This window comes from Dermacentor silvarum, chromosome 2, assembly GCF_013339745.2.
Source record: "Dermacentor silvarum isolate Dsil-2018 chromosome 2, BIME_Dsil_1.4, whole genome shotgun sequence".
Taxonomy (NCBI): domain Eukaryota; kingdom Metazoa; phylum Arthropoda; class Arachnida; order Ixodida; family Ixodidae; genus Dermacentor; species Dermacentor silvarum.
The window spans coordinates 198,116,117-198,404,474 of record NC_051155.1 but is presented as its reverse complement, the minus strand read 5'-3'; the positions used below and the strand labels follow the sequence as shown (position 1 = coordinate 198,404,474).

General features: G+C 48.8%; 1 protein-coding gene across 1 annotated transcript; it reads left to right on the top strand.

Annotated features, from left to right (window-relative positions):
- The first annotated feature begins 81,232 nt into the window (after window positions 1-81,232).
- LOC119442424 (uncharacterized) lies at window positions 81,233-286,103 on the top strand. Its single transcript, XM_037707301.2, is given in 11 exon segments — window positions 81,233-81,671; window positions 158,114-158,653; window positions 158,656-160,273; window positions 180,580-180,650; window positions 184,936-185,307; window positions 266,812-266,913; window positions 276,602-279,249; window positions 281,242-281,298; window positions 281,300-281,555; window positions 282,542-282,649; window positions 284,234-286,103. Coding segments are annotated over 10 exon segments (5,835 nt in total). The 5' UTR covers window positions 81,233-81,671; window positions 158,114-158,208; the 3' UTR covers window positions 284,392-286,103.
- Window positions 286,104-288,358: the final 2,255 nt, after the last annotated feature.

Below are 288,358 nucleotides of genomic sequence, written 5' to 3'. Positions count from 1 at the left end.
ACGGCACATACGAATCTAGGATGAGGTAATAATGAATAACCATGTTATTAATTTTAAATTGTGCAGATTCAGAAAGCTAACTTCTAAATCATGTATCAAATTTTGTGTGCGTGTAATCTCTTCTAGAGGCTTCAATGAGCTTTCGCGTCTTCTACCAGCGTTTCAGACGTTTCTAGTAAATTATGTCAAATTTGACTTCGTTCTCAAGATAAGCTAATATCAAAAGAGAATACGAGATTAAGAAGGTCCATACCAGAGCAGATTTTCCAGCACCATCGGCTGCACATAGCAGTGCTACACAAAAGAGGAGAAAGAAAAAGGCTTCTATATGTAATGAACTCAAATGGCCAAACCACCAAGGAAACCAGTCATAAAGAAAAGACAAGGAGTTTTCAAGGATTCTAATTTCCGTGAGTGGGCGCTTGTCCAGTTGGTCTAGCGTGGCTGAGAGGTCTGCTTGTTGCGGGTTGAAATGAGGCAACTCGCAAAGAAGATGCGCGAACGTTTCCCTGCCCCCGCAGAAGTCACAAAGTGGGCTATTGGTCATTCCGATCAGAAAGGAGTGAAGATTTGAAAATGCTACTCCAAGTTACAGACGGACTAGAAGGGTACAGTCACGTCATGGAAGGTCTGGCGGGATACCTATCTGTAAATTAGGCTCCAGGGTATGAAGGTGTGCACTTGTGAAGTCGGATGAATACCACTGATCCAAAGTTAGGTTAAGCGCAAGCGCGGAAAATTTTTTTGCTGCGTTGGCTCTCGAAAAAGCAAAGGCAACGCAGTTGACGCCATCATGGGTAGATCGAACAGCTGCGCCCTCTTCGAAAAAACTACGTGCCATTGTTGCAAAGCAAAAAAAAATCAGTTTAAGGAGCATGGTAAGACGTACAAGAAGCAAAGGCAAGTTTTCCGGTCTAAATAGGGATAAGTCCGCAAACTGAGGGGTCGAATTATCAAAGCTTTTCGTTCGTAGTGACCTTTGACATTGGCTGACCGCCTTTGTAATAGCGTGTCCAGCATAAAAATTGGCTGGAATTTCCTCTTAGCGCAATGCTAGCGTAAGATCCTTTTGTGAATAGGGGTCCGATTTTTTATTAGGTCGTTTGCAAAACAAGCACAGGACTTAATACTCAAAATTATATTACGCTTTGACATAAACACTTAAATCTGCTAGACTCAGATCTCCACCATGCACACCACTATGGCTGTCTAACGCAAACATACTTGCATATGGCACAATTTGTTTGCACGAAGTACTCGCAGACAGTGTAACCACCAGCAATTACCAAGCAGCGGAATTTATCCAAACAATAGAGCCTAGATGCACTCTCAGATACTTATTGCATAAAGATGTCCTGCACATTTATGTGGTTTCTCTCCGTAATTCTTTTATAACACTCGACAGCCATTTAGAATAAACGTTGGCCCTTCAGTTATTTCTCAGAAAGGTTGTACATTTAACTTTAATTTATTATTACAGGCAATACATGGATCACCGCATAATAAACAACACATACAACCTGCACGGAAGAAAGACGCATCACAAGGCATGATCCAAGAGTGCACAAGAGCGTCTCAATGAACACTCTTTACTAAAATTTATTTAGCATTTCTCCAGTATTGACTAGGAAGTGAGTTCAGCAGTAGAATCAGTTTCTTTTTATCACTCACTGCAATAAAAGAAAGCACTTCAAAAAGGAATCGAATATAGGCTAACGAACATCTCCGACTCCTGATTTCACCCCTAAGGTTTAGTTTTGTTGTTTAGTGTTCAAAATACAGACAAATATGATTGCCTCGTGCAGAAATACCGACTGTGGCTCTGGGCGGATGCACATTGCGCATCATTTTAGCCTGGGTAAAAGCAAGATGTTACTGCAAGATGACCTGCATGATGTTACGTCCGCAAATACCCCGAAACGTAAAAAAATTATCGTACGCACATCTGTAGCAAAAAATTTTAAGAGTAGCTAAATTAACTACAGTCACGACTGAATCACATTGTGATAGCTAGGTGGAATTAAAAGTGATGATTTCTAGCAACACATTGCCTAGAATAACATAAGTATTAAGTATGGCTGCTGAGCGAGAGAAAGAGACATTTATTATAGTGGAAAAGTGAGAGGTCGGCCTGAATTAATGTTCTTACCTGCTACTCAGCATTGGGGAAGAGAGACGGTAGTAAATAGAGAGTGATAGAGGTTTCTATGATGAGGATGAAGATAGTGGTAAGTGAGCTTGATCAGAAAAGATTCTTCACAGTCTCAAATTTAAACCGCTTTCGTGCAAGAATTCGATCAGAGCCTTTAAAGCATCACGCTGACGAGAATCCAGCCAAGGTTTCAATAGAACCTTTTGAAGCAAAGGTTGATTGGTAAACTTGAACAAATGTTATCCCAATTATCTCAATCCCGTTATCCCAATTGTCATTGCACAGCATATCGCTGGCAAGTGCATCAGACATTAGACGTGTTCTGTTGTCTCGGGTACCTCGCACTACTCGCAGTCCGGGCTGTCTGCACGACCAATAAGGTGTAAGTATCGCCGAGGGAACTCCACACCTAGGCGTAACCTTTGAAGCAAGCTTGTATAACTTCTTTTCATCGTGAGGGGTAATTTCACTTGTATGTTTGAGTCAAGCCCGTGAAGGCGTCGATGACGGTGAGTCGGCAGCGCCCAGTGTGTTCTAATGTTTTCGTGCAATACACACTAGAGCATTAGCGTCTAGTCGGGAAAACGGGACGGACACTTGAGTGGCATTATTGTGGGCCATTTTTGCCTCTTCATCGGCCAGCTCATTTCCATACAAGCCACAGTGCCACGGAATTCATTGAAACGCAATTTGGTGACCATGCAGTTCTCAGGGCGAAATCGTGTAATTCTACCACATCTTGAGCAAGGAGATAATAAAGGCCCTCGTGTAAGGGCAGGATCAATAATGTGTACCGCTGGTTTCGCGTCACAAAATGTAGTCCAGATATGAGGCGGTTGATTCGATATAAAACGGACAGCTTCATGGATGGCTACAATCTCTGTGGCCGTTGACGTAGTTTGGTGCCTGAGTCGGAAGCGCTCAAAGATCGTCAAATTAGGTATTACGAATGCAGCTCCTAAAGTAGTTGGGGAGACTGATCCGTGAGTATATATATATATATATATATATATATATATATATATATATATATATATATATATGCATAGAAGCCTCATAGTCTGTAACGTTCAAATTGCCTAAGGCCAAATGAAAGTATACGCGACTTTTAGTAACTCCCAGAATAGAGAGGTGCGCCACAGGTCTTGACAAAGTCCATGCTGGTACGCTCGTCACATTGGTTGGTGCAAAATCTGATGGAATGGCGCTTTCATGATAGCATAGAGATCGAGAAAAAGAGATGTCTGAGCGTGAAATGTGAATCGTCGAAAGCGCGTGACGTTCGTGGCGGGTCAACAGTCGAAAATATACTCTTAGAGGTTCGCAAGAGCGGTGCACGTCTATTGGGCAAACGCCTTCGCAATAATGTGTCCAGCTTAAAAATTGGCTGGAATTTCCCCTTAAGACAATTCTAGCGTAAGATCATTTTGTGAATACGGGTACAGTGTTTTATTGGAACCAAACAAGGGAATGACTTCAGCAGTCGTTCCCTTGATTGAGGTGCAGCGTGGCAGACCTATACATATTCGCAATGCTTGAGCTTGTTAGCTCTCCAATATACGCAGGCAGAAAGGGCGAATATTTCTCATGATCGGGAAGCTGTGTCGTAGGTAGCCTACGAAAAGTGTCTCGTACAATTGGAGCAGTGATCGCTCTGACGGGCCCCACTTCATTCCTGCAATGTACTTAAGCATGTGTACGAAGCTGTCTAGTTTGACTTGAGCACTGTCACGTGCTTAGACCAGGACAATTGCGGGCAATAACGAAAACTAAGAACCCGTGATGCATTATGGTATAGGTGTGCCATCAATTCTTATCTGATATCAGTGATTTACTGTTTATTAAACCACACTGCAAGCGTTTAATCTCACTGATGGTATCTTCGACTGGTCGCCTCGGAGCGCTTTAGATCGCTCTCGCGAGCGGCGTTGTCTTCGGCTGGTTGAAAGAAGGTGCGCGCCTTGCGTTCGGCTGGTTCTTTTCGATCACTCTCCTCCCGCGTCGAGCGATCTGAGGCGCTCCGCGCCCAGTCGTCGGAGCAGTCGTCGAGATGAGAGCGTTTCCAGCAACGTCATCACAGCACAGCGTCGCCGTTCTTGGCGACGGTCCACCGTAGCCTAGGCAACCTAGGCAACAGCATGCTGGCGGCTCAACGAACGGTCGTCCCACCAGCGCATCCGCCGGTTTAGCTTTGGATAGGCGAAACATCGGACGTTAGCAGCAGTCACGAGGTTTCGCATCTGCCATTTACTCCTCCGAGAGCGAGTCACACGTTCGGCTTGCGCGCTTGTACTCTACCTCTGAGTTCGGGGAACTCCGGATCTGCACGACCCAGTCGAAGATACCATGAGAAACACAAAATCATTTAATCAAGTAGGTCTAACATAAAAAAAAATGTTCTTATGTTGCTGTCCGCTATCATGTATAGATTGCGGATGGTTTTCTTTTGCGCCAAGCGCAAGTGGGTTTCACAGCTTCACCGCAATTTATTTATCTCCTACAGTTACTGCTTCAATTCGAACACTTTGTTGCTGTTGGAGGTAGTGACGAAAACACATTGTATGAGGACTCATGAAAAATACTAATGTAAAAATGCACAGTGCCGAGCGTCGTACCTCCAATCCTCACGCATCAATTACCCCCTCCCAGCGAATTGAAGTTAGAGAGAGAGAGAGGCGGCGCTGGCAGACCGCGAAGGAAGTGATCGGCGGCAAAGCCAGCCAACAGGCAGTACAAGTCCTCGCTCCAGAACGAGTTTCGCCGAAACGCCGCAAGAGGGACAGGCATTCCTCCGCATCACTGGGGGCTGCTCGCCCGTTCGCCATGCCGCCGTGTCCGGCGTTATTTTTGTTTTCTGTTCTCGTTTTGTTTTTTTGTTTTTCCTTTTCGGTGGCGGCGAAGCGAAGGCCACTGACTCTCCTCCGGTCTCGGCCGTCCGCACGTCGTACCCCATCGTGAGCTCGCCGGTCGCCGCCGCCGTCGAAGTTGCAAAACTCCAGACGACGCAGTCGGGCAACGGAGAACAAACAAAACGGAATCAAAAAGAAAGAAAACAAAAAAGACAAAAAAAGAAAGGAATACCCGACGCGCGGCGCGAGCGCTGTACGGAAGTTGGTCCTTACCCATCCACCGCTTTGCTCGCTCACCCGGCAGCGGCAGCAGCAGAAGTGACGGCGTGCGCGCGTCGGCATCATCTCGCGCTTGTGTGTGTATGTGTTGTGACCGTGTGTAGGCACATCGGGACGGTCTAGTTGTGCGAACAGCTGAAAGTCGATTGTGCCGGTCTCGCTGTTGCTGCTGCCACTGCATCATTGGATTGTGTGCTGCACTCGGTTGGCCGTCGACGGGAGAAGGTCCGATCCCCGGATTCTTCCGGAGGCTGCGGTCAGACAGCATCGCTGATAGATTATCGCTGACATTACACGTGAGTCACCCAATGCTTGTTTTTTTTTTTTTTGTATTTACACTACTGCACAGTTAGTTGGTCAGGAATCGGATATGTTTCAGTGAAAACGCAATCTTCCATTAGCCATACGCGGTGGTTAGTTGATGATAAAAACCGCTGAGAGCAATTTGGGAGTGGATTCGGTAAACATTATTTGCATTTCGAAGCATTAAAGCTGTGAAGCCTACGCTAGAAATAGAACTTGAAGCGTGGTCTCTGTGATCGTGACGTGACTTCACGGGCTGTCCTATATACTACATGGTGCACACTGGATCGCGTATAGATTGACCCTGTCACTTCACCGCGAAACGTACTTGTTTTTGCATTCTGTCCGAAACTACTCGGTGGACGTCTTTTCACATAGCGGCTGGCCCTACTTTCTGTAAAATAGAAATTACATGATGAGGTAGGTCTATAAAAGGTATTCTAATATTGTGTAGGTATATCTCCCATCATGTGTGGCCAATAAGCGAACATGAATTACTTACGATTTCAGTGGATGCTTCTTAGCATCATTCCCTTCAATTTTGTTCTTGACAGGAACAGATGGAACACATGCGCGTTGTCGGGGGAAATATGTCATCTCTAACTTAATCCACTTAGTGTTTTCAATAAGGGTTCCGAAATTCCTCGGCAGCAAATCTGGGAATTCCGGGGCATGAGCTCCACTGTCGGCGACCAAATGAGCTTGACATAACATATGGAAAGACCGCGTCGTTCAGGGCACCCGTCACGCTGCCAAGGTGGAGAGAATGGTTCGCAGTCTCGCTCCTGCACAGCTGCTTGCATTCAGATATCCAGCGTCTCTTACCGGGAAGTCAGCTGCAGTAAGAGGCACGAAAGAATTTCTTTTTTTTTTCCTTCTTCTTCTACGTGATGTGTCTTGAATGCTATCTGCCGCTTTTGTAAAACATACGAGGTCGTGATCATAGTTTATACCGCGTACTCGTGCCTCAGATGACTCTTCCGGCAGGCATTAATGCGACAACTCTGAAGGGGGCGTCGTCTCTACAGCAGCTTCTGGAAATCTGTCTCGTGTTGTTCGACTCTCATACCCTGCCTAAAACCTGTTGAAAATTATTAAGCAGTATGATCCTCATCTCCATTTTTATTTTTCATTGAGGCGCGTCACGAGATCAGCTGTTTTAAAAATGTTCCATTCTTTAAATATTCGAGTAAATTACCATATTCCAAGATTCACTATACACACACGCTCATACACGCGCACACAAACCGGCACACAAACTCACGAAGTCACGTGATTCCTCGGTAAAAAAAGAGGGGGGGGGGGGACTATTCTGTAAGCGTCCACCTAGCTAGCAGACTATCCATTTCAGTTGCTAATGAAGTGTTGATTGGCTGGGCTGGGGTACGGGCGAGAGAACGAGGCAGGCGTCGCCAGCCTGCCTCCTTTTAGTTCGTACTGCTCCAGCCAATCAGCGGTGGCCGAAATGGGCAGTACCCCTATAGGCTGACAGTTACAGCATAACACGCTCCCGCGCTCCCCCTGGCCATGGCAGCCGCATTTTGATCGATGGAGGTGATATGCAAAGGCGCGTGTTTACTTAGATTTAGGTGCACGGTAAAGAACCAGAGGTGGTCAAAATACATCCGGGGCTCTCCACTATGTCCCTCTGTGCGGTTAACGGGGGCGTCACACCGCATGATTTATTAACTATTTTAGCACACACACACGAGAGAGAGGGCGATACAATGAGAGTTCGAGCAGATGTTCTTCCGTAAAGTTTTGCATAAATCCACCTAAATAAGACGCACCAAATCATGCACATTGACATATGTGACAAAGTATAATGTCCTGCGTTAGCTGACTATCCAAATATTTTTCCAACCTGAAAACATTATCCACAACATAATGAACTCGCACAGCAGCAAATGCAGCTTAGAAAGTTATTTGGTATGCGAAGTCGAACTCTAGGGGCTACTCAGCATGGCGCACAAAAATCTAGCATTTACTAAGACCATCATTTGCGTAATAATGCAAACATACCTATTTGGCATCACTCTATCCCACCACTAGCTAAAATATAAGCCAACAAACGACGCTACAGCTGACGACTTCCCAACTATAGGTATTTCAATGTGAATTGTCAGCAAGGCACGTTTCTTGCCTGCAGACAAACTGAAAAAGTGGATAGATGATGCAGTGCTTAAAAATTCTGACACCGTTCTTCTTTTTTTTCCCCCGTGAAAGTTAGAAAATAAAGAATAAGGAGTAATCCCGCAGAACAGAACAGGCTTCACTCAAATTTAAAGCGCTCAGAACCCGTATAACTTGATTGGCAAGCTATATCAGGTCAGAAACAATATCACGAAAGTTCATTATGAAGCCTTATTATTATTTGTGTGTCTGTTGGGCAGACCGTACCTTTCTGCACACGGGGAGGGCTCAGGAGGTTGTGATGCTATCCATAGTGCACCTCAAGCCAAGAAGCAAGGGTTACGTCAGAAGACCACACCCACATTCTCTATCTTCAAAAAAAAAAAAAAAAAAAGCAGAAAGATCCCGTCTCCCGTGACTCTGTGAAGGGGATCCCAGTGTTAGATGTCAAGTTAATTTGTCAAGAGTCAAGCTATTGAGCTTATTTTCCCTCGAATCGTGACAACACAGAAGCGGGACATATAGCACCAAAGTTTTCAGCGTTATATACAGTAAATATCTTGTGAGGCAAAAACTGTAAGCCGTGCAAGCTTGACTTCGACAAAGTGTGCCTGCCCAACATAGCCAGACAAGCCACATGCTAAATGATGGCCTCGGGCCTGTCCTGCTGCCACTCAGCGATGTTCTATGATGCCACCCTGCCGCCCAGATATCAGGGGGCCTGTCTCCCATCTTGCTTGAAGGTTTCGCAGCAATTTAACGGCTGGGCCGTCGAAGCGCCAGCGTTTAGTGCACAGCCTCAAGCATAAGCACGGGTATTTGGGACTGTGCGAGCAAATACACAAACTGCAGCAGCTTACAAGGAGTTCTCAAAACTAACCTGCTATTCATGTCCGGGCGCTAAAGGACAGACAGCCATCTGTGCTCAGCCAGGAGCAACTGCAAGGGCCAGGCTGCTTCTCACAGACAACGGGGTTCGTTCGGACGAGGACAAATCGCAGAGCTAGCAACACAGTCCATTGGTTTTAAACCATGGTGTTCAAGAAGAAGGCAACTCATCGAAAACTCCCCGAAGAACAGAGAGAGAACCACTCGACCGTCGCTCTCAATGTGCCACGAGGCAAAAGGCGAGGCACATCTCTCAGTCTGTCGTCTGTGTCGTCTCCGTCGTTGCCCCCTTCACGAGTTGCACATATGCACTCCGCGGAGCGAGCGGAGGCAATGCAGTGCAGCGTCCCTTGCCCGATTGGTATAAGCGGGACGCCAGCGGCCGCCACGCTTCGGTGCATGCGCCGGCTTCCGAAGGGAGCTTGACACTTCCTAGTCATTACGGTCCCCAAACGAGTTTTTTTCGCCTCTCCACTCTGCCGGGTCCTCTCGTCGTATAGTCGTCTTCGTCGTCCTCGTCCCCCACCGATGCAGCAGCCAGCGAGGCTCGTGAATACAGCAGGAGCTGCGTGCACGGCTTCTGGCTACCGTATAGCAGAGGCTCGGCTGCTCGTTCGCTTTGCTTGCTTATTTCGCGGCGCGTCGGGGCTAACTCGGTGCAAAGGCCACCACGATGAGAAGGGGAGCATTGGGTGCCGCGTGAGCGAGCGGCGTGGTCGGGTTACCGCAGCTTCACGGAAGTATGTATACGCAAAGCCCCCGCTGCTGCAACGCTGTTGGTCAAAGTTTTGGCGTGGCGACGTGCGCTGGCTTTCGCAAGCGTCCCTTGGACTGGTCGTGTTACTGGAAGGGAGGCCGGTCTGTTCGTATGATATTCTAGTGCCGCTGCGTACTCCCCTTTTTCATAGCGCATTACCTTTTAGGGGCGAAGCTCCTTAGGGTGTGGGTCTGTCCCTCCTCTGTAGTAGTAGTAGTAGTCGTAGTAGGTAGCCACGTCTACTTTTATGAAAAAAAAATCCGAAAGTTGTGTCCGTAGCGCGGAATCGAACCAGGGACCCCTCGCTTCCGAACGCGCGGCGCTAACCACTACTCCACGAAGCGCACATGGACACACGCACCACGATGACAATAAATACCCAACATTAACGAAAGACTGCGCGTTTCTAACGCGTTTGTGCTAGCGCGTTACGGCCCGTGTAAGAAGCTGGTGTAAGACGCTGTGGCCTCTCCGCCTTACCCCCGTATTCATAAACGCTCCTCGACTTGAACTTGACTTGCCACCGCCTTGGGCAGCGCGTTCGAAACGCGTTGAAGGCGGTGGCAAGTCAGGTTCAGGTCGAGGAGCGTTATGAATACGGGGGTTATACTCTCTCAGCAGTCATGTGATGGCGTCGGCAAACGCGGTGCACGTTCCGGCATGTGTGAACGGCTGTGTAAGACGCTGTGGCCTCTCCCCCTTACTAGAGAGTACTGCACGTTTCTAACGCGTTTGTGCTAGCGTCCCCTTAAGCGGGAGATGGTGCAATTATAATGAAGGGCGCTGTTATAAAATAGGAATGACGTCACATATGGCTCGTGTCATTGGTGGAAGTCAATCGTTCGATTTAGTGCGGCGAGACTGGGCGAATTACACGGAAGATTCACGGTTTACCGATGATTCCCTCCGGAGCTTCGCCCACTCATCATCATTCACCCCGTGGATATGCGGTGTTTTTTTTTTAGTTGTTCTCATTCACATTTTTGTTCTTTTCAAAGACAGTTGAAAGAGCATATGCATTCGCTTGGACGAATCACTTGCGTGGACCTGACACAAAATGTTGTTGAACTATGTCATAGGTTAGAATCTGGGGCCGGATTCACAAAGCTTTTCTTTCGTAAGTTCGCTTTGCCATTGGCTGGCCTTCTTCGCTAAGGATATGTCTGGCATCCGGAATGGCTAAAATTCTTTCTTGCGGAAAAATTCTAGCGTAAGAATTTTTTGTGAATTGGGGCCCTGGGGCCGAATTCACAAAGCTTCACTTTCGTAAGTAATCTCTGTCATTGGCCAACCGCCTTCGCTATTATGTCCAACATCATGATTGGCTTAAATTTTCTCTTACGAACAATTTTCGCGTAAGTAGGTTTTGGGAATTCGGTCCCGGAATGCGATCAAAACCATGTTGTGTGTATGTGTGCGTGCATGCGTGTGGGGAAGCAAGCGAGTGATAGGAAAATTGTACATTTCGCAAGAAATAGGCCCTTCTGCAATGAGCAACCAACACATCGCCAGCAATCATCTAGCCACACAATGTATTAGATCGACCTTTGAATGTGCAACCGAAGCAGACCCCTTAAGATTACGTATCATTCGAAATTCATTAAAATGAATAATCAGAATTACTCGCAGACAGTCCACAGCAACCACGAGAGCTTGTGGGCAAGAAATATCCAAAAGCCGGCTGTATATGTCAACACTTTACGTAACTACACGTGGATCTCATCGCAAGCTTCAAGTGTAATTGCCGTAGCTGTTTTCCTTGTTTCCTTTATGTTTTATTTATTGCGGGATGAGGTTCCACCAAATTTAGCCACGGATGCTCATTTCACGCTGCCTGATCATTATCACGCCAGCAGATTCCACTGCCAATAGTGGCTCGATGCCACGTCGATTGTGCGCCGTAGTTGCATGCCCGGTAATAAAAGCCCCTGCACATTCGCACGCCGCTGATTGCGACCCTGCCAACGATCTCCATACAATAAACTTCCTCCTGAACAGTCACCATGACCATGAGCGGTCACGACGCGATGGCTTCATAGCCGGCGCTCGGCATTCCCTGCGTTCTTTCGCGACGAGACGAGGCGCTGAAAATAATGCTGCGATGCACGAACACAGATACGTAGGCATAACAACAATACTGCGAGTTGAGTAATTACATAATTATCTGGCCGTGCCGCATGGCCCTGCAAAAATGTCCGTGGCGAATTTTTAACGACCGCAAGTTACATTTGGGCACGGAAGGAAGATCATCGCACAGATGTTGATTAGAACACTTTTTCTTTGAGTAGCACTACACATTAAACTCGGTTGCTAAATGTTGTATAAAATGTTATATAAAATGTTATATAAAATGTTATATAGCATGTCATAAAAATTAAGCAGTAAACCGGCACGCCATTGCCGTTCTTGTCTTCGTTGTTGTTACGGATGATGATGACAATGATTAAATATTTGTCAGATTGGAGGGCAGGTTAGTTTAGAGTCGACTATCCAAAGGCTTACTGCTAATGAAGCAACATTATACCCATTAATTGGATACGTTTTATACCTGTTCCACCCCACACGACAGCAGTCGTGAGGGGTTTTCGTATACTGCTTTTCGGGCAAATAAATTTTACCGCCACTACCTATAAATGATTTTAAAAAATCACAATAGGTACGGTAGAAAAGAGAAAGGAAAGTAAGTAATAAAGCTATGTAAACATACACTTTATACTTTAACTCTTGGATAAAGTTCGCACCCAAAAATCAGTCACAATAGGCATATGCACTGAAGAATATTTTGTTGATGGCCATTTTATACTGCCCATATCATTTCAGTATATATTATCTGTCACAAAAGTTCCCAGGTCGAAATGCTCCCGACAAGATTACGAACAACGACGTGTGGGGGCGTTGCGGTCGCCAGCGCTGGTATTGCCTAGCAACGGACACTTGTAGGCTTCTAGAGGCTTTTTCACGAACACTGTAGATGAGCGCACACCAGAAGAGCTCTGTCAATGGGCTTTATACCCAATATTGCCGTGAGCGATATGGCCTAGCTTTTGCAACAAATCGGCCAACAACATTACAACAAATATGCCTCTGGTAACTTATGGATAAAGACATCTTCTTTTCTAAGAGCACAGTTCTTTATTTTATAATTTTATATTGTGATGGTGTGTGTATATATCATTTTGTAGTATGTAATCTTTTGTTGGAAGCGTCCCGCAGCTGCTAATATGATTGTCTTGTATGAACTGGGACACAGGAGGTCCACCGGATAGTTCTACTTTGGGAGCTCCTAATGTACTGGTGGAAATGTATGCTTGTTTTCTTTTGCGCTACAAATAAACTTAAATAAACTTCAAAACTTCGAATCTTCCCAAAATATTTCAAATTGCGGAATATTTCATGGAATAAGCGTGACGTCTCCAAATGCTAGCTTATTTCTGCACTGCATCGCGGGCATACACAGAACGCCTCCCAACTCCAGGCTGCAAGATTAGGCCACCAAGCATTTCAGTTTCCTCGCTGTTTCCACATCCGGAAAGCTTTTTTGTGCAGGCGGACATCACGCAGACCATTTCCTCACCTAGACCACATGAAATTGTTGCGGCTGATGTTAATATACCTGTAGCGAAGAAGAGAGACGTTAGTGGGTTCAACGCTACTGGATCAAAACGCTAGTGGGTCGAGCGCTCTTGATCGGCAACGGCTCTCGTTGTTGGAAGCTGTTACTGCGCTGACCGTTGATGTTGCGCTGCTCCAAGCTCTGCCAAATACCTGCCAAATCAGTTCACTTCTCCTTTAACGTATTTTTGTCAGTTACGCGAGCCCAGCCATGAAGCATAAGCTTTTATCTGTCTTTTTTTTCCCTATCTACAGAATCTCGCCTGCCACAGTTTTGCATCCAGTTCCATGCTCTACTAGGAAATTATTACGAAACTGTCCTGAAGCAGTGAAATTATGTGCCACATATTTGCAAATTTTAATCACAATTTTTAGTTGCGCTGACAAAAATTGTTTTTCATAAATGTCATCGTGGCTTCTCGCATAAAGAAACTAAAAGTAAAACACGAACAAGCAGACCAAACAGCACATGTGATGACAGCCAATTTTTGACAAATCTGACAAATCTATGTTGAATGTGGTGATTGGCCGCACAATCTCATATTTACAGCGAACATATACGTACGCTATATGATAAAAGAACTGCATCACCACAACTCCATTTCGTACTTCTAAGCCGGATATTGGGGCTCATCCTCGCTCACCGCAAGCCAATAATATATCAAAAGGAGGGGGCTACTGGAGCAACAGCATATAGCAAGGCGCCACCATATGAAGGGCTTCATTATAGTATATATAGAATCATTATCGCAAAGCCCTCTTTGCATGTTTGGAAGTTATGAACGAAAACAAAACGGGGAGAAAACAAAAGGAGAAAAATGAGAACTTCTCATGTATCCTCACTCGTTGCCGTTAATTTATGCTCGTTCCACGTGCGCGCTAACACGTCCAACAACACAGTTTCTTATTCGCATATATGATTGTAAATTATCGGCTTACAGATCGCCAACTTTTACCGTTGCCATGATGCACATGTTCTGCCAGTTCGCAATTAGTGAACGTGACATTAACCAACACGCCTGTTGTCGTTGGGTGTTGTATAGCATGCTATTCTTCTTCACAGGCGCATAGCAACGTTTCAAGTGGCAATAACTGCGCTCGCTAGCTGCCGGTTCGCAAACGTCCATACGTCTTAGTACCGTTGGTAATATCCTTGCCCCACTTTTCACGACGTGCCGTTTAATGAACGACGTAAATCAGCGCCTCGCGTGCACTTCGAACCACGAAGCTAACCCCTCACAGCCTGCATTTTATTTCACGGGTGATATCAAAACAATTACCGGTGGCTGAGGTCGCAATAACGGTTGATGAATATGCTGTACTACGTGGCATTACGAAGCCAGGCACGGCCCTTGAAGGCAGGCCACCCGGTCCAGTAACGAGCATGAGCAACGTGATAGCGCTAAAACGCTGGATAGAAGTCAGTAAACGTTTCGGGCTGCAGAGTTGCCGTACACCGGATAACTTATCCGTCGACGTGGCGGAATTTCGGTGGGGACGAACAACGCATGTGTACGTGAACTGAAAATTTTAACGCATAGCGAATAAGAACGCGTGACCCAGATCGCTTGTGAGCTACCCACCAAGCGTCCAGTCAACACCTCCTATAGCTCTAGGAGGTGTTGGTCCGATTCCCCTCACCATACTGTGCAAGGGTGGCTCATGAAGGCTGTGCATTTCAATTAACTCCGTTCACGGCTTTAAGGATACCGCTCGTTTTATGTACTTGTATATAATCATCCCTTCTTCCGATAATCGTAATCATGTATCATCACTATTTTCCTCCTAGCTCACCTGTGCAGAGTAACAGGCAAGTAGAGCGCACTAGTTCAGGCTGACCAATCTGCATTTCTCATAAGATATCGGTCTTCTTTCTCTCTCTCGCTATCTCATTCTGTCCATGCTCTCGCATCTCTTGTAGTCAGAACTGCTCTTTGGGATAGTTAAGGCTTTCTTTGGGGTTTCCAACAGAAACTCCTGGAAACTTCCTACGCAGGAAATTCCTCGTAACAACGCGCTTACGTGTTTGTCGGTATAGCAGGTGTGCAAATTACAAGTACTTGAGCAGCTTAGTATACATGAACTTTAGTTTAGAAAGCAGAAATCGCCTGTCTCCACGTCACCACTGAAAGCAGATCGGGTCCTGGAATTTCCTGGAATTTTTCCAGATCGGGTCCTGGAATCGGGTCCTGGATCGGGTCCTGGAATTTCCTTCCGGTCCGTGCAGTCACTTGCTCTGTTTTTACTACTTGCAATGACAGCGATACGAACGGAGGAAATATTGCTGTATGCTCTATATAAAAACGCAGGGTGACATTAGCTGCAGGATGAACGCAGTTCACTCTTTTCGTGAACTGAATTTTCATTTCGGACATGTAAGAAGTGAGGTTCCTCTCTATGTAACCTGCACTCTGGTTTCCCAGATGTCAGGAGTTCAACAGCGCTCCCCATCAATTTGGTGATGGACAATGGCCCGCTGGTCGCAAATGGTCCGGATGGTGTCAACAATCATCATTCATTCGTTTTCGAGGCGGCACGTGACGAAGGGACGAAGGTAAATGAAGCGAGACACGACAACAAGGTGCTCGTCAGCAATGCCTGCGCATGTAGGACGCGCAGAATGATGACGCGTAGCGGTACAAGCGCGGGCCCACTGCCGCCGCAGCATCCGGCACGAGGAATGCACTGGGACGTATGCGTTTCCTGCCGCGCTGTCTAGCGCCGAACACAGCTGCTGCTATGCCGGCCGATGCATCTGCCATTGCTTCAACGCGTGCGCTTACCACTGGGGCTCGCAAAGAGGAGCAAGTTACACTCTCGCGGGCATGCTTATAGCACAGCTGCATTGGTGCACACGGCAAATACGTGTATGCGCGCGTAGGTTTAGGCGCAGCTTATTTATATTTGCTTTATTTTAATGATTGTATCCGTGTTTGCCGTACGGATGCTGCGATATCATGCTGTGGCACATGAAAGCGAGTCGTGGTGCACGCTGGCACATTCTGCTGCGGTGCCCTAATTCGCATGCACCATGTTGTTCTTAACGTGCTCTTAAACAGGCGTTTAAAAGCGCAGCGTGAGTAGTGGGTGACAATGACTCTCACGGCTCCGAGTGCATGCCGGGAATTAGATATAGTTAGTGATAAGCTAGTAGTAATTACACCTCAGTTAACAACCTCAGTTGAAGGTATGAACTCTTGGAAAAACGGAAGTGTGACGCTTTGCACGGAAGTTGGAGAGGAGGAGCAATGCTGTATACGTTGATCGGCTCAGTGTAGAGTGTAGACACATCACTTATTAGGCTGTACCGCCGCACCTTTACAGTTAGGTAGTGAGTTAGAGGCTGGTGTTGCATGGTTTGTTTGCTGCTAGCATTACCTCAATGGGTGCCAGCACTCAATATTTATACAAACGGCAGCAAGTGAAATAGGAAAGCATCACGTCATTATACTCCACATGACAACATCTTGACTGCTGTGCTGATAATGATGTTTTTAAAAGTTATGCACGCAAGTGCAACGCGCTTACAATTGAACACAGTACTTTTACAAAGCTAAGTCAATTGAATGAATCGAACTCTAAGCTGCAGTATCATACGCCTCACGGTTGTTGTATTCTGAGAGACAAGGCGAGAGAGAGAGAGAAACAGAGAAATGAAATTGGAAAGGCGGGAGGTTAACCGGAAAAGAATGTTCTGGTTTGCAATCCTAGATTGGGGGAAAGAAAGACGGAAATAATAGCGCAGATAAAAAGCAAGCGCAATCGATGCAAATATGTATGATGTATTCTGTCCATTTACAATTGTAGGAGATTTAAAAGCGCTTTTTAACTTGGATAAAATATCCACTACCTACGTGAACACTGAGCAGGTATAAAATGCAAGTGGTCGACAGTAGTCCGTCCCACACTGCGTAAACATCGCCTATCATCATTTCGCATGGGAATAAAAATTTAAGTAAGAGAAAGGTTAGGTTAAAAACTGCACCATCGAGTTGGTTACCCTGTGCTGTGGTGTTGCATAACATGACCAAAAAATAAAAGAAAACAAGTCCAAAGGAATTGGCGCAGCCACGCAGGGAAGCGCTACAGAATTTTTTATAGACTTCCACGCAGCTCCGATGGCCTCAAAGCGATAACTCTGATTAAGGCATGCATGCCAGCGTCAGTCGGTGCCTGCGTCCTAAAGAGGCTGTTCCAGCTGTTCCGTCAGCACAAAGCTTTTCATTCTTCCTTAAGAGGGCCATAAATATTTCCCTGCTTGTGAAAATGAGTGTTGAAAATGAGCCTTGAAAATAAAGGTAGAAAGTCGAAAATAAGTATACAGTATTCCACCAGGACCAAAATACGATGCTGAAATTTGGAGGATAACAAATAACTTTGAGCACAAGGCCTTGCAAATAGCGCAATCGGCGATGAAACGACAAATGATAGGCGTAACGCTAAGTAGCATGAAAACGGTGGTACCTATCAGTACTTTACGAGGGGGGGCACTGCACGGGCCGATTTTTGCGGCCCGGGCCCGGCCCGGGCCCGTTTTTACATGGGGCGGCCCGCCCGAGCCCGATCAAAACTTTTATGGCGAGACCCGAGCCCGGCCCGGGCTAGAGCACTGCACGGGCTCGGGCTTACCCGAAAGCCCGGACCCGGCCCGGCCCACGGGCCGGGCCGGGCCGGGTAGAGGAGTTTTTTCACGGGCTCGGGCCGGGCTCGGGCACGGCGTGTGCTTTTTGACCCGGGCCCGGGCCGGCCTCGCGTTTTCTGACGCGGGCCCGGGCCGGGCTCGGGCTTTCTGCGAGTTATTTTCGGGCTTCTCAACTCTGAAAAACATGTATTTTTCGGTCTCGGGCCGGGTTCGGGCCGGTTTCGAGTCGGGCTCGGGCCGGGCTCGGGCTTAAGGTAAAGGGGTGGCGGGCCGGGCCGGGCGGGTAACGTAGATTATTTCCGGGCCCGGGCCGGGCCCGCGGGTCTCGCCATAAAAGTTTTGATCGGGCTCGGGCGGGCCGCCCAATGTAAAAACGGGCCCGGGCCGGGCCCGGGCCGCAAAAATCGGCCCGTGCAGTGCTCTACCCGGGCCCGGAAATAATCTACGCTACCCGCCCGGCCCGGCCCGCCACTCCTTTACCTTAAGCCCGAGCCCGGCTCGAAACCGGCCCGAACCCGGCCCGAGACCGAAAAATACATGTTTTTCAGAGTTGAGAAGCCCGAGAATAACTCGCAGAAAGCCCGAGCCCGGCACGGGCCCGCGTCAAAAAACCCGAGCCCGGCCCGGGCCCGGGTCAAAAAGCACCCGCCGTGCCCGAGCCCGGCCCGAGCCCGTGAAAAAACTGCTCTACCCGGCCTGGCCCGGCCCACGGGCCGGGCCGGGCCCGGGCTTTTGGGTAAGCCCGAGCCCGTGCAGTGCTCTAGGGGGGGGGGGGGGGGCACTCTAATTTTAGTCCCATATATTTAAATCCCCCCCCCCAACTTGTGTCAACAGTCATATGGCTGTCTTTGTCCAAAGATTCCCTTGTATATCGCTAAAACAAATTACTCACGTTTAGTTTTGTTTATTGAAATTAAGGATTTTACCCGTGCACTTTCCTAGACAACATTACGGCCATAATAACTCCAGAAAAATAGTCCAGACTCCTCCAGAAGCTTTAGTGAAGGAATGTGAAAATGTGGGAACTGGAAACTTATTCACAACACTTCTGCTACTTAAGGGCAATTTCTCATTGACCAGCACATGAACCCCCGCTAATGTGACAGCTGTCAAGGCAACAACAGAAGTGACCGCCTAAATGCCAGTGAATTACGGACCGCAGTTACGTAAAATAAGATTTGTGAACCCGGGCCTGGTTATTTTGGAAGTTGGCTAGAAGTCATAACATCACTTACTCACTCGCTGATTTTTACTACCCTACAGTATGTGCGGCTTTTCTTTTTGGTGGTGGTGTTTTCATTTCTCAATCCCGATTAGATTAACACCTCAAGAATTGCGTATCGGCAACTTGGCTGCTAATGACAGCGTTTCCCAGATACTCCCCCACACCTTGGTTTGTAGCGACCTTGTTGGAAAGGTGGAAACCTTGAAAATGGCCAGTAGTCAAGCCACTTCCGCCACTGCGTCCTTCCGCAAGTCGACAAGCCTTTTCGTATAACAGATTCAGCGTTGAAGGCTTCACCACAGAAGGCGAAAGTACAAGGTTGATGGTGAACGATAACGGCTGTGACGAGCGATATGATTATGTTGACTCAAGTTTCAGAGCTTTAGGAAGGGCAACCAAAGGTCAGTGCAATCAGAGCTGCCCCTCTAAACGGTTTGCTATTCACAAAGCACGTGCCATTTTTAGTACTCGTACAAGTCAGCCGCTTGTTTGACCTCTGTCCTGTAGGGAGCATTCTGGTTCAGACTCGTTGTTGTGCATTGTATCGTTGACGGTCTCCTTAGCTTACTAAAAATAAAGATACAATCGTCGGCACTCTTGTATATTACATGTCCAAATAATGCAGCGGTTTTAAGCATCCGCGGCTGTTTCACGTTGTATAGCTGATCGAAGGAACAACGTATCACAGGTAGCAACAAAGAAGTTCCTAGACACAAGCAATGGCTTGAGAAAGGTCTGCATCTCCACGTATATAGCACTCAGTGCAGGAATCAGCGCGTTATTCTAATTTTATTGGCCATTCTGTAGCCTCGTATGACGTTGCCAATTGTAGTCCAAAATTGTGGGCGCATGCCTCATAGCGTTGTGTATTATTATAGCTTGTACAGCTTTGTGAGCCTCATATAGAATCCACGCACAACCTTTCGGAAACAAGATATCATTAGGCGCAGTTCGAGCAAGATTAAGTTGTTGGAGCTTGCTCATCAGCACATAAGCGACAGTTCTTGTAATCCAAGGGGCTAGGCTGTCGTTTGTAATGCTCGTACTCTACATGTGACAATGTGACATGTTCTTCCTTCCTCTCGTTCTTTATTTTTTATTTCTTTATCTCCTTGTTCTCTTTCCTTTCTTCTTTTTCTGTGCAAGCGGGTGGGCGTGGTGGCCCTTTTCAGGAGACAATTGCTATCCCGCTCTTCTTCCTTTTTGTGATGTTTGCATATGTTTACAAGCGTAATGATAATAACTGGTTCCTCTTTTTGAAATAATATAGCAATGTGTTAGGTTTTTTAAAGCGCTGTAATAAACATAGCAGAAGTTTACAACATGGAGTAAAATAACACAAAGTTGGAATGTCTTTCCCCAAAAAAAACGTGGCGAGTCCATAAGAAGAGAATGCCCTCGGAGGGGTTGGAAGAAATAACTAAGGCTGGCACGAGTAAAGCTACAAAACAAAAAGTGCATAAAAAAGCAACACAGACCGCAACTGAAGCGAGCGGCATAGTCGAGAGGTGAGGAAGAGGGGGGGTTCGCATAAGCACGGCCGGCGCTCTGCACAACCGCGCCAAATTCTGAACGTGACCTGGCAGCTGGATTCGCCGCAAGGTCGCCATCGAGGAAGTGGACGCGGTTATTGTTTCTCGGCGGCAAAATGAGCCCCCGCACAGCCTCTCGCCTCTGTGCTGCAGTGCGCACCTTACGATCCCGACCTCCTCCTCCATACATCTCGCTCCTTCTCTCTCTCTCTCTTCATGAGGCGCATGCCCTGCACTCACGACTTCGCTCTCGTCTCTCGCGCACTCCACCCCCTTGCAGATTCTTTTATCCTTCTTCCCTACACGTGCATCACCCATGCGTACGTAGACGATACCAACTCGACGGCATTTTATTTATTTCCCTTTTGATACGTCCAAATGGATATTCAAAGATCCGAGAACAAGACTTGCTGCAAAGCACGTGTGCTATAGAGAGAGAGAGAGAGAGAGACATGTGTTTTATTCGGGCCCGCTGTCTGGGGCTACCGTGCTATAGAGAAGATGACCCTATTTACAACTTCTCCGGAAGTCGAGAGGCCACTTCGCGATAGTAGCTTTCTTGCACAATTTCGTATACACTCCTCGTACATATTATATCTTCTGCCTTGTAATCTAGGGCATGGACAACGACAGGAATGTTTGATGTGTCATTGTCTAAAAACATAGAGGTAGATGGAGAAGGGGAGTGCTGGGGGCTATCTTTACAGAAAGATTGAATTGACTGATGGTCTGACATGCCATTGCAGGTTTTGACTGAAAGATATGCTGCACACACTTATCAGACAAACACGCACACAACACACACACATTCACAGACATGCACACACACTCAACCTGCTCATAAAGGTTCACTAAGGCTCGAAGTTGTCAAAAATGTCAGAAGCGCTTTCGTCGCGCACAATGCGCAAGTAGCGTTTCTCCAGGGGCCGAAGATGGCCCGCAGTTTCAAGCTAGAGTCGTGGTGCAAAGACAACATTACCTTCAAACATTAATTATCTGATTAACGACTGCAGTCATATAGAAGATGTTGCAATCCTCTGGAATTATCTATAACAATATTAACCTATAGCATGTCACTGTATCCTACGCGTTCAATTCCTCGCGCTATTCCTTGCTTCCTTCTTGCGTCGACGTTCACCAGAGTGCTTAAATACTCCTCCGTTTTGTCTCTTCTGCGGATGTACCTGCTTTTCTGGCACTGTTGCTTGAAAAAGAGGACAATAAATAGATAAAGAGGTCGCTTGTGAAGATGTAGCTTCTAGAGCTTTCTGGGCACCGTCACCCGCGAAGGATGTAGAACAATGCCGACTTCAAACCAGCAACGCGAATCACAAAGATCGAAGACAGTGAGAAGACAGTCAACCAAACGTGATGATGTACAACTGAAGTTTCATCTTGTGTTTGTGTGTCCCACCACTCTGTCCCATCATTCGCAGTACCGACTAACCCGGCTAAGCACCCTTCAGCGTGATCCACTGTCTCACGACTGAAATTACACACACTGCGCCCGTGTGTCGTAGCCTCTTCTCTGTCCTGGTCTTGCGCGCATAAAGCTTTTTCATGTCTTACCAACATGTCCAAACAGTCACCTTACTGAAATTACGTTGCAGCCTGCTAATAATGGCACACTCATTGGTTCCTTTATAATGGCGCCGTCATTCAGGAAGCATCCGGCAACCAGCCTCGATGGTTTCCGCACGATGACAGTTTGGAGATCCTGGACCGAGGTTCGCGGAAAGTCAGCTCAGGTTCAACCTGTCTCCGTGAATGCCTGCGCAGATTAGGCAAGATACCTGAGCTTGCATCACGTATCCACGACAATCTTAGGAAATGGGATGCGCAGTAGAAAATAGCCCAGCTCGTTCGTACTTCAATGCAGGCTTGTCACGTGGGTAGTCGCAGAGGACCCGAACTTCTCGTTAGCTGGGAAGCAGGGAGGGATAATAGGTGCCAGCGCACTGAGACGTGCCTCTGTAGCGTAATACCCACCCCATATAGACTGACCACCACGACGCGAACAATCTGACAGCGGGCTTGTCATTCTTTCACAGTGAAGAGCGGGGGCCGCTACAATCTTGCAGCTGCTTCCTCCTTGGGATGCCACTCAGCTTCGGCGGAAGAGAAAGTAGCACGCTGTGGCTGTAAAATTCCACTCTTCCTACGGGAAAGGCCCCTTATAGAAGCAACAATCGAGAAGTGCGTTTACCTTCTTGGCGTCTACTTTGACCTCCTCCAGATTTATCAGCCTTTTCGTCTCAGAGAGAGCACGCACCTAATATAGTCTGTCAATCGCCCTTGTTGTATCGATAAACGCCAGCGTACTCTATCGCCCGGGCTGTCTGTTATCCGGCTTGCATGTTGCCCCGCGATTGTCCTGAAAGATGTTATCGATCAGCGATCGCCTTCTGTGTTTGTCTCACTAAAAAACGTGCAACTATTTCTGAACATAAGAACGGCTTTCAGCCAATTTCAAGAGACAGCACGCAGACGCACAATGCAATTCCGTGGCTGCACACTTAAGCAGTCGTCTCATCTGCCACAAAGAACAGTAAGCAAACTACCCTGAAGCGCAGAACTCTGATTATATTAGAGATCTGACGAGCACGTACCTCATAGGGTGAACAACGTGCAATGCGAACCCTTTCAAAAATTCGTGCTGCACCATTTCTCTGCGTGTAACCGCGCTCCGTATAGCATGCCGCGGTGGTGCAGTATATACGGTATTCTTCTTGTCTTTCACTCCTCGCTTCTTGCCTCCTTCGTCGAGACCTTCGGTGACTCGCATTCCAGGCTGCTACACTTTGTGTGCCGCGTCGGTCGCTGCGTTGGGCAAGCCTGGCGCCAGCGGCCGTGTATATAGCCCCGGGCGGCCGGCGACCGTCGAACACCACGCAGCAATAACGCGCTGGTGCCCTTGCCAAGGACGCCAGCGGCTCAAATGGTCCGCGTTCCTGATTCTATTACCGCGCGCCGCGACCACCGCCTCTTCCTTCGTCGCCGGTTTGTTTCCTTGTGGCGAGCATGCGACACGTGGTGTTGGACCACGCCTCGGCATCGTCTCCGCCGCCGGCGCGCGCGGACCCGATTAAGCGAACGGACCGGTCACCGGACAGGTCGAGCATGTCATCCGTTAGGCGCAGCGCGTCGAGGCGACGCGCGCCTAATTAGCTGTCTCTTCTTGCAGCAAGGTTGAACATTGTTGACCTAGTTGGTATACATCCTTGAAAAGCTTTAGCCATCCAAGGCGAGGAAGGTGAAGACAACACAGCGCTCGCCTTTCAAATGAATGATTATTCCTCAAGCGGGAAAAACCTACACGAGACGGAAAAGGGTCGAACAAATAGTGAGAAAAGAAGACGAGATGCCGATAAGGCGTTTTTACACGCGTGGTCCCTGCGTAGCAGCTCAATAGAGAAACGGGCAATAGTGTCAAGCATACTAGTTCATCCGCGTAAAAATGCGGGAGGATCGAAAAGTAAACGAGCCACAATGTGAACACAAAGGTGTCCTTCGGAGTGGAATGAGCGAGAAAGGTTTTTTATCATCGAGAGTCGAGAGCCCGCAGACCAGTCCTGTTGATTCCTAAGAAGAATTCCATCTGTCTATGTATTCCGAGGTGTTCACGATGACCGTTGAAATCAGCGAAGCAGCCTGCGAGGCACGAGCGCGCCGCCAAATTCCCAAATTCGCAAATTATTTGTGTATGGTACGAAATACTGCAAAAAGTATATAAGCGCTGAGTAGTATATTCAATACCGATGTCACATATTTATCCTCACAATCGTACTCGAGGTAGGCACGTAGCTGTTGTTCAGCTACGCTTCCAGTGTTGTCCACTAGCAAGTTGTAGAAGGGAAAGTCCTCCTCTTAAGTCAGACCTTATTACTCTTTTTCGTTTAGTGTGGAGCAAGTCAGCTGCAGAGCGAAGCTCATTGCCTCGCCCAAAACAGTCATGCCAAAACGGTCGCACACAGCCATCGTAAAGATAAACGATTGCACGTTCAGGGAAAGAAAAAGGTACAAGATGGGTGACAATGAAGACAGAGTGAAGCAGCTCATATTTCGTGCGTGAATCTATGGCAAGACGGTCGTTTACGTGTGAACTTGGAAAACGATTGCATATCAAGCTTAACGGGCGTACAAAGTACATTTAACTTCGTCTAACTATCAGCACAAAATGTTCCGCTCATTCGCCTAGACGCATTAAAAGCAAAATTATGTTACCAATGCTGTCTTTGTGAAACGAATTATCGGACCCCGCAGCTCATGTAGCGTTATAATCCGGTAGTACAGCTATACTGGGACTTGCAAGAAGTACCCATACGTCTTTTGGGATCACCTGTTAGATTTCTATTGCTGACAGTTGCTCGTAAGTGGGTCGTAAAATCTAAAAAGCACCCGCGTGTAAGAAGGCTAACAATCCTGTCGGATAACGGTGATTCGCGTTATTAACCTCTGACGTCTCGCTGGAGTGTTTGTCATGGCGCCCGTGTAACACCGATTACGCCGTCATGGTTCAATTCTCGTTTGAGGCGCCAATGCGCCCATTACACACGCGGCTTGTCACATTCGGGTCGCTATTTAGAGACCGTGGACAGGATTGCCCGAGGCCTTGAACAGAATGCGCGAAGAGCGTCCGCAGTATCGAAACTCGGCCACTGAGATGTATTCTAGTGATGCGGTAAGTGGGCTCGACGGCCGTTTCCTCCTGCCTCGGGTGAAACGTGCGCTTCCACAGATAGGCGTAAATATAACTTTTGATTCAGGAACAATTCAGACACGCGCGCGCCCAACTTTGCCACGCGTAAGCAAGCGGTCTTCCTCGTACGTTTTCTACGGAGCTATGCGTCCAGCTTTCCAACTGTGCTGTCCTTCCTTCGTATCATCAGTGCTCAGCGTATACGTTAATCAAGCTTCGCTTGAGCGTCGTATAATAGCAATGCATGTTTGTTTGCTCTGGTGTATTTAGTTGCTTTGGTGGTGCTCGTAAACACTTTGGAAAATTAAGCTCGTTTTGCAAGCACGTCGTGCCGTTAGCGCTACAACACTGGAAAGCGCTAAATCTTAGGTGGGGACGTATACAGAACAGCCGAAATGTTAATTTTATTTACTAGCTAAAGGCCGAGGATTAAAATAGGACAAGAGTGACAAGATGTAGCAACTAGCCCAGCAGTTCGTTAATACAAAAATTTTATTTCCCTTCGTTATTTATACTTTTTTTCACAAAGCCACTCGTTCTCATCACGTAAACTGGACTAGTTAATTGTGGTCGATTCATTTGCAATTTGACTAACCTTGACACTAGAATACCGAGTAAGAATGTAAGACCAGCCGTGTTGGTTGAACATATTCTGAAGAGCGAGGCACGAACACGACGACGGACAAAGTGGGACAAAACACACATCACACAAAACGGATGGACAAAGTGGACAAAACACACATCACACAAAACGGACGGACAAAGTGGACAAAACACACATCACACACATTGTCCGTTGTCTTCTTCGTGCCTCACTCTTCAGAATAGAATACCGAAAACAGCTTGATTCCAGCAAGTTGGTTTAGCTTATAGATTAACTTTTGAGGGTGCCATAGGGGGACATAATGGAACTCCCAAGATGCACAGTGGCGTGTTTTGTTAAAAATTCTGCACTGTATCTGCGTGCTCCCTTCCGTACATCTCGTGCACAGTTAGCAAGTTCTACAATTAAATTCAGGTTGCCTTAGAAAGGCAAGGTCCGGCATTAAATGGTCAGTAAGAATAACCTGAAGAGATAAAGAAGGGGAGAAAATCTTAATAAACCGAGATCGGTAGATTAGAACTAAATAGATACCCCTTCAGTCATTCGGGTTCATATGAATACGCCACTTTTTTGATTATTGCCGGCAGTGGGTGCAAATAAAAACGCCGTGAAATTGGTGCAGGATATACGTGGCACCCTCTGGAAACTATAAATGGTTCCAGGCTCCTCAAAATTGATTTACTGCTTCAGTTTTGAGCACAACGCTCATATTTCTACGCATATAATGGTGCGATATGCGTTTTTCGTCTCAGCAGCTGGGCAGATTCTATGAACACCTCAGAAACATAACCATGAAGTAGTCGGGCGGCAAGAAAAAAATATCAATACCCGCTGCTTTCCAGACAACGAAATCCTGAACGATTTATTTTTAATTCGCATGTTCTAGGAAACGCGCCAGTATCGCTTGCCAGCTTTCGAGGATAAAAGCTCGATGACTATTATTTTCATTTTTTTAGCGACAAGATGACTCTATCTGTGTGTTTCGTAGGGCGCGTTTTCTCTCGACATATTCCTTATTCCAGCATGTGGATGCACAGTGGTGAGCACTGTTAGGGTGAACACCTCATTAGTATTCAAGTTGTTATAACTTCAACATACCTCCTACTTCAGGGGAGAAATGTGCCGAATACGACGCCTAATGATGACGCCTATAAAATAAATACTAGTTTTCTTTATTTTGTGCCAAACTTCAACTGCTTTAGGCTCGTGAATACTAATGAGGTGTTCACCCTAACAGTGCTCACCACTGTATACGTGGATTAAACGAAGACGCAACTTTTCCACTGGCGCTCTGGTCGTCCAGCATTGCGAGCCATTTACACAGCCTCAGTGTGCAGAGAAGCACAGGAGGCGATCACGCGACTTCTTAAGCCCATTTCTTGACACTAGGAACTCTCGCTGATCATCTCCTCGACTTTCGTCGTTTCCACGACTAATGCACATAAAGGAGATTACACGGCTGTGTGTCCTTGTGAAAATTCTTGTCGACTATGCACACTGCCGATCTAAAGAGAGAGAGAGAGAGAGAGAGAGATCTAAAATGAACGGAAGGGAAATGGCCCGAAAATGCGTGCATCTTTGCTTCAGCGCAGATACCTACTTCTTGAAAGTTGAGACCACAGTGATGCTCCTACCACGTTGTCTCATATGTTAGGCACAATCTCTCAAGGGACATGCTCGAGCGCTTGTGTTCTTTCCTCTAGCAGCTATATTTAATTAGCCGCGAGCATGCAGAATACGGTCACCCTTGGCTGCTCTCTTGACCGTCCTCGCGACGCCACTTCCATCTCCCGCGGCGGCTTGGAAGACGTAACTTGCGTCATTACACCTGCGGCACGCACAGGTCCCAATCACCATTCATCCCGGTCTTCTTAGGAAGGGCGTCGCCGGCCTTGAAACCAGTCCCGCTACGAGACAACCATGTCGTGGTGTTGCGGTCACGTTGCACAAGCGCCAAGCGATGTCTCGCGACGCTCGACACGAGTCGTCGACGTTTAGCGTTCTTTTCTTCTTCTTTTCTTGTTCGTTTCCAGAGAGGGATGTCCTAGGCGATAGCCGGCACATTTTTTTTTTCGTTTATGTCCGCGCGACGTGCGGAAGAAAATAATGAATAAACGTTGGTTGAGATTTTTACTGCGTAAAAATGAATACAAGTAGCACGTTAGTTCTTTCTATCGAGTTTGAAGGCTTCATCTCGATCCTTAATTCTTTGCCGCTTTCTCTCATTAGTGACCGTGCATGGTCATTTCCTTTAGAACATACCACCATACACGTTCAGGTGTCGGTTCTTTCACCACGTCAACTGCATAATACTGTGTCCGGTGCTGCCACGCAAACATTGTGGATGGTGGATAAATCCATCAATCTCTTTAAATGTAGCTGTATCTTTCCTAATTACACCTCTCTCTCTGCTACCTCCCCCCTCCCATCTTCAGGCATTTTCACGTCGCGCCTTTCCCTACGCAAAGTAGCAAGCCAACGTTCCTCGAGGCAGATTTCTCGGCATAGGATTCAATAAGGTATCTCTCCTGTATTTTCTTTCCCGCGACTGTCTTATCAATATTGCATTACGGGGTGGCCAATGAATTATTCGAATTAACGCTCACACACACGCCCGAACTCAAGTAGAAAACAATGCATTCTAATTTTCTTCCTATCCCTAGCTCTCTGTTAATGGAGTTAGCCGTTATATGTGAATATAGCACTTTGATTAAATGCGTCGAATTCCACCTCCCATGCTTCGAAGTTGGGATCGCAAAATCAGATTTCGATGGACGACCACATAGCCCCTCACGTTCATGTCGCTTCGCATAAAAGCGACACAGCGGAGCTCCGTTAATCCTCAGCAGAGCTCGGAGTAAATTCAGGTTCCATTCCATGCGCTGAACGTTGTCTTCATACATACAATACAATAAGCATCATACAATAATTGCTAAAGGTAACGCCGGTGCTAGTGTCTAAAGGAGCTCTAAGCGGACCGGTTTAGTCAGTATGGGAATGATGATCAGTACATGGATTTGCCGAAACGTCGTCCTCCTGGCTTCAAACGGCTTCGCGACTTTGTAAACTCGGCATTTTCACCAAAGTACCGCGCAATAAATAATTAAATAAACATTATTAAAATTGTCCAGCGCCAGGATTCGAACACAGGACCTCTACCACAGAAGCCCGATATTGAGACCAATATTGAAACCAATACGCCACGGACGCATGCATCGACAAGCGACTAGAAACGTCCTCACGAATTTCTCGCGGGCAAGCCAGCGCGTTGAGACGCTCGGCGCGTTTCGATTTGGCCACCTCTACAGGGCTGAACCGCTGCAATTAGTGGCGATTGTGCGTGTTTGCAGAGTCGTATGCACTTATAGCAAAGTATAGATTGCTCTGAAATTTAACACTATGAAGGCATACAAAGCGTAAGAAACAAAACCACAGGAATGTCTGAATCTATAGAAACACGAAGACCAGTCAAATCCATGTATTACCCATCATTTCCATGCAGCGCTATCGCTCTAGTAATTATTGTAGCAATCTCTATGGTGCATGGAGCTAAACATTCTACCAACGGTACAGGAACACAGCTTACCGCATTTCTACATCTAAACCTCTGTGATAAGAATGCAGCAAGTTTCTAACAGCCACGCGCGGTGGCGCTCAGCAATTGCGCCTGTAAAATGCCAGAAGCGTCTGTAAGACCCGCCCTCGCCGGTGTAGCTGTGGTCTCGGCCATGGCTGACACGGCTGGCTACCTAGATTTCTTCCAATTAGCCATAACGCCTGGAGCAGAGCAGTGTGGTCTTGCGTTCTAGTATACCTTCCTATTCTCAAACTAGGTAATTGCAATTGACTGCCATATATCAACGCTCAAAGCCGCAGTGTAGGACTCCTCGAAGGCAAACGTTTTCGCGTCTCCCCATCAACCTCTTTCCGTCCTTTCTTCCTTTGTTTTGTTTTTATTTTGTTTCTTTATTTTTTCTCTAATCCGGTGCCACTAACACGCAGTACGCCGCCGCGCTCGGAATCGAAACATTGCTGTTGCGTGCGACAGCCATTACTGTTGTAAATTACGCCCACATTAGCAAGTTAGAGCATGACGAGAACGCGCGCTCACGAGCCAGACGGACACGCTGACCGTGTCGCAAGGCGGTGCTCCGATCTGTATAAGCATTATAGGGCGACCGGCGCCATAATCGACATCTAAGGGGAAATGGAGAGCCCTTCTCGTCGATGGACACTTTCGCGATAGCCCAGTGCGCTCGCGTGTTTCAAAGGAGACCCTCCCACGACTCGCTGCCACGAGCTACGCGCGACTATCGTCGATTAGACACGGAACGTTAGGCCTACGCCTCGAAGCTGCGCACACGCGAACACAATATTGGAAAGTATGAAGGCGAAACGCGACGCCCCGTGTCTTTCTTTTTTCTTATACGACAGTTCCCTTATGCCGGCTCCGCCCGTCGAGAAGCGGCAGTGACACTCCCGTGCACGTCGTTGAGCGTATGCAGTTCATGCCGGTCTGCGCGGAGCACAAAAAACGTGGCATTACAGGAGAAGCCTCACTTTCCGCGAGATGGCAGGCGCATGGCTGCGGCGCGGGGCAGGCAGGAGGTGCTGGAAGGCCGCCGGTGCACAGGTGCGCATTAAAAATCTGCACGCACGGTCGTCTCGAAAAGGCGGACGACGATGAGCGAGCGCCCGTTCCTCAGGGCTGTGTACAACGAGCTTTCTTTTTGGCTTTGGTTTTTCTGCCTCCTCCTTTTCCTCTCTCTGTCCACCTTACATTTTTATAAGCTGTTCTAGCAACGTTCCGCCGCACCTGGGGGTCGGTGAAAAAAAAAAAAAAGAAGTGAAAAAGACGTAAGGTCAGCCATTGTTTTTCTTTCGGTTCGGTGTTCAATACATGTCCTCCCGAAGAAGCATGTCACCATGTACGCTTACTGGATGCTTCATTTCTTGTTTTGTGTTTTATTCTTTTTCTACCGCCTGGATTCTCTGTCTATGGCGCCATTTCGCGCGACTGGTGCAGTATATCGGTCCGTTTCTCCTGCTCCTTCTGAGACCCTCTGTGTGCCCGCGGATATATACCGCATGTTGTAGTCGCGATCGCGGAAGACGACACGCTTCAACGAATGCCTTCTTTCAACTGTGCTTTGCGTTTTCTTTTATGTTCTTACTTTTCGCCTGCGTTCATGCTCGACAGTGCGGTCGAAAGCGGCTCTTCGCAATGATGCTCGTCATTAGGGCTCAAGTTAACGAGGGGAAGTAAAGGGCTTACAAAAGACGGTAGGAATACCCGCGGAACAGTACTTGGCGTTTCCGCGTAGTTTTTTTTTTCTCTCTCTCTCTCTTTCGTAAGCGCAACGGTGCGCGGGTTTCCACGCGCGTAGCGCACTCACGAGCTCGACGGCACCTGTTTTGATGGTTTAGAGACTGTGGGGTTCCCCGCTGCTGAGCATTGAGTCATGGGTTCAAATTTCTGCCGCTGCGACAGCGTTAGTGTACGGAGGCAAATGTGGAAAGCACCCGGGCACACAGATTTAAGTGCATGAAAACAAAAATCCACTAAGTCAACAATGAGAAGGAGCCTTTCACTATAACTTTCTCGTAGCCCGATGGCTGCTCAAGCGAGGTACATAAGAACCGTAAGAGCGTAAGAACATAAACGAGGTACATAACAACAAACATTCACTTGGCACAGTTAAGCTTCGTTTACATGAACTTGACGCGAGCGGAACGGGTGAGAACACGAGCTGACCCAGCCGCATCCGACCGGCGTTTACATGCATCTTGCCAAGTGCCGTTGCAAGAACCAATCCACCCTTTGTTGGCGAGTTGAAAGAACAGGACGCTCGATCGACTCGATCCGCTAGCGTTTAGATGAAGCTGTCGATCGGTTCTCGGCCCGACAAGCTGACTCGACCCGACGTTATCGGGTTTATGCAAGCATAGCCTCAATCGCGTTACAGCAGAAACCGCGGTAAGAGGGAGAGTATAACAGCAGAAAGAGAGAGAAGGAGAAGAAGGCCGACTAGACGGGCGTTCGGTTTGACACTCCACAGGCTCAGAACCCTCCGAAACTCATAACTGCTACCATCCGCTTGCGGACCCATTGTGGTCAGTTACAATGAGCTTCACGCTCTGAAACTAAAGCATGCGCCGACAACGTTGGTGGTCAACACATAATGTGTAAGGAACTTTCCACCTTCCTAAAGGAGAAAAAAAAAAGAACACGGAGGTGAGGGTTGGTGGAGGGGAAGGCCGTTAGGAGGAAGGCCGTTATACCTATCCGGCTAAAAAACAGTACCCTCTTATGTTACATCCTCCGTTTCTTTCATGGTTCTGTCCATCCTAAAGGATTCATAGGAATGCATGTGCTTCCGAGAAACCTTTCTGCGTTTTTTTTTCTCATTTTTTTTTCTGTATTGCGGATAAAGATGAAAACGCCGGTACGCCGTGACAGAGTCGTTCGAGCTCACGGTGGAATGCCGGGGGGCCAACTGCTCATTCACCGCGAGGCAGGCAGACAGAAGCCTCTCCTCGACGTGAGTGGAAAACGCCGCTAGTGCGCGGAGTCGTACAGACGCGAGATCGTGCACAGCAGTGGCTCCGCGGCATTTATAATGCCTTGATGCGGCTGGCTATGTGGTAGTGTACAGAATAAAAGGGAGCGACGAATAAACGGGAGCTTATCAGCGTGCGTGGAGCGTGATATAGCGATATGGCGTTACTCTTTCCTTCCTGGTTCCTGGTCCTTCCTGGTCATATCCACGGCGTGCCTTGTTTAGCAGCGTATAGCCGGCATTCGTGCTGTTCTGGCGAGCTACTTGCTGAAGCCTTTCTGCAGTACCGGCGCTGCAAGAAGAATGCATCAGGATAGGGTGCCTCTCACAAGTTAGCCGACGTTTCGGCATTTTTGTCAAGGTAGGTAGGTGCCTATAGATAAAAATATCTGAATGTCAGCCAGCGAGCCGAACATTCCACGCTCAGGCATTGTTTCCTCTTTTCACATGGCCAAATGTTCTCTTGGTTCTGTCTTACCACCTTTTTTTTTCTCTCTCTCTCTCCCTCCTTTTTACGTCGCGAGTCTTCCATCTTTGCGCAGCTCATTGGCCTGTGGTATAGATACTCTGACAGCGGTCGTTTATGTCACTCATGTTGCGATATCTCTGAAGGGAGGGTCAATGCTCCGATTGTCTACGCGAATACTGCCGCCAAGTCAGAGCGCTTTTCTTCCTCGCTGTGATTGAAATTTGGGATTTTAGATTTGTAATACCAACATGTCTACTATTGGCTCGTCAAGTAATGGTTTCTTTGATCCTTAATTTTTAGCTTAAGTATAAGCGGAGATGGGCAACGTATAAACTTTAAGTTACCTTTCACTTCGTGACTTCTACAGTGCTTCTGGCGATTCGAATAGAGGTTCGCGTGTACGAACTGAGTGGTTGCCAGGCACAGCACAACAACAACGCGAGCTTTATTCGAAGCGAGGAATGTCGTTTGTGTTTCCCGGTCGTCAATAATACGCATCCAACCATAACCTAGTGGAGGCTGCCGCCATTGCGCTCATCCGTGAAGAGCGATGTCCGGTGCCCAACCTGTTATTTCGTTTATGCGCCGACTATTGAATCCTCCTCACCAGTCACCTTCTCTTCGTTTTCCTACCGCAAACGAGGCAAGCTGAAATAGATGGTTCCGGTTGGTATGGTTTACATTAGAGCATTTAATGAATCAGCGTTTTATTCAGTTGAAATACAGGGCGTCTCAGTTAACTTGGGCCAAACTTTAAAAATATGCAAATGGTACGTAGCTGGTCAGAACCAAGGCAATGCTGTTTGCCGTCACTTGGAGATACTCAGATTTTCTTTTTCATTCCGCCTAATTTGATAATTAGTCTTAATTAATCAACTTCTCAAACGTTTTAATTAGACGAAAGGTGTCAATGAGAAAATTGTAGAGCAACATGAAAAACTACCGATACAGCTTTCTGTTGCTCAATACGGGCTACATAAAAGTGTTTTTTTCTAGCCTAAAAGAAGCCCGCGAATACACGCGAAGTGCCTCTAGAGGCCAGTAACGCGGCAATATTGCGTGTATTTGCGGGCTACTTTGACGCTCGAAAAAAACATGTAGCACGTATTGAGCAACAGAAAGCTGTATCAGTAGTTTTTCGTGTTGCTCTACAATTTTCTCATTGACACCTTTCGTCTAGTTACAATATTTGAGAAGTTGGTTATTTAATTAAGACTAATTATCTAATTAGGCGGAATGAAAAAAATAATCTGAGGATCTCCAAGCGACGGCAAACAACATTACCTTGGTTCTGACCAGCTACGTACCATTTGCATATTTTTAATGTTTGGCCCAATTAACTGAAACACCCTGTATATAATACGAAGTATTTAAGAATTTAATCTCAGCATTCTGCCTGACTGCTAGTCTGGGCTCATGCAATTAGCATGCAAGCGCTAATTGCATGAATGCAGGAACAAAGTAATAAAGGAACAAAGTAATACAGGAACAAAGTAATAACTCAAATATAAGAAACACACACACAAAAAGAGGTTAACTATATAAAATATGTACCATTAAGTACAAAACACCATTGCAGGAGTGCACTGGTTTGCGTCTGATAGGTTCTCCTGACACTGACGCAAGGCTGCCATAGCGTCAGTCGCCAGATATGCTAGCCGCTCCCAAAAGGTTCTTGTTCAGAGATAATCGAGTAAGACCGCGAAGAACACATGTCGGAGTGCTGATGCATAATCTGAACTAAACCCAAGCACCTATAACAGTGATTGGTTAGACCGCCCGCCCGCGATGTTTGTACTTTCACTGCTGCGTGGCGTTCCCATAGTCTGTCGCTAAGGCACGTGGCTTGTAACTCTTGACTTTATATAACTGTTGCGCAGTTTCTCGCAAAGAAAGAGACCCGTTTATTTATATGTGGTGCGACTAAAACAAAAGAAAAGGGGTGGACGCAGTACATATATGTCCCGCGTCCACCCCCTCCCCCCCCTTTTTTTGTGCCATTTTGGCGCTTTGCGCTGTTTAATAATCACAAGTATGTACCAACCAGGCCCTCCGAAAGTCAAAGTTATATTTCATTTCGTTATCTATAGTGTACTCACGAAATGAACCAATCGCGCGCCGCAACTATTTCCGTCCCACGTAACAACAGTTCGAGGATGGAGTCGGCTCAGCTTGATAAGTAGAAAGGGTGCAGTTGGTGGCGCCATTCGGCAGCCTGCCTTTGAGCGGGCAAGTTTGCTCAGTGGGGTTTGCGTGACTTGCGTGGTCGGTGCTTTCTTCCGAGGTGGCCCCAGCGCGTTCATGCAATGGAAAATCTGACACGGCCCGTTTGGTTTTAAAGCGCTGCAGCTTCCTGCGGGCACACCTTTTGCGGCTGTCGCTTTGTTTGGACTGGGTCCCCTTGATCAGCCATGAAAGGCAGCCAAAAAGACCGGACAGCGACTTTCCAATGCTGGCTCCGTTTCTTTCTTGTTCTTAATGCATCTCTCTTGAAAGGTCCGGTCGACTGGCCCGGCGCAAGCGCGCGCGTTAGCTTCGTTTGCGGGTTTTTTTTTTTTTTTTTTTTTTTAGCTGAATTTGCTTGCAAGCGCGCGTCGAGGGCATCGCGTGCGGACCCAAAGTGGCTCAAGGCCACCGTCTTGGCGTCCAGTTGTTCCTTCGTATACGTTCGTGTTTGGTTTTGTTATTTTTTTGTATGTTACCGCTGTTTTCCCATCCGGATTTTAGATTCCCTTGATCAAGCTGTCATGAGTTATCATGGTTTCGGAAGAACAGAAATTGTCCGCGCAGATCACTGAGACCGCGTGTGCCTCATCCCCCCCCCCTCGATGTGGTTTATGTGCGTTTCAGCATCTTGAGTTCGTTTCCAATGTGAATTCATCGGGAGGTGAAAGGACATCAAGAAGAGACACACAGATCAAATCTTTAATTACACTCATTTTCCTCCTGCACGTGTGGTGTGCGAAAATGCGCCAGCTACGCTTAATGCACTCTGTTCCCCTCCTGTGTTTACTATTATTTTTTATTTAAGTTTTTAAATCGTGTTCGCACTTCCACAGGAGTCATCAGTCGTCATCAGTCGTCTGGTACGTAGCCTGCTCCCGTAGACCGACCCGGTCACATCACATCGTGCGCTCGGGCGTAATGCTATCGTCATCCGGGTCCTTTGGAGCGAATCGTCCCTAATGCAATGTTCGTGCGTCGTTAAGAGGCGTCCGTGCCGTCGCGCTTTTCGAGAAAATTACGAAACGCGGAGGCCTCTCCAAGGACGCGAAGCGGAGCAGGGCTGTCGATTCCATGCCTTGATGTCCGCGGTACTTAAGACGGAGACCTGATTTTTTTTTCTCATTATTTGCAGTGTTACGCACGAAGCTCTGAATCGCCTGGCTCCCGATTGCGCGCGTGGCCCTCCTTTTCATACATGTCTGAAGGGAATGCGGTCTTTGGATAAAGGTACGGATGGATGGTAGAACGTGCGGCGCTCCTTTTGACACCCGGTTGTCGATCCTGCACACAGAACTTGGTTTTAAGAAGCACCAACTTCAAGTTGACATGTTAGATACACAGTCAGTTGAAGGCCAGTTAGAACAGCTACGTCACAAGAGCATGCGTGTAAACATATATCTTGCGTACTGGGGACAGAGTGCTTGTTTACCAGTCATGACCAGACATTTCTGCGTGACTATGGGTAAAATATTATCACAGACATCACTTAAAGGGTACTGCACACCGTGGAGGGTGCGTGATGACTATGGAACTGTAAAATTCGATAAATAACGAGAAAATCAAGATATGCGTTTAAATAACATAAGCTATCACAGTGCGCGCGATTGCTAAGCACTGTCTCGTCTGCCCAAAGCAGCCTCTTTAAAACCTATAGTGATCTGTCCATTTCTGCATCTCAATGCTTCGTAGCAATGTACAAAACTACCTAATTGAAAACGAAAGTCATCATTATCTCGCTTCTTTAAGTCGGAAAACAGCGTAAGGTTTCAGCGCTCCTTTCAGCTGGGTGTAAGGGATAAACTCCAAATCACCATGGCAGTGGCAGTTTTGGGCAAAGATATATTGCGCATCCTTCAAGCAATTTAATGATCTTTCGCCCTAATTAAAGCGATGTTTGTGTCCCCTCACCTCATGTCCTTGTATTCTACGCGCTATACACCATCGGGTGAATATAAATAGTCGTGACCACGTGGCCACGGTGGACGTTCATTTCCGATGAACCAGTTATTGAAGTTGGCAATTATTTTGGGTCCTTTCTTTATGCCATCAGGATTACGTGCCGTAAACCTAATGAAATTTCGTTTCCACTGTCATAGCAAGTGTGTATATTCCTGAAAAAAGGGGTGACCTTACCTTGTTCCTTCGGATTATGAGAAATAATTTCGCATTTCATCGTTGTGACAATTGGCCATTGCAGCGGAACGATAGGTTCCGCACATTAGCTCTTTTACAGGCGTGTCTGTAGAGCAACAGCGAGCTTCAGGACTCAGTAGCTGGCGCGGGAGACCATCGCGCATGCAACCACTGGTCTTACAGTGCGTTTTTTTCTTCTCTCACTGCTATTGTTTTGGGACACGCCTTTGGGAGAACTAAGGGCGCGGTGGAGAGCCGCACTGACTAGCTCTGATCTTCAGGACCAACTTTGGTCCATCCAGCAAGCCCGGGAAGCTACCGAGAGACAGGGTCTCTCTGCTGCCCCTGGCGCGGCCTAGACCCGGCCAGGCCATCAATTTGCAGGATATTTATTAAAGTTGTCTCACACACACACTCACGCCTTTGGGACACGCTTCGATCGGGACCTTTAGACATCCAGGTGTAAAGTAACCTTGTGTCTCATTTCCCTACGAACTGGACGGCATTCTTTAGGTTGGTGACACATGGCGTCGTTGCTCTTCCTTCCCACAAAGGCAGCGTTTCCCGCGTGCAGCCGAGAAAGCGCTGCTGAAGAGCACGATGAGATATTATTTTTTTGAAGGCAGACGCATTTTCCTGTGGAATTCCTCCAACACGATACGGTTTTGTCTGCTACGGGATATATAGATAAAAAAAGAAATAAGACAGCGATAAGCCTGCTCCTCTATTCCTGCGAACTCAGTCGAGACCTTGCCCCAGCGATATCAATTCGCTCCAAGTGATCGTAGCTTCGCACATCTTCTCCTCAAAGAAAGGAGACATGCAGAGAAAAAATATATATGTTTATATAAAAACAAAAGAACATCGCGGAGCCTACGCTGTTTTGCCTGCATACGACACGTACATCGGACACCTTTTCGCCCAAGGCGTATGTCGTCGCTTTATGGGGGGAGCGTGCGTGCCCGATTAAGCTGGAGTTTCGACTACGCTTATCGAAAAGTTTCACCGACCGGATTAGCTTTTCTCTCTCTCTCTTAAAAACACACACACACACACACACACACACACACACACACACACACACACACACACACACACACACACACACACACACACACACACACACACACACACAAACACACATGTATACTCTTCGAGTGGCCCGTCCGCGTAATGTTCTCTCCGCGCCATCTTTGAAAGTAGCGCTTACAATGGTTCGCGCCCTACGAGGCACTCACGCCCGGGACTCCTGCGCATACACACGATCGCACTAGTTGCCGAGAAGAGGAAAGCCCGGCGATAAGCCATTAATAACCGGGACCGACCTACCGACTCGGCGGCCCCGGCGCGTGTTGGGTATAGATCTCTCTGAGGCGGCGGTGCCTATATCGATGCGGCGGAACGCGCCAAACTTCTTCGCTCGCGAACGCTACTGGATAATGACAGAGTCCAGATCGCTCCAGATTTTCTGCCACGATACGGCAGCGAACACGTCGCTCCCTTCCTTTTCTTGTGTCTCGCTTTGCTTAAAAACTTGCTGCAGACTTCGCCCGAGTCTCGATACGTGGCTCGCCGCGTGTATTTCTTCACCTCCCCACGTCTCCGCTCTCGAGGCGCTCCGGGAGACGGCGTGTGCAGCGAAGGAAGTCGAGTTTGGGGGGCGAGGGTTGGATTGGGATAATGATAAAGGGTGCGAACAGCGGAACGAGGCGGAGTCGAACCCTTGTAAGAAAGCGGTGGGGGAAGGAAGGGCGGCGCAGCTTCGATTTGTCGTTCTCTCTCTAACGGGACCCGCAATTAATCACGCTATCGCCGTAGGGGGCGAACGAGTGCGACCGTCACGCCTGGCGGGAGATTCCGCGATGCGAGATGGAAGAGGGCGTGACCACGCATAGTGGCCCGCGGCTGACACGCACGCCGAGTGCCGCTCCGCGGAGGCCGTCGGGGCTTTCGCCTGCCGCTCAGTGCACCACGAGGATCGCATACGGGCCACGCGTTGAGAGACGACATTTCATGACTCGGTTAGAAAACAGCAGGACGTAACGCAAACTTCACGCCATTAGGATAACAGATGCTACGGCTAACCTTTGAAATTATATATTATCAAGTTGACCCAAGTGGCACGCGATGCCGCGAGGAAAGTAACGACCATATATATACATTCAACAGGTGGTATCATTAAAAGAGAGAGAGAAATAGAAGAGAGGAAAGGCAGGGAGGTTAACAAGACGCACGTCCGGTTTGCTATCCTGCACTGGGGAAAGGGGGTATAGGGATGAAAGAGAGAGAAAGGAAATAGAGAGAGCACAGTTTCGCGCACATTTGAAGCTTCGCACGAAGTCTACAGACGGTCGCCAAGAACTGTCGACTTGAGGTAGTGCAACGAGGCTTTCGTGGCTTTCTGTGCCATCGACGCATACGGCCATGGTCCTAGGATCTTCATTTCCGAAAATGGTCGAGAGTCCAGCCGGTTCAATGCTGTCCGGAGAGCTTCACGCTCGACGTCGAACTGGGGACAGAGACATAAGACATGTTCAATTGTTTCTCTGGTTCCACAAGAGTCGCACATGGGCGTATCCCCCATTCCAATGCGGAACGAGTAGGCCTTTGTAAATGCCACTCCGAGCCAGAGGCGGCACAATACTGTCGCCTCAGAGCGGGAAATGTTGGATGGCACTTGAAGCTTCAAGGATGGGTCAACTTTGTGGAGATGGCACTTCGGGTTAGGAGAAGACCAATATTTGTGTGTCATAGCTTTAGCCACGATATGAAGTATCATTAATCCCACAGAAAGTTTAAGGGACCTGACTATAATAGTTTTTTTCTTTAATTAATGTATCGCAATTATATAGGACGGTAAATTTGGCTTCTTCATATTCCTCAAAAAAGGCAAAGAATATTAGAAAGAGAAAGAAAGCAAGGAGGCAGGAAGACCAACTAGACGTTTGCTACTCTACCTGCAAAGGGGGAGGCGCGGGGGAGAGGGGGGGGGGATTAGTTAGAGCGGTGAAAAGAAAAGATGCCGCCGGTGGGAGCCGTACCGACGTGCTGCATCGTTTCTCTACTATAGGCGAGCAACGGCGCCACCAGTCCCCCTTCTATTTTAACGCGCAGAAAATCCGGCGTCGGTGTCGGCGTCGGCGTTACGCATCGGCGTCTGGCGGAAATAATCATGCCGAACCAAATCATCTCGAAACATGCCGACCGGGCGGGCCCTTCGTGTGGCGCCAGGCGTGAGTGAACTAAAATTGAATATCTCAAAGTAAAATCCGTCAGAAAAATCGTAAAGTACGACTTTACCACAACCTGCAGATGTGATAGCGTCGGATTGTAATTTGAATATACGAGAAAAAAGCCTGATAAGCAGCCATGGATCTCTCAATGGTATCGCGTTCCACTCTTAAAGGCGAAGCATTAGCGTCCTCCAATTCTGGTGGTGTTTCGCTGTACTTTGGTTCTAGGCAACATTGTGGGGAATTTTGAAAACCGAGTCTTTCTAAATTTTAATCGGGCCCCATGTCGCAGAAAATACGGTGTCGGTGTCGGCGTCAACAGCGTCCAATAACGCTATTGCGTTCCACTCTTAAAGGCGAAGCTTAAGCGTACTCCAAGTTTTTGTTATGGAATTTATGTATTGGATGAGAAGATTAAATAATTTGTCGGGTTTAACAGCCCGACGCTGCACAGGCACGCGCAAATCGGAAGTTTCTGGTTAATTTCGACCATCCAGGGGTCCTTAACGTGTACGTTAATTTAAGTACATTAGCGTTTTTTTTTCTTTCTTTCTTTATCATTACGCCCCATGGAGATGTGGCCACCATGGCCGGGCGCCAAACCCATGACATGATGCTCAGAATCAGAACAGCCATATCACCACCTAGCCACAATGGCAGGTAAACTACATCAAAAATTACGTGACCGACCCTATTGCCAGAGATTGTCCTTATGAAGGTTTATGCGCGAAGTCTGTCAAAAAATCTATAGGCGAACTTCTATGACGTCTAAAAAGGCCTATCGACAACTTGTGGATTATGGCCCCACGCTTCTCTCTCTCTCTTTTTTTTATACTGTTCCCTAGCGACCATCTAAAATCCACCACATAAGATCTGTATGGACCACACATAGATTAAATAAGCTATACTTGTTAACAACTAAAGTCAATATACATGCCTTCGGATTTACGTAACTTTAGGATTAGTTTACAGGAAGTCAGAAGATCAGATGTCTGTAGCCAATCTGTATACTTTACAAATTTATGTTTACGAGGTTGCGCTTCAGACTACGCGCGGTGCTGAGCAGAGGACACTGACGCGGATGGGCATGCCGCCTTAATTGCTGCAGGTGGATTCGCGGTATTAAATTCGAAGCATTTCTTGGCGAACATTTGCTACTTTGACAGTACCTATCTAGCCGCCTACGACTTTATGCTCTCATGGTCGTTTCGTTAACTTGGTATGTACCAAAATTGCCATACTATGACAAGAGTATATGACGAACATAAATAATATGTCATGACATGAATGTCATGACATGCGTGTCATGTAGGTCATAAAACAGCTGCCTACGTCCTGGTGCTCTCATGGTCGTGTCGTTAGCTTGGTAGGTACCAAAATTGGCATAGTACGACGTACAGGAGTGTGAGAAGAACATGAGTGATAGGTCATGACATGCGTGTCATGTAGGCCATGACGATGACCCAGCAAAATAGATTGACACTCAAAAAGCCGGCAGGTACCACGCCCTGTGGGAATCGATGTTATGCGAAGCAGTGCGCGGGCAGCCTACCAAGTTAACGAAACGACCATGAGAGCACCAACACGTAGTCGACTCTTACATGACCTACATGACACGCATGTCATGACATTCATGTCATGAGTCCTGAGGAGTCCCTTTAGTTACACCTAAGAGACCTTAAGGCCAAAGCCTTAGTCATGCTCATGACTATGACTTCGACCATCAACCTTTAGCCTTTTCCTTCACTTAGTACCATATCCGAACCCATTCCATTGGTTTTTGCGTGTTAATCTTTTTTCGCGGAGTCATTCTAATTTTTGCTGAGTCATGGTCATAACTATGAGTTCCACCACAATCCTTTAGTGTTTCCTTCATTTGGTACCCACGCGTCCAAACCCATTTCAGGGCTTTCTGAGTGTCAATATTTTTTCACTGAGTCATTGTCATTTTTCCTCAGTCATGGTCATGACTATGACTTCTACCACCATCCTTTCGTGTTTCCTTCACTTAGCACCCACGTCCGAACCCATTTCAGTGGTTTTTGAGCGTTAATCTTTTTTCGCTGAGTCATTGTCATTGTTGCTCAGTCATGGTCATGACTATGACTTTTACCATCATCCTTTAGTGATTCCTTCACTTAGTACCCACGTCAGAAACCATTTTAGTGGCTTTTGAGTGTTCATCTTATTTCGCTCAGTCATTGTCATTTTTGCTAAGTCATGCTTACGGCTATGACTTCTACCATCATCATTTATGGTTTTCCTTCGATTAGTGCCCACGTCCGAACCCATTCCAGTGGTTTTTGAGTGTTAATCTTTTTTTGCTGAGTAATTGTTATTTTTGCTGAGTCAGGTTCATGACTATGACTTCTACTAGCATCATTTAGTACTTCCTTCACTTAGTACCCACGCCAGAAACCATTTTAGTGGCTTTTGAGTGTTCATCTTATTTCGCTCAGTCATTGTCATTTTTGCTAAGTCATGCTTACGGCTATGACTTCTACCATCATCATTTATGGTTTTCCTTCGATTAGTGCCCACGTCCGAACCCATTCCAGTGGTTTTTGAGTGTTAATCTTTTTTCGCTGAGTAATTGTTATTTTTGCTGAGTCATGTTCATGACTATGACTTCTACTAGCATCATTTAGTACTTCCTTCACTCAGTAAAGTGAAGGAAGTACTAAGAAAAGTGAAGGAAAAGGCTAAATGTTGATGGTCGAAGTCATAGTCATGAGCATGACTATGGCTTTCGCCTTAAAGTCTCTTAGGTGTAGCTAAAGGGACTCCCGAGGACTCATGACATGAATGTCATGACATGCATGTCATGTAGGTCATGAAACAGCCGCCTACGTCTTGGTGCTCTCATGGTCGCTGTGGTAACTTGGTAGGCTCCCTGCACACTGCTTCGCATAACATCGATTCCCACTGGGCGTGGGATCTGCCAGCTTTTATCTCAGTGAACTGTGGCGCCAAACCTGATGAGCCAATTATAAGCAGAGAAGTCATGTGTCGGTCAGATAAGTTTGCCCTGTATCACGACTAGCCTTTTTTTATTATTCTAGAGAAAGTTTGTTTACAAAGGTGGGTAGTGCGAAAGGTCTGGGAACTGTTCAGATGCTATAGTAATTTATAGAAATTGATTCGATTTTCTTCTCTGTACTTGTACTTGCATAACATCGATTCCCACAGGGCGTGGGATCTGCCGGGTCTTGTACTCATATATTAACGCCATTTGTATAGCTTCCATTCAAGCGCCGCATTAATCTGAAGCACGGTAGAGACGGCTGTTTGGCTGTCAACCGTGCAACTACCATGAGAATCACGAGCACTATAACGTGTATTTGGCGTGATTCGCATGTGGATTTCTAGAGCGGAGGTTTCGTTCTCGCTTTTAGAGCGATAGCTCTACTACTCCAGGTACAAACCCAGAAAACGTCTGGTTCTGTAAATCTTACCTTCAAGCTCAGCCAAGGTCAAATTGGGACTTCTTAGCCTGCCACTACCGGCGGCTGCTGCGTATAGCCGCGTGGGCGTCCATATTTTGAAAGCGATCTGCGATGTGGACAAAGTGCGCCGAGTGCTTGTAGCTTTGTATGCGCTGTGCTTTCGACGCTTAGTTCGTGTTGAAGCGTAACGCAGCATGAAGGCCAATTCGCTCGCAGCTGCTGACAGCGCCGAGCAGCGTCTGTGTCCTTTCCAAAAGCAACCAAAACCGTGCTACCGCTAGACAAACTTGGTTTAACCACGTTCAACCAGGGCAAATCGTTCTTATTGTTCCAGGAAGCTCCCCGTTTCCAGCTAATTAAAGCTGATTAACTTTGACGTTTGCAGCAAATCGAATATTTCGGCTTGCAAATAAATTATCAGAATCTGTAGTTGGTGGCGCCTTAATCCTACGTGATTATTGGGCAGCGTAATTCACACTCGGTTGATTATGTCGATATTCAAGAATCATTCCTTTCTTTGGAAGGCTCGGCATGTACGAAAAGTAGCACCTAGATATTAGGCTTAAACTAAAGGCAGCTGCGCAACGAATTTATGAAGAGAATGCAATTGCAAGAGACAGGAAGCAACAAAACAAGCCACGGAGGTGGCTCTATCCGAATGTCCCGGTGGGTTACCTTTCGCGGGAGAACGCAAGAGGTGGATACAGAAATGGCGCTGCAGACAGCAAGAATTCGTTCGTGAATGGAGGTTGCCTGCCTCTTGAGAGTACGGGGAGCCTCTTCGTGTTGTCCAGGAATTTCTAGGCGTTCTTCCTGCGGTACTGCAGCTCTCTCAGCGTTTTGCAAGAGCGCCCGCAGAATATCCTCAAGATCGCGCGCGATTTTCTACAAGAGTCGGGAGCTCATATTTGCTGTTCGTAGTAATGAAGTTAAGGGAATCAAAGAGTTAATGGATTTTGGCGACTCGTTTAGTTTCTGACTTAGAAATAATGGCGGACGTCGACTCTGCCACAGCGGAATGCACATGTTTTGGACGTCCTGGGACCTTCCACGAGTTCTCATGAACAGTCCAGTGGAAACTTTGTGCCACGCTTATATACATGCAGTGAATATGAGCGAATGTATAAGCTTCAAGCAAAGCCTCGTCACACTGTGCATGACGAAGTATGGCTCTAAGCTTGAAGCCCGCCACCGATTCGTTTATAACGACGCCTGAAGCGATCGCAAGCAGCTACTAATTGCTCGAACAAACAACGCAGTAATGCAGGCAGCATTTGCTCCGGATTCATTTGGGGTGCTCAGTCATTAATGTGAGATTGATATTTCAAAAAAAAAAAAAGAAGAGCCGCCCCGCTAATTGATCCACGAATGGGCGCCGCGGAGCACCCAATTTTTATTGACGCTGCACATAGCTCTGTCCTTGGGCTGCTCGTGCCCGCAATCAGTTTCTATTTCCCACTGCCAAAAAGCAAGTGCGCTCAAACTTGAGTGCCCGTAGGCAATATACGAAGGCGTCGAGAGAGAGAACATGAGACAGCGACGGTGTAAATCTTGGAACGCAGTCAGGGTGGTCTTCGTACTGGCAATTTAAACATGCCACATTGTGTCGGTCGTGTCTTAGGATAAATTAATTGATCGCGTAAATGGTTTCTTTTGAACTGCACATTTATCTCAGTCGCACGGCCAATAGCCGCATTGGGTTGCAAGGTTACCGCAGCTTCTATCTTTATTATTATTCTTTGTCTTTTCATATGCATTCAATCGATGAGATACAATATTCGATGTAGTAACAAGCATCGTACACTTTGTTTTCTTGTTTTTTCATATACCGTGATTTACTATGAAGCTCGTTTACTATAAGGCACTGAGCAAATTTTAATGTGGGTCACGCGCTGAATATTATGCTCTTTGAGCAGTAATATGATTTTGGGTTTCACTTAATTGTCCCCAAGATAGAGCCACGAATTCAAGCATTACAAGCTTCGCACCAGTGGAATGACGGACTCTTGCCACGCAAGAATCTGACCAACAAGCTGTGCAGATGTACCTTAACCACGTATTAAACTGGTCCAACCAATTGATAATGCCACTCAACCCTAATAAGTGTAACTCTGTATCCTTCTCCTGCCCTTCCAACCCCCTCCATTTACCGTACACAGTTTTTAACAGCGGAGCTGTTTAAGCCGGCTGTAATGTGTGCCGCCTGCCACTGCGTTGCCTAGCAACCACCTCGCGGACGTCGCGCGCTATGCTCGGGAGAGAGAAAGAGAAAATGAGAGCGAGAGAGAGAGCGAGAAATAAATTGTAGCAGTACCAACGAGGCAACGCGCAGAAGTGCTGCCGACGCCATCCTAGCTTCTCCGTTTCCCCGCATTAGCGCCGAACGCTCGCGGTGTTCGTGACTGCAGCAGGCGCCTCTGGCGGTTCGGCCGAGCTCCCACCAGCTGCGCGCTACTGCTTATGCGCCGTGACGTCATCCCGGCGTGTCGTCTGCTGCGCGCCGCCCGTACACTGTGCATAGCTTTCGCCCCACTTGCCCTACGTGTGCTCGGACTGCAAGTGCTTCGCGAGGTGTTCCCCGATGCCACCGACCATGAGGAAATACTTATACACTTCGTATAAGTTAGCATCACTTCGTATAGCCAGGACCAGCTAGGAACCGATCAGCTCCTCTGTGTCTTTAGCCTTGCGCCACTTTAGTGCAAGCTACCCCTATTTTTTCACGCTTATTATTGTTGGTATTATTATTATTATTATTATTATTATTATTAGTAGTAGTAGTAGTAGTAGTAGTAGTAGTAGTAGTAGTAGTAGTAGTAGTAGTAGTAGTAGTAGTTAGCAAACATATATTAACCACAGAAAGAGAGAAGAAGAAAGAGATAAAGAAAGGGGGAAAAAATGAGAGCAAGGCACACCAAAACACATCACAAAGTCCCACGCACAGTATGAGCATTACAAGCGAAAGTCTAGTCCCGTGGTTGACAAGAATTCAGCATAGCTTCTTGAGCCTATCGAGCACGACCTTTCGTAAACTCTGAATCATTAGGGGCTGTTCGAGCAAGATTAAGTTGTTGAAACTTGCTCTACAACAGAAGCTGTTAACTAATTCAAATACTTGGGTGCTACGTTGTGTAGAGAGTTGTCCTGGCGCATGCATATCACTAACATCGTCTCATCCTCCAATAAAACGCTAGGTTTCTTGAAATGCAGCCTGCGCCATGCGCCTGAACATGTAAAACTTCTCGCTTGTACATCACTAATTAGACCAAAGCTTGAGCTCGCATCCGCCACTTGGAGTCCCCCGCCAGTTTTACCTCGCCAGCGCTCTAGAAGCCATTCAGAAACGCGCTGCTAGATTCATACACTTGTCATTACCACATTAGCGTGTCATCGTTACAGAATGATTTCGGTTTATTGAGTATTTCTTTTCGTCGTTGTATTGCAACATTGTCATCGTACCACAAGTTTTTATTTAGCTCTCTCGGTCACTCACCTTATATCTCATCCCCGGCACGCACCTGGCGTGAACTTCGTCACCGCCCACGAGCTCGTACTCTTGCATTCTCCAAGCGTATTTTTTTTTATTTCCACGTGCAACATCAGAATGGAATGGCCTTTCCTACCAAATCACTTCAACCATCTGTCTATCAAGTTTTCTTAAGAATGGAACTGATAACCTTTTTGACTCACTTACATCATGGGCAAGTTTGTAACGCACCCCTGATGGGATACACCCCGTGGGAGCTTTAAAGGAAAGAAAGTGCTGTGATCTGATGCTCACATAAGCAAAATAATACTAAGTGGAATGTAAAGGCGGAGCTTACATACTTGTATCACACACGAAGAGGTACCGTAAATAAAATGTCTAGAGACGTCCTCGTAGTTCACGAAGTCTATGAGGTCCGGAGCTTGTGTCTTCTGCTGTCAGAAACGTTGGTAAATTTTTACATCTGAGATCATAACACTTCATCTTTCTTAATTCGAAAGTTTGCCTTGCGGCATACAACGGGTGAAGCACCTTATATGTACAGCCTCCCGCATTTTTAGCTATATCGCGCTGAGAACACTATAATATGGTCGTACGTCGTCCTGAAGGGAACATCGCATTAGACGACTCTTGCACAGGAGAGTGCTTAGTGCACTTGAGAGTACTTCTGCCGGTCTCGCTGATTATACGCCGCTTAAAGGCGTTAAAATGACGCGTGATGGACGCTCGCGCAATATAGCTAAAAATGCGGGAGGCTGTACATATAGAGCTTGTTCTGTTCAATCAAGCTCAGAAGTCATCTATGGTGTGGATCCATATGGAACCGCAGATAGGTGATCCGGTGGCCGTCTTGTAGCGTCGCCTTGATGTCCCCTTGTGAATCAAAATAAACAATTCATATGGTTATGGATACCATGCTTCACGAGATATACGAAGTAATTATCATACTGTTTAACTGTAAATAGGCGGTTCGGAATGTGCTCTATATGGAGAAGAACCCGGTCGTGGCGAGCTAGAAGAGCACACCTTTAATCCCATACCACTCCGCATCTTCTAAATATTTCTTCTTGCGCATTATTTTAGGTGTGTTCCCCAGACCATCCTGCTGTCTACGCTTACGGCTGGGACACGTCTCGAACAACCGCCTTGCTTCCGCGCCGCTCGCACTGAGAACAAGCCGACGCCGATTCGTGGCCCGCTCTTGTCTCTCAACGCGCGCGCTTACATAGTTCTATGCAGCTAGTTATCTTCTCACTCTCTCTCTCTCTTTGCGCCTCTGCTCCTGTCGTAAGCGCTGTCTCATCCCACGTCGGTCGTGGTTAGGTTGCTGACTAACACGAGCTAACACAATGCGAGATCACGTTTTCTTCATTTTCCTCTTTTCGTTTCCTCGCTTACCAAGCACTCATGCACGGGTGGCGGCGGCTGCTGCGTCGGAGCCGCTTATACTATAGCACGCACGCCACCTTCACCGAAATAACTGATTCCTGCAAGTTTTCGTGCACTGGCCGCAGAAGAGCGCCAGCTCGCGTACGTCTTGTCATTCGCGAGCGCCGCCACTTCAAAGCATTGCGCCGACCAAGTCATTTCCATTGGTCCCTTCCTGGCTCAGTTAGAGGCGGCATTTCCGACGCAGATTGTCGCGAGAGCGTTGCGCCAGCGCAGCATAGTATGTAGCATGTTGTCTTGGCCGAAATCATTCGTTGCCGCTTTCGTGAGCAGCGGCGACAGCTTTTATACTGCGTCCGCGCACAGCTTCCTGTTGGCACGCGAGTCCCTCATCCGGGTGGGACTTGCTCTACAGTTTGACAACGTGTGCCGGTCGAACTCCGCTTCCGTTCCGTCTGGCTTTCCTTTTTAGCGGCGCGCATTTCCGTACACATCCTCGTCGTGCCCGCGGGCACCGCTGCGCTTGCAGAGCGCTCACGCTCTCCGCGGTCGAACCGCCGCGGCGCGGTGACATGGGCGCGCGACGTCCGTCGCAGCGTCATCCCCGATTCGCGACGATGAAGAACTCCGCGTGTCGTCGTCCCTACCGCGCGCTTCGCCGGCGCCCGACAGTGTGACACACATCTGCGTGCGTGGTTTGAGGTGACTAGCCTCCGAGCGCGGGGGCCCTTTGACGCGCCTGGCGAATCGGGGTCATCGCGTATAAATACGCCAGTTCGCTCATACGAGCGTTTGCAAGCGCGCGCGGTTCGTCCACGGACATGTACGCGTGCGCGGTATAACTCGCGATGATATGCGCGGCAGTTAGGGTTGAGCGCGCGCGTATTATGCATGCGTCTGACGAGCGTAGAGCTTTCTCCTCCCGCGGTGTTTTGACACCTTTATTTGGGAGGTGCCCACGCGCCTCGTAGTATCACATCTCACTCTGGCGAGCTCGCTGTATTCTCGCGGAATTTCTATCATTTGCTTCTTCTCTCTCTCTCTCTCTCTCTGACGGGAGCGCGTATCATTGTCTCCGACAGCCGAATATACGTATATACGCAGCCACAGGACTAACGGCAATACATATAGGCTGCGGAACCGGAACATCAATGGGTCATCGCAGCGTGCGCAAACGATGAAAACCGTTAGACAAGCAAGCTGCGGATTTGACTGCAGGTCAGGACCCAAAAGCACGTAGACGAAACTTTTGCCCGCATTCACCGTATAGAGCATCAGCAGAGGTTTTCTTTCGTTCTTTCTCGTTTGTCTGCCCTCCCCTCGCGAGAGATGCTCATACGGCTGAGCATGCCTGCTGGGCCGTCAGAATGGCGTCGCGCCTGTCTAGACCAGCGAGCGCAATCGCGTCGTGCCGAGGGACGCCGCGGTCGTGACTTCCAGTTTGCTCCGTCGAGAATGCGTTCAACAACTGGACCGTTCCTGTGCCCCGAGTCACGGGGTTTCCATGTTTTGCGGTCGTACGAACTGCGTGGTGTGCTTCTTCTTAATGTCATTTCTGCTTTTTTTTCTTTTTCGTTCTTTCTCGCTCTCTGCCTCTTCTTTCTGGCGCGGATGGAAGGATTTTTCTAGCAAATCATTCGTAACATGGTTCTCGGGTCAAATGCCGTACCACGCACTACCACCAACGTCCTCGTATTTGATCAAATTATTTTGATAGGGCACAGCCCATTTTATAACATTGAACTTCCTTCCGTGGTATGTTCAACAAGTATACTCTCTGCCATCACCTACGTTGACGAAGAAGATGGAACCTTTTTCTATCTTCGTCACGCGAGCTTCGCCAACCTTATCATATTTATTTTTCGTTACTTGTAAGCAATGCAAAGAAAATAACCAAGCGCCGAAAATAACCCAGCCTGAAAGAAATCTCACGAAACCTGAGAACCTCTTCGCGGGCTTCTTCCAGGCGTGGTAAAAACTTTTATGTAGCACGTATTCAACAAAGGAAGCTGGATCGGGAATTTTTCAGGATGATCTACAATTTTCTCATGGACGCCTTTTCTCTGAATATAATAATTGAGAAGTTGATTCATCATCATCATCATATCAACAGCAGCAGCCTATATTTTTGTCCACTGCAAGACGAAGGCCTCTCCAGGTGATCTCCAATTACTCCTGTATTGTGCTAGCTGATTCCAGCTTGCGCTGGCAAATTTCCTAATTTCATCACCCCACCTAGTTTTCTGCCATCATCGACTGCACTTTCCTTATCTTGGTATCCAATCTGTAACTCTAATGGTCCACCGGTTATCCATCCTGCGCATTACATGGCCTGCCGAGCTCCATTTTTTCCGCTTAATGTCAACTATATAGAATATCGGCTATCCCCGTTTTCTCTCTGATCCACACCGCTCTTTTCCTGCCTCTTAACGTTAGGCCTAACATTTTTCGTTCCATCGCTCTTTGTGCGGTCCTTAACTTGTTCTCGAGCTTCTTTGTTAACCTCCAAGTTTCTGCCCATATGTTAGCACCAGTAGAATGCAATGATTGTACACTTTTTTTCAACGACAGTGGTAAGCTCCCAGTCAGGATTTGGCAATGCCTGCCGTATGCACTCCAAACCAATTTTATTCTTCTGAGAAGTTGATTACCTAATAGGTAAATAACTATGTAATTAGGTGAAATACAAAAGATAGTGCTGACTTGTTCCAGGCGACGACAAACAACAGTACCTTGGTTTTGTCCAGCTATACAAGGCACTTTCATATCTTTAAGTTTTGGCACAATTTACGTGGGATACATAGTATATATATACCTGCCCAAGTTATGAAAAGGACTCTGTGCCTGGAAGGTAATCCTGGAATTGCCGTTAACGAATCAGAGGCAGAGTTTTTAGTTCATGCGCACGATATAAACTATTTGACGTGGGCCGGTGCTTCGACTATCAAGTCAACAGGAGTACTGATTGGCTAGTTGATGGGCAGTGGCCGATCACATTCGAACATTTAGACTGCCGCCGCTTAGTGGCTAAGTGCGCTGATCGACCTTTCGCAATGCCGCACCGCTTCAAGTGAGGCCAACGAATGGCTTCCAGGCACGCGCGAGGGAGGGGCAGTTTGTTTACAAGCAAGTGCTTCGAAGGAAAGGTGGTCCTAGGGGGGACGCTCGCTAACTGGCTATCTATACAGAAAGGCTGTAAACGCTTCAGATAGAGCGTGTCCGCCAGTTCTTTTTCCGGTAGGTGTTGCTGTAACAGCTACGCAAGCGGTCGGCTTTTAAAACAAGCAGCCTCCTTTGTCTTCTTTTTGTCGGCACAGACACTGATAGAATGCGTGCACTCTTCCGGGTGCGCGCCGACGCCTGGGTCACCCGTAAGACAAGACGTCGCGACGGAGATTACGGCCATTGCCTCGGTCCTGGTTCGACGGCCGCTAATATTTATGTATATACAACCGGCATGGCCCCGCACCCATTGTCGAAGCTGAGCGAGGAGATTCATTTTTGTTTTTATTGCCGCTCATCAGATCAAACTCTATGCGGCTGCGTTCTCTGCCTTTGCAAGGCCCGCTTAGAAGTGGGCAAATATTTGGGCCCGCTCTTATCCCGACGCCGACAAAACTCGGAGGTGACCGGCGTGCTTTGTAAAAAGATTAGAAATCGGGTTGTCGTGGTTGCTATTTGAGAAAGAGAAGTGTCCGACGCTCTTCGTTCGTTGTTGGTCCGTGACCTCGAGAACGCGTAACGCTGTGAAGATAGCGCTCGCGTGATAAGCGCCTACGTTTATAGATGGCTCCGTTGAAACGCGTTTCGTGGGTGACGGCTCGCGGATTTTTTTTTTTTTTTTTTTCGTTTTCGTTTCTCTTCTCGGCGCATGTAAACAGGAAATGTTTGCGATTGGCAATTGTTTCGGAGTCCATCTCACGACAATGCGGAAGTGCCCGGTCAGGCCCAGCCGTTTTCAAAGGCACCGTGACCAGACGCGATAACTGACCCGCATAACCTCTACCGAACTTCAGGGCGGTGACCTTGACGAAACGTACTTGCGCCTATTTCGTAATCCCGTCGCCACGCCCTTATTTACTTCTTTTTTTTTTCTCGCTTGTAAACCCACCGGAAAGCAAACAGCTATAGCTTCTCGCAACCAAGCGACTTCAGCATCTGTGCCAAGACGCACGCTTTGATTGCTGTTAAGGCATCTGACAGGCGGTTCTTCTAAAAGATGTAGGAGTTGCAAAGTGGGCGCTACACGCTGACATTCAACAAAAGTCAGTCCGCGAATCAACGGAGGATGGTTTATCGCGCATATGCTAACCAGTCAGGGCAGCTACGCGGTGCGGCTAACCGCATACCTCATAACCTGTTAACCTGATGCACGCGCTACTACGTATATATGAGCGAAGCTGCATTACAATATCTGCGCTTCTTTGTAGACGTCCTCAATCAAACCCACAACACGACTTGGCGACGCAGTGATCGGGACTCGGTCGTTCGGCCGCCTTCTCCCCAAGCACACGCAACACGGATGGTTTTTCATGCAGCCAGTCGTTTTCTCCCCGCACCCTGCGCAGTAAAGAGCCGCTTGGGTGCCTGCGTCGATTCTCCCGCAATCAAGGTCATCACAGGACAGCGCCGACGATGCTCATTCTCCACCGCTGCTCCATGGGTTTATAGCCCGGCTCAACCGCTGCCCATATACTTGCAAAGGTTGTGTATTTCTCCCTCGCCGATCCCCATTTCGCGATCGGTCTTCTTCTGAACACAATCGCCTCTTCAGCGCGCCAAGAGGCTGTGCCGCGTTAACGACGCCAGATAGCCGCGCTTCCGCGGGGTATAAAGACGGCGCGGGTAACTTCCAGGGAGCAGGAGGCAAAGTAGCAGTCTGCGGCAAACCCCCATTAGCATTCGGCTCCGCGTTCGCTCCCGCATACTTCCCCTGCCGCGCGTGGCGGCCGCCTATTGGAATGTATAGCACTGCGCGCTCAACGTTTCCACGACGAAACGAAGTTTGGCCGCAGGATGAGGAACAAAAGCCAATTACGATCGAGCGATTCTCATGACGCGCTTTTTCCGCTGCCCCTCCGAGAGAAACAGACCCGAGGCGCTCTTGGCGGAAGAGGCTGCTGCTTCCCGGTCCTTTCGTTGACACTTCCCGCCGGTTCTCACGTTGCCTCCGGAGAGTTTGCTTATACGTATAACATAAGACTGCATGGGGACACCGCATACGTATGCGCGGGAGCGCGCGCGCGCGATTTTTCTTTCCCCGGGCGCGTATCCAATGTTCGCAAGAAGCGATCTGTTTCAGCCCCTGACCGAATGCTGCCGCTTCTGCTGCGGGCTGCATTTTCGCCGCCGCCGCCGTGCGAGCATTAAACGTGTAATTATGTTGCGGCTCATTGCGTATTCTGACTGATAGGTTCGCGTTCGCGGGGCTCAGCGTGGAAAAGGCAGGGCAGATATGAGCAGCCCCGAGGCTTGGGCGGATAACGTCGAGCTTCAGGAGTGCGCGCTCCATGGCTTCGGGAGCGCACGCGCTGCAATGTTGAATCAGGTTGCCGGGAAGCAATCTTCTCTCGTTTGCCAACGCATAGGTATATGTAATACAGTGCGGCACGCTTGACCAGTGCGTGGAAGCTGGTAGAATTCTGATATTGATGCAGTGCAACAAGCGAGCACTCGCCTACCAAAAGCTCATCCTATTTCTGTCTTCTTATCTTTTCGTGTATGTGTGCGATGATAAGTATACCGTCATTTTATCGCTGACGCTTCCGTTCTGTAACGTGCGTGGTTTCCGGTTCATAACTCCGTGCTCAGGCGTTACTGACTGCGCGAACATTAAAGGCAGGAAGTACACAAAGAAGAACAATTATTGTCGTGGCCCGAGAAGGATATGTTGCGCAAAGCGAATGTAACCAGGACGTATGGCAACGTGAGAATAATGCGCCTATAGCCACGGGATGTTCCCGAATTCAAGGGCGCAGTTGTGCTCGTTCGTGAGTATAGCGGCTTAACCCGGAGCCACGGTCGCAAATTGCGCTTTGTAATTAATTCCCAGTAAAGCACCGCGCAGTGCGGTGAAATCACACAAAGGCTTGTTCCATTCTCTTTAGGCGCGCGCGTATATGTGCTCAAAGAAAACCTGCTTATTGAGTGAGACTGAAGAAGGCGAGTAATATGTTTAAGAGAGTCATTTCGGCGCGCCAACACGGGCGCTAAGGAGTGCTTGAAAAGTCTTGTCGAAAGGACTCGGCGTGCCTGTCTATATAGGCGGCATCTGCGAGGCAAGCCATCGCAATAGAGCGCTGAAGAAGCGCGCGAAAGCTTCTAGCATCGGGGCTACCGAAATATGCTTTCAGGCGAAGGTGCACCTGTGCGGTCAGGGGAATTACTTTCTAAGATGAAAATTAACGCAAACAGATTACCATGTCTCGGATACGTGGTCACGATGCGCGTACACGATGAACGAGGACAACAAAAAAAAAAAAAAACGAGCACCCAGAGGGCGAAAAAAAAAAAAAAACGTTTTCGTGTACTCGCGGCGGCTAGTCATTAATCACCGGTTCGCTCATTTCGTGTGCCGAGTCCTTCCTGTGCGCCGCTCTTCTGACCGACCTCTGACATCATCATCATCTTTTTCTTCACCAACGCCACGACGGCGAAACGCTTCCGAACTGTGCGGTAGTACTTCCTGTCCGTGTGCTCCGGACATGGTTGGCGCAGCTGGTAATTGATTTTCTTACCGAAATCCGTCAACAGTCAACATTTGTCTAGCTCTTGAGGTGAATTAGCGAAAAAAAAAAAAAAAAAGACGCACAAGCAGAAGTCGAACAAGTGCTTGCGTGCATCTCCCCTACGGTGTGTTCGTGTTCTTTTTTTTTACATGTTTTTTATTTTATTCTGCAATAATTCGACTCAACAGCTATGCATGGACCCACTAGCTCAACAGTTAGTTCTTCTTAACCTTTGCCTACTGAAAAAAAAGTGCAAGTATACTATGCTATAGCGTTATTCTTTAGTGTCACTTGAACACCGTGACGAGCTGCGGGAACACTAAGAAACACGGGCCCTATTGTACGTAACGCGCACTATGGAATAAACAAAAAATGGTCGAACGTGCGCCCACCGTACCGCGGCTTTCGCAAAGCACAGTCGCGCCTCTAGCTGTCTGCCTTGTCTCTTCAATGCCGGAAGTGAACGCGGCAAACGACCGCTCTTGTTCCGGTCCACGGATCCGCGGAGCGGAACAACGGTGGCCCCATCTTGCCTCTGTATAGCTTTGTTTTATTTCCCCCAGCCTGCCAACGACAAGGCAAAAGCGCTCCGCGAATCAAATGTACACGCCAATTCCGATGCCATGTTCCGGACAAGACGAGCGATCACGCCGACTCCCTTCGCCGACTCCGCAGCAATGGAGGAGGGTTCGAGTATAACGCGCCCGCGCCGGAACTATTGTATCCGCGAAGCGTTCGTGCTCATGTATCTCCGTGAGCGGAGCTCCCGTTGAGAGACATCTGCGTTGATCACGCCTTCGAGTATTTATTTATTTTCTTCCTGCGCTCCACTTTGACGCCCCTTGGAAGCGCCGTAGTTCACGAAGCCTCGTGCGCGCTTGTATACAGAGCGCGCAGCCGTGATCGTGATGCGCCGCGGCTGTCGGTGCTATAGCGGTTTGTCGAAAGCGACACCTCCAGTGGGGCGCCTTTGGATGGCGTGAATACGATGACGTGCGAAGCGGGCTTCCTGTGCTCGGCATGTTGCTCCACTTGTAGGAAATGCACCGCGATGCTCGCGCGCTTGTCAATGCGTTCTTGTGAGGAAATCGTGAGAAAGAGAAAAGAGAAATGGCTGTTGCGCAAAGCGAGCACGTGACCACAAAAGTTTCCCCACTCGACTGAACGTGGGGGGTGTTCCGGCTTGTGGAATTTGAACGTTTCACCGTGAGAACCATTTCTTCTCCATTCTTTTCATTCATTTCTTTCAGGAACACCTAACACTGTTTTACGGATTCCCTGTTTCTTTAGGTTACGCTGACCGTTGCCAGTTCTCAGCTCTCGCTTTATTTTTTATTATTTTTTTTCATCATGTTGAGAGCCTCTGGTCAGAGCAATTTCATTTTAATGAGGAGAATGTCATGGAAGCTATTATGGAAACACTAACTGGCTCATACGCGTCCTCTGAAAGTTTCCTTCGCACGTCGAGCTATGCGCCCCGATAACATTGAGATAGATTTAAAGCGCATCTAAAGAGCCCGTTCCGATCTACCCGGAGAAAATGAGGACAAAACGAATGCTCAGTAATGCGATGGTTAACTAGGCCAAAAGTTCTCGACGCCTTTGATCTTTCGCTGCGGGCAATTTCAGCCATTTAAAGAGTTGAGAGGTGAGCGAGACATTGTTATAACTGTTCCGCTCTCCCTGCGTTTATATAAACGCCACGACTTCTGTATAGTGCTCCGAGTTCGTGCCTCATGCACATTTTGGACGTCAGAGGTGTCGCGAGAATGATTTACCTTTCTCCATTTAACGCAGGATTGTACGCACTTCGCTGCTCTCACACTGCTGGCCGTCTTAAAGCGGGGATGAAAACAGGAGGGGTTGTGGGGCAGACTTTTCACTGGCAATCAAGTGTGCTCAATCTCGCACATAAGCGAGCGCGCTCCATTGTACTTGTCCCATGAAGACGCACTTCTTGTTCTCGGGAGTCAGCGAAGCTAATTGGACCACGTGTTCGAGCATCTTCCTCGCAACCACGGCGCGCTTTGTTAACAAATGGGAGCAGGACCATTCAGCAACCGCCATGCGTGAGATGAAAGAGGGTTAGGAGTCTCTAGGGGCCTAACGCTTGTTACGCGACTAATGCTTGGCAATCTAAACAAAATGTGGAACTTGCCTCGATCTTTATAGTGGCGGGAAAGTACATTCCGTCGACCGCACTCACGCCGACAGACGGTCTCTCGGCTTCGTCGCCGTGCAGGGTCAGGAAGATAGCGCGTGTCTCTTTCGCTCGGCATTGTTATCCATATAGGCGCTGTCGTTGATTACACGGCCGCGCACCCTGGCTCCTTCACTGTGGGCGAGCGATCTTACATATGCATAGCTCGGGAACGCCTCCTTATAGGTCCTACTGGGCTAAATGAGAGCGCATCACGACGAAGCTTACGCGTGCGGGTCTCTAATAACCGGCGTGCTTTCGGACCCTCATTGCACCCAGCGATCTGCCACAAGACGTGCATCTAGCGTATCGATAACGAGGGATGAGCTACGCCCCCGAGCCGGCCTCTCGCGTCGTCATTATTGGTGCTCTTCGAGCGGAGCCGGCACGGATAAATTCGGTGCCGATCGAATCGTGACCGGAGCGCGGTGTGCACGCCTCTCGGCACGGCATTTGGAACCCATTAGAGCAGTCCAGCGCGCACGGTGATGTTTGGATAAGGCTTCGCGTCGGGTCAGTAGCCCGGCAGTGCTTATACACAAAGCCGCAGATAAGATGGCGGCGAGCTGGCTGGTGGACTCGGCTGCATCGGAGGAGCTCGCTGAAAGGAGCGAACGAGCGCTCGCTCGCTGGCTTCATAGCGCGCCGCCGCAACAATGCGCGATTCACCAGCGAGCTCGCGTCTCAGAAACGGGGTCAGCCGTGGCGGCGATCCGACGAAACAAAAGCGTGTGGCTCTCCGTCACCTGTCTCCGTATTATACCTCATTCACCGCTCGCGGGGTTCGTCTTCCACGGGCGTCGGCGCCTTTTGTTTCTCGCGGCCGTCGCGCGGCTCGTTGTGGCTCGGCCCAGCTAGCGTACGCGCCGCGCCGTTTTGTAAGATGGCATTTTTGTTTTTCGTCTTCGTATGCCAAGCCGCATTGAAATACGCGGTGAGGCTGTAGGCGAGGCAAGATGCGGGGCGTGCGAAATGTATCTCGTCGCAGCTATAGTCTGACCTTCATCAAGGTCCTCTTTTCGTATATGCTTGGCCTCACGAAAAAACCCTGCAGCGTGCTCGGGAAGCTTGAGCTGGCACCAGCCAATCAAGGGCACAATTCGCGAGGTCGTAGGCGAGTAAGAATGATATCTATACGCGCGCGCGTCAATCTCCATAGCCGACGATGCAGCAGGCAGCGCTACGGTCAATCTCGGGTCGATGTGCACCACCAGTTGGACGGCTTCGTGAATGCATCCCTTTAGCAGCTCACCACAAAGGAACAATGTTTTTGCAGAGCAGAACGGAACAGCAGTACTGCACACAACTAAGTGAGACGGAGGGCATAAGACGCGTATGAGGCGACTATAACGGGGCGGTCTCACCTTGTTACTTCATTGAACGACGTATGTGCGAGAGAGGCAAGAAAATGAGCGGACCGAGGCGCATGCCCATACACGGGTGACCGCGTTTGCTTCGCGGTTTCGGCGGGAGCTGCGCCCTTTCTCTGGAGACGCGCGCGACACTCTCCTGTTCCTCTTCGCACGGACGAGAAAATACAAAGAGCAGCGGAGAGGGCCATTTATAAACGGATCAAGTGATTTGCGAGGCGTGCGACCACGAAGTCTGAACGAGAGAGAGCGGGAGGGAGACATTCCACGCCCTCGAGACGCTCCGAGTAGTCGTATGTGCCGATACAGGCCCTTGTCTGTAGACGCCGCCGTTATATATCCTATCCGGTTTGCAAGGGGTTGCAGGATCGGTGAGTTGGCGAAGGCGGGTTTTAAAATTCGAGATAGAGGAAGTATCGGCGGCGGCAAATAAAGACGTTCTGAATAGACCATCTGCTTGCCGAATGCTATAGGCACCCGATTTATCTATGCCTTGACCATGTACATCGACGTCTATCTCTCTCAAGCCCCTCGATTTCGAGATCGCCACAAGCAGAGAGCTCCGATATACCAGGGTCGCGGCATTAAGTGAGTCTATGCGAAAAACACAAGAGCCATTTCTCAGCGAATAAGAGCACATCGGCGACACAAAGACGCTCTATCGAAGGACATTATTTTTGGGATGACTGTATATCACTTGTTGGACTCGAGGATTCATTACACAGGCGTTCGGTACGCTGTATTAACTGTTTCCTGTCTTCAATCATCGCTATATTTACTGGCAACAATGCTATGACCTCTTCATTGCTCTTTCTTTTTCTCTCTCTCTCTCTCTCTACTTTATCACAACCCACGTGTACGGCAGCGGGCTCAGTCGTTGGTTAATGTCACCACTTTTCCTTTCCTTCCCCTCACTCTCTCCCTGTGTATAAATCAGTCTCTTGACTGTTTTGCAACAGAAATACGTCTATGTCTATCTCTCTATGCAACATACGTATGTTCAACAAACTTTTTTCGAACCAGAAATCTCAGTTCGTTTTCACAACTTATTTTTTATGTGGCCTCTCGCTGACTTAAGCACACCAATATTAGTTGTCGTTGTCGTCGAAGATGTCGTTGTTGTCGTTGTTGTTGTTGTATTCAAATTACATGGGGTAATAAGGAAGAAACAAGAGTACAAGATAGTAATAAATCTCTAAGTAAAGCAAACGCGAACACATCTAACAATGCATGAGATCGTGATGTGTTCCAAGACTGCTAGACAAATTTTCTTAGGCAAATTCGTGCCGGGATGGTGTGATATGCGTAGTTCAACGCTGCCCTTGAGACGCGTATACATACATTGAGGACAATTCCATTGATGCTTTAGTATACAACGAGTGGGAACTGCCGCCGTAATCCGCAACATCGCGGCTATAGCGGTGGAAGAGGGCTAGTAAGGCGCGAGCCTTGACTGTGCGCTGATGGCCAGGACTTTGGCACGCTAGCAAAAACTTCGAGGCCACTCCGCCCCCCATAAACGTTAGCTGCATCCTGTTAAGAAGACAGGCTGCACATTAATTGCACTATAATTGCACGCTCCTTGTGTAAGAGGTCCCACAATGTAAACCTGCACCGGCATGCCTCGACGACCCTTTCTTTATTCGTATTTATTAATTTCTTGGTTGCGTTTTACCCTCTTACCTGCGCAGTACTTCTGGTGATTTCGTGTGCAATATATATACAGTAAGGCAATCGGAAGTTAAAAAGTAAGGAAAAGTGGTCATCCACCTAACTGTAGCAGAACGCTACAAAGGGGCCCGATTCAGTGGTCAAGAAAAGCGAATTCACAGTTTACACTTCACAAAACTTCACAAAAAAATTGTATGTCGCCACAGGGATAAAATATGCTTCCAACGCCTTTTCGGGCCTGTTGATTACAGAGCACCGCTTATCTGTGTGATTAACTTGAACTTGTCCAAGCGTCTGTCACTTCGAGTTGTCCATTACCTCGGCCCCGCACCGCCTATACATGCTAGCCTGTTAGATTTCTGTTTGTTTGTTTCTTTCTTTCTTTCTGCCATTTTTATTTTTTAGGTACAGACACATGGGAAGGTAGGCCATGTCAGAGCCGGCAATCCCCCAAAACATTTTTTTAATTCGTTACTCAAGCAACAATGAAAAAGGAAAACAAACAAGAAATTGTTACAAAAGATGGATACAACACACGAATCTTGTACATAGCTCAAGGGATAGAGCGAAAGCCCCGGAAAGGCGTTGACCCCCTTATTTCCCGTGCCAGGACGAATTTTTCATGAACAGCTAAGTTTGCGTTTTCAAAGGACGCCGAGTGGATTCCTTTGTAGCATTTTGCTACGGTCAGGCGAATGGCAATATTACGTCGCGTGGGCAGTACCTAACTGCATTAAACTAACTACAGGCAAAAAGAGCCAACTATCGAGTGGTCCGCCATGCCGAAAAAATCGCCACGGTGGACTGCCACGGGCTGCCTGAATTACTCACTACCTCACTCGTTCTTCCTTCGGGCGACTACGTTCTCTATATAGTTAACCCCGTTTCGTCGTCCATTTCCGGACTTCCCGCTCTGCAGATCGGCGCCTGCATAAACGGCTCCGACAGGCGCGGCCGATCTAACGGCGATCATCCGGCAACGGCGTTCCTTTAACCATGGCGGAAAGGAAACGTGACGGCGCCGAAAACCTCGCCCGAACGAATGAATAGAGAGAGAGAAAGGAAAGGGGTACGGAGGAGCGTCTGGGCATACTACTCTATACGCCCGAGCAACTTTCCGCTGCGAAGAACCCTGTTCAAAAACAGTCGCGGAAACAATCATCCGCGCGCTAGCGTGCAAGCCGTTTGTCTGTTAGCGCTACCTTACAGGGGCGAGCGTGCGTACAAGCCAAACGCTGTCTACGCACTCTACAACAGCACTCAGTTCCTCGAGATCCACCCGCCCGCCCGCCGGTCGGTCCCTCCCTTCATTCCCTAGTATAAAACGAGGATGCTATGAAAGGCTCCTTGCTTGCTGGCGTGCCGCTCTGAACGTGTTTAGCTGAGAAGGGCGCCTGTCATCGTTCGTATGCAGCTCGTAAATTTCAACTGCTTCACCAGGAGGAAGTGACGGCCGGACCCGGTGGTTTATCATCTCTAGCGTGGTTGTTAGCGTCATCGCTTGGCAATTTTCACCGTTTTGTTGTTCGTGTTCCTTTTATTTAGGTATATGAATAGTTTCTCCGTTGAAGCGGCAGTTTTGTTCCGTGACGTGTTGAGTCCACGGCGAAAGGACTTGTGTCAGCGGCGCGTGTTTGGCAACGGCAGGCCGGAGATGCCACCTCTTCGATGAAAGCGTTTTGACGCGTCGATATATTGATCTCGCGTACTGCGGTTTGTCACTTTGCGTGCGTAAGTTTCCTGTCGCTGGAACGTCTATTGGCAGCTGGAAGAAAACTGGAGGAAAGGGCTATATAATATATAGCGTGGCCTGAACTACAGAGCTGTAGGTTATCGGGAATGAATAAATCTGAGCAAGTACAGCTCAGTATGCTATACCACAGCATTTTTCTTCGACTACGTCGTTGGTTTATTGTGACAGACAATAACGAAATGTAGAACTCAAACCAACGAGTTTGGTTGAATGCTTCAATCTGACTACACAACGCCGTAACTTCTAGATTATGCAGCGAAAGCTATTGTTCTACACTCGTTGAAAACTACTCGTTGTCGCTCTTTGCTGTACATTATCGAATGTCTAGAGGAATGTGCATCCCAAATGGCGAATGCACATTTATTCACTATAGACACGGCCACGCAGGAAAACGCGAGGACACGCTATCAGGAGATATGAAAAAAAAAGTGTGTATTTAGTACAGGACGATGTCTCATCAAATTGCATGCAACGACGTCAACGCGACCACCGGCGTCAGGTCTCAGTAGTGCACTGAAACACACGGCAATATCCTCTGACCAGGGCAAAAAGGGTAGAGGCAGCGCTAACGGAGAAGGATAACAGGAATATCGACAAGACACAGCGGCTCTCCGGTCTTCCTACATGCATGTGCTCTTTAGTCCCGTCTTGTTCGCGATGTGATGCTTGTCGTTACCGAAGCGTGGTGTAGTACGCCGGGTCGGCTAGTTGAACGACAGCTATGAGCACGGGTTCAAGCATCAACGGCGCAACTAGGTTCTGGCCATCATTACTGCTGTGCCAAGGGGAAATTCAGACACGACAGCGGCGTATAAAGCTTCCGCAATTCTTGTCGTTAACAAGCATGACGCTTGTCACTGCTGACGAACGCGCCGCCCTTTGTGACCCCCCGATCTCGGAAGCTAGGCGCGCGCGGCCGCTATGCCCCAATTTCCAGCCTCATTACGAAATGTCAGTCGTACGTGAAGAAAGAACGCGATGTCCTTTAGTGTGTTCGAAGCCCACTTCTCTCCAAAGCGATTATATCCACATTTAACAGTGCTTTACTTTCTACAAGGAAAACGAGAATCAACTTAATTGCAGTCCTTGCTGCGCAGTCACTTTCCGTTTCTACAGCAGAAAGGGCCTCGAACAAGCAGGTAGCATTGCATTACGAAGAGAATAAAAGAAAGGAAAAAAAATGCGTGCTGGGAAAGTAGAATAAGATGATGTTCCAGAGGAAAGAAGCAATCCGCGAGCACCGCTTACCCGCGATTTAAGAGGAAGTAGAAGAAGAACGCAAGACAATGATGGAGAAACCGGAGAGAGCGATGAAATAAAGAAAACCTGGCCGCAACGAGAGATGACATGCCGGGCACGTTATGCCTTTCGATGCGCCGACGTGGTCCGTGTGACAGCGCGCCAGCGCGCGCATACGCGTCCCGACGAGTGCGGAGTGCTTGCTTGACAAACGAGCCCGCGCACCTAGTTCTCGCTCCCTTTCTTTTCCTTTATTTCTGCGAGTTCAGTTAGCTGCGGCGTGGCGTGCCAAGAGAAATGATTCAACGAGGAAGCTGCGCTTCTCGTCGCCGCAGCTTTGCGCGAGCGCGCATGAAAAGAAAGAAAAAGAAACACAACAGCGCAGAACTCAGTGACTCGCGCTCCTCAAAAGGGAGGCAAGCCGGTTATAGTAATAAGATGTGTGGCCACTCAGAAACCTAATTGCCCGGAAAGTTAGCGCGGCTTTTTATAAGACCGCGCGTCGTTTCTTCATTTTGCGGCCAGCTTCTCCTTTCCCAGCGCCTTTCTTTTTTTTTTCCCCCGTTGTTCTTGATTTCGGACTTCTGTGTTTCTTTCGGCGGGCTCCTCGTATTTCTCGAACTGCGCTGCGCACCCGCTGTGACGAGGCAGTGCGCGTCTTGGCTGGTCATTGCACTCGGCAGCTCCCACGAGCGGCCGTCGCTGTATACGCATTCTTGCCGTTACGCTGAAAATGGTGTCAGAGAAATGATTCTCGCGGCTGAGAATTGGAGATCCCATTGATAACAACGACGTGGGCCGAATCGCAGAATGAGAGACGACAGTGTTGCGCCCAAGCGACCGGAACAGGGCGCTTCATCGTTTAAAAACTGCGGGCGGGCGGGCGTCCGTGGGCTCATTCCACTGTGCGTAGCTTTGAAATTTCATATCTGAGCGTTGCAATGATACCACTCTGCGTCTTTTTTGTGTGCACGCAGCTGGCAAAAGGGCGTACTCTCTTCTCATTCGAGTATCTTTCACTCTAACCTTGCATTCAAGTGCAGGCATTGAGCCGTGCTCCCTAAAGGGCTGCAGAAAATAGCGCATCTTTGTCTCTATAATCTCTCTCTCTTTCTCTCGTCAACCATGAATGAAATAAAAGGTATAAATGCATGAAACGACGCGGCCGGTGAGCGGAAATGTGTGGGCGCGTTTGAAAAGCTCTTCCCCCTCAAGTACTGTCACAAATTGACGCCTTCGCTACACCTCGTTCGTATTACAATGAACCATCTACCTACCGTTCATGCATCGGAATGGCTTTGATTACAGCTCCCAAGTTTTAGAATTCCGCCCTCTTTATATGACTCTTGTTCTATTGAAATTTATTAGTTTTCCAAAGCCCAACGCTTTACCTCATGCTGCAGTCGTCGATTAAACGTTCGGATAAAGAGCCCATTTCATTACGAATTTTCCAAGACGTTCCAAGCGCTTGTAGGTCGCTTCGTTTGCCTCGACGTCGGTAGTGCGGCATAGCAATACATTGACGCTACGGTGGAATCTGTGATGTGGCGTTTACGAAATTTACGTGAAGAAAAGAAATAATGATAGCAACATAGGCAGTGTGTTGGTTTTAGTCAGAACACTAAGGAAGTGTGAGCTTCAGAAAGGGCTCACTTGGGCGTTAACAGAACCAACTGCATGCAGACCAAAATCTGCAGGTGCGTGTCAGCTGTGAAGGTTAGCAGAGTAGAGGACGGAAGAGAGAGAGATAACAAAACCGCTCAAAAAAAGAAGAAAAAAAAAAACAGCAACGGCAAGGCCGTGCAATGGGCGGTGTTGGGCGGAACTGTCTCCGTTCTGAATGCCTTCTTTGCTCTGTCCCCGCTCTTCAAAGTACCTCTCTCTTACCTCTGTTGACTAACGTCACAGCTTCCTGTCTAGAGCTTTTCTCTTTTTGTGCATATTTAGTATTTTGGTCGCTCAGCCTCCACCACCTATCCCACGCCCGCCGTAGGAAGTCTACAGCAAGCTGCACTTAAACGCGGCTCCTTTCTGCTCACATGCCTGCGTACTTTCCGGCAGACTTCCGTTGCGCGTGCAAGGGCAGCCCACTTGCGTCATCACAAGCCTTCATTCATTGGGCCTTCCCACACAGTGACAACTGGTTCCTGATAGTTGTGCCTATTACTCGGCAAATGCAATCCGCGACAGAGTTCTTAGAGGCGTGAAGTTGAGAAGTGACCAACCGGAAGATTATAGACGATGGTTCATGGACATTACATGCTATAGGTCGCTTTTGCAGTACCTGCCTGAAGCGGGCCTCCATGCTTACCTTTACTTTGATTCTGACATTATGCCACCTGGTAACTCAGGCAATTAAAAAAATAAGAATAAGAAAAAAAAAAAAGAACTCCGTAGCGCAGCATGCCTGCCACGAATCCGGGTTCTTCAGTACTTGCCTCTGCTGCAGGCCAGTCATCGCCCCGCAGATACAGATACGCTGTTTGCTTCCATCGCGCCCTCATCACGTGGTGGCATGATGCGAGATGCGGGTTGCGTGGCAAGCCATGCGCGTCGTCCAGATGCAGCGCCTGTATTGAAACGATGTGGCGCAGGAGGGAAAGGGAGACAGGAATGCGAGCCTGGTTCTCGGTGCGCTCGCGTGTTTGTGTCAGAGGCACACAGCGATCATCTAATCCCTGTGCCACTGAAGGTCACCATGGTGGGTCCCGTTTGACCTCACTCGAGGTCAACTCAAAAGAGACCCGCTAACCTGCGTTCCACTTCACCTCTGGAAAGTGACTGCCTCCATGGAGGCGAGGCTTGGCGCTTTTTTCTTTCTTTCGCTGAGGCTGTTCTCGGTGAAAGCGAAATAAGAAGTGTGGATAGAAGAAAAAAAAAGCTTATTGAAGCGTCTGGGAATATATATGTCTTTATATCAAACTAGAGTAAAGCTCTGGAACAGAAATGGCCTCCCAAACAGGATGCACATTTAATGGAGTGTGTTCTTGTATATAGCACTAAAAGTATGCTTTGAAGATTACATGGAAATAGATGGAGGCACGTAGGTACATAACTTCTGTTCTCCCTAATTTAATTTATTGAGGTAAATGAAATGTCACTGCAACTTGGTGCTTTCAAGTTTTCCTTCTTTTTTTTTCTTTTTTTTTTTTTTTTTTTACTTTAACGTTGCGATGGTGACGAAATGATAAAAGTCACATCGCTGGCACGAGGTTATTCCAGCCCTGTCAGTGCCTTGTAATCCTTTCCTTTCTTTCCTTCTTTCTTTCTGTCTAAATTTCTTTCGCTTCTTCCTTTATTCGTTTTACTTTTTTCCCTCGTGTTGCGGGGTCGCATACTATAGCGACGTTGTATTTGTTCCAGTCACAGCAGGAAAATACTAACGCCAAATTAGTTTATCAGACAATAGAGATCACGAAATGTGACATCCGTGCAAAGCTGTAGCGCTATCAAGTAACGGATTTACATTAAAATTCCAGCGTTCACAGAATGAATACGCATGTCGTAGCGAATAGAAGACCCAGAATGAGCTAGCAAGACTCCATAGTACAGGCTATTACGGCTGGTGCCGCCAAACATCGTTTTGGCAATATGTCAGTCCGGATAAAAGTCAATGATTAGAACGGCGTGAAGCCCCGCCTAAGAAAGGCAAGCACTAGAACAATCTGGGAACACATGGCGCACGATTTTTACCACGTGAAAGAGAAAAAAAAATTAAGGAAACAAAAGAAAAAAATCGTTACGTTCTTCCCAAGCCTTAATCGGCAAAACCTCGACGTGAACAGGGAAAAAGAAGTTGTGGACACCGGCAAATTTCGAACACGGCAAAACTCTGAAGAGCGTCTCGCTACCAGATCAATCGACCGGTGGATGACGCGCAACAGGTCACATTATAGATCCACACAGTCCCAATAAAGTCGTTCTCTCGTCACTGAAGATAAATATTCAGCGAAAAAAGCGCCCACGAAAGAACTTCAATGACATTTCGCTGTCTCCTTATAGAACGTCAAACCATTTCTTTTCACGTTCCCTCCTGCGACTACGAAGAAAAACGAGATGCACGGGCAGATTCGTATCTATATTGAGTCTTATTCCACGTGGCGGAACATAACAGGAAACGAAATTCCTTGCGCTATAGTAGAGCCCCATTTCCTGCGCTAAGGAGGCAATCATCTTGTCTCGGAAGCGTGCTCTCCACTGATTCCGGCCACTCGTGTTTCGATCGCCTTTCCATCACCCCGACTCGTGCCATCCATTGGTCAGTCTCCTTCGTGATAAGTACGCGTACACGGCCCGTTTTGTCACGCTTCTCGTCGGCCCGGAGTGCAGATCACCTCTTCCTGCTCACTACCGGTTCAGCGACTCGTTCACTCCCAGCATGTCCGCAATTTTAGCGCGAGCGCGCGCAGCGAAAAATAAAGATGCGCGCGCGCGTAGAAAATAAGGCATCTCCCCTACATCGTCTATAGCTCTACCCCTGGCCAGTCAAAGAGTGCAAATGCGCTTGCATATATATATATATATAAAATAAAGAGTAGGAAACTAATCTTAGGTGGCACATTATGTGCTCGCCGCTCACGTCTTCACGAATTCGCCGCGTGCGCGCGCCGTGCAGTCGACGCCCCGAATCAACCGGGCTGCTCCGCAGAAGGGCGGCAATAACACAGCGGCCCGCGCGACCGTGCTCCTGAAAGCGCGAGTAAACCGAGCACGTGTTCTTACGCGCTCGCAAAGGAACAGCAGCGGCAGCAGCAGCTCGAACACAACCGCGCTATATACCTGAGAAGACAAAGTGCGCTTGTCTAGGGTAACGTGCGTGCCTCATTTGCGATGCGATTCAGGTCAGCGTTCCTTCCCGCGACTGCTGCTGCTTTGCTGCCGTGTTTCGACTCCGCTAATGCAGCCGTATCGCTCGGGCCCCGTGCGCGTGTTGAAGAAAGGAGCGCCCTCGAGACCGCGCGCGTGCGCGTGCACGTGCCCGTTCGTTCTAAACGAGAGATGCATGCAGCAGCAGCAGCAGCGGGGTGAGAAAGCAACAGTATATCTCGCGCTCGGTACACGGAGTTCACCCGCTCGCTATCTATATATAAGGAGCCATGTGGGCGGCTCGCCCTAACCGTTGACTGCAGCGTGCGCATCGCGGAGGATTCAGCGATCGTCGTGCTTTCGGCCTGGAAGTCGTGTGCTTCGAGCACTCCCGCGGCGCGCACGAACGTGGAAGCAGAGCGACGCCCGCTTTCAATTAGTCTAAATGGAACGCGTCCCGAAGCGCTGCTGGCTGCCTGCCTGGCTGTACGCATATCGGCCTGGCTATTGAGTTTGCCGTGCTGCGAAGAAGCAAGAAGGGCGCGCCGGAGAAAGAATAAGGTCCCAGAGCAATTTGGAAGAGGGGGAGGCTTTTTTTAGACGCCGTAGTACTCTTCTCGAACGGGTCGCGCAGGGGGTAGTTACGTAGGTAAACAAGTAAAAGGTTCTGTCTTCATCGACACTCTTCTGTGTCGATTAGTGCTGCTGCCTACGACGACAAGGTTCACCAGACGTTTTCCTCCGTGTCGTTGTTCTCAAGGTGAGGGATGAGACCAGAGCACAGTGTTCTTTCATGGGTCTCCGTAGTTTTCTTTCTTTACCCGGAGTAGTTGGTCTGCCTACAATCCCCGAGACGAGGTAAATCAGCTTGCCGTAGTGAGCTATCAATGGTGTGCTACAGATCAGAAGAGTCGCTGAGATGGAGCATGAGCTGCAGTTAACAAGTCTCAAGGAAAAGAACGTGCTACATCCCTTCGTGGTAAGATAACACAAACTAAACGGAAGCGTAAGCTTACCTCGATGCCTACCGGGCAAAGAAGAGTTGAGGCCACAACAATAAAAAAAAAACAAGAAAAGAAAATAACGGAAAAAAGCGCATCAATTCTGCATGCTTGTGCATTTATGACGGAAGGCGCACGAAAGCGAGATTATACGCTCCCTTTTGTTCGTTTCTGCGTCAAGTTCAAGTGCACGGGCCTGAATGGAAAACAACAACACTGTTTAACTTTTTGTGCGTTAAATGTGTACTACAACAGTAACTGGGAAGAACTTTTCAAAGTTGACCGACCGTTTCATCTTCTGCCACCAAATCTTTAGCGCACAATATCCAGGCCATCCACTCTTCAGATCGGTCGTTGACTCTTGAAAATATGCGTTGTATCACCTTCGTGGCCGCTTTCCTCATGCAGGAACCGAATGTTCGATAAGTGAAAAGAGGCGTTCGAAATGTTACAAGTTCTCGCGTTGGATTCTCGAGCTACGACGAATGCAAAGATTAGAAAAGATACAGAGTACACACGCGACGCGAAATTCCACAGCCTCTCAGATAGTCGCTCCGCAATATTCGCACGCGCGGACTTAGGAATTGCTCTCGCGTGTGCGCTCGACTGAAATACATAGTGAAAAGAGAACGAATATAGTCATCCACGATGATAAAACTCAACAGTTCAGCTTCTTTATTTCGCATTCTCGCACGCTTGAGTCAGGCAGGTGGACAAATTAAATAAAGAGAACGCCACGCGAAAAGAAAAACAAATCCACGAGACGCTCGCAGTCACTGATTAGCATTCTGTCGAAGAGCGCGGCACGACGACCTTATTTCGGCTCCGAGACCGCGCGCAACCCTTTCGGGTTGTTCCACCGCAAGTGCACGCGGCGCCCCGAAATCAAAGCGATTCCATTCCCCGCGGGCTGACGCAAGGCGTGGCGCCGAACTGGTGCATCCACGAACAAACTCTGAGAAGAGGATAAAGTAAATGCACGGAAAAAAAGCGGACGAGACCGCCCCACAGAAGCTATAAAAGCGTCTCTCCCCGTACAGCTTGCTGTACGACGTTTAGCACGTGTTTCGCATTTCATTGACTTCTTATTTTTCTTCATCGCGAGGGCACAGTCCGCCGTCGCCTCGTCGTCGCTGCTTCAAAAGAGACTCCGCCGTTCTTCTTCTTTCCTGGAGCGCTTTTATCCGGTGCATTTTAAAGCCCTCGCTCCGCCAGCCGAACGGTAGACCCGACCGGCGATACAGTGTTACCACGCACGGCATCCGTCTCGCTGCGCCCGTATATCTTGCACGTCGTCGCCAGCGTAAAGTGCTTGACGTCGTCGGTGCTTACAGCGGTTGCATCGATCATAATCAGCGGGTCGTCTCATCTATACGCGCTGATTTCGTGCACTGCGACGTTGTCCAACTCGCACGTAACCTCCTTTTATTTTTCCCCTCCCTTTTCCTCTCTATAGTCGTTCGGCTCGGCTTGAACGAATGTAAGACGTGAAACTCGAAGTGACCTATACCAGCCACCCTGCGTAACCTGCGTTAAGTAAAGTTCCTTGGTTTCTGTGAAGTAAGAGATGCAGCGTGCAGCGGGATGACAGTGCTTCTCCTTTACTACATTGTAGCGATAGCTGCTTTCCTTCAAGGGGTAATATGGAGCCACGGCGGTACCGCGGCCCAAGCTGGCGAGCAGTGCGTAATCTATGCGCGAAAGGTAACTCAGGCTAAAAGAAAAAGTAGCCCACGAAAGAAAAGGACTAGGGCGGATGGTGATACAGAATTGCTCGCAAGGAAAAACGAAGCCTGGGTGCCATACGAGAGTCCCACAGGGAACTCGTGACACATCGAACAGGAGGCCGGCGAAATAAAATTAGCAACACGCTAAAGCGTTTTTACCTCACAACCCACCTTCTAAAAATGGTTTCTTATGAACTGAGCAGATATTTTGTCATGTGAAAAATAGCTTCAGTAATAGATGTGGTACATTTGAATTCTGCATACAGATGTTCAGACGTACACGTGTATTACTCGCAAAATTTGAAAAGACATACCAACGGTAAACACTGAATCAACATATGCTGATTCGTTACTCTTTTAAGAGCAAGGTGATTAGTTTTTTATGGCACTAATGATTCACAAAGTTACCACAACTTCAGACGCCCCAGCAATATTAAATATGGTGTCGCAACCACTATTACGCTTCCAAATGCGTCGTAATCTGGTTTAACTTGATACTGAACAATAGTGCACCGTTAATTGGACTCCGAAAAACGTATTGCTTGCTTAGCTATATTTCGGTTTCCTCAAGTATCCCTTAGCTATATTGTTGTTTTCTCAAGCACTCCTTTGTTTAATTCTTGCGCAATACACCAGTTCAAACACGGTAAAGCACATGTGACCCTCGGTGCATGCATTCAGCCAATAATAAAAAGGCCAAGAGCGGTCGCTTTCTTTTTTTCTTTCGCCGATCAACGGGTGCCAGTCTTCTGCGCAACCCGTCAGACAAACAAGTCAAAGGATGGCTTTCTCATTAAACAAAAGGATGGCAAGCATCATCTCGCCATAAAAATTGCGAGATATAATACACGAACTCAAACCTAGAAAAGGACCTGTTTAAATCAGACTCATCGCAATAAACGTCAATACCTAATCTATACGCCTTATTTCCCGCATTTGTCATTGAAACTTAACTGCATGTGCGTCCTTGTTACCATCGTCGTTCACTTCATCAGTTTCGGCATCTCCATCGATTCTTTTTGTCCTTAAAGTGCTGAACCGTAAATCTTTTTACCCTTCTGCTTGCTTGATGTCCACGGCCGGTTCTTGGTCTTTTCTCAAGTCCGGTAAAAGTCAATGTTTTATTATTTTTTAATGCCTTCGTCGTCCGGAATTCGCAGGAACCATCGGCAAGGCCAGGTGCACGACAAAGTAGTGTTTTGTTTATGCCCTGCGTTTTGCTTAGCAAAATGTCGAGGAGCTTTGAAGACAGCACAGTCTTTAAGACGCGTGCACTGCGCTGTAGGTTGGCAGTATTCGAAACCGGGAGCTATTTTACGAAGTCATTGCCGTCTTACAGCTGGGTTTCGGCTTCTTAACGCATTCACCTGTTTTCGAAATGATCCCCGTGGTGTCGTTAATTGTACAGCGATGCAAGGTTCATTGGTTCGAAGACTCGAACATTTAGCATATATGACGAAAGATATGAACCTGAGCCTTCTTCATGAAGTGCCACCGACCTGGCCGTAAAGGTCCGTGCTTATCGCTCCATTTCAAAGCTATAAGCATGGAACGGCACAGGTAGCTGTTATGCAGTGAATCAAAACGCATCTTTGCCATTACTTGTAAGAGCTGCTAGCATTTTAAAAGCTTTTTCTCTTTCTCTTCTTCCTAAAACATTTAATAAGTATCAGTACTGGATCACTGTTTGCAATAGCTACTATTAAGAGAGAGAAAGGTATTTATTGAAATGTAGATAATTCTGGCAGTGTAGATGTAGGCTGATAAAATGCTACTCTTCGTTGGGAAGGGGATTGGGGACAGAAATGTCCTAGAAGGGGGAGGGTGGGAAAGAAAAAAAGTAGCAAGAAAATATACGATCATGGTATGTATAAGTGAGATAAACCAAGGAAATAAAACCACCTCGAATAAGTCTGTATATAAACAACATTGGTAACCCTGATATCCACATGTCTGCACAGCGCAAAAGACGAGGACAGAAGAAAGAACACGACAAAGGCGCTGACTTCAACTAAGCTTCATTTGCGAAACTGCGAGAACTATATACTTTAGACGTGAGCAAAAGTAATAAAAGCCTTTGCATGATATCACACATCTCATGAACCCCTATCGCATCACAGCCAGATACTTGATTTCGTTCTTGGTGAGGGTATAGACGGCATGCTGACGCAATGTCACCCAGCCGCTGTATCTTGTCAGCCTCTATGATTTCACGGGTAAGTTGTTCGCGGCGTAGGAGATTACGACGCAGTTTTCAAATTCAGGATCCCAAGGGCAGTGAGCTCTGAAGCATCTAACAAAACTGCTCCTCTGAAACATCAAATCATTAGTGAGAATTTTAGCACCGTGAATGTCTTTAGACTACAGCTGCTAATTCTTTATCAGGCTATAATCAGACATAAAAGAAAGAAGATAACCAGAGCAAAATAAAACAATAATGCGATTCGAAAAGCAATTCGTAACGACAGTGCCACTGCACATACAGACAACATAAGTTTGAAATCAATTGAACCACACCTATTTTTAACCTAAGCGATATCCTGCCGAAATGTTATAGGCCCTATCTTTGCTGGCAGTAGCGTTCGCGTTCGTGTTCAGACTTTGCCGTGACCACAAATAAACGACAGGAGTCCTTCGAGCTGCTCTGACCGCCTTCTCGTCCGTGAGACATAAAAAAGGTCTTTCCTCCGCGCCAGAAAGCGCAAGATCTCAAATATACAGGAACACATTTAGCTTCTGAAACTCCGTTCAGAACAAAGTCAAAAGAGGACGTTTGCTAAAAATAGTAGCTTTCTCTGCCCCCATATGCCACCGTTTTCGTTTTCTTTGCTATCGATACGCTTCGGCGTCACCCGTTTCATGATATAAATCCTTAAACTGTACACACACACCGCACGGTGGTTGGTTCGGTGACATAGATTCGACGTACGCGAGAGTTCAAGGTCACATCGATGCCGACGGCGGGGGAGTTGACTCGACCGATGTTACAGAAACAACGCTCCGTGTGATAACCATCTACCCAGTGCTATACAGGAAAGCGCGAATCTATATAGCGGTCCGTGGCTCATGTGCGATGTGCGGCACCTTTCTAGATGTGAAAGCGAAGACGCTGGCGGTAGGAAATGCCTGGAGCAGTCGCGAGGCGCCCACCAGAGACCTTCTGGTGTGTTTACTTTTCCTTTCTTCATTTGAACTCTGTTTCTACGGGCGTAGCGATAAAACTGAAACTTTCGGTCCCTGACTGCATGGCGAACTGGCATTCTTCAACCTTTTCAGCCGCCGCTGAGTTTTTTTTAAAGATGCAACAGCCTATATATATGATCACTTGTGATGAACTGAACGATGAACGCCTCATTGCGTGCGCGTGTCGGTGCATACTCTGAACTTCAGCTTCCAGAGTGCAGGGTAGCAAGCCGAGCTCGAGCTGGTTAACCACCCTGCACTTCGTTTCAGTGATGGCGAGCAACCACACAGATTTTCGCCGCCTCGAAGGCTGCACGACAGTGTTTATCAGCATTCCGTCGCAGTCCAAGTGAACAATTGTTATTGGAGATGGAAGAAAAGATACACCACCTCGCTCAGAAGGGACAACACGTCGTTTTTAAGGGGCTACCGAGCCATCGTGCGGATAAAGCTACTCAATCAGCCCACGGAAAAGAACACTGTTTATCAACACCATTTTAAAGGACGTGTGCTGTAAGAAATCGTACATATTGGCGCGCCAGTGAACGCTATCTGATTTGAATGAGTCCAGTTTCAAACATACCCGAATACAATCCCTGGACCCTAACTTGAGCCTTCTACTATCATCTGGATCGCCCCAAAGATACGGGACCCCTTTATGTAGAGTATGAGGTTGCGTGCGGCCATCCTAATGCTGAATGTGACCCGGCGCATATGATCACCGCAGCGTGCGAGCACTGCGGTGAAGAGGAAACAATCTGTCGTATCAGTCGCATTTTGTACCAGTGTCCGCAATATTAGTGTGCAGAGACCTTCGCCCACCGCTGTGCTCAACAAGCTGGATGACCAACCAGGGTAGGGCTCTGTCGGAAGAGATAAGCCTAAAGATAATAATAATAATAATAATAATAATAATAATAATAATAATAATAATAATAATAATAATAATAATAATAATAATAATAATAATAATAATGTACAAAAATTGATTCCAATGTTGATTACATCAACGAAGTTAACTTGTAGCCAGTAAATATCATGCGAACCCAGGGCTGTCGCAAAGAACTTTAATGTGCTTATTCGAGGCGAAAACTCATGCCTTCGTGATCTACTAGCTCCATCAGTGAAGTAATCATTCGCGAACAGTGCCGGCTAGTGCTTGCACTGCGCAGTCGACATCGCCTGTGCGACATTCTCGTATATGTGCTCAACCACCTTCGCGAATGCACTGCCCACTCTGGTGCGACACGAAGCTACGGGTTCTTTGCAAGAGTCCTGTAACTGAGTGCCCAGCGACAGATTCTGCCACCAGCGGTGCGGCTCCGAATAGTATGCACTTTACAAAAGGCTCTACGAAGTCTTATTAATATTATGTACACGAGTGCTGCGCGAAGGCGTAAATAGTCCGTGGTTCTTGCTGTGTCCAATTTCGAGAGTACGCTGTAACCATCTCGTGCTTTGTGCGAAATTGCCGTGGGCTGGGTTGGAGACAGCCAGTGAGCTGAGCGCTCGTAATTTTCACAGCCAATTGTATTGGTTTCAGTTCCCAGGAGCTTTTACCCCCCCCCCCCCCCAACACCCTTTTTTTTTCCCCTCAAGGTATATACTGTATGTGCAATGATTCATTTGACTGAGCCACTACACTGAAATTGCGTATGGGTTGTCTCGGCTTCGGTAGATAACGACTTGCCTATCACTGACTTCGCGTTGTTGACATATGAACAATGGCGCGTACTACGTTCAAATAGAAAAAAAAAGAAAAGAGCCTAACACAGCCTCAACAGCTTCTTGGGCACGCTTGCGCGGACAGCTTGCAGTGATTGGTGACGACGACGGGCTTACGTTGCGCAGAAATTCAACGAACAGCGTAGGCGCACACGCGGGCACACAAAGGAAGAGGAGAAAGCTCGACAACTTTTCTAGGTTGCGCGAACGGGGGCCTCCGGAGCTGAGATGAAGCAAAGTCGCTGGCACCTCTGAATTCCGCATTCTTTCTGCGACTGCTGCACGAACAATGGGTCAGATTTGTTTTCTTGCTTTTTTTTTTCTTCTAAGCCACAAAGGATAATATACCTTGGAATACAAAATTTCGTTTCCACAACAATGGAAAGCTCGAATGGTGGCCGACAGGAGCAAGGCTCTTACTTCGCGTGTTCTGCTTGCCGCGCGTATCTCGAGGCACACGTTTCCATTGAACTTCTTCACCGCTGCATGTTCATTTCAACAGAAACTGCACGTTCACCTAAAAAATACACTGAAGGAATATATAAAGCCTAGTTATAAAGATAAATTATTGGTCTGTAAGTCTATAATCGTTTTCTGTGCGCCTATTTAAGGACTTTGACGAGTAGAAAATTGTCACCGAAGGTCCCGCTGCTGCTCGTGTTGACGTAATACCCCCGTGACTTCTCTCTCTCTACCACTCTCCATGAATCAGCCAATGCCGACGTCACATAAGAAGTATGATAGCCCAAAATATGTGGCGCCACTCTGATTTTCCGTTTTCGTCCTTTTCTTGCTTACAAAAGCTCCGTTCTCGTTACCAATGGTGAATTCGCTATTACGGAAGCCTGGTCATTTAATCTAGCTTGACTTAATCATTTCTTTTAGTGCACCAATAAAACAGTCACGGAAGCTAGCATGATAGCTACGATCGTGAACAGGACGATTAGAAGACTCACATGTGTTGCAAATTAATAACAGCAGCTGATTATTCACTCATCAGGAACATCACCGATCAACGTCCCAGCCCTCCAGTGTGCATTTTGCTTAGTTACGTCCAGTGAGAGTAATCTGTCCTATACGCATGAACATTCATGCGAAATGAAAAGCAGGCACTGGTGGAACTGTCGACATGCGACGTATACCAAGGGGAGGGACTCGTCCGTAGCCAAAATGGGATGTAACGGCGACGAGAGTCGGCAAGGTGATTTGCATACACTCGTATTGTAGTCAGAGAGAATAGGGGGAATGGATGACCAGACATAATCCAGTTTGCTACCCTACACGTGGGGAGGGGGACGGGGGAGTGAAAGAGAGAGAGCGAGTGAAGACACGGGTCTTCATGGCACTTTCACATGTACTAAGCTAGGTGCAGCATGTCTACAGTCGGTCACTTGAGTCTGTCGCCTTCAGTTACTGAAGAAGAGCTCGAATGACTTTCTGGGCTGATGAGCTGCGAGTCCAAGCTCCCAAGACCTTTGCTTCCGTAAATGGCCTATCGTCAAATCTGGTCATAGAACATTGGAGGGTCTGGCGTTGTTTCTCGAAGTGAGAACAGTGGCACAGAAGTTGTTCGATGGTCTCTTCAAACTTGCACTTGGCGCACATGGATGAGTCCGCCATTCCAATACGTACGATACTTGTCGGAGTTAGTGAAGGCTACTCCTACCCACAGCCGGCACAGCAGTGTTGCGTCACGTCGTTAAAGTTTTTTTTTTGTAACTTCAGTTTTACTGATGGGTCGAGGCTGTATAATTAGGGCTCCGTGTTTCGGAGTTTATTTTTCTTGAAATTCGGAGGGTGTTTTTCGGAGTTTATTTTATGGCAGAAATTCGGAGTTTATCGGAGTCATAAATCCCCAATTCTCCGAAATTCAGAGTTTAATTTTGCATCATTCTCCATACTTCAAAATCTTAGATGAAATAATATCTAACACGAAAACATCAGAACACACGAAGCGTATTTTTGTTGTCTGGAAGGCTTGAACGCACAAACACATCTACGCACAAGCACAAATACTTGAATACAAAACACCTACGTCTGTGCGTCTTACAACCTTAAAGATTGTTGTAATAGACGCAATCATACATTACGAGGTTTCTGTCACTGATGGAAGCGCGCTCCTTTCGACTGATGATTCTCAGCTTTGAAAATGCCCTTTCAACGTTTGCGCTAGAAGACTCAGCGCGCAGCGAGAAAGCACTGGCCACTGGACAGTGTGAAGTCTCCAAATTGACAGGGAATCAACAACGTTACTGATTAATTAGCTCTGATAGTTCGCAAAATCACTCATGAGTTGGCTCATGTCGTCAGTTTCAAGAAACACTAACTTAAAAATCGGTGCATAGGTTTTTAACGCGCGGGGTAACTCATGCTTCACATTTATATTCACACTTTGAACACTATACCCCAAAACGATTCACTGGTGTATTGGCGTGCATTGAAAAGGTTCCTCTCAACTGTCTGTCTCCACTTTTCAGCAACAGCTGCGTAGTATCCATGAAGGTCTGCGATAGTCGTGAGCGGTCATATACGTCTCTCGCTCCGTGCGCGACAAGCCCTTTGTTAAATGTGCGATGGGTGTGGTCTACGAGATACTGTTGACGTGAGGTAAAGTTTGTATCGGCCAAACCGGCCGATGTATCAATGACTGCTTAGAAGATAGAATAGAACTTTTGATATAGAACAGAACAGGGTCATATTGGCCGTTAAAATCGGAGTTTATCGGATAACTCCGAATTGGCAAAAATTTTACCGGCGAGTGTTTATCAGATTTTTTTTGGATTTATCCGAAAACACGGAGCCCTATGTATAATCCATGGTTAGAGCTCTGCGGAGTATGCGAGTAACTCAAGGTGATGGTACGCGCGAGATTGCGAAGCTCTCTTGCAGCGTCTACTCTATAAGGTATAAGGAGTGTCGGTGCTCCAGCCTGGGCACGTCGGGCAGCGTCATCGGCTAGGTGATTACCAACGATGCCACAGTGTTACCGGGGAAGGTTTTAGGATGGTCTGCACACCGTCGCTTCAGCACTTCATTTTCTTCTCTCACCACACTTTTCACTCGAATCATCCAAGGGGCCCACCTCAAAGAACTGGCCGCTTATTGACGGCTACCTTTATTAGAGACGCAAAGTGTGTTACTCATGCGTAGGCTTGAGTCAACGTGTTATTAGGAGTTTATTAGCTTTAACGTTACATGTAGAAGTTAACAAAGATGTTTGGGAAGAAGGTAAGGACTGCGCAACGAGTGATCGAACGGAAAATGATAGGCGCAACATTAACAGAGGAAGAAGACAGAGGTGTCGATTAGAGAGCAAACGGGGGTATTCTAGTTGACATCAAGACAAAGAAGGGCAGTTGGGCAATGCGTTGGGCAGATAACTGGTGGTCTGTTAGAGTTAAACAATACATGCCAGCAGAAGGGAAGCGCAGTCGGGGACAGCAGAGAACTAAGTGGCACGATGAAGTTGGGAAATTTGCAAGCATAAGACGATGTCAACTGGTACAAGACAAGGGTAATTGGAGATCGCTAAGGCCTTCGTCCGGCTGTGGAGATTGATGTAAAGATTATTTGAGGAGTAACCAACATACAATTGTGTAGTTTATGTTAACATGCGAGAAGGAATAACGCTTCACACGACGAAATGATTTAGAATGTGTGGCAACCATTACCCTAGCTACTAATACATCAACTCAGCACACATGAAAAGCTCAGTACCTGACGATAAATTAGGCTGGAATACCAAGAGGATCAAACGCTGGCCGCAGAATGACGTCGCCGCCACTGTGCACAAATATAACTTAGGTCGCTTTCTAATTTATATCAAAAATGCAGCAGGTATTCTCTCTGATAATATCTCAAGCTTTAACGTCAGATAATAAATTATGGTTTAAGGGGTCGTAAATTCTCCAAACCGTCACCACTAATTAGTTCCTGCGATGGGATGCCACTCACTCGAGGAGATAATATAAAATATAATACGGCAAAATGTTCTTGTTATTAAATTCTACCCATTCAATCTAAAGATATGAGTTCAATTATTCAACTCATTGGGAGAAGATATCGATTGCTCGTGAGATGTGATCAAAATAATAACGATCATTCAGAGTAGGATGGACAACTGAAATGATCAACAGTTGGTTGAACCAAGCTGTTTGTAAAAATTTAATCTTCGAAACACCTCCCACACACACACATGTTTACACGCTCCGATAGCATTTGCAGCCCTATCGGCATTCTTCGAGTTGAAGTCGAGTTGAAGCCTCCTAACCTGGCGAAGGGACTATTAAATGCGAAACATTTCTCGTAGAACATTTGCCACTTTGAGAGTATCTATCTAGCCGCATACGTCTTGGTGTTCTCATGGTCGTTTCGTTAACTTGGTATGTACAGTTAAACCTCCATATAACGAAGCCGGTAAAATCGGCAGCTTGCTTCGTTATATCGAAATTTCGTTGCATTGAAGTTTGTTATTCCTGTGGAGTGTGTCTGCTTGGAGACGATTGAAAATAATGTAGAGGAGGTGATAAACTAACTTTGATCAGGTGCTGTTCACTATTCCTCACGGCGACAAGTGTGCTGTTGAAAGTGACCCACGCTCGGTTAAAGTGGGGCCGTAAAAGGCGGGTCCCATAGGCACGCTATACGGAAGGAAATGCACCGGAAAGAAGAGACGCCTGTTTTTGTTGACCCGTAGGTTGCACCGCGTGCTGGCGGCGGCGGCGGCGCGCCTCTGGCGCTGCCAACGTACAGCGGGGGCAGGCATGCAGGCAGGCAAAGCTAGCAGACACACGCTTACGCGTGGCTCTCCGGAGATGCCTTGACCTTGGAGGCGCGAGAGCTGCTGCTGCTGCTGTTGCTGCTGCTGCTGCCGGCATCGCCGCCACCGCCGAAGCAAAGGCAGCAAGCAGCACAGGCAGCGCGCGCTGGACGTTGTTGCCGCCGGCGCGAACGCGTGCGCCCGGCGCACCGCGATCATCTCGCCGCCGCCGCCGCTGCTGCTGCGTTCATCCCCCTCGCTCGGCTGCGACCCGGTTCGCCGGGCGACCGGTCCAGCCACTCCTTGGGCGCCCCCTTCTTGCCCGAGGAAGAAACCTGTCTCCCCCCCTCCATCGCCGACGAAAAATCCACGCGACCGACCGACCAGGCTCGGCTGCTCTGCCGTCGACCGCCGCCGCCGCCGCCGCCGCTGCGTTGCTGCTCCTCGATCCGAGGCCAACGTGGAGTTGTTCAACCGCAGCGCTGCTCTGCTGCTGCAGCCTCCGTTCTTCCTAAGGGGTCTCTTCTTCTTCTTCTTCTTCTTCTACCTCTTCACTCCGGGCTGAGCAAGGAGTGTGCGTTGGTGTGTTCGTGAGTGCGTGTAGCGTGCCTTCCAAACCCTCCCGGGCCTGGGTGCCGCGCCCCCTTTTTTTGCCACCGGGTCTGGACGCCAGTCTCGCGTGTTTCGCCAGTGTGCACGCTTCTCTGGATTGACTCACCTGCCGGCGAAAAAAAAAAAGAAACACGAAAGGAACGGATTGGACCGACACCGACGACGAAGCCACGTCGCGTTTGAGAAATAACGGTGCGTTCTGCAACGGTGCCCGGAATCTTTTGACCTGCTCGTGCTGTGTTGCATCTCGACGGTAGAAAGGCCTTGGAGACGACGAAGGTGAGGGAGTGATGGAATATTTCTCCTTTCCGGCGTATGTCGATCTGTATCGCGTCGAATAATAAGCTGGGCTTTGTTTCGTACGGACAGACAGCGATTAAGAAATTCCGCAATGTCTTGCCAATCTCGCGACTACATTGTTGAGCAGCTATTCTCCCGCCGCCGACTCCCGACTGGAATATCATTTTTTCAATTAGTGTAGCGACGCACATCGCACTGGGCACCTTTAACACGAGCTATCTTAGCGAGCTCCAAGTGAAAAGTCAAACAAAAAGTAGGATTTCCTACTCGTTCCGTTTCGTTTCACTAATTGAGGCTACTCTGACGTTCCTTTATTCTGGTCCTCTGTAATGCAGACATTATTTAATCGCAAGCGGCCATTGCTTCAGTGATTGCAAGCCATTTAGCCCCAATACAGGAAGTCATGTTCTATGTATTTCTGTCTGACGTGACGACGTTCACTGTGTAACCAGGACATTGCAAATTGCACGTTAACACGAAGAAAATAAAATATTCGCACACCTATGCTTCATCAGTACCTGTTAGGTCAAATTGTGTTTTGCCCCCCCCCCCCCTCCCTCCCCCCTCATCCCCCCTTGGAGCTGGAACACAAGTTCCCAACACATACCCATCTATAGGCACGAGTTTTCGTCTTTATGCTAGGGGCATCCAGACAACCATCGAGAGACACAGGAAGAAAATTAGGACCAGCAACACTTCGGCAGGCATGCTCACAAACGACTTTCGGCATGCAGTCGCGAACTGGAAAGTAATAAGTATACCTCGCGTGTGCACGTTAAATAAAAGAAAAAGAAAGAAAAAAAGCAAGTTGTCAGAATTAACCCAGAGGCCCCTACTGCATCATAACTCACAGACACTCTGTTGCTTTTGAAAGATAACCCCTATAATTTTATGTGTGACCCGTATGTTGCAGGTCTGTGGTTGGCAAGGGGTGGTGGGTTTCCGGTATGTCCTACGTCATTTGGAGACGCAGGCCCGGCCGGCTACTATGATTAAAAATACCGACTCGAGACGCATTTATCCGCGACAGTCAGCAATGACGCCGACAAAAAGGCTAGTTTATCAAATCCGTAAGCATGACACGAGGAAGTGTGGCAGTTGGACGTATTCTAGATACCGCTATCGCCTCGCATTGTAACTACCGTCCAGGTCATTGTGGTTCGTGACCATTCAGAAAGGCGGCATGTAGCCAGGGCTGAGCAAAAAGATCACACTAGTATTCATATTCTCTAATAATTCAGTATAAACAAGGCACAAAAATAATATTCAGTTTGGTTGCCTTCTGCAACGCTTTAGCAAGAGATGCATAGAGCCCACAAGTGATTCTCGTAATACGTAAAAAGCAAATGAAAGTACACTTGCATAGTATGCTTACTTGAGTGCTTAACTTTTGAAGCAAGATTACAGGTATGCAACTTAACGCCACGTAATCGTTGGGAATATCTTTATATTTTCATACTTAACGTTGTGCACCTTTGTGCTTAGTGGGGATCGCCTCAGTGCAGCATTACGATAACGCATGAGACAGTCAGCTTGTTCATTTACTGAAAAACGACCTCCACACTGTCCCCAGATGTTTACTGTCGCTATCTAGTTTCTGATCCTAAATGATATTTTAGTGTCCTTTCCACGTCGGCTCAGTAAGCGCAGGGCTGAGTAAGCAGTAATCACAGGACGTATAAGCACAGCTCATATCAGCTTCAACTACGTGCTATACGTTGCAGTATGCCAAATGGACCGCCGCGAAGGAGGACAATAACCGAGAAGGTACCTGTATGGCGGTCCTTAGCAGTTATCGCCCTACAGTAGAACAGGGAGGAACGGTGTCACATGGCTGTATATATTGAGCTAGAAAATAAACCGGCTGTCAGCTTAATTCAGTTTCCTGTGTATTATTCGGCTCAACTCGAAAGTGTGAATACATTCCTAAATAAGCGAACGTAAACGTAGACGACTCGGCCACTTGACACCTGTGCACATGTATGTTTAACTACGCTATGCAGCTCCGATATGCTGTGGGGCCAGATCCTTCGTTCAAAATTGAAAGACGCTACAGACAAACAAGATGAGACACACCATTTGATAAAAAGTTACACGTTTAATAACTAAAAGGCCGAGCTTGAGATTAGACTACATACAGTAGTATTTATCATTACACTAGCTGTTAAAGAATGGGCTTCTACCTTGTACTACATGCTCGGTTATGACTCTGATATCGTTCAATAGTTAAATACCGTATAGTTTAGTAGCGTTGAATAGCTCATAAGCACATCGCTAGTTTCATTAAACCCCATGACAACTAATTTAATAGATTCCGCAGTGATATAACCTAAACAAGCTGCAGTACAGGTTGAAACGTTGAAATATAGAAGAGGGAGAGAACAAATGTTCCGAAATGAAAGGTACAGGTTAGGCTAGGATACCGGATGGCGTAAAATCTTAGACTTGCAATTTGACTGTACTCTCCATTATCAGCAAGTGCCTTGCAAGAAAGTCACCCTTCACACATATAGGGCCTCTCTGCTAACGTTAACTAAGTTGTTCAATGAGAAAAAAAAAATATGTGAAAAACATGGCGCAAGAAAGACCTACGGTGTTCGGTAGTCAGAGGTATGAAAACCGAACACCGTAGATTTTATAATTGTATCTTGCGCTGTGTTCTTAAAACTTTTTTTTCTCTTTGAAAGCCTTGGCTAACGTTAGCAGAGACACAGGGTATATTAGGTGTCCAGCCATGACACCACGCGCGTTCTCTTGTTATCTGTGCAGAAGAAAACCTGAACGTCGACATCGATCTCGGCATTAGCTGGAACTTTAGATCCATGTGATTACGCAAGCAGGATAGTCCTGGTTTCAACGGAATATCGAAAGTTTACTCAAAGTCCTCATTTCTAGAATGACCTGACAGTGACTGAAGCCCAGAGAACAAGTTAACATGCATAACGTATAAAACTGAATACTAAATTCACTTTGTCAGCTTCCGTTCTTTCTGCGTTAGAAACTTGATATCTAGAGAAAACTACTTTTCACGCCTACTGTATCATTTTCTGACCAGGGCATAACAGTACAGCACAAGAGAAAACAGGGAAGTGTTAATGCTTACCTTAGTGCAAGAACAAGCTTAGAGGACGTGTTACAAGAATTTGTTTTCTGAACTACGCATTAGCATCTGTTTGTAGTTACCAGTGCAATTTTGGACCTTTCAAGGTAGCCAACTCAGTCTGCAGGTCCCACTGAGAAACAGGAGGCCTTTGCTTAATATTTAATTAACGCCCCCCCCCCCCCCCCCTTCCCTCACGAAGCCGCAACTATTCTAATAACGAGCCTCGTAGAGATTAAAAATTAGAATGAAGAAGAATTCAAAGAAAGAAAACAAAAATGCATTATAAAAAGTCCACTAACTGCATTTGTATCATATTAGCTGCACTGAGTTACGTAAAGCTACTAACGTTGGTATTATTACAGAGTTTGTTGAACGGCTATACCGATACCTTTCGGACTACAAGACATTTTGTCGAAATTGGTTGCACAGTCATGAGACTACACGGTCATTTGACTTTGGACAGACCCATGCTTTGATGGCTAAAAACAAATCACCGACGTATGTAATATTTAAAGCCTTATTGCACAAGACTCATCTGTTAAACTGAGTGGCTAAAATATTGATGTACAATAAAAGCGTATGCACCGCGGCATAAGGATGTATGAACACCGACGTTCTTCTTGAACACTCCTCCCGCAGTAACAAATTCGCGTAGTAACGAAATTACGCAGCAAATAACGATGTCATGCTTAGACTTTCTATGCTCAGACAATCAACTAGCCGTCAATGCTCAGACTCCGCATTTGGCTTCAGACATCACTTCCACGCATCGGCTATACAGTGTATGGTTGAACAGTCGGGCTGAAAGAGGTATTTTCTCGAGACCCTTTTCCGGAAACGATAAATGCTTCCTTTAGCCGTCGTTCTCAGATCATTTGCGCGCGCCTCGGAGCAGTTACGGCTATAAAGAGCTTCAGCAAGAAAAGAAAGACGGAGCGGTGGAAAGGCGAGCGCTATTTCAGGCACACGTGGACCTTACGTGCCTGCTCCGAGCCCAGTATACCTGCAGACGGAAACGAGAGCAAACCAGCCGAGCGGAAGTGCGATACTCCTGCAGCGTATAGGGAACAGAGACCTTCTTCGTGCACAGAATTGGGAGTACGAGAAAAAGCACGTTCTATTGTCTCAGAAGAGCGCTATAAGTGCTGAAGAGCCATCAAGAACAACAAGAACAAAAATCGAAAAGAAGAGAAAATTTCGCTATAGGGGGTACCGTGAAACGCTTTTAGCCTTTTTTTTTAATTATGAAAGACTAATAAATAAAACATGGTTAGGTAACTTCTTAGATTGCACATAATATGCTAGAGCAGTTATAGTCCCTGTTTTCTTAGGGTAGGTAAGGGTGAACAGAGCTGTTATGACTCAAAAGAGCGGACTAGAGGAAGTTGCATTCGGCTGCCTTTCTTTTTCTCAGTGGCAGCTATAACCTATAGAGAAGGTGGCAGCTATAACCGAAACAGTCAAAACATGCTCGTTCTTATACTTTTTTGACGTTATTACACAACATCAACAACGATAAATATCCCCCCCTCTCCGCGTTTCTCTGTTTCAAAAAGTGCAGTCGTAAAAGTCGGGATGAGCGTTCTTGTACATATACAAGAACGCTCATCACGCCACACACTCAGAGCGAGATCGGACAGCGCACGTACCACATAAGCCCAATCTTTAAGATTAACGAATACGGTGAAGCGCGATGCCCAAGCGTTTTGAACGATTTTTCCTGGTCCCGATTCGTGTCATTGGAAAGCGCATGACGCACAAACGCACTCTGCTCTCTCGTACAGAAATACGCGCGTTTTTTTTTTAGATCTTTGTCTTTTCGCGTTAAGAGCAACCGGGGCATCGCCTCTGGAAGCATGGATACCGCGCATCATGGGCAGTTTCTTTCGCGAGACGCCGGCAACAGCTGCAATTCAGTGGCATGATTTTTTTTCTCTCTCCCAACTTTCCCACAGCCTCTGCGGCGTGTTTTGTTTTCGTGCTAGGCACCGCCGCCCGCGCCTGCCATTGCTCGTCTCAGGGCTACTAAATCGTCGAATTTCTCTCTCGGTGCACGCGCGAACTTCTATTTCGAGCTGTCCTCGACGTGGACGACCGAGGAGGGGGCGTGTGTGTGTTTGTGCCACCGCGCGTAGAAGAAGACGTGCCGGAACGCCGGCCGGCTACGCTGTACATCTGCAGCGGCTCGGAAAGTGTCGATCTTTTTCGGAATGCCCGTCGTATACAAGTCTGACCCTGTTCTGGCGTTGGCGGCCGCGCTGGGAGGAAAGCGATGAATCGGGCGTATACCTTTCTCTCGGATTTCCAAAGCCTCGAACGCGGAGAAAGTGGACCAAAACTGGCGCTGGCGTCGCCATTTGGTCCGCCCCGAGCGCGTTTTTGGCTAGGCCCCGAAAAAAAAATATGTAATAAAGAAATCCCAGCCAGATGGTTGCTGTTCTCGCTATAGCCACCGCTTACTGAATAATGGGTGCTTTAACCTTCGAAGTGAGTAATCGGATTGTTTAGCGATGCCGAAGGCATGCGTGGGTGCCATGTTTGTGATTTACCACCGCGCTGCCCGAACGAGCTGTTCGTTGTGCCTTTCCGTATGTGTGCAACGGGCTTGTTTCGAGCCTCCCCTCCCCCCCCCCCCTTTTTTTTTTTTTTCATTTGGTGGGAGAGGTAATGCACTGACTTCTTTACGCGTGCTCTTTGATACGCTAAAGCTGCGGAGCTATTTAGCTGCAACGTGTTGATCAATGGCGGCAATTAGGCTGCCAAATACATATCGCAAAGCGTTTAGGGCAGCCGGCGTTATTTCGCCACGTCAGACTGCAGGGACTAATGAGTCCGTGATCTCGTACCTCGAAGAAAAAGAAATACGCAGCGAAATGGGCATGCGAAGTGTGCCGAGGTCGCAAACGCACCGACCTTTTATATAGCTATGCACTTCAGTTGCTCTCAACAAATATCCTTTATCGTTTTATTTAAATGTTACGTTCTTGTTCGGGTCAGTGTGATAGGCATTGTTGCTCTCGTCTGCGCTATACAGTATAGGTATCGGGTAGTTTTGATCTTTAAAGGCTAATGCTGTGTGGCGCGTGATCACGTCCACTTTCCACAGGTATAGTTCTATAGCCTACAGGCCATTCGCGCCCTAACTTTTCTCCCATGTCGCTTGATAACTAAACTAGTTGCTTCATTTTTACTGTATCCGCACTTCATCATGCTTGCTATCACCTTTCCCTACGGCGCCAGATTTTTTTATGTGCTCCACGCTAGTATTACAGATCGCGGGAATCTACCTGCCTGCCGAATTGCGCCAATCGCATTCATTTGAGCGTGTCTCTCGCACCAAATTTTGCTGGAAAAAAAAGTTCCGTTAATACTCCTTACTCTCGGAGTGCAAGCCTTCAGAAAGAAATTTTTTTTTTCGCTTAGCCCGCGTTTAAGAGATATCGTTCATAAGCAAGTCTGTTGGAAAACCTAGCGACGCTTTTATTGCCTTTGCTGCGATAGAACAGAAAAACTGCTATCTTAGTGCTGGCCTTGCTCGTTTTTCCTTCTTAGAAGGACAGCCTCCTGCCCCCGAGCAGTGAGCCGTGATGCAGAGGGTGATATCGTGTGTCACCACCGCAGCGTAGTTCGTATGCGCGTTTATATAACCAGATAACACCCAAAGCCTACAGTGCCTACCAAACACGTCTCGCGTGCCTCGCACGTACAGAGCAAATATCTGAGGGCGAATAAAATGTGATTCTTTCGACCAAACGTACAGTCAACCACAAAAGTTTGCGGACCACGCGAGCGCGTGGCCAAGAGCCTCTTCGCGACACTTCCGCTACGTCACCAGCGATCGACAGCAGCGCTACGTTGAAGACGCATCCCTCCTTAAATCTATGGCCTGTCTATTTTCGCACTGTGCGCAAATATTTTCTACCTATCTCTTTCAACGTGACGCGCTCTTTGTTAGCCAGGGCTACTTGCTTATATTTTGAGAGCAGAATATCAGTACAAGTAATCAGACAGCGTATTCTTCGGCTGTTATCAGTTCTATTTTCGCGTAGCCACGCTGTTTGTTTGTTTTTTTTTTTTTCGTGAGTGCGTGAGTGAGCGGTGAGGCAGCCATGGGACACAGATGCTTAGTCAGTAGGCAGAATTTTTCCGTTCCTCACCCATCGCTAAGTGACAGTAGCGGCCGGGATTTGATCGCCTGCGCCCAGGTTTTGCTGCGCAAAGCCCGAACCACCGCGCTGCTATAGTGGTTACATTTAGAAAAATAAGAAATAATCGGGTGCGATGACTCTTTTTATAACCCTTTGCGACACGGCGTCCTCGTTTGGGGACTCGAACTTCGGAGGCGCGTCCCACGCCACGTGTTTCTTCAAATGACCTAAAACTCAGTGTGCACATTCGTGTCCGCTTCTTGATGGGACAACTAGCGGTCAGTTAACTTCATTGTCCTGCGTATTGCTGCAGATGATCACTTTACTGGAGACACTACCATGTTAGACAATCGTTCGACGTGCCGCGTTCCAAGACCAACGTCAAGAGTACTTTTTTTCTCCGGTCGACACGAATACAACCGAAAAAGCAAGTGTGCATGCGTTTCGGGCCTAATAGTTGATTCTTTTTATGCAAGCATTGAAGCTGACGGATTTCAGAATAATTAGATAATGAGTTATACGCTAATTAATTTTTTTTACTGAAACTCGCACAAAACAGCACATTGCTTCGTCTTCTTTCTTGGAATGTAATAGTGAGCGTCTTGAAATGATGCCATGCGCATTTGACGCATTTGCAGACAGTGCATCATAATTCGTGTCTGAAGGGGATGAATTTATTCACAAGACATTTACAGAAGTGTCATGAAACATAGGTCTCTCAATGATCTAGTAGGAAGTGAAATGTCCGCCGTTTTCTAGCACCTTATTGATGCGTGTGGGCATCGACTCGTACAAAGATTCAGTAATCTCCGGTCGACCGCGCAGGCTTTAGCATTCTTGTGCGATCGCTTGCCACAGCGTATCGGCCGTGCGGCCGCGGTTGGCTCGTGTGGACAGCCGTTTCTTCAACATGCCCCAGACATTTTCTATGGGATTCAAGTCGGCGCCACATGGAGGCCACTCAAGCTGGCAAACAGCATGTTCTTCTAGCAATGACTGGACGATACGTGCTTTATGGATCGGGCTGCGGTCGCGTTGAAAAAAATAGCAGCCGTCGCTGAAGGGACCGTCCAGCGCATACGGAACGAGGTGTCTAGTGATGACGTCGCAGTACCGTGACGCAGTGAAGGGCCCTTCCAGACGCACAAGGGGACCAAGGCCATCTTTGCTGATTGCTCCCCACACGCTCACGGAACACCGTCCACTGGATAGAACACTTTGTGTGTAATTAGGCAGATATCTGCAAGAAATAGCATACAATTGGGTTCCAGCGGCGCGTCTAAAGATGTTGTGATTCCTCTTGCGTATGAACTTTATAATGCTGTTATAGAGTTGCAATAGAAAACGTGCAAACATCATTAGATAGTACTGAAAGACCCACTGGCAGCTTTTAATTAGCTTCAGAGTAAGTAGTACTATGAAACAATCGTTAATGTTTTCAACATAATACCACTACAGAAAAATCTCGTAATGTCCAAAAGCTCATTTTACGTGAAACATGTTGTGATGCAGAATTAGCTTCGTGAATTAACTGCCAATACACTGTAAACACACCTGCAGTTTAGTGGACGCCAAACCCGCTTCCGTTGGTCCCAGCGCGTGGAAAAAGTTGACTCGTCACTAAAGATGACATCGCCTCATTTCTCTGTTGTCCAATCTTTCATTGCTGTAGCGAACATGAGTCGTTCTTGTAGCTGGCTGTCTGAGAGGCAGGGCTTCTGTGCTGCTACGAAAGATTGCAGGCCAAGCTCACTCAGCCTTCTTCTTACAGTCTCAGACGATACCGTGAGCGAGAGCGCTTCTCGGATATCCTCTGCACTTTGAAAAGGATCAGCCACGATGGCGGCCGTAATCAGGCAGTCCTCTTCCTCAGTCGTGGCCCTTGGACGCCCACTGCGCTCCATATCTGTGAATCTGTCATCGTCGCGGAAAGCTTGAATAATCCTATTCACGGCAGTCCGGCTCCTGTTGGTTCGGCGGCAGATTTCGCGCTGAGGTATTCCCTCTATAAATAAACGCACAATGTGCCTTCTTTCGTCAAGTGGAACACGCAGCGGCATCTTTCCAAATAGGCAATCACCACGTGGCCTGAAGCAAGTCTACTACGTTTTCAGCGACTGATGCGAAGATGCGCCTATGTGTGAAAGAAAATTTTCTATGCATCCGCTTTTTCTTTATTTTAATGACAGTGAAACACCTCCCTACCCTTTCTTTCAAGACGCAGAAGCAGCAACACTCATTGGACCAAGATGCTGCCAACCAAAGTGCGCCAGTAAACGTCGCGTAAAAAAATCGTCGCAGCGCTTCGTGAAACTTATCTACCCACTGGCACACCAGTCGACAAAGGTTGCAGTGATTGCTCCGATACTGCTATCAAGCCAGATATGTGGCGGTCTTATCGCAGACAGCGCTCTGCGTCAACGCAACGAACTAACAATGTCATGCACGGGAATAAAAAATTAACAGGCAGGCGAGTACCAAGAGGGCTCATATCCGGGAGAGCGCCCCTGTCGCCGCTAGGTGGCGTACCGCTAGGTGGCGCGGATAGGCAGTCTGGCACGCGCTCGCGTGGTCCGCAAACTTTTGTGGTTGACTGTACATTATAACCTACACAACCATTTGTTTGGTGGCAATTGTAGGAACACACTCGCGTGAGCATACCTGGGCACACGTGACTGTCAACACGTTTCACGGTATAAGACCACTTTCCTCGCAAGAACGCGCACTGCACACCCGGCGCACAACTTGCACGTAGGCTATATGGCCGGCAGTGCGTGCGAGTGCAGACCGATTAAAGCTTCCAGTTAACCCTCATTCTTTAACGGATGTTCATGTCCATCGGTCTGTCGCTGGCATACTCCCGCGCCGACGTGCGCGCAGTGCGTTTTGCAACGCGGGCGATCGGCATGACGCTATTAGCCATACAACGGGAGCCGCACAGCCATACACAATGGCTCTGCCTCTACTCGGACAGACGGACGGAAAGAGGACAGACGGACGATGGAGCGGCTCGCCGACGTCGTCACTCGGAGCTTTAGCTTTTTTGTCTTTGCCCCTCCCCCCTCCCCCGTCGGCGGTGGTTCACTACAGACAAAACAAAACGCCGTCGAGCTATGCACTGGCATCTCCCATTGCCGCGGCGCTGGCAATGAATTGGCGTGACCAGTCGCCGCGAGGCCGGCAGCCAGCAGGGAGAGGACCGCCTTGGACTTCGCCGCGCGTCCGTTTGCCTTTTGTATACGGAGTGCTACGCGAACGTGCCTTCCGCCCTCCGATGACCTATATTCCTCTATAATACCGAAGCGATGGCGACGGCGCTCGGCATTCCGGACGGTTACAAAGAGTCCGCCGGTCGTGCCTGCCCCGCGGCGAGTCGCTCTGCTCCCGCGTGTTGCTGTTGCCGTTCGCCGACGGCAGCGTGCGGCTGCCTGCCTTGGCCGACCCCGCGTTGTGGGCACGCCGTCGCTCGCGGCAGCCGGCCCTGTTGTTGCGGTGGATCACGCCCCGAGTGCGGCCACTGCCGCGTCCCTCCGGCTTGTATCCGACTCTTCCTTTCCCGGGCTTCCTTCGCGTGCCTCCATCGCTGCCTGGCCTTCCTAGACGCACACCGTCGCTCTCTCGTCGACGAGTTCGCGCGGAAGGAGCCAGCCCCAAGTCCTCTATGCTCCTTCTTCATTTCTCCTTCCCCGTAGAGCTTACAATGCCAGGCGTGTGTGTATGTGCGCGAGCGCGTCTGGTGAGCGTGCTCGACGCCTCTCGGCGTATTCAACTTTCTTCGCCGTTCTGCGTATACCTGCCGGCGCGCTTTTACGGTTCCTTTTGCCGAAAGCAGAAAAAGGAGCGTAGGGTGAATGAAAGAAAGAGTCCGCTAGGCAAAAAAGAACGGCCCCGAGTCGGAGCGGCTCAGAATCTGCACGCTCGCTCGCTGGCCGTATCCACGATGTCCACCGAGGTGACACAGTTCGCGCCTTCCGCGTCCAACCTGCTGCACTCGGCTTCGCGCCGAATGCAACACTTCGATGCGTGCGTGCGCGCTTTCTCGGCGGTGACGCCTCGTCTGGATGGAGGAAAGCAGGACGAAAAGATGAGAAACAAAATGGTCTGGACCGAGATGCAGGATGAACGACTGAGTATACCCCTCTCCTCCTCCGCGCGAACTGGCCTGTCTCCCCCGCTCTTCCTAATGTCGGTGGGTGGCCAACCGCTACGGCGACCGCTGCTTTGCGGGGCACGTGGAATCGCAAGGTGCGGTCACATCTAAACGTCCTGGGCACGCGTGTTCGTTGCCGGTGCTGTTCTATGGGCTGCGTTCCTGTAAAGTGCGCTTTGTCCGTCTTCCGTTGAGTTCTTTCCTGGAAGCCGCGGCACTTTTATTGCCACTGTTATTATTTTGTTCTTGGTGTTAGTGTCACGGTCTGTTTTTGTGGCCGCTTCCATTTGTTCTTTCTCTTTCTCCCCCTCTCGTCATTTCACTGACTTACGGATTCGTGTCTATCGCAATGAACCAGCGAGAAAGGGTTTTAGCTCAAGGCTGTTTCGTTTCTGCTTCGCAACATTGAAGTTTCAGAATCGTGCTACTAAGTAACCACAGAATTTCAGTATTGCAGAGAAAGAAACATGTAATTATCAGTCCATCGATTCGTAATGAGGGAACAGAGATTTGAGATAGGTCAGTACACTTGTGCCATCTCTGCACAGAAGGTTTGGCATTGCAGTAAGACGAAGCTACGGCAAAGCGTATACAGACGAAGTTTGAAATAACCCCCTACGAGTAAATTCCCTGCAAAGGCCCTGCAAATGCCCTTCGCAAGGTATTTACAGGGCATTAGTTTGTAACGTGTACGTTACAATCTTAGGGCTCTAGGCAATCCTTCATTGTGGTTCGGGACAATAGGTGAACCGTGGCCAGTTGCCTTCTTGACTAAGGGGGGATGAGCGCAGGGAAACACGATGCCAAAAGAAGGCACATGGCACGCAAAGGTGCTTGTGCGTCCAATGTGCCCTGCGTTCAACCAGCCTTTAGTCGAGATGCACCAACAAGCCAACATCGCCATCCTTGTTGAGAGTACAGCTTTCAGTTCAGTGAAATATATATTAGTGTGGACATCTGCTAACAATACTATATAGTATAAAGAAAATTTTATACGGTGACTCGGGTTTGCTGTTGATGTTTCGTCTTCCTTTTTACTTTTGTATGTGTTATGCTTTTATTTAGTTCGACCCAATTTAACACACCCACAAACGAATGGCAAGAATAACGCAGATAGCCAATTCGGGGATGAAGCTTTCCAGAACTGGGAGTGCCCTCATAGAGCGGGTGCTCTCAAGTGTGCTCTGCGTACCTATACACACCGCTTCTTGATCTTGTCGACGATTGGCCGCCTTTTATATTGCCTACTTACGGAGCGTTCTCAACTACGAGCCATAAATTGCAAACTACCAAAATAACTACGCAGTCTCTGAGCGTGCCAACAGGGTTTCGTCGCTTGGGTGGTGAAAAAAAAAAAAAAGATTTCGACTCCCTGTCATCCATCACCGACGTTCAATGCCGCCGCCCTTTTAAAAGCACAAGATCGTCTCGCATGGTTCCACGCGATGGGATCGCGCAGACACGACTTTAGACTCCTTTCTGTGTACATCACTGCTAGGGTCCGCAGAGCCATTGCGGACGGCTAGGTTCCCCGGGTCACGTGATCCGGGCACCCAGCCGATCGGCGCCCGTATAAGGCGCTGCTCAATCCTCTCGGGAGTCTCCGTGCATGCGTCAGTTCCGGCTGCATACCGTTGCCCAACCAGGCGTGGGGATCCACGCTGAGCGAGTCCGTCTCTTCCTATACGTGTGGCAATCGCCTCGCCAATTTCCCCGTTCATTCTCCTCGAACTGCCCGGTGCCATTGTTTGCTCCAGCGCGCACACAAGACGCTCTTATAGCGGTCATCCATCAGACGCCTTGTATATAGTGTACGCGAGCAAACGGCGCGGTAGCAGTCATAATACGAGCTCCTTCCCCTCAAATATTTGATCTCGGACTCGAGGGAGATCGCTGGCCGTGCGTTGCTTGAGTGCAGCTGTCCGCGGCCGGCGTCGTCCTTGCGTGTGCGCTTGGAACATTTGGGACAGCGTCGCCGTTCACATGCATACAGTTCGTTCGCTTGTCTCGCGCGGACGCGGCAATCATGCTCTCAAAATACTAGACGAAGAGGGAGTTCCCCGGTGTTCCCACGTATATGGCAAGCCTGCGACTCCGTGGAGACCCGTCGCGTGATGGCGGCCGCGAGCCTATAGCTACATGGCCATGTAGCCAGCTCTTCAAGAGCGACGCAGATTTGGAGCGCCGATTTCGGCGGCGATTGCTCATTGTCTGCCGCGGATGCTCCGGCGGAGCTAGCAAGATGCGGCGGCCCCGACGCGCTTGCAGATAAGCGCGGCCTCTCTCTGTCTTCCTTAGGAGCTCCGCGGGCTTTAAAACGTGCCACGACCGGACAGTAAGGATCGCGGTCTCTGCAGTGTGTTTGTTTGTGTGTGAGAGAGACGGTATATATGCGTAGTGCGCGCGTAGACTAGGTCAGGCCGCAAAAATTAGGTTCTGAGAACAGAGCCGGAATCGGGTCTGCGCGATGTCCCTTGCGCTCCGTTTCCTGCGCCCCGAGTGTTTTGCGTGTGTGCGTGTGTGCGTGCGTGCGTGCGTGCGTGCGTGCGTGCGTGCGTGCGTGCGTGCGTGCGTGCGTGCGTGCGTGCGTGTGTGTGTGTGTGTGTGTGTGTGTGTGTGTGTGGTTTCAGGGCGGCGCGCATATCGGTGCCGCAAGAGCGATAGCGAGGGAAATTTGTGCATGTTCCTCCTGTAAGACCTGGGGGCGCCTAAACTGGTTTCGAATATTGTCACTTAATGATGCTGCGTGTTTTGAGATTCTGAGCTGTTATCACGGCAAGCTTTCTTTAGCCCTGTAATGCCAACAGTTCCACATCAAGGAAAATTAGAACAACTTGTTTACGTTTATTTCTGGCCACAGAGAGTAGACTAGATCAAAAAAAAAAAAAAAAAAGGAGACGCTCAGCCAATGGTCACAAGAAATTAGGCTTGATGACGGCGGACGCGCGCTAATCGTTATTTTGTGGGCTGTTTAAGTCGCAGCGTGGAAACGGTAACCGCTACAATCTAGTGACAAATTCTACAAATAGAAATAAGAGAACATTTTAAATCAAACATTACGATACAGCTTTCTCAATCCCCATACAGCTTTCTGTTGCTCAATACGTGCTATGTAAAAGTGTTTTTCCGAGCGTGAAAGAAGCCCGCGAATACACGCAAAATGCCTCGAGCGGACAGTCGCGCGGCAATTTTGCATCTATTCGTGGGCTTCTTTCACGCTCGGAAAAACACTCTTATGTAGGATGTATTGAGCAACAGAAAGCTGTATCGGAAGTTCTTCGTGTTGTTCTACCATGTTCTCATTGGCACTTTTAATCTAATTATAATATTCGAGAAGTTAATTATTATGACTAATTATCTAATTAGGCGGAATGCGAAAAATAATCTGAGTATCTCCAAGCTACGGCAAACAATATTACCAGTTCTGTCCCGCTACGTGGCATTTGCATATTTTTAAAGTTTGGGCATGATAGTTGGGACACCCTGTATGGTGCCTTGTGGTGAGACCGCACAGGGGAGCTGTATAGTAAGTGCATTCAAGGCCGTGCTAGAACGCGAGCACAGTGCTAGCGTTCCAGCGCAGCTGTGTTGCATTGTTATTGGTAATTGTTCCGTGGCTATTTTGGTCGTGTATTGTGGCTGTATTGCCGATCACCAAGTTCGATGCTTGCGTTCGATCAGCCTTGTCTATCAGCGTCACGCTATTTAAATATCAGATGCAGTGAGCCATCCATGCGTTATTCGGCGTTATGCGTTATTCATATATATTTCGCGCCTCTGAAGGGGCTTTCTAAGCCACATGGGTCATCGATAGAGAGAGAAAGCAAGGAGAAGAAAGGCAGGGAGGTCAACTAGACGAGCGCGCGGTTTGCTACCCTAATGGAAAGGGGGGAACATAAAGAGGAAAGCGGGAGAGAGTGAACACTGTGCAGCAAAGCGCCTTGAAGCCAAAAGTCCGTTCTGCCACTCGCCCTATTCATGAACATCGTCGAGAACGAGCACGCACTTCAAGACTTATAGGTTGAGCACGCGCTTCGCGCTGTACGCAATGCGTCGTGCGGAACCATTGTTCTCTTCCTAGCGAACCCCACGCTTGAACTGTTGCGTTCATGATTACGCGTGTCCGCGGTTGGCGAACAAACTTCGGATTCTCGCAACCGGCGCCGTTGACATCCGCTTCAATCACAGGAGAGCGAATGGTCACACAAGCGACGTGCCAACCAAGCAAGAAAATAAACAAAAACAAATCCTCTCTTTCGTTTTACAACAATGACACGGAAACAGGAGAGCGCCGCGCAGCCCGCCGACCCACTTGCACTGCTCGCCGAGCGGCCAACGCGGGCAGCAGTAGCTCTCGTGCGCGTGGAGGCCGTCGCATCGACAGTGAATCCGGGAGCACGCGGCCGACCCGACACAGCGCTGCAGAGAGACAGGCAAGGGCATCCACCGACCGTCGTCCTTGGAACATCCGTCATGCAGGAGAACGCTGAAAACCGAAACACAATTTTTCAGCATTCTTTGTTGTTTTTTTTTTTTTGTTGTTTTTTTTATTTCAGAGCGAGCATGAACGCACAAAAGTGGCGCCCGCGCGTTCGCCCTTCGCGTGTCGAGCAAAGACGTCAACGCGGCCGTATCCCTCCACACCCTCGACATGTTAAAAGCGTGCGTGCGTTGCATGCCTGTGTCCCGCGATGAGTAATGGGGCCCGTCGTCCCGATCGAATCTGGCCCGTAATTTTTATATCTTTTATTCCCTGCGACATCCGCAATCGTGGCAGCATTGATGGACGTGTTCTTAACTCGAAATGACAGAGGTTTAGCTTGAGGTACACTTTGCCATTATAGTTCGTTCGTTATTAACAATTAACAAGTGCCATTCACACCTGTCATTAACGCGTGTGCCGTTAACACTAACCGTTGACACTAACACTAGAATACAATCTATGCTCGCTGTCGTACTTACCGTTCTGTCTTTCAATACTTAAAAAAAACAATACATCGAAGCAAGGATTTTGGACTGACTTAACGGAGAGAAGAAGAGAGAACCCAAGTATAGGAGAGGCAGGAAGGTCAACTAGAAGAGCGCCCGATTTGCTACCCTAGGACGGCGGAAGAGAAAGTTCGAATATAGAAAGAAGAAGAGAGAGTGAGTAACCTAACGGAAAACGTTTATTACGAGTATGAGGACGTACGAATTAGGTTATGGCGCCGTTACGCTTTTTTTCTTTCCACGTTGTGCGGCACAGAGTACTGGCATAAAAAAAAAGCGTGTGAATGAATACACGTGTGTTTGCACCAGCTCGCCGCCTGAAGTCGACTCTCACTACGTTTCAGTGAGTTCTTTTTTCACAAATTGAGATCGCAGTGACTCCCATCGTCGAATCGAGACAACAGAACTTGACTGCTGACTGCAGCACATCCCTGACCCGATTCGACCATGCTTATGAATGAAACCTTGCGAAGTGAGTCGGAATGACGTAGCCTCCATGTGGGTGGGTTCGCTCAGCCTAGTGTTCATATGAACCAGGCAAGCTTGTTTATGGCCGACAAGCCTATTCTATATATACTCCTGCGTCGACCTCCTGCAAATGTCCTGTATGTGCTGGGTACCTCATACTCGTAGTAAACAGTTTTCCGTTAGATTACTCACTGTCTCTTTTTCTTTCTATATTCGAACTTTCTCTTCCCCCGTCGTAGGATAGCAAATCGGACGCTCTTCTAGTTGGCCTTCCGGCCTCTCCTATACTCGCGTTCTCTCTCCCTCTCTCCGTTAAGTCAGTCCAAAATTCTTGCTTCGATGTATTGGTGTTTCTTTTTTTGTAAGTATTGAAACACAGAACGGTAAGTACGACAGCGAGAATAGATCGTATTCCACACTTAAATATGTACCGTGCGCTGGTAATTTCGTGACGCGTTGAACAAGAGGAAACGTAATAACGGGGTAAGTGGGAAGGGCGGTAAGGGTGGCGCATTGCTGCACATCGCGTGCGCATCTGGGTTCTAAAAACGTGCGCGCACCAGAACGGCGTTTTCAGCAGCTCGGTCCGACGGGGCCAATGGATGCCAGCCATTTGTCATGTCGTTCCTAGTTGTGATGGTATCGAAGCTGCGTTCCGACGCCGTACCGATTATGGGGATCCATTTGTATCGCCCGGCCACTCGTTGCGCCTGGCTCGACGACTTCAAGGCTGACCTTGCGTGGAGCCATTGCCTCGTTGGGGAATGCGAATTGTGCCTCATTCGTTTCGTTGTTATCGCGATGCCCAATGCCCTTACTCTTTTTTTTTTCTTTTATGTCGACAGCCGCGGGTCTCCCCCTGCGTGCACCGCACACAGACGCTCGACTGCGCACACCGAATGTCATTTTCTCGCGCATATAAATAGCGTTGGCGGCACGAGCAGAGCATGTGGTGTTCTTTGCGTTATCGTTCGTTCACTGCATTCGGCATTCCTTCTCTGCAGCGCGTTCCCCAATTTGCGTTTTGTCTAGCGCTGCTCGAAAGTGTACTTGCCAAGATAGAAAGCAGTCGTTTTCTTTCTTTGTTTTTGTTTTATTTTCTCGCACTGTTGGTGCAGACGGAACGTAGTTGAATATGGGCGCACCTCTTCGATGGTTTTGCTGCTGTGCGTGTCTTGAACTGTCACGTACCTCTAAAGCAGCGTTTGAAATCTATCAGCCTGCGCGAACTTAAGACGTGAACATCCCCGGCAGTTCAAATGTGGCTGTTGAAAGTGGTGACTAACAAAGATGTGAGCGTTAGCCAGGCTTGTACTTTGACTGCTTAGGTTTCACAACCCGTATTCACACCGCTTTTCATAAGCTACAGCGGTTCATATGAAGCAGCTAGGCGCCCGCCAATTACGACAGCGAACATAATATTAGACAAGTCGGTTGGTGAATGACGAGTTCTTCTCTGACCAAAAATACTAGTGAACTCAGCCCTTGGTCTCCTTTGTGACCCCTGGGCCGTATAACGCAAAAATTATTTTATTCTCACTTTATTCCAATCTCCTGACGTCAAATTTACGTAACCGCCGACGCAATCATTGGGCGGTGACTCGTAGCGTTGTTTCAACATCACCCAAAAACGCTGTCCTCGTTGATAGGAGGTCACTTTTGTTTGCTTTGAAAACAAATAGCATCGCCTACCTTGACAGCTTGTTCATATCTAATTTGCTGGCAAGACGCGAGGAGTGCACGTGAAATGGAGAGGGATTCGGTGGGTCCGAGCTAGCGCAGTGAAAGTAGATAACCCGATCAGGACGGTGGTGTCGGCGCCTGCGATTGGTCCGCTTCCCCTTGCTTAGCTTGCGGTGTCTCATAGAAAATCATGGCGCCGTGCAACCGGAAGGTTAAAAATGCCGCTAAAACGGATACTCAGCAAAGAAGAGTTGGCAGAGCGATGTCGAATACGTGCCGAAAGGGCTCGACTACGTGATATTGCCACACAAGAATTTTCTTTTACGCAGACGAATCCGTTCTCCCCGGCAGCTTCGTGTAGCCAGTGTCAGAGGGATCGGCGGGTAGCTATCTTTTATTCATTTCAGAACGGGGCCCAGACTCCAGCTGCGCCGAAAAATGTTCAGTTTTGTTCGGCATATTAATGCATCTTTATTGCGTACACGGCACTTTGACATGGTGAGCTTTCGTGGTTTCGTGACGTCGGGTGACAGAAAGGCGAAGTGGGCGCAGTCCGAAAATTTTGACCAATAGCGGAGGGATAATGGGCAAAAACGCGTCGAATCGGAACGAATTCTTTTTTGTTGTTGTTCGGCCTAATCATGCATAATTATTGCGTACACAGAATATCAGATGGGGTGTTGTGGCGGTTTTCGTGACGCCACGTGATAGAAAGGCGAAGTGGGGTTGGCCAGAAAAATGTTTGGCCAATCGGGGAGGTCTAGTGGCAAGAATGGAATAGAAACAGATTGGAATAGCTTTACGTTATTGCGCCCCCTGATCCGGTAAAGCAAATTTATGTCGGACCTCAATTTTCTCTATAGTGTGACTTTTTTTTAAAGAAATGTTTGTCTGAGTTCTCCTCTATTAAAATGCTCGTGAAACGGGAAAATGTTCTTTCTTTCCTCTTTCCTCCCCTTCTTCCTATCTTCCATTTCTATGTTTCTGTCTCCTCCTTTCTGAAGAGTAGGCAGGCGTTGTGCTCCTTCCGGCGGCAGTTGCCAGCCTGCTCCTCGTTTTCCCTTTCCTGTCAAATGTATATATGTTTTCAAATCAAATAATAATAATAATTTGGCAAACCAATATTGTCGCCTTATAGTTTGCGTGAAGTCACAACTTTGAGGATCTGAGTTTCAAGTTGAACTGACGTGACACTCAGTTGGTTTCCATATAACATCAAAATATTTCACTCAAACCGGCTCAGCGGTTTTCTAGTAAGAGCATTTCCTTTATTTTGGGCGGATCTGCAGCAAGGCATATGGGAAATAAAAGAAAACCAAATAAACGCTTCCAGCTCTGAATCGTGCAGGAACTGCAGCAGTGTCTCTGTAAACGTATTGCCCGTCACCCAACGGGCCTCGTTTTCAGGTACGTCCGGCTTCAGTCCATTCTTTCTTAAAATTTGTAAGTCTGATCACCCGCGTTCCAGAGCACAGCCAATGGAGATGTCGAGCATCGGACGTCGCTACAGGAGCCGAGAACGTGGGGAACGTTTCTTGGTTCTCTTCTGTCGATCAGCTGTATTTCAATAATGAAATCGGAGTTGGTTCCAAGGCAAAGCTTCTTTAAGATAAATACTATAAACCATGGGGATCGGAATTGTTTGATCGAAGAAGTTAGAGAGGGATGGCATAGCTTCGAGAACCATGGTAACCAGCCTACACCTGCCATATATACTGCCGCGGCATCCGCACCGACAAACAGTGCGCATGCAGAATGGAGGAGTATACTCTTTCCGATGCCACCGACGATCGGAAACTTCACCTCTCTCTCATACTTTTTTTTCCTTTGGAAGAGAGAGCAAAACATTATTTTTTTATCAGCCTACACCTGCCATATATACTGCCGCGGCATCCGCACCGACAAACAGTGCGCATGCAGAATGGAGGAGTATACTCTTTCCGATGCCACCGACGATCGGAAACTTCAACTCTCTCTCATACTTTTTTTTTTCCTTTGGAAGAGAGAGCAAAATATATTTTTTTATTTCTTTATTTCCCAGTCGTGCGCATGGCATGGCACAAGTCTGCAAGCAACCAGAGTGTTTTTAGGTCGCAAAACCTTGTTTTAATTATTTTGTGTGGAGCTGCTATAGTCTCAAAACTGCATGTGTGAAAACGCCGGCTGCTACATTACCTTGTACCAATAGTATGGGTGATAAAACAAACGTAGCCGCACGAAAGAGATTGCATTATGGTGCGCATTGCAGTTGAGAGCAGTAAATGCGCGCGTACTGGGAGAAGTGCGCGTGACATACTTGTCGCCAACGTTTCAATCACCCCAAGCAGTAATTCGAAAGATTTATATACCAATGAATTGAATAATTGTTTAATCTCGATAAAGAAAGGACAGAGACGACGATGCAGCTCGCTGCATTCCCCTTGAAGGTTTATTGATCTCTAAACGCGCAGACCGGTGACCACAATCTATTACATGTCGCAAGGAATCAGGTTTCGCCGTCGAGTTAAATCGTAGTAGTGGTGGGTCACTGGTTTTTGTTTGTCTTTCCTCACCAGCTAGCTGAGCTCGCGTTTTCCTCGATAATAACCCCAAGGCCACACGGCCCGTCAGAGACGCTGCTCCAGCCAAACATGCGCGACCTGGATATGGGCATATTACGTCGTTATATGCCTCACATCAGTTCCATTTTCTTTCTATCGCTCCGTACTCTTCATCATTTATTTATCCCTTCTGGCGTCTCCACAGAGCGCATGTGAGCACGAACCGTCAAGTCGCTTCTCGCGTGGAAGATGACGTATCTGTGTTAACGACGAGAGGGTTTCTGACGCGAACGCGGTTTCTAGACGGAGAGCGTCATGGATGCGAAAGTGGATTAGCTAGCTCGGTTTCACCGAGAGTGTTGGAGCTTGCCGAAGCGCAGCTGAACGCAGGTTGAGCCTCGAGAAAATTAGGCAGCCTTTTCTGGTCCGCGTGAAGGTTGCTTCGCCGTTCACGATGAGCCGCGGGAGGTGTATTTTCGGTCGGACGATGGGGGCTCGGGTTCAGAGGGGTCAGCATAGCAGCCAGGCTGTTGGCGGTTGGTCGGGGCATAGTTCGCGCAGGCGTAAATGCGGCGCGGTATGACTGATGGAGGCGTGAGCAGGACGCGCTCGTGTCCAGAATTAGACACAGACCACACGCGCGAGGCGTGTGCACGCACGTGCGCAGACGTAGAACTGGTAGTAGCGATAGTATGCGCTACTGTCGCATTAGGTGTTCTGATTTTCATATACGTAAACATTTGAAGAAAGAGCACGCCTACAACACGTTGTGCCCAATACTTTCCTGAAAAGACTGCAGGGTTTTCTATTTACGAGGCTGTGAAGTCGATGCCGTTTACGAAAAAAACTCTCTTGTTGTTCGTCACGGTAAGAAGTCTAAAGGTACGCGTTAGCTGTAGCTGCATGCTTGCACACAGCAACCAAGTGCACGTGTATAGAGACGTGGTTTACCTTCCAGACTTTATGTCGCAACCATTGTAAGGTTATGGAGCTGAACGACAAAAGAAAGTAGAAAAGTAAAATAAATGTAAATCACCATAATATCTGAAACGACCTTACAGTGCTTTGTTGGCACACGGGAACTATCCGCAACAGCTGCAAGCGACATTTTAGGTACCAATGCTTGGAGGCTGACAGATTAAGACGGTTTGATAGAATCAAGATGAGAGCATTCATTGATTATTCGGAAGTTTATTCTATTAATTGCTCAATCCTGCTTACAGTGGCCTTTCCCGCGTCGTTCATTCTTAGGCGACTCAAACCTTGGAACTAGGAATATGATCATTGTCATACGTATCGACACAGTATCAAGTTAAACATCATCATCATCATCAGTCTAGATTTATGTCCACTGTAGTCTTGCAGTGGACATCAGAGACGACGTAAAATAGAAACTCCTCTACTTCAGCATAGTCAGGTTGTGCTCTTTTAAACGTCATGGTTTTCTTGAGCATGACCATGTGTGCTTTGCTGTTTTCATTGAGATCCTGCCGGCCTTTGGAGTAACCGGAAGCATGCTGTTTCCAACGTTTAAAAATTGAACCCTGTTTTAAACTACCCTATCCTATTCGCCGCTGTGACTGAACGCCTATATCGTTCAATGTGTAGCATTATAGGGTGAGGGTTTGACTTATGACCGTCAGCCGCATTTTCATAGAGGCGAAATGCAACAGTTTCCACGCATTAAAAAAACAAACAAAAACTATAGTTGGAAGCACCTGATTACAAGGATTCTTGTAATCCTGGTGTACAACTATTTAAGGCGTGTATCCTAAGTCATTTATTATTACCATCATCATTGGACTCTCATATGGATGCTCATTAATGCATTCTCTTGAACAGAAAATCTAGGATTGCCATCCTCCCTAGTACACACCTTCCGGCTACAAGACTTCCTTTTTTCTTTCACATTGTTATCTGTGAAGGAAATCATTTCAATGCGCAGAGGCACAGGAAACATACACATTTAATTCTAGCCACAGCCTCCCTGATCTAGGTTAGCCTACTTTTCGTACTCTATATTGGGCAGTCACGCGAGAGTCAAATAAAGAAATTTCGTCATTGGTTGATAACCTCCTTCTTTGCAATGTGCAACGTGGGAGCCCCGAGCATATCTTCATATCTTCTTTACAGAATACCAGGTTTCCTCGTTTTAGAACCACGAAAGAAGTAACAAACAAATTACTTGGTGGCGACTGAATGTAGGGAGTGCCGAATCCACCGCCACTTCGCGATGCTTCAGCGAAATCCGAATCCTCACGTGGTGGCACTATACTGAAAAGCACGGAGTAAGTATTTCTTTCTGCCGTGCTGAAGAGTGAGCGATACCCCTAAGTGGCTGGACGCAGAATAAGTTTGCTAGACGACTGCCTGACGTATGGTTGGATGATCACGTACGAGCAGTTTCCTATTTCAACGGCTAAGAAAGCTTTCCTCATTTCTACATATGCGTTTTTTTTTTTTCGTTACGCCAGGTCGAAAAAGACGTAATGCGTAAAGACACGTTGCATAGTCGTTCATAGTGACTTGCTTCTTAGCACGAGTTCGCGAAGTTTCAGTGTCGTTTGCGGCGGCTGTATTTCGATCGGGGCGAAACGAAAGAATTATCGTGTGCTTCGGCTTAGGTACGCGTTAATTAACCCCAGGCGATGAAAATGAACTCCTGAGTCCTCCACTATGGGAGTCTCATAGCCCCAATGCTGCTTTGGGAGTTTAAACCAATAACCAATAAACAAAACGCTTGCCGCCTTGGACACGGGCATTGGGCTGTCAGCTACTAGACTGTCTGGTATAGTAACGCCAGTGGCACTAACACTTGCAAAAATTCTGCAAACTATATACAGTCTCACCTTGCTACACAGCATTAACCTCTACCTCCTGCCGCCCGCGAAGGATGACTTTGCTATCAAGTCTGCTCGTACGCGTTGAACAGAAACAGTATGCTTTGCAGCTCTCATCGCGGTCAACTTCACGAAACCGTCACCCTCCTTCCTGTTCACATCCACTCTCTATTATTCTCCCAAATTTCTTCCGCGCCGTAGAGTAGCAGGCTAGATGCACTTCACTCAGGCCTACCTCCACGTTTTCGCCATCTGTATTTGTCTAAACCAATAAATTAATCAGCCGATAAATCAATCATTCAAGTAACTCCATGTTGCTTGTCCCCTGGTGCACGCGTTGGCGTCAAGTAGGTGTGCTCCTTACTCCACCGCCATTGCGGTATTCCTCGGTCGTTAGGTTCCTAGCTCGCAATACTTTGCGAATAAAATTTTCACTGCTAAGCATAGATGCATGTATTTAGCGTGTTAATACGAGTGTGACGGTTTAATTGCGTAATTTGTACGTCTAGCTATTGCTCTTTATGTTTTTCTCTCCTTAGATATGCGCAGCGCGTATGTTTGCTTACCTTTGCACAACCCGCGTACTTGCCTTACGTTGAGAGAGTGAGGCCTCAGTGGAAAACGGAGGCGCACCCACTCAGAATGGAGTGTCCCGACGCATTTTCACCTCATTTTTATAAGTCGCTGCGTTTAATTATAATCGCTGATTGGTCGAACCTTTCGTAACCTTTCATGTAGTCAGAGATGAAGAAAGAAGTGGTTAGGCGCCAACTTTCGTGTTCGTGATATGAGTGAATGAATTAGTCTCAAGCATATTTCTGGTTCCTCTCGCATATGAGATAATCTCGCTGTGTACGTTCGAGAAAACTATTCAACTACAGCTTGTTTAAGAGCCCTGGCCTCGGTGACTGTTAATAGTCCTGCTGTGCGTACTGCTTTGTGAGTACGGTGCTCACTCTCTCCCTCTTTTCCTTTTTCAATTCCCCCTCCCCTTTTTTTACCCTCAGTGTAGGGTAGCGAACCGTACGCTCGCCTAGTTGACCTCCCTACCTTTCCTCTCCTCTACTTGCGTTATTTCTTTCTCGGTTGAAATAGTTACTCGTTTCTCCCATTTCTTCTAGCGTCAAACGTCAAGTTTTTCATTACAAGCGCTAACAAACACCCAGTGCACTGTTATCTAAGCTAGCCATAATGTCAAGGTTGTACAACTGAGCCAGTGCCAAGCGATCGTATAATTGCACGCATGCATCGAATGGTGCGCGGAGCATATCTCTTTGGTGCTGCCTTTATGGTACCACGACCCGATTACTTTCTCCGCTCGTACGGCTGTATTTAGGTTTCGTTTTCGTGGCCCATTCATTTTAATAATTATCAGCTCGTCACAGCACTGATCACAAGTGCTGAAACGTCGCACAGTTTAATGATTAACTTTGTGTTACGGGAAATTCTGTAAAAACCATTTCATGGCAGTCGATCACACTTGTGTCGTGCTGAGGAGCAGAAGACGCGAAGCGACGTCGACATATGCATGCCAGAATTCTCTCCATAACCTTTGTGCCCTCTCCTGCCAGCATTAGACTGGATTGACTAAAGACTTTTCAGAATGCAAGGTCCTTGAACCATGACCGTGCGCGTCACTGGCGCAGAAAGCAACGAGGGCATTGCTACAGTAGCTCAAGTCGAAGATATCCACCTTCTCATCGAGTCTTGATGCGCACCTTCAAGTGCGCGCACAGCTAGTGCTCTCTCTCTCTCTCTTCCATTCTTTCTACCGTTTCTCCCCCTTATCCCCACCTCCCGGTGAGGGTAGCAAACCGGACGTGCATCTTGTTAACCTCTCTGCCTTTCCATGCATCTCTCTCTATCTCTGCGCGCTGACTCGAAAGACGCATGGTATAATATATATACGGCCGTCGTCAGACTTAAGCCGAACAGTTAAGACAGGCGACTAGCAGCGTATTTTGACAAAACTCAGACTGCACGGAGCAAAAATCGACAGCTTTGGAAGAAATACGAGTTAATCTGGCATCCCATACAAGGCACCACAACCAGAAATCTCCAGAATCTTCTACAGATGAAGCAAAAAGGCGCTTAAGGCATGTTCGGGTTAAGTACGATGGAGGCTGTACTGCATATGCATTTGCAGTGGCTAAAGCAGTATCCATAGATCTCACGAGGACAAGAGACCATGCATTCCGAGACGTCCTCTATGCTAACACTCTATCGCCCATTAATGCGCCATTTGCATGAGTGAAATCCGCAGAATTAAAACCACTGCCAAGGGGTAAACTACTTGCAAAGGTTGCTGCGTAAAAGGTTGTTTTAACGAGAATGATGTCACGGCTTAGCGTATTTCATTCTTTTTTTTTTTTCTTGTACGCGCCAGTACCAGTTTCAGATGCTTTTCTTCCTTCCTAATGGCACAGCCGCATATCTTCCAAGCTCCTCTTTGCTCTTCATCCATGGCTGTGGTTGACAGCATGACTGCATAAATCTCAGGGACACAATTTATTGCTCAACTCCGCTTAGAATAATTCAAACGAAGCATGAAGGCGAGTCCTTCTTGAGCGTGTGTGTGTGAGTGTATGTGCTTCCTTCTTTTCTTTTTATTTTTTTTTCCTGAGCACTTTAAAGACAACATTGCTTGATGATAGTGTGCAGCGAGCCAGACATTTTATAGTTTCCGCCTGGAAGCTGTCTGGTCTGAGGCGCACTTCCAATCGTATCTCCTGAAAACGACCTTGCCGTGGACTCTGGATCTTCTCAGCCTTTCCCGGCGAATACGAGACGCGGCATCTCGAAGAAGCGCCCTTAATAACCGCTTCCAATGAATGCGTGGTCTTTTACGACTCGAGTAGCCCTGCGTACGGCCTGGTGAGCGTTTAAAGACGTCCCAAACGATCGCAAATGCGCCCACGAAGCGCGTGCGGTGACTCTTCAACTGCATATATACGCGCTGGGATCTCGACGTGGCCGCGTGCATTTATATTGCGCACGTGGCGATGAATTTCTAATGCCTTCAAGGTTTCCGCGAAATGGGATGCACACGCCTTAGGGAGAACTGGTTTAGCGCCGATAGGCAAATATCCTTCGCCACAAGAATTTACTATATATATATATATATATATATATATATATATATATATATATATATATATATATTTGTGCGACCACGGACACGGGAGGGAGATGAGTGTGCGAGACGATCAGGCGCACGTCGCAATGCGACGTCAACATTCAATGGAAGACCACGTGCCATTCACACAGTGAACATACTTCCGCGCTCTTGAACGTGCATGGCCGGGACAAGAAACACCATTAGAATAAAACTTGCAACATCAAACCAAGGAGACATCAAAAAGCATCGCCCCTTCTCCCGCGTCTCCACCCTCATACGAAACGTTTTGTACACCACATGTCAAAAGCTTAGAGCCCTAAGAGCGCGTTGATCGGTACTTTCCCACAGCCGCAGATTAGCTACTAAAGATGCGTGTTGAGTGCTGTCCTCACTCAGGAGAACTTACAAGTGAAAGGAGATTCATTGAAAACTGTCTGAACTTGTCTTGGGGTCAGCATTCATGCCGCGCCGCTCACGCTCTAAAGTCATGACAGAGGGCGTGCATCAGTGTCGACCTCCGGGCTGGTCCACATCATCGTTCCGCCTAAATCGATGGCCCTGGTCAAGACACAACAATGTACTCGAATGTTTACGCTCACTTCACGTGCAATCTGCACCTTGACGAGCATGAAGGCAACAGTCCTGAACCGAAGCACGTCGTAGAGTTGCGACCTTCTCGCATTTGGGGCATTCGAGCGAAAACAAAGGCCCGAGTGAGAACGCTAAAGAGGCAGACGGGCCGGACCTCACCCTCGCCTTCGCGTGGCGCCGTAGAAGCGCCGATGATCGCTTGTCCTCCTCTTGCATATTCAGAGGACGTTACGTGGAACGGACGGCCGCGGCAGCGCGGATGCCGAGGCATGTGCGCGTAGTTCCGGCGCGCAGCAAGAGCGCGCGTCAAGTTCTGGTGGCGGCCCCGGTCGGCAGTTTTCTTTTGTTGTTGTTTCTTACGAGAGTGCACGCGAGAGCATTCACGACCGGTCGCCTCGAGCGGCACGGCCGCTGTTGCTCGCCTTTTCGGTCTTGGAGCGCCGCCGCCGCCGCCGCCACTCGGCATTGATCACCTGGGAACCGGGCCAGATCGTGGCCGGAAGTGCCTCTGTGTTACGAAAGCTGGGCCACGCCGAGCCGGCATCTTGGGTTTTACTGCTCCCCCCCTTTCTTTCTTTATTCGTCATCGTCTTCTTACCGACGGCCTTCCGAATCCTCCCCTTCAGCTCCATATACAACTCGCGCACCACGCAAGCTTTCTCCACACCTCAAGATGTTGTATGCATGCAGTCATGGGCAACGCAGGCATTCCCCTATATCGCGGCCTCCAGCACCTGCGGACGATATACACGCACGCACTCACGCACGCGCGCGTGCGCGCCACTACTATATGAAACGGAGTCCGTGAGTTGGTGGCATCGTTTGTTTCGCCTCTGCTGCCGCACGACTCATCGCATTTGCATTCGAAATCGCCTTCACCACGCCGCTGCTCGCGCTTAAAAACTTGCGTGCCGTGGTTATACCGGCATTCTTCTCCACCGAGAAGGCCACTGGAGGATGTGGATTGGGAAGAGCAGGACCTTGGATAGTATCGTACCGCTGTCTGTATGCGCGTGGGCTCCGCGTGACCCGCGAGAGGAGATGGGGAAAGAGGAGCGAGACCAACGGCCGCCCGACGAGTCGGCAGACGAGGACGCAGTTACGCTTCGAAAGGAGAACGCTTCCCATCACGGTGTGTTGTAGCTATACAGACAGGAACCGCCCCGCGGTTCTAATTGAGAACACGCAGTACTAATTAACCACGGCCGCTTCGTGTCTTCAGGGCTGCGCTTCATCTCAATTAGCAACGACGCCTGTGCGCGCGCTAGCAGCAGTTGCAGTGCGTTGGAAGCGGCGATGCGTGCAGTGGCATCAATCTCCCAAGCTTTTCTTTCCTTAGTTAATTTTTTTTTCTGCCCGCGGTGAAACTATTTATTCTTGTTCCTCGCATTCCGACCTCTACAGACGCGCGCCTCGTATACTAATATTCACTTCCGGCGCGCGTTTCAGTGCTCATATGCGTCTCCAAGGAGAACGGGTGGCGCCACTGCAGCTATGTATGACTGCCCTCGCATAGCCGTCACGGCAAATGAATGAGTGCGCCGCTGTCCATTTGAATTCTCAGGAATTGGCCAGCTCGAATTCCTTGCGCGTAAAATATGGTTTGCTGTCTTCGAGGGTCGCCGCATGACTCTGCATAATGCGCGACTGCTCGCGCGCGCTCGAGAGAGACTGAAACCGGAAAAGAGCACGTGCTGTACGCGAGCGCGCGGTTTTGCGCACATTTGCCTGGAATATAAATCAGCGCTCACGCCTTGGGAAAACAGTGCGGTGAAGGTTGCATTGGCAGGGAAATTCTTTCTCGGTTAGTTATAATGATGGAACCTCGGCGTGCATATACGGGCGCCCTTAGTCAAGTGTGTTCTTCACCGCATCTCTCGGCCTACTCTTCTTATTTCGCGCGTTTTGCTTAACATGTAAATCTCTCCAATGTCTAAGGCGATTTCGCGGAAAGGCGTGTAACATTGAAATTCACGACGAGCGAGGTATGGTTTACAGCTGAAAGCGTGTGGCTGGATTAAATAAAGCCCTTCGTATGCAGGTAGTTTCTAAGAACTGCTTCTTGAAGGTGAACGCTGATATTCTTCAGTATTACGCCAAGGCGCCCATGGAGTCGAAAAAAAAAAGTAAAATAAAAGCTTTGTGAGTACTGCTGCTGTAGGCCTGTGAGATGTCGACAGGCCCTGCGGTTGCGCAGACTTGAACGTTGGTGTTTATCGTCTATATGAGGGATGTAAAAATCCTTTCTTTATAAACGTAGAGAGACAGATAGAAATGGTAGTATCAGTGGAATCTACAGAGATGCATGGCGGCAGGCTTGGCATGATAATCCAGATCAATATTGGGTGAAACTTAAGCATGTCGTGCTCCGTGAACTCAGACTCGCAAACAACTAAAATAAGTCCACGACGTAGGTGAACCTAATAATTGTGGCTGGAGGCCACTCTATAACACTTGAGGTACTTCGAAAACACGAATTTACAAAAGGATACAGACTCGAATGTGTTAGGAGGTGACGTCACCTCTACGTATATTTTTTTGTCTAATTGTCAGTATCGTCAGGTGCAAGTCACTTCTGCTTTAAAATGACAAAGCTTTGGGCCAGCTATGCAATAGCAGCGAAATTGTTGCCAAGTGGCATGCCAGCCACGAGGTGAAAGAAATAAAAGGGGCGTTGTTCAAAAAAAATGTGGTTGATCCCTCTTATATAGGAATCGGTATAGAACACGAAAGTGAAACGTGTCTTCACAGAAGTAGTGTAATGTTTATTGCACATTGATATATAATGTCTATTGGTGTTTTGTGGCTAAAGCGCCCTTAGGCGTTGATGCACCCACGCTGACGCCTGGTGGCACGTCTCCTCCATCACGACTACCAACGTCGATGACCATGAGCAACCGTCGTGCATATGGAAGCTGCACTACGCTGCACACGCTAGCACAACGCGAAAGACGAAGCACGTAACTGACACACTAATACAACGCGCAAGACAAAGCACGTAACTGAATCGTCACCGAGTCAAATCAGCGCGTACAGCGCGTCGTAATTGCAGCCTCCGCGATCAACTTCAGAAACATTTTCAGAGCTAATTGCGGAGGCCACGCTCCGCTGTGCTGAGTACGGTGAACGCCACCTAGGTGGCGTTGGTAGTGCTTCTTGATGCCAGCGTCCCTTCGAATGCTGGCATCGAGGCGTCGTAGTGCTGAGACCACCGAAGCGTTCACTGTCGGTGCGCGTTAAGGCCGGAATACATGGAGCGAATAACCGGCGTCCGAGCGAAGAACTTCGTCGGGCGGCGAACGTCCGACGGCCGGCGTCAAGAAATTTGCCGTCCGCAGCCGATCTGCCTGTCCAAACATTTTCGTCGGGCGAACGCCGCCGCCGGAAGCGTCTAGCGCGCAGCGGTGGACGACAGCCAATCAGGAGGCACTAGTTCCGGTCGCAATGCATGCTGGTGTTTCGCGCGCGCGCGCCTTTTCGCGTCGTCTGCAATCGCGTTGGTGTTGCCGTGTCTGCATGTCTCTGCACCGATTGAGTAGTTCCTAGTATGATCTCTCAGGAATCGCGTTGTATTTGTACATCCCATATCCGCTGATCTGCGAGGAAACAGACAAGCAGTGCAAGCTCTCTACAACAACCTTCAACAGAAATCTTCTGATCTCAGAGGCCACATGCTGTCGTCATGCCTATCTTCCGACTTCCCCGATAGATGACGTTGGCATCGGATATTTCTTTCGCTAGGCTTAGACGCGTTCGAAACGAGAAGCGATCTCGAAAACTACTCAAGGTTATCCATAATACTCTGTCGTCGAAGCGGCCTGAGACTAAGCGAAAGCCGTTTACGCAGTCATTTGCTTCCAACTAAGTGAATTCTACAAGGACAACGCCAAATTCAGTTCGAAGCGGGCGGCCGGGACCGCCGCCAACACGGCGGCCAACGCGCGGCGGCGTTCGCCGCATGTATTGCAACACAGCAAACATCCTGCGTCGTGTCGCCGCGTCGTTACTTGACGCGTGAAGTTCGTCGAGAAAGTTCGCTCCATGTATCCCGGGCTTTAGTGTCATAATGCAGTACTTCTCTTTTCTGCTCGTAGGCGGCGGCACCGCCCCGAGCAAGAGCGCGGGTACACGGAGGAGTGTTAGATATATAAGGCGCGTCTGAAAATGCATTACAAAGGGATAGCAAGACTTCGTTATCAGAGCTGTGCCGCAGGCCACAGGTGCTGCTGGGCTCAGCTCATTAACAGACTGTTTTAAAGGGTTCTTCAGGGGCACAAATACGTGTGAGCTGCCAAGCTCGTTTCGTTACGTATACTGCTCAACGGAAAGACGTCAGAGACCCAGGCATAACTGGCTTGCGCTATGTGTAAGATAACAGGCTTATAACAAGGAAAGTTTCATCAAGCGCTCATTAAATCAACAGTGGTCTGCCTTAGCAGAGCAATCGGCATCAAAGGCGGGGATCCGTAACCAGCTCGGAAACGCTCCCTGGTCCATAATCTGCAGCCTGGTAGTTCCGTCATAAATGATAACCGAGAAAGCGACCGGCCCTGTAGTTAATAAGGAGGTGTCCTGTTTCGAAGATTTCAATGATATCGCATTTGTCTCAGTCCTATTCACGAGCAACAAATCGCACTGTATAACCCTGCGTACGAAACAGCAATCCATCTTCAGATTTGGAACAATGCTTGTCGAAACGGTGCCTACGTTCTCCTGTGAGTGAGTGCTCGCCGATTACGAGCATACCGACCCTGACACTATTCTGTATTTCAACTTATGTTTGGGTATACAAGGAACCTCAAACAACACTATCAGAAGGGCAAACAACACTATGCGCACTGTTCATAAGCACTATGGCCCTAATCAAGCCGGCTGTCATCGAGTCTTGCCAATCGCAAAGATTTCGTTGCTTCAACTCGTCAGTCCATTTCCATCAATCCGAGTCACCAGAGAACGCAGATCACAATGCGTCTGCGAAAACATCCCGTGCACGCGAGCAGGCTGCTCGAACGCAGTTCAAGCGATGAATCGGCCGAGGAGATCATGGAAAACACCGCCTGTTCCGTATACATCGGCGCATTAGCAAGCAGCTAGGACGATATAAACGGCTGTCAAGCCAAGCTGCGGTTACTTTCGTAATAGCCGCTGGCGCTACACGGGGTATACGTTCCTCAAGGCAGCTCGATGGCTTTCATTGCCATAACTCTGCGGCCCGGTCTGGAGGCCGCTATACGCAATTCTTTTTTCTCCCCCTTTTTCTCGTCTCGTGCGGTCGGGCTTCGACAAGCGTATGCAGCAGCTGCAAGCAACCGAGCCTGATGTGTGGCAAGGTTGACGCGAAGCGGTTCATTGTCGCACCGGCGACAGACCACGCCACGGCGGCTTGCGCTGAAGCCGTCGCTTCCCGGGGAAGGAAGGCACGGCGCCCGGGGAACGCGAGACCTTCGTTAAGACGGAGCGCCGAGGTCGGCCGGCCGGCCCGAGCGCCGTCCAAGCGGGGCATTGTTTTGGGCCGGAATGCGTTCCTGTCCACACGCAGCCCCCACACGTAGCGAGGAACACGCGTTCACCTTCGCTTTATAGGCGACCTTGTTTTTCTTCTGTTTATTTCGTGTGGTCTTTTTAGTCCTTGTTCTTCTGCCATTCTTTTCTCTTCTTATTTTTCGTGAATATGTGTCGTATATTTTCGCTGAGCTTCTCTTTACGTCACTCCATTTCAAACAGAAAATCGAAATGGCATCATTGTTTCCGAGAGTTCACAATGGCTTCAGGGATGAGCTCGGACGGCAGTGACGGCGCGGAGTCCGTGTGAGAGCTCTGAAACGTGAGACGTTTGGTTCGCGCCTCTGCTGCGTGCCTGAAGACGTCCTTCGCTGTTTTCTCGCGTCTGCTTGTAGCCGCAAGCCGGCTGGATGCGTGCGTTCCCAGCTGGAAGCATTCTGACAACCCTTTTAACGCCGTTTCCAAAATGTCTCGCTTTGTATTCTTCCTCTTTTTTTTTTTTCTTTTCGTATACAACAGATGCCACGTAACCTTCCCACGCCTGATGTGCATTTCACGAGTGAATGGAATGTATGAGAAGTGCCCGCAGTCGACGCGAGCGCTGATAACGTCTTACCTTCAGTGTGGATTTGTACGCCTGCTTGGGACGGCCGCATCGCTGAAACTGTCTTCTGAGCTAAGCGATCTGAGCGGGCCCTGACAGCCCGTTGAATGGAGGGTGCAATGAGATGAGAGCCGTATTCTCGAAGCTCTAGCACGAAGTGTCGCAGTGGACGCTTACCTTGTGATTGACATGCGTGCAACTCACACCACTGTAAGCAAACGAACGACTTAAATCAAGCAGTGAACAGCTGATACTCGAGCCGATGACCCAGTACAGAAGAGTACGGAGCGCACGGAGCTCAAAATTGTGAACGTTGACACTCGCGCACGTTCCTTTGACGCAGAAGGATCTGATAGCTTATGTCTCCCACCAGCCTCTTGTCCAAAATCTACAGAACTTGCGTGATCGCTGGCGCGCATTTGAATCGTTGGGCTCTCTTCTCTTGAAAAACTCGAGTGTCCTGTAAACGCACATTAGGTACTACGTAGCTACCTACTTGTCCGCATCCACCTACTTGTGTATCGAAATGAAATACTTGAGCAGTTTTAAGATCTTCTGGCAGTCTAAATTGGTCTTTCAAGTGAGCTTTGCGGCTGAAACCACCCTGTAAGCAAACCCTGCGCCCCGCAGAGAGATTGCAAGCACTCGCCCGACTTGTTGCAAGTGTTAATTGCAGTCAAGGTGAAGACACTCAATCTTTTCAACAAGTGTCAAATATTCGCAAGGCTGTTCGCATTCAAGAACAAGTGCTGGCCATGGCCAGCGCCCGTGAAGAACCACATACGTCATTAATATAAGAGCCACACCCTGCCAATCAGCAGCAGTGTCATAATGGTTTCTTTTGTGCGTCCTTTCCTGTATTCTTTCTTGCTGTTTTTTCTCACATTATCTACACCATGTTTCCCATTATGGTAACACCGCTCAGCCATCAGAATGCGGTCCAGGCTTCTTGCGACTTCTTTGCTAAGTAGACCATATTACGGAGAGTAGGTTCTGGCAAGTCAGCCACCGCGTGCCGTTTCCGTCGCTCAAATTCTTGACCTCAACCGGCTACGGGCGTGGCTATAACCTCCCCTCTGGCTGCGCGCAAACAAAAGTTACACTCCAGACGCACCCCATTAAGTAGCCGACAAAAATCATTAAGCACACTTGCCCACACCTGGAGCCAGGGAGTGGCCTTTATCCTGACCCTCTGGACAGTCGCGCATTGGAATGACATTTGTCACGATGGCCTTGCATCAAAAGCCAACTTGAGCCAGAGGGACGATTTCTCATACGGCTGTCCCTGAGGATTTAGGTAGGGGGCTAAAGCTGAGGGCCAGGCACATTCGCTTTCTCAGCGGTATAGTGAGGAATTAGGTTAGTTTTGGAGCATTTCAACTTTCTTTTTATCGCAGTTTCATGTCCAGAAATTTTGGTCATTGCCCCTTTGGCTATCTGCGAAATGTTACACCAACGTAACTCAATGGGTAGCAGCTTTACAAAATGATATTTCAGAAGGCCGCCCGAGTTTCAATAACATTAAATTACCACCCTCGATAGGCATGACCCTTTTAATAACATGCGCATTTGCTCCACTTAGTCGTAACCGCTGTGCTTCGTTACAGCATAATTTTGTTCATGATTTAAACACTGCTATAACGCCGCAGGAAAGTTACGAATAGTTGTCGTGAATACATATGTTATTATAAAGGCGTACCCTCTCGACGTGGATAACTCAAAGTTGTTCAAATTCGTCCGGCTTTCTGAAATATCATTTTTTTAAGTTGATCATTGAATTACGCTGCTGCATTGCTCTGAAGTTGGACAGATGGCTGCAAGGGCAATGTACAAAATTCCTGAGTATACCTACAGGCCAGCGGCAGCAAGAAAAAAAAATACACGGCATTTTGAATTATAAGTGAGTAATAAATAAGCTGAGAGTGGCAGGGGGCTGAGCTTTCCGCTGCTCAATTATTTTACCACGTCATTCGCAGTAACGGCCGTAACAGTGCAAAATGTATGCACCTCTGATTGTGTCGTACATCTTCTCCTGAAACTGTGATTGTAAAGGTGCAATTAGCGTATGCAAATGCGAAGTGGGCAGTGATTTATCAGCTATAATTAAAATCTTCTGGAGAATAGCGCAAAGCTCTGGGGTGCGAGCAGTGGTAATAGCTTTCAGTGTCCTGCACAAGTGAGAAGCTTACATCAAACAGCGCGTGGTACGTGGACAGCGGCAGCGCAGTTCGAAGTTCTTGCGCCACGCGCCGAGCTTGCCATTGACGTGATGAATAGGCAACAACGAACGTTGCTCCTGCATGTGTTTCGGTTTTGCATATGTGCCTTCTGACGCAAAAAATCTGTAATAAATATTCGGTACTACACTATGGCTCCCCACCGAGCGCGTCTTGCGACAGGATTGTAAAGTTTCTTTCTTTGCAATGATTATCGAATAGAATAAATAGTTTTCCGAAATGTGTTACGCCAGCAGCAATAATCTCTCCTTCATCAGTTGTCTTCCTTTGCATATAACCTTTTACATCGTAAGAGAGACCCATTACCAGCTGCTCATCCTTCGTGTCCGATAGTCCTGCAACCTTGCATACGCACAGCCTGTTAAACCCACGTCGTGACCTGCGCGTCGCTCGGTCCGGGGCACGAGATTTGAGCCGCGGCAGACGGTGCTCGACAGAAAAGGAGAATAGGCGGAAAGCGCGTACGAAAAAAAAAAAACGAAGAAACGTTTGAAGAAATAACTATGAAACGCCACATGCGTGATAGGCTACAACAACAACAACAACAACTATGAAACCAAGCCTAGCTCCTTCAGTTGTGCACCTTCCAAAGTTCGTGCGGCGCCTGGTGGCCGAAGTATTATACCCTTCCGAGGACCTTCACCCGCTCCCACCACCAAAAATGACGACTGACTGGGGCCCGTCGTTCGTCCCGAGCACGAGACGTGGCGGGGGCAAAGGCGGCTAAATTGCCGTGAAATGCGCTATTTACATGCGAAGCCTCGTTCACGCTGACCAGCCCCGCGAGTACTCTCCCTTTCGCCCGGCGTTCCCTCTTCGACCGCGTTCGCCGCAAGACGATACGACGTCCGCCGCCCTCTTCTTGACCCTACGCCGAGAAAACATGCACCCGTCACGCACACATCTGACAACGCTGCCGGCGCGCCGGCCCGGCCAGCGAGTTGCTGGCTGCTTCCCGTACGCATGCATGCCAGTCTGCTTGCAGTTCACTGACGGCTTTGCCGAGTGCGAGCTCGCGTATCCAGCATATAGGTGTGGCGCCGAGGGCCGGTCCGCGAACTCTCCCTCGATAGCGTGGTTGATTTTTTTGTTCTCTCTTTTCGTGATAAACACGTCTCCAGGGCATCATCAGAAGCCATCCTTCTTGGACCCCCTCCCCAACCCCCCCTTCTTTCCAGAACCTCTGAGCGTGGCACGGCACGCACTCTTCCAGCGAGACGGTCTCCCGCGCCTTGCACGCATCACTCTGGAGGATGAGAGGTTGAGGGGAGTCGATGTTGCCGCAATCCACGCAGTGAGTGAACCCAGGCGCGGGCACGCAGCTGCGCCCCGCGCGTCGCGATGGGAGAGCCGCTTATTTTTCCTGCTGGCTCCGGGGATTGACGGGCTGACGTTTCCATGCGCCGGGAGCGTCGCGAGCAGAACCGTCTATTGCCCGCCCGGGCTGTTCACCCTTGCTCCGGCACTGCCCCCGAGGTCCTGGGTTCGCTGCCGTCTCGCAATTTATTTCTCGCTTTTTTTTTTTTTTTTGCGTCTGCTCATTATTTCCGCGAAGTTGTCTAGACTTCCCGGTTGCACGAAACCTCGCCAATCCACCCTCTCCCCCATTTCTCTACCTCTCGAGTTCGCGAAGCTTCGTGCGGGAGATCGGTTCTTGTGCGGAAGCCATCGGAGCAGGCCGCGTAATAGCTGTGGTTATGGCAGCGTACGGCCCACAACAGCTGGCGAATCTTGACAGTCGCTTCGGATCGTGCACACGTGAAAAAAAAAAAAAAAAAAGGAAAGACGAAAAGAGAAGGTGGTGTTCAGAGGAGAGTGCGCGTACGAGAAGTGCCGGTGAAAGCATCTCCGTGTGGCTTCAGCGAAGGTTCACTCCGGGGGATTGCTATAAATTCAACTTGCCCTGGCGACCTTCCCTGGTGGTTGTTTAATTTGGGTGCCACCACGAGCGTGAACTTGCAGTCGCTTGCACTTCTATAGAGCGACGTTAAAATAGCGAGCAGACCAAATCGTGTGTTCTTTTTTGTTTTGTATTTTTTGACAAAAACGAGAGAAGTAATGCAGAAGCAATGTTAAACATTTATTCGCACTGTAGCCAAGAGCAGTTTCACTGTACTGTCACTACTACAAGGGGAGTTTGTAACTCACGTTTTCTTTTCGAACAGTTACTGGGAATGAAATGGCTCACCTAGAAGAGGTAATTGTCTACAATTGAGAGAGAAAGAGAAAAAAATTAGAGATACATTGCGCGTCCTGAGCAACTATTTGTAAACCCACAAGAGGGATAAGAACTATTTCTTATCCCCCTTGTGATTTTAAAGACAAATACCATCCACATCTCGCACCTCTGCTCTCATTCTAGCCATTTACTATACAGGAACGCGCTCATTTGTGTCTGCACGCTGGATAAACCCCGACTTACAAGGAGTCATAGCGCTCAGTGTTTTGTAAACCGCTCTTGATAACTCTTCCTCACTGAACTTGCTACGCGTGCAACTGTCCTCTGATTAATATTATGATAATTATGGTTGCAGGATTAATCGCTGATGAAGGAGTATATAGGTCTACTAAACGCTATAGCACATAAAAGTATCCTTACGCTGACGCTTTCTGAATGTGTACTGAAGTTAGCTTACTCAATTTCAAAATTGTTGCCGTGCGATTGCTGAAGTTTAAGTTGAAACTAATGATCTATTGCCAATCTTCGTCATTCCTTTTTTGAAAAATGCGATTGAAAGAAAGAAGCGTCTCAACAGCTTAGCACTTCTGCAAGATTTCGAATTATGTGCGCTTCGTCAACCCTCTCCAGTTCAATTGTCGTACGCAATCCCTTCTGGATTTCACTTTTTGCTCCTGTCACAAAGCCGCAAGCCTTTACGTGTCCTGACTCCTGACATGGACCACTGCTGCATCCAGATTGTCACAGGCCCGTATCAACGTCGTTCGCAAGTCCAGCTACCGTATATATGCCCTAAAGCTTCGTAATCACAAGATCAAGAAAAGGCTGTGCTTCGTTGCCTTTTCTGCTCTGTAGCTGATAACAAATACATATCTCACACACTCAAGAATACACTCCCCACTCGTGGAAATCACTTTCGAAAGGACGGAGAGAAGATAGTCTACGCTACGCAGCTTGCGCAAGCTTCTGAAGCTACGGTGTCACGCAGAGTCGGAGTGGCATAAGCTTCCATCAGAGAAGACGTTGATGTACTACGTTTATCCCGGCAGTCATTCAGCCGCCGCTCGAAAAAAAATGTGCTCGTTTCTGCCGGTGAGTTTATACTTCCTCTGTTTACTCGAACGGTAATCAAACATCGTCCGTCACATTGCACCCGTATCTCAAAACGTGAGGCAGCAAGCACTTAACACAAGCGGCATAGGAAGTCATTCGTATGGGGCGCAGCATTTGCTGCCTGCTGCTGTGTGTGGCGTGTACGCTCTTTTTACTGTCTTTCATTCGTTCTTGGTCATCATTGTGGTGCGCCCTCTGTTGGATGGGGATGGCAATGCCCCCCCCCCCCCCCTCCTTTCTTCTTGACGACTTCCAAGTCACGACAAAAAACGCCGTGCGGTGTCCCGCAGAAGCGCTTCGCCGGAGACGACTGAAGAAGCCCCGTCGTTGAAAGCCACGCGTACGACCTCGTTAAAAACAAGACCGAGACGTGAGAAAGGAGGATTGGGAGGGGGCAGAAGCGGGGACGTATATCTGCTTGCTTTGCCCACCTGAAACGTCACGCACACCTTCAACGTTTAACTTTTTTTATTTATTATTTTTTTTACACTGTGCCTTCAGTGCTCAACGTATGTTACACGCGTTGATCCGCGTGCGTCTCGCATTCCGTGGAGTCGGAGAGATGCTGGATCGAATCAACAAAAAGAAAAAAGCAAAGAGAAGAGAGGCAGTGGCTGTGCCGACGGAAGGTTTCCGCCCCATTAAGTATTCAATGTCTTGTGCATGCAAGAGAGAGAAATGACGTGCGCGATAGGCAGAGGAGCGGCGCAGATGTACTGACTTAAAGTACATGCCCGGGTAAACCCGTCCCGTCAGGTTTGCCTTGCCCCTTCCATCGTTCGCGTTGTCGCAAAAACGACCACGAAATGAGGAAACATATCACTGCTAACGTTAATGGCGGCAAATAGTAATAACACGCAATCTTCGTCCTCTTACAGAGCTGGGAACTTCTACAAGGAGTAATATGGCTGTTTATCTCTTCTATTTCCTTATAGCCTATATAGTTCGGAGAGCGCTGCGCGTGCGGACGTTTAGCGAGATTGTCGTTAAGACTGCACTGTCTGGGAGGCTTTATTGTGGTTCTACAGATGGGACATGGAAGGCCCATGCTTAAAGCCAGCGGACCAGGTGCCAAAGATGTTACAGAGAATATGGTCACGCATATTCGACTTTAAGCTCTGTCTGAGTTGCAGGAAAGCGGTGATAGGTCTACCGAGAAGTAAGAACAGCAGCTTCATTGTATGTATAGGCTGTTAGGTAGGAAATTGTGAGATTTAATGGAGTGATTACGGGGTAATCTCACGTGCCCATGTGCGAATATTTGATTTGTCCGCGTGACCCGGACGTCTCTTATGCAAGAAATAACTAGAGAAGTGAGAGAAAGGGAAGGCAGGGGGAGGGGGGGCGGGTTAACCAGAAGAAAAATCCAGTTTGCTACTCTACACTGCTGGGTGAGGGAGGAGGACGTAGAAAGACAAGAAGTAAATAAAGCGATAGACAGAGCACATGCACACAATCATTGCGGTTCACGGCACAGGATAACAGCTGTCAGTGCTAGAGTCTCTAGTGCAGGTTTGTTGTCCGTCGGAGCTGCAACAATGCATTCGTAGCCTTCTGCTGCAATTAACGCTCGTGAGGTCGGTATTATAAAATGATTTGTTCCGACAATGGTCCGAAAAAATACGTGAAAGAACCCTGTCCACATAGAAGGCGGTCGTATACATGTGAGCCAAATTCTTAGCAGATAAGCTTGAAGCATTACCGCTTTGGCATTGTATGATAGGAGGTCACAGGGCGAGTGCTGTCTATTCGGTTCGAGATTAACATTAGGCGACGCGACAGCTGCGAACATTCGTCATGATTTCTCGTGGCCGAGGTAGTTCGATTGTCGCGCTCTACGGCTCCACTGCTCGTCTTGGCGTTCGTGCGCGCACATGTCATAGTACGCATAAATCCTTTCTCGATCTCTACGTCCTTTCTTTATGCGCGGCGTCCCCTTTCCTGTATTCGGTAAGCATTCAAATTTCAGGCAGTTGGCTCACTCCTTCCTGCCTGCCCCACCGCAGAAAAGTTCAAACGACGAATCTCGCGACCCACATCATCGTTGACGCAGCGTGTCAGAAGGCACCGGTGGAGATCTAAGACGAAGAAAAAAAAAAAAGGAAAAGGAAAATCAGCTTGCCGACATATACTGTCTGCTTATGTCTCTCCAGCCCTGTCCCTTTTCACCGATCATGCACCGAGGAAAGTCTGGGTGTATAAAGGGCGCTCAGAAATCGGCCCCGCCGGAATGACAATCAACGCCGCACGTTTAAAGGTTCTCTCGAGGACTTCCTCCTTCGTGGGTCAGTCATCTGCGGCAGCTGCCCGTTCTCGAGAACCATGCGTCGCGCGAGTGCGCGACCGAGAGAGGAAGAAGGGGACGGCTCTGTTCAGCTCCGCGGCGCCCGGTCCTCTGCTTCTTGGCGCGTGGGAAAGATCGTGGCGGACACGTTAGAAAGGTCAACAGCGCCGGTCCTTCCGTGCTCGTCGTCTTGTCGAATCGGCGGCGAGTCTCCCTTCCGAGACCTCGACGTCCATCGGTTCCGCACTTGTGGCCAGTGGAATGCCTCCCTGGCACAGCTCGACCCGTGCCACAGTCGATTGCATCCATCGAACATTCGGGCGATGTGCCACGCTGCTCCGCTCGAACCAGTCTCGAAAGGCTTGCTCGCTCGTCGAGTTCGATCGAGCGTTAAGTGGACGGCGTTGGTCCGCGTATCGTCTCGGACGTGGCGACTTGCTCGAGCCTGACCGGACGAGTGGACATTGGGCAAGCGCGTATATAGTTTGTACGCGCACCCACGCGCGGGCGCCCCGTGAATTACGGCTCCGTGAAATCGAGGCAATTTGTCGAGAGCCCGCGAGTCCAGCTGTTTTGCGGCGCTGACGTGCGTTACGTATAATGGGTGTCAAGCTGCGCGCAGCGCTGCCCGGCAGCGTGCGAAGCCCATAACTCTCGTCCGCCTTCGCCGGTACGTACACCGTGCTCGGAAGGGTCGTGTTTGCTCTGCCGCCGCGACGTGCGTGTGTCTGTGCGCTGAGAGCAGCAAAATTGAATTGCGCTACCCCTTTGTTCTGCGCTGTGTACAGTGCCTTTCTGGCGGCGGCATGCTCACACCGTTGGCTCTTGCTAGGGCCTTTAACATTTCGTTCCCACGGGACGCTCGCCTTCCCACGATGTGCGGTGCAGCTGGTTCTCAATAAATAATTGCGACGTTCTGTTTAGGTTAGACTCTTATACGCAGGCGGGAGTATGCTCAGCGTATTATTTCTCGACTGCGCATGTGCCCGTGATAGCGTCTGCAATGAGGACCAGTGCGAAAGCGAGCTTTCAAGGGCGTCAATAGTCCTTGCTTTTCAGCGGGATAAAGGTAAGACGGTGTGGATGGCTGGACAGGATTGCTACGTGCTTGAACATCGATTTAATGTTGTATTCATCGTTGGAAACTCCCGTACATCTACTGACAGAGTAAGCTGAATGTGTATTCACTTACAACAACAAATTTCTTTGCTATTACATTTAAACAGGTGAAACGCCCACGGGCAGGGCAAGCAGACGGGAGTTTCCATCAGCAGGTACACTGCGGCACTTTTGAGCTTCGCACATCCCGGACAATGCTATTTTTTATAACGAATTGTGCACTTAGAGCAAGCGGGCGAGCTGTAGCCTATCGGTTACGTTAACCAGCACCGGCGCAATGCTCAGAAATGGAAATTCTACACTGTGGCGTGTTATCAGCTAGAAACGCGGTGGGCAGGCGCATGCGGACGCATTTAGTGCGCAGCTTAGAGAGTTCAAGCGTTGGATAAATTCATACAGCTAAATTTTAGCCAGTGCCCTTATAGCATATCTCGTCCGCTCTTGTTCGAACCGAGGCAGGGAATTTTCATAGGAGCAAGGAATACTGTCCTGCCTGTCGAGCGACAGACAGGACAAGGAATGTCGACGGCCTTGTTTTTTTGGTTTCTATGCGGGTGTCTGCAGAAAATGAAAAGAAAGTGAGTATAAAGACGCAGTAAAACAAAATTGACAGATATAGCAAAGTGTCATTCTTAATGCGCAGTCTATAAACACGGAAAACTGGTTAAAATTTAGGCCCGTTATATGTTTTCTTTTTTTCTTTCCTGCTAGCTCGCCGTTACTCGAACGACGCCTCATTTACAATCAGCAATGCATCAGGTTTTAGATTAATATATTCGTAAAACTTACGAAACATACAACTCTAAGACACTATGAGCAAAGGAGCACTATAGGATGCTTTGTCGTTTGCCTGTTCCCGCCGCCTTAGCGTCGTACGTTTTCTAAGTTAGCCATGCACGAAACAGACGTGAGTCTGCCGTTCTGAACAAACTCCCGAGCTAACGGTGCGAAGTGGCCACGCGAAACGACGTGGAATGACCCGTGGCGCGTCCACAGCATTGGTGCGCGGAGAGGCCAAAACGGAATGCGGCAGCGCAGCCCGTGAAGCGTACAATTATGGGCCGACCCGCATATCCTCTCGCAACGGCGTACGCAGCCGCTGAGGCCGGCCAGGGTGCGAGCGTCCGGCCATTCTATTCGCCGTCTCTTCCCTCGAACAAAAAAAAAAAAAAAAAAAAAAAATGCGCCATGCAAGAGCACGCGACGCATGAACGCAAAGACGAACTTTCACACGCCCTTGCGGTATGGCCGGATCTACACGCATACGTAAAAGCTGCATTTGAGATGAGCTTCTGATCGGTATCGGCATTCGGTTGTGTCTGAGTCACTCTTTGCTAATTATATATCTTGTCTGTACGAAGGAAACTTGCGGCGTCTTTAGCAAACAGAAGGAAGCGTTAGCTATGTAAATGAGGAAATGTATCATAACAATTGCCTCATGTATCCTGGTTGTTTTTACTTTGGATAACAGTTATGTGGGACGTATTGATTTTAGTTATCGCTAGCCGCACGCCAACGAATAATTTGTTTGCCGTTTACTCTCGCCAGCGATTCCTTGAGTTTGTGCCAAATGATCTCGGCACGCAATCACTTATTGTGAATTGTGAGACACCAAGGCAAGAAGACATTTGCGAACGTAATGGAGACGCTCTAAACGAAAGCAGACCGCGCTATCGGTAGGAAAACATTATGGTACGCCATTCCCTTTGAGACATCATACGTGATATTCAGTTACATCTCAACAGAAAGTCTTATTTAGTGGGGCCTTGGACTGAGAGGCTCCGACCACCCATCCTTAAAATCTTTTCTATTGCAATAAAGTTTCTATTCTATTGAAGGATAAAAGAAAGTTCAGCAAATCAAAAGAAAGAGAACAGAATCGCTATAACAGCTTTAATAAAGGTTGTGTAGTCCTCCGCAATGTTTTACTGTAACTGGATCTTGGAGTTCACGGATGGAAAATACCAAGGAAAGTCCGACAGCAGCAAACACGAAGTAGTCTTGGAGTTTTGCCGGTACATTCGTGCACTCGAAGGCGTGACACGCTGCCATGCACATCGTCTTAGAGCGATATATCTCAGCATTTTATTGCTGTAACTGCTTTCTTTTATCTCATGTCACCTCATGGTTTCTTTCGACACCAAACAAATGTGTTGTAGTCAACTTCCATGCAGGTACACATTGCCAACGTTTATAAAAGCATAAATATAAATCAATAAAAGTGAACGTTTTATTGTAAGAAGCATTGAAACACTTAAACAGCAGCAGCAGCTGAAGTCACGGATGCGAAGGACGCTCAGGAATAGCAAACGTAGTGATGAAGTCATTGGATATATATCGAAGGAGGTTATCGAAATGGCTTACATATTTACCCGTGTAAACAAAGTCTTAATATGTGTCACCCACCCATAGTCCGAAATCTACGAGTTCCCTGGGTCCTTACACAAAGGTGGCGCACGCTGCACTCATAGAACGACAGAACGCTTAGCGAGTTGGTAAGTATTTGTGGTTTCAGAAGACGGGCGTAGAAAAGACGAACACGACAAGAACAACGCTTGTATGTCGTTTGCGTTCCTCTTGTGTACTTGTTTTCTGCGCCTGCATTTTCAACCACGAGCGGTAAACTCAAACGACCATACTTAAAATGCAAATCTATTCCCTAGCGCTTCTCCTCATTAGGCAAAGTTGTAAAAGCGAACAGCCCGATCTCGCTAACTTGAACTTCTAGGTGGCGTCATAATTTATCGCTATATCTTCAGTCAGGTCCTTATTCCTTATATAGTGGGGAAGACTAATGTAAAGGTCGAGGTTTGCTGGCTCCTTTTCTTTTCTTTGCATTCTGTACTCTCTCTCTCTCTCTCCTTTGTTGATATGAATTTAAAGTAGATGTTGTTGATTTGGTAACGACAAATTTGAAACTCGCGCAGTACACAGCACAGATCCGTTCGCTGTATGTTATCACGTTCTTCCATCCCCAAACACGCAGCTCTTTACAGTGCAGTGGCCTTCGCTCGGCATTGCCGCTGTCCTCGAAACAGTACCCCGGCATTTCGCGCCGTGACTTCATTCCCCGCAAGGTCACAGGCGTGCAGGTTAGGCCGCACGGTGAGCCGTTAAGTGGAAGCAGCGCGCCCCACCGGCTTTATTTATTGACAAACTGCAAGTATAGTGGCGCGCGTATACGTCAGCAGAAAGGCACGCGTCGCAGGCATGCGATCGGGCCGGCCTTGTGCGGGTACCACTGCTAACTAAGGCAGTCCCGTGAAGGAACAGGAGAGGGCGAGCGGTGAACCCCCCGCCCCGTCCGACCAGGCATCGACTGAGGGGCGCAGCCCCGGAAAGCGCCGTGTACCGGCGCCAGCAGCAGATATAGTGGATGCATTGCCTTGCAAGCATAGCTGGCCGCGTGCCCGGAAAAGCCGGACGTAACGCGCGCGGCCGTGCATGGCCCAGATTCGGCGTCGAGTCCGTCGCCTGCAGAGAAATTCCTCGCCGCGGGCGTCCGGTCAGAGAGGCGCGCGCGAGCAACGATTTTGTTTCGCTTTAGGGATGCGCCGGATTTCGAGGTCGCTTTCGTAAGTGCGTCGCCGAGCGCGCACGTGTGACTGAGTGGGTTCATGCGAGGGAGTCATCGTGACCGGAATGAACAACGTGCGTGCCCCTTTTTTGCATGTCCCGCAGAGGGTGCACTTTGTCACTCGTACCGCTGGACCCAATGTGGTCAAGCTGCCACGCTTTGATAGATGGCCTCCTTCCTTACGTGCTCGTGCAGTTTGCGCAAGGCTGTTCAATCGTAGAAGCTGCGAAGCCTTACGGAGTGTGCATGGCTTGAAATTCGTGATATTTCACCCAGTTTCAGACGCTAAGCACTTTTGCTGAACGTGAGGGGAAATAAGTTTAATAGTGCGTGCGATCGAGTCATGTCGTCCAAATCACTATGGCTTCAATGTTCTTGCTCACAGGGTCACACGTAAGTGTGCTACTTGCGAAAGGTCTTCCACCTAGCCAAATTCTGGACATTCGTTTAGCAATCGGTATGAGTCTTCGAAGGGATACGGTTGGGGTCATTGAATTAATTTGCCGCACTTATAATCATTTATATCTTACGATATACATATTTCCTGCTTCCTGCTATAGAATCATCGTGTCAGTTTTCTTGGTCGCTAAAGAGGAGTGCCGATACTTTTTATACATTGGCAGAAATTTCGTTACAATCAGTTATTTCTAATTAAATTTTACTTTCATTATGCACGCTCTGCAGAATTAAAATCGCGATTCTCCTCCTGGAATGCCACAATGACATGACATGGCGACATCAGTGGTGGTAGAATGAGCAGGAACGAGCACATCTGCATAACTTAGTGGACAAGTTAACGTCGGAAAGTTGATGATCGCTTGTTCCTACATTTAGGATGCCAGTAGCTCGTTATGCCACTTGTCATGTTATACATTGCTTTTCTTTTAATACGTTAGCATTAAGAGTGTCAAAATGGAAAGAAATAAAGTTTATGTGTACGAGGCGTGAAAAGCCAGTCACGTGGTAGAGGCAGAAGAAGGCCACGTGATATAGGTATATATACAGTAGTGAACAAAAAGATAGGATATTTTATATTTGCGTCTTGTGAGCTAAACTGCTCGGAAGGTTGGTGCTACGCTATGCCAGACCGCTAAGCTTAGGCAATAGCGTTTTGAACGCGCCCTGCCATCGAGCCTTATTCAACCCCCGCTAGCCCACCTACCGAGTTAATAATTTGCGTATTTCAAGAATGTATCAAGGTGTAAAAAAATTCCCCAAACCTAATTACCTGATGGCCCATATTGCAATGTAAAAATTGTAGCGTGGAGTTCGCAAGGCGGATACACTTAGGCATGCCACCAGTTTCGACATATTAATTCCCGAACTTTGCGGAGAAATGCAGCGTTCCAGTTAATTTTGTGCTTCAACGCAAAAAGCCATTTTGTTAAGAATTTAACTGGAACGCCAATGCATTTCTCCGCAAAGTTCAAGAATTAATATCACTGGTGTCCCTGAGAATTAATTCCAAGTGTATCCGCCTTGCGAACTCCACGGCTACAATTTGTAAATTGCTATATGAGCCACAGGTAATTAGTTAAAAACTTAATTAGTGAATTTGTGTTAATTACCGATTATGCATTTCAATTTGCAAGTATTAGACCAGCTCAAGAATGTATAGGCAAGCTTTAAAAATTTTTGAAAGTGTGCTATATATATATATAAGATCAAACAGTTGTGAAAATACGCGCGCTGGTGAGCGAAATTTTAATGATGGGTGGGGAGGTTAGCCGAGTAAAGGCTTGGCATGCTGACACAGGTTTAATGTATAGCAATAGATTGGAAGACGAGAGCAAAGAAAGAACGCGGACACATCTGCTCGCACAAAAACTCAGAAACGGGTGGCAGTGAGCACCATGAAATGAACCAAGTGGAAAGTCGAGCTTTATGGCACCGTCAATAAACAAAACGTTATCCATATTTGTGGGGGAGCTAAAAGGACTCTTGCTCTTGGCTAGCGGTCTGGCATAATGCCGCTACAACATTCTGAACAGCTGAGCACACAAGGCCCAAATGCAAAACATAATATAGTTTTGTTCACTACTATATATAGCGCAACTGACGGTAGTCTGCTCCGGACCACCGTCAGGTGAACTTCGCTCCTTGGAGAGTGAGCTCCTGTACAGCACTTTGCAAGAGTGGTGAACACGGTTCAAATCATTGATCCGGGACCTCAGAGAGGTGCGACGTAATGCTAACGCATTTACCGCTACATCGTCACTGATACTTTTTTTTTGCCACACAGTATAGTTGAGAGCTTGATGGTGTGTTTGCTTTGTTCGTCCTTCCGTAAATATGTTCAGTTACGGTGGGGTGCGTGGCGCCATTGTCACGCCACTGAGATCTTGGTGTCATCCAAGTCGTGTATAGTCGTCGTCTACACGCTAACTGCTTTCCTTCAACATTTCCTCCCATTCACAAAATGGCGGAGTAAAACGGAGCATCGCCCATTGCCGCAACTGGGTATTGAACAAATGCCACAGCCACAGTTAGCAGTTGGAGCCGCAGCGACATGGCTCTGTGTGACCACCTTTGATTGCGCGGCGAGCGCTGTTGCGTGTGCACCCGCATCACTTGCTGTCATGTCTCGTCCTCCCTTTCCTTGTTCCTTTTCTTCCCCGCATCCCACTCCGCCAGTGCGAGGTAGCAAACCAGATGCAACCTGGTTAACCTTCTCACCTTTACTTTTCTTTGTCTCGGTGTGGAAGCCGGAGGCTCTTATCGCAGAACAATCGCGCAACATTCACTCTAGACCATTCAGGGTGGGTTCTTTTGAACGGGCGTGATGCGGGCTTGGGCAGTCGGGCTTGGAGAGACGCCTCTGTGCGTCTATTCTGGAGGCAATGGCAGGCAATACGCGCTCGCGGCGTAGCTGGTGCGCAATATCTAGCTGTCGCTTGCAGCGCGGCTTGCAGCGCTGCAGCTTCTGTCACAATGAATCAGGAGGAATGGCTGAGCCGATATTTTTTTTTATCTTTTACATGTTCTTTTCCCGCATCAAATTTGTGCACTGTCTTACGCCATTAGCCTGGATATACGTGCACTATATTCAAGAAAGCAAATGTAACGAGACAACGCAGATTAAAGGACAAGCGAAGACGCAGAAGCAAGTTGCTGGGTGTACGCAGACGGAAGGCCGGTTGAACAAGTAGGGGGAATGAATGCTGATTAGATCGACGACGTTGAACGCGGAGAAGAATTCTCGCTGGCGTGCCTTCAATCCTGAGCCGGGACGACATTCCGAACCTCTTCGTGGATTTGTTGCGGATACACAGTAAAAAAATTAACGTTTGTGACGACGAGTAAAACGCAAGCAAAACGCACGACAGCCAGGAGAAGGAAGTTACACATAAACGGTCCACGACGGGATCACCAGTGAATAATTTGAGCTTATTTTTCACTTGCTGCAATTTGCTGAGGATGTATACCTTCTTCTGAGGCGACTATTTGTGGTGCTTAAAGGTGCTATGCCACCCACTCGAAAAGTGAAGAAACTCCAACTGTCTCCTCTGGAAGCATAATATTTTTGGACCCTGTGCCCAATCGACGTCATCCTTAGGAGCTCTGAAGGCACGGCTGTGTCATTTGAGAGCATCGCGACCGAGTGACAAAATGCAAGGATTGCTCAACGACTTGTGACGTGTTCGCGAACAGTTCTTTCTTTCCAACTTTCCTTGCATTTCTTCTCAGCTGTTCCACATTTTTACCATTCCGCAGTGCACGATCGTCAACCGGACGTTCGTTCTGGCTAATCTCCATATCTTTCTCCCTCTCTTTCTCGGTTGTGAAGAGGCGATGTAAACAGAAGTATGTCAGAGGACGACAACACGTTGCTCTTCATGCGATTCCTTGTTGGTGTTGGCGAGCTCATTAATGCATAATAATCACGTCCAAGAATTCTGAACATTGCCCCGTCGGTCATCTGTCGAACTTCACCGCAACTCAGCGGTGTAACTCAGGGGGCAGAATTTTCAATAAGTGATATTTCAAAAGATAGGACGGGAAGTTGCGACTAAGTGTCGTAAACGCGTATGTTATTAGAAGGAAGTACTCTCTCGGGACGTTGTTAAATGAACGTTTTTAAAGTTCGGCATTATTTTTATAAATACCATTTCTTGACAATGCTGCCTATTTAGCTGCGCTGGTGCATTGCAGTGAAGCTTGACAGATGTCCGAAGGAGCAATGTCCAGAACTCCTGGGTATAATTCTTACGCTTCTTGACAAGCTAAACAATCGAAGCATGCTCCGCTATATCGAATTGATCAGAATCGTTCGTCTTTTGAACCTCTTGGACCTCTTTGATTAGCGTAGTGTTCTCGCATCTTTGAAGTTCTCGGAAGCATTTGAATTCTTTTTCGGTCCTGCGGTATCGGAATAGTGACCTTTTTTTACCTGAGGAATACCGAAGCGATGAATGGTCAACGTCCTTCTGTAGGCATCCTCATTTTCCTTTTGTACAAAACCATTGGGTTCCCATTTTCTTAAGCGGTGAGTGAAATTTGAAACCATTTGTAAAGCGGCGGAACAAGACGCTTTTAAATGTCAAGAAAAATATTTGATAAGGAGCGAAATGCGGAGCCGACTCATGCTCTTTCGATCACATGCTCTGGCTGTGCCCAGCCATAAAAAACTCTATACTTGCCACAAAGGAACAGTGGGAGGAGTTCCTAAGAAGCGACCACCACCACATCCAACTCCAGGCAGTCCAGAGGGCCCACGACATCGCAACGGGATTTCGCCTCCCGGTGCCATCGTGGGCGGAGCCACCGACTTGACCTGAGGGAGCCTTCAGCTCCCCTTGGCCAGTTTCTCAGGACCAATAAAAGTTCTTGTCACTGTCAGCGAAAGGGTTAAGGATGGAACTGAAGTAATTATAATGTCGGAGTGATGTTGAACTCAATGTGGAACTATTGCAAAACAGTTGCAACTTTCTTCATGGAGACTACAACACTTTTCTTCCCTTATTGTTTTTAAGGATAATTCCTTGTCCATCATTCATTTCTTGCAAGACCAGACATAACTGCTGGGCTGGCACCATGTGACTCGATAAGTATGAGAAGTTTAAAAATATTATGGTGCCTTTGCTCCACAGAGAAGGAAGAACGTGAAATAACGGCTAGCACTACGTTAACCATAGCGCTTGAAAGAGTTAAGGTCAACGCCCGCTACTACGGGGACGTGTGCTTTTTTAAACCTTTTCGCAGTTTACAAACAATGTCGCCGGGAGACTTCCGGCATTGCCCCCATAAAGTAGCCCCGCTAAATTTAGCAGGCAGCAAAGGCCATAGCCAGTCCGCTGTATTTCCCTGATACACAAAGCCTGGCCCGCTAACACTTTCGGTCAGCACTTGCTCAGTTATTGTAAATTTTTATGTCTTTCTCTTATGACTTCTCTCTATCTCTCTCTTTCTTTATGGATCGTTCACAAAGCAGTGGGCATGCTAGAGTGGTTGGTGAGGCCAGTCATGGACCAATTGAGGCGGCAAGTATATTGTAAGTCATGGTAGCGATCCTGCGGCAAACATTTTTTTACGAAGAAAATACTTCGTTATTTCGGGCCCCAAGTTTTCCGTAAAGCACATGTGTTAAGGGACACTTTTTACGTTCGTGATTTCAATGCATGGTAAACACAGCTGTATACACAACACATCGCATCGTAAACACAGCTGTAACGCCATGAATGACCAAATGTTTTCTTTCTATTTTACTCACTGACTCGGTGTAATCGACTGTCAAATTGTGCCAGTGGTAGTATTGTGCAGTCGAAGGGCACAGCGCGCTGATAAAGAGGTCTATACGCAAAATAATTTGCATTTTGTTAAACAAGCAGCATATCGTCATCTTCCACTAAATTCTCAACGAAAACGAAAGGAACAAAAGTTGTGCAGGTTCCGTTTCCACGAACCACGTTGGCAACCTTCAATCCTTCGCTGCCGGCGTTCAACTGGCTCCCAGACGTCTCAAGTGGCGCCTCGCAGACGCGCAGAGGGCGTTGCACCCTGGGCTATCGGCCTCGAGAAACAACTGAAGAAACTGTACAGAACCCGCTTCGTATCCCTCCCTCCTCCCCATCCCCCCCCCCTTTTTTTTATTTACTGTGTCCTAGCAGAGATCGTGGAACACATTTTCTGGAGATTCCAGTGGCGCCCCGATCATAAAGCGTCTGCCACGGATCTATAGACGCTTATCTTCGCTAGCATTCCTTTTTACTTTTTTTTCTTTTATCGTTTGTACCTTGCTTCCTTACACCCTCGTGGTACTTTTAGACATATGGGTCCTGCGACTCTTACTTTTAGCTTTGTCCGGTATAGAGATAAAACTGATATGTTCGCACATTAAACCAGGAAAGAAAGGAAAATGTAGTATTGACGCATACCTCGTGCTTTTATACACCGTCGTTATAAAGCGTTTTCTTTTGTCGTTGGCATCCAGGAAGAAGTCGCTGCTCTTGTTTCCTCGATGCCCCCCTCCCTCCCTCCTTCCACTGCTGTGGGTTGCCGAAAAAGAAAAAAGTGCAACAAGAGGCGGCGCAGTTACAGGCAGAGGCGGTTTATGATTGCACACCCAAGAATTCTTCCGCTGTGGGTTCTTTTTCGGTTGTGGTGTGAGACTTTATCGCGTGCGATTCCAGTTCTTAAATCACTGTCTCCCTTACTTGCGTCCCTCACTTCCCTGCCGTATGGCAGCATCTCCGCTCTATCTTGTACCGGCGTTTTCTTTGATTTGGATTTAAGGCGTCCGCTAATGTCGAGCGCGTTCCCTTCACAAGTTGGGCTTGTCAGGCGTGCTTCTCTCGTCCACCCTATGGTGGTCCCCTCGTTCACCCTATGGTGCCTCCCCCCCCCCCCCTGTTCCCTTTGCATTTCGCCCTGATTATCACAGTCATACACAATCGCTAGGGACACTGCCTTGAGCGTTCCGTTTGATCGTGCTCCCCGAACAACGCACACTGTTGCGAAGTGCGGTCTCCCGGTGGCATGCACGTCTGCGTAAAAATAAAGATATAAGAACTATATATGTTTCCACTTACGCGGCGCGACTTGACCCTCGTATTAGCTTCGGGAACGCTTTATTTACTTGTCGTGCACTCGTTGTTTCCCTCGTTCCGCAGAATAACGAAAGTATCACATTATTCCGATGACGAAATAAATCGGAATAATGTGATACTTTCGTTATTCTACGGAATTTAAAATTCTTGCGCGCACGCAATGCTGGGTCTCTTAATTCTACCAAAGGGGTTTCAGTTTTCTATACATCTATCTGAAGGGTCCTGCAGCACCCATCGCCATCACCGCAGTTCGTTTTCCTCCACTGCCTGAACAAAACGCTTGCGTGCGCAGTTGCACATCTGTAAATTCTGCACACATTTCGCGTATCGTGAACAGAGGGAACACATAGTGTTGATGGAAATTTCGTAGGCGTTCTATACCATTTTCATGAATTTATTGGAAGCCGTGCGGCATCGTCTCAACGAGGTTTATTCCGGCCATCGTAAGCACGCGGTGACGAAAGAACGAATAGGATTCGCGTAACTCCACCACTTTTTCTCTAATTTGAGCAGCGCCACTCAATGCTTTCATATTTCGTATCGCAGCCATATTTCTTATATATATATATATATATATATATAGAGAGAGAGAGAGAGAGAGAGAGAGACAGAGAGAGAGGGAAAATTTTTAAAACAGACGACGTTGTTCTAAATTCGACTTCGCCTTTCTGTGTTCTTTAAAACCCGAAGATCATTGTGCAACGAACTTCAATTTTATTGCTAATATTGACAACTATTTTCTGTTACTGTGCGTCAATGCTTGACAGCTGTCAATGAACTTCAGTGGCACATATCGGGGATAGCAGAATGATGTCCCTAAATAACACGTTCTCTCGCAGTGGTTACAGCTACCAAGGCACAAAATACCTTCACAAGGAGCGATAACGGCAGTAAATATGGACCGTAAGTGGAGAAATAAAATTGTTTTTGTATTTTTGCGATGAATGCCGTTCCGATAAACTGAAACGATTGCGATGGACGTGCACTGTTGGAGAGTGATAGTGGTGTAACTCGCCTGGTTACAGGGTTCTATTGTCGTTATAAGGATATCGTAAACAGCAGGAAGCGGACTGAGAGCAAACATCTTGAAACCATCATCATCATGATACACTGTAGAATGTGGAGATCTAAAGAATTCGCAACTCCTGATTTGAATGATGCTGTCGTAGTGCATTGGGGATTGTAACTGCAGTTTTCTTTTTTTTTTTTTTGTGGCATATATTTCAAACTCTTTGGATGCTGAGTTCAACCTGAACATTTTTTTTACGTGTGAGAACTCCCGATTTAGAGTTTATTTGCGAAAATAACGTGAATGCGTTCGTGTGCTACTGACGTGTGCGCGCACCGCAGTCTAGATTAGAAGGTTGGCTTCGCCGCAGTACAAGTACTCTCCCGAAGCACGCTTCCAGGAAGCTATAGTTTTTACCTTGGCAGAGATGATGTGTAATGAAAGGACTCCTTTCGGCTCAATTCTATTCCTTTCTCATGATGAATCGCTCACGACTGGCGGATCCTAGTGATAGCATTTCGCAGGATGAATGACGCAGCGAAAGAAGGAACACAACTGGAAGGGAAATAAAGGACTTGAATACAGGCTGGCAGCTAACAGAGAGGGATGGACAGAGAAGGCGTAGAAAATGAAGACAGCAAACAGTACCGAATGATTCCTTTTTACTAAATACAAGCGCACAGTGTGACGTCACTGCCGTCACACCATATATAATATATAGCGTTTGAAGTCAAACGTATAGGATTGCTTCGCCGGCCTTGTCTCCATTGCCGTATAGGTTTGACAGTTTTAAAAGCAGGAAACCCCTTCTAAAGATTACTGCATAAGTTAATGATGGCAGTTCTCGCCGTCACTGCAACTCTGATTATGTTACAATTCAATGTACGTGATTTCGTATGCACTTTTGTAAAGAAAAATACGCTACTGCACTTTTAGTGGCGTACTCCGTGCTCGCCTGTCAACTTATAAATCTTGGGCAGTAAACAGAAGAACACGTAAATAACCGCGCCTTGTACGGCAGTAAATTTTAATTGCAGCACCGGCGCCTCTTCCCCACTTGGTGAGTCTCGCATCGAGTCTAAACTCGACCTTTCTGCAAATAACAAATCATTGAGCGCAGTTCGAGAAAGAACAAGCTATAGGGAGTTGGTCAGCAGTGCCAAAGCGGCAAGTCCAGAAAGCTGGCCATTGTAAAAGCCGGTGCTCGAACGTAGATCCCCGAATCCATGCAGTGGCGACTGTAGAGGGACAGCTGTCCACTAGGAGCGTGCCGGGGTCGGCTGACGCTGGGGAGCCTACATGCAAGCGCTCGTATGTAGGCTCCCTAGGCTGACGCGTCAGACCAGCGACGCCTTTGCCTGCCATCGCCCGGACGACACAAACGGAGAGCGGCTCGCGCGCCGCTCTCCGCTCGGGACGTTTTCGATTGCGCATAAACAGACTGCATTCCAGACGAAGAAATCGTCAGCGCCGACTCCTCGCCCGCGGGATAAAAAAGAAGGAAGCAGTAGATCAGCAACGCTATGGACGCCGGCGGCGGGCATGCATGCGGCAAACCGGTCCCCCCAGAATCGCGGCTTTCTGGTCTCGTCTGGCGCGTGACCTCGACAAGGTCCTTTAAGAACCCCGCTATAAGGCTGCTGCTCCTTTTTTGTTTTACCTCTTCTTTCTGTTCACTCGCTGTCTCCCCCCCCGACTATCTTCTTATGCTTCTTCTAACTCACTCTTTTCGTGTTATTTGTTATTCTTGTTGTTATTGCTTCTGTCATTTTTATCTGCTTGTTCGCCTTTTTCTTTGTTTTTCGTACTCGCCTCGTAACCCGTCTTTCTCTTTTCTCTCTCTCTCTCTCTTTTTCGATTTTATTTCTCTCCGTTGCTGCCTCCTGGGCGCCGGACTCGACCTCCTGGCGTTCTGAAAGATTTCTCTACGATGCACGCTCGGGCGGCCAGCGCTGTCTGGAATAGATAGCTGCTTGTTTTCTTATTTTTTCAATTTTCTCTTTTTGGGTGTTTGTGTGTGTTTTTGTTTGCCTCCATCTTCCCCCCCCTCTCGTGAAAGAGGTTAGAGGAAACGAGCTGCCGTTACACCACCGCAACTCGCTTGTCCAGTTTGGGGCAGTTACGCTAACCGTTACCCGGGATGTTTCTAGCCGCCTCAATGACGCATTCGGCGCGCTCCCTGCTCTACGCAGTTCCATTGCTTCGGAGCATCGCGTTGTTTTTTTTTTTTTCTCTCTCTCTCTCTCTCCTCTTGTTTGTACGCTCTTTGCCGGACCCCCTTTGGCTTTTCCTGTGGCCGTTCACCAGCTAGAACGATGACGAGTTCATATGTTTAGTCTCTAAATTTTTTTGGTGCCCAGGCAAATATTTCTTTCTGATGGCTAACACTGTAAGGGCCAGATTTACTTCACATTTACCCAAGAAATTGAACGGAAGGATAGCGGCATCCGTGGCTCAAATGGTGCAGAGAATCGCACGTGTAAAGCGGAGTTTATGGCTTCTGCTCCCACCGGCGGCAAATTGTCTTTCCGTCAACTTTCAGTTCCCTTTTCGCTACTATTTCAACATCTCAATTAAAGCTACAAGTAATGTTCCCTACGATTTCCTTGGCATCGTTGTATGTTCGCCTCATGTGGTTGTGTCTAACAAAAAAATTGAGCCCCTCGTTTGCCTTCCTCTCGCTTTCTGATCGACTGCAATATTTCACGCAGCCCCCTTGTGAAATGGTCTATAACTGCGTCACGAGCTAGCACGCAGTTAACATGTTATCTTCATTTAGATGTCTGTATGTACGCGCGTTCGTGCGTGAGTGTGTGCGTGATATGTCCGCGAAAGAAGCTCCGAGATAAAAAGCAACACCAAAAGTTCAGTGGTAAACATCAGGTGTATGTAATTGCAAATATGTACCACGAAATATACTGTACAGGGAAAGCAAAAGATGCACGATGATGAAAAAAAAATCTAAAAATAAACGTAAAACTAAAAGCGTTCGTGTTCGCGCTTTTGTTACGTGACCTATTGAGCAGCCAAATATCCGAGCTTCTGGCGGTAATCACAAGACCAGGAGCGAAGCGATGCCGCCGTATTCTACTGTCAATACAGAATTGATACGATCAGTATTTAAATTCGAGATGAAGCCTTCGCGGCACTCTTGTCTACGCCGTCCAGCCGAATAACTACACCAAACGTTCTTGGTACAGCAGTAATCTTGGCGTAGAATTCCACTGCTGGGCTCTCACCGCAGAATACACGTTAATGCGGATCTGCGTTCACTGAAGTTTGAAGATACTGCGTAAAGTCCCAAGCGCAGCAGTTCGGAAACACTCTCATCGACGTACCATTGCGTAAGCTCTGTGAGTGTATGGCAATGGTATATATGTTAAACAAGGCAAACTGTGTTAAGTTATTCGTGCACATGGCAACGCCCATACTAGGGTGAACCTAATATGTAGCCTACTGCGGTTTATAATAATAATAATAATAATAATAATAATAATAATATAATAATAATAATAATAATAATAATAATAATAATAATAATAATAATAATAATAATAATCTTTATTTCTCTCTTTCCACAGAATACAGAATGAGAGCGGACGTAAGGGTAAAAGCCGCATGCAGCGGCTTGAGAAAACCCCATTACACCCCACATGACAGTATGGCGAGGAAACAGCTTAGTCATGACAAACGCAGAGAAATACTGAAAACATTGGAATACATTCTAAATTTGCGAACGTACAAGGACAAAAATACTTACAGTACGGATCAGTAAGGAAATATGCGTACAAAATTGAGAACAGCCTTAGTGTATTTGTCAACATTGCGTGATTTAGCATAAACAATAGCGCAACGCAGCAACAATAACGCAATAACGCAGAATAATTGTATCTGCTGCACTTTATATGAACTATTGCATTCAACAAAAGCAACAATATCATCAAAGCGAGCGAATATACAGGTTTTCCGGTTCTCAAGAAACATCCGGTGTGATGTCCTGCTTAGCTCTTCTTAATTAAGATCCCCTCAGAAAGAGCCATTGCCAGCTGGGTGGAGGGAGGATGAGTAATTTAATTATTACGGGGCAATGAGGCAAGTCCTGTAATGCAGCCCTATAGCCCACTGCAAAGTATAGCAAACCAGAATCTCTTCCGGTCAACCTCCCTGCCTTTCCTGCCCCCATTTCTCTCTCTCTCTCTTTAGCCCACCGCTATGTGCTGGGGAAAAGAGGGAAGAAGAGTGAGGGGCGAAGACGAGAAGAATACGCAGAGAATGGTAGAGATTGGGTCGCTTTTAGTACGACACACACACGCACACCCACGCACGCGCACACTTACACGCACACGCACGCACACACGCACGCACACACACATACAGGAAAAGAGCAGATAAACACGCCGACGAAAAAAAAGACATGTCCTTCTGTCCGTATCTTTAACGCGATAGCGGTTAGGGCCCCGTGTCGCAGAAAATACGGCGTCGGCAACCGGCGTGTGATCGCGGGTGGCGGCGAAAATCATCCAACCACATCGACCGCGCACGCCCTCCACGTGATGCAAGGTTTTGGTGAACAAAAATTGAATTTGTCACAGTGAAATCCGTCAGAGAAATGGCAAAGTCTTTGGCCATTCGGCGTCGGATTCGCCGTCGGATTGTTTACCAATCGGCGTCGGATTGCAATTTGAATGCACGAGAAAACCTAATACTGCTACGAGGAAACTCACACATGTCTAACAGACCTGCGCGCGTCGGGGCAATAGCAAACAATAAAATAATAAAAAACTGTGCTAGGGCCTTCATATTTTAATACAAGACCACTTATATTGCCCCTGAAAAAACGTCTTTCCAGCAATGCATATCAGTTTAAAAGTGAAGCCGACTTTAAGGGAATCCGTGTAAGCTTGGTCTTTGTAAGCTAGCTTTCCCACGTTCAGTGTTGCAGTGAATGAAGCTTACTTGCCGTATGCGAACGATGCGATGCGAACGGGTCCCGATAACGCTATCGCGTTCTTACTCTTAAAGGCGAAGCTTTTATTTGCGCTAATCCATGCAGTACGAGATAGGATAGGCCGTGATGAAATAAACGCACATGACTGCTGAGCCAAAAACGAAACGACTACTGGGCAAGCAAACGAAGTTGGGAACTGTGCCTCCTTACCAACAACAAGAAAACTTAGTACCGTTCCCGTAGGAGTTCGTACGAAGTCAATAAGGCAGATATCGAACATTTGAAAATGGTGCGATGAGAAGGGGGAAATATTGCCGAATCGTTGGCGGCATTCAAAGCGGCAACATTATTTCTTCCTGGAGGTTAAAAGAAATACAATCCAATCAGCCCACGTGACCGTGAGCAAACGTTTATTTAATTTTTTTTATTTGTTTATTTACTTTAACGAAGTAATCGCGAGTCGGCCGAGCTCAGTTTAGATTTAGTTGCCCGTTGCGGCTCTCCATCACTTTCATTTTCCCTCCGCCGAGCTGAAAGCCGAACAGCGCGCCTAGCGCCGGCCGCCGTGACCTACTCGTTCACCGCACCACTCGCAGATGGCGCCACCATCTCTGTCTGACGCACACGCGTCGCAGCGGGTACGAAAAAGCGCGCGGGACCCATTTCCATTGCGGAGCGGCGTCAGCGGCACTGGCAGCGCTGAACCGGTTCCGTTGCTTCCGCTGCTCTTACCGGCGGGAAAGGCAGCAGCGGCATTTAATTTCACCACTGCTATGTCCGAGCAATGCACGTTACCTAACGCCCAACCATATTTCTTTTTTTTTTTTTTTTTCGAGTCCATGCTTGCCGCTTTCACGGTGCATGAAGCCGTTTGCACTGCCAGTGTCTTGTGCCAAGTGCCTTCAAAAACAATTAAGTGAGTTCCTTGGCTGCTATCGTGGAGCCAAGCATTTATTTTATACTTTTTATTGTGTTTGTATTGTGGAGGCCAGGCGCACTTAAGCATGTTAATTTTACTGGCAATGGAGACCATACAAGCTTAGGGAGGCAGAAGGGTGTGCGATGGTCACGTTAAATCACTGTCATACTTAACCCGAACGCGCCTTAATCCCCTTTTGGTTCTACTTTGGAGGGTGTTGGATATTTCTAGTTGAAGTGCCTTGAATAGGGTAGCTAGCTAAAAATGTCCACTTTCCAAAGCATCCGATGTTTGCACCTTACAGCCCGTATTATATGTGAAGGTTAAGCCGTTATATACCCTGCTGGAACACTTCATCATTGGACAACCAGGTCACGTTCTAACATCAGTGCACCCGATTTATGGTCGAATGGCACATCCGTCCAACGTCCAATTAAAATATCTTACGAAGGACCTCCCGAGAATATTGCATCTGCACCGTTTTCGGCTCACACCGTCAATAGTCCTCTCAGACACTTGCACTTTCAGTTTACTCGATAGAGAGAAATATATTTTCTGATATGTTCATATTATAACCCAAGGCTATCATTTCTCCAGCTCATGCATAGACTGTACTTCACTGACGGTCTGGCATAATTTACTTCAAAAACTTCAGCGAGTTCAATAAACCACTTGGGCCCGGCGGAAGATGTAGAAAGAGGAAAATACCGCCCGCACGCGCATCTGCGCGCATTTGTGATCTTCTTGTGTGAACACACTGCCCTTTTCAGACAATTCAATTTCTTGCATCAATGAGAGAGCGTCTGCGGTGAAGGTAATATTCAATCTAGCAAACACTGTGCAAAAAGGCCCTGACATGTCCGTGCAATGTACTATAGCATGTCCCCATGATGTCCCTCACACATAAGGAAGATAAGTCCGCAGGACGCAACACGCGTGACCAAACGTACGTGAGAGGGGGGGCGTCCTATGTACGCATTCAGCACATCCTAGGAGCCATGGGATATGCATTTTCGTGTAGTGGATGGCTCGAAAGTTGTCCATCCATTGCCGCTGCAACTCCTTCGGAGGGCGTTGTTTTGTGACCCAATTAGAAAATGTGCGGTACTGTTGAGCTCTCGGTGTGCTGAACGTGATCAAATCGGCCTGTGTCTTCAGTACAACATTATAAATATCGAAATTTTGATAGCACGCCTTCTTTTCTACTGCATGATGCGGGCGCAGCCATTGTGTACCACAGCTGATAACCCGCCCAAATTTCCTGGGTTTGTTCTTCATTCTTCACGTACTTTCAGCTCAGGGAAGAGATTCACGTACCTAGCATTACACGTATAAGCTGCTTGACATCACAGGGGACAAGTAGAAAATATACAGCGGAAGCAAAATTTGCTGCTACCTAGCTTCAAACTGCGTTAACAGAAAACAGAGAGAGTTGACTTTAATCATAAGGATGGCTCAGTGGCCTAAGCAGGGATAAAAGTCAGCGGTGAGAATCGTAAGGTAAAGATAAATAAATAAAATACTTTCGTAGCCCACAGGTCCCATAGAGAGTTTCTAGTTCTCATGGCATCAGCTTGAAGGGCAGGCATTACATTGTAGATAAATGTGTTGTTTCACATTTCACAGCCTATTAATTTCTTATGTGATGTCTCCATGCAGTGAAAAGCACAATTAGTACGTCACTGGAGCCACCAAATAATAAATAATTAGGCTGTGAAATCTGAAACTACACCTCTCTCTCTTTCTCCCTATCTCTGCATCGCTCTAAGATGTTACGCCGCGGCGGTTGACGCTTTTGAAGTCATGACCTCTATTCAACTCGGACGTCGTAATGGGTACTCGACATTATAAACCGAAACCGCTCGGCTAAATCGTCCAAGGTAAATAATCGCGAGGAGAACACCCAATACAGTCCTATCTGCACGGAGGCGCGGAGGAGCTGATAAGTTAGCAAATAAGGCGGGCAAGGACGAGCTTGCGTAGGTGCAGAGTGCTGCTGTGATTACTTGGAAACTGATGACACGCTTGTATCTTGATGCTTTGCACGGGCACATTTGGAACGAGTTATCGTACCAGGAGTCTATCAGAGTATAGTGTAGTGAGAGTTTCACAGAAAGTGAATAACATTCGAGGGGTGCAAGCATTTCGCAGAAGCAATGAGATTAGATAAACTGCGGAGGCACCGTGGTTTCGGATTGACGCAGCTCAAGGTAAAGGAAACCATTTTAGGAAGCGCCGTTCGTCTTGCAACGGACTTTGGCGGTAATGATAGTGCGTTCTCGTGAACAGCGCATTGTGCTTCATGATCAGAGAGGTCATTTCGCTTCAATCTCCCCATTTCGCGGATAAGAAATAAAGACTGCTTCCTTGACTTCCTTGCCTATCCGCACCGACCTTATATTGGTACTGAAACAGATGCCGAGAGCGTTGTGTCATAGCACCATCAGTGGCTGCAGTCGATTTGATGGAAGTGAAGAGATATTGCCCTCTTTGACTGTTAGCATGGAAGCGACGTGATTTCATTGTTAAGGTGCAGCTTTGTGCTAGTTAAAGAAGATGCACTAAAAAGATGCGCTATCTACGTGCGTTGGCTCTGTATTCAAGCATACTGTAGGGCCGGAATATAATGCAATGATTCTATTCCCCTTCTATTCTTTCTCGCACTTCTTGATGATGTTGATGATGAAGATGTTGATTGACATACCGTTCGAAACGGTGCGGAGACAAATAGTCACCTAGCCTGCTTGATTTAATCAGGTTTTACTACATCTATCGCCATCTAGCTATTTGCCTATCATATCTCGATCTTAACTTTCGGATTACAACTTATTTCACTATATCGTACCGTTACCTACACCTGCACTGACTCCGGTTCTATAAATCTCTTCCCTGTTTTCCTTTTTTTTTTCTCCAATGCTATAAACGTCTCTTATCTAGACTGCTGACCAGTTAATGCTTAGCTTGGTAATCTTAAGACCCGGGGCGCTCCACCTACGTCATCACCAGGATCAACCGATCGTGTGCATTGGATGATAAGAAAAGGATATAGTCGAGCAGAATGAGTCGTTACGTTATACCGGCCCCGATTTGGCATCACTTTACTTGACAAAATATATATATATATATATATATATATATATATATATATTCATGGTTGCAACGTCCGCCAGCCTGAACTAAATCGGCCTATACATAGCTGCCAGCGCATTCTTTCAGTTTCGTCATTTCAACCCGCGCGCGATTCGTCGCTGCCGTTGCGTAAACTGCCTAATACCGCCGAGGGACGGTGATTAATTACGGAGTGTCCTTCCAGGTGTCCAGTGCTGCCCCGGCGCGACGGCGCCTACGTACGAGGTGTCGATCTCGCGCCTTGAAAAAGCAGCGCGGCCGAGCGGCCAACAACGTTTTTTTTTTTTTTTTTTTTTTTTTTCCTCACTCTGCATGGTCGCCGTCGTCCTGCATCGCGTATCTGATCCGTCCGAGATTCCTCCGTAAATTGCCTCTTCGCGCTGCCAAGATGGCTGGACGCGATCGTTTCGCGGTTTTGCTTCCTTTTCGTCTCCAATAACGAAGGGGCGGGGCGCGAAACAATTATAACGCCGTTTCGCGAGCTGCGCTGTGGAGGAAAAGAAATAGGAATGCCATTTCGCGAGCTACGGTCTGGAGAGAAAACGAAGAAATACTGATTGGCATTCGTTTCCTTGGCGTTAAGCGTGAGTGAGCCTGTAAAAAATTAAAAAGAAGAACTATAATAAAGAAGTCGAACAGAAAGAAAGCAGTGGAGCACACACGTTCTGCAAGGAAAAAGAAAAGTATAGAGCGAACCAGCTCTGTTCTCAGCCTACCTTATCTCAATATCTCGCTCTATTGTGGCTTTGATACAAAGATTTCGCTCATCGATTTGAACGTTGCAAGGAGGAACTGTCGAAAGCACGTGCCGGACTATTCGTGGCGCCTTTATCGGAACGATTCTGCAGATGACAGCCGGTTTGCTATCGTATATACTGGCGACGAAAGAACAACTGCGGGAATTACATGCATCAGTCAGCCAAGCGCGGTCGACCGTCCATACTTTCTTTCCTTCTGTATACTGTTTTTCTTTTCTCGGTTTTCTTTTTCTTTTTTGACCCATTGGAGATACTGGCCGCGGTAAAAATGATAGCTTGGCATTATAGTACAGCAGACACTGGCGCCTTCCTCAAATCAATGATCCGTAAGAAGTAGGTTGCCAGAACGGGGACTGCGTATGCCTGTTATGTTAAATCCCACTAACATGACAAAAGGGAAAAAAAAGGCAATCTTTCTGTTTTCTGCTGGTGAATATGAAAGTGTTACATTTATTAGAGTAGACGACATTATTTGGGGCAATCCGGCACCGCGAAATTCGCCTTTTAGTGCGGAATATTGTACACCTGCACGCAAGACATTAAATGAAAGTTTATGCTATCAGCATAACGCCTTGAAGATATTGTGACGGAAAGCCGGTGGATTGCATCAAAAAGTGGATCTATGACGCGACTGGCCCTCTGGATCCGCCAGTGATGCCTGCCCGCAGAAACTGAAATTCTTGACTATATCGTTGTATTCAGCAAAATTTCCCCGAGGTTCGTATTAACTTTCTAATGAGGATATAACTACAAATGACATCTGTGCCAGTCCGTGCGAATTTCTCACATAAAGCTGTACCGCTTATTTCGAAAAAAAAAAGAAATTATGCAGCTCCAATAAGCACATGGTGGAATCCATGTGAAGCTGTGTGTATTACATCTTATACAACTAACGGCAATGCGTACCACTGTGTTTGCTTTCATCCTGTATATTCAGCGTCCAACCTCATGCAACGTTTATGTTTAAACGCCACAAAGGTCACAACGTTAATCACACCCTATCGTCCCGCTTTGGCGTCTCATGAATTTGATCACATTATTTATATAAGTCCGTGTGCTGGTGCTTACATTCTGTGCGCATATAACACCCGCACATATATCCACAAGTACATCCGCCGAGATACCGACTGTCCCAGAAGCAGTCACTCCATACACGTAAGAGTAGACAATGAAGGTAAAATATTTCCTGTCTCCCTCCATCAAATATTTTCCCACATCTATGGTTGATATGAAATTCATCGAACCTCGAAAGTCCAACCAGATATTGCATGCCAACAAACTAGTTCACTCGCTCTAGCGCACAGGCGTTTAGGCCTGTAAGATGTTCACTAGGATATAGATGCGACAATACTGCCCAAGTGCGTATGGCATACTCTATATCGCCTCTCGCGAATAGTGTTCTTCCGTAATTTCTGTTACAATTTCCGAGAAGGTAACTTATGTAACATACACTTCCTAGTGATCTGTCGTTCTGTCGCGTCGCACTTAGGCCTGCGGCTCGAAATGAGCTTACACCAAGGTGCAGCTGTGGACAAAATGTGGGCTCGAGAAACGAACACGTTCCACTGCTGCAGAACGCCACAGCCGCCGCGCTACCCACGACGGGTGGTAGGCGCGTTTCTGTTATTCGGGACGAGGACCGCGATTTCGCTGCTCCGACACGACACATATACATCGCAACGGTTTTGCGGCTGCTGGAATTCAGTTCAGCGCGTGGTCCCCTTCGGTTGAGACGCACCTTTGTCATCCAGCAGGGAGGCCGCTCTCCCGGCGTGTCGAAATACACTTCCCCGCTGAACAGTGGCCGCGCACACGGTGGGAGGGGCCGCGGAGCCGGCGGCTGACATTTCGAGGACTGTCGTCTCGGCCAAGTGGCATCGTGCGCAATCTTCTTAACGTTCTCTTGAGCTTCGCTTGCTCGCCTGCGCGCATGCGTGCGTGCGCACACGCGCTTGCTTCTCCGAAATGCGGAAGCGTGAGCGCTCCTTTTCCCCAAGTCACAATCGCCGGCGATTGTCTCGCTACTTACGCTGCCTCGCGCACTCCTTCCTCACCACTCTGGCACGTATGCGCGTCCGAGGAACCAAAGACACTGAGACAACGAAAATCCTTGCAGCAACGAAGTGCGCGAGAGAAGGAATTGTAATGGCGCGCCGGCGGCCGACCTGACACTGATGCCTCGTCGTAGATCTGCCGCTCACTTGCAGCTGATTACCGGTTACAGTGTGTCTCCAAACAGGCTATACAGTGCGCTGTCGTGAGGGTGCAGTCAGTTTTCTTGTTTTCTGTTTTACTGCGCCGTGGCTATAGGACATACCGAGTTATTCGTCAGTGTGCGCCGCAGTCGACAAATTCGAGGCGTGCAAAACGAAGTCGCTGCATGCATTATTAGCCAGCCCACTGTGCATATCAAGCTTCCCTTTGTTTACTTCAGAGGCTAAGCCACATGGTGCGCATTCGCGACGTACCTTCAGCGTCGGGACTTCACCAGATGCGTCCGTTCTTCACCGCGAATTAACCAGCGTTTCAGCCATGACAACAGTCTTCCATGGCTGAAATGTGTGTGCCACGCGTTGTCCGCCTTTAATGGGTGACAATATACTTCACCTAAATATACAGAGTGGTCATCGTGCAACGTCATAGAGGCGCCGACTCCGGGCGACGTCACGGTGAAAATATACAGGAAGTGCGCTTCGTGTGGTTGCTGGTTAACGCATGCGCACCTTTTTTGTACGCATTAGCACACATTAGTACAATTGTTGGTATAGGTGGGTAACTTATCCCCCCCCGTTTCTTGCTTTATTGTTAATCTTCGACAATAATTGTACGCAAAGAGGTACTCCAGCTGTATTAATTCGTGGATGCTACTTCTAATCTTGGAAAGAATTAACAATAATTTTGTCGAGATAAGCAATTAAATCACGGCAAATCATCGTCATTTCTCCGGGCTTCAATTTTGGGAACCACTCTACTGTTGACGTGCGTCTAGAGCCCACTCTTGGTTTTAGAAATATCGATTACCGGCTCGCGCTCCATCAGTTCCATTCCCTTATTTTCTTATCCCCTTCCTTCCACTTTTCCTCTGAAGCACTGGTACCAAGTTTTCAGGTTGCCAAATCGCGCAGATTTGAACGCAATGCTATCTCTCTCGGTCGTCGTAGCTGCTCACCGATTCGAGCACATCTGGCTAAGCTTTTACAAAACGCGTGCGCAAGAAAAACCGGCTGCTACCGATATTCCCGCAACCCACGTGCCAGCTAACTGATCCACTCGCCAACTTTTTGCGCCCTGCATGCCTTCCTGTGTACAGTTGTTCCTGCATGGCTCGAAGCTTCGCATTGCTAGCTCTCTTTGCTGAGCTCCAACAGTGCTCCACACTTACACATTCGTCGTTTCTATATAGTTATGGCAGTAGACTAGAGCTCGGTGCAAGAATAGAGCTCGATTCCGGCACTCTTTGCCGAACTTCAAATACTGGGCCTCCTGTGAAAGCCCTACACCAGCCTATACCGCGAGCAAAAGTGAGGTTCGTCTTGCTGTTGTTGTTGGCGGCTCAAAACATGGCAACAACTCATTCCCTTCAATTTCTTCGCATGCAGGCTTCCACATGCAGCCAGAAATTGAAGAGCGCACTGCGGTGTTCAACCAACACAACTTTTGTACGCAGATCTTAATTTCAGGACGCATGTAGAAGTTACAAAGCTTTTTCTTTATAAGCATTTGCGTTCACCCCATTTTCTTATCGTATCTGTACCTCTACACGACAACTATCGTGGGAGTTCAGAAGGAAAGAAAATGAAGCGCAGAATGATATCGGGCGTAGGAGCATTCTTCATTTGAACCTGGCGAAGAGTTCTGCCTTCTCCTCCAGCGTAGCCTCTTTCGACCGCGGGTGCTCTTTCCTATCGTCCAGACGCCGTTGGCTCGTGGCGCTAGCCTTCCTATCCTGTTTTGTTATTTTTATCTTTTGCGCTATTCACTTGCTGCCTCATCGATTCCAGCCATTTGTTCCAAACAGAGGTATATATATGTGTGCAGGGATGAAACTCCATTCTCTCATTCAGATATCCCTCTCCCCTATCCTTGCCCTTGTTCTCCTCGACAAGGGGTGAATTGGAGAACGCTTCAGGAGATCTGTGCCACCCGCCGCCGTCTCGATCGCCGGGCAACGTGCGCCAAAAGGAACTCTTCAGCTCGCGCACGAGTTCACTGGAGCGAATGAAAAAGAGCGCGGCTTGCATGCGATCGAGCCGCTCGCTCCTCCCCGCTCTGTACGTATACGGCGCCAATGCATCTTCTCTCCATCGCGATGCGCACTGTTGCGGGCATTCGTCACAAAACCAAGGCCTCCGCGTGCGCGCGCGCGCGCGCGCACGGGGCAAGGTCATCGCAAGGTCATCGTGGTACTCCGCTTTGGTGCCGGGCCATTGCGGAGCAATTTGGCCGGGCCGGACAACGCCAGCGGCCGATGATGCGATTGGCGGCGGCCGCCTCCCGCAGCAGCGCTCTTTTCCTCATCGTCGCCGCCCGACACCGGTTGCGGTGGTCGAAGTTCGGCACGCTCCGACTGATTGCCTCGCGTGCCGGACGCACGCCCGTGACCCCCACTGCACCGCGCACACCCCAACCCCGCCCAGTGCATTGCATCTACTCCTCCTCATACCTTCCTGCATCCTCGAATTGGGGAGTCGCAGTGCTTCGCAGAACGGTGCAGTTGGTGTTACGCAGCGACTCGTTGTCCCGGCTTCCGGCGCTGCACGAGACCCGGGTGTGATGCTGAGGAAAAAAATGAAACGAAACGAAGCGAAAGACGCAGAGGCGCCGCAGTCAATCACAGCAGCCCAGGTAACGATGACAACAACAACGACAACGAATGTCGAGGTCCTGCCATCTTTCCGGCGTCCATTGTGAGCGACGGATCCGCCGCCATATATGGGCGACCCATGCCGGAATGCGAAGGGGTCCTTCGGGGGTCCCTTTGTGCGGTCAGCGTGTGAGTAAGTGGCACAATCGCCTTGAGGAGGACAACGGGTCTCCTCCACGGAAGTCAGCCGTATAAAGGCATATTATACGCGGTGTTTCTTTTTTTATTATTGTTATTTTTACTCGTGGCGGAACGAGGAAGCCGGCACGAGACCCCCGGCAGTCAGGCGTTGCGACTTCGCGATGAGGTCTCGTCATGCGATGGCATTCTTTTGCCCCTTCTTTTCGTCACCGTCCACTCCACTGCTATGTTGAGCGGATGACCTAGTGCACAGCAATTTTGTGCATGCCCACATTTCCGGGAGGGGAGTTGAGTTCAAATCGGTTCAGCGCTAGCCCCAAGTTTGGATTCAGGCTAATGTACTACATTCGTAACTTATTTGCCAATCGCATGCTCACTGTGGTCGGGGTAACGTTCTTGGTTACGCGCAGCGCGTGAGTACTTCCGATAATTTTGCTATCTGTTGCACAACTAAGCGAGCTAAATAAGCGGGAGTCTTCTCACAATGAATCTAATTCCATAAAAATCGGCTTTGTACCAATATGCGCTACGTACATGCAGACATTTCTTCAGAACATTGTCAAGTTTGTCGTGTACAACCTACCTCCGCAAAAACGTTCGTATGAGCTGGCTTCTCTGCTATAAGAGTCTGCATGAGGAGAAGCCACTTCTGCGTTTCACAAGGAATACGTATATCCAACGCACTTCAGTGGGAATAAAGCACGTTACCAACGTCGTTATCAGCAAATAACACAGCCAAAGGCAGTTGCGGTTCGACCCTGCGCACTAAAGCGGTGTCAACGCAAAGCCGCAGAAAGTTTACAGCAACCAGAAACACCTCTTAGCAGGTAATGTTCTCATCCTCGCAGGGCACAAAGGTCTATGTCTCGAAGTATGTTTCGATGCAGCTTGGGTTGTGATTCTGCAAGGTCGCACAAGGCTGCTAGGTTTCCTACTATTTTCAAACTAACTTTATTCATCGCGAAATAGTTTGAAGCGCAAATACACAGACACAAAAGAGCACATGAGACACAGACGAGCGCAAACTCCCAACAGGGTTTATTGACCACCACACGTGTTTATACTATGTTCCCACTACCGCGGCACATGCGCACAGTGCCGTCTAAGAAAGGACAGCTCTTTATCGACAGGTGTACAGAAGGAGTGCTGATACAGGCTGAGCCTAATGAGGATATCTTTTCAGCTTCTATTATCTCACGGGTGAGCCTATGGTCACTTCTGCTGACAATAGCACACTTTTCAAAAAGAGGTCTACATTGACAGGAACTGCAGTGCATCGCCAACCAACCATCACGTGCCGTTTTCTTTACGTTTAGCGCGTGTTCCTTCAAACGTTCATTCAAACATCTCCCCGTCTGCCCTATGTATTGCTTGCCACATGTTAGCGGGATACTGTAGACTACATTAGTAGTACAGTGAACAAAAGGGTCTTTGTGCTGCTTATTGCAGCCTCTTTGATTACGAACGTACCTCTGATTGCAGAATTTAATGAGCTTTTGTGGTGCAGAAAACACAACATTAACTTTCGAGCGGCCTGCAATCTTTTTGATATTATGTGACAGCCCATGAATATAAGGGATGACAGCCACTTTCTGATGCGTGTTGGGGGATGAAACCTGTGATCGATTAATCTCCATGCGCAATCTTCGGAGCAAAGATTCTGCAACAGAGCACTGCACATGCAACGGGTATCCAGCTTGTAACAATTGCTCCACCTGGTAGCGAAGACTTGATTGCATCTGATGCGAACACGATTTCTTAACTGCATTCAAAAAACACAAATTGATTATTCCTCTTTTAACCAGTTTAGAATGTACCGAGGCATAGGGCAAAATCGGCTTATTACTTCGCGGTTCATAGCACCAACAGATTTTGTCCGATCTAAAAACAATCTTAGTGTCAAGAAACTTAAGAGTACTGTTACGGGGCATTTCATGCGTCAATTCAAGGGACTTAAAACAGTCTTTAAACGTCTCGAGAACAACAAGCGCATTTTCCTGCATCTAATCAATGCCCATCTCAAGGAAAACAATGTAGTCGTCAACGTAACGGAAGACTTTAGCTACACGCTTGCCTTCCAAACAGCGCAGCACTGCTCTGTCTAATCTGGCCAAAAACAAATCACTTAGAGCCGGTGCTATGCATGAACCAATGCATATGCCTTTTTTCTGAAGGTACGGCTTCCCTTTCCATTGAATGTATTAGACAGAGCAGTGTCTGATGTGCTCTTTTGTGTCTGTGTATTTGCGCTTCAAACTATTTCCGATGTACAACCAACAGGCCCAAATCGCTACAATTCTTTATTCATCGCGCCAAGTCTGACGCACGTGGTGCCTCCTTAACGTTGCCAAAGAGCCAAATGGGCGCCGCGTAAATATGGGGAGTAACGTCGCATCCAAGATTCCGCAGCTCACGGTGGGGTCACTATAGAAATGTCAATAGAGCGACCACCTGATCGGCACACCTTTTCGGCAGGCGTACCGACGCAGCGCCATCACGCCCATCACGTTGTCGTCGTCACTATCTCCGCAGCAAGAAGGTGAAAGCTTCCGCTTAAAACCTGCAGATAGCGAGCGCAAATAAGGAACTTCTTACGCACGGTCTCCCGCTTCTGTGAGACCCCGCACCGCCGCATTCGCACGATTCACCGCAAAACATTCTTTCTCTCTTTTCAGCCCACCCCGAAGGGCTAAGTTGCTAAGTTGTGGGCGTAGACGTCATTCCCTGCCAGCGGGAAACCCGGCGCCATACTGACTGCTGCGCCCAGGTGGTATAGAGTGCGCTTCTCCTACGAGCATAGACGGCTGCTAAAATTGGCATTTGGCAGTGTGTGAGTGTCTCGCTCGCTGACGGTTTTTCGAAAGCATTCGTCACACCTCGCTGCGCAAAATTCTCGGTTTTCTTCCCGACACTCAAGCATCGCTTTCTCCAGCCTTCCACCGTGTGTGCGCGACCCGTCGCTTCATGGCATCCAGTTGAAATGCGAAGCCGACACTCGATTTAGTTGCCAGGTGTGAAAAAAAATAAAGAAAGAAAGGCTGACACGCATTAGCAACCACTACCGTGTTTGAATATGTCTTGGAGCGTTATTTCTATCCTTTTTTCTTTCTCTATCTCTCTCTTTTTTGCATCATTGTCCCGTGTTCTTGATATGCTTACATATGTGTACGCGGAAATTTGTTGGCACAGCACGGTCATTTGCCAGCTGCGTCTGTGTACATACGCGCAAAACCTTAAGGCGTTGAGGCGCGCGGACTTTTGTAAACACTCGCGCGTGGAAGAAACGCGTCTTGCGACACCCCGTCCGCGCATGGTGAAATCTAATCAACTCGGTGATTTGCGGCTACGAAAAGCAGTCTAGAAAAAGTTTCCTCTGTCGTCACCTCTTCTTCATTTTTCTTTTTAGAGTATATTCTTTCCGACTTGTGACTACTATACGCGCGCCGTTCAGTGCAAGGCATTGCGAAATGCATTTCTTTTATCCAAAAAGGTCACCTTGTGGAAACACCACGCAAACATTGCGCGTTGTTTCCAGCTAGGCTTGCACAAAAATACATTATATGTAACATTATCATGAATAAATATATTAAGTGAATACTAACACTACGAAATCGTGTTCATGCTATCATAGCAACGAAATCTGACACACGAATACGGTAAATCAGTTCTGGAGAATCCCGCAAGCTGGAAATGAAACGAAAAATTGTGATTCACCCAAATGTAGGACAAAGCTACAAAATGGACCCACGCGGTTTCCTACAATGTCTCCTCTCTAGCTTCATGCTACATAAGGGTGAATGAATTTTTTTTATTATTATTTGGTATTTAGGAGATGGTGTCGCCTTCAATTGGCGCCGGCTACTCATTTTCACAGAGATAGGGGGAAAATATTTATCTACGCGCAATAAAACTAAAAGTCGACTCCAAACCACAATAACACAAAGTCCAGTCTCATAAGTACACTAATGCCACACTAAAACTGGTAGTCAACTCAGAAACACAGCAACACAAAGTTCAGTAACATAGGTGCACGAAAGTAAACACAAAGTCGGGTCACGTAACTGAACTAAATTCAGGGCTCATAAGAAAGCACGGATTAGATTCAAATGAAGGTGCATGAACCCAGGCGTTGAATTGACCAAAATCAGGTAAAATAAAAAATCCCATAAAGTGAGCTTATCACAGATAAACACTCTTTTCAATAGCTTGCGAGCATTTTTTTCTCTCATGAACCTTCCTCCAGTATGCGGAATGAAGAGCTACTTCACGAGGCCTGCTGGGTGAAGTTCAGCTACTGGTAAAGTCAGCAAAGGAGCGTGAATTGCTGACGCTTATTATTCTCTATTAGCTAAGAAAGCTCTGTCGTGTTTGTCGTAATTTTTTTTTAATCGTGGTTAAAGAGGACACAGGAGGGGGCTGAAGTTCGCGAGATTAGTATATGCAACGCCTTGTGATGCCCGCTTCTGCGTTTGCACCAAAACGACAGCACGATATTCATTATTACTAAACTTATCTCTTGCTTTTCTACGAGAGTCTCACAGTGCACTACGCTGTGCACCGTATTTCGCTAGAATGCAAGCACTAGCACATTCCACCATCTCAATCTACTGAGGCCCCCGGAAAGATATTTCGCCGTCCGGAAAGTGTCGCGCTTACATTAAGTACGGACAGACAAGCAAAGCTTGCTTGTTTCGTTTTGCCACTTGCTGGTCTCGTTTTCATTTCCTCGCACTAACGCATACACAAGTAGACGCACCATTATGCCCGCGCCGTTTTCGGTTTTGCGCGCCGTGGCGACGAAGGCGACCGAAGTGTACTCCCGCCATTTCCAATTACGGACCGTCATGAACGCGGCGTAGCTTGTCCCTCGAGCCGCTGTCAACCGCCATAGAGGCCATCGCTGCACGCAAACGTTCCCCGCCTATACCGCGGCCTCTGTGCTTCGCGTGCCCTCTTGTCTATCAAGTACGTCTATTCGTATTCCCCTGAACGCCCTATAACTTCCCCGTCTCGGCCAGCTAGCCGCGCTCTCTCGATTAGCGACCTCACCACGACGACCACTCGGTTATCTCCAAAGCGGATGGCTTGTTTAGCCGGTTCGTGTTTCTGCAATGAGCCGTTTTGTGACGGCCGGCGCGAGCGAGCTTTCCTATGAGGCGCGCCAGGCATCAAGATGGTCACTCGAGGCCGCGCAAAGGTCAACGCAACACGCGCGCGCGATAGCCAGCGAGTGCCGCTATAACATGTCTCATTAAAACGCTGCAGCGTTCAGAAAGGTGGAGGCCGGATTCACCCAACTGTAGGCGCCTGACGCGCAACGGTATCCGAACTCGCAAGAGCATGCAGCACGAAGGAAGAACAGAATAGTTGAAGGAGTTTACTTTTTGATTAGCCGGTCCCAGCATTCGGACCTATCACAATATTCAACGTCACGATATCGAAGTACTGAGGTAGCCAATCACGAGCAGTTCTTGTTACAGGTATACCTGTAGGTGAGCTCGAGAACTTTCCGGATCACGCCATCTTCCCCAGCACTGCACCCTTTTTTGTGCGGCAGGGTATATAAGAGCCTGACGGGCTTGCTTTTAACATACGCACGCTGCCCGTTCTCGGTTCCCTGAGCGTGTGTGTGCCTCCTCATCTTTCTGTGTATGGCGTCTGTGTGGACTATAACGGCGTGTATGCATGGTATATGCCTTCGCGTGCAGGAGAAAAAACAGAGGCCAGAGCGGCATCTCGCTGCAGACGTGGCCGTGTTTGAGCTCGAACTCTGGCGGCGCCGTTCGGCAGCGACCTCTCACGAGATCGAGGCGCGGTCTCATGTCCTTAGACCGTTTGAGCGTCCAATCCATCTCTGTGAAGGAAAGGCGCGCTCTCGTGTCATCCCGCTGAGCGCTTAGGTCGAGATACAAAGTTGGCTGACCTGACGGTCAGCCGCAGCGTCAGTCTCGTTCCGAGTGCGTACGCGCGATGTGCATACAGAGGCGAGCGGTTTAGTAAACGCTGCATATATAGTGATTGTGTGCAGGTGTATGTGCGGGACCTAAGCACGCGGAGCACGTCTGTCCTTATACGTACCTCTCTATCGAGTCCAAACGTCTCATTACAATGCCGCGCGGGACGCAGTCCGCGCTCCGAAATCGATCACTCGGTGAAGCGCACGCGCGCGGCATTTCGGCTTTTGCGTGAGCCGCCATTTTTGGGGTCCTTCTTTTTCACTGGGAAGGTTCTCGGCCACCTCTTGTTGATAGTGGCGTGCACGCACCGAGAATCATGCGCGCACCAAGCCGGATAGATTAGAAAATAATGGCCCCTTTGTGTGTCATGATCGAGGCACCGAGTGGTGCCGTACGTGGCCCGCCAGATGCTATATACCGGAGTGGGCCCTTTCAACAGGTCGTGTGTGTTTCTCGTTGGTGATGCATTGCGGGAAGTGCGATTATGCCGTCCTTGGGACTTCCGCGTGTAGCGATCCACATAGATTATGTGGATATACAGCACTCGTCCTTCGTATTCAGCGTGCGCAGAACCAAGCAAACGCGGAGACGGGTATAATAGCCCGAAGCGCCCACTCCTTACCTGACGGGGTAACCTCAACGTTTCTTGAATCATTGCGAAATAGAGGGGAATCGAGAACTCACAGGTTTGGTGGCAATTACACGAGGGTAGAACATTCATTGAATCTATAAGTTATCGACACTGGTCGAACAACGGACGCCTCTGTCGCCAACTTTTCGACAAGGGGTCTTGTCTTCGTTTTGACCCCTTGTTACCCCGTCGAAAAAAAAAATTAAGGTTGACTCGAGAAGCGTCCCTTGTTCGACTACTAATGGTCAATTCAAGTCTCCCTCGTCCTGTGTATCTTTGTCTTATTTACATTCACTGGACCTATGTTTCTATTCCTTGAAATTTTATCCGATTACCACAAAATAATTAAATTAAATGTCGCTAGGCTGTTTCCAAAGCTCGTGTAAGTGGAATATGGTCTCGCATTAGTAGTTTATTTGTCTCAACGTATATTGTTTGAACAAGCTATTCAGAGCACCCACGTTTCTTGTGAATGAAGCATGAGCCAAAAACCATGACAGTTTAACGGAACGACACGGGATGTTCTATCGTCAGCTGATGCCTCCTAGATAAGTATATTTAAAAAAACGATTACACCAGCCCGTGCATAACTGATCGATCAGTGCATAACTAGTCCAGCGCATAACTGATCGCAGAGATCAGCCACATTTACATTTCACTAGAGAAAGTTGCTCCCAAATGTATTTTTGTAAAAGTTGCGCGTTATCTCGCGTATAGTCACACTCGACGCGTTGTGTACAAATCTATATATTCTCTCTGCTTCCTTTGTTACAGGTGTGGTCCGTGGCCGAAAGCTGAGACATGGTTCCGCGCTGCGTGACACATTGAGCACCATGTAGGGCAGACGCAGCGAGGGACCAGCTTCTTCTATGGCAACGCTGCCGGACAACGTGATCATCATGGAAGTTTACAACGACGCCGACTTGAGCGATCCGGTGCCAGCCTACAATGGCGAGCAGAGCCCGCCTCCGGTCTTGCTCAAGCCATCGGCGGCTGGAACGAAAGAGTTCGTCACCGTTGTGTCCGTGGAGGACTCTGTCGGTGGCAGCGTCGTCTCGCCGGGGCAAAGCGATCGCGACAATTATGTGACGCTGCTAGAAGTCGACGAAACACCGAACGCTACCGAAGAAGTGCTCGTGTATCGGCTTCCCGGTGAGAGGCTTGGCATGGCACTCAAGTTCGTTGGAGGTACTGCGGCGGCCGACAATGTGTCCAGGGTCTTCATTCAGTCCATCACACCCGAGAGCCCGGCTTCTAGGGCGCAGTGGAAGATATCGCCCATCAAGGAAGGCGACGAGATCCTCGAGATCGGCGATACCCCGTCACCTCGATGACTCGCTTGGACTGCGTAACTCTGCTCCGAGACTCTCCGGTGTGCATCAAGCTGCTGCTGCGACACCAGGGTGAGACGTCGGTGGGCCGAGCTCGGAAGAACCCACCGCCACCGATTCCGCCGCGGAAGTCCTCCATCGGAGGGTGCAATGGCAGCGACCTCGCCGCATCAGCGTCCACGACGAGTGTTCGACAGCATGTCGAGCTATTCGAGAAGCACGCCTCGGGTATCGAGCGCAGTCCGTCCCTGCGGAGGCCCTCCATTCCGCCGCCACTGCCGCCACGCCGGCCAAAGTGCAGCTACTCCGATTCGGAAGAGCAATCGCAGACGCCCGCGTTTCCGGGCATGTCGCTGAGCATGAGGCTTCCGGGATGGGAAGAGCTTATGCGGAAACGTAGTGGCAGTGGGGACAAGGGTGACCGGCCCGTCCAGCCAGACTTCTACGTGGACCTCCTAGCCGAAGAAGACAAAAAGCTACTCGAGTGCGAGTCTGACGACACCGGTAGCTCCGTGTCGACCGTCATCGAGAAGTTCTCGAGAGCAAGCACCGCCAACTCGAGTTTTTCGGAGCATACTCGGCAGCAGTCGCTCGACAGGCCGTCCCACACGTTCGATCTCGAGAAAGTTCTGAGTCCCTTCGAGCAGCTTGAGCGAGAACTAGACGGCCACGAGGAAACGTGCGTGGACGACGACGAGCAAGATCTTGATTTCGTTGACGATCCTGGAATCCTCAACGACGGCAAGGACGCGCTCTGCGACGTGCTGGGTCTACCGTCGCCCATCGCACCCCCAGAGTCCTTTCAAGATATGTCGTCACCGCAGCAGCGCCTTAACGAAGACATCTGCAGTGACACCGAGTACCACTTGACCTCGGAAGAAGATCAAGAATCCAGACCAGACACGCTGTCCCCTCTCCAAGAACAAGAAGAAGGCTCTGACCAAGAGATTGGCATGGAAGTTGACAGGCGGCTGGCGGACGCAAAAGAAAGCCATGTCGCCGCAGCCATGGCTCTAGACAAGCTATTACAACTTGACTTCGGCTCGTCCGAGCCCTCTCCACGCCGTGACGAGCGCGAGCGATCCCACGTTGAACGCGAGTGCGCCCCGGAAGAAGAGGAGATGCACCTTGCGGATGCCAACGAGCAGAACAGTTACGACGACGACAGCGATGACATTGCCTTCGAGCTGCGCAGACACGCGGAACCTTTGCAGCCGGTGCAAGAGCTGCTGTCATACTCCAAAGTCGTCAAAACGACAGAGCACTGCTCGAGCTCCACCGTCGTTATCCGCAACGGCCTGCTCGACTCGCGCGGCAGCCAGAGCTTCTTCGAGGCGCTGGAAGAGGTGGACACATGCTTCGCGTCGCCTGCAAATAAAGAGATCCTGAGCGAGCGCACAATTACCATCTCCAGTCAGCGGAGAGACGAATTGGTCGGATGCCCGGCGAGCAGCACGGACATTGAACTAGAACCGGAATACAAAGACCCCCTGCACACATACCAGAGCTCCGCTTGCGTCACGCTGACCCCTGGTGGCAGTGGATCTGGCGGCTACGCTGAACCGGAGGGCACCGTGAACGTCGCCTCGCGCTTCGACGGCGGGTGAGTGTGTTTTTGTGTGTGTATGTACTACGTTCTGTTGTTGTGTAACGCCTGGCGCCGCTGCGCGCTTTCACCTTTGGGCGACCGGGCTTCATTAGCGAGTTCTTGCGGCCCCTTGGCCAACGGTGACTCTGCGCACGGCCGAGAGGTGCGCGCGTTTCCCGCTATTCCACCGGCGGGTCACGCTCGGGTCACGAGCTGCAAAACTTGCTCCGGATAAGGCGCGCCCCCCTCGGACCGCGCTGAATACGCTCGTGGTTCCTGATTGTGCCCGTCGCCAAGAAGACGCGGTCGCACCGTGCGACGTCTCAATTTATGGCGCTATTCAGCGACCCGTGCTTCGCGACCGACCCACTGCTACATGGCTTGGTCGAGTGGCGTGCTCCGCGCGTCGTCGTCGTCCCCCTTTCCTTGCTACCGGACGTCCTTCCATGTCGGGCTTCCTGTAATTTATGTGACCCCCGTGAATCTATTTGCCCGCGCGAGCGGCGCGCGGCTGCTTTTAAAATACGGCGCCCCGCAGGTAGCCGACGGTTGCCCTCGATTCGAGTGTCCTGCGGAAGGAAAAGGACATAACGGTCCGTCTTCCTTAAGATGTCGCCATGGCGCAGCGAAATATTTCTCGGATTCGTGGAAGGCTGCCGATTACGTATGCCGTGTACCCTCCAGCGATGTTCTTACTGGAAATGCCTCGCTTTCGCTGCTGCAGCTTTTCTTTCTTTTTTCTCTTACCGCGCATGACAGTCCGCTGGCCAAGATATGTATTTCTCGGTAATATTTCTCGTTCGTGTCCCTACAACCAGCTCGTACAGTCGACCACGGGCGACTCGCTATCTGCACGTCCTTGACATACACGCGCACGAGAAGCGGTGGTTAGGCAGCCCTTTCGTCACGCGCCCCCGCCATCGGCGTATCGTGGGGAGCGATAGCAGGGAGCGCGAAGCTCGAAAAACGCGTTACAAAACCTTTTGTCAAGAGTGCGGGTCCCTCGGATTTGTCTTCAGTCTGTGTGGCAAGTGGCGCAGCGTCAGGCGAACCCGTTGCACCATTGTTTGCGGTTTTCATTTTTCGTCTGGGCCGCTTTTGCACAATCCGACAGCTATAGGCAAAGGGCCTCAAGTAAAGAACTGCAGGTCGCTTATGACGCGGTAGTGCTTTTCTGTTGTAGCTTGCGCGCGCTAAACCATTTAGACTTTACAGTAGTTAATTAGTGGTAGGTTTTTTTTTACGTTCCAAGGGTGAGTAGTACATAGCGAGAGACTCACTAATGGAGATCTTCGGATTAATTTTGTCCGCGTGAGGTTCACTAAAGTGCACCTAAATCCAAGTAAACATGTGCACAATCTTCTTTTTCTTTCGGTTCCCGCCGGAATGCTGCCACCGCAGCCCGGTAAAGAAACCGCTGCCTCGTGCTTTGCAGCGAAAGGTCATATGGCTCTGAGCTACCTCACATTAAATATGCAGGGATATTTCATTCACAGAATATTGCTTGTGTGATTATGTATATTACGCTCCCTAACATTTTAGCACCCGATGCACCTGAGATGTCATGATGTAATATGATGTATCGCATGCATTCTTAAAAACTTTGCCCTGAGCACACACACCAGACATTATACTGAATAAACATGCTCAAAACAAGTACCCCACTAGTAGTGTACAGCGTCTTGCACTGCCTCAGGAAGGCGGCGCAAGTACCTCATACAATTCCTTTTTTTGCATGCATGAATTTTGTCCCAATCTTGCGTCCCCCCATTCATCAACGCCTTCGAAGCTTTTTCCGCCAACAGAATTTATTTTTTTCCTAGAACGTGACGCAACCTTTCATGAAAATGTAGAACGAGCTCAAATTCATAAACTTTACGAAAAACTCGCGAGAGTTGGCAGGTAAGCTGACGTACGGAGCCCAGCACCGTAAGCAAGCTAGCGCGTGATATGGGTTTGCAGAAGTGGCTCAGACTAGAGCACTGCACGGGCCGATTTTTTCAGCCCGGTCCCGGCCCGGGCCCGTTTTTACGTTGGGCGGCGGCCCGCCCGAGCCCGAACAAAACTCTTATGGCGAAACCCGGGCCCGGCCCGGGCCCGGAAATAATCTACGTTACCCGCCCGGCCCGGCCCGCCACCCCTTTACCTTAGGCCCGAGCCCGGCCTGAGCCCGGCCTGAGCCCGACTCGAAACCGGCCCGAACCCGGCCCGAGACCGAAAAATAATGTTTTTCAAAGTTGAGACGCCCGAGAATAACTCGCTGCACGTTACATGCACACCACCAGAAAGCCTGAGCCCGGCCCAGACCCGCGTCAAAAAACCCGAGCCCGGCCCGGGCCCGGGTCAAAAAGCACACGCCGTGCCCGAGCCCGGCCCGAGCCCGTGAAAAAAACTGTTCTACCCGGGCCCGGGCCCGGGTAGAAAAGCCCGGGCCCGGGCTTTCGGGTAAGCCCGAGCCTATGCAGCTAGTGCTCTAGCTCAGACCTGGCTTCTCTCAACCCTTCTATGCGAATGTGCCTGCTACCTGGTCTTCCCCGAAGTAAAGAAACAGTACTGTGTCGCTTACGCCTGGGCGTTGCATTCACCAATGCCTACTCATTCTTGGTTGGAATGATCGATAACGCCAAGTCCAATGCCATATATATACAGGGCGTTTCAGCGAACACTTTCAAAAATTCTTAAAACTTGCCTGTGGCAGATGGCCCAATTCTAGTTATTGAGCTGGTCTACTCGAAGAGGCGGACATTACTTGCACAAAAAATTGAAATGCATAATCGACTAATTAACACAAATTCACTAATTAAGTTTTTAACTAATTACCTGATGGCCCATATTGCAATTTACAAATTGTAGCCGTGGAGTTCTCAAGGCGGATACACTGGGAATTAATTTTCAGGATGACACCGGTTTCGAGATATTAATTCCTGAATGCATTGGCGTTCCAGTTAAATTCTTAACAAAATGTCGCTTTATGTATTGAAGCACACAATTAACTGGAACGCCAATGCATTTCTCCGCAAAGTTCGGGAATTAATATCTTGAAACTGGTGTGATCCTGAGAATTAATTCCAAGTGTATCCGCCTTGCGAACTCCACGGCTACAATTTGTAAATTGCAATATGGGCCATCAGATAATTAGTTAAAAACTTAATTATTCAATTTTTGTTAATTAGTCGATTATGCATTTCAATTTTTTGTGCAAGTAATGTCCGCCTCTTCGAGTAGACCAGCTCATTAACTAGAATTGGGCTATCTGCCACAGGCAACCTTAAATAAATTCTGAATGTGTTCGCTGAAACACCCTGTATATATATATATATATATATATATATATATATATATATATATATTAATGACCTGTGGCAGATAGCGCGATTCTAGTCCATGAGCTGGTCTACTGGAAGAAGCGGACATTACTTCCACGAAAAATTGAAATGCATAATTGACTAAGTTAAAAAATACTAATTAAGTTTTTAACTAACTACCTTGCACATATTGCAATTTAGAATGTCTAGCGGGTGAGACTGCAAGCATATATATCCACTTGAAAAGAATTGTGTAGATAACACCATTTGGGAGATATGCGCCGTCAAACTTGTGGTAAAAGTGCGCTGTCGTTACATCGTTTCATGCATTGAAGCACACAAGTAACTGGAACGACAATGCCTTTCTCCGCAAAGTTCGGGATTCATTATCTCGAAACTGGTGTCATGACGAGAATTCGTTCCAAGTGGATCCGCCTTGCGAAATCCCCGGCTAGAGTTTGTAAATGGCAGTTTAAAAGCTTAATTAGTGAATTTTTGGTAAATAGTCGATTGTGCATTTCAATCTATTGCACAAGTAATGTCCGCCACTTCGAGTAGACAAGCTCATGGACTAGACCTTAGAGCTCTTCAAGGTGCTCTTCAATTGCTCTTCAAGGTGGATTTCATTGCCCGCTGTTATGTTATGAACTTGAAACACAATTTCTAAAATTTATATACCATTATATACCACCGTTAGCATTTCATGCTTAAACTCAGAAATGTAGATGGAACTACTTGTAGTACATTGCCATGTTGCTGCCACATCCGGTATTTTCACGCAATCTCAGTGATTTTGAAGCACACCTCAAGGTTGCTTTCGGCCATCGGAGGCGACACAGAGGTCTAGATCAATTTAGTGTCAAATTTCTCGAAAGCGGATGACAAGAATATGAGTAAACCACTTCTTTACAGTTACACGTGCGCCGTACTTCATACCCAGAATGAAATTTTGCGTAATCACTTCCGAGTGAATTTCGAAAAAAAAAATTATTTTAGGTAAAGTGCAATATATTGTATAAGGGGTCTTAGGAGGATACATATAATCTGACGTGATCGGCGCTCTTCACAAATTGTAGTGTCAAGCAAGCCTTCAGAAGGGCGTGAAAACCTTTCATTAGAAATACTTGTCCACGGGCCGAGACACTTCGAAACGGAGCCAACCTTGCCGGCAGATGAAGCACGGTTAGTGACTATATTGTGCTCGATAACACAGGACCTCTACAAAGTTTAACCCTATCGGCGTTTTCTATCATATTTTGACCAGAATATAGCTTTAATAATGATATGAACGCTCCTAAAGAGTGATCCAATGGCTTTTGTGAAAAAGCTTGAAGTATACTATCATTACAGCAAGCCTTTCCACTTCCTGCTCTGTATGACTTGAAGCTACGCGGTAACAATACCACTCATCCATATTTCCTGCGCAATCTCTGCGTGATCGCATTTACGCGCAAGTGACTGGCGACTACAGCTTCCTGTTCAAAACGGCAATCGCAAATGACGACCGGTAGCAATCCCCAGCGCAGCCGCCTTGTAATAAGTTCTTTACCCATGGGCGCAGCGCAACAACCCTTTTCCACCGAGCCCATTTCTAGCCATAGCAGATCGCGGCGCAGAAATGCCCGTACACCACTACTTCTTCCATTTATAGCGGCGCACTACAAAGAAAGAAGAAGAAAAAAAAAAGATGCGCACTCGATTATACCATCATTCTACTGGTGACCCGAACGAATCACAGGAACGAACATCAAACGGAGACCGCATGCGGCCAGCCCGTTGACGCGGAGGTATATAGCCGCAGTGTATATAAGGGGAACGGGGTGCCTCGGCGTACCAAGACACCCGGGGCACATTACTGCCCGCCATTGCCGCATTTGGGAGGAGTGGAACCACAGAGGGATCGGGGTTGCCCTTCCGTGACCTCATTAGCGCTTGGTGGCGGCAGCTATAGCGGCGGGGTAGATCCGGCGGCGGATCGCGCGCGCTCTTTGGTGCATAAGCGTCTGGTCATCGGCCGATTCCGTGAATTAAAGAAATCACGATTGCCGGGTCGCTGCCTCCGTAAGCATGTCCCGCAGCGTCGATGTTATGCCCCGCTCGGTGGTGGCGCGTTGCAACGGAGCGAGAGACGGGTCGGTCGGTCTTCTTGTGCATAGCCCTCGCACCCGATATCGCCGCTGATGGATGGCAGCGCGGCCGTTTTTTTCCAATTACGCCGACCGATGCGTCTCTGTCCACGCGGCAGCTGCGCGCCTGCTTGCATGCCAGTTCGCGTCCCTCGCGATTAGTCTCATGCGGTTTTGCGGGCGGGCTGAGCGCAGGCCTAATTGGTCGAGTCTTCTCGACGGTTGTCAGGCGCATCCGCGAGCTACATTCGGCTTGTGCGCGTGCTTAACAGTGCAGCAGGACTCGACGGTTCTGTGGAAAACAGTGAATCGACGGCTATTATATAGGAAGCATGGATCTTATACTGTATAGGCAACGCTCGAACTGGAACAAGTAAGTTAGTGGCACGCGTCTGCGTGCAGGAAGCCGCGACATGAAGCTGTCGGGGTGTATAACGACGCATCCGGAACAAGTATATGCCGAGGACGAGTCAAAAATCCACTTGACTCGGCGTTATACTCGAAAGGTAAGGCTAATTTGACCGGGTTGCTAATTAGCGACCGACCGGCTCGACTGGCTCTGCTCTGAAAACGACGTACGTTCTGTCGGCATTTTTTATTTTCTTGGCGCGCGTTGTCCTCTCAATAACCGTCACGAAGTAGCAAAAGGTTGCGAGCTGCACACAGCAAACCTGACTAAAATCACGTGTTGAAAACTGATACGCGGAAAGACAGAGATCACCCGTTTTTCATGTTGAGTGTTGAGCTGTTGTGTTGAGCATCTATTCTGCCTGGCACGAGCCTGGAGAGGAGGCGAGACGCACGGACAACCGTTAAACATAATTTTCATACGGGAAAAGATGGCCGAACATCCGTTCGGCCATCTTTTCCCGTATGAAAAGCTACAGTATTTCATTCCAAGATAAGACATTTAACCTGTGTGTCGAGATAGCTTGAACATAGCTTGTCTAGAGCAATGCACATGGCTCCCAAAGGGAACTCTCTTTGTGATCCATACACAGTAACTCTTAAGTTTGTCAATGCGAAAGCGAACATTGGGGGTATACTAGAGCCCACCTTAGACCGTGCGGTACGGAAAAGTTGAGAGGACCCGTCGCGCTTATCGTTATTCACCTACCTACCATATTTGCAGGCGGACGTGAAAGTGCGTTGCGGAATTCTTCGCTTCACATATTCTAGCTATCAGTCGTGAATAATGCGCCTGATACAGAGTACGCACGTAAAACTTCTGGGTTAGCGATAAGTATCGCATCGTCAGTCATGCACGTAGCGCACTGTATATCACTGTGCAAGCCTTACGCATGCGCACATCTTGGAACAAGGCCAAGCCTGTGGTCTCGTTTATCAGGCGAAGCATCATACATATTCCGCACGCCCTCACAGTACGTCAACCTATACTCACCGCAGGGCGCGTGTACACGTATTTCTCAGTGTGCGACTATATACATGCAAGAAACGCCTATACTGTATAACGCTGCCTTAACCTGCTCGCGCGGCTTCGGTTCGAGTAACGAACATCGACAGACACGCAAGGTCGTTACAAGCGGACGAGCGCACGCAATCTCCATTTGCTCTCGTGAATATGTACGGAGTAGAAATAAGGGAACTCTACGTTTGGGAAGGTGTACTGGCGTACGTGTATACATTTCTCTGTACATACCTGTACATATATGCGTTGGCGCGCGATGTGTCTCGAAGATGCATCGGTCTAACCGGTGCGCGCGAAACGCGTCTGGAGACCGCCCGCAGTTGTGCGCGCTCAAATGCACACAAGCTTGTTAACCAGCGATGCAAGGTGATATTCAAAACAAATGCTCTCACGTGGGTCAGTTCCGGTCAGGGGAAGTGTGTTCGAGCGCGCACAGCTCTGGTTACCATTTGTCTACGTCTCACCCTTTCTCCAGGACTCTGGTTTCTTCTCGCCGCGCTCCTTTGTTTATCGAGGTGCACGAACGCTCGGTCCTGAACTGAAGATGTTCGATCGTTAATTTCCATATTCATGCGGACAATGGACCTCTTTCTAGTGAAGCACCCATCTAGCGGTCGTCAATGTAACTAAATTTGCGGGCAAGCCGTTTTTCTTCTGCTGTCGTATACGCTGCGGCAACAACGGGGACAACATTCCACCAAGCAGTCTCTCGTGGCGTCACTGCGCTTGGCTTTCTTGTGCTGCTAGGGCTGGAGTACATCGATGTCGTCGTTCCTTCTATAACCGTGCGCGACGTGACCGCAGCGACGCGCAGGCCGAGCTTCTTCATCTATTACGACGACTAAGGATTGAAGCAGCCAGATTTTCATACACGTGCCAGCATTTACTGTCGAACAGCTGCATCGCTACTTCGACCCAGCAAATGAAGACAGGCCAGCATCAGATGGTCCAGATCCTGGCGCTGTCGCACCAACTAGCAGGCCGGGCAAGCAGGCCGAAACAATGGTGGCCGACATGCATTCCCCGATAGTCTCCGCCCGAAAACAATTGATTACTTACCTTTGCAGAAGTGCCCGTTCCAAATATGTGCGTTTCGATGTTGTCTTCCACATCGAACCGTCCTCTCTTGCGCGGCACAGGGCAGCGATTCACTTTTCCAAGGGAAGACGGAGGAAGCGCAAGCTATTCCCACTACATCGGCTCTTTATGCGACTCACAGGGGTGCAGCTGTATACAGCACGCTCGTCGCTTGCCCTGTGGTAATGGCAGCGCGGCTTGTGCACAGTGTTATTGGAAGAGGTTGCACTCATCTGAAGCTTCAGACAGCGCTGCGCGTAAAAACACGGACTAAGAGGTATACATATACAGCGAGTATATATGGGCGCAGACTTACAATAATATGTCGGAAAACCAAGCAGGCGTAACGTATATGTAATAGTTACAACGCGCTAGCAGTGGTCAGAGCATTGTCCTGGCCAAGCTGATGACGCTAACGTTCGAAGCTTTCGAAAAAAAAATGGTGGAGAGGGTTTTGCCGTCCCTGCCGCCCACATCAACCCATGTGCTTTTCGTTGTCCGCTTTCTTCGGATGCGCGTGCCTATATTGCCTCTATCGCTAAGCGATAATATAGTGGCCTGCCGAGGAGCGACACCGCACCATGACGAGACAGGCCGTCTGACGAGGCATACCATCTGTAGCATGGCTGCTTCGAAGTGATAGCCGAGTGTTTTGAGCGACCACAGATTAAGATCACTGATACTGACTGTCGCATGGCTGAATCTGCAGTCGTCACCGCGCCCCCGTAGTACCGTGATCTGTTACGTCACGTTTGCTTCTCTATATATGTAACTTGTTCAACCGCAATAAACTCTCTGTTCGTCCAACTGATGGCTTCGCTACACCAGAACCCTATAGATTGCTAAATTCACTTTTTATTTCTCACGCGTGGACGAACGCGACACGTTTCGGCAGATGCGTTATGCCACGTTAGCCTAAATTATAGTGTTTTCTCTAAAACGCCTACGATATATAAATTTCACTCGACAGTTCTAGCAAGAATTTTAGCGGCTTTGAAGCAAAACTTGGCTTGAATTTATTCCATTGTTTCATTCGCGACAGGCTCGAAAAAAAAAATGGTGGTAACGCAAAGTAGGCGTTATCGGCAGACTACGCCAGCGCAGCCAAAAGCACACCTTTCGAGCACTCTAGACAAGCGTACTGACGACTGTACGGATTGATGCATTGTTAGCTCTTATATGCTTAATGTCCTGCATGTAGTGCACGGCTTTCATTCGCAATAACCCCTTACATTTCTCATAGGAAAGCTTGAGGTTCGCATTTTAGCAGGGAAGAAGTTTAGGGGTGTTGGTAGTTCATTGTCCTTTTTAGCTGGGATACATAGCGCTAAAACGACACACGGACTAAGAGGAACACGGGATGAGCGCTAATAAAGAGCTTGAATTTTTGGCATAGTAGCCACAGTGTGTCTGTTGCTAGCGCTCGTCCCGTGTTCTTCTTAGTCCTTGTGTCGTTCTAGCACTATGTATCCCAGTTAAAAAGTACAAGTTGAGGTTCCCAGCCTGTATTCATAATGTCAAAAGTTTTGTCTGGGCAAACTTTGGTAAGTGTGTATCTAGACGTTTCTGTGTAAGGACGGCTGCAACATTGTGGATTTCAGAATTTCGAAAAGGGTGCCATCTCGCTGCAGGAATAGTTACCAAAATTGATCCAAATATTATTGATTGTTGCCGGGATTGTCGTTAACTGCATGTTTATAAGGGACAAAACGAATATTCGACAGGATATCTGCGCTCTGTACTTACAGCTTCCGTCAATTACAACGTTTGAAACAGCAGCATCCTACATGTAGGACGCTAGGCAGATTGGGTGCAGTTTCGAGAGCCTATAGCAATGGGTGTGCCGGACATCCTATCAAGGAGCTATCAAGGAGAGGCTAACGTAACCACGAATTCGTGTCTGTCACATAAACTATTTTGTGCTTTTTTTGTTGTGAGGCAAGAGATTCCTTGATCAGGCTTTTGCAAACAAAGCTCCCCAAAAGTTGAATATAAATTTCAACTAAATTGGCAATCGTTATGAGATGCCTTCAGGTGTCTGGCATTATACTGCTTGAAAATTACGTTGCAGCAGTAACTGACGACGAAAGCAGCCATAAATATGCCGCAGGCATGAACTACTCGCCGCACGGCTCTTTTGTGGCTGAAACAGTAGGCACATGTTTCCAATCTAGTGATGATGGCAAGGTCATCACAAAGCCCGCCACAAAATGCCAATTGCTGAAAGTGAGCGCCAGCGTTACTTGAACGCGTTTTAGTTCTGCGACACGCCAATTCATGAAGAAGCAACACTGACTTGAATAGATAGATTTAAAAAATGTTTTGTAGATGAAGTGGTCACCTTTATTTTACATAAAACAAACTACAACGCACAGCAAAATTGATGTTTAGACGATGCATCAAGCAGAATGACCAGCTTTCAGGTGTTCTTCTTCGGTGTAGTTTTACTGGAGTGGTACGTAGCATTAGTGAAAGTTTGTTGAAGTAATCTTCAAATTCTGACTGGCAGCGTTTGAATTCCTAGTTGATTGCGATTTTGAGGTAATCCTCTATCATTGCAAACGCCACAGTATTGTTGCAGACGAGTCTAGCGCTTACGGTGTGGTACCCCATGCAGCTGCAGGTAATCAGACACCGAATAGAAAGCTATTCTAGTGTCATGGTCAAGAGTCAAAACATTTCATAATCACTGGAAATATTGCTAACACATTCAAAATCCTTCTACCGTACTCGAGAGACTAACTTTGACTAACCGCTCGGGATACGTCTGGTTTTCGAGTACTGCATACTCGGGGACAACTTTCTGGAGCAACGAAGCCAAAGCTACGAAGGCAAAACGCGCATAATTGAGAAAGCTCTTGAGGAAAGTTTCACATCCTCATGCACGTTGGTGTAACTAAGCTTACCAACAACATATCCTTTACAAGAACTAAACATTCCATTTACAAGAACAAAATTAGACAAAGTAACTCACACAATATTAAACTTTGACTTATTAAGTGAAGCTGTATTGACTGACAAGTTTCGGCGGCGGCGGCGGCGGTAGTGGTGGTGTCACGCTGAAAAGTGGGCCGATCCTGGTGATAGTGCAGAAAGGGTCCAAGCTGAATGGCACATACACCTGTGAGCTCGGGGACCTGTAACGTGCCCTTGAACTACCCTTGTTGCACGTGGGACCAAAAGAGACAAAATCACGAGCCCTTCTCCTGTCTAGAAAAAGAGGATAAGTGAAGCTTGTCGCCCGATTCCAGTGTGAGGGCTTCTGAAGCCCAGGCGAAACGTCAGCGAAGAGACGCGAACCCAGAGTTGTGGGAGCGCGATGTTGAGGCCAAACGTCAACGAAGAGCCGCCGACCCCGAGTTTAGGGCAAACGAAACGGAACGCCTGCGACAGTGTCGTCTTGCCACAAGCTTCGCTTACCCCCATTTCCTCGACAGGGGAAGGGTTCTGAATATATATATATATATATATATATATATATATATATATTGTAATGACGAAGATAGCACAAGCGGCGCTGCGGTCGCATGGCTCCTGAAGTGAGGAACAGTTTGGCGGGCGAGCGCTCGTTGCCGGCGCAATTCATCGAAGCTTTGGCAATATGTGACTGCGGCTGCAGCGGTGGTAGGATTCTTGGCTATGAGCATCTGAAAAGCGTCGTCGTCAATGCCCTTGAGGATTTCTTTAGTCTTATCTTCCTCAGTCATAGTTCGGCTCACGCGGTTGCAGAGATCTATGACGTCCTCGATGTAACTAGTGAAAGTCTCGCCCGGCTGATGCGCTCGGTGGCGAAGGTGCTGTTCGGCACGAAGGTTTCGCACGGCAGGACGGCCAAATACCTCCGCGAATGGAGTCTTAAAGTCATTCCATGTCGCAATAGTTGCTTCATGGTTGTGGAACCAGAGGTGGGCGACATCCGCAAGATAAAAAATAGTGAGCTATGTCCGATCGTCCCATTTGTTGTGGTTGCTCACCCGTTCGTACGACGAAAGCCAGTCGTCGACGTCGGTAACAGCGGTGCCACTGAACACAGCTGGGTCTCGCTGACGAACGGCACCGCAGGTGACTGGCCCAGTTGACGAAGTGGGTCGCTCACCGGCGTCGTCTGGCATGGTCGTGGGGGTAGCGGAGGGCAGAGTGCGGCTCCGGAGTTCCAGGGCGAGTCGTTAGGATACCCAGCACCTCCACCAAATTATATGGGGTTTATTGACGTTTAATCCAAGTCACGTTAGGTCCAGCGCAAAGAGCACCCGAGTAGTTCCAGCCAAACGCCAGCGCGAGGCAAAACCAGCGACACCGATCCTTTTGTCTTTCTCTTCCTCACTTCAGGAGCCATACGACCACAGCGACGCTTGTGCTATCTTCGTCATTACAATATATATATATATATATATATATATATATATATATTCTGCTTTCGTCTTCCGTGTTCAGGCAAATGCGAAACCGTTGCACGTGGAAGCTACGCTGCCACCCCCTCTCTCTTTTTTCTTTTCCCCCTCCAGCATCTGTTCCAAGAAACCAAAAGCGTAGTCAAACGCTACCGGAGTACTTGGCGCCGTAACGTACGTACAGAAGCTCCGCCTCCGTAGCTTTCCCTTTAATGCCACAGAAGGTTGTCCACGCTTATAGCTGTAGTGACAAGGACTGGACCTTATTTCTATAGTGCTCAGAGGGGGAAAAAATAATAATTAAAAAAACTGTGGAACTGCGTATTCGGGCATACTTCCTGTTGAAACTGATTTTGCGGTTGTTCATGTTGAAACAGATGTATAAGCTGTCTTTTTTCCAATGCGTCAGGGCATTACTATTCCGTGCCTTTCCACTGTATTTTACTGCGAAAGCGCAACGAGGGCGTTCGTGGTGAATGCGAAGAGGAAATAAGTCGCCTCTGTACTTCCCTCTATATACATTTATAATTTGGCCCATAATGTATATGGGTTGTATTTATTTTCGTTATTATTACAAAGTGAAAAGGGAGGGCAGCCATGGCACCCTACCACGCCTGTACAACGGCATCTGTGTTAATTTCACCAAAAGTTAGAGAGTTGTGGGCTTGCAGAGTTGCGAGCAAAAGTTTGCAGACCGATGGTCTCGTGAAAAAAACGTAACACTTCTTTGTTCGCAACGTGGGCATGCGGGCTAACTATCAAATTGAGTGGCGCAGCCTACGCGCGTGTTCGACAAATGCAATAGCACTGGAGCAGTTCAACATTTGCCTGAGCTGTGCTAGAAGCAATCTTAATTTTTCCTTATAATGCCGTGGTCTCCAAACTTTTGCTCACGACTGTACATTAGGTCTACTTCTGCAGATGGTCGCCATTCCCACTTCATGAGTCGAACGTACTACATCTGCGAGTGTGTTCACACGGAATGCTCCTTCATATTTTTTTTTATCTTTCCTTTTCCTTATATACGTTTCCCCCTTTCCCCTTCCCTAACATCCCTTCCTTTCCCTCTCTCTCGGATTCTCACTTACTTAAAGTGGGCAGACGCATGAAATGGTGGCACCGATAAACGCAGCTTCTTTCTCGCCTGCTTAGAGCCCGCCTGTACTTGCTGTGCGTTCCCGGGATGCATTTGTGCAGGACCATATTAGCATGCCAGTGCCATTCTTTGCGCTGTCCACTACTGCGCTTTCCTCTTCTGCCCCCCGCTGATTCACTTGCCGCCTTTCGCCAGCAGTGCAGCCGAACCAAAAGCTGCACAGACATTTCCGTTAGGTCCGGCCGTTCTGGGGGATTTCCGAGAGATAAAACTCGAAGTAAACGGACCCCCCGTTGCTGATCTATTTTATTGCCTAGCTCTCGTTTCACACACCCCTTATTATTTCATTTTGATCTTTCAACGTAGCCAGCCGGAGCAGTCCTACGTTTTAAATCTTGCCTATACTCCTTGGGCAGATATCATTGTCTTGTCTCTCTCTCTCTCTCTCTTTTGTTTATGTACTCGGGAATGCGTGCATTCTGATATCGGGATCTCGCCCTTTCTCTCGGCGCAAGTCGCGGGTTTCGTCCGGCGCCCCATGTCCTCTCGCATAGACATCAATGCGTTCTCGCGTGATTAAATGGCTTGCTCGGAACTTATCGCTGCCGCGTATGCGGCGCGCAAAGTGCATTTGCTCGAAACTGGTTTAACGCTCCTGTTTTGTAAGCGCAGCCGACACTTGTTTTGTTTTTGGCAAGCTTTCCATCCACTCCAACCGTAAATGGAGCCAGTGGCTGGCGAACAAAGAACGGCGCCTCGGCTTAATATATTTGTAAACAAAAGCCGGCGCTGCGCGGTCGCCATTTTAGGAATGAATAAGGTGGTAAGGTAGTCGTCCGTTGTTCTCGCGTAAGTGCATGGAGTAAATAACGAGGAGCACAACTGGCACCGCGGAAGTTTCCACGCTATGGTTGCCTCGTCCTCTTTCCATAAATAAATTAAAGAGTAAGTTTATGATCGAAACGAAACGCCCTTTTATTTTATCATTCTGTGCTTCTTAAGTAAAGAATAGAGACCTCGCTTGTTGTAAAATGAACACCTCGCGGGATTAGCGCCGGCCAATATCGGCGATGGTGGTCGTTCTCGAAGGTGTTCTGTTTCGAAATTTTCAGAGCCCCATGGGACGCGTATTACTCACTGGAATAATGGGTGCGTATTACTTATACGCCGCCCATGGAGTCCACATTACTCACATTTAAGGGCGCAACACAGACACCTGTAGGACGTTCTCCGCACATTCGGACTGAAAGAATATACTCTACGTTTTGTAGACTTATAGTGTAATGCGTGCTGTAAAGGACGAAAGAAACAGGGTCCGCTTCTTTCACGGTAACCCGCCAACATGTGTGCATGATTTACCATCATGGCACGAAATCTCGCACTTATGGCGAACAGGGAGGCAACTAATATCATTTCATTCATTCATTCATTCATTCATTCATTCATTCATTCATTCATTCATTCATTCATTCATTCATTCATGCAGCTGTTGGTAGGAAGAAACGGGCGATCTTATACATTGACAGTCCGAGCCATGACAGTCGCGAGCCACTTCGTCAATATGATATAGCCATGACGCGTCATTGTTTCCCTTCTTTACCATAATTAGAAAGGATATATATTAGTATTCAATCCCAGCTCATGATTTGCCGCAACTTTTATGGGACCGACATATTGCAGAGAAAAAAAAGAAGAAATGAGAGCATACGCGTTGAACCACCCTGCAGGCGCGTAGAGCTCAAGCTCTCTTTTTTATTCATCACTGTCTTCTGAGCTGAGCGAGTTTACATTCTAGAAGGCCCATTCCTTGCACACAATAACGCCTCAAAAGCTTGCATCATTTCCGTTTATCGTCCTCAAACTGGGCGCCTTTCGTTGCTCCGTCCTTCACTCAACCCAACACGCCCGCGCCGCCCGCTAGCAGCGTTTAGCAATCGTAAAAAAACTCATCCCGAACGACAACGTCGTTCCACCCACTTCCGAAGCGGATAATCCCCACGGCAAACGCCGTCGGCTATATCTCGAATGCAGGTATATTTTTTATTTGTTTCTAAAGCGCACCGTTCAACCCAGATTATACTTTGTTTCTCTCCACCCCATTTTCCTTTTGTCGCCTTTCTTTTTTTACGATTGTCGCGCCCCGACTGGCGCCAGGCGCGCGCGTCTTCTCCGCAGCCCAGCACGCGCACTCGTTCTAGCGCCTTTTATCTCCTTTTTAACCCCATGCACGCTTTCGCACGAGCGCGCTCGTGCTCCGCAAGATGAAGTGAAGCAATTCCTTGCGGCCCGCCCGATGCGCTTCTTTTATCTCTCTTGCTCAGTTCTTCGTTTTATTCTTCTTCCTCGCTTCTTCTGGCTCTTTTTTTCCACTTCCTCGGGCGCGCGCGACCTCTGACCCCGAGGGCCAAACGCAACCCATGCAGGCAGGCAGGCCTGCCTGCCTGTCTGCTTGCCTGTTTCACGCTGTGCTCTCTCCGCTACATATGGGGCGAGGGCGGCACAAGAAGTAGAGGCGAACGGCTGTGTGGTCCGTGTCAGGCGCACTCATTTTATTCATGGGGCTGTACTCGAAATGGCCAGTGCGCACGCGCCGAGGCTGTCCCGGGCGCGTGCCACGCTTCCCTAAGCGCGCGCTGCTGCCCGCATTAGTGCACTGCCTCTTCCAAGCGCTGCTGCCTCCGCTGACAGTGCAACGAGCTGCGGCGGAGGCCGGCGTCTGGCAGATATCGAGGGGCGGGCTGTTCTTGCGGGCCGGGTCTCGACTATCGCCCCCTACCCGAAGGGTTTAAATCACTTTCGGCCATGCGCTTCCCGACCGGAGATGCGCCTGGCTGGCCGTTTATTTGTTGACTTAGGTTTTTCTCGTTTTACCGCATATTTTTCTTTTCTATCGGGCTCCTCCGTATGTACCGGCAACGCGGAGATGTGATACATGTTGCAAAGATTAACCAGGGAAATCAAAGAGCAAGTTCATTGAGGAAAATGGCTATGCGTAGAGCGCTTGTTTACCATCCTGACGCAGAGGTTGTTCTCTCTCTCTGTCTCGGCTCTGGAAAAGCAATTGAAGGTTATAGGGCCACGATATATAAATCTGTCAGGTTTGCGAACCTGGCTGATAAAGGTGTTAGAATATTTATGGCGCAACTGTGATGCCATTATTCCCCTCCAATTTTTTATTCACATTGCCCAGATTAACGTAAGTGGAATGTGATGATGGAACTTCAACAAATTTTTTTACGAGTGAAAGAAATAACGAAATAATATATAAGAAAAAAGAAAAGAAAACGCGTCTGCATGATATACGACTTTTGTGAGAGCGCGGACCGTGAAATTGATTTAGAATTTTAACATATGGGCACTGCAGGAGAACTTCGCGGTTTGAGGCTTGATTTGTACGTTGTGCAAATCGCCACCATCGAGCGCCCTATAGATAAGGTCAATTCTTACGACTTTTAGTGGTATACGGCTATAGAGTAACTATAAGGCGCAATCGGGCGACCACCGAGCCTTTGCCTATAAAGGAGAATATGGGAATAGACGTCGACATTCATGGGCACATGTCTCTGAACTCACTATTTGCGGCTTTGACCTTTTTTTTTTCTTTTTTACATCAACGAGCATGTGAATCACCTTCAACCCCGGGGCACTTTCCTTGGTGCACGCATGTGTTCAGGGAACCTTCTCTTAGACTCTCTCTTACTCACGTTTATATTACATGCTCTCCCTTGCCCTGTGCCGGCTAGCCAACCGGACGCTTTTCGTTTTAACCTCATAAGCTTCCTCCCTTGATGTTCTCTATCAAAGGCTAGCGCGATGTATCCAGCAAGAATGCAGGCGTATATCCCTTTTTCGGTAACGGCAGATACACGATGGGGGAGATTTTCTACATCCGCCACCATATGGCCGTAACCTTTGTCTCCGACATCATGGTTCACGCTGACCTTCGGCTTCGCAGCAGCGTGCACTGCGCCCGCAGCGCCGTGGGCAGGTAACATGGCCGTTTCGCTTCGCATCCGTTTTACTTTCTGCGTATCCTCGTCGCTTTGGCGGTGCGCGATGCGGAGCCGGCGATGACTAGACCGGATACGAATGGGCGCGCTGTCTGTCGTCTTGTTTTATGTGACACTGACTGCGCAGATCTTTGCCAGGACTAACGTCCCGTATAGGCAGCGCGACGCAGCAGCACGCTGTTGCTGCCCCGCTGCGTGCGTAGCACATGTGTATACTACCATACACGTAGTACGTCCCTGGCGTTTACGCTGTGGAACCGCTGTTCCGTCTGCCTGTGTTTGAAGTTCTCGGCGTGGAACCGGGGGGGTCGCTGTGCGCGAAATCCTTGTGCACACACGCGGTTCGGCGCCCGTTCATCTCGGACTTGTTTCTCGCGACATGTTTGTGGTCGGGGAGGCGGTATTTCATCCGCTGCGCTCGCTGTTTCTCGCTAGAGATTTACTTTCCGCAGTATATACGCTCTGAGGAGCACATTCCGCCGGGGCCTGCGTTTGAATGCGTGGCAGCTCGCGTTTACGGGGACACCTTCACTCCATGCGGTGACCGCAGGTTCTGATAACTTACGTCGAGAAGTGGCCTCGCGATGTTTATGACGGCCTTGTGGTGGCAGTTCTGTAAAGATGCTCTGGAGGGCAAGAAATATCCGCTTCGACTATTATATATAGGGGTCGTTATATGTAAGGATTAGTTCCCTTTTATTCTATTCATTTCTTATTGCCCGTCACGGCGAGTGTCCGATACCGCCGAGAAGGAAGACCTGGCTTCAAGCCAGCCACTAACAAAGGGCAAAAAAAGTGTAAAATGAAAATAAGCTTTATAAAATGCGGCCGCCGATTCGCGCACGTGACTTGTTTGTTGCCAGTTCCGCGCAGTGGTGCCAATGAAGAAAACAACGGTCACTGAGCTGCGTGTAAATTGGGTGCCCTGTTTACTTAATATGATTCCATTTCGCGTTATCAATCTTCACTTCACTGAAGGCCCTATACCATATTTGACGGGAAGTCAGGCCTGTTGTGCTGCATCAGCACTGGCGAAGGGATTTCATCATCATAATAAGGGGTCTGCTGCCAATATTTACCACGCGCGCGTGCTTTGAGCCATTAATTCTGTTTATAGAAGGAAAAGGAAACGAAACAGTGGTCGACTTTGCTGAGTTGACAATTAATTACTATGTATTTACGTGGACTCGTTAGCGGTGGCACAGCTGGGTTGTGTTACTGCTTGCAATTTCTTCAGATATGAAATTGCAATATGATATGTGGCATGAAATTGATAACTTCGACACGTTTACCGACGGGCCATCATTGTTCGTGACTAAAGCGGACATTACCCGGAATAATGCAACTCGAAAGGCGTGTATACATTTATTAAACGTTCAGAAAGGCTAAGACCCCATCTCTGTTACCTCCTTAGATGTAACCGCTAAGCGCGCGGGTACAATTGCGGGTCGCAATTGTCTTTCAAAGGCGTGCTAGCCCTGCTATCCTCGAAATCACATTCGGAGCCATTTGTCTCGCTTTTCGCGCCGGTTATTCCGGCCCCGAAAGGAAAAAATGCGAAATAACCGTGGAGCCTTACACAGCATTTCTGGTGCAGCACACCCTACAATGCAATCCCGTGTCGCGAGTTACGCCAGAACATCAGTCTTCCACGAATGTGGTTAGGTTGGGGACGGCGGGCTACAAATGAAAGCCGAGCATTGACGAGTTGCAGCGTGCCACGCAACGGGAATTACTTTCCGCTGCCGAACGCCCGTGTAATTTGCCAGACACCGAAGGATTTCGCTGACATATCGCCGCAGTGGAAACCACCCATCACGCGTGCTGCTGGCGCACACACACACACCGCACCCATCATAACTGTCTCGAGAACACTGCCTCTGACTGTGTCTTTCGTAGGCGGACCACGTCCGTCGCTGAGAAGTGGGAAAGAGCAAGTGGTTTCTCCTCTCGCCGTTTCTCTTTTGTCCGTTGGCCAGAGTTTCGGCGTTGTTTCGGATCAGCGAGGTGCTAATGCGAGAGGGGGGAGGGGGGGGGGGGGTTAAACGCCCACTTCCTCCGCGGAACAAGCAAGTTGCTGTTGCCGCTCCTGCCACGTAACATGAATCGCTGTTTCGCAACTTTTCGTTTTCTTCGTAGGGAGGGGTTTTTAAGGTGAGAGGAAAAGGCAACTAAAATACATGAAACACAAATAATAAACTGTGTGCTCCAGGCAACTCGGTAGAGATTATCTACAAACGAGCTTCTTTGTCGACGGTGACCCGAGCGATTAGCCCTAATGGTTGGTCACCCTCGTCCAGCACCAACGCGAAACTCTTTGCGGCCCGGTATACGTATATACCGAGTGTTGCTGAGAAGGCCGCCGCCACCGCCCCTCGATTTTTGCTAGCCGCCACCGGAAAAATAATTGGCGGGCTGGGACCTGGCCGAGGATTGTTGTCGGAGAGAACACACCGCGAAATGGGACTCGACGTGGTGACCCTATACACCACGACACCTCCGGGGTGCCGCGCGTGTGATTCTCTTCGTTATAGGAAATCATAGCGAATTGAAACTTTTGCGAGACACGTGTCGGAAAGCCGACATCTATCCGTGTAGCGTGTAGTGGCATGGCATGCCGTATAGCGACATAATGCGAACGTCGGGTTCGACCATTTACAGGCTCTATAAAACCTGCCGTATTTGCTCTCGGAATTTACGGGCGGTCGACGTGACCGACCTCTATCGCTCGTGCGACTGCTTATCCTCACCGGTGCCTCGCAAGCGCTCTGTAATGCCGAACATGGTGAACAAAGTGCTGAGCGCAGTAACATGCTCGTTTGAAGTCAAGTGTTTATGCCCTGATAAAACATTATCGTTCTTTCCTTTCTGTTTCGTCTCTGCGCAGGGCTGACGAGCCGAGCGGTAGCGACGACTCAATTCCGGACGACATGCTGGATTCCTGTGGCGGATACCGAGGTTGGTGATCTCATGCTATGCGAGTGGGTTGCAGATTGATCTCTGTTCGCCGTTTGTAGCGAGCACCACCACGCGGTCGTGCGATTTCTTTCTTGTACTGCTTGTGTGAGACCCCCAAACAGCTGATGATGCGGGAAGTTACTGGGATCATGATCTGCTGAACCTTTCGAAGAGCCCGGTAGGGGCGGTAAGAAAGTTGCGGCTATCGACAAACTTTCGTTCGCTGTCGTAAAGGGTTTGTTCACTACAGCAACTTCAATGTATACGCCGGGCAGTGGTGCAATCAACATAGACTTAATATTCAAATACAGATATGCCATGCAAAATAAAATAAAGATTCACTACAACGATACACTGAGTACTCTGCAATAAATCACGGCAAAAACGGAATACACAGCCAAATGCCATGTAAGTAGAGGGCATGCGTTATAAATATAAAAAAATAAGATCACTGAAAGTATACATTGCAAACACAGGAATTTTACACTACAAAACAGAGCACACTGTAAGTACAGTAAGTACAGAAGTACAGTAAGTACAGAAAGTACTTAGTAAGTACAGAAAAAACAGAGAGAAGCTGAGCACAGATTACTAGCTGTCAGGACATGCGAACGAGCTTTTGAGATTCGTTAGAGTCAAGTTCAGTTGCAATGTGGGAAGGCAGGTTATTCCACTCAGCTGTAGCGCGTGGTATGAAAGATTAAGCGTATCGGGATGTGCGGCAAGTTACAGGTTTTGGAGCGCAGCTCTTAGGCGCCCGTTCATGCTGGGAGCGTCGGTGGCGTAACCGAGCGAACGAGCACAGCGAAAGATGAAAGCGAACGCGGATCACAGCGGAGGATGAAAGACGCGAGGAGGAAAGCGGAGAGGAGGGTGCGGTGGAAGGAACCATGAGGTGGAAAGCGGAGGAGGGTATGGCGAAAGCGTGAGAAGAAGAGCGTAGTGCGGCGACGATGGCTACGAGATGGCGCCAGAGTAGCACGCGTCGTCTGGCAGATTTGTCGGCGGCGGCTGCTGTGAGTCGCGCCCGCGCGTCACTCACGCGCTGGCTCTCGTGATCTCCCGATTAGCGAGGCAGTCGCGCCACACGTCGCTCCGTTTGCAACGTGCCGCACGAGACAGATTGTCCGTGTCAGCCAATATATCACGAAATGAAAACACATTTACAGCTGCACTCAAATTTCGCATTAGGGAGTATCATAATCGTCGGTGAATTTTTTTTTATTATTTTGAGAAGACGAGCACGACGATGGAGTATAGCAGACCGGTTATGAAAGAAATCGTCGGGACGGGGTGGATAGTAATAAAGCTTACGAAAGAGTGTGAAACCACATATTGTGCGACGAATTGATAAGCACTCGAGATCAGCACGCTGCTTTAAGAGTGTGACGCTGGTGCTACGTGAATAATCTGAAAAATATAAATATAGCAGCACGATATTGCAGCGCTTAAATGTCATGAATAATTTACTGGGTTTGTGGGTCTGGGTCCCACAAAGCTAGCGTGCTTAATAATTGTTGTTGTGCTAGAACCAGCTATGCAAACAACACACCTTGTTCAGTAAAATGAGGTATTTAGCTTCTGGTAGACCTACAGCCTTGAAAACACCTGCTGGCAATATCAGCGCCCGAACAATATTTTTTCGTGTATCCAGTCTATTGTTGTGTGCTTCGTGAATTTGAGCTCTATCCATGTGCGTCATTGCGAGAGAACATCACACAAGGGAGCTTGCATGGAAATACGTATAGGTGTAGGGGTCACTTCTCAAAGGTTGCCGCGGAGTCAAGTTCTGCACTTTTCAAAGCAAAGGTCCGCCTGTTTGTCGCTACACATGGCCCATTCGACTCGCTTGACTCGCTGCTCGTGATCAACTATCGCACGCCCTTTAATAATAATTTTGGCCGCAATCGTCCTCGGCCCGCTGTTTCTGATGGGGGTGTCACCTGAACATGTGCAGCCATGCTACAACTTATCGGAATATTTCAGTCTGATGGGTACGGTGTTATTTTTGTCTGAACGTTATCACGCCTGTATGAACCCGGCAAATGCAAAGCAAATGTCGAGGTCTTGTGAAGGTACGCGTTCAAAGATAAGACACTTGGGCGTCCGTCTCCCAAGGAGGAACTATTTTGGTGCTGACAGGAGCCTAACACCGATAGCCTTTGTCTACTTCCCGACAAGTAAATACTTGCAGCGTGGCTTACCAATCAACTGCAACAAAAGGTTGATGTCCTCTACATTTTCTCATTGTACACAAGTCCATAGATAAGTCTATAGGATTGTCGATTCCGCACCTCACTACATGCTGACCTGTGTCTTTTACGCCGCCGATGTGTAACAGAAGTGTGATGAATAAAAGCGTGTCTGGGCTATTCGTTGAACAGCCCGAGCACACAGTACTAATAGTCATTAGGTGTATTGAAGGATTCAACGCTATAGGTTGGATAAAGCAAAATGCGCCACTTATGTGGTAGAGTTACGTCTAGCCAGTTATATCTTGCAGTCCACGTTATCAGTTGAACTGTCAGTCGAATATTTATTGCTTCTTCTTACAGTAACCTTCCTTGTTCGGCCTCGTCGTTTTCGAAAAAGTGAGAAAGATAGCAGCGGGTGTATGTTGAGATGAACCCATTCGAATGAGAATAGAAGCGTCGCACATTGTATTAACAGCGATAACGTAGTTTATTGCTACAAAACACAACGTAAGATATCAAGTTTAGCGCGCAGCGACAACCGACCACGTCTGTTTCGACACGACTCTCGCAAATGAACGAGGTGGCGGGCGCGCAGGCAGCGAAACAGAATAAAGGCAGCACTGCGTGGCGCTGTACTCCTTCACATCAGCTCAATATTTTTACAGTTATCTATGGAAAAGATTAATCAACGCGCGAGGAGGATGAAGACAGGGTTACAAGCGCGTAAACAAGACATGTAGAAGTATTGTCTACGTGTTTCAGCATTCCTTTTCATATCACGTTCATTTATCTTTTCAATTAATAAGAACCAACTAGCCCAACAAGGAGCAACGTTAAATGAGATATTGAGAGCCGCAGCGCTTTCGGTTTAGGTGAGTGCCGCTGTTTCGCGCGAGCGCGCGATACCTAGCAATTTCTGCCAGGTGGTGTGCAAGTGTGGAAAGATTAGTAAGGCCAGTTTATATTATTTTATAAACGTATTCGGATGTCAAACTTGGCCTATCGCAAACTTATTTATTCGATTGTGGTGGTTATCGGGGACTTTGGCCTGTTCCTCATGCGGCTCCAGCGACATCACTTGTGCTACCATTGTTAATGCTTCCCGCTTGGTATTTTATTCGTGTCGATTCATGATCTAGATGGTATAGAATGGAGTATTTAATAATGAAATACTTACTATTGTGGTTTGGGATGAAGGGCTCACTTCAAACTGCCGATCTCTTTGGCGTGGTAAAACCAGTTCCAAATGTATCATGGTTGATTAGCTCCAATGCTAATAAATGATGATCGCCACTTTATACCTAACTTTTGATCTGTGTTATAACCACTCATCCAGCTGATTTTGAACTCGCCACCTTGTGTAAGATGGTCAGAGGGGTTTTACATGCCAAATTAACACGAGGGCGATAGGAGACGCCGTAATGGACGGCTACCGATTAAGCTTGACCACCTCTGAGAAATTAACTTGCATCTGAGTTGCAGCACACGAGTGATTTCGCATGACGCCCTCAATGCAGTGCGGTAGTCGTAGTTCTGCAGGAATCTAACCCGCAACCTTGTGCTAAGCGCCATAACGTCGTAAACACGTGTCCATCTTGTATGTAGCGAAGCAATCTGCTCTGTTTACTTTCTGCAGCGCATGCGCTTTAAGCCAAGCAGCGAGAGATACGAAGAAAAAAAAAGATGGGTAGTTAAGGAGGTTAACAAAAAAAAAGGGGGGGGGGGGGGGTTGTTGCCCAACAGTGAGGGACGGGGTAGGGGAAGATAAAAAAAAGTAAAGAGAGAAGCAAAGACATATTACCACAACACAGGAGTACGTTCAAAACAATAAACACCGTTTAGGGTTACAGTCGTTCTTGCAGGTTCGTTGTACTTAAGAATTGTAGCAGTGCCTCCGTCGCTCGCTGCTGCGATGGCTTATTAAGTTTGAATTCTCAAAATCGTTTATTTCGGCAATGGCTTTTGGTCAACGCCAGCTACCGCACCCGCGAGCGATCGTCTCTATTATGAACACAGCGCGAAAGCTAACTATAATAAGCCACAGGCGACCGATCAACCAGCCAACGAAAGTTACCCTTTTGTCAATACAGACGAGACCGACGACGCCGTAGCACGCGCTACGGAAGACGTCGTCATGGAAGGTCGTCTCCTGGACAGCCCCGACACGGACGTGTGTCTTCCCGGCTTCGACGTAGCGGCAGGCATGTACGGTGCGCTTCCGCCGCCACCCGAAGAGGAGCGGGCCGCAGTCGAAGGCTGCTGCAGCGGCTCGCAGCATCCATCGGAGGCTGCCGACGCCGCGGCGCTGCTCGAGGGTGCGGGCAGCGACATGGACACCATCCCCGAGGAAGAGACCGGCAGCGAGCTGCTGACCGAGAGCAGCCAGCTGGACAGCGACAGGTCCGAACCGGAGGACTCGTCCGAGTCACCGCTGCCCAGAGACACGCCCGATGAAGGGTCCGGTGAGTGCTGTTTTGCCTTGCCCACAGTAGCCCTGCACACTCCGGCAAAGAAAGGGGGTGCGGACGACTGTTCTGTTCTGTAGTTATACATGGGTTGTTGCGGGGAGATTAAGTCATAGAGTAGAACTCGGCTACTCCGTTTCTCTATGTTTTACAACAAAAATGAAAATAAATAAATGGCAACAGTGAAATGAATAAATTAGTGATAAAATGACTGGAATGCTAATGAAGATAACAACGCCGCAACTTATAGTTCACTTGACGTCTGTACGTGCCGCTAACAGTATAATATGCACACTTGTAGTCATCATCCAATGGTGCAAGAGTTCTACACGTAATAAATGGATGGTAGGTTCCGCTCTCGATTCCTCAGAGACTGTCTCACACATGACTACTTTGTCCAGATTTTATGATCCCAGAGTGAACGAATGAATATTCACTCGTTCACTGAGTGAACGTGCTTCGTCGGAGAGTACCAGAACTCAGGAAAATTGAATTAACTACACACCCCTCGAAAGACACGGCCATAACTTCCATTCTAACGTATAGAATTTATTACCAACGGCAAGTTTATCAAATATTAAGTTTTATTTCTCCCCGGGCTTCCGTTCACTGCATGCAAAATTTCTGAGCTTTTTTTTTCTTCTAATCATTCGAATTCGATGCGAAAAGTCCTCCTCGACCCAGACACGAGGTGATTCCAGGTCTTTTAGTTTGGAATACTTTTTTTTCAATATGTTAAAATATGCGCAGGGTTGTCAAAGTGCTTGGTACCTCCTGTAGCTAATAAGAGCTCGGAAAGATACCAGTTGCAGTATTTTCAGCCGTAGTAATTGCGAAGTATAACGCAAACCAGACCGACGAGGGGGTTCAGAGAGTAATGTCCCAGCGAGGTATATTCGATATTTTAGGCTACCAATCAGCAACAGACGAGCCGCCGTCGGCTCGTCACGTTACGTTGGGAGCCTACTCTTTGAGGAATCGAGAGCGGAACCATTCGGTATGAATGGCTTGAAAAAGAGGCCGAAGGTTTGGTCATTCCGTATTTTCGTGTCTCTTAATTACGTGCCTGCTGCACCTTAGAAGGACATTTATCTTAGTTGCTTGTTGTATGAAGGAGTCCATCCTGCTTTGAAAAGTACGTAATTTCAATTCTCACATTTTATTCTGAAGCTGTCGTTTAGTTGTAGCCCTTAGTCTAAAGAGACGTATGTCATGTTACACTGTCTCTAAAAATTCTCTCTAATAGCCTAAAACACTCTGTTATGGTTTTAAACAGAAAAAAAATGAAGAAGCTTGAGAATGTCCGGACAATTTGAACTCAGCTGCTCTTTGGCAATATATTGAGCGGTGTAATGATATAATGGCTCTAAGTCTTGCCAGGCGTCAATGGACGTCCTGACTAGGCCAACTTAAATGTGGAACAGCGGCGCAAGGTCCGGGATGTTTAGTCACCCTATATATTTTCGACGCATTCCCACAATGATGGCCGGTGTCAAAAACAAAACAAGAACTCGCACACACTTGCAAATGGACTGCGCTTATCTATAGGAATGCTCCTTATAGGCGTCGTCGTGTACGGGTCACAGCGTTAACATCGCAGAGAGAGAAGAAGAAGAAGAGGCCGAAGAAGAAGAAAGCAAAACGAAACAGCCCAACCCTCGATGCGTGCGCGGAGCCTACGCCTTGCATTACCCGCAACGAATGGCCAGTTGGCGTATACGCACTCAACAACTGTATAGCTTTCATTCCGCGCGCATATGAGACCGTATTTCTTGTCTTCTTGTCCTTCTTTTTCTCTCGGTGCACCATCTGCTTGAGCACGCAGCCCACACTGTGGCGCCCCCTGCGTTGTCGTGCGCGAGCATTCCGGTCGTCGTTTTCAGGGCTCCCACGGGGCGGAGGCCAACGCCGCCGCAAGCAGGTGCTCGATATGCAATCTCGCGGACCGCGCAGCAGCCGCTCGCGCTGCCCACGGGGAGAGGCACGCGCTCGTGCTTCGCCAGATGCCGACTCAGATTAGCCGGAAGTCGAGACAGGGCGCATGCGCAGCTCCGTATATAGTCGACCACGTTCATTCCTTCCTTGCCACATTATTTTTTTATTTTTTTACCCCCTACCTACCGACAATGCCAAACGCGTGCATTGCTCAGACCGTCCGGCTGTATGTGGACAGCCGGAATGTGTGTGGCAGCTCTCCCGAATGCCACAGTATTTTTTTTCTCTCTCTCTCTCATTCCGCCTCCCCTTATATCGTGTTTTCGTCGCCGCGTTCCTGCGTTATATATTATCTTCGAGGGCCAAACTAGTTCTAGTTACGTTGGCACCTTCCAAAGAGCGCAGTTGCTGTTGTGGAGCACCGCGTGTTGATTCAAATCGCGTCACGTTGGCGTCCTTAACTCTGTAGGAGGAAGTAAAAAAGGGAGGTGGGTGGCAGAGATGGAGTGAAGAGCAATCTTCGGTCACCTGTCGTGGATTCCTAAGCTTAAAGCAGCGTCAAGTAGAAAGGTGATACGTCACGGGCACACGATCCGGTGCATCGTGCAACACCATAGTTTAGTATAACGGCTACGTGTTCGAGTTGTGTATTTAGATGCTGGGGGAGTTGATAGGTTTGGCCAGTTAATTAAGTGTCATCACTACTTGCTTTATTTATTTATTAAGTTTTTGCGTGGGTTTTACGTGCGAATGATAGGGGGAATGCGCTCCTCTATAGATGGGTATAAAGAGAGAGCACTTTTTTTTTCTTTTTTGAAGAGTTGGAAGACTGCATTATCCAATGGTGAACGATTTGTCGAAATCCTTGCGCATTTAGGGCAAAGTACCTTCTTCCGACGAAAGAAAAAAAAAAGAAGTAGGTAAAAACACTTAAGACATAAACACGCACTACCCAGCTCCATGCAGCTAAGCCCGCGGTGGGCTAGTATGAAAGGAACGAGTAGATTTACTTTCAACACCCGTAACTCTCCTCTTTCTTGCGCTGAAATTAAAAAATCCATTTCGCGCGTATTGCAAATAACACGCTCTCCGCGCTCATTTCTCTTATTAACGAGGGGTGGCGCATAGCGGGGAATTTTTGTAGTGCGTTGATCGACAGTTGCCACCCGCGTATAGAATCTGACTTCGCATTGCGTAAGCAGTCCCGCCGATTTCCACCAGAGAGCGAAACCTAAGATTAGATATTGTGGTCGTACTTCGCCGGCCTTGGCAATCGCGCTTGAGGTCAAGAGAGTTGAGAGGGTTGCGTTGGTGTTTCATGCAAATGATACGCGAGTCGCGCTCCTTTAGATGGTGGGCACGTCGCTTTCCACCAGTTTACTTGAAATCGCACATGGCTTTCACCCACCCTGCTTCTCCCACCAATGTTGGGCCAGGCTAGATACTCAAGCTTGAGTGTACCTCATTTAAAGGTATTCCTTGAGCGGAAACAATGTCGTATCATATATGAGACGAGGACGGGGTAAGCAACCACTCAAACTCAATCACACTGCTTACAAAAGCGCAAAAGTATTCATCAGTGCGGCTCGCTGACCTGCGTTGGTGAATGAGCCGCACAAGCAGCTAAAGAGCTCCTTTTGGTTTAGCATGCAGACTAAAAAAAAAGAGAGCTACACAGCAAGCACTTCTATTTCCAATGAGCGCGGTGCAAAGAACTAATTCAAGCAATATGCGCCTAGGCCTCAGGGCTACTTGGTGTTATCGCGGCACATATGGTGTGTAAACTTCTTGGCTGCAGTTAAACCATTTTGTATATAATGCTTAAAACGGTAAACCCGTGTCATCAATGCAGACATCTCAATGGCTCCTGATATATCGGGTAAACACATTTCTGGCTCTTCTTCTACAAGAGAGAGATGGAGAGAGAAAGCTTTTTCTTGAAAAGTACAATGTTTATAGCTGGCGTATATTAGCCTACACGCTACTCCGCAGGGAATGGGACGAAGGGAAATAAAGAACCAAAATGAAGGTCGACACAAGACTATACAAATAAAATAAAGAAAGAAAGGTGCCGACCTTCCGATCTTATAGACTGTCTCTGCATGCCTACTGTTGGAATTCAGTGCGCCATGGAGCCCAAGTGAAGCCACTGCCCCGTTAGAATTGTAAAGCGTCAGTTCGCTGCTCCAGGCGCAGTTCCCAGGGTTATGCCGGCGCTGCAAGCTGAAGCCGATTCCTTCGCCGTGCCTTATGGACCCACCGCGCCAAGTTTTCTGGGCCATCAGATACACTGCCCCTAAGTACATGTTCCAAAACGATTTGCCTTTTAGGCATATATGGCATGCTAATGACAGCAGGCGAGCGGCAGGGCGCTTTAATTAAGTCGTATTCTCGGCGCCCTTAAGGATCTTTCCGAGGGTCGGGCAGTATATAGTTGAGCCCCGCAGCGCTGATTGTTCGCACTGCGCCGTACGTTCTGACCGGCCATTTATTAAACTGTTGGGCGCGTCGCAGCCTGTATTATTTCTTAGCGATAAGCTTGCTCGGATGTGTGTTCGCTCGCCGCTGTCGTCGTGCTCCACGTTCCCCTGTATGGCACCATGCAGGGCCGCACGAGCAGGTGTCAGCACAATTACAGTAGGCCTCAGAACGACCTGCCCTTGCTCCCGGCAGTAAGTTATTTATTGCAGTTTAAGCTCTTTAAGCCGCAGTGGACTCGCCGTGGCGCGTGCGTAGCAGTGCAGTTGCCGGCCTCCTCAATTTCAGATAACATCATTAGTTTTCATCTCAGAAAAAAGCGCAATTTCAATCTCCTGCAAAATGAAGCGTATAGTGGCACATTGCGTAGTTAGTAGGCATTCCCCTTTTCCTCTTTGGCGAACAAGAAGGGAAGTTTAGTTTCAGCATCCAGAGAACAGGAATTAACGCTCTAGTAGACGTATTTGGTTTAGTCAGCGCGTATGGTGCACGTCACGATAGCTTCAGCGCGACGTAGACAGATGGAAGAAGAGAAGACGACGATGAACAAAGGTCGCTTTGCCGACGTCGTCTTCACTGCCACCCGATTCATGGCCGATCCCGCACAATGGGTTTAGCCATGCCCATATAGGCACCAAACAAAAACCAAACCAAACTTGACTTTCTGTGCCGCTCTGAAGCTATCGTCACGTGCTTTTTGCTGCTGTTATTTGCCCTCTCCGGACAGCATTAAACCTGCTGGACTCAAGACCGTTTTCTGAAGCCAATATTCTTGAACCATGGCCGTGCGCGTCACTGGCGGAGAAAGCAATGAATTCGTTGTTACATTACTTGCAGTCGACAGGTCTCTATTCTAGACTTCGTGGGTAGCTTTAATTGTGCGCGCAAATAGTGGTGTCTCTCTTCCCTTTTGTCTCTATCTTTTAACCCATTTGCCCCTTTCCCCATTGCAGGGTAAGCAAACCGGACGTGCGTATGGTTAACCTCCTTTCCTTTTCTTGCTTCTATCGCTATCTCTCTTTCTTCCTCTTCGTGTTTCAACTCACCTATTTGAGAAGGGTGGTAGTTTCAGCTGCTCCAGGGCTTGAAATATTACCTCCATAAACGATTTGCCATAACTGGCTACATCTTCCATGGCCAATTGGGCCGCCTTTTATAGAGCCTGCAGCGTGTCCTGGGGGCACCTTTTGTTGGCTTAGCAGGCTTAGGTTGAGTGACAGCTGGATAACAAATTTTGGCGCTGCATAGCTTTTCCTCCTAGCCTCCTTTCTTCTTTATTTCTTTTTGTTTTCTTTTTTTTTCGTACTTTGTGACAGTATCTCTCTGTGTAGCTACCGTGCTATGCAGTGAGCGGTATTACGATCGCTTGGACACCGTCCCACAACATTCGTCTTATCGATTTGCGCACCGCGCAACCAAGGTCTCGTTCTGCGTCGAGACTTCGCGATGGTTTGCAGTTTTACGCGTCACTTATCCTGTAGCTGCCGCCGTTCTGCGGCCATATAGAAAAAGCCACATTTCTCGCAAGGCCGCCTGGTTTGCAAGGTCGTGCAGATAGTTAAATGAAGTGCGGCATAAAAGTAAGTAACGAAGCGGGAAGGGTAAAGGAACGCTAAAACCGCCATACCGAGCGCTTTCCTGGCGAACCACCGAGCTCGGATCGATGGTGATTAAGACGGGATTTATCGTTCACCATACCTGTCGCAAGCTCGGTAAAGCCACTCCCGCGGCGTTCGAGATTTTTCGTCTCCGTGCCCGTCGGCTGCAGGAAACGTCGGGGACGCGGTATATGGCTGTGTCCTTATACCGTATATGCAAACGTGGTCTACTTGGATCGAGCGGAAGAAGCCTTGGATCGAATTCTCTTCGATAATCGTCGATTATTGTCGGAGGTAGTGCACTCGTGTTTGTACATGTTTGGGGGGGGGGGGGGGGGGGGTAGAGTCAAGGAGACGCTGGGAGATCGGGTTTCCTACCTCATTCTGCTTTCTGTCGACGTAGTTTCCGTACTTTGTTACAATATACTCAGCTGCGCGCGTGATCGTATCATAAAAGCTTTCGAGAAGCCGCTGCCGCCCCTGGTGTTATTCCATATACCCTGCAGCGTTCTGTCTCTTGTAGTACATCGGGCGCATTTTTTTGCAGGCTTAAACGAATATTTCGCAAACAGATGGTTCTCCGCACCTAGCGCTCTTGCCTCACTGTCGTATATCACTATGACGTCTTAATTAGGCTTGATTCGGATCATTAGTCACAAGAAGCACGCCAAAAGCCGAGAGCGTGTGTGGCTTAGCGCGCTCCCACATGCAAGAAGATGCGTATTATCGAATTCTAGCAGCTTAATGACTGTTAAGCTGCTAGACACATATCTCAAAGCGAAAGGCGCCCGACACCTGCGCAACGATAAGCGCGTGAGTAACGGCAAACTCTATAGGTACGCATGAAGCACGTTGCTGGCTTAATCATTGAATGTGTTTGCTCTCGTCAGATATGCAAATATTGAGACAGTTCGAGTAAACAACACTAAATAACTGCGTACACAGTGGTTTAAATGAAATGCCAGCTCTGGCTTCGCAACGCAGAGCGTCTGTGTTTACCGAGGCACGATTATCGCAGGACATCTCCAGAGCGAGATCACATTGTCAGGCAGCCGAAGCCCTTGAAGTCAGTTCAATACATCGAACGTCTATTCTCTTGTTCATTGTGCGAACGACAGTAAGTACAAAGTAGGTTATGACAGGTTAATTCACCTTTTAAATTAAACAGCAACACTTGTGCAGCCGGCGATACTGCTTACTATAACAGCTCGTCTTCGGTGGGCCGTATCTTAATTTTGGGTCATTAACATAGATGGAAATTTCTAGTTTGCAGCGTCAGATGTTGTGTCCCAAAGCGCGTTCGTATAGTTTTTGAAATGATGAATTTGTCCTTTTCCTTCTTTGTTTGTTTCATTTTTTTTTTTTTTTTGCACGTCGGTAGTTCGATTTATTCAGCCTCGCTCATATGGCCTACGCAGCTGACAACTGAAGCTTTCTTGTTTCTTTACGTTATTATTCCGTTGGTCCAAAAAGACCATTATGTTTCGCTTGACGACGTAATGTGCGGTTTATGCAGCCAAAAGGGCTTGAGGGAGAATCGTCTGGTGAAGTAAAGTCATACTGGGTCATCGTAGGCGAAACGCCACTTTCGTGGTTATGTGCAGAAGATTTACAATTCCTATACAATATGTACGTTTCAATGAACTCATTCTGTAGGTTTTCTTTGTTTTTTCCTTCTTCTTCTTTTCTTCACTAGAAACGCCCCAGATTCACCGATCAAAAGTAGGGCCAAGAAGGACTAACCGTTGAAATATTCTATCGTTCCTAGCTGGCGAGGGGAACTCGCGCAAAAAAAAAAAAAAAAAAAAAAAAAAAAACCACCGGAAGGGGAGACGAACATAAGCCCTACTCAACTGCGTGTGTCCTCTGTTGCGCTAATTCCGCTCATCAAAAATAGGGTCGTAGCGAATTGGTCAAATTAATTATTTTTATGCGTGGCTTCACTTTTTTTTTTTTTCGTATAGCTGACCGACATAATCAGCTAGTCGTTTCTCATCCCCGCTTTCGTTGTGAGCAGGTTGAAAGTTATAAAATCTATTTCTTCTTTTTCTTTATTTTTTTTCCTTAATAGAAATTACAACTGTATCCGTGCCACACACAGGAAACTAGAGCGGAGTAACGCACGTTCCAGTGCTACTTGCAGTAGGGCTAGTTGATGCATGTCGAACGGTAATTAAATTAGCGCAACTCGATCACTGTAAGGCAAGGACATTACGACAGGGACGAACGGCTCGTCCTGTCTTTTCTGTCCTTCCTTTGCTGCGAGCGTGTTTTTGGCGCTAAATTAATTACTGCTCGTCATGCACGCTCACACGAGGACTTACGCCAATGCTACAAACATGTTTATAAGCTCTGATGTGACCTTCTTCAACACACACACACGCACGCACGCACGCACGCATAAAACAAAACCAACGAGCTCTCGCATGTCGCACATGCACCTGCGAAAGATACAGGTGTCAGAACACCTGTATTTCTAAATTTAGAAAAGATAGCGACAAATCAGGCACTCGCACCATTCGAACAGATCAGGTGCGAATGAATTTTCGTATCGGACTCGGAGAGCTTCCGCTTGGCTCGACACATGCGAAAAGAAAATTATGACGCCTTTCAGTGTAGCGGTTTATGCTGGCCGTCGTTATCTCATTTGCACGACTACACTCTGGCTCTAGGAGCTATTTAGGAACACCGCCAGAATTGATCAGAAGAAAGGAATGTGCCAGCCTTCCGTTCTAGACATCTGGCTGCTATCTGTGCCGGGGCAGAACCATTGCGCGTCGTCCAAACTGTGCTCGCAGTGGGACGACTGCGCTGACTGTGAGCACGAAGAATTCAACTTAATATTCACTCCACTACCCTCGTTGTCTCTTTTGTTTTCCTTAATTCGTTCTTCAGGAAAGTAATCCGCTCTCTTATTGCCACGCCCAGATATTTCCTGCGAATGCGAAGGCCAAATGCTCCGGAAGGCGGAATCTTTAGCTTTCCTTCGAGAAGAAAAGGGTTAGTCTTAAAGGTATAAGCGTCTTCTGATATTTTTGCCGTCGGCCTATATTTGATTTTTGAGAGCAAATATACTCCTTAATGACTGGTTCTGTACGTAACTGAGTGCATCTTCGGCATGTTTCTTTTTGTCTTCTTGTTGACGTCCTTCCGCAGTGCTTGAGTAGGAACGTTGCGGACACATCCTGAAGCAAAAACAGGCTGTTTGTACGAAACGTGGGAAACGGACGAAAAGCGGCTTGCGTTCTGCAGTGCACAGTTTACTGTGGTGGCGAAGAAACGAAAGTTGAACGTTTTGCCGTATTAGGCGACCAGACGTCTTAGTGAGCTATCTCGAAGAACAGGTGCGTGTGTCCGTGCGTGTGCGGGCGTGTGCGTGCGGGCGTTTGCGTGCGGGTGTGCGCGCCAACGCCAAGGTCCTCCTTTTCTTTAAAGCGTGATTGTGCTCCTTCAATTCAGACGAAATTTACGAAACGCCAAAAAAAATTATGGCAACTGTCGAGCGAGTGGAGAAGTAGTGGCTTTCTCCTCTTTATGTCTTTCTTCCTCAATCGTATACCGTCGCGGTAAGAAAGCGGGGCACGGGAAACGACTGAGGAATGTGACCACGCGCGTTCCCGAGTTGCTGGGAAAAGCAGCTGCTCGCGCTTCGAGATCAATTCAAGGGCGCGCGCGAAGCGAGCGTGTCGAGGAAGCGGCGGCTGGCTTCGTTCTCGCGGTCACACTGCGCATATATGCCGCCGCTGGCGCAGAGCAGAAAAGCTGCTCATTAGTGGAGCGCGCGCTGCGCTTGCTCACGCCAAGGCGAGGCGACCTGACTGCATATTCGCGCGGCGTCGGCCAGCCTCTCAGCCGTAAAACCCACCTGGACTTTAGTATACATACTATATAAACGCCGATCGAACTAGCGCAGAGTTCCACGCGCGGCTCGCGCTAGACATATAGCCGCGCGCGCGTGGTCGGTCCCCAAACGACAGAGGCGTGCTTTGTTACCTACAGGGCCCTATTATTATGCAAATTGGAAAAAAGGCAAGGGGGAAACCGACAGCAGCCGCTCGGCATCGGCTTGTCTCGAGACATGCTGCAACGTCTGTCTGAAGCTTCTCTCTCTCTCGCTTCACGAGCTCGCTGTAGGCGGCGAGCCTCTTCGAAGGGCTTGTCGTTCCAGTGGTTCGCGCGGGAGCGGCGGATGAGCTGTGGACGCGTTTCGGCGTCTCTTCGGACGTCGCGTCGCGCTGCCGTCTCGGCAGTGCTTCGCGTCCGGGTCGCGCTGTCGGGCGCGGCGCAGGCCCCCGTTGTGTGGGGATAAGGATTACGGGAAACGGCGCTAATCCCCGCGCGGGCGAGCGGCGCTGTCGCGGTGCATGCACGCACACTCGCGAGTATACTGTCTGGCAGGCTAGTCGGGTGCGGAGGAGGCCTCGATCCGGCCGCCATCGTCGATCGGTGCCGCCCGGTGGCGGTTCCTGCGGGGCGCCTATAAAGCCGGGTTCAATCGAAATCCGCGGAAGACAACGACGCGGCGATCCAGAGGCGCGGTTTCCTATTTATTGGGTTTCCCGCAGAGAAGAGCCGCACCACAACGTGTGTGTCCAGCCCCGCGTTGCACCGCACGATGGCGCGCGCGTATTTCTCCTTTGACAACCACGCGTTTCTTGATTTTTTTTTTCCTTAGCCTCTTCGGGACACGCCTTTAACAATGTCTTCAGGGGGGCCAACCTTCACCTCTCAGGCACGACAGGGCGAACCATTCGCGCGCCGAGAGGCACCACGCCCGAGCGCGATGCACTGAGATAGGGGACGAGCCTGTGGACAGGAATTTCGCGCGGCGCTTCGGAAAGGTTCGCAGAATTCATTATATTTAGCTTTAGGACTCCGCGTCCTTGCAAGCGACCGATGCAGGAGCGGAGCTTGTCTGAGAGAGCGCGCGCATTATCGCCCCCGCGGTTGCACAAGACACTCATGTCGCGCACGTACGTGCGAGCTCGATCTCATCTTGTGTGCGCGCGAGCAGCAGGAATTCTCGAGCGGATCTTTGCCTCTTTAGTGGCTCGTGGCGAAGAGCACGGGAATGCACGGAGACGCGCTGACGACTCTCTTATCGTTCTTCTCTCCAGAGCGCGGCCCTCCGCTGCCTGCCGCCCACTAGGGTTGTGAATTTTAACGAAGCTACCCCCCGTCGGCGTTTGCGCTTGAGGGGTATATACGTGTGCCTTGCGGTCATATGTATACCGAACTTTAGGAAGAGACAAAAAAGAAAGTGGCCGGCAGCGGGGCTCGTCATCGCCGTGATTCGAATGAGCGATAGGGTTGAGCCGGTCACCAGAAAGGGTCGCCTTGTTTTTTTTTTTCCGAGCGCGAATGGCGCTGCAGACGCGCGAGAGGCCTGGGCGACTCCCTTCACTGAGTGGGACCACGCATGGGGCGTTACGCATACTTATTTGCGGACAGGTCACCCCGCGGCGCAGCTACATAGCGGCTGTGGCCCGCCAACGCTCCTCCGTCCTAGCCGTGGACGCGCCCTTTTTCGATTCGCCCCACTTCCTTTTTCTTTATTTACTTTTTTCTGAAGCTATAGCAATTCGGTTCTCGTTCGCTAACTAAGCACCTGTTCCGTGTCTCGGACTTCTGCTGGGAGACTGGGGTGCTGTCAGGGACACTCGAATGCCGCAATGTTCTCTCCTGTGAGAGAAACAGAAAATTTTTCGTTGAGCGCTGTCTCATTGAATGACCACAATATTACCATGCCTGCACCTTGATTATGCCTCAACAAACAGACATTGGCTCTCGAGGCTCTACGAGAATTTCTCGTGTAGTGTGGATCGACAAATTGCTTGCGATGTTTATAGGCGCACTTTCAATTTCCACCATATTCCATTAACCTATTCTACCTTATGTTGCTCTTTTATGTTTTATAACATTTTTTTTTCGTCTTTTTATCTGTTTTCCTCCGTGATCCACAAGCTTGTACTGTTAGTGTTTAGCTATTTTGTCATATACTTTTGACAATGTTTGTATATTCATCACCTATTTTTCTTTTTATTGGTTTTCTTACCTAAGCTATTCGGATAGCCGTTCCTTTCTGTGGCCAAACTTCCCATGTTTCAAATCTAATAAAGACGAAGAAGAGAGGATGCGATCTCAATTGAAACCAATCAGAGGAGGCGAGAAGGAATTTTAGTAGGACAGCACTTCCTGAGAGCATGCTGAATACCCTCGTAAATATCAATCAAGTTTGCCCTCTCTTTTCCTTATTTTGGACGTTGCGTGAACTGCTTTATACCTGATGAGTACTCGTCTTACCGGTCACCTTGAGAGCACATTCTTCATGGCAGTGCCGAGCTATCATCTACTATCTGGAATACCTGAAAATGGTGGTGGGATAGGGGGAAGGGGGGGGGGGGGGGGTAGCGGGGAGTTCGATAAAGTAGTATAGGTACGGTCGCTGCATAAGTTAAGATGTGTATAAGGGCCCATAGAGGCTTCTTGGTAAAGAACCTGCCATTAGTTCTCGCAAGGCCGAGACCTGACAAAGTGCGGTCGAGAAGATAGCAGGCACGTTGCCATTCGTCATATACTGATAGCGCCCGGAGGAGTCGGTTGTATGGGTAAAACCCAAACGACCTCATACGTCAACACCCTTGACTTTAGGAGAGGCCGCATCCTCACATTTTCTGCAACCACAGTATTTTAGTAGACGAACTTGCGCCTAACCGCTGACCGAGGCTATCGGAACAGACAATTATGGAACAAGCAGGTCCATACCAACCGACGTCAGCGCTTATGTGTTAAAAGAGCACACATACTTTTTATTCCTAGCCTCAGGATTGCGCAACAGGTGGCGATGGTTCTTGCGAGTTTATTCTCTCTGTGTGATGCAGCAAACTTATGCAATCTTAGCTAACCTCCCTGCTTTTTCTCGTGTCCTCATCATCTCTTTCTTGACACGCGTGTGCGTGTTTTTCTTCATTTTGCTCCGCTTGTATTTTCTGGCCCTTTGTCCCCTCACCACTTGAAAGAGTATGTTCAACCACAGCCAAGCTGGAACACTCGCCAACTTTCACCTGTTCTTGTCAACCGTACACCCCGCTTCTCCTTCGCTTTATTGAAGATCTCTGTCCTCGCCGAGTAGCAGTGAGCTCTCCGTGTCATTCAAACTAAAACACCGGAACCGTGCGTGCGTGGTCTTGATATCTCGCCTCAGGTCTTATTTAGCTGCCAGAGGGCATAAACAGCCCCTGAATAATGCACCGGAGGGAGGCATATTCGTCCACGCCGGAGACAAGATGTGCCTCATGCGGTACGTCATCTCTTCTGAATGTCCACCGGAAGGACACAGAAGCCAGGTTTTAGTAGTTCGTTCAACTCTTCGTTACTAATTCATCCTTACTCATCTTTTCACTTCTTAATACTGCTTTGTCTTGCTTTACTTTTGCTCGCCTTGTCTTCTTAAGTGCTCTCTGCTGCTCGAGCTGGTCCCCGGCACCACTTGAATACCGGGATGGGACGTGAGCCGAATACTCGTGGAAGTGCCGGAATGCAGATCAGGATGTTGGAGGCATTTGACAGTTCTCTCCCCACCTCCTGGCAAAGCTTTGTTTGTTTTGGAGTTTCTTTTTTTTTACTTTGCTTTCAAGCTTATCTTCCCGTTGACGGACCGGGTTAACGTGCCCACTCGACTAGCTACGCATAGCTATAGCTTCGTTGTTCTAAGAATCTAAGGCGTACCCTAGATGGCCTGCTTTGAGTGCGCTTTTTCTTCTTCCTTTTTTCTCTTTGCGACTTTGGTGCTTTGGACTTTGCGACTCTGGTCGAGATAACAGGGCACGGTCCGCTCTCCTTGATGCCAAACACAACGTTGTTATTTCAATTGAACATGAAGGAGAGGTCCTGGCATAAAATGCGGATACACGCTATCGAGCCCATGAAAGATGTATGGCCTCCGGTTTCGGCTTCACCACTATGCATATCGCTGTTCGGTTGAGCAAACTTCTCGGCAATGTTCATCCGCATTCCTTGAAACAGCGTCAAAAAGAAGCCGGGTACCTTTTTTCTTTTTTTTTTTTTTTTTGCAGCGTAGGATATACGAAGGAACACTCATTAAATAACGCATTGATCAAAATAGCGAATCCTGCGGATTTTGTAGCAGACAACATCAGCGCTCTGAAACAAATCTGTTCACGGTGGAATTCTTTCTCAATTGAACGAAAAGAAGGCGAACTTACGAACAGCATTGATAAATCAATCTTTTGATGGGAAGCACTATAGCATGAAGGTTTATTTGAATCCAAACCAGACAGAAGTTCACAAGAAGATGGAGGCTTGAAGTGGTCGAACAAGGAATGTCTCAGGCGAGAGGCAACGTTTTGTCGTGGCGACTTTCCTTCGTCAGTGCAGCCCATCAGGCCGCTGACGTTGATCAGTTGACGTTGATCACGTGACGTTGATCACGTGGCGTTGATCACGTGGCTTTGATCACTTGAGGTTGATCACTGACGTTGACAAACCATCGTTAATCACTTCACAACTTATCCGTGTATCTCCTCTTGCGTAGAGCGTCTTTCGTTTGTTTTTTTTTCTTTTTTATTTGTTCATTTCCTTTGCTCTTTGCCTTTGATTCAGTTAACAAGGACCTTCTTTCCTACCGTAACGTTATCCAGAATAGATGCTCTCGCGACAGGTGACACGTCAGGGTAATTTTTTTCGGCGTCTACTACTTTTTACTGCGACGTTTCACTGTACCAGAATTACATAGTGCAGCCTTGATTTAAGTGTTCGAATCAGCCAGGTTGTAGACAGTTATGCAGACCGTCGAGGCGCCCGCTATAGTAGCATCACGGCCTGTTGCGCGAAACACCGGCAGTCAGCTTTGTGACGACCAACACAGGACATCTTCGCACGAACCCATCTCAATAAACAATGCGGCATTCTCAACGTAAGAATGCAAAGGTCGCGCTCTTGTTGCTACGCAGCTGCTTCTGGATTACGGTGACCAGCCGGCTTGACATGCTCGGGGTGGCGGAGCGTCGCTGACGACGTCGTCCAGACGCGCGCAGTCGCCGGAGGCGAGTTGCGCGGAAAAGCGAAGCGACCGCAAGGTCTCGTACACGTTTTATTAGGAGCGCGCCATCCCTGTACCCAGCTCGCATACTTCTTCCACCTGGTGGTGGCTGGCCCCATGGAGCGTCATTGCGTCGCACGACGTGTTTACAACAGACGCGTCGTCGGCGCCACTTCTGGTCCCACTCGCTTCCCTTCCTCCCAGGCTGCATGCCTTTGTTCTTGCCCCGACTGGGCGCGCATTCTTCTCCGGACCGTTGACCAGAGGAAGCTGATCGTTCTTCCGACCAGCCGCGCGTCGATTACGCTTCGCCGCCCGGGAAAGAGGAACAGTGGGGGCCTGCAGCCGGACCCACTGCATTAATGACTCGGCGCGAAGAGCCAGCCGCGAGTTTCCCTCTCTCTACTTGGGTGCAGTGTGGTCCCCGCTGAGTTCCTTCGAGAGGTGCGGCTGTCTTAAACACGCTCTAGATCGCATGTACAGAGCAGACCTCACGGCACGGCGCACCAAATACCGTGCGTTTATCAATGCGCGCACGCTACGAACACGTCACCGCCACTTAACTTCTTCCTGTCCGTTACGTGCCCGACTTCAAAGGAAATCAAGTTTGAGTTTCGGCGTGTTCGCTCTTCGAGTGCACTTGCTCTGGGGAGGTGCCATTTAGGTAGTGCTGCACGGAACTTCCTCGGACGCGTCGCAGACAGCTCGTAGGCCAACGCACACACGCGCTGACCGCTGCGACGGGGTTGAGCGGTTCTCACAGACGTTTGCGCAATGCGCCTTCGGATGCCGAGCGGCGCTTTAAACAACCGCAAAGGAGTGTGTGCGTGCGTCGCTGGCAGTGACTGCGTAACCCGTTGTCTCGTGGTTTCGTTTATAGCCTTTTCTTTCCTGTATACTGTTGGCCGTTTCGTCACCGCACAGCATGCTTATTTCCGCCCGAAGCGCCCTCTTCGGTTTTTCGCGTTTGTCTTCAACGGAGGGCAGTTGTTGTCGTCGCGAAACCATGGAGCAATCCGCCACGGACAAAACTTCCGTTAGGGAGAGTGCGCGCGCGCGCGCGCTTTGCACCTTGCGCCATTCGTCTTTGACCCGAAGTTCGATGGGCAGCCTATGGTGTTTCGACAGCGAACGACGCGTGTGGCGGCAGTTTCACTCTATAGCTGTCCCACTTTTACACTGGTGGTGTGGAGAAGACAAGTGCTTATGAAAGTGCCGAAACAGTGGCCACCCATTACGACCAACGCTAGCAGTGGCGCCGCGCGACAGCAGTTTGAATGGGAAGAAGAAGAAAAAAATCTACAAGTTCATGCCTATCGCCCAACGCCGTCGAAGCGTATAAAAGCGACACGAAAAGAAGACAAACATGACTGCGTGTTGTGATGAACTGTTGCGCACATCTCAACACGGTGTAAGAAGCGCATCTGCACGTTGAAATATGCTGCGTGCCAATATATGTCATTCTATTGATCCGACCATATAGAAGCGACAGGAGATGCGTAGAACCCTATAGTGAGAGGACAGCGTCATCCGTTCTCTGGCATCATGTTTGTGCGGAAGCAAGACGATGTAAACAAAACAAAAAAACTCGTAGACATCCGACGTCCCATCGTGGGAGGCCTAGGCCCAACCGACTAAACTGCTAGCTCTCAATAAAGTTCACTCTCTCTCTCTCTCTCTCTCTCTCTCTCTCGTAGACATCGTTTACAAGTCTTGCAGAAGAAACACAGAAACTGTCGACAGAGAAATTGGAACTAATCGTAAAACACCTCTTATTGCTCCCACCCCGCCTGCAGTCAGCGTATACAGTACAGAGCAACAAATACAGTGCCACATAACGTTAAAAGATGAAAACTCGCGGATGACTTATTCGCCGCATATAACAACCGTTCTGGCGCCTTTACCTAAAATACGTGTCTCCCCTTTTTCCCACCCATTTCTCCCCGGTATCGGATATTTTCCGGGCGTGTGAACCGAGCGAAGGCAACCAGTCCGCAAATCCAATTACATCTCGCACGCTTATAATACTGCGTTGGCGCGTGTGACGGCGTGCACATGCGCGATCCATCAGTTCGCCAGCGCGTTCCAACGCTCTCGCCCGCGCTCAAGGTATATACGCACACGGCTGGCGTCGTTTTTCCCACGCCGCCGCCTTCGTCAAAAGTAACGTGTAACTGAACTAAATTCGCAACGGGCCGTAAGCACTTGACGTCGAGACGAAACGAAAGTGGGCCGTGTCGGTTTCGACTTGGATCTGCGGTGTGTTTCCTCGCAACAACTGCGCGCCCCGCAGTCCCCCCCCCCCCCCCCCTTTTTTTTTTTTTTTTCTTCGAGGCGCGCAATCACCGCTCTCGTCCTGCGGATCCGCGTGCCTCGCTCGAGCAAAGCGAAGGGTTAAACGCCTGGCGACTCCGAGAATTCGAATGCAAGCCGCCCAAGGGCAGCGCCGCCGAGGTTTGACCGTCGAGGGCTCTCTCTCTGCGCGCGTACGGATGAGAACTCTCGACGATATTACACTCGAGTGTACTTATATACGTGCTCGAGCACGCACAAACGCAGTGATTGCTGCGTGTATGTGCGGAGGGCCACGTGTATACATGCATATATACGAGAACGGCACTCTGCGGCGCGTTTCGTTTGTTCGCGCGCGCGCACGCGATATTGGCCCCGTGTTGTGGTCGGTCTCAGTTGCGGCGAGAGAGGCATCCATGCAGGAAAGCGCGCGTCAACGCCGGAGCGCGCGCGCCGGCTCGCCGCACCCATGCATACCGCTCGGCGGGTGAGTGACGCGTTTGATTGATGCGACCCGGTATACTCGGATTCCACGTCACCGCTATGTGTCTGTGAGCGCGGCCGGCCGCCCCAGCTTTCACTCGATCGCGTGGTGCGCACTCGAATACGTAGGTCACAGGCGGATAGCCTAACCGATGGAACGGGCGCGTGAGCTGGAATCTGATAAAAGCAGGTGCTTAGCACGCCTGACCGTTTGTTTTCGTGCACAGAGAATGGGGGTTGAATCAGCGCAAGAAATATGCATTAGTATCGCGCTAAGAAGGCACAGCGTAATTAAAGGTTTTTTTTTGTCGGTAAGCGCACCTAGTTTGCGTAAGCAATTAAATGAACGCTGGCGCAACATCTCACGAGTTTAATAGCAGAGCGATGTGTTTGCAGTACCAAGAATCTCAAGCTCCCTTGGATTCAGGTTGACCTTTGTTGCTGCTGTCTGTGGCGATGCACACCTACAATTTAACCCAGAATATACGCTGTTGTCGTGGAGCACTCAATGACCTTCACTTAACTCACTTGAACTTCACTTAACAGTACTTTTTGCTAATACCCTGCTAAAACGCGGGAAATATGTCACGGTATAGGCGGGCTGGTCGAAAGAAGTTTCTCTGAATAGCACTTAATTGTTGTCGGTGTATTTATGATACGATTTTTATCCCCGAAGAAATGGCACAAAACAAGACGGCACATAAGGCTAGAGGACAGAACGGGAGTATTAATCTTATGTCTTCTTTTGTGTCGTCTCTGCCAAGGTTAAACTTCTTTGACTCGACATTCCCACTGAGTTATGGGCGAGAACACTTTTTCTCGCGATACTCGCTTTTATCGGAGGTTTCCGCGTCAAAAGCCCGAGAAACGCCCTTGTTTGACAAACCGTTCATTATCCATGTTCGCACATAGGTATAGTTTACAGTGTTGGTGGACCTGAGCGATGTGTACTCTGTAAGTTCCTCCCTCTGCGTGCTCATCACATACCCAGTTCAGCTTATCTACACACTTACGTTTGCCGACATGTGACCGGTTTACTATGACTCTATTGAGACAGGGCGTTTACCCTACATTTGCGTCAGGTTGTTTTCCCACTTTTCAGCACGTTGTATGGTATAGCTCCTTTCATTTCTATTTCTCTTTTCCCCCAAATAAGGCAAAGCGTGCGCTACAGGAATGCCTACTGCAAACCCGTCGCTCTAATCGATGTTTTCACCTGTTTCCATACCAGCTTACACTCGGTTTCCGTCGCTTGCGTGAAAACCCCATTTGCGTGTCAGTGTCCTTGCGTTGTTCTATCGTGTATACAATCACCAAGCAGCCCATCAAGCTGCTATCTCTTTGCATCTTCGGCAACCCTGATTGCGCAGTGTTTCGCTGTGTATGTTAATTCGCAGTTACGTTTACACTCGGATATTCTGTGTATTTTGTCCGCTAACCGCCAGCGCGTTGCTGCCCTTTGGTTTGAATGTACACAACAGCGTATGGCGTATACAACTCATTTACGTACACCCCAGCATTCGAGTCTCGCCCAGGACAAACTGGTATAACATAGCAACACGGACTTCAGTTTGATGTTGTTTTCCTTCGCTGCGTTGCACTGGCGTTGCACCACCCACTTACTTGCATGGTTCTCTTGAACTCTGAATGCTTCTAGACGCGCATATATGACCCTCTCTTGAAAGTCTTCGCGTCTCACGTTTGCTCTCCTCCCTAGACGCACGCCGCTTGTCTATTTCCTTGGAAAGAACGCGGTCGAGAAAAAAATTCCTTTCTCTTCGCGACCGGAAAAGGAGAGAAATTCGAGCCAAGTCACGCACGATGCAGTCTGTACCCAAGCACCACACTATATAGCTAGAAAGAAAAGACAATAGAAGCAGCCAAACAAGAAGGGAAAGGCGATGAGGAGGCAATACCTACGCCGACCACTGCAGGAATAGACTAAAAATAAAAAGAAACCACAGATTCGTGGTAGGTACGGGACGTGAGATGAATTGCGTCCGGCCGGTCAAAGGGACGAGCATGCCTATACCTGCAGTGGCTGGCCAGTAGTTTTCGCTTTTCACAGCGGCTCTTTCCTTCTCTCCGTCTCGCCATCTCTCGCTCGCGAATTCCTCGGCGTGCGTATGAGTGAGTGTACGTGTATGTGCCTGAGCCGCAGCGCTCCGTGCTGTGCGTCTCATTTCTATTTAATTTTCGCCGCAGTGGCAACCGCGCGGTGCACTAAACGTTCCGCGGCTTGCATAATTCATGAGAGCGCGCGCGCCGACGCGCCGGAGTGCGCTAAAATGGCCTCTCGGACGTGCGTGTCTACATGCGTTCTTGTCAACGCGCGCAATTTCTCTAACGCTGGCATGGACGCGAGCACGGGGCTTTGCAGGCAGCGTGTACAAACTGCGTGAGCGCGATTCGGCGACAACAAATTCGAGGTCCTGTCTCCTCCGAGCCTGTGAAAGTCCTGCTGGTGACAAACGAAGGGCGAGCTGCCACTTGCGCGTCTTATCCCGGCTGAAAATCTCTCGAGTACGTCGCCCCTGGCTGTATCCTCTTCTAGAGAACTAAACGGCATGTAGTCTTTACAATCGGTGTTTACGTTTTTCTGCGCTGTTCTTCATTTATTTCCTTTTTGGTGCTGTTGTTCAATATATAGTTTCCCACGCCTTGTTTGTCAGGGCCGACCACCGACGCTCGTGACGTAAGCCCGCGGCGCGCCAAACTCAAAAGACAATAGGTACAACGCGCGATTCCGTGTTGTTACACTTCGTGTATGAGTTGTCGACGCTTGATTTATTCGAGGGCCGACCCTCCGCGATGGCTCAGTGGCAAAAGCGCTCCTGTACTTAGACTTGGGTACACGTTAAAGAACCCCACGTGGTCCAAATTAATCTGGATCGTCTTCCAGTATGCTCCCTCCTTATCCACTATCCAGTTTCGGGAGGCTAAACTCGGTAATTTAATTTTAATTCGTTAGAGGGCGGTCATTCGTCGCCCGGTCGAAACGTTTTATGAATTGAAACTCAACTTTAATGGCGTGGCAATCTAGTTTGCGGCAGCTGTACCTACGCAGACAATGCGCGCTAAAATATAGTGCGCGCGCGAAGTGCTCCAATGCCCGCGCGGTACGTTATGCATCACTCGGGGACGGGGATTTCCCTACAAGGCATCCACATGTATATTATGCAAATTGACTATGTCCGCTTCAACCCGGGAAGAAGCCAAGTTCGGAAAATGCTTCAGTGTATTTAATCGCAAGCTTAAAGACAAAGAAATGGGTGGAAAAAGATGCAGCACAGCCTTCAGTTATCATGTATACCTTGCATAGAACGCACGTCGCGGCAAAGTGCTGGGTGGTTTCGCAACGATGCTCTACAGCCTACGTGCATCAGCGGCGGTTTCGAAGCACCTTGAGAAAATTCACTCATCGCTTGACATTTAATTCTTTTTTTTTTCCTCTCTCATTCTGACGGTATGATAATATCGCTTCTCGTGACTAAACTACAGATGTCAGTCATATATATTATCGCTGCAGAGCTAGAATGCTACATGTATTTCTCGAGCGCGGGCGGGAACTGGCGAGGGCAGTCACACATCCTTATTTGCATACTGATCGAGAGACACTTGTGCCTGTGGAAATGTTTTTCTTTAGAGCTTGTCCCCGTGCATGACTCATCTGTTTTCGGAGATACTAGCTGCTAGCTGCTTAGAGGTGAATGTATGGATGGATATTTCTTTTTTCGGCGGCTTTTGCATTGCCTAACGATAAATAAATAAATAAATAAAATAAAGAGAAGAAGAAAAGCCCGTATGCTGAACTTGATGAGGAATGAATGGATGGCTTTGTCAATTTTTTTTTTCCCGATGGTGCACTTTAGCCTGTAAGTTAGTCTTAATTAGCCCTGTCAATGAAAAACCTTAACGCTATAGCAGGCACTATGCATCACTTCTCTTATAAACTAGCACAGCTTGGTTTCGAGCCTTTCGATGCTAGCACCACCTTCTGCCTGCAGCCGCGTTAACCCGATCGCATGACGGAAAATCGGACTTTGCGAACTACTAAACTTGAAGAGTTGGTGCGCCCTTCATACTTGTGGCAAACACTTTTATTCTGTAAGGAGGATTCCGGATTCCAGAACATTTAATTCTTATCTCAAGTGATTGGTTAGCAATAAGCTTTCGGCATTTGTAAAGAGTGATGACCCTTTTGGCATTGCAAGAAATCGGCATAAAATATGGGAATACATTTCTACAGACAAACAAGCTATTTGGTGTGCTGTTTGTGAATGCATTTTGGTCGCAGCACAAAAGAAGAAGGGATAGACAGAACGCTTGGTTGTGTCTATACTGTTTTGTCTTTCTGTGGAAAAAACAATATACTCTCGAATACTTTTTCATGTGGAGGAAATCGTCACGTACCTGGTGTGGATTTCCACGTGCCTTGTGCGCGCTTACCAAGCCGTTACGAAGCGTGTCCACGTATGTGTTTGAATTATCTTTACATCCGTACGTTTACACACGTTGCAAGAAAATTCGACCAGCTGCCTAAACAGGAGTGACTCGGAAGCTATTAGCGCGCATACAAATAGTAATAAGTGACGACTATATATATATATATATATATATAGGCGCATTAAAATAATACACAACTTTGTGAGTGCTGGCTTTACGCCTGTTTGAGCTGTCTCGGCTGTCGCTACATAATTTGCAAGCAAAATGAGTCCCCGATTGTTGTCATTCAAAGCATGACGCGACGACCTCCCGAAAAGAGAGAGGTCAGAAGTAAAGCTTGCGAATGTGCAAAATACCGCCGATGGCAGCGACCGACCGCGCTTGAATTATTCTCGAACGAAACATGGTTGTGCGCTTCAGGCGGGCGGAAAATTAAATGCTACGTCCTTAACAAACATACAGCTTTCAGCGACGCGAATACGTCAGCACAGCTGCCGCGAAATGGCTCCACTAAGACTCCTCCAGTAAATCGCTCCGGGGTACAACAGCGGCGCAAAACACCGTCGAAACTGCAACACTGTTGCGAGTGATCTTCTCCAGCGCCGTTTATGCAGGCCAGCATTCCTCGACGCGAACTCGCTTAGAACTCTGCGTACACGAGGCTCGACAATGCAACGGGGGGCAGCCTTCGGTGCTCGTGGAAGACGTACGAGCCCCGCCCGCCCTGCCTGCTTCTCAGTACGAGCAAGGAAGCATTGTTACACACGCCCGCGGACACAACAAGAGAGAAGGAAAGGACATCTCGATGAGAGAGAGAGAGAGCGAGAGACAGGTAGAGGAGCGAAGGGGAAATGTGCGAGCGAGGAATATAATAGCGTTCCGCGGCTGCTGCTGCTGCAGCAGCGCTCACCGTCGTCTTCGTCTTCTAGCGCGGATGCGGCGGGGAGAGGATGAGAGAAGCCCTCCTCGCGAATGGCCACGTGACCGCGTCCGCCCACGACGACGTCGGCGGCCGGCTCTCGCCGCTCGCCGGGACGTTTGGCGCAACGGCGCAAACGTTCGCGCGCCGCACCACGGATAACAAGTTTTTGTTCGCGCGGTGACCGCCTTGGAATTTCTTCGGACGCTCCGCCGCCGGCGCGGCCCCTTCTTGCCTGCCGGCCACCATCTGACGACGACGACGACGTCCGGCGAAAGCGCACGGGCCGTCCGGAGACTGTGCTCGGCTCAACGTCGCCGCCGACTGCTTGCTTCTTCTTCATCGGAACCGCGCGCGAGATTGCGGAGGTCAGTGGTGGTTGTGCTTTGACGTTTGCGGCGCAAGCTTGACCGCTCGCAGCCGAAACTGTGTTGAGTGTTGGTGTGCCTGACGTTTTATCGAGCTCGGCGAGTCGTCGTCGTCTTGAGTTTTTCTCGCGGTGACGGCGCTATACGTCGCTGGGTGAGCACCCCCATTCATTCACTCGATTCGGCGCTTTCATGACAGTGACACCCCTCGCGGTTCCGTATTTTTTTTTTTTCAGTGATGTGTTTGCCGCACAGGACGTAAACACTGAAGAAGCAGTGCGATGATAAATGAATTAGCGATGTTCTACCTTGCTAAGCACGCTTGAGGCGAATGCTAAACTAAGAGCGCGTTCTGAAACGTTGAGAAATGTGTGTTCTCTGTTAAAGAACCCGGGTGGTCAAAGTTAATCCACAGACCTCCACTATGGTGTGCCTCATAACCAGCTGCGCAGTTTCTGGAGGAACCCCACAATTGCATTCTGTGTCTGTTTAAAAAAAGAAAAAGTGTATCTTCCGCTTGCTGTGACCTCTGGCAAAATGTTGGAAAATGTACCACCGATCCGCAAGAAAAGAAGCGAGATGTAACTATCAGAAATAGAATGGTGAACTTAAATAAATGGCAAACATACTTGATAAATTGGCACCGTCGATAGTAAAGAATGTACGCATCTAATAGAAATGCGCGCTGGCAACTATTTCATCGTTGTTGTGTTCGTCTAAATATGTGTGCATATGAAGTTAGTGTAGTGTACACACATCACGTTATCTACGCGTGCAAACGTGATCAATTTGATTTTCGCGACACTCGTCACTGCGTTAAATATGAAACGCCTATTTATAAGCGCGGTTAGAAGAAGTACCCAATTTCAGATGTGACAGCGAAGACGACATGTAAGCGTATAGACGCATACGTACTCATATATACTAGCAAAAGTATTCTGCATAAAACACGCACAGTGCAGTATACAGACACGTATAACTTTAGCACAGATTCTGGCATCAGCGTCCGCCGATCCGAGAATGACGGGTCTGCGCACGAATTATTTCTCGACGCCGTGCCTTAAAATCGTGCATGCTGCCCAGAGATTCGTGGTCCGTTCACCCATCGTTTCAGTGCTTCTTGCGATTCAGCTGTGTCTATTGTGGCTAATAGCGCTCGCTTGGCATTGTACCGTTGGCGTTGCAGCGAACGTTTGTTTAATTTCTAAGTACCGCGTCTGTGCTTGCGAGGTCTGCAGTTCGAGAACTGTCGTTGATTGCTGATGCTTGGGCCGCACCGTCTGCACCCGTGCAAGGTGCAAGATATACAATCGTCCACTTGCTGCTTGAAGTGAAAAACAGTGAACAACGCGAACAATGCTCAACAACTTCATATCAATCCACTTAAAAGCTTGACCCGACACTGAATGCGACGTCGGTCGACCGTCACAGAGATATATGCATTATGTTTTCTTGGAGTGTATACAAAGAGTGGGATCCGACGGGACAACTATGCTTGATGTGGTGTGTATTATATATATATATATATATATATATATATATATATATATATATATATATTATACACAGATTTGCACAATGCACAGAATTATGGAGAAGCCTTTACCTTGCGACCTCTTTCCGGAATGCGGATCCTTTCAAAGCTTCAGGACAAATAGGGGAGCAGTATGGTCAGACCTATACGGAGCAACCAGCCAGTCTAACAACCAACGGTTGGCGCTATCAAAATAGGCCCAACCTGCCGGAGAGTATTGTCCAAATATAGCCTTAGCAAGCATAATGTTCCATCCGAAGAATATGCTTAAAAATAAGGCTGGTTAGAAGTAGATATACTTCGGGTAACGTAATTGCATACACGCATTCGAGAATGGCTGATCTAGTTAAGAAGATCGAGAAAAACCGGTCAAGCCCGGTCGCAGTGCGTTGCACTAAACGACGGCAGTATAGTATTGGGTTGCTATTCTCGTTTCCAAAGAAAGCTGCACTCTAAATCTGCAATCTAAATGAGCGCTGCAGTTTCGAGCAAAGTATAACGTTGGTTCAGACAACTTGGAAATTTGAGCATGCGAAGGGACTCATGAATGCAACAATGTGCATTATTTAATTTTGTTTACAATAAAGAAATATCAGGCACGAAGAATTCCAACGGAACAGATATTGGTAATAAGAACTGCAGCATACAACTAAACGATCTTGCAACCGACTCGGCGAGCACGAGCCCCCTTCACGTCTTGTCATTGTTTCGATAAGTACGTACACAGTGTAAAGAATGGAGATGCTCTTCAGCAGCATTGCCAGCGCCTCGCGACAACTGGTTGAACTCCATCTCGGACACCGGTTTCAGTGAAGCCTGCGGCATTATTTGCCCGCTGTAATAAACGCCTTCACATTTGGTGCAGGTGCCGGGTATATCGATTCCCGCACCTCACGTATTTTGTCTACCGTTAGCGTATGAAACGCTAGATCTGCAATGCATTAATCGTGGGAACAGGGAGAGAGCAAGTTCTCAGCGCAATCGTCTCAGTGGCGTTCATTCTTCTTCGCGTAAGAGGTCCTCATTGGCCTGCCGGACTGCGCGTAAGCAAGCAAGCCTTGCCTCTATTTTGTTCGGGGGGGGGGGGGGGGGGGTAGCAAATAACGTATGGCTCATTCTCAGCGCAAATGCCTGCGCATCCGGTAGCTGCAGCCTTTTGTCCTTTCTCGTTGACAAAGCACCTGGCGCTCTAAACAGGTACGATCGACGAGGCACAAAGGCATTAGCTCACATTGCCCCCACGAGCAAATTTATTTCGCGTTTGAAGGCCTGCTGGAAAGCCAAGCCAGCCCCGAGTGCCGTATGCGCCCGAGATAAATGCCGCGCCTTTCTGCAAGGACATTCACTCGTGTCCAGCTGCGAAGGCCCAGCGAGTCACGAGTTCTCAGGTCCACTCTGCTCAATGTCAGTGTTACCTTTCGAAGTCCGTAAATATCAAGCGCAGTATATAGGCTGCAGTTATGTGGAGAGAACGAAATAAGGAAAGGTGGTGAGGTGAACTATTTGGTGAACTCTGAGGTCGCGCCCTGTTGGCTGGCTGCGCTAAACTTGGGTGAGGGCACGAAATATAAGCAGGGAGAGAAAAGAACGAGAATCAGCCCGCACACACGCCTGTAATGTCAGTGGCGAACCAATAATACAGCTGCAAATACACCGCTGTCAAACTCTCAAAGAGAATTTGTATTGCGTCGACTAACTACGTTCGTTGGTTTCCGTGACGTATCTGCGTCCTTAGAGAACTGTGTTTTGAGGCGCTGAGGCACAGAGCGCAGATGCAATGGGTTTCTTCTTTCTTTTTTTTTTTTTTGGTCGCAGGTTGTACCGAATTCATATGTTGTCACCGAGTATGGCCGAACGCGCGCGTCTGCACTTATGTGGACTAAATAGTTAGGTATAGCGGGCACTACGATAGGGTGCATATTATTAAACATGAGCACATATTCTTAGCCATCTCACCGCAGTTTTCCAGCAGCATCTTCTTTTTCTTCCCATCTTCAGCCGCAGTGAGGAATACATTACCGTCCGCTACCGGGGCAAAACCTGCGTGCCGGAAAAATCGCGATGCAGCTGACTACGCTAAGTGTGTTCGCCGTGTTCGCTTTCTGCTGTTGCAAGGATTTTCCCCCGTAGGGGCGCGTGTTCTAAATAAGCGCCAGGCTGCTGCTTTTGGTAACGTTGGGTAACTCGCCGACGCGTGCTTTTTTTTTTTTTTTTTTTTTTTCTTCCCGGATCTGCTGTGGCCGCTCGTATACCTTGGCGTTGACGTCACCTTCAAGCGGCGGCGATGCCGCGCCCGCGCATGCGACTCACTCACGCGGCTTTTGCTGCCTTTCTGACTTTCTTTCTGTAGCGCATCATGGATCGCATTACTTATCTCGAGTCAGACAGAGGGATTCATGTGTTAGCGGTGGCACCACCGTATTTCGTGACTGCTCTTTCGCGAAGGAAGCAACATGGCCCGAAGCTAAGGAGAAAGTTTTCTTTTTTTCTGGGTATGAATTCTTCAACTTTGTACTTGGCTGGGAAAGGGTATTTCTTTCACTTTCTAATATGGAAAGAGGTTAATTAACGTTTTTTTAATGAACAGAATGGTACTAGTTGTTTCAAACATTGCACTTCTCTCGTAGGCATAAAGTCAATTGTTGACTCTTATAGTCAATGTACGAGCACGTCCGTTGCCACGAACAAGACGCATGAAAGAAATGCAGATCTCCGCTGGCGTTGAACTTAAATGCGAGTGAGAATCTGTGGATTAACTTAAGGAAACTATAGACCTAAATCATGTTCTACGGTACGGAAAGAGGTCTTCATAATAGAGCGTTTTAACATAGAGTTACTGTTACACCATTACCAACTGCGCATGCGCAGTTGACGGCAGCCGGCATCGTCCACGGTGATATGGTACTGCGGTTACGCTATCCAAAGTACTGTCATGAAAAAAGGGCTTCCTCACGAGATACAAGTATCTGAACGCTGCGAACACGACACTAAGGTCGAGCTCCATGGAACTGCAGGCAAATTTTGAGAGCTTGCAACTCAACGTTGTCACACGCCATCTTCTGCAAAACACGGGGTCTGTGTAACCGATGGGCCGAGGAAGAGTGAGGATAAGAAAGCGAGTAATAGAGTACGGACATGCAAAAGGAAACTTATTTTTCACAATACTGTGAAAATGTACTGTGAAGTTGAATGTCTCCTATTTCCTTTTCTATTGCATGCTTTCGAATGGCGCATAATATATTTCATGGGAGGAAGTCAGTACACGGGAGCTAGAAGATTGCGTCTTTCTGTTCGGCTTTTCCTTCGAAAAAGTTGGCCCAATGCGGGCCGCTATACCTAAATATATGCTTTTAAAGCGACCACTTCGCATCGCGTTGCCGTTCTTGACAGAGTTACATTCCATCGCAACGCGGTGGCATAACTGAACACCAGCGCATGTACATGCGGGGGTAAAACACTGTAACACCCTATCTTAGCATTAGTGCACAAGCGGAATATCACTGCTATATCATTCGCACACGGAACTCGCACCGGAACATTGCAGGCGATTAGGATGATAACTGTAACAGTCGCCTTATCTACGCACAGAGGTGAGCTTCCCCTGTGCTTGTATAACAAGATCGTGTTGAAGGACAAGAATAAACATAAATGTTTTGCAAATGCATGGGAAAATGTAGCGCGTAATTAGATTGTTCTGTGATTGTTGACTGAGTGGGAACAAGAGGTCATGGACTGCTGATCTGTCCCGTGGCCGGGGTAGGGATAGGGAAAAGAAGAAAGCTTACCATTTGAGAGAGGGAGAGAAGTAAACGTAAAATTATTACCACAAACACACAAAAACGCGCGAACGTCGTCGCACGCTAGTCATCCCCGTAATTGACCCGACGACGAAGCAAAGTTTCAACTATACGCACACTATACGCCTACAGTGACATCTTGTTCGCCAGATACAGCGTCAGCGTATTGAGCCCTGACTCGCTTCGAATCACGAAGCTTCGAAGAAAGCAGATATAACGATACCCGGCAGCGCGAATTGACTAAGCTTGCTTCGAACTGCCGAATGGGCGTGAGCTGAGAGAGAGAGAGAGAGAGAAGAGAGAGCTGAAAGCACACGAAAGCCAGGGAGGTTAACAGAGGATATATCCGGATGGGAGCTGAAGCCAGCACGCAACGTAGGGTGTATCGATTGAAATGAATTTCGCCGAAGGACTCGCCTATATGACTCCGAGTACTGTCTATCAACTGTACTTGCTCCATACTCTAGGACGAAGCATTTTACGATTTTCGTCTACCATTTCTTCTCGTTTGTACGTATGCTTTGACACCCCGCCAGCTACATGAGCGCCGTTACGGAACGACATTATCGACGAGGCGTGTCCCACGACTATAGTTTGCTCCTTCAGTGCATGAAATTTCATATACGAACGAAAGCCTCTGACCTGAACAGCCGATTCTTGGTCACGCTTCACCGATTGCTCGCTCACCCAAGCTTTGGTTTTTACTCGCGCGGAAGCGAATGCATTCGCACGGAAAAGAGCAATTTAGGCTAATAACCGCGCATTTGCCCTACTAAACGAAGTGCGCTGGTAGCAGTGGGGCTATAGTGTAGCGTTCGCTCTCGGTTATGTAGTTTCACCTGTGTTCCTTGCTACACTCTTTTTTCGAAACACATCGCTGTCTCATTAATGTCGGAGGCGAGAAACAAAAAATAATAAGGTCGTGTTCGAGTGCCATTTGCGAGTCCCTCGCACAACGACCGCGCTGGCCGTGTATATAACAGAGTCCGGCGCTGCTGTGCAGCAGGCGAGTAGTCGGTTAGAGGCGTGACGCCTCAGAGGGCGTCGAGGTACGGAGATAAACGAGAAACCGGAGCACCAACATCGCGCGCTATGGCGCGCTGCAGATATACGCTGCGGGCGAAATGGCACGCGGGCCGTATAGCACGTTTTCTTCCGTTGGCAGCGAAACATCGCCAGCGAGCGAGCGCGTGTGTGTAAGCGAAAGAAAAGTGTGAGATGCATGAAACGAGCCGAGAACACAACCAGAGGAAGGCTGATATATCTCATATAGGCGCGGGTTCCTTACTGGCGGCGAGCCCATTAACGCTTAACTATACCGCGCGATGCTTGCAGCGACAAACGCGGTTGCCAACCAGCAGTTTAAGCGTATACCAGCTCTCGAGTTTGCGGTCCTTCATTTATCTTTATCCACGGCAGCTGCACGCAGTGTGGCGTTTTCTTTCTATTTTTTTTTCTGTACCGTGGGCGGCCAGTTGTAGAAAAGCGAACGTGTGATCTCGAGAATGCGGTTTTTAATTGTTGGCCAACTGATTGGCCGTGGTGCGACTTAAGAAAAAAGGGCCCATCAAAAGTACATGGACCGCGCGACGGGATTACTTTTGCGAGCTGTCGGCAGCGAAGGAAAGAGAGAGAGAGAAAAAGATAGGGGCATGGACGTATAGGTGTAGCTTCGAGTTGGTGCATATATAAGAGAAAGGCTCTAATGGTGCCTGGCACCGCATCACTCCAACGCTCGCATTCGGACTGGCGTTGTTAACGATCGGTTGCATTTCGTCCATGGTCAGCGCTCCCATTTTGTCATTGCGAGCTACACTTCCGTCTTCAAGCGCGAAATCTCATTTTCCCGTTCTCCCCTTTCGCCTTCCCCCAGTGCGTGGTAGCCAACAGGGCTCAGTCTTGGTTAACATCCCGTCTTTCATTTATCCTTTTCTCTTCCAGCTTCTTTCTTTCTTTCACACTAAACCTGTAAGCTATGATGAACTTGGAAAATTATTTGATGCCTACATTCGATATAATTATGCCTCTTTCTTCATGCTCCCCTTTGGGCGTTCGCACAATGAAACAAAGGGTTTTTAAAAAATAAAGGAAGGATTCATTTCTTGTTTACCATTACCGTTCCTCACAGAGGCTCACACGAAGTAAAAAAAAAAAAAAATACGAAGTCGAAAACTGTCGCACCCACAGGCGTGGCTACAGATCAGGACGTTTGTTTCCTAAAGTAATCTCGGACAGCGACCCAGAAACCGCTGGCTGTCAGGCGGTGACACAGTGAGGCGTCTTATATTTGTACTAAACGCCGGCCCAAAGACGGCCATTGTTTCGCCTACAGTCGGCGGGCTATCCAGCCTTGATAAACTTGGCATACGCGCTCCTATCCTCGCGCTGCAGAAGAAGGAGAATGGCTAAGAAAAAGAAAGAAAAAAAAAGCGAAGGAGGAGACGAATGTGGGTGCGAGCGTTCATTACCATTTCGCACCCGCCTCTCATTGTGAAGCTTTAACGCCGCCATCCGCTGCGGCCCCAGTGGGGGAGGTTGAATTCTTGGCTGCCGACCGTGCCGAACCGTATATACCGGCTGGCCGGCAAGCGAAGAAAAAAAAAAACATCTACGTGCTTCGTTTTCTGCGCGGAAGCCTCTCCTTGCGTGTATGCGTGTGTGTGCTTGGATTCTGTGCCTGTACTTCAAGCTGCGATATGCGCGGTTGCCCGCGTGTGTGATATGGCTATGGAGAAGCCACGCCCAAGGTCGTCCCAAGTCCCACGCTCGACGGGCCTTCCGAGAGGCACAGACACTTGATGACTACGTCCCTTTCCTCTTTTTTTTTTTCTTTCTTTTCTCTCACTCCTTTCTTCAGCGCGTAGCCTTTCATCTCCCACGCTCGATTGTCTTACTAGGCGTGCGGCAAGATCGAGCTTAAAGCGAATGAGGTTCCTTGTGTATGCTTGAGGGAGTTATCGCGGTATTAGTTTGCGTTGTACGCTTTGGCGCTTTCCTCGCGAGTAATTGGAGATCTCTGGGAGAGGACCTAATTGTCCTGCAGTAGACCTAATCGGGCCTGATAATGACGATGTTAATTTGCGCCTTATAGAGGTTCGTTTGCTTTCATTTGTTGCGGGAAGTGTGAATTAGTGCTCCATTGTGTAGCTGCGTTTCTTCAGCTCGTGTCAGTTATGTATCGCTGTCGGGGAAATTACTGCCGTGGAGAGACTTCTGAAGGACCATATTGAGAATGTGCGGTGTAATCAAAGGAATAAAATCAAACCACCAACCAATCAATCAAGGCTAGTTATCTGTTGTTGATGAATGGTCTGAAAAATATTTAGGACTAGCTGAAAACTACACACAGGTGTGTGAAAATCACGCAAAAACACATTTTCGTCACCTTGTAGGTGGAGATGTGCAAAGTGCAACGAACTTTTTTTTTTCGTTGCTTCGTTTTATGTTGGAAACAGAAACAACGTACGACTCTCTTAAAACTGTTATCTCTAAATCACCTGTTCGTGTTTTAACTCTTCGCCGGGCGCTGTAGAACTTGGTCAATAGACAAGAAAAGAAAAAAAAATAGGTGGCATTGTGCCCCGTTGTGAATTAATGTTATAGCTGGTGACGGAAGCTTCGAATAAACTATTGGACAACTCTATGCTATCAGCGGAAGAATCACTTGCTCAATTTTTTTAATGTTTTTTTCTGATGGTCTCACTTCACACGCTTTTATTATCTATTTTATAATTCTTCTACGCATTCCCTTATGGCAGCATGCGTATAAGGGAGTAGCAGGCATCGAACAACGTTTCGAAAGCGTAAATTTAATGTTTGAGTCATTGTGCGCGCTCACATACGTACGCGCGCACACACATGCGAACACAGGAGATAGAGAGAAAGGGAAATAAGAGAGGAAAGGCGGGCAGTTTCGCTCACAGTAACGGTACGTATGTAAATACCGTTACTACATACATGTATACTTATATATATGGATATACGAGTATGTTGCTTGCAACGTGACAACTACAGTCGTGTGTTACAACATTTTGGAAAGCTCCCGGCCGTCCCTCGCTATGGTCTCACACAACATATTGGCAACACGCTGTCTGAAGTTACAGCGTTTTGGAAAGTTGCCGAAATCGCCTTTATCATCGCACGGTGCGACCATTGCATGGATATGGGTTTGCCCTTTCCCTCGTGCTCATGAAACTCTTATAGCTTTATTCTTTTTTCTTACTCGTTTACCCAAATGCGCATATCGCCACCCTTTCTCTTCTCCTCGAGATAATCGCTAAGTGCGCTCCATGACTGAAGGACGGTCAAGGACGCAAGCTCCCTTCAAGAATTCAATTGTTCCGCTTGTTCGTTTGGCGTATTGCGCTAACGCGAACTTATCTCTTCTTGCTCCCGCTACGAACCTACGGCGGCTTGTAGGCTTTCCTATCGGAACGTCCGTCTGTTCGAGTGCCTTTTTAAGCCATTGTTTTGACTTTGCTCTTGTTTTGTTATAGACTCTCGTGGTGCTGGTGGCGGTAACTGCAGGCACGCTTAGCCTAGTAATCTATATAGATCGGCGACTTGCTCCGCCTCTTGCACTTTCACTGAGGCACGAGGGAGTCCGCGTGACAGCGTCCACGCAAGCTATACGATGAGCTCTTCCAGAAACAAAAGGACTGGCGCGCACGTGTCGGCAGGACCGCTCTTCAGACTTTCAGTTATACTTTGTTCTGTTGTATATCGGCCGTCTTCACGAACTTATCCGCAGTTGTGTGCTTTGCGCCTGTCACCCCCCGCTTTCAGTGCATCAAATGCGCGAAATTTCTCTTGAAAGTGCGGATGCGCTACTTTCTTATTCGCTTCTCAATTTGCTCAGTTCGCTCATTTCCCATTCGTCGGAACGGCCGCGGACCTGCGAGTGATCGGCGTCGCTGTAATATACGACGCCTCTATAAAGATAAGACGATTGGAAAACTACCACCTGGACTCTCGTGGACAGCAGTGCAAACACACATGACGGGCGCGGGCTCTTCAAAGGCCGCGTGCCTGTTGAAAACGAAAACGGAACAGCGGACCAGCTGGAGCTATAAAATAAAGAAAGGGGGACGAGGGAAAGCCGGTATATACATAAGGATAGGGCTCTAGTGCAGGCGTGTGCCGTAGCCTCTGTTACGTTGATAGCAGCTGTAAGATAGATAAAGAAACCGTCGAGAGGTATATAGAAGGGCTGCGATAGCTGGTGCCAGGCACGTCGTATAATTACGCAAGTAACGGTCCAGATGGAAGGCGCGGCTTTAGGCTTAAGCTTTGAGAGGCGTACTGCGTTCACTTGCGCAATGTAAATCGCGTACCCCACCCTCGTGATTCGCAGCTGATGGCGAACTGCTGCAGATTAGCAGTGCCCTTCAGCGAGCCAGTCCTGATGCAGTGATGACTTTACGAGCATTAAAAAGGTGATGACGCATCATGAAAGCATTATGAACTACTTAAAACGCGAATGAATAAACTAATTCATATTTATTCACATGAACGAGCGAACGGATTTATTGAAGTAGGAGTTGACAAATTGGTCTCCATGATGCGGAGGAGTTAACGAGTATGCATGAAAGTCTGGTACGCCTTATCTTTCTTTCTTTCTTTTTCATAAATATTTCCCCCTTCCAAGTAGCCAACTGAGAACGGCCTTGGTTAACTTCCCTGCCATTCCTTCTTTTTCATCTCTCTATCTGCATCTCTCTATCGTACTTGGAGGCCTCGCACGATGCACAACGCAAGAATGGCAATAATTCGTTTCCTCTCTTTCTGGATAAATTCAATCTTCGTATGAGAATACTTCCAGTGGACACTGCTGTCTTCCTGGCCATCTTCTAGTATACGTCATATATTGTTATAATAAGAGGTCTGATAGGGGAGGGGGGGGGGGATAATTGTCTGGGGATTTTAAAGACTACAGTTTCTGCCGTAATGCGAAGCTGTGACGCTAGAAGCCGCGCAATATCATGCGCTTACGTAAGTCTTGCGCTGTTTTCCCCGATATCGGTTGATCGACGTATAGCTTGTCACACAACGGCGTCCTTCATCGTGTTAAAACCATTCATGCAGTCTATAAACCTACGGCGCCTTTATCTGTCCTCAATCACCCGGATTTCTGAGTGTGCTTTTGTTTGCGTGCAAATTTCCGCTCGTGATCCTTTTTCTGCGATAAGCATCGTCGATAGCGTCAGTCGACCTCTCCAAAGCATAACACTTCTGACCTGATTCGAGCTCGGAAATTTAACTCCCTTTCACAATTCGTGCATACACGACTCTGTTGTGTCGGAGCCGACAAGTCTCGCTTTTCAGGCGTGCACCGCGCGCCTGTGAACCTCTGTGGCTGCTGGCATTTGAATCGCGAGCTCACCGCCGCCGACATATGCGAAAGCTTTCCACTGTGTCTTTTTGTCTTTTCCCTTTAGCAGTCGTGACGTCACGCATTCCACGGATGACATCAGGCCGCATGCCAGCTGTCGGCTGGGTTGGCTGGTCGACATGCCCGTACCTGCACGGCGGCATATCTGCGCACAGCTCCGTTTTCGCCGAACCTCTTGTCTCTATAAAAAGTGTGCATTGTTGTAAAAGCAAGCAGATTGTGCCGAGACAGTCACCGCAGTGCGCGGCTGTCGCGATAGCGCGAAGCTCCGGCAGCGGCGGGTGTCATACACATTTATTGTACAAAGTATGAGCAAAGCACTCGTCGACGTCTCTTGCTTGTACGATGCCGCGTGTGTCTCGCACCGTCGTTCCGTTGTTGTCTTCTCGCTGTTTCGTGCCGCCTTCAAGTTGGCAGCACGCGTAGTACAATGCCCTAGTGACAGGAGCACGGGTACAAGTATATATCGTTGTAGTTAAATGAGTTATCTTGAAGGTGTCGCTTCAAACACGTACACGTTATTAATTCGTTAAAGCGACGGCATCATCTCCTGCGTCTCACTCGATCTTTCGAAAGTTATTGCGCCAAATAAGGCGTTGGCATCCGAAGGGCACTCGATTAAAGAAGCCTACCCTTTAGCCTGCGGTGAAGGGGTGTACTACGCAGTTAGAGGAAAGGGTGTACCGATCTGTCCTTTCAGCTGACTGGTCGACGTGAGCTCTATACGTCTTTGACGAGCGCGATATCCGGGTTTCGCTTCCCGGCCGTGGCGGTCACATTTCGGTTATACCAATGCGATAGGAACCACTTATGCGTGGTAGGCGGTAAAAACCCAAGGTGGTCAAAATTACTATTGAGCCCTCCACTATAAAGAGTACTTTAAAGCCACTGCCTTGTCGTTGGGAAGCAATCAGTTCGTAGACTCGAGCTGTCACAACACTGCGTATTTGTTTTAGCGAAAGGACGTATAGTACGTGTACATTGCTGCCATATGCACGCCCCATCGCAGCAGCAGGAGCAGCCAGCGCCCTGCCTCATCTAAATAAGGCGTTCACGCGGCCGCATACGTGGGAGTCACATTTCATGCGTGCGCCCGCTGACGCTCGTCCGCTGCTGAGCCCTCCTCACAACGATGCACCCCGTGTAAATGCCGTGTCGTGTGGTGCGTCATGGCTGACGTCGCTACGGGCACAGCTGGAAACAAACACTACTTCGTTTGTTTGTTCTTTTTCTTCTGTCTCACATTTCTTGCTGTTCTCGTGGAGTACCATTCTCCTGTTCTACGTGTGCGTATATAGGCGTACACTCGGCCTGCTTCGCAAAGGTCTCTTTGTCATCGTTGCGGTCGCGTTGCGTGGGCCGATCGAGAGGCCGGCTGTCCGCGGTTTAGTATTGTGAAAACATCCCCCTGTTAACCGACTTCCTCGTGAAGCGTGTGTATCGCTTGTATTTTCCTCGCATTTTGTTTTGTTTTGCTCTGTTTTACTCTTGCTTGTGACCACGTGTCGAGCGGCTGTGCGAACACTGAGTCACTCGAGGCGGTCGCGATTATCGCTATGCTCATTGCAGGAAACGCACTGAGGTTTTGCTTTCGCCTCGACATCCGGCCGGGACGATACCCATCTGTAGTGATGTATGCACGATAGTTACGAGGGGTCAACTTGGGACACAGTGTCACAAGCATTTTGACCGCCGTTTGACAGTGCTTACCGGAGAGGTACAGGGCGTGGGAAAAGCTACGTTCGGGCACCGTAAACGGAACAGTTCTCACGTCACGAGGTAGCGATGTTATAGTGTAGGAACTTGTGTATAAGGCTGTCATATAGGGCTGCGCAGTCCTTTCAACACTGAAGGGGTTCTAGATACACGCTTGTTCCCGCTTTCTTGTATTCCGCATTAATCATTTGTCTTTCACCAAATTCTCTCTGCTGCACCACCAAAACAGCAGGCCATCCTTAGGCGGTTTCCTTGAACGGGAAATGAGAACTTGGTAGAAAGTGGCGCAGAATAATAATTAAAAAAAACGCAGTGTTTTTCTCTGTTCTATTCTAGTATCGAAATAGTAAAACGCAGAAGCTGCGCCTGGGGGCTGTTTTAATGTAGCGTGCATTATTCAGAACAAGCTTCGGCACTTCAAATGCAAAGCTCGAATCGTCATAACGCAGACATTAAAATGCTTGCAAGATTTTTCGTCAGTTCCGTTTCTGGTGTTTGACGGAAAGCCATGCCCCGGGAGATGCGCAGTGCCTGAACGCTTATTCGCCATAAAACACTTTAAAAAAGACGAAGGACGCCGGTTGCGCATGACTGACCGAGCGTCGCGGCCCACCGCACGTTTGGCACATGGTTCCACCTCCGGTGCCATGCAGCGCACTCGCCACAGCGACGAACAGCGAATGCATCAGACAGAGAGTGAAAACAGCTTCATCTTCCCCGAATGCATGGTGAACAGAGGCATATTTAAGTTTCTGCAATTCGTCCGGAAAAGCTGCCCTTCTATATAGCTTTCCGAATGACTCAGCTCTCACTTCCTCTTGTTTTTAGATGAAGGGCGGCCAGGTTTAAGAACCACAGTCGGAACGTATTTCAGTAAAGCCGCAGGACTCGAAAGAAGTAGTTATAGCAGTATACTGCCGCTTCTCGGTGAGGTCATTTACCTATTACCAACAAGAAGCTTCAAAACTCGCGCGTGATGAGCGTATCGTGTTTTTCCGACACAGTTCACAACTGGATAGCAATTCCTTCTTCTTTATATTTTTTACGTATTAATACTTCCAGATCCTTTCAGAAAGTCAATTCCTGCCACACCGACCGTTTCCGTGGAACTACGTGGCCAACGCATCGCTCATTCACTCATCCTGCGTCAACTTCCTCGTGTTTTTTTCGTTTTCAGCCGAAGATATTATATTGGGAGCAGAACTCGCACGTCTAAATTCGCGACAACGGTTGTATCTGCTGCGCTCGTTCCCCGAAGCGCTCGTGTGGTTGTTGGGGGGGCTCGGCCCCGCGGCAGCGCGCATCCGCGGGAAGCGAGACAGGCCGGCGGCGGGGGTGGTCTCGGGCACCGGCAGCGGCGCGCGTCCGGCGCGCTCGACGGAGAAAAGAACAGCGGAGCAGCAGCGCGACGGTTGTTGGCGCGAGCGCGTGCGCGCGTTGCGGTGCGTGCGTTCACCCCGCGCCGCGATCACTCGGACAGCGCGGCAAAAGAAGCGGGCCGCGGAAGAGCGGCCCCGGTCGGCCATTGTGTCCGCCGCAGAATCTTTCTTCGTTTTGCTTCGCTCATTTCTTTTCTTTTCTCTCCTTTTTTTTTTTTCACCTTTTGAACGGTCTCGCTGTTTTGGCAAGACGGCGCCAAGAGAAGGGGCGGTGAGCATCGCGCCGAGAGTTTCCTTCTTGGTCGAGGCCACGAAGAAGAGAGCCTCCATGTGTGGCGGGCGCTGCAACCACGCACGGCAGCAGTGTCCGCGCTGATGGCAAGGTCACGTTTCCATAGCGCTGAAAAACGCGGCGAGAACCAACGGGACGTTGGTTTCAGCCGCCGCCGCCGGAGGCAGACAACGGGCTCTTGTGTACGCGAGCGCGCGCGAGGAATGCGCCACCGCGCATTCGCCCAGTCATTGCCTTCGTCGTTTTCTTCTTTCTTTCTCGTGCTTTTTTTTTCGGTGAGTATTCTAACGGCCGCGGCTTTTTAGGGCCCCAATATCCGTCCTCGCCCTTCATCGACATTGCTGGTGCGGAGCTTTGTCGGCGAGGAAACTCGGAATAGTGTGCTCGCCTGCTCACTAAAGGACGGCGCGTATCCAGGGGCACGTCAGACTCACCGGCAAATGTGTCCGATTACGATATCGTAGGTGCATGTTACATCGCTAAGGAAGATGGAAGACAAACAGGAACTGCGCAGGACGAGCGCTCATCCTGTGCAGTTTGCGTTTCTCCTAATATTCCTTAGCACCTGTAACCACGATACATAATACCAGTAACCAACAGGCCCGGATTTACACGGTAGTATATAAGTGTGGGATGTTATCGAGTTAGCAATATATACTGGCGGTCGCCCCGTAGCCTGCTGACCAGTAAATGGATCCTGTGTACCGGAAGTCAATTAACGTCCTTGGCAGCGAGCAGCGTATCGATGTTTATAACAACGAGGGGAAGAAAAAGGCACGCAAACAGGGGCAACGAAACTGAGCACTGCTCGTTTATTTTCGTATTTTTTTTGGACAATGTCCGTTTTACGCTGCCCTAAAGAATTGCCACCTAGTCGTCAGCTCACGTTTTGATGAAGTATATATGTATATCTAGCAGCGATCAAGCCAGCTGAATCACAGCATCATCTATATCTGCATTGTATTGGTGATGAAATACAATATGGGTAGCTAAATGGGTAGATCATGAATCGATCTGATGATGCTCTCCGCCATAGGAATCATACAACCAACGCGACGATAGAACTCGAATATATTTTACACGTCGCAGTCGCATAAGATCGAGTACACGTGCGCAGAATGAGCTTCGCACATTACTTATTGAAGAAAAAGAACAACTATCGGTTTTCGGTGTTGTGTAACTGCGAGAAAACCATTACATTGCACGCTTCGCGAAGCCACGGCTGCGCGTCACACGCCGTGCGGTTTTTCCCCGCGCCGATTCCATCGCGCTTTCTTTGTTTTATTTCTCCATCCATCCACTGCGTCTTCGTCTCGCTCGATTTTTCTGTTATTTTCTTTTTGTTTTCTTTTAACATTATTCTTCTGATTTCTGTGCTCTCCTCCCGTCAGCGTGGAGCGTACAGCTCATGCGTCAAATCGTGGCCGATACAGCACCACGGGAAAGCCACGGAATGCACGGCAATAACCTGAGACGCGCCGCTGCATGCTTCGAGGAAAAAAAACCCGCTCGCGTATCTACGTATATCCTCGTCGTGTAATCGCCGGCAACGCGAATCGCAACGAGCACGTTCCTTTTCGGAAGCGCCGCACAAAATGTCCATTCCTATATAGACGCATTTACGCGGAGGGAGCGAGAGCGCGCGCAGCCGTATGTCTCTCGTGCACGCCGTCAGACAGGAAGGATATGGAAACCTTCGACCCAACAGCCTTTTAGCCAAAGGGCGGCACACGCCGGCCGTTCGTTCACACGGCCGCCGAACGGCACGGCCAACGTACGAGGCAAAACAAAGCGGTGATCCGCGGCGGCGCACTCAGCTCAGTGCGCTGCGCGAGCAAAAGAATACACAACACCAGGAAAACTTCCTCGTCTCCTGAGAGAGAGAGAGAGAGAGAGAGAGCGAGCAAAGGAAAGGGGGGATGGAAACCAGGGGTTTCCGACTGTGTAGGATACCTCGGCAAAGTAGGGGCATATCCGGCGGCCCTGCTGGAGCAGCTCGAGCAGCTGGTTCCTGTTATTTCGCGCGGGGAGCGCCACATGTGCGTGTGTTATGTGTACGTGTTCCCGGATTGAGCGGCGGTGGCGAGAGAGAGAGAGAGAGAGAGCCCTTCTGGGTGGAAAAAGGAGAAGCGACCGCTGTGCGAGCGTGGCAGGAAGGAAGTAGGCTTGACTTGGTCCGAGCAGCCGGCGAGCAAAAACTCTCGTTTGCGAGGAATTCGCGGTGGTGGCGAACCAACCGCAAAAACGGCAAGTCAAGAAAGATGACCTTGAACTCACCGGCCGGTGCCACGTTTACCTGTCAAATAGCAGCCATTTACAGCAGTGTGTTTTATGTTCTTTTGCTTGCGATAGAAATGAATTGCAAAATGTTGTATCGCTCCTTGTATATGAGTAACTGAAGAAGGCTCCGCCTTGCGTACATCTTTTCTTTAAAAAAAATCTACTTGTTATGGTCCCTTGTGGAAATTGTCGCTCTTTCTTCCTTCCGTCCTTTCTCTCTGTATAAATTTGCTGATGACAACTAATTTTACGTAGCACCACAAAAAGAGAGAAGAGAGAGAGCTTCCGGTGCCAGCCCGCTCATTGTTTCATAGGTGGGTGTGGTTACGCAGAGGTCGGTAGTAAAAGCGAAAGTAGAACCGAAGTATAAGAAAGATGGATTACAGTTAGTGAATAAAGGTAGTTATCTGCTTAGTCACTGTTGTATCGATGCAAACAGTAACGCACAAAGTGGGTACAAAGAGGAATGCGGCGAGTCAGCACTTTTGACTTGTACAAACAGTTGCAAAATGTCCTAATATATCATTACATGTTGCACGGGACAGTGCAAGAGAACCGCACAGTACGGACAAGCGACGCAGACAGACGAGGAAGAAGAAAGGGCTCGTATGAAAAATTGCGGCAGTTTGTATAGATAAAATCTGCGTGCTACTGGCTCTACTCGTTTGTGTGCGACAATATTAAACAGTTATGAGAGCAAACGTTGCCGCCAGTGCCATCATTGCGAGGCCACGTTAAGTATCTCGTAATTCTTTGCTATCCCCCTTCGCTTGTAGGCAGCGTACACCCGGAAAAGGCGAATGTAACGAGGCAACAAGGCGTGTAGATGAAGTGCGACTGCATATGCGCACCGGTGCATAAGTCGCCGCAGAGCAGCTACGGGAGGCACTCTCCCTTTTCTAAAAGGCTTTTCGCTGAGGTTACATTCCTCTGTCATATGCGACTCTTCTTCCCTCAGGCGCGCAGACGTCGCTGCGCTTACTAACACAGCATGCAACCAGCTGTGCCAGTCGTCGCCCCCCTCTTTTCCTTGACAAGACAAATCCTCGCTTGCATGCCCCGCTTCCGCAGAACGACCGGGGCCTTCTACCTGCCGCACTAACCATATACCATAGGCAGCCGCCGCCGCTGTTGCTGCTGCTACCGTGTCTGCTGGTTCGCTGCTCCTTATGATATTGGGGTTTGTGACTTTCTTCCTGTCGGTTCATGAGCCGCTGTTCGCGATTCGCGAGCCAGGCATATTACACGAAGAACTAGATTGCGCCGTCTGTTCAGCGTATAAGTATCACGCGCGCGCTCAACGTGTTTGCGAAGCGAGCGCTTCTCGTGGCCTCGGCGATGAGTTAGCGGCAGTCCTTTTTTTGCGGCAAAACTGGAAATTCTGCCAAGCACTTGGCGCTTATATGCGCGTTTCTTTCTTTCGTTTTCTGTTCGGTTTGACCTCTCGGAGTCCGTCGCGTGCCTCAGGCTGTAACCGTTTTCTCCAGCGCATCACCTTCGGTCCTCGATCACTTCCTCGTGTGCTCCTATATATGCGTGTGTCCCCCTTACTTTTATTTTTGTCCTTTTTTTCATCTACGATTTAAACAGCTGCGCAGCTCTCGCGGAATCTCGTCGCTTCTGTTGGGGCCCCAGCAGTGGTGGTGGCGGTGCACCTGCATGAGTTATTGGTCGGTCCTGTCGATGCGATTATGCGCCGGTAAGTCTTCACACCGCGAGGTCATAAAGCAGGCTCGTGCGACCTCCGTGCAAATGCGCGCGGCTGCGCGATCAATCTGTCGACTGAGAGAGAGAGAGAGGGCGGAAAGGGTTGAATGAAGTGAGCCAAAGGCAGGAATTAAATAAAGAAAGAACCTGACCCCCCAGCGTGAACTTTTCGTTTGCATGGCACGCTTCTGGCGTCACGTTGTGTGGTCGATCCTATATAGGTGGTCAGGCCAGTCTCCCGTGCTCGTCGAGGTGTTTAGTCGGCCCCGCTGCGTTTGACGGATAAGTTATGCCTCTACAGCGACTCATCTTTAACGTCATACGCAAACTAGTGTCACGTTCAGCCTCTATAGAAGTAGCGCATGCGTGTAATCATTCGCGCCCCTTTCTCCCTGGAGGCTGACAGGGAAAGCTGTTAACCTCGTTGATGCGATCGGCTCTTTCTCGTCGGTGGCGCCTTAGCGAGGACTATGTCAATTGGTTGTCTCTGTTTTGCTTGCGCAGTTTACAGATGTTCGTTCAGCACGCATGCAGGCTCGTAAATATACGCTATTCGGAGCAGCTTCTTGAATTCAATAGCTACTGGAAAGTCCTGTCGACCGTTTCTTTCGCGCTTTGAGTTGCGTTCAGCCTGCTGAAAAGCAACAAAAAAAGAAGGCCGAATTGTACGCTTTGCACCGTGTGTAAGCGCGTGCGATTATCGAACAGTTGACGACGTACTGCACGCCAGATTCAAAAATGGCTATTGGCAGGTCGGCTTCACCGCGAGCAAACTGATGTCAGTTATACTTTTGGTCACGAATTGGGGTCTGTGACTCCTTTCTTGGTGACCTTTTCTCGGTCACTGTGTCCTAACTCCGTTGTGGGCGGGTGCGTGCCAGCCATCGTACAGCTGAGACGATAATGTGAATGGACTTGCGCACGAAATGAAACTGTGTCTCGACGGTTTTGAGCGTGCCGGGCACCTGTGTGTGCCGACGGTCTGTGTAAGTAAAGAAAAAGAGTTCGTCTATGCACCACGGCATATGTTTTCTGACTGGGTGCAGCGGCACGAGCACCGTCAGGCGATCTTACAGGGCATATGGGCATGTGTTGAACTTAATATTTGTCTACGTCAGGAAAAGAGGGAATGAGGGAAATGTGTGTGTGTGTGTGTGGGGGGGGGGGGGGGGGGGTTGCTGTGCACTTGGTCCCCAGGTTCGATGCCGGGCGACTTCGGCTATTCTGTAAGGGGCAGAATGCAAAATCGCTAGTGTTCTTAGATTTGCGTGCACACTTCCCATGTAACCAAAATTAACCCGGAACTCTCCGCTAATGCGCGCTGCTCTGGCGTCCCAGGTGTTGCTTTGAGACCACAAACATCAATCGGTCGGTCTTAATCAAATAATCGATTAGGAGATAGCTACGCGTGGCCGGCACTTCTCACCAGGTCGCCGATGAGCAATCTTTACATGCTCCTTTCTTATACCTAATGAGGTGGTTGGGTGAACGCTTCCATTTGACTGCGACTTCGTTTTAGCTTGTGTGTGAATGTCTTGGATAGTAACTCATTCAGGTGCACAACATTAGAGCGAGGTATCTTTTTTTAGGCAGCTGTTTTCTACGTACTTGACCATCTCTGCGGTTAATAAGAACCGATGTGCATAATGTTTGGTTGGATTAATCTAAAAGAGCTAAGGATGGTGTCAACGGATATGCGAGACGGCACTGTTCACCTCGATCTATAAATGGACGCGTTTGAGAAGCGTCAAGCTCACTTTTCTGCAATGCACAATTGTCCGAAATATGGCAGCGCGAACACATGCATGTTGTCTTTGGTGTAACTGCTGCGCGGTTTTGCGCGTCATGCATTCATCGCCTAACATTTAATGCAGGGATGCAATATTAACGCTGCAGCCGCACGCAACTCACTATTTTAACAGCGTGTAGCTGACCGTAGCGCGTTAGGCAGCTCTGCATTGCGGGAAAGCCGGTTTGACACTTTTTAAGGAACTTTGAACATTCTCTATAGGGTGCATGGGTGTGTGGGAACAGTACCCTTGCAGTGAGGCACGATATTGTTTTGTCTTGTGGCCACTTGAATACGTCGGTCTTGTAGGCCGAAGTTGCAAGCGCTAAACGACATTGCACCGCACTTGTCGATCACTTTGTATTCGCGAAATTCCTGGATAAGCGTCTACCAATGCCCCAAATGGCAACCGTGCGTGTCCCTACACAACAAAGCGTTTTAGGCTTGCGTTGTCTTTTGTAAAGAAAAAGAACTATCGGTGTGTAACGCGCCGTTACCTAAGCCTATACTTACGTGCTAAACGTTGTTTCTTTTCTATCGCTCTTTCTTTCTCACCCCACCTTGATGCAATTTGACAAATTAAATATACGTATTTATGGGCCACCGCGACCATGCAGCTACTGCACCTCAAACAGTGCGACGAAAGCTTCGCATTTCTCTCGGGAAGTTGTAGAGTGCGATGCAGCGTGTTACTCAACGCTTCCGGTGTTTTCTTTTTCACACGCTTTGCCGCCGTGTATCATTAAGTCTAGGCGACCGGCTTGTTCTTTTGTTCTCAGGTAAACGCTGTAATTCCTTTACGGGTATGCCACATAGCCGGGAACAATTTTCGCGCCCGACTAAACGCTTTTCCAAGCGTGCGGTTGACGTATATATACTCTATAGGCATACAGTCGTGTTTCCTTTTGTTTTTATTCAGCGTTGTTTTGTCAGGCCAAGCGCGCCTCACGCCTTTCTGGGCACGGTCTCGGGAGGGTTGGGCACCGCGTGCATTGCGCTATCCGATCAGTGCGTTACTGGGCCTCGAATTCCGTGAGGGGCGTCAACCGCGGCGCTGTTGCAACATTACGTATAGACGGCGTCTCAGCGCCGCAGGGACCGCGCGGCTATTAGACTCACGCACATTGGGCCGTGTCGGCAGCCGCCGCGTTCAGATTGCCGAGGTCGTGTCGTTCGTGCACGGCGTGGGCCTGTTTTTTCAATGAAGTCCTCGCCTGCCCTCCTCGTTCTCGTCGCCCTCTTTTGCCTCTCTTGTCGCATTTGACGACGCGGTTTTGTCGCCGACGATCGTTCGTTTGGCCGTTTGTAACAGGGTCGTCGCGGTCTGAGAGGAAACAACGCATTGGTATTCAAGCACTGAAATCAGCATAATTTTTTTCACTGAAGGCTCGCGGATATGTCTCTCAATGATCACTATCAAAGTTTGACGTTCTATCAGCCACTTATTCCGCATAAAGTATACAAGGAATATTCAGTTTGCGCAGGACTCAATACCATAGCGAGGGCGTGTGTCTCCTAAGAGCAGTCGACCTTGTACTCGGCGTTGCTTATAGAGTTTGTTGTTTGCAAAACAGTCCGGCCCGCTACGTATAGTTGCCAGAACGGGTGGCGGTGCTGCGGGGTTTCTAATGCCGGCCGTGCATCTGTCCCACGTCACTGGCGTCCCTTTGATACTACATAAACTGCGGGAGCTTTAGGGGCATCTGTTAGTTCTGGAACAGAGTGAATCCTTTATGGAGTTACTGGATAAGCAGCAAAAATATTGCACAAATATAATTACGATTAAGTTTATATCGTCTTCAACACTCCTTAGAAACGTTAGCGAACTTCAATGTCAACTTTTTTTTTTTTCTAATGGAAAGGCAACCCCAAAGGGAATCATGCTTTCTCCGTTGTCCCGGTGAGCCACGCCTGTATTTTCGGGCAGAAAAGTTTTGAGCAAACTGTACTTGCGTAATAAATACCGGGGAACTGTTCCCTGTGGCGCAATGTTCGGATCTTTTGATGCTATAGCTTCATACTGAGGTATACTCTCGATTTACCACCTTCCGGGGATGCTTTCACTTTTGCATGACGCAGCGCCAAACGCGACGCCTCACTGGTGCGACGGGCGTTCTCTCCGCCGGTTTAGGTTAATCAGCGTCGGCTCAGACCCAGAGAACGACCACATGGTTAAGGAAAACGGGCAGTCATAAACGTCCAGCGGAAGGTGACAAATTTCATGCACCGGCGTCGTCTTCCCGGTCGCTGAAACGCGTACAAGCTGAACGGCCGGTAACGCACACGCATCGAGTATAGGGCGTCTCTGGAGCTGAGGTCAGCCCGTTGTCAGCTCTCTACGTCGACACCTCCAGCGACGCGCTGCCGCGTCGGCGACTCGTCATCGAAGCGGCCAGATGACAGCGGGCATCACTGCCGCCTGACATTCGGTTATGCATGCGGAATGCTCGCTGGGCAACTGCTGACCTTAATAGAGACATCAGTGGGGTGGCTGCTTGTATTTTTAGTTTCCTCGGAGGAAGCGTTGTGCGCCGGCTCATAGATTACGTTTTGTCACGACATGCCAGTCATTTTTTCCCCTTCCTTTGCGACATCCCTTTTACGTTTGTTTTTTATTCGCGAAGGACTCGGGTGCAGGACGAGGTTGCTCAGCCTGGCTGCATGCGTGCTCGCCGGAACAGCTCTGCAGTTGCGCTCAGTGCGTGCTCTTCTCGAAGACGTTGGCGCCCCTTGAGCCCAGAGTATATATCTATGCCTTTCTGCTTCGTTTGTTTGTTTCCTTCCTTCTCTTTTTATTTTCCTTTGTAATGCATTGTCGCCCTGGTTGTTGTTAAACAATGGCGTTGTGGCGTGTCGATCCGTGACCCGTATTTTATGTCTATTGTGCGTTGTGCGGCCATGGAATGATGTATATTTTCTCGCGAATCGTTGTTGTCGTAAGCTTTCTGACCGCACGCATAATAGCACTGCACGGAAACGCGTAGTGCTACAGCTATCCGCTGCGCCCTCACGTGCACGTCGAACATGAAATTCTCCGGAGCTTTGGTCACTTTCATTCACGGCTACCTTATATTCACGGACCGAGAACCTAATTTTCTGTGTCACGCGTATGTGTCACGTGCATAATCTATATATATAAGAAAGCTAGGAATGCAAACCAACCGCGCGTTGTCGGTATCTTATCTGTCACTGCATCTTCGAGCTTGCTTTCTTTTCTTTCCTCTATCCAACGTTACCTCACTATAGTCCTGCGAGAGGCCCATATATTAACGCGTACTGCGCTGGCATTTCCGCTATAGCTGTCAACTTACGGCGTCGACTGCGCTGTCTTATGGCGTGAATGCAAATGCATGCAAGTAGCGCCAAGCAAATGCAAATAGATTAACCCACTCGCAGCACGTCTATATAGCGTTATAGAAAGACAAAATAGGAACACGCCTGCCTGCCGAAAATAAAGAAATAAAGGAAGAAGAGAGCCGAGGATTGAAATCATACGGTGCTATATAGTGGGAACGGGTACGAATGCGTGCGACTCGCCTCTTATCACGGACGCTATATATGCAGTCGGGAGAGGAGATTTCTACACTTCCTTTTCCTCAGATTCACTCTACGCGGAAGAAGCTGCGCCGCTGGTGTTGTGGGAAATAAACTTTTTTTTTATTTCTCCTACGTCTTAAATGCGCGGCCCAGGGAGATGACAGACGTGTCTGCGTATATGCCTCCACGCATATATAATTTGCGCTCGCGCGTCGCTGTAGCCAACAGCATTGTGCCCGTCTCTAATCTCGCCGCCTCGCACGGCTGGCGACGAAGAAAATGATCACCGCGAGCCTCGTCTCCGAGAGTTGGTTTTACTTCCTTCTGAAAACAAGCGTGGTGGTTACACATTAGGAGGATGGGTGCTCAGCTGTTGAGGGCTCATGCGGATGCGTGCAAGTTGCGGGGACGAAAGCTGTTTAAGCGCGAGGAGTGAAAAATACGAAGACGGCTTTAATTACTCCTGTGTGTACTATATGTAGGGTGGGAACATTCATATAGGGAAGGTTGCGGTCGCCAAGGCTGTAATTAGACTATATAGCCAGTCATGTCGTTAGTTGTTTTCATCTTTGTCTTATTATTAGAGGCGCAGCATGGCCACTTTTGCTTTGCGATGCAAACTTTGCCTTTAATTTATATATAGAGCTGACTGTAGTCCGTCATTGAAACGAGGTGAACAGACGCATGTAAATAAAGAAAGCACAGACATCATCATTATTACTTTCTCTAACATTTCTAGCGGTGATGTTCTATTTTCGTTTGGTGACTTTCCTGGACTCTGCATTACTCTTATTTTCGCACTGATGAGCGGACTGACGCGATCGAAAGCAAGAATCAGTGGCCTGCATTCATAAAGGAGTTCGTAACACTGCAGCAAATCGTAAGAACAGTCGCCCGCGTCTTACGCGCTAAGGCGGTCGGCCAATGACGAACAGTTCTTATAGGCCAAAACAGTTGTGAATGCAGTTTATGGTTTGGCCGGTACGACAACGTGAGTCGAGTAGTTGTTATGGCTTGGGGGATAAGCCACCAAGTCGATCTCCAATGACAAACAGATCTTACGAACAGCTTTATGAACCCAGGGTGCCTGGTCCCATATTCACAAGGCACTTTCTGCTCTACATCCATTCGCGTAAGAATAAACGTTGGGCAATCATGATAACGCACATGATATTATTAGCGAAGGCGACGGTTGAGAGATTGTTTTTACAAAGAGAAATGTTTGTGCATACAACGACCGGGCCTATATTCACAAGAACGTTCTTACGTTAGAACTGTTCGTATAAGGGAAGATACCAGCCAGTATATAGACGTCGGACATATTGATACGGAACAGCCGTCACAGTGTGGCTGCATCTTGACTACCGTTAGCCTATAGGTGTAAATATATTGTAAATACGCTTGTACATCAGCTACACGTAACATTATTTGGTGGAGGTGCGGGGTACCATTACCGCAGCTGGCAACGAGTGAAAATCATCGTGAATTTAGACCCTTCATCACATGAAACAACTGCTCGTTCTTGACCTCTTAATGCTGGCTGCTGCCATCGACTCTCACGCGGATCCCGCGGCTAACAAGGTCCGCTCAGCGTTGGATATTCAGCGCAGCTCGCCTATACTGCACGGAGCGTATCAAGAGCCGCCACGCAATGATCCGATCGTGTCCGCGTTCTCGAAAGGCCTTGCAAGAGGGACACAAACATGCTTCCTTCGACACCTTTTTGCCAATTGCTTCCCGTGGCGACTGCAATGCGTGAGAAGCGGACCGAATGAGCCCCGCGATGTACGCCCGAAACCCCTCCGAATCGAGATAATTATGCACTCGTGCGCGCCCTCGCGAGAGCTTGGGCCATTGCTGGTCGCGCTGCGCCCCTAATTAACGAAGAATCGCGCTACGTGATCGCGGACAGCGAAACGTGCTTGCACCATAGCGTGTATACAGTCGATTCGGTCATTTGCACGCCTTGTCCGCTTCGCTCTCCCCTATTCTAGCCTTTCTTTCATTTTTTTTATCGCCCGCAGCCAAAGGGTTGGCCATTTAGCCGTGGGACGTGTGATCCTTCACGCCGTTTCACGTATACGTGTACGCCGAGCAGCATGCAGTGCCCCGTTGGGCTCCGTCGCCACGAGTCGCTACTCGATCAACGCGTTGCCGGCAGCTGGATCAGCAGGGCCCGCGATCTCTCGCCTCGCGCAAGCCAGTGCAGACTCTTGCCTACGCGTACGGCTTCAAACTTCATGAACGAGAACACTTACGGATGCATGAGAACGCGCGTGCCTTACATATGTGTGTGCGGTCCACTGCCCTCGCATATGCTTTCATCCCTGTAGCAGTCATGCACTGCGCGGTGTGCCCTGCAGGTTAGTTCCACCGTCGTAAGGGCGCTGACATTTTGGCAGAAACAGATTATATATATATAGGTGTCGGACGCTCTTCAGCATTATATGTTTTGCGCAGAGCGCCCCGAGAGCTTCCGCGGCGGGAATGAACAGCAAAGGACGGAGCAAAGCGTCGGATGACTAACACAGCGCCTGTGTTAGTCTTGCTACGCTTCGTACCCTTCATTGCGCTGTTTCTTTACGCACCAGTAATGCGCCAACCGGTTTTCTTCAGCACACTTCCGCAGAACTTCCGTGTTAGCAGTCCAAGACGGCCACAACGAATTAAAGTCGTCCGTAGTACTTGTAAGCTCGACCAAGTTACTTTGAAAGGACTCTGCCTCGGCTATAAAGAAACATTGTGCTTCGCGTCTATATACATGACGATGTTTCGTAGTTTTATGTATAGTTTCGTTTTTATGCTTTAACAAATAACTTATACGAAAGGACTGAACTGCGCGCACGCGGACAGTCCTGTGGTGCCTGTGCATCGGAGTAGCTTTACTCATTTCTGATCTCTCCTCGAAAGGGCTAACAGGGCAGTGTCGCAACGCACTACGGGCATTGTTAGGAGGTCTTCCTGTCAGTTTTTGCCAGACACCGCTCTACAGCACGCTGTGTTGTCCGCACGGAGAGGACTCCCACTACGAAGCAGATTCCGATCTTTTCGCCGGCTACTTCGTTCGCTTGAGGATGGCGGGGCTCGCGTGCATACATAACAGCCGGTTGTTGACACGAATGCGGGTATATACGTTTTGTGTTGTCTTCTTTCATTGCTTCGATCATTTGCATGCACGCCTGAAAGGGAACGGGCGTCGTTCGGCCCGCGGTGCTGGCGCGTTGCGACACAGCCGCCGCCAATTCTGCGGTTGCTAATGCGTTCCGCTCCCCCCGGCAAGTTTTCTCCCTATAAACAAGTGGGTCCAGCACGAGAGCGAGATCCTGCGGCCGTGACAGGCTGCACACCACGCAAGGACCGCAGTGTCGCGGCGTCGAAAACGTGCATAATACATGAGCAGACACGCGTCGGCGGAGACGTTTCGGCAGATTAGATATGCTGTTCGTGGGCGCGTGAAGCCTCTGGTATATAGAGAGCGCGTGCAGGCGGTAGAAAGTAAATTTCCTTTAACGCTGACTGCCTTCGCCACGGAATAGAGTATTAGTTTGACAAATAAAAGCCCTGGCTGATGGTCCTGGTTAATTCATCGCAGGGTTGTCACATGGCAAAGAACTTCACTTGCGTTATAGTGGTTTGTCAAATTCATATTGATCGGCACCCGCTTTACCGGCAATACCATTGATTTTTCACGTAGCAAACTAGGCGGCCAACAACAGTTGCCGACCGTTGCGAAATGGCAGGTAATTAAAGCACTGCGGTTGTGTACACAAACCTACCCTTACGGAGTTGCCGTCCGCCATTGGCGTGGTGATTGTTTCGTTATGCCGCTGAGCGTTATTAGGAGCCGCGAGCGATTAAAAAGGATTCAATTTTATGAATACGAGAAGTTTGTGGATATGCTCTCTGCATCTCTTACGTGTCTTCAAATGATGGTGTATAATACGCGCTATATCGGGAAGTTCAGAAAGCTTCTGGAACGTCGTTGAAACTCTCTGGATGGACTAAAAGCGTCGCGATCAACTTTGTGCGCTGGCGTTGGGCCACCACTTCCGCAGCAGGACAGCTGCGGTATCGAACGCAGTTTCCCTTGATTTCGTGACGCAAGAATACGGCGCGATCATTCACGCAATTCGTATTGCACGTCTCTGTTCTTTCTTTCAGAGACGTTCGCGCGGAAGCGCTAACTCTGACGCCGATATAAAGCGGTATAGTGTGACATTTATAACTAGAGATAAGGAAACCGGTGTGTTATTCCAGCAATCGCGCATCGCGGCAAGGGAGCATTCGAAAGCCGCGTGCTTCCGTTTGAGAAACGAGGCTAAAGAAGAAGAATATAAAACAGGCGCGCGCGTCATTTTTTATTCACCACGCGAAGTACGCGTACACGGCCTTGAGGAGTTAATGCGGCCGCATTTATTTATTTTCTCGCTCCCCCCCACCTGTCCCGCCATCTCCCGAGCATCGGCCGTGCATCGTCGGATGTATCGCGTGCGCGTGGCCATGCGATAGCGCTCAGGCAGCGCGGTGATGTTAATGCCCGCCGCCGCCGCATCTGGAGCGAAGGGGGGTGCAGCGGAGCTTTGTGCGTGCGTGTGTATGAATGCGCTGCGCGGGCGTTGCATGAAGGCGACTGCGGCAGCAGCAGCAGCAGCCTTGGATCTCGCGCGGCGGCGGACGGTCGTATGAGGCGAGCTATACACAAAGAAAAATACATGCCAGCCAGCCAGCTAGCGAGGTACACAGCGCCAGCTCCGTCTTGGCGTCTCACGAAATGCAGACCGTATCTTTTTTTCGCGTGCGGGGGAAGGACGTTGAGCGCTATACGCACACACCGACCAGCTGGCGTATCGTAACCGAGATCGGAGGAGGAGGAGGAGGAGGGCGGAGGACTAAGAGGACTGCATTCCTCGGGTGACGGACATTCCGGCGGCCATGGCGTCTCTCTTTCTCTTTTTTTTTTCGGGTCATGTCTTCTTCTATTGCTGCCACTGCATCTCGATCCGGATCCTCGACGCGTGTATATAGCAATGCGATGCTTGCTCGTCCTGGAACTCGTCACGACGGTCGTGGTGGTCATCCACGTGGGTGCTCTCGAATGCACCGACATGACGTGAAAAGCAGATTCGCGGGCTAACTCGCGCCGCTCTGGACGATTGTCGCCGTGATGGGGTAATATCGACGGTCCCGAGTTCCGTCTCCTCCTCGTATACTTGAGCATCCCTTTGCGTTTCACTCCACCTCCCCCTCTTCCCTTTCCGCTGTCAATCTCGCGCTGTAGTTGCAGAATTCTTCGTCTCCGCCTGTTTGTGGGCCAGAGCTGCGTTCGACCAATAGCGATAGCCTGTGTGCTTCAGCGGCACATCACCGAATCGCTCTTTGGCATCTCGCTTTTCTGAAATCAACGTAGATTTGTTTGTGTTTTTGCTCGTTACCACGGCAGAAGAAAAAGGGAAACGACGGACAAAAACGGCCCGTCTCACGAAGCCTAGAAGTTTGCATTTATTTTCCTGAACTCTCACCATTCAATAGCCTCCATATTACACACGTCAAGCAGCACTCTATGGTCACATGTCACTCTATAAGTAACAGGTTAGCCACCCACCTTCTGAAAACAACGTGTTGTGGACGGCTGCATCACACCGAGGGCGCAGTTGCATGTCATACACGAGCAAAATGTGTATCCTAAGAGTGTTAATTTCTGGATTTGAGATGGCAGTAGACGGCACGTCGTTTGTGGACGGTGTTGGCCAACTTTTTGACCAGGTATGCCAGGGCCATAAGTACCTTAAGTTTGTATGGTAAGGGCTTCAATTTCTCCTATTTGGTAAAACTAGAAGAGTCTCAGCGAAAAAGCAACCGATTCATTACTGTTGCGCGCACTTCACCTGGCGCGTCTGTGAGTAGCTGCTGGCCAAACAAGCCACTGTGCGAAATAACTTCCGTGCTCCAATAGTGCTTCCGAGGCAGGTATAGCCGCTTACAGGGTGGGCGCATAAAAGCTCAAGTTACGCCCATTTCATGGATGTCTCTTCCGTTGTCCGAGGTTCTCCGCAGAAGCCGAATGGGAGATCTTAGTAACGATACGGCTGCAGCATATAAACGATGAGTGCTCGCGCGTGCCGGCCGCTCGGTGCGGTCCGTAAATCCACAGGACCACAAACAGCGCGTGTCTGTGGCCACCCCGATGAGAAATTCATAACATCATCCGTCCGAAACCGCCGGCGGTCTCTCGCGGAATTCGACGGGTGCTCAATTGCGCGCCCGTGCGCAGCGGGTCGCACAATCTGCCGCTGATCTTGCGGGCACGCAAGTAACTTCCGCGAACGGGTGCTGCTGACTGGCCGCTGCTGACTGGCCTCTGCATGGGCGTATGCTGTATATCGTGCGCTCATCGTGCCCACCGCGGCGTGCGGGGTCCGTGCGCGGGACCCGCCGCTGAGAGCCAGGCAGGCAGGCGCCGTGCGCAGGGTACAGAAGGGGGGCACCTTATATATAATGCGAAACAAAAGACGGGGGTAAACAACGCAGTACTATACAGGCCACCGCCGCCGCCGCCGCCGCTATTAAGCTTTGGCGGAGGGGTCGGGAGCAACTGGGTCGCTCTTCGCCCCGGCCATTTGCATGGGCCAGCCGCCGTGTGGTAGCGGGGTCTCGAGCCGTCCATATTCCTCTCTCTCGCTCTCTCCCCTCCTTAAGTACGTGGCGAACACAGAAGGCGAAGAGAGAGGGGGAGGAGGGGTTGGGGGATAGTCGTGTGAGTGGGGTGGACGATAAGCGGCCACCTGTTGCTGAATAAGCGTGCCACCGGGTGCCACGTACCGCGTGCATCGTTTGCGCTCTTTTCGAGATACTACATAGTATACTGCCGGCCTCCTTGACGCGCGCCGAGCGCGCGAAAATACCGTGGGAGCGCGCATCAGTCGCGTCCGCGCGCAGTCATCCTCGATCTACTTCCGACGAGAAGAGCGAGCATCATCGCCGCCAAATGCGAGGCTAGCGGTTCCGTGGAATCGACCTCTCGTTCGAGAATACGGATGTGGCTCGACTGCCATATTTCACGGGCATGCGGCATGAAATCGTGAATGAGGAATGCAGAAACATTCCATGACGCAACCAATCACAGAAGCCGCGTGCACGCGAGCCAAACTGCCCGTTTCTCTCCTTGATCTATGTGTTTATGCGGCATGGTTAAACGTTATGTGGGCCTCAACGTTCATACACCTGCTCCGTCTTCGCGTCTCGTTCATCCTAAATGGAAAATGCTAATTTCGTTCGAGCCGTTTTAATATATACCCCGGCAGGAATATCTGACCTTAGAATTTCTGCCCGCCTTCTGTTCTTCGCAGCTCCCTGCTTTTCGTACTTGATTGGAAGCGCGAGAAATATTATGTGGGCGGATAAGAAACAAACATAAAATTGGGTATATTTATCCATAACAAGGGCTCCGACGCCAAGCTTTGATAAAATGCCAAAAAAAAGGGAGGCCTATATTTTTTTAACCGCTGTTCCCGCGCTTAAATTGGTGAATGCTGCGGGTTCGTACAAAAATAGGTTGAAAGATTAAAAAAAGCTAAAAAAAGAACAACAACAATATGCTCGAGCAAGAACACCGGCCGGAAACCGCCATTTATTTCTTCGTTGTCTTAATCGTGCTGAAAGCCGCCATCATTAGAGTATGCAATAGCAGAAAAAGAAAAACAAACTGAAAACCATCACCGCATCGCTTTGAGACCGAGCTTGTTACTCAGCATTCGTATATACTCCTACCCGCGTCCCTTCACGTGCGCACATGCATATATTTTTTCTTTACTCCTCTAATCGGTATGCTTATAAAGAATTATCTCCATGCTCTATTCGCTTTAATGCGTGTTTCGGCTTAGCGCGGTACGAAGTCCGCTGCATGCTTGCAAGAGGAATTCGATTGGGCGCGGTGAAGTACGCGACACTCACGTACTGCGCTGCGCGGCCATGTTGGGCGTTTTCGTGTCTCCTCCTCGCGCGAGCGAAAACCTTTTGTTATCAGATTCCGGACTATAGCGGTGTACCGCGTACGCGTCGTTCTTGAAATGGACGACGCTTGTCATTTGCCGGCGACGACCGGCTAATAAACTGTCGCGCTGCCGCCACAGCCTACGCGGGCGTCGGCGCCACTTTTTTTCTCAGGCACGCAGTGACCCTCTCTGCGGCGCGCATTCCATTCGTCCACGCAGCCATGAACGAACGTTCGTGCATGGAGGATATAGGCGGGGCAATGTCGCCGGGGTCGAGGCCACTCGGAAATCATAACGACTCTCTTTTCTGGCGAGCGCGGGCCGCGTTCCCTGAATCACTACTACTGCTGCCGCCTCCGCCACTGTTGCATGGCTTGCAACTCCAATGATTGAATGGGACTGTGGACTGCGTCGTTATAAAACTTCACGGACGGTGCTACAGCGTTCTCTGTTCTTTCGCTTTTGCGGCTCGCATTGTCGACGTTTCCCGGGCTTCGAGTAGGGCTTTTCGGTTGGTCCCTGCTCCACTCTGTTCTGGGATTAGCATCCTCCGCGAGTCGAAGAAAGAAAAAAAAAGATACCCTGTTCACATTAAAACGAAGCTGTTCGCACTCGGCCTCTGAGTGGTTTGTTAACCACGCCCACATCAGAAAGACCGATCGCCGCACTATATAGTCGCCGTGGCGCCTTGTATGTCAGAACATACAGATATCGATCGACTTACTTGGCCTCCGTAATCATTTCGGTGGCTGGGTGGATGACATGCTGATAATCACGTGAGGTATTCGCTGCTGTAGACAATTAACGCGTGCAGCCTTTATACCATTCCGGCGCCTCTACTCGCGGTGGTGTATGTGCGGTAAGTTCAACAGCGATCAATTTGTCAGCACCAGGGGGCGATTGTACATGCACGGTCGTTACGCAGCGGCCATGTTATTCTCCGACACGCAAATGCTGAGAAAGAACCTCCGTGCAGAAATTTGACTTTCAAAGAGATCGAACCATCGTGTGGAAAACGACCCTGGGTGGCTTTTCGTGATGGCATTGAGCTTCACCACGAGTCTCACGCGAACGGTATGCGCGCCTGAGCGCGAATACCATCTGCGCACAGTTAACGGGGGCAGATTGCTCGGCGGGCGATAGAAAGCGTGACCACGAAACGGCGCGGCTGAAGCGCGTCTGGTGTATAACCACGCTCGTGCCAGATCTGCAAGAGGTGCTCGAAACTCGCTTATTGTATCACGAGTTCTGCACGTTCACGTGCTCTAACAAGACACTTCATTAATCAACGGTGTAGTTGAACAAGGATTGTCTCAAGCTCGAGCCAGGGTTTCGACAAGGAGGCTCGTCTTGGTCAGTGCAACGTCAGGGTTGTTGCCCTGGCGAATGACAAGTCCCCTTGTGGGAACCCTGGCTTCGGACTCAGACGCACTTTGATTGATCACTGTTTATTACTTAAAAAACTTAACGTCTCCTTATCGCATTCTTAAGAAAAACTGGTTTGATGCGCATGTGGTCAAACACCGCAGTGATACTGTAAGAAGCTCAGGCGGAGCAATTGCCGGCCTTGATCGCCAGGGTAAACCCGCTTGTTGTTACAACTCACCGCCACCACCACAAAGTTTCCAGCTTTCTTTGAACGTCTGTTTTGTTCAGGAATTTCTCTACCAATAGGCGCTTGTGATTGGCCTGAGCTTGGGATATATGAAATTGTTTGTAATATATCGAACGGCCAGTGCGTTGCTCTGAGTGAGCGCGGCTCTGACTTCTCGTACGAAGTCACTGTATTCTGACGATGATGGTGCTGCAGTTTCAGAGAAGTAGTTAAATAATGGTCACACTGTATAGCGTGTCGTATATCGCACCCGGGGCTCCCCAGAAACGTGGCAGACTACCAAATGGCGCGTATATATAACACGCTGTATAGTTACGGAATAGGCTCCCTCTAGGGAGCATATACATATACAGCAACTTGAACGCGTCATAACACGAGCATAGCCGCGTGTCGCCATCCTTATCAAACAGCAGAAACAGCAGCAGGCCCGGTGAACCCGAGACAACGTAATGTACGTACTACCAGTGGCTCTGGAATATTCGCTCACGCAGTCCACTCACGCTTTGCCCGCAGCGGCTGAGCTATAGCTACCACGGGCTAACCAGTGCGCTTGCGTGCGTGCAGCCGAGACGTGATTTCCATAACGCTCGGCTCGCCAGTAGCCGCGCGCGCGACCGCCTGGGCTACAACAACAGCAATGACGACCACGGTGGGAGGCAACAAGCTGTTTTCCCAGGAAATAAATAGAAAGAAGAAGAACGTTAACAAGGAATTGAATGCGAAGGCGCGCGCAACCTGCAGAAAAGCGAAAGGGGTTTCTTTTTCTCATCGCTGTTTTCTTTACTTTTCGTGCGGCTTCCTTCTTTTTCGCCAAAGCAGTTTTTTTTTTTTTTTCGTGCATTAGCGCTCTCACCAGCCGTGTTGGGAGGCGGACTGGCCCCTGCACGCGCTCGCGCACGGGCTCGCCATGGGTGTGGAAGCCCGCCTCGTTCACCCCCACGCGTCTAGCCAAGGCGAAGCGGGAGGCGTCTCATTGCGGCCCTAGTACGGATATATCTGTACTTATATACAACGGCACACCCCCGAGGCCGCGAAAAAAGGGTCGTGCTTTTTTGCCGTATAACACGCACATCGCTCGCTCCGGCGGTGCTGTTGCATATTGAAGCGTGCGACCTACATTGTGTTTCTGGGCATCGCGACTCCCTCCTCTACATGGCGGCCGGTGGGCCGTGTTCCTGACAGGTGGTGGCCGATCATGGGGATGACGTGACTGCCCGGACACAGCTCTCTCCGTGCATTTCTTTATTTTTTACTTGGCGCGCAATCCACCGGCCGCTCCTTGCTACACTTCGTAATTGATCAATCACGTCCGGCAGTGCAGGTACACGCTCTTGAGACGTCTCCGCTTCTTGTTGTTGCTCGGCTCCTTGTGATGCGCGGAGCCGGCGAAGACGAACACCGTATCCTCCTCTTGCTCTATAACTGCAGAGACGTCGATGACGCCGTGGGGGTGCATGCTCTCGTTGCTCTGGACGTCCCCCTGAGGAGAGGGTCGACGACGCGTGTCTCCGCAGTCCCCGTATATAACGCACGTGGGCAGCTTGCTAACTGCGGCGGTGAACGCGTGACGCCTGTTGGAAAAAAGGTAAAGAACGAAGAAAAAAAGGCCCGCGCGCGGGCGGTGACGTGGACTGTCTTTGACCATGCGGGCTCAGCCCAGTCTGTATAAACCACCCGGCCGTCCATCGCGTATTCGCGCGCCGAAGTCCGTCCTCGTGGGAAGCACTGATATACAACACGGCGCTGACGGACGCGACGACGACACCCGACTTGTTCTTCGTTTTTCTTTCTTTATTTAACTCCTTGCCGTACAGGGCCGCGTGTGGGCAGGGTATAATACGTCGGCCCGTCGAAGTCATATGGCGCTTCTTTGGTGACGCGGGGCGGACGTGCTGCCGTTCATCGGCGGGCGGTTTCGAGCTGCGCTTCGACGCCGCGAGAGGTTCCCCGTGACAGCGCGAGGTGCGTCAAAGCGTGCATATATACTCTCATTTAGCCCAGATCGCTCGACACATTGACGCGGTGAGTGCTGCCTATTTCGGGCTATATACGCGAGTGGCGCTCTATTGCGGCGGACTGGCATTCAGGTGGACAGCCGACGGTCGATCCCACCACCCGGCGTGCTTTCTAGCACATAGCTCTTCGCGCACACTGCAAGCCGCGGCGTTCGCGAGGTTTGGGCGTCGGTCGACGAGGGCGCTTTTTCGGAGCCTCGCGCCACGCCCATTTTTGCGGCCCCGGTATTGTTCCCCAAGCGGTCCTGGGTTCGCCCTCGTCATTGTCAGGCGAGTATAATGTGTACGCTATACAGCTGGGATGCCGTTCTCTTTGGCGCCTGCTTGCTGTTTGTTCCCTTGCGGCGCGCGGCGCTATTGCATCAAAAAATTTGTGTGCCTTTTACCTTTGTTCCCCTATTCACGCTTTCTTAACCGACGCTGACCCTCAAGGACGTCGGCTTGGCTGCGTCTACGTCTTTGCAGTGCATATCTATGAGCTTTTTGTTGCAGGTTATGGGTGGATAGTATGGTTGTGCAAACTTAAATTCTGGTCTTTGAGGCTGCGTTTCTGATGGTGCATGGATATAAGCAAATGTGTATTAAGTTTACTGGCGATAAACGCGCGAATCCGAATAATTAACTCTATCATGTACGCTCTGAAGACATATTTCAGTGCCTTAATAACGTTGACATGCCTGGCAACACATTAAGGCGCCTTAACTGAATTATCGATCTTGTCCGCAGTACATCTGTGGTACCGCAAGGACGGCAATCGTAACCTAGCACGGTGCCTGGGTTTGCATCATTAAGTTCGGCTAATTAAACAAGAGGAGCATCGCCTGCAGAGGCAAGAAAATTTACATATCTGTCCCGATATCGCAGCCTGCCTTCGTAATGACAGCGTCCTCGCGCTGCAGCCCGTAGGGTATACAATCGCTCACAACACTGTTAGGCAGAAATAAAGAAAAAATAAATAATCTGAAAAAAGATCGTCTCGTTCCGGATGCAAATTACGTGGCGTAGCCGCAGTGCACTAACCAGACGTGCTTCGCGGAGTTCGGCAAGAAAGAGCCGAAGTTCTTCCGCCGCCCACGGCGCAGGGCTCTTCGGCACGAGGCCGCAGTACTCGAGCCAACAAGCAACAAGCAGCTCCGTCATTTTCGCGTGATCATTGCCACGACGGAAAGAAGAAGAAGTAAAATAGATCATTAAGAGCAGCAGGTTTCTTTTGCCTATATTTAATTCTTCGCGCAGTATACGTATATCTAACGGGACCGAACAGATGACGCGAGGTGTGCTGTTAGCGTAATTGCCGGTCCGCCAAGGAGAAGCGGACGCCGAAAGGAAAAAGCGAAATCTTTATTCTTTCTGTCGAGGAAAAAAAAAACAGAGACAACAAACATGGTGCCGCATGCAACGACGTTGTCGGTCAGTCGCCGGAGGCCAGAGTAAAACGGCGGCGGCGGTAGCCGGATTGCGAGACCGAAGTGTGCCGACCGATTCACGAAACAAACCGAGGAAGAAGGCTTAGGAGAAGGAGTGTAGGACGAGAAGCGCAAGGCGGGCCAGCGTTCGAGCTGCGCGTCCGGAGCAGGCTGTGCCTGTGGCACTCGCAAGTATAGGCGCGTGCTTTCGCGGAACTTATGCCCGTCTCCGTACGATTTCCGCTTCTTTCTTTCGACTACACCGCATACGCTTGCTGACGGGCATCAATAGCACGCTGTGTCCTATGCATAGCGAATCATTACCCCAGTTTCTCGCCTCTCCAAAGGAGCAGAAGCAGCTCTTCCTGCGGACTCTTTCTCGTTTGTGGCTGTTCTCTTAGAGAAGGGAGAAACCCTAAACGCTTCTGTCCAGTTTTGCGGGTCCTTTGTAACTCGCGACCGCATCCACACGTGTGTGTGTGTGTGCGTGTGTCTGTGTGCTTGCGTGCGTGTCCGCTGTGTCGAGGTTGAGAGGAACCTCTTCAACGAAAGGACGCGTATGGCGTATATCTATAGAGTGTCTCGGGTTGTTGTGACGCTGAAAACCGGCAATTTGCCTTCGTTCATCGTGCGTTATTTCAGTCACCATCATCAACGTGTGCGCGCGGACGGAGATGCTCGTCTTCCTGACGACGCGTCCTCCGGTGAGCGGACGAAACGGTGGCTGGCCCTCTTTGGAGCCCACATTTAATGACGCGGTGACCTATACCGGCGTCATGATTGCACGGCAGTTAAAGGGAGATTAGTATATAGTCCTCGACGATATGGTACGGCTCATTCGCATCTCGATGTCCGCCCCCATTGTATCACAATAATCTGGCTCGGGCTGATTCGAATGGACTTGGAACGTTTTCGCAACGGCCCCGGGGCTGCGAGACTCATAGAAGGTGCTCATTAATGATACCAAACGGGACATAAAACAAGAATGAGGTCGTTCGCGCAGACGATCCGCTTCAGGATATTTATCAACATGGGTAGCTTACATTTGGTGAGTGATTGCGAGCCCGTCTTGCGAAAGATAGTTACAAGGAATGTTATCGTGAGAGGACACATACAAAAGAGCCGATAACAAGGTTTCACGGAAGCTGGCCATTAAGCAACCAGGGCTTCTGGAAAAGGCTCGTCGTTGCAAGTTAAAGATACTCGTGGGAAGGAAAACAGTAAAACATTATCTTATCGGCAGCTTTGGTGTATCAGTGCTCATTACAGCTGCGCTAGTATTATTGTTTTCAGGGGTCATAGAAGTGCAGTATGGCCGCAATGGAGCCGTCCCTGCAAAACTGGCCGATAGAAAGAGAGTCATGCGAATGACGAGACAAATTCACGACGTGCTTATTAGCGGTTCGTAAAGAGAGGCACCGGCCCATCGTAAAAGAGCAGGTATACGACATTCGCCAAGGCCCTCATCCAGCCATCACAAGCAATTCTTACATACGAAAACCTTTGATAAATTAAGGGCTCAATTCACAAACCTTTTCGTTCGTAAGTGCTATTGCCATTGGCTGGTCACCTTCGCTAATAATATGTCCAGCATTATGATTGGCTGGAATTTTTTCTCTTATGAACAATTCTATCGTAAGAGATTTTTGTGAATATGAGCCCAGGTTCACATTTGAATGTTGCTAACCGTAGCAACGGTCTATGAATTTCGACACTTCTGTAGAAGTTCGCTTCGTAAAGTTCTCTTCGACTCTTAATAGAGTGGCAGATCTGGTTGAACAGTTTTGACGATTGTCCTAGGTATTAAGAATGTCCTGCCAAAAGATAGAGGGCATGGGCGAGGAAGAGGAAGAGGAAGGGGGGTTCTGATTCTCAATACCCTTTCCATGCACTCTTCTGTTTCCGCGTCATGATTTATTTCTCGCGGCTCGACCTCGCGTGCCGTAATGACTGCTAAAGGCATTCGTGTGCAGCCCCGGAGCGGGCGGCAGATTCTTGACGTACTTATTAGGCTCCCGCGGGCCTTCTTCATTGTTCGCGCTCCGGGTTGCTCGATTCTCTCGCGAAGGCGTGCAAGGCACGCGCTCATGGTAATGCGCTGCTGCTGCTGAGAGTGTCGGCCGGGGGGGAGGGACAACTTGTGCGCGCATGAACAAGCTGGGGTGGATGAGGAGGTGTATTTCGTCTCGCTAATAAGCAGCTTGGAAATGAGACCGCGGCTGCCTGCTCGACGAGCGGCGAGAGACCCACTGGGCGATGTCTTGATTTCATTGTCTCCCGGTGTGTGCGGGCACCCGGTACACGTATCGTCTTCGATCTCGCCCCGCGCGTAATGTAGTACGTGTATATGCCAATGCGCGTCCACCACCCGAGTAGTTGCTGCTTCTTTGTTTCTCCGGCCCTTCGCCCCGGCGTTCTCCCGGACAGGTGTCGTTTTCCACCCACTCGGCGCGCGCATTCGTCGGCGTGCTCCACTTTTCTTTCCCCTTTGTCCATCAAGCTGGGGAAGGGGAAGGCGTTTTGCGCAAGCCACCACTCCCGGCTCGCTGCCCCGGGGCCGACGAGTCGATCGCCGATGCTTTGGTTCCCAAACGTTTCGAACGCCAGTATGCAGTATGCCGCTGACGGACGTGTCCCGCGTGAACTACGAACAACGGAAGCGTGCATGCGATCAAAGAGACGGATGGACGGACCGCCCTTCCTACTAGTTTACGTGATGAAAGTCGCGGGAAGCAAACTACTGCAGGTCAGCGGAGGGCTGGAATTACCGGCACATGAAAAACAAAAAAAGATGAATCACCTTCGCAGTTACCGCTGTTCGTTAGTCGTGACTAGTGGAAGTTGCGTAAGAGAACACCGCCTAACGGTGACTGGTTCTTGCTCTCTGGTGTTGAACGTTTAGACCTAACGCGAGACGCACAATAGGCAACAGCATCGTGCTGTTGCTTGTCTCCTGCACTAGATTGACGGCCGTTGTTGCGGTGAACTCTGAATTTCTTCAGGGTTGCTCGCACCAAACGATTCTTTGCTCTTCGTGCGTTTGTGGAGTACGGCTCCGGAAAGCGGCGAATTGAGAGCCGACATATCTTCGTGCATTTCGAATGCCCGTTAACAAATAAAAGTATTGACTTATCTATGAGATATATCTTGTTCGTGAATAGGATAAGAGTAATTTGAATGTAGTGAGCGGCGTTCCTTGGCTTAATTTCCTGTCCGCTGCCTGCCAAAAGGTGTACGGAACTATATAGCGTAGGAGATACTTTGCGGCACCGGTAGCTTTCTATATTACTCGTTACAATCATTAAAAAAATATCTGCAAAATATATTTCTCTGGCGCGTGCTCGCTGATATCTTTGGCGCGCTGGTGGTATTTCGCTGTCAGTTTTCCGACTGTGTACCCTTTTGTCGTGCACTTGCGCTCTGCGTTTCTTCATTTACTTCTTATTTGCTAGTGTTGTCATGTCATTTAACTCTGAGTGGACTTTCTCTCCTGATTAGTTTAAGGTCGCTGAACAAACCTTTCTCAAAAGTGGTAGCAGTGTACCCTGACGTCAACGCTAGTATATACAGTCGAATCGTCGTGCTTGGTTGTCGCAGCGTAATCGAACCGTCATTGCGTGTCATGATAATGCTCATCAAGAGCGTACTTCTTAAACTGACCTATAGGAGTTGTCGTAGGCTACCCGTCTCCTCGTAACTTAATCCAACTTTTCATATTGGCGACCGTCGATTTCGCATTCTATCACAAACACTGAACGTCGTCCTGAGTGTCTCGCGTCTTCGCTGCCTGCACGAAGACATTGCAGACGTCGGTATAAATTGCACTTCGAACGCACTGCTGATCTTTATTACGTTATAAGCGCAAGTACAGCCGTGCACACTCACGCTCACATTCCGGAACCGAGCAATGGCGGTACTCGCCTCGTTGCAAACTTCGTACTTCAGGAAGCGACCATAGTATACCCTATAGTCACGACGCTCTAGAATTTCGTAAGCGATGCCAGCTTCTGCTCTCATTTTCTTTCTCTCTTTTACTTTTTTTTTTTGTTTCTGTTTCACCCCGGCCAGCTTCGGTCTCGCTTTTATTTCTCAATTCTTCTCTTTCAGGCAACGTACTGAAACGAACATGTGCGGAAGGGGGATGTGCTTAATGCCGCACGCGGCTACTTGTGTGTACAATGGCGCGTCGAACACGACGTGCGCCTCCGTGATGCGTCACGTTTTCCATTGCTTTTCCTAACGGCACACGTGTGCACCAGCCGGGAGGGGGGGGCTCCTTTCGCGCGAAGGAACAGCGTTCGCGCGGGCAAGAAGAACCAAGCGAGGACCTTATTCCACCCTATATGGTACAAGCGTAACTCCGGCATTTATCTCGATTATTCCCCCGTTCGTCCGCACTCCTCTTCTCCATTCTTCGCTTCGTTGCTCGAAACGCGGAACAAAGGGTGGACCGACGACCGCTGCACAAAATTTGATAAACGGAAGAATCGCTCGGCGCGCCACAGTGACTCGTGTTCTTCCGGGTTTCCGGAGAACGCTCGCGGACGCACCTATACGGGCCGAGGAGAAGGACGACGCGTCGATGTTTTTTTCCTCGTCACTCAGCGAAGCTGGACATAACGACCCCACCGGCAACCACATGGAACGTGTTTTCCGACTGCGCGGAGATGTCCTGCGTCGGAGTGTCCATCCGATGCCGCGACGCGATAACCAGCGGCTATTATCACAGCCAAAAAAGAATTCACGGAAGAATGTCCACTTTAATCGGCAAGCGGAAGGAATACTTTGCGACCGGCATCGTAGCGATGTCATCACGCAAAGAGAATTGTGGGCGCGCCGAAGCCGCATCGAAGTACGTCAGGGACGTGTTCCATGTATACAAGTGAAGTGTACAAGTTAAGCCGCTGTACTCGGCGTCCGCAATGCAAGACGGAAGTCCTCTATAGCGCATAAGCGCGTCTTGCCTTTGAGCAGAAAAAAACCTTAGGAATTTTGTTTTTATCAACGGCCCCTTGTATGATTTCAAGATAGCGACTACGCTGCATATTCTTCGCAACAATATACGCGTATGACAACTGAATATTGAAGGCGTTACTCTGAATTCTTCCTTTGTGTGTCATAGCGCACATCATATAGTGTCGATTTCTTGCATAGCCTTTGCCTTGCAACATGCTACTGTACGTAGTTACTCGATATTACACCGCGTGAGAGTGCTCGGATGTTTTCTTTTCTCAAATTCCTTTTTTTTTTTTTTTTTTGCGGTGGCTTCTATGTGTAACTGGGTAAGCAAGCAGCAGTTCTTTTTACCCGGAACTAACTTTTTTCTTTGGTCAACATCCTTTTCAGGAGATAGAGAGTGGCATCCGTAAAAGGGTGCTGGATAGGCTTGCCTGACCATATACCTAGCTGGCTACTCCAGTTGAGATCGGCGATACGTGAAATGAACCGATCATACACAACACATCTTGCATAAGTAATAAACACAAGCATGCAACAGTAATAAGCATCAGGGGGCCAAGTTCACAAAGCTTTTCTTTCCTAAGTGCTCTTTCTATTGGCTGGCTGGCTGGCTGCCTTCGTTAATCATACGTCCTGTATCAGCATTGGCTGGAATTTGCTCGTATGAGCAACTCCAGCGTAAGTGCTTTTTGTGAATACGCGGGCACAGACGTTTTTGTATTCATCGGGTGCGTTTGCCTTTCAGTTCTGCTTGTGCCTTCACAGTGTGAAGTGAAGAGATGCAGACATTTAATTGAAATGCTGGAGAATTTTGACCGGCTGACGGCCTGGCATGCCATGGACTCCGAGCCGTCAGTCAGCTGGGCAAGCAGCTCCTGCTTTTGATTAAAGTGTACGCACTCCCCGGAAAGGTACGAGAACTCTGGATAATAGAGTTAAATATGCGACAGGCAGTTATCCTGCAGAGGGACTTGCCAGCGTTCCCTTTGTTCTTAGCGCAACTGCGGCTACACTGTTCTTCGCCTGCAATACAGTCCGTTATCTTCAGACTGGTACCCACATTTTTGCTGTCGCCGCCATATCGTCCGTCTCGCTCTGAACACCGCCGCAGCACACCTGTCTGCATATTCACAAAAAGCTCTTACGCTAGAATTGTTCGCAAGAGAAAGTTTCAACCAAACAGAATGATGAAAAATGCACTTACGAAAGAAATGCTTTGTGAATTACGAAACTTTACGTTCTTAACTGCTCATTGCCATTCGCTGGCCTCCTCGGCTAATCATATGTCCAGCATCATGACTGACTGTCATTTTCTCTTAACAATAATTCTAGCGAAAGGTTTTTTTGTGAATACGGGCGGCAGGAGACCTATATATATAGTGGTACGACGGGACGTCTGATATGACGCACGACGCGTCTTAAGTATGGCTGCTCCGACATCTGGGGCCTATTGAAATCTGTTTTAACCCATTGCAAACTTGTTGAGAGTGGTTATTGGTGTGAAAAAAGCCGTACGTCGTATCGCGCACGGGATCACGTATATGTAGCACGTGCCTTGAGAGGAGCAACGGCGGGACGCCGCTGCCAAAATCCTTGCCCGCTGTCTGTGGCTTCCCAGTCACGTCTCGGACAAATATCTCTCCTTGTTCTTCCAGCCGTCTTCGAAAAAAAAAAACACTTCTGGGCGACGGGAGGCTTCGTCGCGCGCCGCATGAACCCTATTTCCTGCGGCTTTTGCGGCTCAACCTTGATAGATGAAGCGCGTGGGCCGATGAGGGTTTGTAACGAAGCGCGGCAAACGCCGCTCCGATTCGTCGCGGTCGCTGGGTATGCGGGGCCATATCGGATTAAAGAAGGGGACCCGCATTAAATGCCAGCCGCCGCAGCCCCCGGCTGGCGCGTCGCGCGGTATTTGGGGCACGCGGCGCGCGAGTATGTTCCTCCTCCTCCGGCGGCGTGCTGCGGCGTCTCGTCCCCGCCACGAGCCGCTGTGTTTCTGCTCCGATTGCTCAACGTCGTGTCCGATATTCATCCCCTTCCGTTCCGGCGTGCCCCGACGTCGGCCACGAAAAGAAGAGGCGGGGTACACGCGGCCAAGAAGGCTTGTGGAGAGAGACCTAATATTGCGAGGGCATAGCCAGAAGTGTAGTCGCCAACAACCCTCCGTTCTCTGCTTCCACCCGTATGGAAACCGTGCCCACCGACACGCTACAGCAGGCCTTCACTAAAGGCGGAGAAATTCCGATGCCGCCGATAAGATGATTGAAGCCGCTGACTGAGTGGAGGCTTCGAATTGCCCGCCATAGCTTATACGTGCGACCCGTGGCTGGCGCTACCGCCTCGTCGGATCTGCTGGCAAGCTGGAACAATAAAGCGGAACTACAAGAAACATGAAAATGAACAATACAGAAGAGTACAATTCCACATCTCTTGCAACCTTTGGCTTTGTATTAGATCACGCATCCAAATTGGACATGACCCCTCGTTGAGAGGTAGAGCATTTCACTAGCGGCGTCTTTAGACACCGGTTGTCAACTATAGCTTGTGTGTGCAGCCGGTGTCGCGGCAATGACTCTAATCAATCTGGGGCTGCACGCGGACGTGTGGCGTCTCCCACAGCTCAGAGCCTGCCCGGTTCGCGTCGCAACATGTATGCCATCTGGGACATCGTATAGTGGCATCTCGTTAGCCACAAGGCCGCCGCGTTTCACCCCGAAATCGCGTGACTTTATAGACGATACGCGCGTTCAACCTTCAGAAAGTCGAGTCTGTGATGCGCTGTTTGACGTGCTTCGTATTCTGTATTGCGCGCAGCGCTCGCAACGTGCTGCACGCCTAACGTATCACGATATCGACGGCGTACGCAAGTACGCATACACACGCACGCCTACACAACACGCACACGCACACGAGGCAAATTGAAATACAGGGATGTGAGATATCTTCACTCGCGCCGCACGTTGCACGCGTAAGCGAACTGTTCGCCTTTTCTTTATCGTATGCGGATACTTTATATTAAGAAGAAAAAAATAGACAGGGCCCACATTCGCAAAGTTTTTCGTTCGTGAGAGCTCTTTGCCATTGGCCTGCCGCATGCGATAATCAAAATATGCAACATCGCGATTGGCTCTTCTCTTAAGAACATTTCTAGCACAAGAGACATTCGTGAATACGGACCCAGATGCGTATAAGTAAATAGCAGATAAGCAAAATGCACTTCTTTTTTCACTCTTTCTTTATCTTCCTTTTTCATCACGCGGGATAATTTTTTATTGGTTGCCTCGATCAACGAATGATGCCCTTCGAAGCTTCGGCAGATGGGCGCTACAGCTCACAAACACGGGAGTTCGTACCGTCTTGGCGGGTTTCCCTTTGACAAGTGTCTCCACGGAGCTTTCTTGTCTGGCTTGCTTGTGGCTCTCACAGCCAAGCGTTACAACGACTGCCAATTCAATTCATACACAACATGTCTTGTACTACGCAAAGCTCTGGAGTTCACACCTCGGCTTTGCCGACCTTCTCGGCCTTAACGTCGAAGAGTGTATATCGGCACCGGAAGACCGCACGCGGTGTATCGCTTTCGATCAGCGCGTGTCCTGCGTGAATCATCACGGGCGAACGCCATCGCGGCGAGCGTGACCATGCACCACAGCCGAATGTCAACGGCAGGCGATGGTCTATGCGGGCGCTGGAACACCCATTGCGTGAACACGAAGCGTGAACAACATGCGAGGGAGAAATTTGCGAAATCTCGAGTGATTCTTCCGGTCGGGCCGGTCCACTGACGCTTCTTCACTGTCGATGCACTTAGTTACTCGATCGAGGTGGCGGCGCCAGCACCGAGACGGCGCCAGGCGAACCGCCGGAATCCAGAAAAGGCGCGAGGTTTGGAAGAACGCACACACACACACACACACACACACACACACACACACACACACACACACACACACACACACACACACACACACACACACACACACACACACACACACACACACACACACACACACACACAAACACAAACACAAACACAGACACTGGCACACACACACAACACAGACTCAAAGGAACGTCCGGCGCTACTCTAGAGGGCCGTTCAAGATGTGCCGTGTCTTTTTCTGCGAGCAAGAAGAGGCAAGAAGAGAGAGAGGTTCGCCTCGGCTGATCGGTTCTCTGGGTTTCGTTCGGGGCCAGTGGACCGGAGAAGCCTTTCCTCGGTGGGGGCCCATTTCCCTCCACCTTCGGAGAGTCATCGGGGATAGCCGCCGCGTTAAGCGATTGGACGTCCTTGAGTCACGCTTGGCTGCCCGCTCGGTTGCTAGCTGAGCTCGAGACCTCGTCCGCGCCGGCCGGTGTTCCCTGCATCTTCCTCCGTGGGCCTCGTGTGACGGAGAGCGGCCGCGCATCCCGGAATCCGTGCCGGTTGCCGCCGTTGTCCGTTCCAGTGTTTCTTCTTCTTCTTTTATCTTTTTCGCACGAGGTTGCGTAAAGTTGGCGCAATCTTTCTGTCCGCCGCCGCCGCCGCCGCCGCCGTCGCCGCTTTTGTCCGTCGTGGTTTTAAGATTCGAGGGCCGCTTCACAAAACGCGAGCGGAAAGGTAGCCCGGGCGACGCCCAATTTTTTTTTTTTTTTTTTGTGAGAAAAATATGGCGTTGGGAAGAAAAAACATTCAAACAAAACTAAGAACAAGAAACAAACAAAAAGAAAGAAAGGAAATATGGGGAGGTTTAACATCCTTCGTCTGGAATTTTAACCAAATGTAGGTTTGCGTGCGGTATATATAGAAGTGCTTATACTATATAGGTATACTATATAGAAGTGCTTACAAATGCAATTTTGGTCGTCTCCGCGGCCCCGTCTCTGTTTTTTTTTTTCTTTGCTTCATTGCACGCGGCATGCCATTGACGCCGTCTGGCTACGGCAGGTAATCTAGGTAATTGTGGTCATTTCGTGTCCGTCGTCGCTCTAATAAAAGGCGGCCGAGAAAACCAATACCACAAAGAGCATGCTTATAGAACACTCGAATTTACCACTGCTGCGGCCCGTATACCTGCAAATGCTTATTTCGTCCCTTGTCTGCAATACAAGTACCAGGAAGGAAGAAGCATATCAGTGAATCTCTGAAAAAAAAGTGTAGTCGGTATTCGAATTCTTTAAGTAACGCTACGGGGATGGTGGCCTACGGAGTCTAGACCGATGACTATTTCACACCATTTGACCCCATAAGTTAATGCGCGTGTTTCAGATAGCAACGCGATACCTAATTGAGTGCAGCTTAGCCTCCTCGATCCTGCTGTACCTGTTTGTGGTGGGAAATCTGCTCATGTATATTAGAGGTTGTGCTATGGGAGAAGGGAAGCGCAGTCGAGGACGGCAGAAAACTAGGTGAGGTGATGAAGTTAGGGAATTTGCAGGCGCAAGTTGGAATCAGTTACTGCAAGACAGGGGTAATGGGAGATCGCAGCCTTCGCCCTGCAGTGGACATAAATATAGGATGCTGCTCTGCTGCTGCTGCTGCTGCTGCTGCTGCTGCTGATGATGATGATGATATGAATGTGTGCCTAATGGCTTGCCGCTTGGCCTGAGCGCTGCGTACGCGCACGAATCAAGTATATTGACCAATTGAAATGAAATAACATAAAGAAAGCATTTCTGTGCCCTTTATCTACTTAGCATAAAAGTGCTGAAAAACAACATGGTGTTCATTTGTTTATTTGTTTATTCCACCTCAAGCTCCCCCCGCAGGGCATTACATGACGGGTGGGCCGTGAGTGATCCTGCAAACTATTCATGAAGAATGATACATTTCGATGGCAATTCTAAAATAGGTGTGGTCTGTCGTCGCATGCAGTCGATGTAGTTGGGTAGATCGTTCCAGTCTTAGGTTTTATGTAGGAGAAATGAGTGCTGAGAAGCTTTCTGTATGGACAACGTCGGCGACAAACCGCATTTGAATGAATGTGTCGGAAGACGCGATGAGATTGTCGCTACTAATCAGATGTTGCGCACCCCGAGTTCTATTTTCCTCACTTCAATATTATCCGATTGCTCTTCATTCCAACGGTTACCTTAATTGAGCTCCTGAAGATACTAAAGGAAGCGAGTGAAGTTTAAAAATAAAAATAAAATCAGCAGGCGAGAACACGAGCGCTGATTTCAGTTTCCTTAACAAGTGTAGATTATAGTTAGAAGCAAAGCAATTGTCGCCCTGTCGGTTTCCGTATCAAGCCTTCCAGTTCACAGTTCTGCCTATTTCTATATATTTCCTCCAAACGTCCCCCAATATCTACTGCCTCTTGGACGCGCGAAACTGTCAGTTTTTATTTCCCGTTTTCAATATCTTCTTGCTCGAATGGTTTTCACGGCTGGGGCCGCCGCTCTACAAGTAGGTCAGTTCTCGCGCTTGTCCGTAGCGCGTGCAGTATATCGCTCATATTTCAGTTTTACGGACGAGAAAGTGCTATAATGGCGTACATATACAAGACTGCTAATGCACTTCTAGATTGCGACGGTAGATCTAGGTTAGAGTGAGACCACGGAATTGACAACCTCTGGCATTGTTTTCCTGCGTGATAAGTGGCCGGCTGTTTCAACTATAGTATAGCGAAGCACTATGTGCGCTTGTGTGCAAAAGGGAGCAGCGGTGTCGAGTTGACTGCGATTACGAATACGCCCGTTTTCGAAGAAAGTGTGTTAGCATAGGCTGACACGAACTTTACCACAATATTAGGGACGGCATGGGACGCGTTATGACACTCATGTCGTCCTTGTTTTTCAGAATTACAGTGAATACCGACGCTTTATGAGCCGTGCAGTGACGTATATCCCAGCACGATGTTGCTCACGCGCTGAGTCTTTGTGTTTATTTCAATGAACGTCGGTGTAAAGAGCCGTCGTGCATGCTGTCAGTCCGAAGTGTTTCGTAATCTCTTTCAATGCCCTTCATTAGGCCGTCTCGGCTTTCGATAGGCCGATATGAACAGTCCCGACAGCTTGAGAGTTGCATTGTCAATGTCTTAAGCCGTCTTTTAGAGAATGCCGGTAGAGGCCAAGTTGAGAATCGAGACAGTCAGGCGCATGTTTTTCACTTTCTCCGGCTATAGCTGAGGTGCGGATGGGATCGTTCTGACGTTCTTTTTCTCCTTGCGGTCCACCTGTGATGTCCACGCTAGCGAAATCCTAATCTCATAACGAACAGCTGCCATCCCTGTAATCTCAGCAGCACGCATGCGTGAGCACGCCGCTTAAGTTAATCCGCTGAGCGGCAGCAAAGGTAGCCCCTGCTGGAATCCCTGCAGGCACCGCTGCAGCGCCTGGTAGCTAATCCGCTCCAGAATTTAAGATTGAAGCTATCAATCATTAGCCGCGGGCCTATCGTTCTTTTCTCTTCCGATTGGTTAAAAGAGCACCGAACCTTTCGGCGCAAGCCGGCATGACCGACTTAATTCTTACATGCTTGACAGTGACGGTCGCACTCGATCAAAGGCTTCGTACCGCTCGCTCGCCATGGGACCGCGCGTTTCGGTAACCCCGATTTCTGCGCTCAGCCAACGCACAGCCGCCCAGAGCGCCCCCTCGTGAGCGCTCGACGAGCTTTACGTTCGTATAGCGTTGTTTGCCGTTTCGGTGAGGCCTTGGAGCTACGCGATGGACGCCTGAGGCACAGCGGCACCGGTCACTCTCTGTGCGCTGACGTGTGTGTGTTGAAGGTGTATCGTATAGCGCACACCTCCGCTACCGACTGCAACGTCCCAGAGACATGCACACAACGAACCCAAAGTCACTTTCACCTGTTCGAGTTCGTAAGGCACTTACTCAGACCCGCCGCAGGCGCGCAGTCTGGCATTTACCGAAGTATTGCTATCGATCTGCTTCCACTCACAATCAGCACGGAAGTCAAAGCGAAGCACAAGTACGGAATTTAAAGATGTAATGTAAAGCTGGACGTGAAGATGTGGGAGCGGGAGGAGTAAATGCGCTTTAAGTTTACTGGGCTCCTGTTTGTGTTTGCCATTGAAGCTCATGATTCGCCGTGCGAATGCCGCGCCGTTTATGTTGAAGGGCTCGAACGACACACTTAACGAGAGGAAGCCAACGAAAGAGGTTTGCTGACGCATGTGAAGGAAACGGAGGAGTAAGTTTGCGCTTATAGCGCGAGTGAACAGAGTCGCTTTGCGAACCTACATTGTGACTTTCAATGTAACCGCCCAGAACTAACGCAAGTACGTGTTCGCTGCAGCAGACTTAGATTTGATTCCTCGCTGCGGCGGAAGTGGGCTGCCTCTCCCCTTACACGCACAATGGACTGCCCGCAAAAGAGCGTCATTCGACTAAATTTTGTTGGCAAACACTCGATGCTGCGTTCGCCGCAGCCTGTAGTGTTTCTTGTCGACAGGGAAACGTGAGAAATTCAGATACCTGAAGATAAAGAGAGAGAAAGTTCTCTCTCTTTATCGCTCTTAACTGTTGCCTCTCTCTTAGCTGTCGTCTCGGGTCTACATTAACAAAAACAGCTCGCTCCTCGTTGTATGTCAAGTTACTTACTGTTCGCCGTAGATATGTGCTTTCTTTTTATTCTTCACCAAAGTGGTGAACAACGAGCGACCGTCACTTCCGTCGACCTAGGCGGGTTTCATTGCGTACGAAGGCCTCTGTAGCGCTTCCGCGCGTTCACATGGTTGGGTTTCCACTGGCGCGTGCCGTGTCATTTTGTTCTTTTCGTCTCGAAAGAACAGCGACTGAACAGCCCACGTCTTCCGCCTCATATTGAAAGGAACTCAATTCTGGAGAAACGAGGAAGAAGTAGGAACGACCGTGCGTGGAGCGACCGAATTTTATGGCCTCCTCGTATGCCGGCGACGTGTGGAGATAAGAATTAGCGCGACCGAGCAGAACTCGCACCGTTCTTTGGGTTGAACATGGGTTTTTGATGTGCTGGACCAGTATATAGACGCTGCACGTATTATCGGCCGCACGGCGGAACGCCGCCTGCTTCTCGTGCGTTGAAGGGCGTCATAAAAAAGAGCTCACCTCTGTTCTCGACAGAGCGAAAGAAGCGTCTTATCAACGATCTAGAAAATTGGAAAGCGAGAAGTACACGCGGCCGCATTTCTTCGAATTCCTGAGCTAAGGCTTCCTCTCTCTCTCTCTCTCTCTCTGTATACCGCCCCGTAGATATACTATACCGATACGGCGTGAATGAAGCCGGAAGACATTGTGAAAGGTTCGCCTTGCTAATGAGTCTTAAGACCTTAATCCTCTTCCACTACTCGCATGGCTTGAACCCAGTTGTAGAAACTTCCAACATCAGAGATGGATGTAACGATGCTCCCTGAATACCGAGCACGTTGCGCCCAGAGTTCGCTCGCAATACTGCTTGCGGATGTTCCGTCCGAGGCCCTCAGGAGGGATGGCGTCGTCATAGACGTCCGCAACAAGAAAACGGCTTTGTTCTCATCCGGAACAAAGCCGCTTCCCTGTTGTGCCGTGAAATTCTGTGCAACTTGGGAGGAGTCGGCTCTCTCCGCTGCTACGGATGGCAGTTTTAAAAGTAACGCCGTTAAAGATGGCGTGAAGGCAGTATACTCTCGCATTGGCTCTTTTACGATCACAACTTGCAGATTCATCTCCGAGCGATCAATTCTGCTCACAATCGGCGATTGATCAGCCTCGAGAAAAAAGAAATGTATCTCGGCACGTTTGGCACGGATTGCTCCTCTTCTCGTAGCTTTGCCTCCTTCCGGCGTTCAAAGGATTCTCCACCCCCAGCTGCGCCGCGTTCCTTGCTTTAACAGTCACTGTGGATTGATGGACGGAAGACAAAGGCACACCGAGTTATGCGGCAGCGACACACGTGCTGCTTGTTCTCTTACCCTCGTCGTCCTCCTTTGGCTATAACCGTTCTTGTCGCGAGAGTACGCGCACACGCCACGTTTTTCGAGCTGGCGTAAGCGAACTCGAAGGAGAGTCACCGCAGAAACAAGACTGTCGGTGTTTTGGGAGCAAAACCGGAGGCCTTCTTCTCCTTTCTTTTTTCTCCCTGCTGTTACTCCTCGCACTCCTCTCTCGTCCTCCATGCATAACGTTCGCCGCTCCTTTCGAGGGGAAAGCCGACAAGAATCGAAGAAATAAAAGCAAGAAAAAAAGCACATGTACACTCTCCAACTACTCGGAGGAAGGTCCTTTCTCTTTCGCGTGTTCAGAACAAGAAGCGGGGAAGAGGAAGAGAGAAAAAGAAGAAAAAAGACGAGAGAGAGAAGAGGGCGGTGCTTTTTTGCCGCCGCTGCTCGGAATCTTGGCCTACATCTTCGTCAGTCGTTGCTTGAGTTTTGGTCGCTTCCGCAGCGCGGTCGCTGGCAGTGCTCTCTCCTGCCATTTGTCGACCGGCCGGCCACCGCACGGACTCGCTGGCGCGCGACGCGAGGACGTCGCTGCTGCGTCGACGACGTTTGTCGCCGCGGCTCCGCTGCTTCCTTCCGCCGTGATCACGTGTTGCGCGAACGGTTTCGTAGCTCCGAGCCCCGCGCTGCTTGTAACAACCGAGGCTCCTCGGATTGTTGTGGTGCCTGTGGGACCCTTGACCTTCCTCCGACGTGAGTGTGTGTGTGTGTGTGTGTGCGAGCTGGTGCTACTAGTGGTGTGGCATTTGCGCGCAGGGGAAAGGAGCGACTGTCGTCTTGCGCGGGCAACAAACGTCTCTTCGCCGGATGAGCGAGCTCGGCAACTTCCCGCACAATTAGCCTCGATTGGAGGTCTCCACAGGCGCCTGGACGAGCGCTGACGCCTCGCAGCGCGCCGGCTCATTCTTCGGCTCGAGCGCCTGGATTACACAATGCCTCTCCTCTGAAGCTTCCCAACGAGCATTTACCTTCCCGTACTTGATCACCTGGGTGCCTGGAGAGCAGCTTAAGGACACTCGCTGGACTTATTCGCTCGTCTCTGCGCTCCCATCTTGAAGCAAACGCGTGCGGTCGACCGCAGCCAAGTTGTCAAATATAATCGTCTACAAGACATCTAGTGTTCTCTTTTCCTCTTCATCGTAAGCGTTCTTGCCGCAACGTTTTCCGAGTGTGAATGCGCGAAGTCGTTTATGGCCGTATACTTGGCTTTGTAGCCTGCGTGCATTGAGGGGTGAATTTCTCAGTTCCCCGGTCGCGTCGTCGTGAGCAGGCATCTGCAGACTTCTACGTGTTCCTAAAGAGTGCGCCGTGGTGAACGACACTGGACTGCTGCGCGGAGTTCGTAGTCACTGTCACACTGCTCGCCTGTGTCTAGTCCCGTGACATGCGCGATCACGTGATCTGAGCCAGCAACACAGCGTGGCATCGCTGCGCCATGGAGGTCCCGGAAGTTTGCTGCTCCAAGGAGAGCGAATGCGCCAAGGCAGAAGAAGACAATGGGGAAACCGAGGCGGAGCAGCAGCGTGGCGTGGGTAGGTTGTTACAAAGGCGAGCTCTCATACGGAACACGCTGCCGGCCCACGGCCGATTGCGTTGCATGCGCGCGCATTCTTCTTATTCGTCTTCTTTCTTTTATCTTTGTCTTTCCTTTTTCCGAATTAGCGGGTAGCGAGCCACCCGTTGGGCGTCCTCTTGAACCGCGTGGGTTGGGCCATTCGATTGAGGTTTATGGGCGGATACCCCCGGCGTTGTTTATGCAATTCGCTCGTTACGCTCTTTGCGAAGAGTCCGTTACGGCGCGAAATGGTTCGACTGGCCGCGATACTCGCTTCCATCGGCTGAGCCCTGGCAGCAGCGCGGCGAAAGTTGCTCACGCCAAGTGTTGCTCTACAGCTTCCCGTGCTCTGTGCGGCCATTGTCGCTGCAGCGAAGGCCGGGTAACGTGAGGTTTATTCACTTTGTGCACGCGTCCGTACCTGTGCGTGCTGAAAGCAGTGTAAAGATTGCTTGTGCAGGAGAAATCTGTACGAAAGAAAAAAAAAAGAAGGAAGAGAAAATGAGAATGAAAGACGGGCGTTGGAGTCTGTTGCTGTGCTACAATGGCACTAACAGTGTACTGGCTACTGCCGAAGCAAGAAGTTCATTATTCCTATAGCTCTCAAACTTTGGATATACTTATAACGGCCAAAATGACGCGAATACAAACCTAGCGACACCGATGACGCTCACAGGTATTTACAAAGCTGTCCGGAATTTCTTGTTTTGGACAGTATGTTTTTTTTTTTTTTTTTTTTTACAAAAATGAAGAGGAGGGGGGGGGGGGGGGGGTCTTTTTGACGCGCGTATACTGTGCAAATCCTTCCTTCTTGTTCATCGAGTTCATGGAGCGTAATCAATCAAGTGCCTTATTCTGCGAGGATTCAACAATGATGCCTCGACAACGCTGTTTCTCCAGATCAAAGGCTACAGTGGAAATATGACACAAGGAGAAGGGCGAAGAATGGTTGCATGACCTTGTGAAAGGTTTAATTAATCTGGGCAATAATGATAGGTAACACTTATGAAGTAGCAGGTATTAAGATACCACGACGGGTCGGATGTTGATGCTGTCGTTGTTCATCAATGACCTCGCGCAACCCACTCTGGGAGGGGGTGGGGGGGGGGGGGGGGGGAGGGAGCAACCGCCATGATTTCATCACTTCGTTTCGCTTTTTGTTGCATCATTGCTTTTTTTGTGTGTGTTTCGTGTTATGCGCGGAAGCTAAGTCGTGTCGTAATGTATGCCGCGGTCATCCAACGTATTGAGGTTAACGTCTTTCGGGCCTGCCAGATGCATGCATCCCTTACCAGTCCATTATATAGCGCTCAACGCAATATCGATTCTATGTTTAGCTCCGATTGTTTACTCTCTGGCGCAACGCTAGTAGCGCCACGCGCGGGAGAAAATCACAGACTTGCGCCGAGTCTCGATTCGCCGTTCTTCCGCCTCGCAAATGGGACCGTGCCGCACATCTGTTATCAGCAAAATGTACCAGCCAGCACGCATAAGATGGCATCGACGCTGTGGCAGTGTTTTGCTTTAAAAAAACTTGGAAATCTATAGATCCACTTATTTTTTTTTTTCGCATTGAACGCACGTTTTGAGTCCCGTTTCCTCGTTTAATACCAGCTACTGTTCCAACCAGAAAATGCAAACTTCGCATCCTTGTCATAGTGAGGGCTCGCGTTCGAGGCCTTCGGCAACGAGGGTATACAGGAGAAGGCGGAGGAAATGCGACGAAGAAAACAACGCCCCGCAATCTTCCTAATGGCCTTGCGAAAATGGCCGCCGCCGCCGCCGCGTTTCGAAACGGCGCACGGCCAACTCGCTGTATAGTATGGAGCGCGGACGTGTTCCAACTGATACTTAAATCCGCGAAATAGCGGTCGATCGGTGGTACAGCCTTTCCAGAACGCCGTCGCTTGTCCTTGCGACTAGATATATACCGAGAGAGGAGAACGGGATAAGAGAGGCTGCGTATAGGTAAGAAGGTCGATCGAGACGCAGTTTTTAGCCAGAACGCGTCACGGTCCCTCCCCTCGGGTTGGTTGTGTGGATATACTGTATGCGTATATACATATGTTCCAAGTCCCTCGCCCCTTCCCAGATGTGGTGCACGAACGAGCTTCCTCTGTTCGTCGGTTCTCCCGCTTCACCGGCCAAGAAGTTGGTTGGGCCGTCCGCGTGCGCTTTCTGTAGCCTCCTCTTGGCCAGACCACTCGAAGTTTCATGAAACACACGGCGCGCCGCTTGGCGCAAGCGATGTATCTGTTTGCTTGCCGCGTGCGCCGGTCGCCGTTTAAAAACTGACGCCCGTAATTCGGCTCTCGTCCTCCGCATCTTGCTCAGCATGCGCGGAAACGGCGACGGGGACCCAAGGTCGTGCGAGGGGGCTCCGTTATGCTCATGTGACGGCCGCTTCTGCGTGGCAGTAAAATAAAAATACGGAGAGGCAGCGCAGAAAGGCAACGCGGGACGAGCCCCGTTATCTCGATGCATGCTAAATGCCCGCCTCACAACGGCGAACTCGAGTATTTACAGCGTGGTACGGCGGCGGCGGCTTCGGCAGCCGCGCCTGTTCTTCTGCAAGATACCCAGCTTGAACGCGCGGCGCTTATATCAGGGATTGATAACCGCTGTCGCTGTTCTAACGGTCAGCGAGCGCGCGAGCCGAGCGGCCTGTTCAAGTCGTCTCTCATTTGGCTTGCTGAGATGCTCGGAAGTACGCGCGCAAACGAGCGCTTCCTCGCGCACATAAATGGGGCGTCAGCGCGCGGGCGCCTTGCCTGACGGATCCCATATAAGAGAGAGCCGCTGCCTTTACTTGGCGTTTGCGTGCGCAGTCGAACGAGCCGTGGTCATTTGCAATGCAAGCGCGCGCTCGGTCGGCGCTTCCGATTCCGATGACGACGTGTGCGCGACGTGCTCGGCTTGTTAGAACCGGCGGACATACCTGCACGCACGCGCTCTGCATGCTCTCAATTACGGTCCGTGTCTGGGGCGCATTCTCACTTTCGCCGGGGAGCGCGCGGCCGCGCGTCTTTCTTTGTCGGCTACCGCACTCGTTAAACGTCTTTCGCCCGCGCGGCCGCTTTGCACTTCCGTCGATGATGCGCAGTTCCACTTTTGTTACTTTTCAACCCAGAGGTTTGTCTTACAGTATGTGGGGCGCGTGCTTCGTGATGACCGCGTCGTCGTTCGGTTGCTCAAAACGCGCGTGACTCTCGCACCTCCTCCACTAGCTGAGACGTTTTGCGGCTCGTTTTGATACAGCTCGTTGGCGCTAACTCGGAGGAACGCGCGTGCGTGTGGCTTCTCGAAGTGGAGCGACGAAAGAAGGCGAATCGACGCGCCGTAAGGAAGTGCCCAGAGGAATCTGTGGCGGTCGAACTGCGCAGAAGAAAGCGAGATGGAAGCGGCTGTCCACACCTTCTAATGCGATATTCATGAGTGCCGGAGGCCTTTCGTAGAAATAAGGAAGAGAAAATGCCGCTGCGGAGTTGCGTGAGGCTTTAGCGGAAGTGTCACGAGGAAAAGTACCTGCAGTGGGACCATCAGACATTGTATAAACGGCTACGAACGTCATTGTTTACCTGGCATTGTCCTTTGTCATAAACATGTAATGTGACTGCCAGTCTCCTCCACCATTCCTCTTCGTTGTTGCCTCCGATTACGATATATAGTTGATTAATAACTCTTTATCTTCGCCGGAACTTGAATTCCTGCCGATGAGATCGTAGGAGTCGATACTGTGATCACTTTGCATAGCTAGTTGGGAGACTGACAATACCTTAATCTACAATGGTCGAACAAAGATGTCGAGAACGGGACATATCTTCGTCAGGGCCTTGACGGAGACATGCCCCCTTGTCAAAACGTTGGCTCCGTATTGAGGATTTTTTGTTTCTTTGTTTGCTCAGTGTTTAGAAATTCAAGTTTTCATCATGCTGTGACATCTTTGTCTCGTTTTGGCAATGTATTATGGCCTTGCAGTCGTGTGGTGAACGATTATGTTGTTTCGATCGTTGCTTTCCGCAAGTTCTTACGTTCTTTTATTTTTTTCTTATGCAGAAGAAGAGAACAAATCTGACTGGGCGCTGCCATCGACTGTCGGCCAGGTCGACGATCTTGCTCCTAGTGGTGATGAAGAAATCTTGAGCCCCATCGAACACGGTAAGGCTCGGCAAGTGGCTTCAAAAGTCGCGTGACAGAGAGAAGGAACGGGGTAATTAATTTCAAAAAGCGCACGGTTACGTCGGTTGGTGACCTTGGATATCTAATAATGCTTACAGGTTACAGGCCGATTTCTTTCGCCCGATACTCATGCCCACTAACAGCTGAATTTGTTTCGTTTTATAATATATTAATGTTTCAAACTGCTACAAGGCCATCACAGGACCGAGTGGAACGGGAAAAGCGAATTTCTATGCGAAACAGTACTGCAGCATATGAAAACGAAAGCTTTGCAGTTTAACGCAAAATTCGTCTTGGACAGACGATCGAACTGTGTCTTACCGGGGTCGTCGCTGTACCATCTGAGCTGATTGTACACGGAGTCATAATTAATGGACACGTACGCAAATATAGCCATTAAATTTGAGGACGTGGCATTACCCTCGAATTTACTTACCAGAGGCTCGCGACATCTATGTGATCGACATGCTGCAGTACTATCCTAGATACATTGTTATCTAGGATAGCGATATCACTCCAGGGTGAGGAAAGTTTCCCGTTTTATTTATGTATTTAAAATATTTTCTTTCTTGCCATCACGACATGCAACGACGCAACTTCCCAAACACGAGTCTTAAGAAGCCCGTTGTTGGTGTCATTAGTCTTACGCGGCTATACATGGAAAGGAACGTTGTGGCAACTTGCGCTGCGTATATACACATAGAGATCTCCAGAGATAGCAGCCCTATCGCCTCCTGCAGAGAATCTATTTCCTCGACTGCAGCCTTGTCGGTTCAGCTGGAAATGCTTGCTTCTCGCTCCGTGGCGCACCTGTGTTTTACCGTTTCGCTCGAGGCGAAATAGCGTTGCAAAGCACAGTCGCTGTAACAATTCAGACATGGAGTGACCATACAATGTTTAACCCCATACCGAAGCGTACCCAAGCACTGGGCAAAGCGATACACATCGACATTTGCGACACTGGTATATACGCACCCACCATTTCCTCTCAGCGATGTAGAGTCAAGCGTAAGCTTCTCGATAGGGAAACAATAGGAGGAATCTCACTCTGGATTGTTTAAGCGCACTTAAGAGAAGGAGAGATAAGATTGAGCTGCTTGTTTAGAGTTGGCCCGAAGAAAAGAAATATATATATATATATATATATAGACCACCATCCCGCACTACCTTTGCTTCTCATTGAAGAATCAGATAGGAGCACGAGATCGAGTATCGCATATTTAAACCGTTCAAACGCGGAAGAAGCGGAGGAAGTGGAAGTAAGAAGGAGCGGTGTCGGCAGGAAACGGAATGACTCTCGGTTAACTCGAATCGGCCACTCCCATGCTTGTAGCGAGTATACGCGTATGCATCGCCGTCATAACGGCGTAAGACAATCACTCCTTCCCGTCGGCGTGAGAAAGTTGCTCGTCGGTATCCTCTCTCGCCCAGCGCCGCCACCATTCCGCAAGGGTTGTATACCTCGTTGCGAGGCCGGCCGTCGTTTCTTTGTTCGGCGCGCATCTCTCGCGTGTAGGCGCGGCGCCGTTGCTTTTGTTTTAGCTCGCGTGCACGCAAGGCGGAACAGTGCATCCAAATCGTGTACGACGAGCATCGGGATATGTATAGAGCGCAACGCGGCACGGGGGCGTTGCGCGTTCTGTGCGTGGGAAAGTTGGTTGGGGCTCGCCTCTGATGAGAGATGTGTATAGGTATCGCTCGTTGTGAACGAGAAGCGCGAGTAGTGAGTATATACGTCTGTTTGCATTCTGCCAAGGATGCGCACTAAGGGCGACTGTGTAGTTCGGTGGGTCGTGAGTAGCCCATGCTTCTTAGGCATCTGTTGGGGGAGCAGGTCTCACAGACCGTGCAGTCGTCCAATGTAAAGTGCAGTTTCTTGATCCGATCTGGCACGATTGGAAATTTCGCAACATTGTGTAGAACGTGACCATCAGTCAATACGACGTTTCCGCTTCTTCCTTTTCAACCCGCTTTACTGCTACGCATGTTTTTTTTTTCTGTCTATCTCTCTCTCTCTCTCTCTTTCATCAAAGGGTTCCGATTTGCTCGCCGGCTTCTCACGCCAGCTTTGTAAGAGCGCTCGTTATACTTATATAATAACTTTCCAAATATCTTGTAACATCTCTAGTTTTCGTTGCCGGTGAAATATGGAGCAGTGTCGAGGTCGCTCTGGGCGACCAAACGCCATTCTCGATGACGAAGGTACCTGTACCGTGGCCACATGCGTACCAACACCAGAACGTGCACTACACTGCAATTCCTGAAGTGCACAGACCTAATCGAGCGAGTGCATAGTTTATACGTGCACCTCCGGACGAAGCGACACTCTCGGTGCTTTCCTTCTTTATTTATTTTCATCCCCTAATCCCCTTGCCAATCCTTGGGGTAGCAAACCAGGCGTTCGTTGGTTGACCTCACTACCTTCCCTTCGCTTTCTCTCTCTCTCTCTCTCCGTCTATGGGGAGAGAAAGTATGCTATGGAAATTGAAGGCGCATACGTCGCTGCTGGCCTGCTCCAGAAACAACACGTATGCTACAGAAGCAATAAAAACGAAATCACATACAACAAACAACAGACACGTCCACACTCATAACCATACCAACACTCTCGTAAGTCGAGGCAACTTTAAAAAGATCAAACCCTATTTTCCTTGCGCGCATCCCGCAAACAGCAACAAATAAACGTTGCAGCGACCATTGAAACACCGAGTATCCACCGGATATTAATTATTCCAGTGTCGACTCCTTGCCGTTCTTCCACTGGTACAGTTACGTGCGGGATCATTTCAGCACGTCAGGGTAAAAAAAAAAATCTTAAAGACCTTTCTGTACCAGGGTGTCCTCGGTGTTTGAGTTTGACTAAGATAAAAACAATAATAGTCGTATCTGGTTCAAGCACTAACCTTTGTGACGCACACTTGCTGTCATTGTGTCGAGTTTGCACGTCCTGTTGTCATGACTCATGAGTAGCGGAAGCATGATGGTAAGGCCACTGAATCAAACTATCAATCGCGGTTCTATCTCGGCGGTTCTGCTCGCAACTTCCAAACGCTAGATAACGATCCCGCACGCGACCGCACAGCGAGGCTGATAAGACGTGATTTCAGACTATCACAATGTGCATTCGCAGCCTAACAGAAAACAATAGAAAACCTCTCCGACGCCGTTGCACGTGCGTAGTGCAGCGCATGCGCTAACATTTGCATACTGTAACGTAGTACTCAGGTAGTGTCCGTCGTTATCATGCGCTGGTTTTCTGTTTCTTTCTCCATCCTACATACTCTACAGCTTTACCGACGAGTGTGAAGCTAAGTGCTCGACTTATCCGGCGATAACGAGCGCACGAACAACGAACGAGTAGCCCACATTCCAGAAGCCTGATTAATGTTGTCTTTTACGTGAGCCTACGCGCTCGTCGCATTCCACGAATTCCTGTGTCGATATATATCGCTCGCGCTGCGTAATCCAATAAAAGGAATTTCGAACCGTCCGGGGTAATATACGAATGTGTCGTAATTGTCGCGCCGCTTTCGTCACCTGGGACAAGGAGATTAACGAGTTGATAAGCTCCTAAACTGGCAGAAGGCCGGGAGCAAGAAAAAAAGAGAGAGAGAGAGAGAGAGAGACAGGCCGGAGAAACACATCGGAGAATGCGAAATACGAGTGCGCTACTGTCGTTTGTCCAGCGCTGGCGTAATGAGCCGTAATAACGGCCAGCTAGCTGTTTGTGTAAAAGCGCCCACGGGGCAACTCGCTCACTTTGAATGCAGGCTGCGAACTCGGCCGGGATTCCGAAGAACGTTTCTTCTCCGCTAAGGAGCGCTGTCGTACATACACGAACGAGGGTGGCCGGTCGGCCACTGCGGCGCAGTTAATAAGGGAGCGTGGGGAGGGAGCTGCGGACAGATTTCAAGGCCCGAGGGGAGCTGCTAGAAACACTTTTCGTCTCGTGAAAACCATGCAGCGTTGCGGTAGCTACGCGCTGTCGTCAGGTAGTGCGCCAGGGCGCGCATTCACTAAACCGTTTCGTACTGTAGAGAAGTTCACACGACAAGGGGGGATGCAGCCGATCGAGATGAAATCGTAGTGTTGGCGAACGTGGCCGGTCCATGAGCAGCAGTTCTTTACAAGCGAAAATATTTGCGAATTCTCTCACAATCCGATTTACTTAGACCTGCTCGCCTGTATCAAACAGCTCATCAATGGCCGACATCTTTTGAGCGACCAAATACAATGGCCCTCAGTACTATATGACCAACCTGTAGAAAGCGATCTTTGACATTTGAGAGATGCTCGACAAGGCTTTTATAGACAAAATTTGGTCAATGGGAGAATGTACAGAACGCCTCCAGGGGGAGAAGCTTACAGTTAACACGGAACCCGCGTCCTAATTTACAAGATTCCAATCCAATTCTTTCAATTGACCGATGGCCTTCACTAATATGCTCGCTATCACGATAGGCGTTCTTGCAAACTGCTCAAGCATACGAACTTCTCTCGAATATGCGGCCAGTTAGCATGAAACCGATTGACATTCTATTTCCTATCAAATACAAATTGAATGGGTGTTTCTAATGGGGAAGACGCCAGCCGACCGTGAGCCACTCACGCGTGCGGTCAGCTATGAGAATTCTCCAGCGCAGTAAGCAGACGCCAGCGCTTGCACAGTACTACACGGTACTATTGGGAATTGTGGGTGATACACTGCACGGCATTCCTCGACCCGCAGCAATATCTTCGTTTTCTTCCGGCGCTCGCCAGGGGCTTTTTAACTGGGCCACTGTGTATATGTGCGCATCGATAAGGGTTGCGCCCTCACCCGCACACGCCGAGCAACAGAACGCCTCCGGAAATGCGCGCCCCAGGTGCGCGGCGTTCCTCGCGTTGTTAGCGGTGCCCGGTGTGGCCTCCTGCCTCCCGCTGTTCTGTTCTGCCGTTCTTTTTTTTTTTTTTCTTTCTCCCCTCTTTGCCACCGTGTGTACTATATATCGTATTGCGCGTGTAGTTAATCTCCTTAGCCACGCTTGGCACAGCGCCCTGGTCTGTACCTTGGGAATGCGGCGGGCCTTCGCAACGCGCCGGTATTGAGGACGTGCCGATTCTCTCCGGATCGAGGATGAGGTGGAAACGTGAGTTATGAGACATGGTCGCCCGGGAATTCCTGTTCATCGCGTAGAATTCTACGAACGTTGTTTCTGTATTTCTGTGATCCAATGGCGGAATGAGTGCCTCTGTCTGTCTGTCGGATCGAGATGAAGTTGTCAACTGCAGATGGGCGTTGGAAAATAAGTTCTTCTTTCTGGGGTTTTCCGTGCCAAAACCAGTTCTGATTATGAGGCACGCCGTAGTGGAGGGCTCTGGATTAATTTTGACCATGTGGAGTTCTCTAACGTGCACTACAACGCAAGCACACGGGCGTTTCTGCATTTCGCACCCATCAAAATGCGGCCGCCGCGGCTGGGATTCGATCCCGCGACCTCGTGCTCAGCAGCGTTGTTGCGCCTTAGCTGACTGAGCCACCCCGTCGGGTGTTGGAAAATGACAGTCACGGAGATGTGTGCGGATTGTACAACGCTTTCGGTACAGAACATTACAGTAGAGTAGTTAATGTAAGCATGGGTTATAGTCGCATGATCGATGTAGTACGTGACGTGTTTGTGATGTGAAGGCGGGCAGGAAACGTGTAGTATAGTTCCCGTCTTGTCTATTTCATGTTGTTCGGCCGTTATAATGTCATGTCACACAGGAAAGGCGGTAATCAGACGAGCGTATTAAATTCGTGTATTTTATTTTTATGTGTGCCTGCGTGTGCTTACGCGACTGCGCGTGAGTTCACGTGGATCCGCTCTCATGCATACCTATAAATGTACGAGTGCCCCGAAGATATAATTGCGTTATAGCAGGTAATTCTTTAATTCCTGTATGAAGGGAGCGGGGACAAGTTGAAGTAGCGCCTCATATTTCGCCCTGTGTCAGTTACCTTCTCGTCTTTATAACACTCACGCGCAAAATCATCGGCGGCGCAACTTTTAAGGGGCGGGGAATAAGTGCCAGTCAAAGTCATGTGAATGCATCCTTTGTTGGTGGCGCTTCGCGCTGATAACGCGCTCTTTTCAACGCTATTTAATACTGGACGCTCTCTGTTTAGCGAACTTCGCCGCGAGTAAGATAGTTGCAACCTGTGTTAAAAGCAAAGCGCTGATGAATGTAACACTTTTTTATTAAGGCAAACCAGTACTTCCGCAGCGGTCGCGTGATTGGACCAGCAGACCGTTATATCAGCCAGGGCGCTTTTGCTTGCCGTTTTTATACGTTCTGGCACATCAGAAAACTTTTGTTTTCTCTATGAGCGTCCACGTTTATCTATATCCGCATGCGAATTTTACACGCTACCGTAAGAGTGCTTATGAAAACCTGCCTTTATGGCATACAGTTTGCTGTATACACTTCGCGATGTCTCCGTCCTCTTTAACAGGCCTCATTCCGGGGAAGCAACTTTCACGCTTATCTGCGGAATTTTAGGTCGGACCTCATCCGCTCGACGCTGTGGACGAATTTCCTCGGAATCGTATACGTACAGTACATAACTCTTTTGCGCATATATACTGTATACTCTGCGAGGACGAAGATTTCCGCGTTCGCCTCCGCGCCACAGGGGACCGAATTCGAGGCGCGATGCGGGACGCTCGGCACGTTCGGTGCGGCCTTCTTCACCCCCCACTCGGAGTTGCTCTGTTTCGGTCCAGCCCCAGTAAGCGAGCGAGGCTGGAGGGCGTGAAATGTTTCAAATTGTGCATAGCGCGCGAACGGCGGCCTGCTGGATGGCCGGACGGCGACGGCGTTGGTTTCCGGCCCTCTCGTGGGCAGCGAACCGGGCGCGTCGGAGGCGACGACGACCACGCAGACCGGGGCGTCGTCTTCCGTGGTTCTATATCGCGTGACCGTTGTTTGTTGCTCCCCGAAAGTGGCGCCGGTGGTGTGCGATCAAAGAAAGAAAGAAAGGAGAGGAACTACCGACGAGGGGGCCTCGAGGGGGCCTCGAGGCCGTTCACATTGGAGAAGGAAGTCCCTATTTTTTCGGTCACGGCCCGCGGGAATTTCGATTCGTGACTTTCGAGTGGAGAAAATAACACGGGCGGATCGAGACGCGCGGCAGAAGCTATAGCATCCAGTGCGTGGCGGCGTCGACGACACGCCAGACTGCGGAGTCCTTGAAAGGCCGCCGATTTTCTCTTAGTCTTTCCCTTCGTTCTTCTTTTGTTCGATGCCTTTTTCGTCGTCGATACGTCTGCTTTTTCTTTTTTCTTCTTTCTTTATGTGGAGTCAAGGGAGCGCGCGATGTGGGCTGGTCCCTCGACCGGCTACAGGATGGAGTGGTCGCACCTTCGAACGAAAGCTGGGGCTGCTCCAGCTTTTTTTTTTTTTTTTTCTCGCTTTCTTTTTGTTATTTTGTATTAGAGGGTGCAGCATCTTTGTGGGTGTCATTGTCTTATCCGCGGCCCACGATGGAATGCGGAAAAACAAAACAAGACGTCTGAAAGGGGCTTTGTATACGCATACGCGAACCGTAGTGACGGTTCGCTATAGTCGCTACGTACCTTTCCGTGCCTGGTGTTTTTCAGCTCTTGTATAAGTTATCGATATCGTTTTCTTCTAAGCAGAATCGAAACTAGAATCATCAGCCCTTTTACGTACATGTGGAACAATGTGAACATGCTGATAACGAGAATGCTCAAACTTGTGGCTCCAAAAAGCACCACATTATTAGTCTGCATACCGTGAAGCTCACGCTGCGTTGGTGACATCATGAAACTTGAATTCCAAGCTTGCCTTTCGATGCATGCCACCGTAATCACCTTACAACTGCAATTGAAAAAGAAGAGAATTAAAGGAGCGAAAAAATGTATCTTTCTAGGAATTAGATATGGCGATAGCGGTCACCGCGTGCAGAACCGTGCTAGACGTTTGACATTGCAAACCTCTCCAGGTTTGGTTACAGTGTCTGTCATTCTTGTCTGGCTCATTAATGTCGTCTCACTTCCTGAACACGAGGCGTTGTGGTCACATTTTGTAAGCATATACTTCAGTGCCTATGAGAGCAAGTGATTTGCTCAGCTTCTCGCCATCTATACTTTCTATTCAAGATGAAACTTTCCACTCCTTTGGCAAAGTCTACCAACTATTGTGTCTCGCTGTCGCGAAAGCTTAAAGTATTTGTCATTTATGACACAGTGGGGTTCCCTTGTGTGCCCTCGGTTCGGGGCGGCGCGCAACCGAGTCTTGAACGTCTCAGCGGCCGCGCGACCGCCGTCTCTGACATCCGACATCCGCCCTGGAAGGACGTGCACTTCCGGGCGCGCCGCATTTCCCCCTTAGGACAGCCCAGAGAAGGAAGGCTCGTGGCTTTGGCGGCGCCTAAGGTCATTGCCACGCGTGGGAGCAACGTGAGTACGTGTACGCGAGCAACACGATCTCTCTGCGATCGCGTTGATGGGCCGCGTCTGCATCTTGGCGACGAGCAGCCGTGACCGATGAGCAGGGACGAAAGCGCCGCGTGCGTGTCTGTGTGTGCGCCCGCGTGTGTCAAGCTCGCGCTCGGGGGAGAGCACATGTAGGCTATGGCGATGCCTCGCTTCTGTCGTCAGAAACGACCGCCGTTCCCCCGCCATCGTTGCCGTATGGCACTTCTTTCTTCTTAGTGGTCGCGTGCAGTCGAGTGTCCTGTTGAGCCATCTGTTTTCTGTTTCTCCTTCGAGTACCTGCCGCTTGAAGACTATGGGTGAGGCGACAGGTGTTTGCTGCAGCATATCTTCGCTACAGGATCGGCGAGTGCTCTTAGACCGCGAGGTTGTCTCTTGAGAAAAGAAAAGTCATTCGACGTTCCTCCAAATAATACTCTCACTGAAATTCGCTGTTATATATATATATATATATATATATATATATATGTGTGTGTGTGTGTGTGTGTGTGTGTGTGTGTGTGTGTGTGTGTGTGTGTGGGTGTGTGTAAGCTGTATTCCTTCTTAAGGTATCTAGCCAGGAACTGCATTAGTATAACTTCATGTAAAATTTTAGCCTGTAAATGTGCACATAATTGCATATAATTATCTGGTAAAATTTGAGCTGTCTCTTCGTTCAGTTAAAGAACCTTCATAGCACGTGCTCTTGTTTGAAATAACCATTTAAGACTTAGTATACACTGGAGAAATGTGCGTTCGTCATCGCTGTCTATCATGCCGGTCTGTCCTTCTCATGACAGACACTATATTAAAGCAGGAAACGTTGTCTCAAGTACAAAAGTATACTTCAAATAAGCCTTCTCTACGTACGATGTCTTCACGAATGTGTGATTTCAAAAATATTATGATCGTGATTACTAGCGAGTATTGGGGTTTTATTACAAGCATAGAACGAATCGAGAAAGACCAACGACTTGCCTCTTTTTTTGGTTGCCATTAGCCGCAAACAAGTTTCGCAGACAGAAACCAGAGAATCGTGAAGGTCCCCCTGCAATGTTTCTCGGGACACCCTTCGCGCTATGTAATAAGAGATTCCATTAATAATGCTCGCTATAAATGTGAAACGCGATGATAACCACTTCTTGCGAACGTTATAAGATTGATTACGCAAGCGTCGCTCACATGTTTCTCTTTGTTTCATTGTTCAGAAACACCCAGCCCGTTCCGGGAGAGGGAGGAGAAGTCCCGGACCCCGGACTCGGAAGACCCCATGAGCTCTGACGAGGGCGGCGGTGGAGGCTTCCCGTCCCTGCTGCTGCGGCGGCTGCCGCCCGACGGCCACGAGTTTCCAACCGCGTACAGTGAACCGTCGCTGCCCAAGGCGCCGCCACCACCGTCCGCTGCTATCAGCGCTCCCAACTCCCAGGAAGACGCGCTGCCCCTCAAAAAGCCCATGCACGTCTACGAGGACTCCGGCATTTTCTCGGACGACCCGCTGTCCTCGCTTTCCGCTTCCGAAGGGGAAGAAAAGACGAAGGTTACGGCGACCAAGTCGCCCAAGGAGTGCTGCAGTCGACAGGGTGACGGGCGAGCCGCCGCCGCCGGCGAAGAAGCTCCCTGGACCAACGGCGTCGACAAGGACTCCACGTCGTCGCCACCACCACCCGCAATGATCGCGGCCGAGCCGCTGCCTGCTGGCGCGGCATCCAAGGAGGACACCAAGTGCCTTCCGGCGACGTTCGCGTCGACGCCCCTGCCCACGCCGGCGGCCCAGTACAGCTCCCCTCTCATCCCGGACAGGAGGGCCTCGGCCGAGGCCACGCAGAAGAGATACTCCGGCATGCTTGCCTCCATGCTGGAGACGACGAAGTTTGGCACCAAGCTCAAGGGGCTCGTCATCCCCGACAAACCCAAGGCGCCTGCGACGGTGGCCAAGACGCTGCCGGTGATTGTGAGCAACTCAGTTGTGCCAGCGTCCAACAAAATGGTCCCTGCCCTGGAGGACAGCAAGCCTAGGAGGGACAGCAAGCACTCTCCGCCATCGCCGAAACACACTACCTTGCTCGCCGATCCTCCGTGGAAGACGAAAGAGGTGGCCGAGGTTCCCAAGTACTCGCCAGCGTTCAAGCGCCGATCTCTCCAGGTGTCAAAGTCCTGCGATGTGTCTCCCGTGCGCGGCGGCTCCCAGAATGCCTTCCAATTCTCTCTAACGCACAGCAAGCCCGTGACGCCAGTCCTGCCGGAAACGCCCGTCATGTCTCCGCCTCCGCTGAGCTACACGTCGTCCGGAAGCAGGTCAAGGTCTAACAGCAGCTCCTCTACCTTCTCCAATCCTTCCAGTAGCGGATGTTCATTGGAAATAGCCAAGAAAAGCCGGGCCGATTCATTCGCAATGAGTGATAGTGAGCAAAAGCAAATGCCCACTGTCGTTTCTGAAACGCCAGTTGCAAATGGTAAACCTTACGGGCAGTCGCCGCTGCTGGAGCGATATCTCTCTAGTTCCACCTATGATGAAAAGAACGCCGAGGCAAAAGTGTCGAGGCAAAACAGCGTAAAAAGCGTTTCGTCCACCGATTCACGAAGTGATGTAAAGACAATTACAAATGGTCATGACGGGCCCAGTGCAAAGTACAATTCAGAGCGGAGAAGTTCGGCTGAAATTCAGCGGAAAAATTCCCTCGGCTCCGCGGACGTTGTAATTCAGGAGGCGACAGCACCAACGGTCAGCGCATCTAGCAGCCCTCCTCAAGTGCAGCGGTTAGCCACGGCTGAAACAAAATGCGATGAAAGCAGGAAGGCGGCGAGGACATGGGAGACCACCTCACTCAAGGACGCCAAGACGAAGTTCCGTTCGATGGACGACCGTAGCTGGAACTCGCAGTTCAGGCGAAACTCTTGCGAGCAGCCAGTGTACTCTACGAGAGTGAACAGTGTCGCTAGCCTTAACGCGGACCAGAGGACACGGTCTCTGGACCTGAAGGAAAGTCCCAGCGAAGCGTGGCAAAAGAGCGTTAGAGCCAGTCAGCTTGGTCAACAGAAAACGGTGCTCAAGAAAACAGTCGACAGCGCAGACAGTGCGAAGAGCTTCAAAGCTCTGGCTCAGAAGTGGGAGCAGAGGTCCCAGGACGCACAAGGGAGTGTCCCACAAGCACCGAGGAAAGACATAGTCGTTACAAATGGCAAGAGCCATCCGCCGGTGGCTCCCAAGCCGCACGAATATAATAGGCAAAGCCAGTACATTGTTGCTAACGGAAAGGCGTCCCCATCGACATCAGCCGAGTACTCTCCTTCCGTGCAACTACGCTCCCAAAAATATTCTCTCTCGAGACCCGCATCGATGTACGAGGAGAGAGACAAACCGCGCCTGAGTACTGATTGGCCAGAGTCACATCCTTCGTCTTATCTTCGAACCAAGGTGGACAAGCCATCTAGTGCGACTTACAGAAGCAGCAAGAACTGCTCGTCATCGCTCAGCGTAAACGACATCAAAAAGGCGTTCGAAACCGAAGCGGCGAAGGTGCCTCCGCGAACCCTGGCCTCTCTCCGAGCCATGCGGTCCGAACAACAGCTTCCCCTTCCCGAGCACCGGCGGTTCTCCTCGATCGACTCGAACGATTCAGGCAACAGCACAGCTTCGAGGGAACAGTACTCTTCCATGACGTCCCTGGCCTCCACTAGCAGTCTCATTTCGCCCCAGGAACTTCAGCAACTGATCGACGAGGCAAACCAATCGCTGGACGAAGCTGGCGCCTCTGGACATGACATTCACGTCGTCATCCTCCACAAGGACTCGCCAACAAGCGGACTTGGGGTTACCCTTGCAGGTGGCTCCGACTACGAAACGAAAGAAATTACGGTGAGTGGTTCGTAGCAAAGTCGTTAGGCACTCGATATTCTGGTTAAAAGAATGTTTCAGAAAGAGTGGTTAATGTGGCATTCGTATGATTTCGTGGCACTTAATCTTGTAGCCTCGTGTCGTTTGGCTGTGTATGATTGCTGCGAAAAACATTTTTGATAACGTTCTGTCAGAGTAGCGACACTATTTCTCATATCTTCATCTCCAAAAAGGTGGAAAAAAGAAAAAAGAAAAAAAACAGACTTGTGACGCTCATTTATTGAACCTTGATATTCGGTTATTACATTTATTTCACGTAATATTGTAACTTTTTATAGCACTAATCAAGCTCATCTATTTTTTCGTAAGTTAATGTATATACCGGGTGTTTGATGTAACGTGCCTTAACTTGAACCAATCGTTAAACAAAGTAGACCAAGGTCACCAGCGGCATACAATTCGCAGGCTATGTATTTTGCAATAAACTTATGGCTTAAAAATAAACACTGGCCACAGTCCAAGTAATTTTTGTAATGTAAAGGGACGCTTGTCCAAACTTGCTAGTTTTTTTTTTTGTTTTTTTTTTTTGCTAGCGTTCCTAATTCTTCCGGCAACGTATTTTGAAAACTCATGAACATGGCAAACGTTCTCACTTTCATGACCACAACAGCACTCGATAGAAGTGGAGTGGCGTATTACGTACAGAAACCTATTCGTATATGCCACTTCCAGTTGAAGCCCGTGAATTAATGTATTATGTGTCGCTGGAGATTTGTTGTTATGTTGAACTATCTTTCTGGGTCAATTTAATATAACAATGACTGTTTCGCTTTCTCACTGTCGAATTAACTGCTTATCCGCAGAACAGTGGGTAGACACTCGTGTTATCTAGCTTAATCCGGATATCCGACTTAGACATGATTAAATTAACTAGCTAACTGCACTATACAAAAATAATCTGACTAGACAGAGTGTCACAGGTATACGGATACTCGAAGTGATGACCAGTGTTTTGAACATTTTTATTTTTATTTTAAATGTCGGAAAATGGAAGGTTGGTCTCAGCGCGCTTGAACATGGGCTACGTCTCGTTAAGTGGCTTCTCTTCTCCGGGGCCCTACAATTAGCCTGAAATCTGCTGTTTTCTTTTAATCTTTGGTTGGTTCAAATTATGTGAAACACCCTGTATATTCCTCCCGATCGGGCGCTACGCGAATTCATGATAACGTGAAGTGATAGATATTGATATTCGAAAAGTGCCACATGTATCTTGAGGCACCACCGATTGGACCTCTGCACCAAACTTCTGCAGTATGCGCAAGCTGTTTCAATGAAATGCATTCGAAAGTAGGCACTCTTGTATTCACTGTTGGTACCAATATATGCATAATCATGTAATAGTCCTCACGCCCTTTCTTTTCATTTTTTTTCATAGTAATTGTACACATCAGGAAATTAAATTTCAGCGGTTGCCTGGCGTTCTCCAAGTATGCTACAAAAGTAATTCTTGCCCCTCCGTCTGACGCTTTTCAAATAGTTCAAGCGTGGTGAGGAAAGCTGCAGCCTCACCGTAAAAGTGAAAAATACAAAAATTACTCACCTATTATTGAAATCATTTTGTAAACGGAGAAAAATATGTGCATCTTATGTTTCGTGATTTATTGTTTCAATACGCAAGACCAGAGAAGCGCTCACTCGCCCTACATTGTCGGTCCTGGAGCGTGGAGAGTGCCTAACATGCGAGAAACCGAAAACGCTTGCGGAATCCCCAGGGAGGGTTGGCAAAAAACGCTGCGCTTTAATATTTGAATCATTTGTAGGAAATATATGTGTCGCACGCACTAAGCAAGCGTTAGCGCCTGTGGCGTGTATCTGTGTGTCTCAGAGTCCTTGCGGGTGTGCCCTTGCGCTAAATCATGTCATTAAGTAAGCACTAACTAGCCCAACAACATGTCCTTCCATGCAATCAAGGGTTGATAGACTGAACTGTGTTGCTAAACATAAATCATGCAGGTCCACAAGGTAATCGCCGGGGGGCTGGCCGACCGGGACGGGCGAATCAGGAAGGCCTGACCGAATCCTATCCATCAACGGCAAGACAATGAAGAACGTGACGCACAAGGACGCCATCGACATCCTCAAGTCGCCGAGGCAGGAAGTGGTGCTGGTCATCTCGCGGGACGGCCGCCAGTCCGTGCGGACGACGCCCAACATCAGCCGAGCCTCCAGCCTGTCTTCCGTCCTCGACGTGGTCGACGAGCCCGAGGTCTCTGCCTCCGCGTCGCCTGTGACCGAGGCCCAGCAGAGCCCCACGCCTGCGAAGCACGGTGAGCTGCCATACCCCGCAGGGCATAATTTTGTAAACCCTAAAATGCCCAGACGCAGTTCCGCAGCAAGGAAAATTAGAACTTGGTCAATTTTATTTCTCGCCATGGGGAGTATACATTTCCGCAAAAGAACAACAATGAAGGGCTTTTTGGGTAACTGATAACTTAATTAGCGGAGTAATTAAGTAATAATTGGATTCCTGAAGTATTCGCAAATTAAAACTCACTCCAGCGTATTGAAATCGCTACTATCGGCTGTGCATAAATCAGAATTTTGAAGCGTCAATACAGCGTAGCGTATATTATGCAGGGGTCATGGCAGCGTTGACCCTGTCATGCCCCGTAGAAATAGAACTGATTGAAGCTGCATTAGTTAATTATTCTGCCACCATACCAAGAAAGCCACCCTTACCGTGATAGGAAGCTTGGTAAGCCAGCTAGGCAAGTCGCAAAGACGAACGACGGGATGCCAACACCACCCGGGAGTTCCTGCTAACCATGACCTAATTGGTTCTGACAGCCTCTGCATGGCCTTAGTTAATTCTAAATGAGCCAAACACTGAATCTATTGGGTTTGGAGAACTTTTACTGTATGAGCCAAAACTGCCCGAAGTCGAAAAAAAAGATATGCTTGGAATTCGTGACGTCACAATGACGTTCTCGCGCTGGGATTTCGGTGCGACATCCAAGAAATGGAATGGTGACCTTCACTTTATGCTCTAATTATCAACTCCGTGCGGTGAGATTAACTAAAATATAGTTTTCATAAAGGACTCTATCAGTATAATCTGATATAGTGTCTCTCTTTAATGTCCCTGGCTATTGAGAACCACAGGCAAAGGTTGAATTTCTGCCACGTTTCTTGTGCAGATTGGCTCATCCTTCGACACTAAGCCCAAGTCACTCACGTTGTTCGCAACTGTTATGCGTACATTGCTTATCGCTTTATTTGCATTATGTCTAATTTCTCCTATTTCTTGCTGCAGAAAAAATCGTTCTTGTGAAGGACGGCCTTGGCTTGGGATTCACCCTGGAAGGTGGCAAAGATTCTCCGCTCGGGGACAAGCCGCTAGTCGTCAAGAGGATCTTTAGAGGTGTGTGCCTCGAACTTCCTGCATGATATTCATGAGGATGAGAATAATCGACCTGCTGCACGTTAAAAAGATATGATGATCTGTTTCCGAAACCCATCCAAGAGTGGCGCAGCGGCTCATGCATGCTGCGGCTCAATACTAAGCTGCAACTTAAAGTTTGAATACCCGCTCCAGGATTCGTATTTAATGGTCGCCGAAAATAAGAATGCCATGGTTCTGAGGTTTGGGCAAACAATAAATGACCCATCGTTGTATAAATGGTTGCAGCGTTTACCGTCAACGTTCGGAAAAAGTGGCGAAGCTGCAACACATTTTCTCGCAAAGTTCACTCTTACATTTCATACCACGCACAGGAAGCTTCTCTCACATTGTTTGTATATAACGTGCACGGCAGATGTATCCCGGCGACGTCGGCCGCATTTCGACGGGGCCAAATGCGAGAACGCCGATGTAGCGTGCATTTGATGCACCTTAAGGAAACTCGGGTTGTCAAAATTAATTAGGACTCTTCCACTATAGCGTGCCTCATAATCTAATCTTGGTTTTGGCACGTCAGGCCTCAGAATTAATTGTGTACGGCATGTTTTTCAGACGAGTTGACTGCAGACAGCGTTTCTCACATGCACGTATCACATCGTAAAAAGGTTGACTCATTGTTTTTGCTCCCGTATCACTGCGACCTGGTGCTATAGAGTGAAATGAACGTTTAGAAGCATGCTCCAATGCTCGAGACTGCTCGAGACTGAGCCCATAACATGTGTAGTAAGAGGGCCTTGTTGGTAGTTCATACAAGAATAAAGACCAAAGAAAACACGACCATGTTCATCGCTGTGTGTGTCTAGCCATGTCTTCTTTGGTATCTGTTTTTATATGCGCTATTGCTCAAAGCCGACGGCACTCTGACGGGGATGCACACCTGGCGCAGGGGCACTGACATGGTTGCACTCATGATTAACAAATGGCAGCTGTAGTTTCATCTGCAGAGCCTTATTTTTGCTAACTTGAGTACAGTTTGCAAACTGGAAGTCACACAGTTCGGTGCGACTGATTGCGGAAGCCCTGAAAGCGAAGCGTCGTAGTCTTGATTGGCGGTTACCCTCAGCGGTCAAGTTCAGCCATGGTGCTCTGCGGATGTGTGCTTTGCATTCTGGGATGTCAGTGTGCTTAAGCTTGGATGAAGGCGTTATGACCTGCCGAAAATGAGTTGAGCAATGTTTCTTTCTGAAACATTTGGGAATTTTTAATTGGGCGTGCTGCGCCGGACGCACTGACCCACCGGACTCCGCCAAGAGGTTGCAGAGAGTGCCCCTGTCTGTATTCTGCCGGTATTCTATTCCAATACGACTCTTATCCTTTTTACTTCTTTCCCCTCGATAGGTTACCCAATCCTGCGCTGTCCCAGCTGATTTCCCTTTTCCTCGACCTATGGATGCCTCTTTGCTCTCTATTGCGTGGGGATTACAGCCACCGCATGCGAATTTCGGCTGGCGTAATCCGTTATCTTGAATGAGCGAATGCAACTGACACACTGAGATGGGTTCGTGCGCCCCATCCTTATTCCGCATTCTTTCTCACTCCTTGCAGGGGGCGCTGCCGAGCGGGACGGGCGCCTCCTGGTGGGCGATGAACTTGTCTCCATCAACGCTCAACCCGTGTGCCTGATGACGCGTACCGAGGCCTGGAATTTCCTCAAGAAACTACCCGACGGACCGCTCACCCTGCAAGTCGTCCGCCGGGCCTGATGAACGACGAACGCCTGTTGTGCGCTGCCAACTTGTACAAACGTGACTTTCTTTTTTTTTTTTTGTGGTGCGCCTCGTCATCGCAAAGAACCGTCGGACTTTCGTCGCCCTTTGCAAGACGTGCTCTGACACAGCAGGTCGCCGTGTTGAAAGTGTGCGAGGACGAGCAACTGGTCTGGTCCAAGAACCGCCGTGTCTTCTGCACAGACACTACTACACAGCGAAGGCTTCTCGCCCTACCGTACATGACCGTGCAAAGTTCGGTTTGTTGTTAGCATGCGACCGGACATAGCGATCGTAATTGGCAAGCTTGCGAACGCGTACGGTATTACACATGGCTTCACGTGATACCGCCTATGAACTGAACAGTCTGGAAAAGCTACCGGCGGCGATGATTGTATTGCTGTGCTGTTTCTGCATCTTGACTCGCTCCTTCAGCGCATCTTTCTTCGGGAACGTATATTTTCTAACCACAGGTGCCATCACGCACAATGTTATGTTTCCTTATCATTTTTTTTTCAGTTTGCTCTTTAGAACTGTGCCGGTCTTTGCATTTAAAAGGGGGTTGTTTCTGGGAGATTCGCCTCGTTTATAGAAGTGATGGATTGGCCTTGCCTCCTGTTCATTGCACAGAAAGGTATCGCGACTTGGGCAGCAGAGAGGAACTTGGGGAAGACCAAATCTCTTCTTTTCCACTGTAGTTCTTTCGCTTGCGCCTTCATACAGCTTGTGCCTCGTATGTTGTGCTGCATGACACAGCCAACTGTAAGATAGTAATATATATCCCTAACGCTTTAGCCTCGCCCACCACTGCCATGACTCGAATGGCATGTTGTTTTTGCTTTTGTTCGGCAGCAGTTCGGAGGCGACAAGCCACAAAAGGGCGTATTTTTTGTGCGATTATTGCCACAGATGCCAGGCAGTCACTGGCTTAACGTGGTTGATGTTGCTAAAGCATGACAGTGGTGCAGAATGCTCTTATATATTTCGTGTACGCAAAGCCAACAGGGTGCTTCGATCAAAGTGCCAATATGACAAGATGCAGGAGACAGCGTACGTTTTTTCTGACATGTCTACTGAAATTTAACGGAAGAGCTACTTTGGTGACTTCTGTCTGCCACAAAACCGAAGTCAGTGCCCGGTGTAGAAATGTTTTCTTTCTTTATGCAAATATTAAGTATATCTTCCGAAAGGTGAAGTTTAAGAAGTATTTTGTCAAGCAATATAACAAATCTAGCTGTGAAGCATAAAAAAACGCCTATTTATATATGTACTAGGAGAGTCGTATGAATTATTTTTGTAATATATATTTTCTTTATCCTAGAGCTGCGTCAAAAACGCACTTATTTTTTACGTTTCTAAGCCGACTAGTGCCTTAGAACAATGGCTACAACTGACAATCGCACAAGCTTCTTTTCTTTTTGACGGTGGTAAGAAGTACTCTTATTACGTTCGATCGAACACACAAACACACGTCGCATTTCTAACGATTTTCTATATACGATATGATAGTTTTTGACACTCCTAAATCAAAGCGGATCGTATTCACGCCTTACATCATATTTCTTTTTCTATTACACATCTGCCCTCTCTGTTTCATGCTTCGGTCGAACAACCGGTAAACGTCATTGTGCAGTAACAACCTACATTTCTTTTGTGTATGAGCGACTGTAAATCAGTTGTGGTAAATAAACTTCAGTGAAGCCTGTTGATACTTCTTTCTTTTCGTCTTTCAATGCCCACTGCTCAGAACGAGTTTGCTCAGATGGACAAGGAAACTGAGCATCCACTACTGTTTGCCGTCAATATTATTTCTTCAATACTCATGGTAGGCTGGAAACGTAAGGGGAATAACCTTCTGCATGCAATATGTTATCAGGCATCCACGAATATAACGTGAAATTTGCGATGGACTAATGAAAAAAAGATGCTGTCGTGGTTCAGCGCCAGCATCTGCGCCAGCAGTGTAATATGTTTAAGAAAGCCAAGATTAGTCCTCATAGGAGCTCTCAGCTGTAATTGTGAAGGTAAAGGATGCATTGGTAGTTAGAAACACATATTCACACCGCAGGTCAACTTGATTTAGTAAGCTTAATAGAAGTTGACTTCTCCTTCTCCTCATAGCTAACTCTATATACTGATTACCATGTACCGACGATAATCTTTGAGTAGCCTGCTTACATTCGAACAGCCGTACATTTCATATAAATTCCCAAAATCGTCCAAACCTCGATAGGTAAGTCTGCGTGCAGTAAAAATATGCAGCCACGGTTTGAATGGCGCTTTGTGCAATTGTCTTTGTAAAACGGCTGTGTAGTTCTTAATTTCTAGATTTGCTGGCCTGACTCGCGAAAACACCCAGTTTCTTAAATGTGTCAGCATTTGTGCGCTTAGGTTTCAGCCTGGGCTCGTTTTTAAGTTGCGGCGCAGAGAGATCAGAAAAGTGTCCACAGCATGCAGGTCCCCAGTGAGACAGGAGTCAGGTGAACTCTCTCAAAAGTTATCTTGCAGCAGAACGGTGTTTTCTCTACCGCATCTTTGGAAACAACACGGATTCGAGGCGCGCATCTCATTCGCATCACGGAAGGCAGTTTTTGGAGCACAAGGAATACTAAACCCAGAACGGCGACCTTTCGGTCTTGTCCACACTATACATCCAGATTTTACAGTGAGTTTGGCGATTCATCGCCAGTGTTGTCTAATTGCGCTCGAAATAAAACGAACTCTAAAGAAAAACATTCGTGACTTCCATTTTCGAGAATTTCTGCAAGCGTAGCGTGAATACACCGGACGCAGGAGGAGCTGCGGCATGGTTGACCAGTGCGTTCCAATCTGTGGATCACAAGCAGCAAGGTGTTCGCATCAGTTTCTTTCTTTCTTTCTTTTTCTTTTCTTTTTTTTTTTTTTGCCAAGGGCTGCGCACTTTGCACCGACACTCAGACTATACGGACTCCTGAAAGCCGAGTCTGCATGAATGCTGCGGTCTGAAATTGGGGCAGTTTTCGACGTTGATTTTTGTTTTCTTTCTTTCTTCCGTTCTTTGTCTAATTCTTTCTTTTTTTTTTGCACAATGAATACGCAAGAAAAAATTAAGCCGTCATTCTTCTTTACCTGATGGTTTCTAGCCCAACTATAGTTAACCCTTGCTGTAACACTAAAGTTAAATTTAAGCGGGGCTTGTTTAGCTTAATTATAGCCCACCGTGAAAACTTTCCGATTGCCGGGGGAGGGGAAATTAGATGGTTGCTAGGTGATATAGCAGGTGTCTATTTTTATTTGGAACAGTTTTGAGAAGAAACTGTCATATCTTGGATCCTGCTGTTTTTACTGATAGGCTACGTAGCAAGGCGAACATAAACGGCAAAACAATTCTCGATAATTACTTGCTAATTACCTAAAATTAGGCTTGCTAGAAATAGACTCGCTAATTAACTAAAATGTACGAATTGACTTTTCAATTACTAACTTTAGGGCACCCGTATAATTGTGAAATTGTAGCTCAGGCGTAGTAGACGTCATGTCTGCTTAGCTGGAATTCCATAACTAGCAGCGAGATATACGACCCTAAAATGTGCTACGAAATGTTATAGGTGCCTCTAACAGTTCGAGACAATCTTAACTGGAAAGCCGATGCATTCCTCAGCAAATTTAGTGAACGGATTTTTCGAAAGTGGTGCGAGTTTTAGGATTGTAATAAACAGACGTAACTTCACTACTCATTGGCTTCTATTTCTCAACCATAACATGTGCTCCAAAGATAGCAAAAAATTAATTAGCAAATTTTAGTTAATCAATTAAATAATGTTGAAACATTTACTTCTACTAATGCCCGCCTAGCCACGTAGCCTATCTGCAAGAACGGCGCGGTTTTGATGTGAGAGTTCCTATTCAAGCGAAGCTTGTATGTACTTGGCTGCGCCGGCGATGTAACGCTAAAAAAAACCAGCTGCTCTAAGAGTGGCTCGTG